This window comes from Dysidea avara, chromosome 2 (genome assembly GCF_963678975.1).
Source record: "Dysidea avara chromosome 2, odDysAvar1.4, whole genome shotgun sequence".
NCBI classification, from domain to species: Eukaryota; Metazoa; Porifera; class Demospongiae; order Dictyoceratida; family Dysideidae; genus Dysidea; species Dysidea avara.
Genome location: NC_089273.1, coordinates 19,703,829 through 19,992,186, shown reverse-complemented (window position 1 = coordinate 19,992,186; position 288,358 = coordinate 19,703,829). Strand labels below are relative to the sequence as shown.

The following is a 288,358-nucleotide window of genomic DNA, read 5'->3' as shown; positions in this document are numbered from 1 at the left end:
TAAACTGCACAATGGCACCTTAACAAGAAGTGATGGTGCATTATTTAAACAAGGACGGATCAAGACAGACGATGGCCTTGACAATGGCACTGGGTTTGACTGTGCATTGATGGCAGCTCAACTCGGTATGTAATCTTTCTAGGGTAGATTAATTTTCATATTCTTCCACCAAACAAACCAGGTGGCAAGCTTTGTTAACAACTTTGCTTGAGGGCGCTTCGCTATCCTTGTTAGAAGTATCATTATCGCTCTCACTAGGCGCTGTTTTCTCTTCTTTCTGACGATTGAAATACGATAATAAAGACTTCATTGTGAATTTGTGATCAGGCAGTTTTACCTCACCTCGTACCTCTCACGTCACTAAACTGCACAATTGCACCTTAACAAGAAGTGATGGTGCATTATTTAAACAAGGACGGATCAAGACAGACGATGGCCTTGACAATGGCACTGGGTTTGACTGCGCATTGATGGCAGCTCAACTCGGTATGTAATCTTTCTAGGGTAGATTAATTTTCATGGATAAGACGTACCACGAAATCCACAAAAATTTATACACCATGAAAATTTCTACGCTTACGGTATGCCTACATGACCACTTGATGGCTGTACTGTACATATTTTGTAGTTAGCTAGGGGATAGCTAGTCTATATCCACACAAAACAGCTTGGTTGTACAAAAAAGGGTGGGTCCATGAAAGTCAAAGTAACTGACGGCTAAAAGAACTGATACAGAACTTGAGTCAATAATAAAGGATTCAATGTGAAGTCTTTATAAACTATAGTTAGCTGCATAAAATTCATTCTTGGCCACACCACATATCTTTAGTTTTGCTGTAATTCCTAATTGGCTAGTAATTTTGCTGCATGCAAGACTACTTGCAGATGTAACTATAGTCTGCTCGTGTTCATATGAGCCCTTGTTTCTTGTTAATACCTCTTGTTACATGGGCTAGTTGCCCAAACATTTAGTAGCATTGTGAAGCCCTTTAAATGCCAGATCTGTTAGTCAAAACAGTGCTTTGATACAGGCAGGAATAGGTGAGTTATGAGGCCTTAAAAATATCCCATACATTTAGTATGGACAATTCAAACACAAACATGTTTATAACACATGAAAACATGCTTGTTCCAGTACAAAACCATTGGGAGTGAACACATGTTCACCTCTTTATATTTGGCGGGGGCTCAGGTGAACACGTACTGACTATAGTAATAGAATATGTGACCGGGCCTGCGATAATAGGGCATGTGGGCACATGATTTTTGTCTACTTTTTCACACTTTCATCACTCATAACGTTTTGTACCATTATGCTATGGTGTTGCAATTTTCAGCACTTAGTAAGCATTTCATTGGCATAATGATGCAAGTCACAGAATGGAAATATACTTTTCCAGTAATGAGATATGACCAGTAGAGTGATGGGGTGTAGTTTGTGCCCACATGCCCTGTTTTCGCAGGCCCGGTCACATATTATGAAGTGTATAAACTTCCAAGAAGAGTTGGATACCCTAGGGTTCCCAGGTTCTTAGCCCCCGGGTCATTACCTACCGGATTAACTAGTTGCAAGGATTCTTGGTCAATTTTAATGGCACTAATACACAGACATTACGGTCTTGAGTTTTCCACTGTTAGACATTGCTTCATCCCAACAGGTGTCTTTTGACATACTGTATGTAGTATGTACATCACGGTTGTTCTCCTTTTTGTCCCATTTCCTTTCAATGATAGTGCAAGGCGTGCTGACTATAATGTTTACAACAGTCGTAGTTACACTTGTCCGGCACTCCAATACTATATATCCTGTACTCTAACCTTCATCAAACTGGTTAAACTCGACAATAAAGCCTTGACCCTTGACTTTTGACCAAATTATTGTATAAATATATTCAGGTTGTATTCTAAAGTAACCCTTGGCAGTATTGCAATGAGGTGTCATGAAGGTATTATGAGGCTGGTTTCTGGTCAATAGTGAGAAATCCCCTATATATATACCATACTACTGTACTGTGTGATAAAGTGCAATAAAATTTTGCCATGTGAGTAATTCATTGTCATGGATTAACCCAGCTCTTAATTGTAGCCACTATATAATTATTGTATTAGGCATAGAATGGCTATGGCTGCAACACACTGAGTCAGCACTTCTGGCCATGGATCCCTAAAAAGTTGTAGAACATTGTGTGTGTTCTATTATAAGTCCTCAAAAAATGTGCACTCTATTAGATATTTAGAGTATCACATAAGTAATCAAATAAATTCTGCAATACAATAGTATTGTAACTTGTAGTACTCCATCAAATCAAAGCTGACATTTTAGTACCAATTGGCAGGGTAGTACACTATAATTAAGACCCACTCGCACCAATCGTCATCATTATGATCATCATAATAAGTGCTATGTTAGCAAAACTTGTAACATCAGGCTTGAAATCGTTGTTAAAAGTTGAGCAGATGCAACTTATAATGGTTTGGATGAAAATCAAGATACTCTATTATTATTTTATTATTATTAGCACTTTACAGTGACCAGCACTGAAGGTCTGACAGCAACATGTGCTGCAGCCTTAGGATTACCTAACCTAATTTCAAGGACTTAGACCTAATGACTTCACTTAGTGACTGAAAAGGTGTAACAGAAAAGGGGCCAAACTAAGGAAAAAAATCCCTCCAGCTCCAGGATTTGAACTGCAGGTCACCCAATGTCTAGTCGGGGCCACACTCAGTCTTCCTCCAGGAGGGATGGATTTTCTTCCTTAAACCTAAAGTATTTATTATTAGCACTTTACAGTGACCAGCACTGAGGGTCTGACAGCAACATGTGCTGCAGCCTTAGGATTACCTAACCTAATTTCAAGGACTTAGACCTAATGACTTCACTTAGTGACTGAAAAGGTGTAACAGAAAAGGGGCCAAACTAAGGAAAAAAATCCCTCCAGCTCCAGGATTTGAACTGCAGGTCACCCAATGTCTAGTCGGGGCCACACTCAGTCTTCCTCCAGGAGGGATGGATTTTCTTCCTTAAACCTAAAGTATTTATTATTAGCACTTTACAGTGACCAGCACTGAAGGTCTGACAGCAACATGTGCTGCAGCCTTAGGATTACCTAACCTAATTTCAAGGACTTAGACCTAATGACTTCACTTAGTGACTGAAAAGGTGTAACAGAAAAGGGGCCAAACTAAGGAAAAAAATCCCTCCAACTCCAGGATTTGAACTAATAGAATAGTCACTTCAAAATAGAAATAACAATCATGCATACCTAACTTGGAAGGAGTTTAGTTTAAAGCACTATTGCAACTAAATACATGTACTATAATGCACCTTTGTATAGCCACAGCCATAGCCAGACTCTAACTCAACTAATACAATCATGCATGTAGCACAATTTAAATGTACAAATAAATTAGCACAATAAGCAAGGGGGCATTTGCCGCCCCATCACACTAAGTTTTCTTTAAACTCCTGTCATAAGCTTACCAGTATTAAACTTGACACGCAAATGACTATAAAATTGTGTGTGCTACTATGCGGTATCACCAGGGGTTGGTAGTGAATGCGCACACAACATTCAACCACAGTTTCTTTTTTTTCCTGGGCATTTACCAGCTGTGCTGACTGCCCAATACAATAAATAAACTTGTTTGTGAATCCACTGAATGAAAATATTAGAGACACACATATATATTTAGCCTAGATTACTCACGTGATAGAGCATTTTTGAACCCAAAAACAGTGACCCGGTTAAAGTGACCTCGCAGGAGTTGCAACTCACAAGTGACAAAGAAGACCAGATGACGCTACAAACCTACTACCTACAAGGTGATAAAGTTTATTTCCTCGAGTCGATCTTTGTACAGCCCAGTGCAGTGTCATGCAGTCTAATTTTTTTACTTAGTCAGTCAGGCGGATCAGTCACAAGCTTACAAGTTCTGCTAGCAAAACAGATGTTGAACTGGGATTTTGTGCAATACATGGTGTTTCGCCAGCTGAATTGAGTAAACATGTCATCCTGTCAGTGTACTAGGACTGCAGCACAGGCTGTGGCTAATGTAAAGTAACTGTGATACATTGTAATTACACTAAATTATTCACAATATAGCTCTACCAGATTGTAGTGGATGAATTTGTTGGAGTACAGTTGTGGCACGTACGATGATGCTTGACAAACATACCTCCATTGATAACTGATAGCAATCAGAATGAAATACTTACGTAGCTATATATTTAAGCTGTAATAATACAACACCGTATGTTGGCTAGCCCACCATTGGGTCATTAGCCTTTTTGCAGTCATGAATTATTTTGAGTGTTTCGTGAGGGCGTGCCTGCCTCTCCCTCACCTTCTGGCTAGCTACGCCCCTGACAATAAGCAACCCAGGGCATGGTGCAGGCTGCTTGATATGACTTAGAACTTGCTATAGTAATAATGATACTAGCTTCCTAAGCAGATGCAGACGCACTTAGCACCTATAGCATCCAGCTATGTCCTGGACTGCTTGATTTAACCCCAAACTATGCATAGCTCTAGTAGCATGCTGTGTTGTGCCAATTAATAATTGCAAGTAGACTACTCATTCTCATCACTTACATGAAAACACAGGCTCAGCTAACCATAGGTCTCTTGAGTATGTTATACTCTCTTTGAAGTTATGCAAACCTTTCGAATAGTTGAACGAGTATTGAATAGACATTAACTATCAGTTGTATTCGGCTCCACACTCATCACTGAAAATGCCCTCCATATTCAGCACCACACATGTTCACCTCACTTAATTTCTACTTTGTAAATAAAATTTCTAGTTAAAATCTAGCCATGGTGTGAAAATTCCCATGTTAATACTCATAAATGTTCATTAATACGCTTATTATTAACTACGGCAGCTGTGGGTGCCTGTGGCTTCCTAGGTCCTTCATTCTGGTAGTTTCTAAACTGATGAACATTTTGACTGAATGGTTTCTTCTCTTTCAATTGTAGCTGATTTCACAGTCATTAAATGGCAGGTTAAGTTATTGTAATACTGTAAAATCAATTGGGGACTAGTTTAAGAATTGGTATAGAATGGTTATTGCAGTAACCAAACCTGTGATCTACAAAAATGATTCCAATTGGAGAAGAGAACATGGAGCTACGTATGCATAAAAATGGTGTTTTCTTTCTTCCTGTAAATATACTCATGGTGTGGAGCACCGGCTTTCTTTGCCACACGACACACTACTGTGTGCCACACGACACACTACCGTGTGTCTTTAAGTATCACTTCCCACACCCACCAAGCAAACTAGTTGATGGAAGGAGCTGAAAATAAGTATATAGGTGGATCTTAGAAAGGTCTTTTTTAAGTGGGTAGGAATCAGATTAAAAGTCACCAAGTATACTACAAAAACCAAATAGGCATAACAAGTGCATGATTGAGGATATTAGAGCATTCAGCTGCAATCAAATAACTCTGTAGAGAGTTCAGCTACAAACAAGTCACCCTAAGGAGAGTTAAGCTATGTTGCAAGTAACCCTGAAGAGAGATCAGCTGCAATCAAATCAGCATGTAGATGGTTCAGCTCTAAACAAGTCATCCTGTGGAGTGATCAACTATACATAACAAGTCACCCCCAAAGAGTTAAGCTAAGAACAAGTAACCCTGTAAAGAGTTCAGCCACAAACAAGTTGTACAGAGTTCAGCTTCAAAAAAAAATCACCGTGTGGAGTTCAGCTATGTTAGAAGTTACCCCGTAGAGAGATCAGCTTCAATCAAGTCACCAAATAGTGAGTTCAGTTACAAACAAGTCACCCTGTAAAAATTTAGCTATAAACAAGTCACCCTGTATAGAGATCAGCTGCAATCAAGTCTAGATACAAGTCACCCTGAGCCACACTCTGTAGATATTTCATTTCACCCTTAGTGAGATTAGCTGTAATCAAAGTCTACAAACAAGTAGCCCTGTGGAGACTTCAGTTACAAATAAGACACCCTGTAGAGAGTTCAGCTACAAAACAAATCACCTTGTGGAGAGTTCAGACCACAAAATGTCACCCTGTAGAAATTTCAGCTACAAACAAGATGTTCTGTGGAGTTCAGCTATGTTACAAGTCACCCTGAAGAGATCTACTACAATAAAATCACCATGTAGAGCGTTCAGTTGCAAACAAGTCACCCTGTAGATAGTTCAGCTATACATAACAGCCTGTGCAAGGTTCAGTTGACTACTCATAATCAAACTTATGATAGACACGTAGTTGTACACATATTGTCTTTTTCTTGTTCAACAATTTCTGTATAGCAAAGAAAAACAATTTAGAAGAAAACCTCTATGGCCAGCTTTGTGTGGGGTTTGCAATTATAAAAATAAGTGATATCTATACCACAACAGCCAAACTAAAAAAAGAGGTGTGGCTTTTCAAAAAGAATAAAAATTGTGAAATCAAAGATGGCAGCCAGGAAATGGTTGCAATGATGACGTTGTTGTGATCATTAAAAGTTATCGTCAATAGCATCATTTGCAGCCATTTCTTGGCCACCACCTTTGATTTCACAACTTTTTCACCCAGGCCTTTTTAAGGTCAGCACACTTTTTCACAGCTTGTCTGTTTTGGTTCAGATAAGCTATGTATATAGCTTCTAAATTGGTAAAGTAAAGCAATGTGTTAATTAGGAGACTCAGCTCTCTTCTACTGTCATACTCATAATGTTAAATGGAAAACATAGAGATTAGTGAAGCATAGGAATATCAGTCATAGGAATTTTGTCCAAGTTACACATTTCTTACATGCAGGTCCACCAACAATTCAACCACTTAATACTACTTATTTTGGTATTACTGATAACATGTTTACCTTGAACTGCATTGCTACTAATGATCCTCAATCACCTAACAATGTATCATTTGAGTGGTTCAAAAATGGGATTAAGCAGAATAATTCTTCTGAAACAGAAAGCAACATCCTAGGTGTGAGTATATCCCAACTAATCATACACAAGCCAAACTCTGATCAGCATAGTGGAAACTACTCTTGTGGAGCGTACAACAATCAGTCATCCAATATAGTGTATACAAACACAACAGTTATAATTGAAAGTTAGTTGACATATGTAATGTAAAGGTATAGTTTTGTAATACATTTTCTCCAATAGTTGCAAATATTGGAAGCTCAAAGATTGGAATGATTGAACCACATAGTATTGACAAGTCACACTTCACTTCAGTCATTCAACTTCCTAAACCTGATATTCCATATGGAGCAATCAGGTGTTTATGAAAAAAGTTTGTGTCACATTCCTTACATTGTCTCCATTGTAGCTACTTGTTTGTTGTTGTAACAACAAATAATGAGACTACACCATCTCATGTACCAGACAGTGACCTTGTCAGTTATACTTACTTTGTCAGTGACAAGTCATCAGTAATGTATGTGGCAGCTGTTTTGTATAACAAGAATGAAGACCTAGGGGAGAAGATGTTAGTATTAGGAAATGAAAGCATCAGTAGAGTTGGTGATAAGGAATATTACAATGCTCCACTTGATAGACAACGTACATACTACACTTTTGTTAGAGCATATGCTCACAATCATAATGCTTTAGTAAGTACGTGATGTTTGATTTAAATTGTGTGATGTAATTTGAGTATGTTACAGAATCCCAGGTACGCATCAAGTGGCCTGTCTGAACCGATTGGTTAGTTCATTGCAAATTAACTGTTAGTATATCATAGTGTATATAATATGCTGTTGTTATGCATGTACCAAGTGGAATTGGTAAACTGTATTGCTGTGTGTTGCATTGTATTCTTGTTTCATCAACTCTTTTCACGATTTATGAAAGATGATTCATACAGGTATTTTCCCTATTGTGATGTTATATGTACACAATTGCACACTGTGTGCTGTTAATATTTTGCAGCACTTCCTGTTGTATCCTCTGGTAGTGGAAGTTGCTCAGCTATAATAGGAGTTGTTGTCCTTATCATCATCATAATAGCCATCATCATTGTTATCACTGTACTACTGTGATTGATCTCCTGTATATGATGTTATCATGTTACCATGGTGATGAGTACCACTAACAGTTGGTATAGGAAGAAATATAACAAGAAACAAGCTCCAATACTTGCAGCAGTAAACCCTACTAAAGAAGATATTGCATTTCAGGAGAAGAGTTCTGAAATGCAATGCTAGGGGACCGGTTAAGACTAAATCATGTAAAAATACAATGGGCATACTGCACTTAATAAATATAATTTTTTATTTGTAACACATCAATTTTTTAAAGAATGGACTGAGTGCATCATCATCTACTATTATATGAAAGTTTGTAAATATTTTAATGGGATATAATGACAAACCTTAATGCAAGGATTAATGCAATGGTTCCCTAAAATATAATGCAGTTCACTTATAAGTGATAGAACACTTGCAGCTAAAGCAAGATAGAACACAAGCATGATGTATAACTGCACTATTACTCCAGTTTTTATTCACCGGGTAGAGTAGCCACAGTTCAGATAACAGTCACAATTGTTTAGAAACTGCATCTTTTCCTTAAATTACATCGTTCTTAGGGTAATTTAAGTTATCATTTGACTTGAGCAGTTTTGAAACAGTTGTCTTAGTTATCTCAGTGGTAACTAGTCACTTACAACACACTCCACTGCACATTGTGTGTACACAAAGGAGGTGTATTCTAAACAAGACAATGATGCCATACGTAATTCATTAAATCACACATGATTTATTTCATCCCAGATCACATAATTAATTTTAACAGTGCATTCTTCCCGAAAGTGTACTTGCATACACATGCACTAGTGGACACAAAAGCATGTATTTAGTTACATAGAATACTACAGGACCATCCATGTGCCTTTGTTTACCCCCAGTACCAGTTGTCAATATTAAAGAATAAGAGTGAAGACATCAGTTGGACAACCAACCATTGAGGCACGTGGTAATCCTCCACCAGAGATCAGTTGGACTAAGAATGGATTACCAGTCAATGACCACTACTACAGAATGGTTCACTATACATACACTGTACCACTCACAGTGACCAGGGAGCCTACACTGTAACTGCCACAAGTGATGAGGGGTCAACCAGTGAAGCCATTAAACTGTTGGTCCTTAATCCACAATATGTGCCTTGTAAGTCACTAGTGTATTGATTGTATGTGTTGTGTAGTGTAATGTGTTGTGTAGTGTAGTGTGATTTGTGTAGTGTGATGTAGTGTAACGTGTTGTCTTGTCTTTAGTGTAGTGTAATATGTTGTGATTGTGTTTTGTGTGTAATGTGATGTTTATGTATAATGTTTTAGGTGTGTGCATGGTATTTACTGTGTTGTCTGCCTGTAGCTAATACAGTAGGTTGCAAAAAAAAAGTTTACGTTTCGTAATTGTAATTATGGTGTGATTACTATGTAATTACGCATGTTTGTACTGTAATTACATTTTGATCGTAATCCATAATTATGCAAAAAAGTGGTTTTTCACCAGCCATATTTACAATATATTCATAATTACCAATAGAGCATAATTCATAATTACGCTACTACAACGTAATTACAATTACAAAACGTAAACTTTTTTTTGCAGCCTACTGTATGTACAAGCCAATTAAAGTGGAGAACTTGCTGAACATACTGCCATGTTACACTCATCCATGAACCAACAATTTACTACTGACTACAGCTCACTTGTGATGGAAAATGACTTCTCTTTTCATACATGCAAGTTTGAAGTTAATGTGATGAAGAACCGCTACAAGAACATTCTGCCATGTATGAGTAAAAGTTGAGTGGTAATGTATACTTGATGTTTTGGTCCTCAGATGATCACTCCAGAGTGATATTGAACTTACAAGACAAGCTTGACTAGATCAATGCTTCTTTCATCGATGTCAGTAGAAGCACACTATAATATACAGCTAAAATACATTGCATTTCCACAGGGTTATAATGAGAGGAAGGCTTACATAGCATATCAAGGTCCCATGGCCTCAACTATGGCTGAGTTTTGGAGGATGATATGAGAACAGAATGTGACTGTCATTGTCATGGTTACTAACTTTGTTGAAGAGGGGAATTAAAGTAAGTACACTTTGTGTAACATCAAGTTGATGTTGTTCTAGCATCTAATTAACTACCTATACATACCTGGGCAACAGCTTCTCTATGTCTTCAGTTCATAAAAACATGATCATTTTAATGGTTTAATAGATATGGCAATAGTTTATAAAGTATGGTTATAGTTTACAAATAAAGTGTTTTTGCACTATTTTCACCCCTTACAGTATACCATCCAACTGTCTAATGAGTACATGAATATTGTATAAAACATGTGCATGTTTTATTGTTATATGGAATGTTTTGTGTTACTGTAATACTACAGCTAAAATGTCAGCAGTACTGGCCAGATGCTGTGAATAGCTCATGTACTTATGGGAACATATCAGTGACTTTGCAGCAGGGGAGGTACTAGCTAAATACACAATCAGGACACTGGCTGTGAAAATGGTATGGAGAACATTGTCATAGAATAACTAATGTAAAAAGAACGTTTTAAGATTGAGGCTAGTTCTGAGGCAAAATCTGTCAACCTTGAAGTTCAACATTTCCACTTTACAGTATGGCCAGATCATGGTGTGCCCAAATATCCCACAGCACTTCTATCATTTTAGAAGAGGGTTGATAAACATCACTAATGTAAATGTGGCTAGTTGTTCACTGCAGGTGCTGTAGTACCTGTGGGCATATTTGTAAGTAATGTTATATTGTGTGTAGTACTGGGGTAGGACAGACTGGGACATTCATTGGAGCTACAACGTATCTAAAATGAGGGAATTGTGGATGTGTATAACACTGTACACAAGCTGAGGTTTAGGAGGAACTTCACAGTTCAGACACTGGTAACAGCCAATACACAAATTAACATGTCATTCTAGTAATATCACATATTACTCTCACAGGCTCAATATGTTTTTATATTTGATGCTCTGATGGAGTCCATCATGTGTGGAGATAACTCTATTGCAGCTCATGCTAAGAGTGCAAAGTTGAGACTGGAGGAGTTGGCTAAGGTGAACCCTGCTACCAAGCTATCAGGATATGAGTCTCAGTTCAAGGTAACTGGTCACTCTAATATAACAATCAGGTATTTGTGTTACATGTATATTAGAAACTACAAGCATCCAGTCCTAATGAGTCAGACTTCCAATACATCAGTGCTAATCTTCCTGAGAATAGACATAAGAATTGATCTGCGAAACGTTTACCACGTAAGTTGTGTCTAAATACTAGTGACAAAATTAACATCTTGATAGCAGACAATTCACGAGTATTTATCAACACTTCTGGATACAGTTCTGATTATATCTGTGTTAGCTACATTGATGTGAGTACACAACTAGTAGCTGCACTAGCGTACCATTAATACATTAGGGATATCGTCATCGTAAGGAATTTTTGGCTGCTGAAGGAACCAATGAATTCAACCATGATTGATTTTTGGACAATGGTGTGGGAGAGGAGATCTCATGCAATTGTCATGCTGAACTTGCTGGAGGAGAATGGAAAAGTATTAATACCATAGCACTATATCACTGCATTTGCACACTGACTATAGGAGGCTTCTGCTAAGTACTGACCTGATAAAGGAGAAACAATGAAAATTGTACATTTTGTTATTGAAACAACCACTGAGTCTAAAGCTGATAAATACTTTGTGCGACGCATTATGTAAGTTAAACATACCAAAGTGAGTACTATGTGTAATTAATTAATGACATCACAGTTGTGTAGCATTACATTATACCTTTGTAATTCTTAGGAGTCAACTCCTCGGACCATTAACTAATTTCAGTACTTGTGCTGGCCAGACCACTCCTGTCCATCAGAGGCTTCCTCCATTATGGATATGGTTGAAATAGTTGAGACTGTGCAACGCAGAAGTAAAAATGGGCCAATCACTGTCCACTGCAGGTACATATGAACACACCACTAACTACAACCTATTGTATATAGCTGTGATATAGAAAACCCTGACGGTGACTATTACTGAGAATGTGTGTATAGGATTAAATCTAGCACCTTCCAATAAAAAAGACATTTTAAATGGATTATACTGTCAGTAACTTTGACTTCTTAATAACAAGAGAGTAATACATATCCTGAAATTTGAATTTTTTGTTGTTAGTGATGGCTTGGGACGTACTGGAAGTTTCTGTGCTCTTATGTTGTGTCATGATTGGTTCAAGACTGAACACATGGCTGATGTGTTCTATGTTATCAAGACCATGCATACCCAACATCCAGGAATGGTGGAGAACACTGTAAGACCTCACCATGTGTATATCATATGCTGCATTTTATTCTTTAATTTTTAGGCTCAGTATGAGTTCATCCACAAAACCCTCATTGAGACCATGGACCGTCTGGACACATATTCCAACTTTGACAATCAAAATTAACTTTAGTAATATTTTTAGAAATTTTAGAACTAGTTTTTTTTTTCATAGGCATATTATAGGGATTGAGTGTGTTTGCAAGAAAGAAGTGTGACAATGCATGTGATAACATGAAAACAATTTATCAAAAACATGCTTTGGTCCTCTATATATTCCCTTATTGCTGAATTTTCTACAAGGAGACTAGTAATATATCTAAAACTTTGATTTGTATTGTATAAACTTTGATTTGTATTGTATATGTCAAGGATTTGGCACAAAATTCACCTGAATTGTCGTTAGTAAAATTTTTGTCACTAACTTACCATCACAGTCATTTCTTACTAACTATAACACTGATTCGTATTTATTTCTTGGGTATAATAATTGAAGTTCTTTCTAAAAAAATCCAGATGTGAGTAGACAGTTCCAAATCTTAATACAGAGGGGGGAAAAGAATTGTGAATTATAATGCAGTAAAAACAAGTAAACAATAAATAAGTGGAGTAGCATCCAAAATTGATTGATGTTAACTATTAGGTTCACAAGTGTACATGTACAATAGCAACAATGGACAATGAATGGACAATACACAAAAGGACATGACAATTAAAGGCTATTCAAAGTTTTGGTCTAAAATAATTATGCAACTTCTATTAACAAGTTTTATTAAAATTATTGCAGCAATTTCTTGGTTGCCGGTTTTGTTTTAATTCACAGCTAGGCTATTTTGGCATGGATCCCATCACTCATTACATATGCTTTATTCAAGATCCAACAATTGTTTACAGGCAGAAATTCAAGCTTGACATCAAAAAAGAACTTGCAGTTGACTTATTGCTACAATCCATTTTATTACTACTACAAAACTTTACCTAATCAATAAGCATAAAAGTAAAAGTGAACCTGTCCATTCAGCTCACTTCTGGATAAAAATTTCCTGACCTTATTAAGGAGGTGACTGCATTAAACAGGTTATTTTGTGCACAAATGATGCTTAACATCACAAATGCAATAAAATACCTGCAAAAGGGTATAACACAGAATGTGAACAATTGAAACTTGGTGTATGATTTTGTCTTATGATACATTCACCGTCTTTGTGGCAATATTGAAAAAATTTGAAAAGAGTGGGTTAACATTTTAATTCTTCTGATAATTTGACATAGAATTACCCAAGTTAATGTCCGATGCTGACAGATCCAGCTGGTGCAGGTGGTTTTGAATACTCCATTAGTATATTTTTGTGAACTATAGACCACATTGTGAGGCTCAGAATGTGCTATTTCGAAGCATATATCAATACCTTGTTTCCTGTCCCCTAAATACCTCTGAACTGGTGAGGATGGGAGATGATTATTACTATCTAATTATTGTACAAATATTTGCATAAAATGTAGATATGATGGTATAGTTGCAAAAGATATTGTTCACAGTAAGAGTTTGCAAATATTATAGTTACACTGTTCACAGCAAAATTATAAAGCTATCTGTCTGGGGAACAGAAATATGGGCTTTGTAATGAGTGTTATTTAGCTAGACGGTACATAGCTAGTTGTACCCTATTATACATCATTATGATTCTGAATGCTCATGACTAGTACTGTTCTATTATGGAGCAGTATGCAGTAGAGTTGAAATGACTGCTATATTAGAATAATGGCTGACTGTTCTATTAGAGCATCTTGATCTTTATTATAATTTTGTGAAATACACTGATTTCCCTGCTGGAGTAATTTTACTTCCTATTATGCTCAAATTTATTCTACTAGCTACAATACAGCCCCTACCAATACAATTTTAGTGCATTTCAAATTATTTACACAGCAAAAATAGTGTTCCAATACTACATATTCTAACCCCGTCTTTATTCAGTATTGGAACAACTATTTTTAAAAACTCCTTATAACGAGACAAAACAAACCTCAAATCTATAAATGACTCTAATGTTATTCACTATTGGGGGCTGTGGTCTGGTTTTGTTTGAGCCAAGGTAGAATATTTGGACTATTAGTTCCAACACCTAAACATAGATGGAACAAATACAGTTGGTATTTATGTAATAACAATAACAACAATAACAATGAATTATGCTGTGTTAGAAATATGATAAATACTTTTGTGGGCAGAAGATTGTGTAGCTAGTTACACTATTTTAATTTGGGACATTAGACTGTCGGAGATGAAATCATTATCTAAGGCATTTTGATATCTCTCTAACATTGTACATAGACAGAGAAAGATCGATGCTAGATGGTTGAATACACACACACACACACACACACACACACACACACACACACACACACACACACACACACACACACACACACACACACACACACACACACACACACACACACACACACACACACACACACACACACACACACACACACACACACACACACACACACACACACACACACACACACACACACACACACACACAGAAAGAAAGAAAGATTGATGCTAGATGGTGGACTATTCGGAACTTCACCTCTCCAAGCCAAAAATTGCCTATTTTTTCCATCAGTGAAGCCAGAATAAAGCCTCTCAAAATGTTTGAAATGTTGTACAGCATGTACAGATGGGGAGGTATGACACCTCTACAAATCATGTACAGTATGCCCTTCAGCTAGTAAATCACAAATCAAACAAACCCTGAGGGATTCACCCACGCGAGTAATGCTACTTGAAAACTAGTCTCGAAAACATGTTTATAAACAATACAAGCTCACAGTAATACAATACTAGTTCTTAATCATGAACAAATGTCCTTCAGAACCCAGTAATAACCTTACAAATCACACGCATGACGTTTCAAATCACAAATCCAATTTCAAATCACAAATCAAGTTTCAAACCACGAAATGATTTCAAATCACGTACAGATTCTTTACACAAAACTGCTTTTCGTGATACACTTGCTTTGCATTATGGTTGGTTACCTTCTTGTACACCGCTTGCAAAGTGGTCCCGGCTGGCAGAATTTTTCTAAGAAGAATGATAGATTTAAGCACCAAAGTTGATTGTCTTTACCACAGGATCAGAATTACTGTAGATGCCCATATGGACATGTGGTGGTGGCTTGATTTTCTACTGCAATGGCCTGGAAAGAGCCTGATATTAGAAGACCATTGGACCCCAGGTCCTATATAAGTTACAACTATACATGGATGCCTCAGGAACTCATGGGTGGGGTGCATACTGGTGCGGCAGAAGGCTCCCACTACATTGGTTGAAAGCATAATGACAATGGACATCATTTAGAAGGAACTATTTACAATAGTTGTAGCAATACACACCGGGAGATCATTTTGGTGCAGGCAAAGGATTTTGTTTCATTGTGATAATCAAGCTGTAGTCAGTATAATTTATGGAAACAGGTACCACCCATGCAAGCAAGAACATACACAGCATATTTTATACACAAATACTGACTGTATTTATTCCGTCTATGTTTAGGTGTCGGAACTAATAATCCAAAAGTTCTACCTTGGCTCAAACAAAAACAGACCACAGCCTCAAGTAGTAAATAACATTAGAGTCATTTATAGATTTGAGGTTCGTTTGGCCTCATTATAGGGACTTTTTTAAAATAGTTGTTCCAATACTGAATAAAGACGGGGGTAGGTAGTATTGGAACACTATTTTTGCTGTGATAGGCTTGGTTCGTTTACTGTATTTCTGTACTGCTAAATACAACATCACTGTCTGCATCACTTACACGCCGGGATATTGCTGACTATCTTTCTCGTTACCAACAGAACAAATTTCAAATCCTAGTCCCAGAAGCAAACTGTGCATTGGACAATATTTCCACTTGGCCAACCAACTCCTTCACTGAGGCCTCATGTAATACCAGTCTCATGGAGTTGTTACATCCACCACTCATTGAAGTAACCAGCAAGAGCTACTATCCCACTCCTCTTCGGTCTGCATGGCAAAACACACCCTATCTAAATTCATCTGGTTCACATCAACGAGGACTCAACAACATAACACTTAGAGCTCCATTACACCCTGTTTTCATGCACAGTTAACCTTTATTATCATTATTAATTGTAATAGTATCCTGTGTTGCCATGTACAAAAAAATACAATAAATATAATAAGTAAGTACATAAATATATAATAGAGTGTGCAAAATCACTAGATTATAATACAAATGATGTAATTGTACTGTACTTTATATAACGTTCTATCACTGTCATCTTGCAGCTGGATAGCTGAAGAATTTGGGTTGGAAATTGGGTGCAGGAAATGCTAGCTCATTGTTCTATGAAACAACGAATTATTACTTACTTACAAAAACTAAGGTGTCACCTAATTGAATAACGTCATTGGATTGAATAACATTTTGTTGCTCATGAGCCATAGCATTGCTTAGGAATTTATTTAACAATAACATGGTTTATGGTTTCAATCATGCATGGTAAGCTGTCATAGTTTACTGCATGTAACTGCAGCCCAATGACATCCTCAGTTGCCCAGTTTTCACCCAAATCAACAAAGTGGCAGAATCTCATTGTCATGTTTGCTTGATCAATGTGTGGTGCCTCACATTATGTTGTTATGGTGAAGTAAGGTGGGAAGAAGGGAGACGATAGGAGACTCCACACGTTGAGAATTCTGAGGGTGCTATTACTCACTCAGTATGTTAATGTAAAGTTTTATAGTGGCAGTTATTCACAGCCATGATACACGTTCCATACAATCTTCTATTTGAGAAATCAGTTACCTCATTATGCAAACCTCATAGTGTACTGGATTGCCCCTTACCCAAATTCGCTAAAGTTGGTCTCATTTTGTGAGTTAGTGTGTGCTGATTAAGAATATACCCAAACCAAGGGGTTTTGGTTGACTGCCACAAGTTAAGTACTACCATAGAGTAGGGTTGGGCGATATACCAGTACGACTATAACAAGGTGATATTACAGCTGGCAATAACCAATACCGCCTTGTTTTTGAAAAACTACCATACCAGTATAAATGGTTATTGCAATATCATAGCGGGAATGCAGCTGCAGATACACACTTACACGTGTTAGCAGCTTGTCAATCAGCATTCCAGCCTCCTTGTACTAGCAAACAAACCTAACCCATGCACTACTACACGAAGCAATGCACTAATTATTAGAATACACACGAGGCACGTGTAGCTACTGGATGCAACACTACTCTGATTGTGGGATAAAAATTCTGGCCTCAACTTAGTAAGCCTTAGTAAATTATCTGTTGGCTATGTACATAGGAACTATGCCTCTTTTCAAAATTTATATGCACTCCATGGCATCTCTATAAGTTAGGCTGGTTTTTCCAAACCCTTTGCAGTTGTGGTAGCTAGTAAACGAAGTTCACCCATGCAAATATAATGTGTAAATCATTTTGAGCGTATACTTGCTATAGTTCATTTCAATACCGTGATATTTGCAATAGTCATGATAATAAGCTCCACAATAACCGTGGGAGGAAATTTTCAATATCGCCCAACCCTACCATATCTTGTTCAAGATATCCAGCTTTTGGAAAGGGTTCAGCGGAGAGCCACAAAGTACATTCTTAATGATTATACTTCATCCTATAAAACTAGACTATTAAAGTTGTCGATGCTTCCCCTCATGTTTACTTACGAACTAAATGACTTATTATTTTTTTATTAAATCCATCAAGAATCCATCTTTACACTTTGACATCTCCAAGTGGGTCCATTTTAACAGCAACAGTTCTACAAGATCATCAACCCATTCCAAGCTAGTTCATAATTATACGAAATATAGCACCTCCCGGCACTTTTATTTTAACCGTTTACCACGTTTATGGAATGTACTGCCACCTTTAAATCTAGATCTATCTATAGCAACACTAAAGAAACAGTTAAACAACATCTTCTGGGCCATTTTCACTTCAAACTTTGATGACAATAATTATTGTACTTATCATGTTGTATGTCCTTGTCATAGGTATAGTTCCACCCCAATTACCCCTTTGTTAATTAATTAGTTTACTTGTAATTTTTAGTTGCTCCCTTGTAATCTTAACTTATAATTGGGTGCTGATAGCTCTTATCAGCACACCAGCTGCTGTATTTTATAGTCTAGTTTAGTTTTATACCAACCCCCAGTTTGTATCCATGTCTTTCAGCAGCAAAATCACAATAATAATAATAATAATAATAATAATAATAAAGTAACATCATTACAAAATGTTACACATTTCCTACTAGAATAACCAGTGTTCCATTTAATGTTCCAATAAATATAATGATAATGTATCAGAAAACAATGAAACATTCACACTTAGTATTGTTGAATTATAACTATCAAATAATCATTATGTAGCACAGACCTTATAAACACATACTTGCACACACACACACCATGTAACCATTAGGTAATAATAATTCTAATAGGACTTCTTGTAGTTGTACTGAGTCAGTTGTTGTACAGTTGTAGAATCAATGGTGGTTACCTTGTCCTCAAGATACAGTATCACAATTAGTAGTCATAGGTATACTGTGGTGACCATAATGGAGATCACTAGTAAGTCCACGTATGTATCAGGACACGTAGTAGTATGTCATGCTGCCATTACAACCATATTGTATAGTGGCCATTATGACCATAGTGCCATGCAGCCACTACGGCTACCTTTTTATACAGCTTGCCTGTTTTTGCATGGATACTGTATAATGTAAAATTTCAATTGTTGTCAGCCTCTACCATAAGTTTCAGTTAGTCAACATACAGCGTTAATGAAGATGATGGACCAGCACAACCTGTACTAGCTCTCTGTAACCAATCATCAACTAATATTACTGTACAAGTGTCAACCATTAATGGATCAGCTACTGGTGAATATGTAAATTGTTTACCGAGAATGTATAATTGATTGTTAATAAGTAGGTACTGATTATAAAGCTGGACAATACAATATTACATTTCATGCTGGAGTGACCAGAGTTCAATTTGATGTTCCAATAAATGTTAATGATATATTGAAAGGAAATGAATTATTCACAATATCTATTACTAACAGTTTACTTCCGAAAGTAGTAACTGTTAAACATGGTCATGATCAGGCTAATGTGAATATAATAGACACCACTAGTAAGTCACTCTAACAGTTCTATAACTAGATTATTTAATGATTTTTGTTGTTCCCAGCTTCTACTGTGAGATTCACATCATCAACATACAGTGTTAATGAATATGATGGAAAAGTTGACATTACACTACACCACAGTAATCCATCATCAATTGACATTGTGTTAAACAGTGAAGAGTAACAGTATTACTACTAGTGGTGACAGTGTTGGGCAAGTTACTTTGTAAAAGTAACTAGTTACATATTACATATTACTTGCAACTGAACTATTTAGTTACAGTTACATATTACCCATAAAATAAAGTAACTGTAATAATATTACATATTATATTACTTTGTGTCCACAGCCTTAAGTTGTCACGTGTGAAACTACCACTTTATCACGTGACATGATTGCGTTGTTGGACAATATGCAAATTTTGGTTATAAGTAAGAAGCTGGTGAATAAGCTTCATTCAGTAGGCCTCGTTACTTCGTTGTGGCTAGGCGTTACTCAGAGGATAACTAACGAGATTAGTAACTTCGTTACTTGTAGTAATAATATTACGTAATATTAGACTCGTTACAGTAACTATATTACTTATGTAACGCGTTACATTTGTAAGTAAAGTAGCTTGCGTTATATTACTTGTTTTTATAGCGTATTTCGTTATTATTTACTTTGTTACCACAAAAGTAATAATATTACGTAACGCGTTACATAAGTAACGCGTTACTCCCAACACTGAGTGGTGAGCAATTGCTATACATATATCTGTTACCATATTATCAATGTATAGGTAGTGACTACAGTTCTGGACCATATCCTGTTACAATTCCTGCTGGAGAGAATGATGTTACATTTAGTGTTACAATAACTGATGATGATATTCTTGAAATGTCAGAAACATTTAATCTTATTATTGATCCATCATCACTACCCAGTGGTGTTACTAGTAGTAATAATACTACGGTAACTATACTGGACCAGGATGGTGAGTACAGGCAATTGTCATATTATGATCTTTGTTTGTTACAGTTATTAATAGCTAGCATGTATAATCTCATTAATGCTATGTTTTAAGGCCACGTAAGATTTTGCTGTATTGGACAGGTACTGTATTAATGTGAAGAAGTAATTTGCTTGAGCCAACTATCCCTTGCACAATTCCCTAAAACTAAGAGTGGCTCCATATTCCTGACTGTTGTATTAGAGTTTAAGTTATATTAGGGGTAATGTGTTACAATGCATTGTATAATACTATTACCCTTTGAGGTAACTAAGTACTATGATGAAATAATACATAAGGGGCTGACAAAATCAACTTACATTCTTTACTACTGCTCTTATTCGATGTAAGTTATTTGCAGCTAATGACACCTACATGGGTCTATACTGCATACCTGTCCCTTTTGCACTTCCTTAGGAGTGATACTCAGGTTTTTTCTACCTACCTCTTCGGTCTTTAATTAATGACATTTGGGATCAATGAAAGTGAGTGATTGTGGTTATCTCCAGTATTGCTTCATCAGTATTGAGTGCTATAAACCATTTTTTTATTGTAGTAGGTGGATACACATATTCTAAACAGCAACTACATGATCAATTGGACATCAAAAGGTTGTCTTTGGTTCTATTTACGTCTTTGCTTTCATGTTGTGTGATTTTCAAATCTTTTGCAGATATCAGATTACTTATGTTTCTAGTTTTGGTAACAGTCAATCCTACAAACCTTCACTTCCTTCTAAACAAAATTCTTGTGATATGTGGCTTAGTTTGTTTGCAATAGTTCTGGTTACATCTCTTCAATTTTCAATGTGTTCGTTTTTCCGAATTGTCATTTTTCTTATCATATCAAGAGTTTTTTGTACCACTAGTGGCTAAGTGCAACCATCTAGTACTTTTAAAATTGGTAACTAACTATATAGAACAATCCAAGAAAATTGCATTCAGAGTCATTTTAAGCTAGCTATTTCACCTTCCAGTCAATAAGAGATATAATAAAAATTCACCCTCTTGCACTACTAATTTGAGTATTGGAGCATTGATAATTGAGTTTATGTGGCATAACCTTAACAGTTTAGGCCATCATTTTTTTATTTCTTGTTTCCAATCACCACCTATGTCAATTTTTAGGTGGCTGTATCAAATTTTATTGATTATAGATCACGTGAATGCTCTGTTTCACGATAAAGCGAGTCACAGAATGACCTAGTGTTAAAGGTTAGCTGCACATATAGCTAAACCTAGCAAAAGTTTAACTAAGGAATAAATTCCCTACATTCTTATTCATGGCTTTTGTACCTTTTTAGGATCAAGCAGTTATATACTCAAATGAAAGAGTCAAGTGTATAGCTAATTAATCACCTCGCACCTGCATCCATTTTTGCTGCACTACAGGTGATGAGAACCAAACAACATAATACCAATGATTTTATCCACAATTCAAGAAAGAGGATCTACTGACATTAGTCACAGTGTATGGTGCATGTATAAACTCCAAACCTGGAAATGACCCTTCAAACATGATCCAACACTCGCAATGAGTCAAATGTTTTAAAAATACAGCATTTCTCATTGCTCTGCAACAATATAGAAGTCAGCAGAAATTTAGTAAACCAGTTTTCATAGACTCTTTTAAAATGTCAACCCTGACCCAGTATAATTCCTAGGAATCAAAAATAGTTGAAAATCTGAGTTTTTAACAACTTTTAGTTATAAATTGTGTCACAATAATTATTGTAGGCTGCTTTTGATTTGTTTTATTGCTTAGCCACAAGTACAAAGAAGTTCCTATGCATCAAAAAAGCAAACTTAACTAGATCATATGACCGAGCTGGATTAGATGTTATATAGTATGATGTTATACAGTGTATTGCAAAAATATTTTATTGACTTTTTTAATGCATAGGACCTTTCGTTATACCTGTAATATTGTAGAAAAAAATACTATCAGGTTATTCATCATTGTGACAGAAATACAACCAAAAGTAGTAGAAATGTAGTTTTCTGCTCAGCATGTATCAGCACTATGGAGCCCTACCCAAAATTTATTGATGCATTTTAATATGTCTACTAGTAATTTTCTTGCATAAAAATTAAGATTTTAAAATTCAAGTATAGAAGGGTCAGTAGCTACCTTTATAACATGGTTCATCATCCAGCTTCAATATGTGTGAATCATCATAGGTGTTTGTCACAACAACAAAATTAATGTTTTAAGACACGTTGGCAAATAGTCTAGATATTGGATGCAAATTTCTGGAGACCATGCAGGTAGGAGTAAAGCACATAGGAACAAGGAGGGTAACAGAAAATAAAGTGACCAATGTAGAAAGCTATCCACTGTTTAAATTCACCAAAACACTTTTATCATTAATTGTTAGATTTTTTTCTGAATATTTAAGAATAAAATCAAGCTATTCTACTAAAATATTCTAACAGAGCATTCATGAATTTAGGTACTGAGGCCACATGGCTAGCTAGTTGATCCATGCGTAAGGATGAATTTTGTAGAGATAATTTTAAAAACCAGCAGAGTAATTATGAGACATTAGATGACAAATTGATAATCATGGTCCTTGTGAACCTCTTTTCATAGATATCATAAGGCAACCCACTTTTATAAGCTTGTTTGGTTGTATTGTATATTTATCATGTTAACAGACGACTATATTATTGCATGCAATGCAAGCAAACTGAACACTACATTTAAAAGTATTAATTTAAAAATAAAGAAGGAATCCAAGTGATAAAGTGTAGCAAAACAAGACGTACTTACAACATAACTGGCATGTTAGCTATAGTAATAATTATTTTGTTAAATTATTGTGTTTAATTATTTTATTTTATAATCATTTAAAACTGATGGTTTAACAAGTTTATCGCAAAATTGAAGTTCATTGGTTTTACAGCAAATACATACCAGTAGCTATATCAAAAGTTTTGTCAACAAATTATATCAGTTTTTTGTTATTCAGCTATAAGAATTACTAGTACACTTAAAATTTGCTGGCAAAGTATTTTGATATCTAGTCTTAGAAGAATTTTCATACATTTGTTCCTCTTTTTTACTGTGATCACAGATTGTATCATACACTGGCTCATCTGTGACATCTTTACCTGCAGGATTCATTTCCATATAGCAATCCTCCATTTCTTTTTGTTCAGGTGGCTTTTGTGGTTTAAAAATTTCATATTCAGCTTGAGCATTTGGATTAATTGTTACATTGTCATAACGTAGAGACTGATCCACTTGTAGGGCACCAGCTCCCATGCCACTCTGAAATGATGAAGTCATCTTGCAAGTTTCCATACAGTTACTCTCTTGTGTATCTTTGTATACTGGGTTGAATTTGCCAGTGACCATACTTGGCATTGAGAAAGTTCCTTGATTATCAATGTAACTAGCTTTTCTTTTGCATGACTTTCTCATGAATAGTAGTACAATGATACATGTTACTGTGATAAGTAATATGACTCCACTCACTCCTCCAGCTATAATTGGAATATATGTACTGTCAGAGCTCTTTCCTGTGGAGGCACTTGCAACTGAAGCACCTGTAACATAATACAGTTATGGACAGGATTGATTTTACACATTATAATAGTCAATTTCTTTAGCACAAATCCACCATACTAGATGCTGGGCAGAATACTCCAGTAAGCGTTTTACCAGGTACTCCAAGAAATTGGATGTGATAATTTAGGGCATTAACTTAAATCTTTGATATTGTAGAATTAGATTTATGTTTTTTGTATTAAAGTCAGTGTCTATTTTTAAGGGGAGGAAAGTTTTGCAGTAACCAAATGTAAGAGCATTTAACTAACAAAATAAATTTTGTGGTGTTATAGCATCAATGAAGTATCATCGTATACCACACAATGCTTAGATTCAGAAAAAAGTAATATTAAGTTTATATACACGTACATTCATGGTTGGACATTAGTACAAAACTACATAATATAGTTTCATTTTGCCATACTGTAGAATTTAAATTAATGTAGCGTCAAAATTAATATCATTGTTGCACTATACTAATTGGAGTTTTGATTGACCTATTGTGATGTCAAAATCCATTACACACCAAACTATGTGCTATACACTCAAGTGTAGTGATATGGAAACTTGTGATTTGCCTGATATACATGCACTTGTACTCAGGCCTGCCATTCTAGTGCTTGTGTGTATGTATCAGACAAACACCTGCACCTATGTTACAACTATTACTCAAAATTATCCTGGAAGAAAGCCAGTACAATAAAGCGAGAATCTTGATATTGATTATTGAATATCTGTTTAATAAATGCAGAAAAATTGGTATAGTATGCCATACATTTGTAGAATGTTTTTATACCTTTTATATTAAACATTGCGTTACATATGGTTGCATAGTAGCTTAAGCATACAATGATTACAACTAGAAGATCAGAGTAGAATAGAATTAGCACATTGATTGTATTCATGTGATTGAAAATTGGTGTATATGCAAATATGTAAATACATGTACTAGGTGTTTAGCACAAAGGTAGTTCTGGACATTAACAAGAAAATTTACCATAAACTAACCATTATCACAAGATAAATGATGTCCTCCTATTGGAACCCAGTCAACTGAATTATGAACATTTGTTGCATTGCAAAAGTAAGTGACGTTTGCTCCAGTAAAACCTTCAGTACAAGATAACACACACCATGACTGGTATTCCAGAGTACATGATGAGTTTATTAAAGTAACATTAGTATTTATGGACGTTGAAATAATATCGGGACAGTTAAGAGGTGTGCAAGATCGTACTCCTCCACTCCAGCTTTCATCACTTAAACAAGTTCCGAAGGAGGATCCCTGTAGCTTATAGCCTGGATTACAGGAGAATATACAACTGTCTCCAAGTGTAGCAGTGATCTTGTATCCACCCAGACAATAAAGCACACCATTTGTTGGAGGAGGGCATTCAACTATAAAATTTGAGAAGTAAAACTTTAAAACATAACTGTATGTAGTAAACTGCTAACACAAAATTATAATAATATTTTGATAAATCTCATTACTCCAAATCTATTATAATAGGCATGTAAAACTTTACACAGTATGTAGTATGATTGGGATGGTTTCCATGTCACTAAGTAACTTCAGTCTGGTTTCATATATTTTTGTATTCTGGAATAAGCTCTTTTGATTAAAGATCCACTTTTCTAGCACAAACATACCTTTCTCACAAACTGAGTGTACACCCCTTATCGGTACCCAGTCAAGGATACCAGGATCACTCGTTACATTACACAGATAAGTGACATCATCTCCAATAAAATCATCTTGACAGGATAACCTGCATTGTGATAAATATGTCAGAGTACATGATGAATTTTCCAGAGACACAAGTATATTATTTGAAGTTGAAATTCTAACAGGACAGTAAAGTGTTATACAAGATGGTAGTCCTCCACTCCAAGTTTGGTCAGCTAAACAAGTTCCACTGTGAGCTCCTTGTAATTCATAACCTGGATTACAGGAGAATGTACAATTATCTCCGTAGCTGCCAATAGCTCCATCTTGACACAGCAGTATTCCATTGATTGGAAGTGGACACTGAACTAAAAATATGCAGATTATTAACACTAATATTATCAAACAGTCAATACAAGAGATGTGTTTATTGTTGTGCATAAAACTAATTAATTTTAGTGGTTCCACTTGTACATGTAGTTGGCACTAAATTTCTGAAATCAGAGAGAGAGAGCTGTACCCTCTAGTTATAATACATATAGCATGGAAATTTGTTTCATCAATTCAAGTTTATTATCACTTAATGAATGCAATGTTGTTGTTGCTGCACTTATAATTGCATGCAAAACCTAGTGAACATGCCTACATGCATGTAATTGTTTCAAATCCACATAAACCAAACAGACAATGATTACAGTTTTATTTGTACTACACATATAACAAACCTCTCTCACAGACAGAATGTACTCCATCTATTGGTACCCAGTCAACTACAGCAGGATTATTTGTTATATTACACAAGTATGTGATGTCATCTCCTATCAAACCATCTGGACAGTATATCCTACATTGTGATAAATATGTCAGTGTACATGATGAGTTTACTGGAGAAACAATTGAGTTGTGAGTGGCTGGTATTCTGTCAGGACAGTCACGAAGCACACACGATGGTCTTCCGCTCCAAGTTTCATCAGCTAAACAAAATCCAACTAGAGCTCCTTGTAATTCATAACCTGGATTACAGGAGAATGTGCAAATATCCCCATGTGCACCAGAAGCAGCTCCATTAGGACAATGAAGTATTCCATTAATTGGAGGTGGACACTGAACTAAAATAAGTGTATTATGTAGATAATTGCCTTTAATATAATGTATATGCAACAATTATAACAAAATATTTCTATAGGCATAATGTATCTGATAATGTGATTCTAAAAGTCAGTTTATAATATTATTTTAATACTAAAAGTTAAAATCCATTCTGGCTATTACATAGGTTTGAAGATTTACTGCATAGGTTAGTTTCCTTATATTTGCTGAACTCTCCAATTGTAATTTCAAGTGACACTATTGTGATAGAAAAAGTAATGATAAGATAGTTTACAGTGCTGCATTAAGAAATAAAAACACACCTTTGTTGCTTCATAATAAAATTAATGAAGTCCAATTTGTGGCTTACAAGTAATTGTTTACATATGCAGTGTATTATTCCTTTACAACTTGGTTGTTTTTATCAGTGATTTGTTCTTCCCAAGGCTGTTATGTAGTTAGCCAACACAACAGGTATACAGGATGAACAGCAAGTAATTGATTTACATACAAACATATGCAGTACATACATATGTATGTACATAATTATATACTTGTGTACATACATACTGTACATAGTTATGCACGTACATACATACATATACAGATATATATATATATATATATATATATATATATATATATATATATATATATATATATAAATACGTACATACGTAAGTACATATAAAATTAATACCCGAATTCTGTTGCCACATATAATAAAAGAACAAACCTCTCTCACAGATTGAGTGTACTCCACCTATTGGTACCCAGTCAACGACAGTAGGATTATTTGTTATATTACACACATATATGACATCTTCTCCAACAAAACCATCTAGACAATAAAGCCTACATCGTGATGAATAGGTTTGACCACATGTTGAATTCACCAGAGACACAAAGGAAGTATTAGAGGTTGTTATTCTGTCAGGGCAGCTATAGGGTACACATGTCCGTAGTTCTCCACTCCAAGTGTAGTCCATCAAACAAGTTCCAATTTGAGCTCCTTGTAATTCATAACCTGGATTACAGGAGAATGTGCAGATATCCCCGATTGCACCAGTATCTCCATTTGGACAATACAGTACTCCATTCATCAGAGCAGGGCAATGAGCTAAAATTGGAGATAAAAGAATTGTGATTGGTCACTATTTCGCTACAGTAGTAATTATGTACTTTTATATACAGGAAGGTTATATGCAATCTGGACTATACTGGGATGGTAGAATGGACTACTTTAATACACTTACATGCTTGCAGCACATATATATATATTATACATATGTAGGCAACCGGTTAATTAAGTGCAAAGAAGACCCAAAAGTACATTAGATTAAAAAACTAAACTGATCGAACAAGTTTTCCTACTATGGGACTTTGAGACTGCTAAAGCCTGTAAATACATGGACTCATGTGATCTTAATACTAAAACACTAAAAATCCCATACCAAACGATCCTCCGGCAACATGCCTAGGCACAGTGGCAAAGGAGCCATAATAGGTGGAATCCATAACCTCTTAAACTTATAATTAATCACACTGACTTCTTGAATCCCAACTGATTATTTATTACTTTATTCCAATTAGTTTAGTCTACCAATAATTATTGCTGCCATCCGAAAACCATTAATTAGCTCACACAAGTGTCACACTTTGTAAAGAAAATGAAAATGTCTTTCCTATGAATGCAGTAATTCCATCTTTAGGTATTTTTTGGTCACCTCTACATTCAGCTGTGTATGAGGTGTACACTTTTTTATACACATGTCTGGTTGGCTAGCACACATTGGTAACTATCTGCAATTAACTGAGATGCATTAAAATTCTATATCTACCACTATACACCAAAGGATAAAAACACAGACTATATAGGAAGTTAAATCCCAGAAGTGCAGTTAGCTAAAACCTTGCTGTGCTTGGAAATCAAACCATAAAACCCTTTTGGATAAAAGGCTTATAAAAAGTATATTAGAAACTAATACATCAGTAATTATTTGCTTATTTCAACCAAAATCATCTATTTCAAAGCTAAAAGCTTGTTAATCCCATGTGAGCTCATAGAATATAAACATTCAATCCTGGCCTTGGGTTGATATATAGCAACAATATTCACATCTTTGTTGTGAACTAACTGAAACTTGAATTATAATCTGTATTCATGTTATGTATGGGTACACTGAGTAACTAATTAATTAAATGAAAAATGCATAACAAACCTCTCACACATACTGAATGTACTCCACCTATTGGTACCCAATCAAGGATAGCAGGATCATTTGTTACATTACACAAATAAACAACATCTTCTCCATTGAAGCCATCACGACAGGATAACCTGCATTGTGATAAATATGACTGTCTGCATGTTGAACCTACTAGTGACACATATGTATCATTTGAAATAAAAATTCTTTGAGGACAATTAAATGCATAGCAAAATGATAGTCCTCCACTCCAAGTACCATCAATTAAACAAGTTCCATTTTGAGCTCCAAATAGTTGATAACCGGTATTACAGGAGAATGTGCAGATGTCCCCAATTGTACCAGTAGGTCCATTTGGACAGTGAAGTATTCCATTAAATGGGGGAGGGCATTGTGCTAAAAATTTGAGTTGTAGTAATTGAGCGTTGCAAGCACAATAGTACTCAGATTGTAATTGTATTTCACTGTATGTAGCACATTGTTATTATCAATAATTACAAAGTATAATCTAAACTACATGTAATACACCATAGCTTCCATTTTATAAGATGTAGCCAAAAAATCTAGGAGATTATCTACTCTAAACTTTATGACTCAAACTGCATGTACTTCAAAAATTGTCTGATGAGCTAATTTGTTAAAGCTACGTATATATTATGCAACATAAAGGTGAAGAATTCTTACAACTTCTATGCTCTCTGATAGTAGAAGATAAACAAATTAAAATGTGTGGACTCCAAAATAATTTTGTCCATATAGCTATTGAAAACTACAGTTGTCTTATAGCAAGCAATGTGTATACCCATGTGAAAATGAAACATAACATCATTGTTACACACAATGACTGTGAATAGTAAGAATTGTCCAAAACATATACCAACATCATCAACGAAGCTCAATAGCATAAACAGTTTTACAATATTGATAATAATACTATCAATGCATGTGTACAGTACAGTTAAACATTGAGGAAACATAAATAAGATTATTTGGGGTTCATTGAAGAACTATTTTAAATACACATGCAACTGTTGATGTACTGTAATAATGCAACTATGTGTCTGGATTTTGCCAAGATTCTAAATTTAAGAATACTATATGGTTACATCCACATTTCTGATCATCGTACTGTTGTGGTAATATTGCAATAAATGTCTTAATGACGAGATTTACAGAAACTATGAACAGACATTTGAAATTAGGATAGCCATATAGTATATGTACTAATAGACTAGACATAGCTACAGGCTCCACTGTCATTTGCATGCATTTTATAGTAATCTCATATGTTCAACTGCTGTGTACTCAAGTATGTATCAAAGTGCAATATCCTGATATAAATCTGCAATTTGATGTACTAGTTTTGTATAGATCATGTACTAAACATTATTGTCTATTCAATTATGATATTTAGTTCATTGTTACACATACTGTACCTTGACTGTAAGACAAAATTGCAAAAATCAGGCAGAAAAATATGCTTGAATCCATACTTAAGTCTTGATATGCCCAACTGTGAATAAATATAACAAATCAGCTCCTTCACATGATTGCTTGTTCCATACAGTAAGTATAGTAATAGTTACATGTATACATAGATGTTTTGTACGATTTTATGTCATACTATTTACAATCATTAGGGGAAAGCCCTACCATTTTAGTTGGCACAGGCTAACTATACACACTAGCTGTATTTACTAGCTAGCTCTTGTTCATAAAGGCTCTAAATTGCAAACACACAATTTACTTGACACGACAACTTATAGCTATACCTTGTATATTAAATTGCAGGTAATACAGTAGTAGCCATTGGAGCTAGATGTGAAAATATACCACAATCATCAAAGTGTCTTGTAAATGTTAATATGTGCAAGTGGTAGCTATTGCAATGCTCACTCAATATGTAATTTCAGTACAACTTTTCACATGTGCAGAAACACAAAAAAATTGTATTTGCTATACACGTTATCCTCATAGTTACATAATTATTAGTATGCTCAAGGAGTCTTTATATTGACACTGGATTAGAATAGGGATGTGAGAATTATTTACTTAAATATTATTTTATTCTGAATTTCTCTCAAATAGTAAACATTATGCTTGTAATATTCCCAAAATGTACTCTTTGCTCTCAATTTTATTCTCATTGTTATAACTTTTTCCTTATTTTTATTTTCAGAATGTTCAGCCAGATAAAACTAGCTACACCAATTGACAGAAAATCAAGCAGGCTGCTTATTTACTACTGTAATAGAGTAATGAGCTATTTTCACTGGTTGTTTTGTTAGAATAAGTGGCTGCTCTATTAGAGTATATTTATCTTGAATGTATTTTTATGCCAATTTTATACATTAAATCAATTCTCTACCTCATCATCATTCCCAAAACTATTTGGGTATAATTCCCACATCCCTAGATTGGATTACAACATGTAAACAAAGTGATATAGCTACATATAATAAGTTTTCGAGTTGCTATGTGTAACAAGATATCACAAACAGATGTATCTCTCCAGCTTCTTATTGTGCAACATAATTATAGGCATGCAAAAACTGAACTTTCAACATTTGGGTATGTAATATTTTAGCTTTAATCACTTGTAACATTGTGCTGTACAACTTTCAGCCCTGATTTGGCTTTGAAATTAACAAAACACAAACATGCAATCTAATATGACTTGACAAGTAGCTAATGCTTATGGGGCATAGTTTGTGATTTGATCACCAGTCCATGCAGTCACAAAATATGATATACTTGAAAATTTGAAACTTAGGTTGGATAAACTCAGGCTATTAGGTTATTTGCTCCAATATGTACACTGCTATAATAGAAGAAGCAGCAGATTGAACGTTTCAAAATCAAGACACACGGTATGTCGTGCGGCCCAAGAAGCCGGCGCGCAACACTGGCCCGACAGGAAGAACGAAAACGCAATTTTCGCACCGCCGTAGCTCTGTGCTGCCTTGATGAAACAAGACGATTTTTTTCTTGCTGTGGACACGCCCGCCAACTTAGTACTCCACATTCCAAATCTGAGCAAAATCGCTTAAAGCGTTCCCGAGATATGCGACTCTTAGTTTCTCCGTTTTTTTCTTCCTCTTTTCGCACACTTACAAAAACTGCCATGCATATAAAACGCGAACGCATTAATTAATTTTTATTACTGTGCAGGCCTCCCGGGGGAGCATATATGCACAAAGTAGTTACATTTAATTACAAAAATTAAGAATTAGGATAACAGTCCTGTTATTCCTTGTTTGAAATGATTGAGGTCTGTAACAATTACAACATCATCTGGTAAAGAGTTCCATAGCTTAATAGCTACTGCTTGGAAGAAAAGAGTTTGAGTAGGCATTAGTTCTTGCTGGTAACTGTAAGAATCTCTTTGAGTGTCCGCGTGTAGTGTGGATTATCCGATTACCCTGAAATTTGGCACACAGAAGGGGGTATAAAGGCGCATCTTGGTACCAAGTTTGGATAAGATACATGCAGTAACCAACACTGAACAGTCAAGGAGTTATTGGTGATTATTCACGAAAAAAACACCAATATGTTGTCATGCCTACAGGGTAAACCGCTTATGGAAAGAAGCTGAAAATTGGTGCGTGGATAGGTTAACTATTGAACCTCAAACTTTTTGTAGTTTGAAAGAAATCGAACTAAAAACCACGAAGATACAGCGAAAATACCAACAGTGTGTAGCAATTACGCAATCGAGATTAGCAAATAAAAAAAAAACGACCACTTGCCACGCCTACCGGTAAAACCGCTTGGAATAATGCTTTGAAAATCGCTGTACAGATGGAGTAATCATCTCAGAAAGGCTCTTCAATTATGTAGAAGAATCAGACTTAAAGCCACAGAGTTATAACACAAAATCCAACTTAGTGTAGGAAGTGCAAGGTCTAGATACGCTAATAGAGCAGTCACCCTGAAGAGAGATCAGATAGAAAGAAGTAACCCGTATAGAGATCAGCTACAAACAAATAACCCAATAGAAATATGTGTTGTAAACAAATCACCAAGTAGAGAGATCAGTTAGGAACAACTCACCTAGTAGAGAGTTCAGCTAGAAACAAGTCACCCTGTAGAGAGATCAGCTCAAACAAATCACCCTGTAGAAGGATCAGCTGGAAACAAGTCACTCTATAGAGATATCAGCTAGAAACAAGTTACCCTATGGAGAGATCAGCTACAAACAAATTATCCTGTAGAGATATGAGCTAGAAACACAGATCACCATGTAGAGAGCTCAGCTAGAAACAAGTCATTTAATCAGACAAAAAGGTATACACATAATTGCTTCTGATTTTTGTTCCACAATTCCTGCAGTGAAGAAAAAGAAACAAGTTAAAAGAAAGCACCAAAGCCAGTTGATGGCTGGCTTTGTGGCTTGCAATACAAAAAGATGTGATATCTAAACCAAAACAGCCAAGCTGTAAAAAAAGAGTGCAGCCCCCAAAATGGCCAGGGTGAAAAAAGATGTGAAATCCAAGGTGGCAGCCAAGAAATGGCTGTGATGGTAGGTTAATGGCAAAAGTTTTAATAACGACAATTCAGGTGAATTTGGTGCCGAATCCTAGTGAAACATGGAGGAGACAACACAAATTCAGCTGAATTGTCATTATTAAAATTTTTGCCATTAACCTACCATCACAGCCATTTCTTGGCCGCCACCTGGGATTTCACATCTTTTTTACCCTGGCCTTTTTGGGGACCGCACTTTTATTTCAGCTTGGCTGTTTTGGTTTAGATATTATTATAGTGTAGTAAGACCACCTGGCAGACTCCCATAAGCGTTTGAGTGTTAATCGGATGGCTGCAGGTTAGAGGCCGCCCAGGTCCAGTCATGAATTATTTCTCCTTTCTCCACCTTTTCAAGCACACTTTCTGTAACAACTTTAAACAGGCTGTAGGATCAGGTGTCGTACAGACTTTCAGTGCTGTAAACCCTTAATAAAAAAATAAGTGAATCAATTTTTATATATCATTTTTCACTTTTCATTAATGCTGGGGACTAATCCTACTATCCACTTTTAGTCTGTCTTTGCATTGCTCCACAATTTTCTGGCACAAAAAAGGCAGTATAATTCTAGCTACAATGACCACATTCACTGGTGGATTTGTTAAGCATCTACTTTCTGGTTGTCATGGACAATTATTTGTGTGCTTATGTAACAACTGCGTTTACCATCACATAAGCACAATAAATAGTAATAAACTCAAACAACCATGCTAAGAATAATAATAAACAATCTTTTAAAGGATACATTCTATAATACTGAAAAATAGCATAGCAATAATTAATATGTAATGATGTGGAATTAAGTTCTTGTACATTTACAATATAATAGTGTAGGTACTTAATATGGTTATGATATAAAAGCTTCAGCAGTGTTGTGATTAGTTTTCAGTCATTCAGTAATATTGAGAATCACCACCATCTCTTGTAGGTAAGGAACCTGGACAAACGCGATTCCAATTTTCATATGCTGGTTTCTCATAGTAGTCACGAATTGTGTCATACTCTGGTGGCTGTTCAGTAGCATGTTCTTTTGCAGCATTCATATCCAAATAATATTCATCCATTTCCTTTTGCTTACTCTGTTCAGCAGTCTCATATTCGGCTGGTATATATACATTGTAAGGTGGTGTTGGAACTAAATTGGAAGCACTCATACCATAAAATCGATTACATTGATAATTGTAACGTGGTAATGCTGTATTACCATTATCCATTAAGCTGCTCTCTTTTATCTCATTGTGTACAGGATAAGGTTGAACAGGGGGCTGTGTTTGTGTGATTGTTGTTGAGCAGGTTCCTTGACAATTATCACGGTCATATTTCCTTTTGCAAGGTGTTTTTACAATCAGTATAATGCATACTACCGTTATAGCAAGCACTGCCACTACTCCACTCACTCCTCCAGCTATTGCACCATATGGTATGCTGCCAGTTTCTTTAGTGTCTATACATTTTAAAGCATATTGATAAAACAGTCATACATAATAGTTATAGAGATGCTTCATGCTTTGACACTTCACTATGTATATATGCATGTATACTTATGTACGTTTCTATTCAAGAATTATGGATTCATTGATGTGACAAGTATTTTGTCCATTCTACTATAACAATAGCCATAGGCGGTGGAGATGGGGACCAAGGGGCCATGCCCCCTCCCCCCCTCCATCCCCACTTTTATGGGACATTGTTTGCAAGAAAAGATCGAGATACACTAATAGAACAGTCAGGATCTGGATACTCTAATAAAACAGTCACAGTATTCAGAGAAGTAGTGTAGCAAGCTACTTAGCTATGTGTGTGTAGTTATAAATAAGCAGATATGGAGAGTAACTATTGTCAGCAGGTAGTGACTTGTTTTTTGGTCTTCAACTTACAGCTAGCTGGCCTGGCCCCCTCACTCTTTGGCCTCCTCCATCATCCCTGACAATAGCTACCAGTAATTCTAAACTAAATGATTCAAGCCACCACAAAACTTCTGTCCTTACCATTGACATTGCTATACAAACAACTAAACAAACCTCTTTCACAAGCTGAGTGATTTAGTGTCCAACCAACTACAGTAGAATCACTTGTTACATTACACAGATAAGTGACACCATCTCCAATAAAGCCATCTGGACAGGATATTTTGCAGCGTGATAAGTATGTTAGAGGACAAGTTTGTAGATGTACAATACCATCTGTAGTTGAAATTCTATCAGGACAGTTAAGAGGTACACAAGATGATGATCCTCTACTCCATGTTCTGTCAGCTAAACAATATCCAGATTGTGGTCCTTGTAATTCATAACCTGGATTGCAGGAAAATGTGCAGGCATCCCCATATGTGCCATTAGCTCCATTTGGACACCAAAGTAAACCATTTTGCAGAACTGGACATTGAACTAAAAAAATTTATATACATGTATTTATTTTTCTATATACATATTACATATTTATACCATGATGGTGTTATTAATTCAAGGACACCACCAGGTGTATGTTTCAGCATCTGTAAAAGCAAATCCTACACTCCAACATGGATGAAATCTATGTTTGAAATACTCCTTGAAAGTACATTTAAAACTAATAGATTTTTTTACAGCCTAGAAGCTTACATATGTTAGATTAAGTGTTGAGGTTATCACAAGTGTGTTGGTTGTCATAGAGACTTGAATTAGCAAATATTTATTTATTAACAATGAGTGTTACTTTTTTTTTATTTTCACAGAATGCATGCATGCAATTGTTCAATTTTTAAGAAATGATGTACTTTATAAGAGTAGTACATAGTATATTCTATCTTGTTTAGTTTTTGTACATATATAGAGTATATAGACACTTGAGAGAGTACAAAATTTCTCAACTCTTGGTACTTTTCTGAATCTGTATATGACCACTAATATGGCTATACACTTGTGTCTTTCTTTTCAGCATCCCCAGCATTAATCAATCCAACTACCTCTAAAAGGGTATGATAACCGAACACCCCTTTAGAGGTAATTGATTTAAATAATGTTTGTTTACTTGGTAGATTAAGGATGGTCAGGGAACGCATATGATTATTTAAAAAATCTTATTGGACTGGTATACAGTGCTTTATGCTGCTATAGGTTAGGAAAGTGCTATAAGTTAATTATGTATAAATATAGTCAGCTTGACGAACCTTTCTTACATAATCCATGATGTACTCCACCTATTGGTACCCAGTCAACCACAGCAGGATCACTTGTTACATTACACAAGTAGACAACATCATCTCCATCATATCCTTCACGACAGGATAATCGGCATCGTTCTCCATGGTATAAACGACATGATGACCCTACCAAAGAAACCTCTCTGTTATCAAGTGAAATTCTGTTAGGACAGTTGAGGGGTACACAAGATGGCAATCCCTCACTCCATGTATGATTAGCTAAACAAGTTCCATTTTGAATTCCTTGTAATTCATAACCTGGATTACAAGAGAATGTACAGTTGCTGCCAGCCATGCCTGTGTCTTCATTTGTGCACTGAAACAATCCATTTGTTGGAGCTGGGCAACGAACTAAAAAATAAGACAGGTATACTTTTTATGCATACATATGTACTGAAAATTTCTACATGATGTCATTGCAGTAAAAGTATGACAGACTATGCACAAGCTCAGTTATAACTTTGTTGAAAATATGTAGCTCATTTGTGAATCTGCAAATATACTGTTAAGGCTTACATTCATGCTTAAGCCATAAATACTGTGATTGTTTAAATGTGAATGCATAGATGGGTGGCTGCCACTTTTATAGTTTCCTAAAGTATACACAGTTGATGGAACACTTCATGTGCATGCCAATTTGCATTTAGCTATATGTATAGAACTGCAGTACTTATACAGTATATAAATCACAAACCTCTCTCACAAAATGCATGTACTCCACCTATTGGTACCCAGTCAAATACACCAGGATCACTTGTTACATTACACAGGTAAATGACATCATCTCCTATGAGGCCCTCACGACAATATAGTCTACATTGTGATAAATATGTCAGATCGCATCTTCGTAATTGCACAAATGTATCATTTGAAATTGCAATTCTGTCTGGACAATTAAGGGGTGCACAAGTAGGTAGTCCTCTACTCCAAGTATCCAATGTAAAGCAGGTTCCAAATTGAGGTCCTTGTAATTCATAGCCTTGATTGCAGGAAAATGTACATCTGTCCTCAGCGAAGGCAGAAAGTGTAGTTACACCATTACAATGAAGTACTCCATTTTCTGGAGCTGGACATAGGGCTAAAATTATATATGTGGAGTTAATAACTGTGTGTGACATTTAGTTATTTACTGTTTGCATGTACACAGTTAAAGTACTAATTTAACAAGTTATAATACAATATGGTGCCATTGATACTGTGAGAAATTGCTTTTTAAATATAATGTAGCTGTGTGAGTACTTAACACTAGAATCTGTAGTATCTCAACATTATGAGTGTATAATAATCCTAGAGATTTGATCATGAAACTTCAGCTCGGGCATGCATCAAGGGGGGTAAACAGCTGATATTTGAAACTCACTTTGCATGTACAACAACATTGAATTATTGCTAGTTAAATCAATGTTACCTATTCAATGTTTTAAATTTAAAATGCAACTAATGTTTGTAAAATATTCTTTTCGGCACACTGTCCGTTATTTGTATACCAATGGCTATTACATTTTTACTTACAACTCAATATCATAGTTAGGAATGAGGTTTGAAGCCATTCACAGTTCAACTGGAGCATAATAAATGTTTTTTCTTATGAGTATGTATATGTACTGTATCATGATATGGTTCCTTACAACCAGGTTTTCAGAAGGATAAGCACCTCAAAATCCACAATGGATTGGAGGCATCGAATACTACCTGATAATGATTCAAAACTAAACACTTTTTTGTTAGCTGACATAAAACACTGGTCAAGCTAATAATTGTGAGAAGATCCCATTTCTATTCAAGTCCAACTTTACAGTTTGAAAAAAAAAACATCAGGAAAGGACAAACACAAGATTGCTACAGTACTGTATTTAGCCACTTGCAATATCTAAAGTACTGGTGTTTATATGTTAGGTTAGAACATTATTATATTTTTTTGATAAAATGGATGGCTACCCATAATTATCAGTGTATGTGTTTAGTTGTTGCATGATTTAGTATTCATGACTCAATAACACACAGAGGCATATGCTTTTATGCTATGTGATCATTTGTCATGCAATTTTATCCCTCATTTAAGTATTATATTATTTCCCTTGAAAATGAGCTATATAATGTTGACGATAAGACCTCTTATGTGATGGGGTGTAGTTTGTGCCACACAGAAGTTTGGTCCCAAATATTTTAAAGCAAATAGTACTTGATTTCCAATGTTGTCCCTGCCCTATATTTTGTATGCCATGCAGACAAATTTGTTTTTACATTATAATAATGATCATTATGAGATAGCAAATTAGTTCATTATAATAATGATCATAATAAGATAGCGAGTTAAATAAATTTTTCCCAACCATGGATCACTCCTAGTATAAAGTATATATAAAATTCTACACAATTTCTGGAATAGAATGTTTAATAAGTAGCTATCTGTGGGTCAGTACCTGTTTATTTAGTGTATAGCTAACAGGGAAACATACATTGCATGTAACTTTATGTCAAACATGTTTACACTATGATTATACAGATGTTTGGTCTTTTCCTACATGTTGTGTTGAATGGATACTGAAACTGGAGTAACCATAGTGATGTGTATCTGAAAATGAAATACATTGTTACACACAATCAAAGTAAATAACCCAATTGTTAAAGCATCATCAAAAGCCAATAACATAATTATAATGTACTACACTCAAGGGTGAGATTAGGGTTATTTCTGAAAACTTTTTCTCTACATTCCTGTCAGGAAAGAAAAGCTATTGTTGTTCCTACACACAAGTATAATGATTCTGCTACACTCAGTATAAGATGCACTACTTTTCAACTATGAGCAGCAAAACCAAAACTCCATCACTTACCTTAGAAATTTATTTTCTGTGTGGCAATACAACTAGAGCATTTAACTTGTTTAGTGAGTCAGATCACAAGCATCAGTATAAGCATACAGAAAGGTGCAACCAAGTCCATGCTCTGAACTTGCTACACATGTGCAGTCTTGTTATTGCAATATATATTAGTATGCAATTAAGGATTTTTATTGTACAAGCCGACACATATAGCAGTAAATAATTTTAACAAATTAAATTGGAAAACTATACTGTAAGTATCAAATATTTTGAAGAATTATAGATCAAACTTTTTGGTTTTAATATTAGAAGATTCATTAAAGACCAGAGAGGTTGATAATTAACCAAATCTACATACATTTCATTCACAGTATCTTGTGCTATGTGTGGCCTGGGAAATGTGAATGTGTAGGCACACAAAATTTTACCTACTTTTCAAACTTTCTATTATGCTATGATCAAACAATCTCATTTAATATTTAATTGGCTTTAATTACAGAATCATTGTGGCAATAGAGTACATGGCCTGATGTGTATTGGGGTACAATTCATGTTCATCATGTCCAGATTTTTCCATATAAAATCATACATTGATTTCTTAAGAGAATATAAGGGCAACTTGCAGTAGGGGCATTGCATTCAGGCAATAAAATTCTTGGGGATTATAGATTGGCATTATTAGTTTTAACATTAGCATCAATGTTATGCAATATTAAAGCATTCAAATGTTAAAAGTCCTATGGATTTTGTAGGTTGAGTGACCTATACCACAACGCTTATGCTGGTGCTCCTCCTGCAAAGAATTTCCAGTGTATCATGTTTTAGCATCGTAGTATTACTATTACAGCGTATATATATATATATATATAATTTTACTGTTTTAAATTTCTGTATGCAATCAACTTTAGGTCATCTATAACTTGCTTTACACTAACACACATCATTCCAATGTTAGTGTATAGTTGGTACAGATATATCTTGCACGGAAAGATTTAATATGTTCATAAATAGTTTCAAAACCAAAATAGTGAATGCAGTTGAGTACAACCTGCATAATAATTATTGTTTACTTTTGTAAAATGATACCTGAATTTATATAATATGTGTTCAAGTACAATATGTATGTCAACTTTTGTATCGTGGAAATCCGTGCAAGGTATGCGGCTGCATTTTTGGATGCATATATAATAAGCAATGAAATGTGAACTTCTGAGATGGCTATTGATGAGATTTACATACATTTGAAATAGGACATTTCATATCTTGTTTACAATTGAAATGTCTGCAACGTACCTTGACTGTATGTCATCACTGCAATTAATAGGTAGCAGAATCTCAGAGATGCTGACATATTCATACTCAGTTATTTTGCAACAAACTAGTGTAGCCAATCAACCCAGAAACCATGCAGTTATCACAGTGTCATGGACATCCAATATTTTATAGTTATAACACGGTTACGAGGGATATGACAAAAATATATGCACGAGCGCCCGCAGGGCGCGAGTGCATATATTTTTGTCATATCCCGAGTATCCGGGTTATAACTGTTATGTACTACTTTCATTGTCATGTCTACTGCTCCCGGTAGTAATACAGTCGTAAGTAAAACATTGATTCAGTGTTAAAGACAACGTTGGATTGTTACCTGAAGATGAACTAGCAAGCCATTATTGTTTACAAGTGCCTGGCTGGTGTCCCTGTGTTAACTGCCGCGACTTTTTACCACCAAGCGTTTCTCTGCTGGCTAAAGACAATGCTAAGGACGATTTGTGCGACATGAATCGTGAGTCATACCGCCTGATGTTGAAGCGAGAGAATGCCTCATTTACTCCCTTAATTTTTACTACTACTGGTGGAATGGGTGATGCTGCTACTCAGTTTTATAAGAGATCGGCCAACCTTTTGAGTGCAAAGCACAGTCTTTCCTATGGAATAGTGATGGGATTGCTGAGATGTAAATTGAGCTTCTCTTTGTTGAGGTCTGCAATTATGTGCATTCGCGGTGCCAGGTCCAGTTTGCGCTGTCCCATTGCTGAGGCACCGATTGCTGTGCAGGTCGCTGAGGCCCATATGTAACTGAGATAATTTGTTTTTGTTTATTATGTACTGTTTTATCTTATGTCATTAATTTGGATTTGTAAAAAAAAAAAAAAAAAAAAAAAATCGAAAAAAAAAAGGCAAGTGCTACAACTAGTGCTGTGAACACTGTTGGAGAATGTACAAAGGCTGCTAAGCAGGAAGTCCAAGCGCGTGATACACCCCGATACGCACTCGCTGCCTTGGATCACCCCAAGGATCAACCAGGCAAGAGGTTTCAATTTGACTGCCACAGCGATGATTTACAGATGACCAGTCATTTAGTGAAAATGGTAGTGGCACAGAATTGGTGGCATATGGTTCTTCTACCACAGCTGTAAGTCATAGAAGTTCATTGATTAGCCAAGATCAGTTTGTTACAAAGCAACACTTGCCACCCCCTGCTCCAACATTTATCTTTAACAGTTGCAACTCTTCAAGCTGTCCAATATCTTTTTCTGGTTCATATCAAGACAGTACAGATGACATTGATGAGCTTTTAAAAGACATATCAGTTGATCAGCTGTTTGACCCATAAAGGACATTATAGAGACAGTGAGAGACTCTCTATATGATTATATCTATGTGATTATATACAAAGTTTAAATGTACAATTATTGCTTAATAATCAATCAAAATATTTCAAAGTCTAATACAACTATAATTGCCATAGAAACAGGCCTCTTATAAGTATCACCTCCTGGGTTGAACAAGTTGCATAATGTTGTTTACTGGACTTTATGGAATGTAAATGTTGAGAGTTTGTTGACTGTTGAGACCTGCACATGGAATGCTGTGGGACACCACAAAGTGTGGTATATCAGTTATATACCACAGTTTGCTGTGGTATATCATTTATATACAACAGTCTGAGCCTTTGATCTGAGGTGTGAAAGTGGTACATTACATATATATCTATATATATACTACACTTAGACATTACACAGGGAAAGTCCCACCACTGCAGCTGTGACAAACTACAGCTGGAGTATTTCCTTTATATGTAGTTGAAATATGTTTTTATAGCGTTGTTTGTGTAACACCTCTACAGCTGACAATATGCTGGTTTTTGAGTTTGCCTGATAGAAAACAACAACAAAAATAAGAAAATCAATTATCGTACTCTTTTGCAACAAACTTAATGTTGTGCTGACAACAAAATGTTGGAGTGAATTATCTACATAACATCAATTTTTGTAACTGCATCAAATGAAAATTGCTAAATGAAAATTGCTATCGATATTAATAATTAACCATGTCAACACACATAAATATGTTTAAACACAATGTTTAAAGGGAGCCTATTGCTATGATGCCATCATTACTGAGTAATTTGATTGTAACAAGGGTTTTCTTCTACTTTAAATTCATCTGGTGATGATCTTTGACATACATCATAGTCAGTATCAAAATTGAAACAAGAATTGTTGGCTACATCATACACCTGTTCATCTTTAATAGTGCCCTTACAATCAGGGATCATTACATATACTGGCTCCTCATTAGGTCCAATCATTTGCAAATAACTGGCCTCCATTTCATCCTGCAGAGCAAGCTTTCCATGTTTTTCCACAGGATCAGTTTTGGAATTAGTCAGGTCATCACAGCTCTGAGCTCCTTCTATTTGTACATTGTGATAATATTGGAGTTATGTTTGAAATAGACAACCACTTACCATTATCTACATAGTCCACATCTAAATCAGCAGCACTAGCATATATTGGGTTGGGTGCACTAGTACGGGTATTCCTCAACTGCGATAAACTGACATTTTCTGTGTTGCCTGTACGGTATGCTATTCTTTTGCAGTAGCTTCTCACAAATAAAATGACACCACATAATATCATTAAAAGTACAGTTCCGCCCACTCCTCCAGCAATGGGGATATATGATATATCATCTTTAGAGTTTTCATCACTGGCTATGGAATTATGGATATAAACAAAAAAATTGTGGCTACAAACATATTGCATGCAGATAATATTTACATGAGTAGATAGAGCATATAACTAGGAAACATTTGTAAAATGATATTATAAGATTAAGAAAGGCCAAATGTATTTAATAAATACTATGTGGATCTAAGCTTCTGCTAGGAATTACTCATGTCTACTGCATAGTGATTTGGATACTACAGCACTAATAAAATCATTTGCTATAGTGTAAGAAATACGAAGTCACAAGGCATTGAGTGTATTATAACACTTTTGGTTTGTTCTGATGGTTTTCTGTTTCCATTATAATATTATATAGCATGAATAAGTAGCTGTGATTTTAAGTATACGCACATAATACACACAGTAACAGTATTATGCATGCTTAACGGACAATACGTACTTAGCCATAACCATGGTTTGGAGTCTACAGTAAAGTAAAAATTTTAGTTTTTATTAAATATTATGTACAGTTCTAGTAAAATAAAAGCTACGTAATATCAAAAATCAGCTAAATGGGAAATGCTGTAATCTTTTAAATATGTACAGTAAGTTAAGAACGATCTGTGTACAAAGCCTATACGTTACAATGAAGAACTTTAACTGGAGACGTATACTGTCAACTTTATGAAAACTAATACACGAGATCATTACATTTACATACCACTATTCTGACAACTCCACACTTCTCCATTAGCAATCCACATTAATGAGGACCCATCATTTGATACATTACACACATATGATGGGTTTCCACTACCATTAAAGCCTTCTTCACACTGCAGATCACATATTTTGTTAAATATGCCACTACAAGATCTAGGTAGTACACTGTTCATTGGTAGTAATGATGAGGGACACTCCATGATGGTACAGGACACTGGTGATCCACTCCAACTACCATCAGACTGACATGTTCTCTGAGAGCTACCCGTTAACCCATAACCAGTGTTACATCTGAAACTACAAGTGTCTTCATGTGAAGGTGATTGATCATTTACTGATGAACAGGATATAGCTCCATTATTTGGTACAAGAAGTTGTGAGCAATTAACTAGTATACAAGGCAAAACAATGTTGTAGTATATAGGTGAACTTAAACACTATTGGTAGTAGCTTAGCTATGGCAACCAAATAAAAATGAGCATGCATTATGTTATGGTGACAGTGGCAGATCTAGAGGGATTTTCAGGTTCAGGAAGTTTTCAATAACTCCCAGCTGGGGTCAATGTTAACTAATTATATAACTTGATAGCTTAGTGGCCTATAGCTAAGGCATAAAGTAGGGTTCCTATGGATAAAAATACATGAAAATAGTAAGAAGAAAATATCCTGACTGCGTGGCAGACTCCTGTAAGAGTTCGAGCTTTAATCAGATGGCAGCAGGTTCGAGGCTGCCCTGGTCTAGTCATGGATTTTTCTTCTTTCTCCTACTTTTCAAACATACTTAGTGAATCCAATATAAACATTTTAAGCCTTTATAAGGTCTTCTGATATACAGGCTCTGCCTTTAACAAGTATTGCAATCATAATCATAATAAACTAGCTAGCAATGAATCAATAAAATCACTCCACGACATTGTTTCACAGTTTAATCTTACCAATCCAGGCATTCGCAGTAAATTTTGAAGCAAAATAGCACTTGTACTCATTAAAACGATAATTATTTTAGAAGCACTTATCATGCATAAAATAATGGCATTTTCAATGATTTCAAAGACAAAAGTATGAAGTTTAGCCAGTAGAAAAAGTCCCAATATAATGCACCGTGTATAACTATTGGTGATCTTATTATCACCCATACAATTCATAAATAAATTTTGGGACATGAGCACTATTTTCAGACAGGGTTTCAGCTGAAACCATTGCAATCCCCCAGTATGCACCACTGTGGTGTCTAACTTACATATATTTGCAACAAAAAGCACTAGAAGACATAAGCTTTCCATACCACTAGTTTAAAATGTCAAACTATTATATTAATGTTTTAACAACATTAATTTAACCTTTTTCACAATGTGTTGACCCATTCCATGTTAAACTACCATAATCTTCTACAATATCACAAATATAAGAGCCTCCCTCTCCTTCATATCCATCAACACAAACAGTAGTACATATTGACTGATATTGTCTGTCACATGATGACTGTAGTTGTGAGTTGTCAAGAGGTGGAGAAGTGGAACAATTGAATACTGCACACACTGGCATTCCTTCACTCCATGTACCATCCATTAAACATGTCCCATTAAGAGTTCCTTGTAATTGGTATCCAACATCACATGAAAATGTGCAGTTTGCTTCATATTCGGCATTAGTTCCATTTGAACATTGAATAATTCCATTATTTAAATTGGGACAGTGCACTGTAAGATTTCAAAAAAGTGACTGGCCAATTACATATTAAAAATTAACATACAAACCTCTTTCACACATGATATCTGCATCAGCCATTGACACCCATTCCAACATATCAGGATCACTTGTTACATTACACAAGTAAGTGACATCATCCCCAGTAAAACCTTCAGGACATGATACATTGCAAGCTGACAAATACATTAATCCACATGATGATGGTATGGTTACAGTACCATAGTTTAATACAGTAGGACAGTTAAGAGGTATACAAGTTGGAAGTCCTTTATTCCATGTTTGATTAGCTAAACAAATTCCATTTTGTGATCCTTGTAATTCATAACCTGGATTACAAGAGAATGTACAGTTATCCTCATATGCACCAGTAGCTTCATTTGGACATTGTAATGTTCCATTGATGGGAGGTGGACACTGAACTAAAAGATAAATGAGCACATAGCTTATTAAGTTCTCAACTGTGATGAATATTAGAATTTTGTTTGGCTTGTTACAAATAATGTAATCAAAATAATCATAATACTGTACTTGGTTAAAATCACAACAATATGTCATGGTTCCAAGAAAGCAAAAGGCAGAAGATTTAATATTATGTACGAGCCACTATGTACTGTCAGTTATTTGCAATGGCAATGGTTACTGATATTTACTCCTTCTCTTGTCAATGTATGAACAAGTTTTCAACTCGATAACAGACACAAGCAATACTTGTGTCCATACTGAGTCACTTAGATGAATCAGTGCCAGGTTGGATGATTCTTTTCTGTCATTGCTAGTTAAATTAAAATTGTTTGCATGCAGTTGCAACACTGTTTAGATATGTATCACTAGACAAATTTAATAACTGCAAGTTGTTTGTTCTTTGTGCAATCTATATGCATATTAATTGTGCCGATTAAAATTATATGATGACCACATATTGTGGTTGACTCACATGGCATCACCATGGTCACATAAGTTGTGTTTTACAGTAACAGAATCTGGATCGTATACCTACTATACAAATAATAAATGCATTTGATTTGTCAAGGTAAGGTGAAACCCTTCATGCAAATAATGTCTTGGCTGTAAAAATCCCAAGAAAGCAAAAAAATAACTAGCTGGAGCAGGCAGAGTAATGAATTTTTTTGAATTGATCCTTTATTATATAGACTTGTGCTCTGTTCTACTTTCAGTTTTGCTGCATTCCTAATTAATGGCTAGCAATTCGGCTACTTTTTGTCTCTACATTAATCATCGAACCAAACTACTAGTCAGAAAAGAAGTAAATGAACGAGAGTCAATGATAAAAGACTAATGCTAAAACTTGTTTATTACTATGTTGTATTAGCATTCATTCTTGGTCACTCCAATTATCAACACTTTTTGTTACTTATATATACTTACGATCTTTTCACAACTAAGCTGCTCTTACAGATACTTGATTACCATTTTGAAATTTAAATAGATACACAAAATTGAATGTTCTATATACATTCTTCATCAACCACAGAGTATTATTTCCCCTCTGAAAATGAAGCAAATATGATCTCCATGGTTGTGGAGGAAAATGAACTGGGTGTAGTATTTGATAAAGACTTGAAGTTTACATCTCATGTTAATCAAATTGTAATGAAAGCTAACAGGGTGTTGGGAATTATTAAATGTACCTTTGCCTCCAGTGATTCCAACAAAACAAGATTATTATAAGTTACTTTTGTTTGCCCAATTTTGGTCAACTGTCTGGAATGCTCATCTTATGAAAAACATCTGTAAATTAGAAGCAGTTCAAAGAAGAGCCACAAAACTTATACCCTCCTTCTATAATTTGACATACTCTGAAAGACTCCAAGAACTTAATATACTCAGCTTACTTTACCGTCGAACCAGAATGGATCTGATTATGACTTACAAAATCCTGAACAATTTAGTATCTGTGGACAAAGACTATTTTTTTACTTCTAATACCAACCCCATCCAATGAAATGGACTCAAACTTTACAAAAATCACTTCAACACTGCTATTAGAGATCATAGTTTTTCACAGAGAATTGTCAATAATTGGAACACCTTACCCCACAAAATTGCATCTGCACCTAATGTACTGATCTTTAAGACTAAATTAGATATATTTTTGTGTGACCGCCGGTTTGATTTTATTTAGATGTATTTGAGATTGGTTTTATAAGACTTTGTCTTTCCTTGCACCAATTAACAAAATGATAATTAAGGAACATGTATAATGAATCAATCACAAGGGCATAGCCAGGATTATTCAAAAGTAGTTTACAACAGCAGTTACAGATGTTGGGTCATTGAGACCTTGAACTATTTAAATTCAACAGATTTCCTGTCGTCATGCATAAATTTGTATAGGTAATCACACACATTTGAGTACAATTATTCCATAATTGCACGAAAATGCGTGTGATTGCCTACTAATCACATAGTGACCACCCTTCATGGTTTGTAGTACACATCTATCCAGTTCTATGTGGCCATTAACTTCTACCAGGTGATTGCATCATCCTTCTTTGTATTACATCATTTGTTGTTGCACTTAAAAGGCTTCATGTGTCAGCAATTCTGATTGGCAACTCAAAATGTCTACATATGTTGCACTTAACAGGCTTCTATTGTCAGCTCATTTGATTGGCTATTCATTATATCACTTCTGTTATTCTGCTATTTTATTGGCTACTTTACAGTGCAATTACAGAAACAAGGCCATGCGATTTGGGATTAATTGCACTCCTACTATTGAGACTAATGTATGGCAAATTAAATCACTATGTGATTAAGATAGTAAAACTGTAGCCACCCCTCTAGTGGGGCTATTGATACAAACATGCACAGACAAAAATGGAATTTACGTAATAGGATTAATTAGTGTATTTGTAAGTCAATTTAACATAATTATATATACCTCTCTCACATAATCCATGATGTACTCCACCTATTGGTATCCAGTCAACCAAAGCAGGATCACTTGTAACATTACACAAGTAAATGACATCTTCTCCAGTGAAACCATCACGACAAAATACCCTGCATTGGGATAAATATGTCAGAGTACACGTTGAATTTACTAGAGACAGAATATGTTGTGAAATTGAAATTCTTGCAGAACAGTTGAAAGGTGCACAAGATGGTAGTCCTCCACTCCAAGTTTGGTCAGCTAAGCAAATTCCAGTATGAGCTCCTTGTAAGTCATAACCTGGATTGCAGGAGAATGTACAGATATCCCCATATGTGCCATTATCTCCATTGGAACATTGAAGTGTTCCATCAGTTGGAGGTGGGCATGGCAGTGAGCTTGAGTCTACAGGATATAAAAATGGTATTCTGTCTAACAGTGATTGACTTACTTACCATCAAGGACTACTACAATGTTGTGGCTATTTTGTCCTTTGGGATTGACCACAGTACACATATATGTTCCAACATGATTGACATTAAATCTAGTAATAGTGTAATCAGTACGGAACACTGCAGCATTCCTAGTATGTGTCACTGTTGTGATACTAGTGGACTGTGTTATTGGAGTACCATCCTTCATCCAGGTAAATGCATCTGGTGGAGAACCTTCTGATGTACAGGACAATGTAAGAGGAGCACCAGCAACACCTTGTACTCTGGATAGCTGTGTGGTAATCATTGGAGCAGCTGTGAATTATTATAGTACTTGTAAGCAATAAATTATATACCATTACAAAGTGACTTACTTCTTGTAGCAAAGTATACTCCTACTCTCATACTCTGGTACAACATGGTGCTGTTTCTCATAGTGCATGTGTAAACACCTTCTAAAGTAGCTGTGAATGCTGTGCTGCATAAAAAGATGTTTATAGCTCCAACAATATTTGCAATAGTTGCTCCACGTGACTGAATCCCTGGACCATCACATGGCCCACTAGGAATCAGTTCTCCATTGAAATACAATTCACCTAGCTCATCATTAGAATTTCCACTAGGTCCTAATCCAGTGATGCAACGAAACAGTACACCATTACTGTCTGGAGACTCAGAAGAATAATTACTGATTCTATTACTGTCACTTATTTCATTGCTTCCAGTGGTTTCCACTCCTCCCGTAAGTGCTATTCCTATTCATAGAATAGTTCAGCTGATTGTTTATACTCATTAGTTTGTTCTCATATTCCAGCTTATATTTCATCCCTTTCCCATTTCCTAGAAAACTATTTACCCCCATTTGTATGTGTTTTTTGTCCTCCTCCCCAGTCATGAACTATTATTGTGCCATCCTGGTGCTTATTTATACAAATTAAATATACAATAATTACCATCTAGATACTTAATATTGGTAAGCTGTTATTTATGGCATCCATACAGTTTTCTACCATACAAATTGAAATACTCCAATAAAACAGTTATACTGTATAACTTTAAAAATAAATAGTCTAAATTTGAGGGACTGTGCAACAAGCTACACAGGCTAATAATGACATAACTACCACATACATACAACTTTGTGAGGTATGTAATTTTTGCAGATTAATGAATCTTGCATATTCACAGTTGGAACATAATTTTCACTCAGGTTACCTATTATGTGGTGCACCGGCTTCTTGGGCCGCACAACACACTAACATGTGTCTTGATATAGCATAGTGGTGCACTGATGCCACTTTTCACTGCCTATCTGATATCGGTACATTTTAGGTGGAAAATGGCTGATACTGATCCAACAACGATACTTTTCTACACAGGAATTATTCACAAGAAACAGCCAGTAATGCCAATAATATGTAATAAAAATAATATGTAATAAAACTCTGATTGTGGCTTCAATGAATCTTATTTTGTGGCTTTTTCATTGTACTATAATGCTAGCAGTTAGCTTCTTCCTTGGCTGATATTTGCACTTGCTTAACTTAACCCTTCAATGCAACTTAACATGCTACATATGCTACCACCTTGAAAAGTAATTACATGATGCCATACAAAGCATTGGTTGTTGTTGGGCATTAGTTTTATCAGTACAAGTCTGATACCATCAAAATATGGCTGATATACCAGTGCTAGTATTGGCATCGGTGCATCACTAATGGTGCATACTTGGCAATCATTAATTTTAAGCTAGGAAACTGCAATTATACAAAAGTTATGTTCCTCAAAAATTTGGATGTATACAGTAGTTCAGAGCAACAGAATTCAACCACTGTACCACACAAGCATATACAAGCCTCTACAGATTTGTAACATAAAAATGTTGCTATTTTTACAACAAACTGGTTGGACATGTGATTGCATTAAAGTAAACAGAAAAAAGTGATACTTCATGGCTGCTCATTAAAATTTGGCATATTTTGATTGTAAAATTTCAAAATTTTTTTTAGATTTGTGCCTAATACAATGCTCAAATATATTAAACATTTTCCACAATGATGTACAAAACCTTTCCAGTTAAGAATGGTGAAATTACATAAGTCATGTGGTGAAATTACATAGCTAAATTAAATATTCCAGTTAGTCAATTGCAAACTACATATCTATGTGCACGTATTTTTAACTGGTCATTTTAGAAGTTTCTTGTTTAGCGAACAAACATATATCCACTATGCACATCATGTCACTAATTTCATTTCATACTCTATGTACTTCACTGACATTGACAATGCATTGCATTCCAGACCATGCCTTCTTCAATACATTATGATGTAACAGCTTACATTAAAGAAATCTGGTATTGGAGAGCTTGATATACATAGGATCAGTAACATATGTGAGGCCTAAGGATCTAACTCAAACAGTATCACTAGGCTACAAGAAAGCTAGCTGGGGTCCATATTCAAGGAATTTGAATATTTATAGCCCTCTAAAGCCACTATTGTTCTGCATAATCATTACTCATTGCAACTTTACAGTTCCCCTGGGAAAATGAATGATCTACATGGTAAGAATCCTCCACTATAGGTTAGCATTCTAACTACCAATTACCAAGGCCACTCATGTAACTATTATACACATACAAAAATTTGAAGTATGTAATTTTCATGAATTAACAAATTCCAGGGTACTTACAGTTTAATTTTCATGAAAGATCTTTTTCACTTAGGCTACTCATTATCTAGCACAGAACTAATCTGGATGAAAATTTTGGGGACATCTAAGCAATTTCAAAATCTGTGAATATTGTATCCTTCAAAATTTTGTATATATATATATATATATGGTACATGTAGCTCAGAACAACAGAATCCAACCACACAATCATACTTTATAATAACATGAACACATTGTTAATTTTTTTCTGCTACAGTAAGTTAACATTCATTTTCAAATGCAAATATCACTGCATATATGGTAGAGTAATAGAGCAGTCTTATTACAAAACACTCAGGCTTTGTAATAGGATGTATTCTTGTGCTGCAACGCATAACGTTCATGGCATGAATTGACGGAAGTAACTCTATAGAGGTATATATTTTAACCATAATTACATAATAATAATCATATATACAATCTAATGAGAAAATATATTACCTGATATACGGAGAGTTAATGGTGAACTGGTATAAGTTGTACGTATGACACTTCCTACAGTTGCTGAACAAGATATTGTACCAGCATCTACTGCAGTCAGATAATCAGCAGTAATTGTCTGTATTGTTTGACTATGAGGAAAACATCTTGGTGTACCACCATGATGAGCATTGTTTCTATAACATTTGGTAGTGTTCCATCGGTAATTGGACACTAGTGACGTTGCTACTGGTGTTCCATTACTGTAAATCACCAAACATGTCAGGGTAACAGAACTCAGTATAGGGTAATCAAAGGTATGTGGTTGATCAGTAACTAGTGTACCTGCTGGACTACTGTGTATAAAAACTATAACGTTACTGTCAACACCTACAGCAACAAGGAACATTTGTATGAATGCAAAGGAACTGCACTGCAGAATTATATAATACCCATTAATTACATTAATTCTACATGATAGGTAGGTAAGGAAATAGTTACATGCATGCATAATATATCTATATACAGGTATGTGACACATGTAATGTAAACAAGGTTAACATATTAAGAGTATAAATTCTGAATACTAGCAGTAGGATGCCTACATGTGAATTCCAGAAGTGATATACTCATGCAGTGTGTACAGTGTATACACATTCATGTATCATGTTCCATAGAGAATTTGCATTATGCTTGAGCCTATTATGCTCAAAATTTTACCTATTATTCCTTCCAGAATTTCCCAAAATTTTCACCTATTATTCTTTTTTTATTCTTGTTTCTAGCCTATTATTCCAAACTTATTCTCATTTAATTTCTGCAGCTAGTCACTTAGTTTTCAAGATGCTGATCTACATAGTTTTGCCAGAATTAATTAATGGCCACAAAAGAAGTGCTCCCTTTTTTACATCATTAATTTTTCTAGCCGTAAGTAGTTACAACAGAATTGGAATAGCTATTTGCAGACTAGAGTATTATTTTAATTCAAGTGCTTTAAATTATTGGTGTATTATGGTTGTAGCTTCATACTAAGATAATGATCAAAGACTTCAGCACTCATATAATAATGTAAGCTATATATCACTCTTAGTAGCTTAACTCTTTTCTTCTAGCTAATAAAGAATAGACAACATGCCCCATAATTCCACAGATTATTCCTGTGGACATCCGATAATTCTAAAATTATGCCTTTAACCATCCAATTATTCCCACCATATTGGTAACCTATTATTCTCAAAATTATGCCGGCATAATAGGCACAAGCCTAACTTGCATTCAGAACATGCCAAGTTTCTGAAGTAATTAGTGTTTTTTATCAATGGCTGTGATTTATTCATTGATAGTTTTGAGTATCCTATATCTTCCTATTAGCTTCTTGGTGAGTATGAGACTCCGTTAATCCATGCAGGCCATTTCTAACTTTCATAACGTACTCTTCTACTTATAGATGCATTATTGTATGCCTAGTACCTACCAAAGTACACAGCTACAGTGCCTATATAATTATGCAGCTAAATGCTTAAGTAAAGTTTAACTACATTTGTTTTCATTTAAAGTTGGCATAAGTTGCTTGGATTTCTTAAATGACTGTTCACAATAAAAATACAGTACTATTTTTTGAAGGATGAGACTCATACTTCTCATATTATAGCAGTGCAAAGATAAGAGTATAATGTTTGATTCCAACTTAATTGTTGATGCAGCTAATGTAATTTTTATATTTTAAAAAATGATGTTACATATGCACTGCTTTCAGAAATATAATGCATATCTATAACTTCATTACGCATACACAGATACTATACACATGATAATGTTATGCGGTATTGTACTACATTATGTAACATGACAAATATTGTATATACTTTTAAGCGAAGTTTTTCATCACATATGCACATGTTAGCTATGCCCTTTCTCACATAGTCATCTTAAAACCAAAACTGTAACTGCAACAGTTATGTATTTTTCATACGTACAATAAAACACACTATAGTAAACAGTGCAGAATTAAAATCAAAAGCAGACAGATTTTGTCAACTACATTACAAACATGAAATAATGTTGTATAACAGATAATCTTTGTAGAAAAATGTTGGTTTTTGCTTACTAACAACTACATATATTTCCAATTGTTTACTATGCATGGGAGTTAAAAACAATATGCTTTTGGCTGCCTGCATGTTCAAGTGCCTCTATATCGTGAATTATATTTTAGGGTGATGAATCTTAATTTTACAAATTTTGCCCATTGCCCAACCTGGGATGGAGATTGGAGGTTATTGCATGGAGGTTATTGAAAGATACAGATACTGTATGAACAGAACTGTATGCATACACCTGTTTGCTTATGGTAGGCATTTTTATTGCTTCAGTTCTGTAACAAATTTATTGTATTCATGCTGTATAGCCAAAAGTTTTGTTTGTACCATAATTTATTTTATTATTGTACCATCGTATTCTTATGCCTATATATGTATGTAGTTAAGCTTGTTGTGTTATTCATTCTAAGAGTCGTTCTGCTATGAGTGGCAAATATTATTACCAATAGATTTGTTTTTAATTTCTTTCAGCGCACACAGCTAACAATACCAGACTATGTACATGTAGTCTGGGGACCCAGTTTGTGCATATAATGGCATACAGTTCATCATTGTATACTCTCCCACAAAGGACATGCATACGACAAAGATCAAGCCTCTAAAATTCAGAGAGAATCTTTACTTTGAAATTATATTAAAGTGTAGAAAAGAATCCCAAAACCAGTCAGTGACTGGGTCCCCAGGCAAAGTGCAGTCTGAACAAAACGACTCACTGCTGGGATCTGGCATTTCTTCTGCAATATTTCAACCTTATGATATAGACATAATCCTGTATCAATTGACAACAAATTCAGAAAGTGAATTAGGACACTGCTATGATGCAAGTGGTTTAGTAGACGCTAGCTATAGCTATACTCCAAATCTAAATTTATTATTATAATGTATGTAGGAGCATAGCTTTCGTTTATAGCTACTGAAATTAATGGTAAGAGAGTCTGTGTGAGCTATACTATATAGTTTGTGTTGCAGTAGCTATCTACATAGTCTACTAGACTCTACCTGCAGCTACCACAATTACCATAGATAGTATATACTACGTACTATTTATGCAATAAGTGAGTAGCTACCACGGTTCAGTACTCAGTGCCGACTAGCTACGCCGGCAAACTAGCTAATTGTTCAGTAGCTAATAATGTATGGTTAATGTGACACAGATAGACTACATACCTTGACGGCTATAGTATATCACTGCAACAATAAGGCAGACAATTTTACTTCCCATATCGGCCATAAAGTTACACGATGAATGTACGATCATTAGGCTAACCAGGTCACGTGATTTAGCTAGTCTGGCGCCGCCCGCCCCTTCGCAAAAAGTAAGGGTCTGGTGAAATACAAATACCTAATCATTTCAAAAGGAATTCAATTAGACAGCGTACGTATTGCTTGTTACGTCAGATGATTGCACTTCAATTCGAACAAAAGCATTGTGTTGCCAAGGCGATTTCTGTGTGAACGTCATTGGCATGCACTAATTGGCTAGCGCCGAATCTGGGCGCTAGAAATGATTTAGTATCTGTATTTCACCAGGCCCTTACTTTATGCGAAGGGGCGGGCGGCGCCAGACTATGATTTAGCGTCGTAGCTGCAACCGCCCACGCCGCAAATGAAACAAATAGTTCGACATAGTAATACAATGGGAATAAACACAAAATACAGCTATAACACAAACTACTCTACACCTAAACTACAATAACAGGGGTTTGGGGAAAGGAAAATCAGGGTTGAAATTATTATGATTATGATTACTGAAAACACAGTTACAAACTGATATGTTCAGGTAAGGAAAAACATTACAAATCATATAGATAAGAGTCAGTTATAATTTATCTAAAAATACTTGTAGAGATTGGGATTCTAATGTGTCAGTTGGTAAATTGTTCCAATCGCGGATAGATTTGGGGTAATAGCTGAATTTATAATGATCTGTTCTAGCAAACGGAATCTCAAAATGGAAGGGGTGGTGGTGGCAGGTGGGATATGTGGTGTTAGTGAAGTAATTTGGGACTGTTAAGACTGATGGGAAGTAAACAATGTTGTAGAAGACTTTTAATCTAGTCACATATCGTCGGTGTTGAAGTGATGGCCATTGTAGATCTGCTAACATAGATGTAACACTACTGTTATATCGGTAGTCTGACTTGACCCAACGAGCAGCACGTCGTTGTACCATTTCTATACTTTGTATCTCCTTCTGCAAGTAGGGGTCCCATACTGCCGATCCATACTCCAACAGTGGTCTCACTATAGAGTAACTCACCTAAAATCGGACGGCTCCAAAATCGGACGTAATTACTCGAGCTACAACAGGGATTTTTGAACAACTCATATGTCTTTAGATAGTTCAAGGCTGTGGGACTTTGGGCACCAAGTATCAGCTTTCTCGACTTCTTTGTCTGGTGGCAGCAGCCCTGCAAAGTCATTTCCGATTAATACGTATAATCGGAAAAAACAGTCGATTCACGGACACTCACCGTCTACATATCAGACTTGGATTCAATCAACAGTTTTCTACCTTAAAGTAGTAGAGTAACTCATCTACTTTCTAAATATCCCTGGTTTATTAAATCAAATCCTTTTAATCACGAATTACAAATCAAATAAAATGAGACGTCACTGGAGTAATAATCGCACTATGAATTTAAGTATACGGAAGTAAACGGTGTTTGTAAAAGTATACGGTGAACATTTCCCGTATACGTATCTCAGACAACGTATACTTAATCAAGTTTCCGTATACTTAAATTTATGGTGCGATTATTACTCCAGTGACGTCTCATTTTATTTGATTTGTAATTCGTGATTAAAAGGATTTGATTTAATAAACCGGGGATATTTAGAAAGAAGATGAGTTACTCTACTACTTTAAGGTAGAAAACTGTTGATTGAATGCAAGTCTGATATGTAGACGGTGAGTGTCCGTGAATCGACTGTTTTTTCCGATTATACGTATTAATCGAAAATGACTTTGCAGGGCTGCTGCCACCAGACAAAGAAGTCGAGAAAGCTGATACTTGGTGCCCAAAGTCCCACAGCCTTGAACTATCTAAAGACATATGAGTTGTTCAAAAATTCCTGTTGTAGCTCGAGTAATTGCGTCCGATTTTGGAGCCCTTCCGATATTAGGTGAGTTCCTCTACTGGTGTAGGCTAAACATTTAGTTTCTGCAGAACATCTATAAAGGTTACGTTTAACAAAGTTTAGCATCCTCACACTGCAAAACCCAGACGGCATCGAAACACCATAGGGAATATTGATATAATCTATGGAAACACATGCACATTGTTCTACGGAATTTATTAACTCCAAAAGGCCCTGTGTTGTGGTGTCCTAGCGGAGTGAAGGAGCTAGTTGACTGAGGGTTACTAAAATTCCGCGGAACGGCATGGAACAGCTTTCAGCTGCAGTGAACAGATAGAATATGTCTAACTCGAGCGTTGATGGACCTTCACAGCTGCTTGTGACGAGAAATCTAGCATTCTTTAGTAGAAACAACTGAAACAAGCCTGATACAACTCCCCGTAGGCTTGCTAACAGGCACGTTGTTGTTGTTGTTGTTTGTTGTTGTTGTTGTTGTTGTTGTTGTTGCTGCTGCTGCTGCTGCTGCTTTTGTGTGTGTGTTTTTTTGTTTGTTTTTTGTGGCTATCGCCCCAGAGAATGAGATAAGGTATTTATTGAGACATAGCTAAACAAGGGATCTACAGGATTTGGATACTTGTAAGTAGCCAATGAAATTCCAGTATTTTATCTTAAAACTAGTAATACTAGCTATTGAAAAAAATTAAAAATTTTGAAAGCAAGTAGGGATTGATATAATATAAAAGCAAGGAAACAAACTCAAAATGTAAAATGGTTACAGCTGCGTACAACTGAAACGGGAAACGATCCAGCAATAAAAAGTAAGGAAACAAGATTAGACGACTAGCTACTTGCTAAAATGAGACACACTTTAATGACTACTTTTGGGTAGCATCTTGAAACGAGACCATCAATACTAGCATCTTTAGCAGGTAGCCACTAGACTAATCTTGTTTCCTTACTTTTTATTGCTGGATTGTTTCTCATTTCAGCTGTAACATTTTTGAGCTTGTTTCCTTACTTTATGTAGCATGCCTTATTATATCAATCCCTACTTCCCTTTACAGTTTTTAAAGTTTTTCAATAGCTATTTTGTTTATTTTTATGTCTAGCTAGCTAGCTATATTATACTCTTTGTTTTCCGCATAGCATAAGTATTACTTGATACAGCAACTGTTAAAGGCTTCAGCTACATTTCTAATGGCCTAAATGTTGATGATTTAACAGTAAAACATTGCTGCAGAGTCCACCAATAAGAGTGGAACCCTCGCTTTTAGAAGTTTGGATCCCGAGGGTTCAGTTAGCCTATCCATCATTATCATTCTTGGTTGCCAAGTAGACATAGCTATATGCTATGTGGCCAGAATGTTGCAGACTATCAAGCTATCCAGAAATTGTTTCAGAACATAACTGCACACCGGTGGTAGCTAGGTATGACTTGTCAAATGACATTAGCTACTAACTAGTGAGTCTATTTCCGAGTTTTGTGGTCAGCTTTATATAACTTATGTAATGTAGCTAGCTAGCTATTTGGGCCAGACAAAGTAGTTTGCTAGTTTCTCCTTACACAGTGCTACAAACAAAGTACAGTAGGAGAAGCGCCTCTGCAATCAATCCACTCACCACAGAAAATATGGACAATTCATGTGCTCCAACTATCAGCCACTTTCTCTATTTTGATGTAAGCAGATGGTCATTTTTCATTATTAATTATTGAAGGAAGCACCCAAAATCAAAGCAACAGCAGGGTATCTGTCACTACAAGGAATATCGAAGGCCTTCTTAAAGCTGATCTTTACACTTTATCACCTTTCTGAAGCAAGAAGAAATGTTCCGTAGCTGAAAATGATGGTTAGTTTGTCTAAACATCAAAAGGCATGATCAATTATAGCAGTAACGAATTTTGAGGCAGCAAGGTGGAGCAGGTGATGAGAAACTATAAATCAACTTAGCCTGGCCTTAATGACTATTTTTGATTTAATTATTATATTGTAAATTGTGTCAGTGGCATGGGTTTCCTGGGGTTCCAGAAATCCTCTTTGTAATTTGAGTTTGTTGAGCTTGCAGCAAAAACCCCAAACCGTTTGACTGTACAAATGTACAAATTGGAATAGAACAGAGGAGTATAGCTGCAATGTAATAAGAAACTTATTCAAAAAAGGACTAAGGGAGAACAAGAATATGAATTTAACTACAAAGAAAAATGTTAGCGAAGATCAAGATACTCTAATAGAGCAGTCAATTGTATTCTAATAGAGCAGTCAATAGTACTTTAATAGAACATTCAAAATAGAAATCTAAAATTAGTCACATTTCATACCTAAGGCCACATAAATTCAATTATTAGTTTCTTATCCCTGCCCGCATTGCTGTTTTTCATACCTCATCAAAGCTTTTTTGTACCACTGGTGGCTGAGTGCAGCCATCCAGCACCTGGTATATACCTTGCTAGAGCAGTCTAAGAAAACTGTATTCTGGGTCATTTTAGCTAGCTAATTCAGCTATCTAGTTTGTAAAAATCCACCCTCTTGCAGTGGTATTTTGAGTAAAGGAAGACGAGAAGTAATATCTAAGTCTATGTGGTCTAATTGAGTTTTCAACTGACAATTGGGATATATATATGTATAATAGTTAGACATCGAAACACAGGAATTTAGAAACTCGAAAGACCCTGTGTTGTGGTGCATGAGTGAAGTGAGGCGCTATTACAGGGCCTGAGGGTTTCTAAATTCCGTAGAACCCTGTGATTCAATGTCTAACTAATTTAGATTTTGTTGTGCCTTCACTGCTGCTTGTGACATGAGAAATATAGCATTAACAAGCCCAATACACCTCCCTGTAATTTGGAATGCATGTTACGGCACCTTGCCATCCAGTTAACTCCCATGCATTGCCAACATTACTGGTGTGCAATTGCCATGTTTTGTATCGCCCCAGAGACAGGGATCTATTGAGACATGAACAAAGGATCTACAGGATTTAGATATCTGTAAGTAGCTAATAAAATTAGAGTATTTCACCTTGCTGTGGTCTAAATATAAAAATATATCTTACAGTATGATAGTACTGTATAGTAGAGACAATGAAGGTTTGTGCGTGGCCTGCAATAAAATATCACTTGCCTTGATTTTTCCTCACTATGACATGACAATATTGGTTGAGTAAAGTCAAGCCCAAAAGTGCCTTCAGATCAACTAGAAACATTTTTGTTAAGTTGCTACAGAATTTAATTTTTTTTGACAGCTGTCTGCCTGATGCATTCAGTCAAGCATAGCAGAAAACTGGGTAAAGCTACAGCTCTACTTCTTTCATGAAAATGTTTCAAATTTACTTAAGAAGAAACCTTTGGCACATTGGTAAGCATATAATGCGTGCATTATTAAATTGCCCTTTATCCTTCTTGACCAGTGAAGATTCTTCATCGATAGTAGGTCTTCCATCAATGGCATGGCAACATTATGCAATATAGTATTGCATAACTTGTACACACGTGGACATGTGTCGTACAGGTTGCAGTGCTGAGTGAGCTGTCCAATATCATCAGAGACAAGTGTTTTGTTTTTAGCAAAGTTAACTTGAATAACTACTTGCGTTTCTGAATGTGTGCTGTGACTGTACCAAGGCACTGTTAGTGCACTACATGCAGGTGCACTGGGATCCAGACTCCTAAAACGGGAAGCTCCACTCTTAATGTTAGACTCCTTAGCATTGTTTCACTGTTAAATCTTACCATTTAGAAATGCAACTGAAGCCTTTAGCAGTTGTTTTAGAAGATAATGATGTTAATTATTTTTAGAGGCATTTATCACAGAACGATAGCAGTTTCAAGTGATATATTTGAAGTATAATTGCTGTAAGCAAAGGTAGAAGTGTTTTGTCATATGAAATTTTGTAATAAGTGTTTCTTTGAGTGATAAACTGATTTTAGTTTTATTGAGAAGAAAATTTGTCAGCAGTTAGACTCAGGCAGATGTCTGCTAAATAGGGGTTCCAACCATTTGAGTTGCCTAGATCTGTCCCTGCACTAGCTGCTTCTCTTGTTCACTTCATCGTTTTCCAGACTGGTAGCATGCTTTCCTTCATGACTTTTTTGTGTTTCTTCCCATGATGTGTCAAGCAAACCATATTATGGCTATAGTTAAGTGCTACTATTACCATGTAAACAAACTTAGTAAGATAACTTGATGAACTACTAAGTGAATGCAGTTTAGCAATAATAATTATGTGGTGTGTTATACATTTAGCTAATTGGCAAAGATTTCTACTTGCATATACCCGTATATTGTGCTGTCATTAACTATAATTGTGCATTGTGAACAGTTTTGTAAAAAAGGATCTTCCCATGTACACATCCAATTTACCAACTTCAATGATTCATAACTTCAGACAGATTGAAGGAAACTAATGACATCAAAATCTGGTCAATAGTTAGCACCAACATTGCTAAATAGAGTTTTATATACAGCTCCTACATATGGATGAGTGTTAAAGACCTGTTTTCAAAAATCCAGTTAGATTAATTTGTACTACTATACAGTGTGTTTAGTGGTCATGAACTTGCAGAAAAAGTTCACAATCAAGTATAAGAAAAAATTAGGAATTTTAAACCAGAGTTTGAAATACACAGTAGGGCTATTTCCTTCTTATTGTTTTACAGCAATTGGACACTCCAGTCCAGCTTGTTTCAGTACTTTTTATCATGGTACTATATACGTTGTCCCTACTCTAGTTTAAACTCCTAATTTTTTTCTATACTTGTATATAAATATATATATATATATATATCTGCACAAAATAACCAAGCTGTGAAAAATGGTGCGGCCTTAAAAAGCCTTGGTGAAAAAAATTGTGAAATCAATGATGGTGACCAAGAAATGGCTGCAATGGTGTTAATGGTAATAAATGCACACAGCCAATATTAAATTTTTTAGCATCAACATCATTGTAGCCATTTCTTGTTTGCCACCTTTGATTTCACAACCTTTTCACCTGGGCTTTTTAAGGCTGCACCATATTTTCACAGCTTGGCTGTTTTGTGTGGGTTTCACTTCTTTTTGTACTTTAAAAGGCTCCATAACCAGCCTATGGCTGACTTTGAGGTTTCTTTTTACTTATATTTCTTCTTTTCTATGCAGATACAATGATGACTATTGAAGACAGACTTACAAATGTATTGCATTACATGATTTAATTCAATATTTGATAATATTATTGTAATACTCTAATAGAGTGCACATTTTTTGAGGACTTCTAATAGAACATACATACAATAATCTAGTAATTCTATTGGTAGATCTATGAAATTACAAATGTTTGATTATTTTAAGCAGATTTCAACTAGAAATTTCATTTATAAAGCAGAAATTAAATGAGGTGATCAGCCAAGGTAGCAGTGGTTCAGTGGCTAAGGATGCAGGTGTTACGTATGAAGGTCCTGGTTCTAATTCTGGTAAGGTTTTTTGACATTTTTGTACACCTTTCTACCCCGTGGTGACTGCTCTATTAGAGTGTCTCAGTCCCACGATATTACATTTGTTTGGTTTTTGCTTTATAACTTTGTTAATGTAACTCTATTGTTAATCAAACTATCAAAAGGCACTGCTATGTTGATCAACCTATCTACACACCAATTTTCAAGTTATTCCTATACTCAGTTTACCTTGTAGCCGTGACAGAAGTTTGATTTATTTTACATGAATAAATGCTCATAACTCCTTGAATATTCTTCAGATTAACATTAAACTTGATACATGAATCCACCATTACATGCTCTTCACTTGTGCTAAAGATTTAGGCAATCAAGTTACATGTTTACATTTTAAAGCAATTTTTGCAAATTATGCAAAAAGAAATTGAAGCCCCCATAGCCCCCATACAGCATAAGAAGAAAATTAAAACAAAACTTTAAAATTAATGCTCTAATCTCACTGTTGCAAATTTAATCAAATTTGCTTTGTGGTGTACCCTACCTGGAAGACAGCTATAATGCAAAAATGGTGTGCTTTGAAGAAGGGGACATGAAGCTATGCATGCATGAAAAAGCTGTTTTCTCTCTTTCTGTCAGTATATCACAGTGTGGTGCGCCAGCTTACTTGGCTGCACAACGCACTACCGTGTGTCTTGATATAATTATTTGGATCACTCTACAGTACTCCTGACCATATAGCCATAGTTAAACTAAAGGGAACTAGGCAACTAAGCATATACTGTATAAATATCCATAGATCATAAACTAGTACATTTTGAAGCATTTTAATGTTCAAATTTGTCATTGGCTGGGGGCTGTGTTGTCCCCAGCCACTGCATCAATAACTACACTACCAAATCTGGAAACCACCTTGGAAAAATCCTGGATACATCCCTGTGTGTGGGTATTAGCTTTGTACAGTAGCTTATATAGGCTACACTTTTTAAATGTCAAAAAGCACAGTGATGAAAAGCAAAGGCCTTTTAAAGCAAAGAACAAGAAAACTGTGCACATTAGCTTATCATGACTTTTAAATTCTGCATCCAAGGGCACGGACACTGTATTTCCCATTTTACTTCATTAACAGGCCTTTGCTGTTCATCACCACTAATCAACGATCTTAAATCTGACTGCACAAAAATGCTATTGGAGACTCACCAGATCCTTTTTACTCTGTCCCCAAGAAATAATGATCCAAGTGCAATACTAGTTTGTGTGTGTGTGTTTGTGTATTTGTGTGTGTGTGTGTGTGTGTGTGTGTGTGTGTGTGTGTGTGTGTGTGTGTGTGTGTGTGTGTGTGTGTGTGTGTGTGTGTGTGTGTGTGTGTGTGTGTGTGTGTGTGTGTGTGTGTGTGTGTGTGTGTGTGTGTGTGTGTGTGTGTGTGTGTGTGTGTGTGTGTGTGTGTGTGTGTGTGTGTGTGTGTGAGAGAGAGAGAGTGTAGTGTGCATGTATACATGTGTGTGTGTGTTTGTGTAGTTGTAAATGGAAGGAATATTTCCATTGGTATTGAATTATGTGATGGGTGTATCTGCTGTAAAAAGATCACACATGCATACTTACAGTGTGCTTTGAAAAGCTATCTATAGTGTAAATTAGAATGGTTTACTGCACCTTGTGGTGTATCAACTGTTATCCTAGTCAGGGAAATGCAGAGTGGCTTGCAGAATCTTCTGCAGATCTCCTTTCATGAATTATTTATCTACTAATTGAAAATTCTGATCATCAACAAACAGCCATAATTAATAAACATTTTCAGCCTACATCAATGTGAACACACCTAAGCATCTAGCTATTTAGGTGACTGCAGTATAGATTTTAGACATTATTTGAAGCTTGAATATAGTTTGTCTATGTGCAATACTTATGGTTACAGTATAACCCATTGAAAATGCAATGTGTTTAAATATTTTAACTGCCAGGTAATAGTAACAATTTCCTACTCTTCTGATGCTAGAGTGTGCACTGATGTTCAACTAGAGATTGGTGGCCTGCAGCTCAAACCTGAGGTTGGAGGGATGTTTTCCTCTCTTTCTTTAGCCCATTTTCTGTTTCATAATATGTCTGTATTAGGTTACATAATCCGAAGGCTATGGCACAAGTTGCTGTCAGACCTTCAGTGCTGGTCACTGTAAAGAAATAATAAATCATACAACAATTGATAGCTGATAACTTTTGACATTATTTAATAGCAACATTCTCTTCACTGCTGCACTATGTTGCCTTAAATTACATTTTTATAACATTCTTTTCTTATTTTACATCATGGCCTTATGGCAATACAAACTTTGTGATACACAACCTCCAGGACCTTCATGTAAGTTGCTGACCCCTCATGTGGCCAGGTATCACACTGTATATGAATCTTACTAGAAATTTTTCCACCCCACTTTAAACTAATTGGATCTTGTGGTTCGACTGCCTGATTCATCTGCCATGGAGATAAAGGGCTACATACAGTGTAATTATACTTATTAAACACTATTACTGTTCAGTGATGATGGTGGGGAATGCTGGAGCCCTACTGTTGCTTTATCTCATTTACAAAAAAGGAACAAAAGGGAACCCATGCACTTTTTTATGGCTAAGCTCATTCTCGCCTGCTTATCAACAGTAGATAGAATATTGCAATGTGCCTCAGTTATTGGTTGTTGTAAGCAACTAATATGAAACTTATAGATTGACCAGACTACATGAGTGTGTGAGTAGCTAACCAGCAATTGTCTACAGCTGCGTATGTGAGGTAATAGAATTGTATGTATTGTTAGCTTTATTCTATGTACTTTTGTGTTTGGGACACAGTAAGAAGGTGATTCAAGATGTATGCTATAACAAAAATTAATGAAGTTGTTGACTTTTTGTGGTTATATAGGTACGTGACACTTGTACTTAAATCACTTTTCTATGTAATCCCATTCACATTTTCCTATATAGAAGTCTACTTGTAACTATGCAAGTGAATCTGATAATTATGTCATTATAATGATTATGTGTTGCAGCATAGCTTGATCCTTCTGCTAACACTATAATAAAGCACTGAGTCACTCCACACTTAAAACTTAAATACTCTAATAGAATAGTCATTAACCATCCTCACTAGAAATCTGCTTGAAAGCCTGATGAACTGTATGTAAACTGGCAAAGAGTAGTAATAATATAGACTAGCTAACTAGACAACAGACTCAACACTAAATGATACATTCCTTTAAACCATCTATTACAGAAGTTTACAAATATTCTAGTAAAATACCTGTGCTTGTTTTAGTTGTTTGTATGTTTGAAAAGTACACCTACAGCTTCAAGATACCAAGTCACATGATGGCTGAAACTGCAGTAAGCTTGTCAAGCTCCATTATAAACAGACATGAAGCCTTCTCAAGGAGCCACTTCAGCATGGCAAGCAAACAAATGCATGACTAATTATCCTTGGGCTGCTGTTATATTTCTGCCTGCTAATGAAACATGCATGTTTGATCAATTCACCTGAAATTTGTTTACATCTGTTACACTTTCTATGTGAGGATTGAACTATCCAAAATCAAGTCATAAATGTTTTTTTAAAATCAAGCATGTGCCCACAGCTGGCTGAAGATCTTCTTTGGTCATACACCTGGTTTTTGAAGTTGTTACAAATTAATTGCATTTATATAACTCTGTCTTTGAAATTACTAGTACTATCTAAACTGAAACAAAAAGGGACCATGAATAAAGCATGTATTGTAAAGCCTGTAGTCTAGCTGTATTAATGTTCCACACAAGTAAGTTTGGGATTGAAGGTAATTTTCATTTCTCAGTGGTTTTCAAGTATTGAGTGACCGAAAAACTGTAGGATATTTGGAGAAAAATGTATCTCTTTAACTTGTAAGGAGGAATTTTCCCTACATAAGCAAACAAAAATGAATAGCAGCCTTGAGGATTTGTTGAGCAATTTACAGCAAAAACGTGATTGGCAAACTATGTATAAAACAGCAAGTTGCTTCTGTAGCTATATACGTATGGTTTGTTTGAATAGCACTTCTTTAGCATTGCATAACCAACATTTAGCCAACTATGAGTGGTGACCACTTACTGTAATGAGATACGTAGTCACCTTATTATTAAGTAGATGTTCTTATGTACAAATGTCTAGATATATCAGCAATAAATTGTGCTTTGCTTACTGAGTGTTTTTCATTATTAGTAGTAAAACATAAGTTGTATTAGTAATGATTTTCAGAGGTAAATTCTTTAAATGTGTCAGTAGAGAATGCACTATCAGGTTGCATATGTGTGGTCACTGTTCTAGTAGTATGTTTGATAAAATATTTTGAACTATGATGTAAATATTTTCACATGACCCTTTGCCTCATTATGAGTAAAGTGAAATCAAAAGTATATCTTATATGTCAAAAGAGTCTGAAACTAATTTCACAATAAATTTTGTACACTGGCTTGGTGCATTGCACTAGACTTGGTACAGGAGACTTATTACTTTTTGTACCACTGAAGAGCAAAATGCATAGAGTGTTGGTATGACTCATTACTTGTTAACTAGCCACAAACGAACGCCTGCATTCAGTGGACTGGGATGGCAAATTAGATAATTTCATCCAGTGGTCACCTCTTTAGTATAGATAGTATTGGAACACTATTTTTTGCTGTGATTAGTAACAGAAACAGACATGGACGTGGCTTAGTATGTACACCTTGAATGCTTTTCTTGTAATTGTTCATGCACAAAATAAGAAAGCAATTCAAATTAAGAAATTAGTTTGTGTTGTACCACTTTTTAAGAACCAGATGACTAACTGGTACTAATTTTCAATTAATTAGTGCTGTAATTGCTATGTGGATACACTCTAAAAGGACTCAACTTTTGCTGAAAATATGATACAGGGATTTTATTAATACTTCTTACAACACAGAAGGCAAAATTTAAATAGTGTAAAGTTCCATATGGAATCTTTATTTGACCCAAGAATGTTCATATAAAGAATGATAACTGCAGCAATTTAGACATTAAATTAAACCAGTATAAAAGGTGTCTTTGTTAGGAGGTGGTCTTATAAAGAGGTGGCCACTAGGCGTACAGTAATTATTTGACTCATGATGCCATTTCAGCACACCATTTCACTGTACTGAATCCAGACACCCACTACAAACATGTATATGTATATATAGTTCACTCCCATTATGGTCCTTGGACCCCTTGCAGATTAGCTGCCACATCTGGTACTGCTACCATTTATTTCTACACCTCTGATCCATAAGATGTGGTAACTGGAGATTTGGTATATAGCACTGTATAGGGGGTCCATAAATTAATAATACACTGCCAGTTCTTCGTGTGTGTGTGTGTGTATGTGTGTATGTGTGTGTGTGTGTGTGTGTGTGTGTGTGTGTGTGTGTGTGTGTGTGTGTGTGTGTGTGTGTGTGTGTGTGTGTGTGTGTGTGTGTGTGTGTGTGTGTGTGTGTGTGTGTGTGTGTGTGTGTGTGTGTGTGTGTGTGTGTGTGTGTGTGTGTGTGTGTGTGTGCGTGTATGAATGTGCATGTATGCGTGAGAGATGCGAGGCAGCACAACCAAGTGGCTAGAGCATTGGCCTAGTAATCTGAAAGATTACTGGTTCAATTCTCGATTATGCCAAATTGGTGTTGTTGTTGTTGTTTCCTTGATCAAGAAACATTACCAGTCTACCCAGCTGTTTAGACCTGGTGGCCTGGTGCCATACGGGAAAGCAGCTGTAACATCAATGGGTACCTCCATGGTATTAACTGGGGAAGCAAATACCAACTGTCCATGTCTCACACAGTGAGTGAAGTTCCAGGTGTAACTTTGGGTACCCACACCTTCACCTGTGGGACATGGTACAGCCTGCTGCGGGTTGGTAGTCCTGCTCCAGGAAAATTTGCTTGTGCTGACTCCTAGCACCTGAGTAGTACACAGGCGTCCCAGGGCTGGTTCAGCTGAAGACTTTGCTTTGCTTGCTTGCTGGCTTGCTTGCGTGTATGTGTGTGTGCATGTAGCATGACTGGATTTTAAATAAAATATGGCCTATACTTTCTCAGGAAATTTTAAATGATAGTGTAAAAATGACTAAAACATGCGACATAATATTTTTTTAATGATTATGTTATTATCAGCATAGTATTCCTCTTTGTCTAGCCACTTTGGCATCTGCTACACAGTGCTCATCCTGCATGGTCAGCGACAAGCACTAGAATTCATACCTGTGTAGTATGTCATCAAGCCCTTATTTGGTTAAGCTGTATATGTAGGACATACATACTTGTAAGAGCTCTTTCAAATGAATACAACATTTGTTCAGTTAGCATTTGTAGTAGTGAGTTTGACAGTTCAAAATGATCAGAGTGCTATTATCATTATTGTTTGTAGTCTCAGTCAGTAGTGTTCCTATTGATGACTTCTTCCCTTTCAATGGATCTAATGTGTGTTTATATGATACAGTTACAGGACTGGTCCATACTAGTAATGTGTTGGATTCTAATGGAGTATCTGTTGATGAACTTGATAGATCAAAATGTGATGAGTTTAGACTCAGTCCTAATGATGATGGCAGCTCACAGGAATTAATTATTGCTGGTCAATTTCCATTCTTGGGATCAAAGTTTACTAGATTGTTTGTAAGTTAAGTTTTACTAGTCTATTCTTTAGCTATGTAGCTATTGTTGTACATTACAATACATTATAGCCAGTAGTATGATTAATGATGATAGTGAAACACCATCATACTGTACAGGAATAAAGCTCTTAAGGGAAGTATAGATGTGTGTTGCCTATGATAAAATTTTGTGGTTGAGGTTTACATGCTTGGTAGCTTGTTCATCAAAACTGCTATTTGGTTGCCAAGTGATAGTACATATTTCAACTCAGGGGAGTACCACTAAATGTTTATAATGATGCCCACTCAGTCTCCATTGGTATCTAAATGTCTATTTATATAGAAAATTCATTGTGTCCTGAACCATGTGTGGTATGGAACAAGAATTTCATAGTACAGCAGCATTACTAGCACAAGCTGTGTTGTGTTTTGTATGGTGTGCTGAAATAACATGAAACTGGATTTAGCTGCACAACCTTAATTTATCCCTGGTCCTGCTGCTCAAACTTTTTCTGTTTATTTGTATGTGTCTGAAGTGAATTCCATATTTTGTCAGTACCACTGTTGATCTTCCAGCCTTTTCATAGCTGAGCATCATGCTCAGCATTATGTGTACTTATCAGCCCTGATTATGTACAAGAAGCTAGTGGTTAATAAGTAATGTATGCTAGCTACGTAGACACTATGATAAAATTTATACTATAGGTTCATTTAGTCTTACCAACCAGCCTGTAATTTTTTTCTTTTGCCATTTGGTCAGAAAAAATTTGGTCATTTGGTTGGTCGTGTTATTTTCTCAACCAAATGACACCAAAAAGTACCAGCTGGCTAGCAAGACTAAGATTCATCAATTTATTATCTGTCAGAGCATCCCTAGTGTGGAGCTGCTTGTTCAGTTTCCCATTATACAAGGTACATAATCTGACAAATTAAATAAGTGTGATAGTATTACCAATGCTCATAAAGGGGTGGAGGGTGGGGTGGGTACTAATCGGTATATGTTATGCTGTAACATAATGTGTGTACTTACATGACTCAATATCTGGGCAATTTTACAGTGTTGCTGTTAATTTGGTACATTTAGCTCTCTGGTTAGTTGTAAGCCCCCATATTACTTATATTATTACTTGAATGTTTATGGGAATGGTTTAATTTCCTGTTTATTATTAGGTTAATACAAATGGTGTTATATCATTCAATGAAGAGGTTTCTCATTTCACCCCAAGACTATTTCCAGTAAAAGATAAATATTTGATTTGCCCCTACTGGGCTGATGTTGATACAAGACCTATTGGAGAGATCTACTACAAGGAAACAACTGATGATGAACTTTTAGCACAAGCTAATATTCTCATACAAACTGCTATACACCAGTCAATGGATTTACATAGATTTTATCCAAGTTGGATGTTAATTGCCACATGGTACAATGTTGGATATTACAGCAAAAATTCTGATAAGGTACTATGTACATATACTTAACTGAATCAGTGAAAACCAGTCTTATAGCTTTTCCAAATTTCCATTGATATTTCAGTGGTCACATTGTACCCCTAGCATATGTACCACTATAGCCTTTATGCAGGTCCCTAGTGAGATAGTGAATAATAAAACAACCCTTAGTGATTTGAGCCAAAATAATAATTGTGTTTTACAATTTTTTACTTTCAAAGGTGTCTACTACTGTATATTGGTAGCCAACAACCAAGTTTCCCTCTTTATTAGGTAGTTGTTGTGCACTAGGTGAGTTCCAGCAGGGTGTTGAGTAGAGGGGAGAACAGGCAAAGGATCGGAAGGAGACATTCCATTAATGTACTAAGTTGCTGTTAGTTCTGGACTACTGAAGGGCTCATGATAAAATAATAGAAATTTATAGTATGAGTCTTAATCTAACTTTACATAATCAGCCAGATTGAGCCCATTTCCATATTGGTTAAACTTTTCATAAGGCTTACCACAGCATGTTGAAAAGCAATCAACTTACATAACTTTAGTTGATTATGACATTAGACAGTTGTTTGACTGTATAATTATTATGGTAAAAATCAAACATCCTTCTTTTAAGTTTGATTGGCCTTTCACCCCTAATTATAGATCATCCAAGGTTTTTTTCACAACATTGGTTCATTCCTCCCCGACATGGACACATAGATTCAAATTACTCATAACTAGATTACTTGATATTAGGATTTTTGACTTGAAATCTAGGTACTGATACTTGGTATTTCCAGACCTGATCACTTATGTATAGCTGCAACTCATGCCAACTAGTACATAGTTTCTTTATTAAAAGTATAAACAATACTAAACATTAATTTTACATATGCATTCAGACTAAGAAATCTGTGTACTAATAGTATGTCATGGTATGTACTTGAACATTTCAGTATAATGATTTAGTTTATCTTTATATACAGAATAATACATTCCAAGCTCTCCTTATAACAAATAGTGATCAGTCATTTATTGTATTTAATTATCTTGATAATGGAATCAACTGGAATCAAGGAGATGCTAGTAATTTTGTACCAGCACAAGCTGGATTTAGTTACGGAGTGACACCTCAAGTGAGCTTTGCGTTGCCTGGATCAAGAACTGAAGAAGTTTCTGATATTGAGCTACATTCTAATGTGCACAAAGATGGTCGATTTGTGTACAGGGTTGATCGTATTGTAGATGATGAAGAATGCAACAATGAATTAGGTAACTGCATGGGTTTTTAAAGCAATCTAATATAGCTACCATACGTATTTTAATCATTATTATTTTGATAGCAGTGTCTATTAGGCAATTTAACTAATGTCTTTATGTCAGCTTTAGTGATGGAGTAAAATGTATGTATGTGTATGTATTATACAGTTGAAGTATATAAATCTGGGGATGGAGTGGAGGAGGATTTTTGATTGATGTTTATGCTACTCATGTATATTTGCTAGTTAGTTTTATGGTATAGGCTGTTGGTACCAGTGATTTGTAAATTTTTAAAATCTGAATTTTTGTGAGAGGACATACTCGAAGACGACTGACTATAATGGTTTTTATACTCTTTACTACTATATGTTTATAGGTATTTTAAGGACAATTCCTACGACTCCAACAATCATCAATGGTGGATACATGCAATTACTTGGGCCATGTTTCAACAATACTTATGAGTCAATCATTTGTGTGTTCACTGATAAAGATGGTGATGTTACCTCATTTGTTGATGGGAATGGACTAAAGAGCTCCAAACAAATCGATGGCATTACTGTGAACCAGAAAGCAATTTGTCCGATACCTCTATTTAGAAGGCTGGGTACTCACAATGTAACTATAACTCTTAGAAACAACAAGACCTTCAGTGCAGTTTTTGAAGTTGGTAAGGATATGCTTTATGTAGAAAAAATCTAATCCAAAACAGCCAAGTTGTAAAAAAAGAGTGCTGGCCCAGAAAGGCTATGGTGAAAAAGATGTGAAATCAAAGGTGGCAGCCAAGAAATGGCTGTGGTGATAGGTTAATGGTAAAAATTTTAATAACGACAATGCAGGTGAATTTGGTGCCGCTTGGTCTTGGCACCAGATTCACTTGAATTGTTGTTATTAAAATTTTTACCATTAACCTTCCATCACAGCCATTTCTTGGCCACCACCTTGGATTTCACATCTTTTTTCACCATAACCTTTTTGGGGCCACACTCTTTTTTACAGCTTGGCTGTTTTGGATTAGATATCACTTCTTTTTGTATTTGTATACCCCAAAGCCAGCCTATGACTGGCTTTGGGGCTTTTTAACCTATCTTTTTTTTCTTTACCACAAGAAGAAGAAAAGATTTGGAGTAGATTTTTAATACTTTAACTATTTTTGATTTTAGTAGTAAGTATACAAATTATATATATACATATCAAGACACACGGTAGTGTGTCGTGCGGCCCAAGATATAAGCTTTATGGCAATACATAATATTATATTCAGTATTGCATGTGTTGTAAAGTAATGGTTTGATAGAACAATGTATGTATAGTTACAGTTTCTGGTAAAGAGAGTGATGTAAAGGTTTATGATATCAATGATGCAACTGGTTTTGTTACACTCAAGTATAAGGAGCAGTACATTGCAAAGTGGTCTCCTCAAGAAATGAACAAGGATGAATTTGTTGAAGACGGCAATGTTACTATTGAATATAAAGGTTTGATGTTTTCTCGCAGCAATGGATGGAGTAATGAACTTCCCCCTGAGCAATTTGCTGTTGGTGAAGTTGACATTGTTAATGGAATTGTTAACTTTACACAAAAAATTGACACAGTCTCACATTTCAAGTTCAACATTTATGTTCTTGTTGTTAGCAAAACTACTTCTAATCTTGAAATATCATACACATCTGCAATGCTGTCATTCATACCTAAACTTGTTGGTGAAGCAAGTACACTAAAATATTGTAATTATTGGAGCAGTAATACAAGTGAAATCATGTACTCTGACAAATTACTAGATTGTCCTTGTACTATTGATGATATTGTGTCAGATTCAGACTTCATGCTAGATCCTACCTGCACATCACTAGATGGTGACTGTATGGATGGTCACCATTGTTATATTATGAGGTGAGGAATATGCACTGAACTCTTGTTATCCATTGTTTAGCTTTTCAAACGTTTACCACTGTTTATAAGAATGATGTGTGGCACTATAATTGCTATCCATTTGTGGCCGGTGATGTTGCTTCCTCCTTAGCTTATGAATCTATATGTGCTGAATGCTGTAACAGGCTGTGTATTGTTCAATGTTCAGTGGAAATGTCACACAAGTAGCTACCTGTTAAGGTTGGTAATTAATTACGCAAAAAAAATTAAGAACTTATAAGTTGGCAGTGATCATTACAGTAAAAGTGCTTAAACAAGGGATTGGTAGCCTAAACTGCACCCTGTTCATCACATGTGTAATTAGCCACCATTATTAATAATAAAATTCACGTGTCAGGTGTTGGTCTCCCCACTTCTATTGTATGGTTAATTCTATCTAATCAAAAACAGCCAAGCTGTAAAAAAAAGGTGCGGCCCCCATAAAGGCCATGGTGAAAAAAGATGTGAAATCCAAGGTGGCGGCCAAGAAATGGCTGTGATGGTAGGTTAATGGTTAAATTTTAATAACAATAATTCAGGTGAATTTTGTGCCGCTTGGTCTTGGCACCAAATTCACCTGAATTGTCGTTATTAAAATTTAACCATTAACCTACCATCACAGCCATTTCTTGGCCGCCACCTTGGATTTCACATCTTTTTTCACCATGGCCTTTATGGGGGCCGCACCTTTTTTTACAGCTTGGCTGTTTTTGATTAGATATCACTTCTTTTTGTATTTGTATACTGCAAAGCCGGCCTATGGCTGGCTTTGGGGCTTTTGTAACCCATGTGTTTTTTTCTTTACCACAGGAAGAAGAAAAGAACTTAAAGAAGATTTTTCATACTTCAATTATTTTTGATTTTATTAGTAATTATACAAATTATATACAAATATTTATTACATGCCCATTATTCCCCACAGGATATTTTTTTGCAGCTGATCTCTCTACTGGGTGACTTGAAATGTAGCTGAACTATCTACAGGATGGTTTCTTTGTAGCTGAACTCTCTACAAGGTGACCTCTTCTAGCTGGTCTCTCTACAGGATGATTTGTTTCTAGCTGAACTCTCTACAGGTGATTTGTTTGCTGCTAAACTCTCTAAATGGTGGTTTCTTTGTAGCTGAACTCTCTATAAGATGACTTCATCTAGCTGAACTCTCTACAGGGTGATTTTTTGTAGCTGAACTCTCTACAGGGTGATTTGTTTGCAGCTGAACTCTCTCCATGATGGTTTTATTGTAGCTGAACTCTATACAAGGTTACTTCTTCCAGCTGATCTCTCTATGGGGTGATTTGTTTCTAGCTGAACTCTCTACAGGTGGTTTGTTTGCAGCTAAACTCTCTACATGGTGGTTTCTTTGTAGCTGAACTCTCTACATGATGGTTTCTTTGTAGCTGAACTCTCTACAAGGTAACTTCTTCTCTACATGGCGATTTGTTGTAGTTGAATTCTCTACAGGGTGGTTTGTTTGAGGCTGAACTCCCTACATGGCAGTTTCTTTGTAGCTGAGCTATCTACAAGGTAACTTCTTCTAGCTGATCTCTCTACTCGGTGATTTGTTTGTAGCTGAACTCTCTACATGATGGTTTCTTTGTAGCTGAACTCTCTACAAGATGACTTCTTCTAGCTGATCCCTCTACAGGGGGATTTGTTTGTAGCTGAACTCTCTACAAGTGATTTATTTGCAGCTGAACTCTTTATGTGGTGGTTTCTTTGTAGCTGAACTCTCTACAAGGTGACCTCTTCTAGCTGATCTCTCTACAGGGTGATTTGTTTCGAACTGAACTCTCTACAGGTGATTTTTTGCAGCTAAACTCTCTACATGATGGTTTCTTTGTAGCTGAACTCTTTACAAGGTGACTTTTTCTAGCTGAACTCTCTACGGGGTAATTTCTTTGTAGCTGAACTCTCTACAAGGTAACTTCTTCTAGCTGATCTTTCTACTGGGTGATTTGTTTGTAACTGAAGTTTCTACAGGGAGATTTGTTTGCAGCCGAACTCTCTACAGGTGATTTTTTGTAGCTAAACTCTCTACATGATGGTTTCTTTGTAGCTGAACTCTTTACAAGGTGACTTCTTCTAGCTGACCTCTCTACGGGGTAATTTCTTTGTAGCTGAACTCTCTACATGATGGTTTCTTTGTAGCTGAACTCTCTACAAGGTAACTTCTTCTAGCTGATCTTTCTACTGGGTGATTTGTTTGTAACTGAAGTTTCTACAGGGTGATTTGTTTGCAGCTGAACTCTCTACATGGTAGTTTCTTTGTTGCTGAACTCTCTACAAGGTGAATTCTTCTAGCTGATCTCTCTAAAGGGTAATTTGTTTGTAACTGAACTCTGTACAAGGTGCGTTTTTGTAGGTGATCTCTCTGCAGGTTGATTTGTTTGTAGCTGAACTCACTAAAGGGTGATTTGCTTGTAGCTGAACTCCTTGCATTGTGTCTAGTTTCTAGCTGATCTCTCTACAGGGTGATTTGTTTGTAGCTGATCTCTCTACAGGTTGATTTGTGTGTAGCTGATCTCTCTGCAGGTTGATTTATTTGTAGCCGATCTCTCTACAGGGTAATTTGTTTGTAGCTGAACTCTCTATAAGGTGATTTGTTTGTAGCCGTTCTCTCTGCAAGTTGATTTGTTTTAGCTGAACTCTCTACAGGGTGATTTGCTTGTAGCTGAACTCCTTATATTGTGTCTAGTTTCTAGCTGATGTCTCTACAGGGTGATATTTTTTAGCTGAACTCTCTACAGGGTGGTTTGTTTATAGCTTATCTCTCAACAGGTTGATTGTGTGTAACTGATCTCTCTACAAGCTGATTTGTTTGTAGCTGATCTCTCTGCAGGTTGATTTGTTTCTAAATAATCTCTCTACAAGCTGATTTGTTTGTTGCTAATCGCTCTAAAGGTTGATTTGTTGTAGCTGAACTCTCTGCAAAGTGTTTTGTTTGTAGTTGATCTCTCTACAAGGTGATTTTTTGTAGCTGCCCTCTCTTCAGGGTGATTTGTTTCTAGCTGATCTCTCTACAGGGTGATATTTTGTAGCTGACCTCTCTTCAGGGTGATTTGTTTCTAACTGAAATCTCTACAGGTTAATTTGTTTGTAGCTGAACTCTCTACAGGGTGATTTGCTTGTAGCTGAACTCCTTACATTGTGTCTAGTTTCTAGCTGATCTCTCTACAGGATGATTTGTTTGTAGCTGATCTCTCTACAAGTTGATTTGTGCGTAGCTGATCTCTCTGCAGGTTGATTTGTTTGTAGCCAATCTCTCTACAGGGTAATTTGTTTGTAGCTGAACTCTCTATAATGTGATTTGTTTGTAGCTGATCTCTCTGCAGGTTGATTTGTTTTAGCTGAAAAGTGATTGCTTGTAGCTGAACTCCTTGCATTGTGTCTAGTTTCTAGTTGATGTCTCTACAGGGTGATTTTTTGTAGCTGAACTCTCTACAGGGTGATTTGTTTCTAGCTTATCTCTCTGCAGGTTGATTTGTGTGTAACTGATCTTTCTACAAGCTGATTTGTTTGTAGCTGATCTCTCTGCAGGTTGAATTGTTTCTAGCTGATCTCTCTACAAGTTGATTTGTTTATTGCTGATCGCTCTAAAGGTTGATTTGTTTGTAGCTGAACTCTCTGCAAAGTGTTTTGTCTGTAGTTGGTCTCTCTACAATGTGGTTTTTTGTAGCTGACCTCTCTTCAGGGTGATTTGTTTTTAGCTGATCTCTCTACAGGGTGATTTTTTGTAGCTGACCTCTCTTCAGGGCGATTTGTTTCTAGCTGATCGCTCTACAGGTTGATTTGTTTGTAGCTGAACTCTGTACAGGATGATTTGCTTGTAGCTGAACTCTTTACATTGTGTCTAGTTTCTAGCTGATCTCTCTACAGAGTAATTTGTTTGTAGCTGATCTTCTACAAGTTGATTTGTGTGTAGCTGATCTCTCTACAGGGTAATTTGTTTGTAGCTGAACTCTCTATAATGTGATTTGTTTGTAGCTGATCTCTCTGCAGGTTGATTTGTTTTAGCTGAACTCCTTACATTGACAATGTGTCTAGTTTCTAGCTGATCTCTCTACAGAGTAATTTGTTTGTAGCTGATCTTCTACAAGTTGATTTGTGTGTAGCTGATCTCTCTACAGGGTAATTTGTTTGTAGCTGAACTCTCTATAATGTGATTTGTTTGTAGCTGATCTCTCTGCAGGTTGATTTGTTTTAGCTGAACTCCTTACATTGACAATGTGTCTAGTTTCTAGCTGATCTCTCTACAGGGTGATTTGTTTGTAGCTGATCTCTCTACAAGGTGATTTGTTTGCAGCTGAACTCTCTACATGGTAGTTTCTTTGTAGCTGAACTCTCTACAATGTAATTCTTCTAGCTGAACTCTCTACAGGGTGACTTGTTTCTAGCTGAACTCTATACAGGTGGTTTCTTTGTAGCTGAACTCTCTACAAGGTGACTTCTTCTAGCTGATCTCTCTACAGGATGACTTGTTTCTAACTGAACTCTCTACAGGGTGATCTGTTCATAGTGGAACTTCTAGTGGGAGATTTGTTTGCAGCTGAACTCTCTACACGATGGTTTCTTTGCAACTGAACTCTCTACAAGGTAACTTCTTCTAGCTGATCTCTCTGCAGGGCAATTTGTTTGTAGCTGAATTCTCTACAGGGTGATTTGTTTGCAGCTGAACTCCCTACATGATGGTTTCTTTGTAGCTAAACTCTCTATTAGGTACCTTCTTCTAGCTGATCTGACTACAGGGTGACTTGTTTGTAGCTGAAGTCCCTACAGAATAACTTGTAATGTAATATAATTCTATAATGGAGTATATTATAAACGTAGCTGAATGCTCTATTAGGGTGACTGTTCTATTAGAGTATCTTGATCTCGCATATGCTACACGTAGTTGGCTTTGGAGTCATAACTCAGTGGTTTGTAATCCGATTCTTCTGTACTACTGCAAGGACTTTCTATGATAATTATTCCAGCTACACACCGATTTTCAGCTCACTGCTCTAAGCGGTTTGCCTGGTAGGCGTGAAAACTAATTGTTTTTATATTCATAAAAATCGATCGCGTAATTTTGACACAGGTTGGGTTTTGTGTCATATTTCGATGGCCTTTAACTGGATTCCTTTCAAACCACAAAAAGGCACTCCTACGATAGTTACTCCATCTACATAGCAATTTTCAGCTCATTCCTTCAAGCGGTTTACCCTGTGGGCGTGACAGACCTTCGACCTAATTTTACGCAAATAATCGGTCATAACTCCGTGAATCTTCATCGGATTCCTTCCAAACTTGGTACTGAGATTCGCCTTAATGAGTCCTTCAAGTGTGCCAAATTACAGCCCGATTGAAGCACGAATTCGTGTTTTATGGCGGATTTTGCAAAGTGTGCGAAAAGAAGAAGTAGAAGAAGAAAAAAAACGAAGAAAAAAAACCCAAACTTTGGCCGCTCGTATCTCGAAAATGGCTAGAGCGATTTTCTTCAAATGTGGAATTTGGACTCCCCTACCTAGCCGGCACTTCCGTAGCAACTTTGGTTACAATGGGATAAGGAATCACGGAGCTACAAAGGTGTGAAAATCGCATTTACTTTCTTCCTGTAAATATACTCACTGTGGCGCGCCGGCTTCTTGGGCCCCACGACACACTACCATGTGTCTTGATATTTCTGGTCCTAACAATTCCCCAAAATTGACTAGGTGAACTGACAAATTGACCTTGTTTTTTTGTATACATATATTTTATTTTATTTAAAACTTTTTCTGTTTTTTTCAGCTTTTTATGTGGTACACTACATTTGACATAATAATTATAGGGAAATGATAAGTTAGTACATCTTTATAAGAAAAAAGTGTGTAAAAGCTTTCAACAGATAGAAAATATTGTATGGTGATTGTGCATGTTGCTGCAGACCTTCAGTGCTGGTCACTGTAAAGCATTAATACAATACAATACAATTCATTCAGAAAAAAATGTCCATGCAGGGAGGGAACTAGCAGGGCCGCCCACAGGGGGGGGCAACTGGGGCATTTTGCCCCTGGCCCCAGCCTGAAAGGGGCCCCAGGAGGCCCCATGAAGGGCCCCCTGAATACCTGTTTAAAAGATCGATATACTCTAATAGAGCAGTCAGATCTAAATACTCTAATAGAGTAGTCACAGTATTCTTCAGAGGAGCAGTGTAGCAAGCTTATAGATAAGGAGATATGGTTGGTGATGGGTAGTTATTGTCATTGCCAGCAGGTTGTGACCTTTTTTTTTTTTTTTTTTTTTTTGGTCTTCACATTACAACTTGGGTCAAGGGCCCCACTTTTACTCTTTGCCCTGGGCCCCTTAATTTCTCTGGGCAGCCCTGGGAACTAGAAACACATAATTAATTTTTCATGTCTTAATGGTCCCCTTATAAAATTCTTGTAAATTTTCTTTTAAATAACTCATTGTTTGTGAGCTCCTATAACATAGCATCAAAGGAAAAAGTAACACTAGATGTATTGGCTGATGAACATGTCCTAGCCAATTACAAGTAGTCATATATTTTACAGCATTATTCTGCCCATTACACAGTGGAGTGTATGCAAGTATACCAGCATTGGCATGTCTACTATTGCTAGTGAAGCTTCAGGTTGATACTTGTATGTACCAGCACTTACTTCTGTACTAATGAAGTAGACTAAGCTTTATAGCATGGTTAGATTAAAAATAAGTGACAATCAAATTTTGTTTTTGTCTAGAATTTACAAATCTGTGGCAGTTAATAATTTTCAAAACTCAGTTTCTGTCTGTGTCATCTATTGTTTTTTTAGAATAGGAAAGGAACAGTGTTGTTATTATTTAAATGGATGGTGTGGTGATGAATCATCAAGGTCAGAAGGTTGTTTAATACCACACATTACATAATGTATATTCTTCTCCTGAATTCTTTATATGTAGCAACAGTAAGAATTCGGCACAAAGATGTTGCTATGACTCTGATGGAAACTATTCACCTCAACAAGCTAGATCATATTACAATCACCCTTATGATGATGACTTGTATTTACAATATCTCTCATCAGATTATTTCCCACAAAAAGTGTGTTGTGCTGATTCTGATGAAACAACATCTTGTGATAAGTATCATCTAGCAAGACCTGGAGATGATGGTTCTCATTGCTCAAATACTTTTCCTAGTATGTTCATATAGAGCAGCGTTGAAACCGGGTCACTACTGCTGACCCGGATGACCCACTGACCCGGATTTGACCCGGATGTGACCCGGATTGACCCGGATTAAATTAAGCCGAGGCGCGCGATAAGAGCTATGTTTCGGGTATTCTCGAGCGAGCGAGACTATGTTTTGAGCGTTCGATTCGTGTTGAGTAAACGAGTAGTTATGTGATAACTAAGCCGGTAAGTTTATAATTTAAAATCAGTTAGTGGGTTTGGTTCCACGTAGCTACTGTGAGTTTACAGACAGCAATTGGGTGTGGCTTCATACATACTTAGTATTGCAATTTCCCAATATATTAAAATGGGTGTGGCTCACAAAAGTACTTAATATCCTGCTGCAAGACTATAGACCTAGACTATATACAACTCATACATTAATCGATTAGTGGGCTCCACGTAAGCTTGCAGACTGAAACGGACACAGTTTCATGCTACAGACTGCACTTACTAATAAATGGGCGTGGCTGAGCGTATGTTTGTAACGCGATAAGTGGGCGTGGCTCATGAAAGAGCTACGCGACTGGCGTTTATAGGTTCCACGTCGCCAAACGATCAATTTCGTTTCTCACGTGATCCAATCCGGGTCAGACCCGGATAATTTGTAAACCTGGTCAGACCCGGATGACCCGGATGACCCGACCCGGTTTCAACGCTGATATAGAGCATACAAACGAAACATCATACGTAGATAAAATTCACAACTTCTTCATTGAATTTTGAAGTATGTAGGTTAACTCAAGTAGACTAGAACTCTAGGAGTCACCATCTGTTTGTTTGGGTGGCCACAGAAATCATTAATTAACAAATTTCATAAGTACGTGGCAGAGCTATTGGTTCTAGCCTCCAGCAGAATTGCAGCTGAATAGGCAATTTTTCTGCTTATGATTTTCAATTAACCTTGTCGTCATATTAAACTATCTAACAATTTTTACTCCTATGTGATAATCATATATGCAATTTTAATTTTTGCTTGTGTTCTAGCTGTGCCATTCACATATCTTTTGCATTCTATTCAGTGTGGGAAGTTTTAATCCCTAGTGTATTATTTATTATTTATTGTAACATAGTCATTTGTTTATCAACGTAGTGTGAGCATTAGACAACCATTGTAAGTTTGCAACACTATGGCAGGCATTATCTTGTACAAAAAGTTACACACATATACAAGTTATGTAGGTGTGTTCATGTTACTGGAGTTGTTCTATTTACACAGACTTGTTTACTGAAGGTGCAGTTTGCACAGTCAACACAACAACGGGACTGATCTACACTAACACATCTACTAGAGGAGGAAAGTTTGAACTACTGGATGGTGAAAATTGTACTGTATATAAACTAACTCCCAACAATAATGCTAGTACTGGTGAAATAACACTATCTGTTCCGTTTTGTGTTGGAGATCAAGAATACACAAAATTATATGTAAGTTTATCGTTTGATATCATAGATAGTGGAAGCCTCTACTATCTATGGTGATATCGCCATAATCAAGACACATGGTAGTGTGTCGTGCGGCCCAAGAAGCCGGCGCGCCACACCATGAGTATATTTAGGGGAAGAAAGTAAACGTGATTTTCACACCTTTGTAGCTCCGTGATTCCTTATTCGATTGGAACTAAAGTTGCTACAGACGTTCCGGCTAGATAGGGAAGTCCACATTCCAAATTTGAAGAAAATCTCTCAAGCCATTTCCGAGATACGAGCGGCCAAAGTTTGGGGTTTTTTCTTCTACTTCTTTTCGCACACTTTGCAAAATCCGCCATAAAACACGAATGCGTGCTTCAATCGGGCTGTAATTTGGCACACTTGAAGGACTCATTAAGGTGAATCTCAGTACCAAGTTTGGTAGGAATCCGATGAACGTTCTCGGAGTTATGACCGATTATTTGCATAAAATAAGGTCGAAGGTCTGTCACGCCCACAGGGTAAACCGCTTGAAGGAATGAGCTGAAAATTGCTATGTAGATGGAATAACTATCGTAGGAGTGCCTTTTTGTGGTTTGAAAGGAATCCAGTCAAAAGGCCATCGAGGTATGACACAAAACCCAACCTGTGTCACAATTACGCGATCGATTTTTATGGAATAAAAAAACTATTAGTTTTCACGCCTACCAGGCAAACCGCTTAAAGCAGTGAGCTGAAAATCGGTGTATAGCTGGAATAAAAAAATTATCATAGAAAGTCCTTGTAGTAGTACAGAAGAATCGGATTACAAACCACTGAGTTATGACTCCAAAGCCAACTACGTGTAGCATATGCGAGATCAAGATACTCTAATAGAACAGTCACCCTAATAGAGCATTCAGCTATGCTTTTAACTTACTCCATTATAGAATTATGTGACATTGCAAGTTATTCTGTAGGGAGATCAGCTATAAACAGTTAATCTTATAGACAATTCAGCTACAAGCAAGCCACCCTGTAGAGAGTTCAGCTACAAATATGTTGCTGTAGAGATTCAGAACATTATATAAGTCACACTGAACAGAATTCAGCTATAAACAAGTCACCTTGTAGAGACAAATCACTCTGTAGAGAATTCAGCTACAAACAAGTCACTGCATAAAGGGCTCAGCTACAAAAAAAAAACTACCCAGTAAAGAGTTTGTCTAGATCGGCTACAAACAAGTTACTTTATGCAATGTTCAGTTACAAGTAAGTCACTCTGTAGAGAGTTCAGCTACAAACAAGTCACTCTGTAGTACAAACAAGTCACTGTATAGCTGGAGAGTTTAGCAACCAATCAAAAAAACCACTTTGTAAAGAACTCAGCTATACAAACATGTTACAACTCTATAGAGAAAGTTATAACTCTATAGAGAGATCACCTAGAAACAATTGGTCATCCAGTAGAGAGATCAGCTACAAGACATCACCTTATAGATAGCTTAGTTCCAAAGAAACCGCCATGTAGAGAGTTCAGCTGCAAACATATCACCCTGTAGAGAGTGCAGCTATTAGTAGATCACCCTGTAGAGAGTTCAGCTAGAAAAAGTCATCATGTAGAGAGATCAGCTAGAAGAATCACCTTGCAGAGAGTTCAACTACAAACAAATCACCATGCAGATAGTTCAGTTACAAATAAGTCACCCTATAGAGAGATCAGCTAGAAGAAGTTACCTTGCACAGAGCTCAGCTACAAAGAAACCATCATATAAAGAGTTCAGCTGCAAACAAATCACCCTGTAGAAAGTTCAGCTACGAACAGATCACCCTGTAGAGAGATCAGCTAGAAGAAATCACTTTGTAGAGAGTTCAGCTACAAAGAAACCACCATGTAGAGAGTTTAGCTGCAAACAAATCATCTGTAGAGAGTTCAGCCAGAAACAAGTTTACCCTGTAGAGAGATCAGCTAGAAACAAATTACCCCATAGAGGGAGCAGCTACAAAGAAACCATCCTGCAGAGAGTTCAATTACAAACAGATAACCCGATAGATAGTTCAGCTAGAAACAAGTCACCGTGTAGAGAGATCAGCTAGAAACAAGTCATCCAGAGATCAGCTAGAAACAAGTCACCCTGTAGAGAGATCAGCTAGAAACAAGTCACCTTGTAGAGAGATCAGCTACAAAGAAACCATCCTGTAGAGAGTTCAATTGCAACAGAAAATCCTATAGAGAGTTCAGCTAGAAACAAGTCACCGTGTAGAGAGATCAGCTAGAAACAAGTCATCCAGAGATTAGCTAGAAACAAGTCATCCTGTAGAGAGATCAGCTAGAAACAAGTCACCCGGTAGAGAGATCAGCTACAAAGAAGCCATCCTGTAGAGAGTTCAATCGCAAACAGAAATCCCTATAGAGAGTTCAGCTAGAAACAAGTCACTGTGTAGAGAGATCAGCTAGAACTAGAAACAAGTCATCCAGTGGTTAGCTAGAAACAAGTCACCCTGTAGAGAGATCAGCTACAAAGAAACCACCTTGTAGAGAGTTCAATTACAAACAGTTAACCTTCTAGATAGTTCAACTAGAAACAAGTCATCGTGTAGAGAGATCAGCTAGAAACAAGTCATCCAGAGATCAGCTAGAAACCAAGTCACCTTGTAGAGAGATCAGCTAGAAACAAGTCACTCTGTAGAGAAATCAGCTACAAAGAAACCATCCTGTAGAGTTCAGCTACAATCAAGTTACACTATAGAGAGATCAGCTAGAAACAGATCATCTTGTAGAGAGTCAGTTGCAAACAAATCACGCTGTAGAGGATTCAGCCACCCCGTAGAGAGTTCAGTTTGAACAAGTAACCTTGTAGAGAGTTCAGCTACAAAGAAATCACCATGTAGAGAGTTCAGCTGCAAACAAATCATCCTGTAGAGAGTTCAGCTAGAAACAAATCACCCTGAAAAGAATTCAGCTATAAACAATGAGAGTTTCAGCTACAATTCAGTTATGTAAGAAGTCACCTTATTAACTACAGTATGTGATAATCATCACTCAATGTTAAATATACAAATATTTCATCAGACAAATGCTATACACACAATTACTGCCTTTCTTCCACAATTCCTTACAAGTTAAAAGGAAGCAGCATCAAAGCCATATAGCCAGTTTTGTGACTTGCAATACAAAAAGAAGTGATATCTAAACCAAAACATCCAAGCTGTAAAAAAAGAGTGCGGCCCCCAAGGTGAAAAATGATGTGAAATCCAAGGTAGCGGCCAAGAAATGGCTGTGATGGTAGGTTAATGGCAAAAATTTTAAAAACAACAATTCAGGTGAATTTGGTGCCGAATCCTAGTGAAGGAGGCAACGCAAATTCACCTGAATTGTCGTAATTAAAATTTTTGTCATCAACCTACCATCACAGCCATTTCTTGGCCGCCACCTTGGATTTCACATCTTTTTTCACCTTGGCGGCCACACTCTTTTTTTACAGCTTGGCTGTTTTGGTTTAGATTCCCTATATACTTAATAACAGTGTGGCTGAAGTTCCTGCACACTTCTGTCATTAAATTATTGAGTTTATTTTACAATTAAAATTCTAGCAGAATTTTAGACCATGAGTAATGGACCAGTTGGTCAGTGGATTCAGTGCTTAACTAGTATTTTTTTTAAATGTTTAATTTAAAATTAAAGTAGGGCTCTATGCAATTAAAAGTAGTGAAACAAGAGGTGAATGATGGTGTTACAGCATAGCTCAGTGGGAAGTCCCTACTTTGGCATTGAACTAAATAAATAATATTATGGGGAAGGCAATTACCATCGCTAATGAACATCTTGCCCATTTGCTCAGTGAGAAGTGGAGTTTCCCATATTCTGTGGTTATGGTCTGGCTTCACTATAGTTTGGGGTTCTCCTTGTTACACTCTTCAATAATGTGTAACAGGGGATTGCGTTCTAGATCCAAGTGTCCCTGTGTGCCTCCAGCTGTCGACCTTGCTGTTGCTGAGGGGCACCTGTCTCCTTTGTAATATATACTGATTTTATATTGTACTTGCTTGTTTTTCTTATAGCTATATCTACCAGAACAATGTATCTTGTAACTGTTCTATCATACATGACTGTTGTATTAGAGTGACTGTTGTATCAGAGTATATCTTGAGTCAGCCAGGTGTGTGCAGCTAGCTACGTATACCAATAAGGAGTAAGGTTATCTTGTTTTACTGTTAAGTAAATAGCTAGATTCAAGATCAATCGTCGACTGGAATAGCTTGCCAACCTCATTGGAACAGCTTGCCAACTTCAGTGATTGAGTCGGAAAACATTAACATATAACACCCCCTTGCCCTGTCAGCAAGATGAATGGGACGCAAAGGAGGACACTGGTTAGTCCATGAAGAATGCATTGTACGTACTGTGGTATGCCAAAAGGCACCTGTCGGCCCGAAGCAACATCGAACAGTGAAAAAATCAAGCCCGTAGCCTTAGCCGTTATCGAGTTATGCTTGTCTGAAGGCATCAGTCAGTCAGTCAGTTACTTACTCAGTCAGTAGAAAATTCTGTTGAATAAAAAAAATTTAAATTCCGTAGCAACTTGTTGAAAGAATTTTGGATCAATCTGAAAGCTTGTTTGGGCTTAGTTTTACCTCACCAATACTGCCTCATTGTCGTAAGGGAAAATTGAGGCTGGTTTTTGGGTGATATTATTTTGTGGGCCACGCCTACTCCTTTGTGGTCCCTACTATACAGTTACTATTGTACTGTATGATTCCTAGACATATAACTAATATAGTTAGCTGTACTGTAATCATGTGTTTATGTGTAATTTTCATTGGGGTATTATTCGCTCCCTGGGTGCATCGGCATATTGTCTGCCTACTAGAATAAATCATAAATTTATAAGATTGTTAAGAGGTGGGATCTCCGAACTCTCACTATTAGTCTACCTTACTCTTTATTTGATGGACGTGGTTGCAAACCAATTGCGAACTGGATCCTAATCGTGAAGTAGCAGATATCTAGCAAGTGTACCTCTTATAGTAGTCCTGGAACTGAAGTGCTTTTGAAGTCCAGCTTTGAAATATTTCTGTGGCATCTAAATATGCTGCTGAAAGAAAGTGTCTTGATGGATGATGAAGAAGAAGACAAGTAGACTGATTGAAGATAAAAGAAAAGACAAGGCACAGAGGGCCTATACTCGTTGGAACCCTAAAAGGCACATCTTACTGGTGAGTTTGTTATTGTGGTATAAAATGGCGACTGTGCGCTGCTTTTATTTGGCCTCTAGCCTTGCGACTGTGGTCAATGAGGCAGTGAGACTAAAATTCGAGTTTTGGAAATTTTTTGAAGTTCCATATCCAGTCACCTGTAGGTGTTTTGTTATATTTAATACTGTATTTTGTATTATATGCACTAGTACTCTTCCGTAAAGATTTTTGTTATGTAAAATGTCTTTAGGATAATTTTTGAAGTCAGAATTTTGGGTGGCGCAAAATTTTCACCGTGATCCCTACTTAAACGGTACTACCATACTGTTTGATAATGCTTTTTCACCTAAATCAACCTTGATTTTTATACAACACTATTATCATGCTATGCCCTTCTCTTACACTTGCTGACCACATAGATCAGAGGGTATGTAGTTTGATCACAAATTTGTATATTTTATAGGCTGTAGCATTTTGTGCACAATAACATGAACAGAATGAATCAGTTGTCATGTTTTTGTTTTAATTCATTGCATAGGTTAGTACAAATGGATGGATATCTTTCAATAAATCCTTTACTCAAGCAAGGTCTGATACTCCTTTAGATAATGAGGTGATTATTGCTCCTTATTGGACTGACCTTGATGTAACAGATGGAGGAAATGTGTACTTCAAGGAAAGTACACATACTGAACTGTTAGAGTACATAAGCACAGAAATTAGAAATGTTGAATCAAGTATGACACAGTTTGAAGCACATTGGGCATTTGTTGTAACCTGGACGAATGTTAAAAGTAAAAATTTTGTGGAGGTACGTAAGTGAATAATTTGTAGTATATCAGATTTTTTGCCAAAACATTATATACAATAAAAAAAATTATTATTGAAGAAATGTTGTAAGACTTTTGAAGAGATCTTAAGGAAGGTGTTTGTACTGTATAGTGGGAAATTTTTGAGTAGTTAAATTTTCAAAAAGAGCGCTTAATTGCAAGTTCGAAAAAGTATTTTTGAAACAGGTCATCTTTACCACTTAGATAATTAACTGGAAAGGATCTTGAACTCTGCTCACTAGTTAAGTGAAGAAAGCTAGCAATGGTTGCATTGTTCACATACATTAGAAAATGCTGCTGTGATTGTTCGAGTAAGCATACATATTGATAAATGCTCATTTAACATTGGTAGAATCGCGTATAGTTAGCTACTCCTTCCCAGCTTGAATCACGTGGTTTGGCCTTAATGTTAACCACAATCCAAATAGATTCAGCCATGTCCAGCTGGCTTTTAGTTATTTCACTAAGGCTAGAATAATGTTTTCTCATAGGCTTTAAGACTCGTGGTGTCACTTGTAAAGTTCAATCCCATTGAGTGACCAGTCATAGTCTGTAATCAATAAGCGCCATGCAGAGAGTAGGGTCTGGCCATGAGAGAGTAATGGACTGATCGAGGTCTAGCTGTAGCTAGCTAACTGCATAATATTATGGAAGAAAACAAACACTCGAACTTTGTATGTTGCTTAAATCATCACTTCTAAGATGTTATTTAGCTATTTCTGATAAATTATGAAACATTATTTTTGAATTTTTTATAAAATTCAACACAGCATAATTCATATGCAAATACTGACTGTATTTATTCCGTCTATGTTTTGGTGTTGGAACTAATAGTCCAAAAATTCCACCTTGGCTCAAACAAAAACAGACCACAGCCCCTAATAGTGAATAACATTAGAGTCATTTATAGATTTGAAGTTCATTTTGTCTCGTTATAGGGAGTTGTTTAAAATAGTTGTTCCAATACTGAATAAAGACGGGGTTAGAATAGGTAGTATTGGAACACAATTTTTGCTGTGTAACCTTTCAAATATTTCCCACTTTACAATGTAAGTATGTTTTCCTGTATTAGGGTATGTAGGCTAAATCAATGCATGCCTGTGCATATGTAATATAGTAAGTATTGTATATTAGGTTACATCAAGAATCCATAATAGAGGAGAGAGTGTCTCGTAACTCAGTATTGGTCTGTCAAAAATGATCCCAGCAGGTGCCTTTTGGCATACTGCAGTACCTACAATATGTGCATCATGGAATTACCTTGGCTGTCTGATTTCTTTTCGTTGTCAGCGCAAGGTGTTGATTTGTGGATTGATGGCTTCCCTACATTTGTAACAGAAATTGTGCATATTTTCATAGTGACTGGGAGTGATTGCAGATGCATTTCTTGTAATTGTAATGCTGTGTAACAGGCTGAACATAGCTACTAGCATAATGGCCACTTTACTTTTCAATAGTTGATAGTTGGGTTCCCTGATGTAAACATTAAGTATGGGGTGTGTTTTTGTGCATGTTAAGTACTAGTCATGGTATATATTATATGAATCATGACTACTTCAGTGTATTGCGCTTATTTACACAACCATTCTTTCTTTTGTTGCGGTATATATATACTGGTTTACTAATCTTAAAAAAGTAAATAAATAACCCATGACTGAATTATGGATAAGATGTCTACTTGTAGGTAACTTTACTAATAACTAACTATTGTGTGTGTACCTATGTATAATTGTGTGACATCATTATATAGCTGTCTTTGTTTCCTGGCATAACTTGCACATTATTTTCCTCCTTAGCCTATCACATTCACTGTTATTCTCACTACAAATGGTAGACACAGTTTTGCTATGTTTTTGTACCAAAATGTGAATGTTTTGAATTCATTATCAACTGAAAAAGGTTCTCAGCCATATATTGGATTTAGTGGCACAGAGAAGTCTGCTCAGTATCCTACAAGCTCAGCTGATGATCAAAATGATGGAATACCAAATTGTGAAAAGAACAAATTGATGTTACGCCTCGATCAGAGAAGCATTAATAAGTCTGGCTGTAACTATGAAGGTATTGCATGTATGAAATGACACATAAAATATTAAGTGATGCATAGTTCATAGACTGACAGTACATATACCAGTTGCTGACATATAAATGTATATTTCAACACACAGCTATATAATTCAACATAATTGAGTGAGATGAAAAAGATTGAAACTGCCAGTGTGTCCTGATAATACAAGATGTTTTGTTTACATTTTGCCTAGGTAAAGTCAGTGTAATCCACTGTGTAGAATATCCAGAGATCAGATTATATGTGATAATAAATTACTTAATTGTGCTGACAGGAATAAAGCTGTGCATATTCCACAAACTTACATGGAATCATGCTCTCTTGCCTAAAAAGTGTGGCAGTGTGTGCTCCCATAGACTACATGGAGTAATGCCCAATTGTTACATAGCAGTTTGTTTACTTTTCCTTTAAGATGATTATTGCTATAGTGAGTAACCTACGTATATATTCTGCACTATAAATGCTGCGGTAATTTCCACCAGAGTCTGGATAAGATGTACAATCTGGTGTCCAAAGCTACCCCAAAATCTGGCTCTTGATGCGTTAAGTAAAGAAGGTCAAATATAAGTTGTATGTGGATCTCGTATAGATTACTGTCTGAGATAATTTGTCAGCCAAGTCATGCAGCAATACCAACAAATTTAAACACTAGTATTCCTAATGTAATTTATAATCAGGGCCGGAGGAGGGAAATTTGAGTTGGTCAGGCCATTGTATATGTTGAAGTTACTACTATATGCATGGTGCTGCCAATGAGAGGAGTTGCTACATAGTGTGTGAAGCACACTCTGCGAAGTGCGAAGCACAAGCATTCTAAGGGGGTCTAGGGGCATGCCCCCACAGAAAATTTTTGAAAATTAGACACTCAGATATGCAATATTAGTGATATTTCACTGCTAGTTAGCAATATAAATCTCAAGCCTATATCTGTTGTTCTTCAGACTTTGTACACTATATATGTATAATAGGTAGGTAAATGCAGACCTGACATACAGGTGACACAGCATAAACTTGCTATGTGACTCATGCAGTGTACAGTTAGTTATAGCAATTAGAAGTTCAAGAAGGTCTGGGGGTGGAACCCCCAGGAACTGCAGAATTTTTCAAGTTATTTAAAGGCTTGAAATTGCCTTAAAATTGATACTAAAAAAACTAGCTTGCAACTTGCAACTTTCTCCCCAGGAATCCATGCAACATGACCACCATGCACCTTATAATTATATAGAATATCCTATAATTAATGTATTTACAAGTAGGCAGCTAGCTGTATACAGTGAATAGCTACACAGCTACGAAAAGGCAGTTTGCTATACTGGTTTGTATGCTTACTGGTTTGTATACTTACTGGTTTGTATGCTTACTGGTTTGTATGCAATGAAGTGAATGGATCATCACATAAATATATTGGTGGACATGCAATCACGAGATCAATCACTATTCAAAAATGGTGTGATGTGGGGTGAGACTGAGAGTTTGCTCTATATCTAGACAAGATGAGTGGGTAGTTGAAGAGGAGTGATTTCTACTCAAGATCTCATCATAGATAATGATTTCATCCAGATGGCCGCCATGTAATGTATGGGTGTACAGCTTCATGCCGCGGAATGAGGCGCCTAGTTGTCACTGCCACTCCTTCGCCCAGTAGCTAAAAGAAGTTAAGCCAAGAAATGCTAATGATTATTTTATGAAGATTGAATTGTAACATCGCTTTTTGCGATTCGGTTGTCAGTCGTACAAAAATTCTGAATAGGACTCACGTGAAAAACAACCAATGATAGGTGGCCAGACAGTTTCAAATTCTTTCAAAGTATCTGATTTGCTGTTTTTCACGTGATATTGCCAGCGAAATACATTGTAACTGACAACCGTCTTGCAAAAAGCGATATAAGTGTGCTGGTTTAGAATCAAAGAAGGCACCTGCCGTACACGTGATAAATTGTCTGTACACGTGATACGTAGAACCCACAATCGTTATCTGTACAAAACGATACGAATGAGCTTTATCTGAAATTACGTCACAAACATAAAAATGGCCGCTGTAGTGTGGGGACGTTCGTAAAATTTGTATGGGCGACTATGGGGAGAAGTTTTTTGAACGGAAATATCTCAGCCAAGATGTAAGATATCGAGCTCTAACCAGCAGGTATGGTTATAAATTAGCTGAAAGAATAGGAATCTAGCGTTGTTTTGAAAATCAACTGAAAATTGCTTTTACGCATGTATTGTAATGTCTTATAGCCGTACCTGCTGGTTAGAGTTTGATATCTTCCTTCTTCGCTGAGATATTTCCGTTCAAAATTTTTCTTTCCATAGTCGCCCATACAAATTTTACAAACGTCCCCACACTACAGCCGCCATTTTATGTCTGTGACATAATTTTGGATAAAGCCCATACTATGCTGTACTGTAAGGTAATCGGAAGTGCTGTACGTGTAGTTTTGTGCTTTAGTTAGGCTGAGAAACTATAGGTAACTACTTGTGCTATACATTTTCAATAACATCTGAAATGTACGTGTAGGTGTGATCGTCCAGAGTGCATGGAAGTAATATAGTTCGAGCTGGTCAGCTAGTTGGTCCAGCTCCAGATTATTTGTCTGGCTCAGGCCTGATCAACGGAACCGTCTCCTCCGGTTTTGATAATTGAGTGTTTGCCCTACTTAAATACTTCAAAATCATAAAATATAAAAATACATTAAAATTAATATGTATTTTGATTATGTAAAGGTTCCTAACTTACTTTATTAAGTTGAAATTTATTTGACAAGTTATGACTGAACCAAATATTTTGTGTATTTTAATCTAATCAAAAACAGCCAAGCTGTAAAAAAGGGTGCGGCCTCCAAAAAAGCCAGGGAGAAAAAAGATGTGAAATCCGAGGTGGCAGCCAAGAAATGGCTGTAATGGTAGGCTAATTGCAAAAAATTTAATAACGACAATTTAGGTGAATTTTGTGCTGAATCCTAGTGAAACTTGGAGGAGGCAACACAAATTCACCTGTATTGTTGTTATAATTTTTTGCCATTAATCTACCATCACAACCATTCCTTGGCCGTCACCTTGGTCTTTTCACCCTGGCTTATTTTGGGAGGCCACACCTTTTTTACAGCTAGGCTGTTTTGATTAAATATCACTTTTTTTGCAATTTCATACCTAAAGCCAGCTATGGCCAGCTTTGGGTATTACTTTCAGCTTGTCTTTTCTTTTCTATAGGAATCACGATTAGCTATGGATATTACGGAGACATTTTAATTGTTTATTTAGCTATACATGTATATTTTTAACAATGTTATTCAGTAATTATTACTATTTTGTGTATTAATCATTAATTAACTCAATACAGGCTGAATTATTTGCAGCTGAATATTCTTCAGGGAAATGTGTATGAAATTTCTAGTTTCTACAGGGAAACTCGCAATGTAGCTGTACTCTTAGACTACATGGTGAACAGTTTGTAGCTGAACTCACCCCAGAATGAATCATAACCTAGCAGAAAAATTGCAAGATAATTGAACTTTCAACAAGATAGTTCTCTTTTAGGTGAACTCTCTACAGGGTGACATGTTTCTAGCTGAACTCTCTACAGAGTGACTTGATTCTATCTGATCTCTACAGGGTGATTTGTTTCTAACTGATCCTTCTATGGGGTGAGCTGTTCTTTCTACAGGGTGATTTTACTTATCTGACTTGTTTCAAGCTGATCTCTCCAGAGACAGGGTGACTTATTTCTAACTGTTCTCTCTACGGGGTGATTTGTTTCAAGCTCATCTTTGTATAGGGTACATGAAAATTTTTTGAACTCTTTGCAGGGTAATAGCTGATCTCTGTACAGGGTGATTTGTTTCTAACTGAATACTATACAGGGAAATTTGTTTCTAACTGCTGAGAGATTTGTTTGTAGCTGAACTCTCAACAGGGTGACTTGAAGCAAGGTTGGAACAAATCATCCCATAGAAGGATCAGTTAGAGAAACAAGTCACCCTGTAGAAAGATCAGCTAGAAACAAATCACGCTGTAGAGCGATCAAATAGAAAAATCATCCTGTAGAGAAATCTGGAAACCAGGCACCATGAGAGATCAGCTTAATTACCCTGCAGAGAGTCCAAGCTACTGTAATATTTCTACAGGGTGATTTGAAATATAGCTGATCTTGCTACATGGTGACTTGTTTCTAGCTAGCTAATCTCTCTACAGCATGACTTCTTTCTGGCTGTACTCTCTATACAGGGTGACTTGTTCTTAACAGATCTCTCTGCAGAATAATTTGTTTCAAGACAGGTGATTTGAAATGTAGCTGATATCTTTACAAGGTTACTTGTTTCTGGCTGACCTCTCTACAGAAATGTAATTGAATTCTTTGTAGGATAACTTGCTTCTACATTAGCTGATTTCTCTACTGAGAGAATTGTTTGTAGTTGAACTATCCACAGGTGGCTTATATCTAGCTCAAACCAGGTATGTTCAACAGCCATTTTTGACAGGTTTTGATAAACCTGCTTTTTGCCAGTTTTGGCAACATTTGGTATCATATTTTTGCCAATTGTGGCAAAATTAGGCTTATCCCAGATGTTGGTAAATTTAGCATTGTCCATATTTTGCCAAATGTAAATCCAACATGTTGCCATTTTTGTCAATCTATTGGGTTCCATATTTTGCAGCTTTTAGGTTATTGCCAAAGTTGGAATACCCTTAAAAGCAAAGTATGGCAATGTAAAGAATTCTATTTTGCCATTGTTGGCAATTTACGAAATGCAACTTCAAAGTTGTGACAACAACAGAATTAATGTAAAAGTTACCAAGCTTCCAAAACTGGCTCTTTTAAGCCCAAATTTGGCAGGACCTTTTTTGTCAAATTTGGCAAAAATTCGTAACCCCCATTATTGCCAACATTGGCATTATGTGGGATCTGAATTATTGCAAAAAATAGAGCAACGTATTTTCCTTGGCAAGCTAAGGAGAGTATACACAGCTTTGTCATGGAACCAGTAAGTGCTTCAATTTCTCTCACTTAACAGTTATTCCAAAATTGGAAGGTATCGGGTTTTACTTATATAGTGATGTGTGTAACCATTGATTGTGGGTTTGAGTTTCCATTTATGGCAAGAAATAAGATGTTCATAATTATCGTTTTTATTGCCAAGTTTGGCATGCCTACTTCATGCCAATAATGGAATCTTGGATATTCAAACTTGCCAATTTTGGAAATTCAAACTCGCCAATTTTGGAAATTCAAACTGGAAAGTATAAACTTACCAACATTGGATATTACGAAACTTGCCAATTTTGGTAATTACAGAACTTTCCCATTTTGAAAATTTTATAAACTTACCAAGTTTGGACTTATAATCTTGCCAATTTCGGTAGCTATAAAAGCTTCCAGTTTTGAAACCCCAAATTGAAATTCAATCCCACAATTAAAAGATACTTTTGCAACTATAAAAGGACATGGAATTTATGCCACTTTTGGAAATAACATAAAGCTGCTAGTGATATGTTTTTGAAGCAGCTCTAGAAGTTGCCAGCTTTTGAAGTTGCCAGTTTTGGCAGCTTTTGAAGTTGCCAGTTTAGGCAGCTTTTGAAGTTGCCAGTTTTGGCAGCTTTGAAAGTTGCCAAAAATGGCAAAAAATAGGTTTATCAAAACCTGCCAAAAATGGTTCAGGAACATACCTCCTCAAACACTCCACAAAATGTAGCTGAACTTTCTATAGGGTGACTTGTTTCTAGTGGAACTCTCTACAGGGTGATTTGAAATGTAGTTGAACTCTCTACTGGGTGACTTTGATCTCTCTACAGGGTGATTTAGTTCTGGCTGATCTCTTTACAGGGTGATTGGTTTCTGCTGATCTCTTTATAGTGACTTGCTTATAGCTGCACGAACTCTCTATACACAATGACTTGTTTCTAGCTGATCTCTCTACATGGTGACTTGAAATGTAGCTGAAATCCTTGCAGGGTGACTTGTTTCTAGCTGATCTCTCTACAGGGCGATTTGTTTCTAGCAGATCTTGATTTGTTTCTGGCTGATATATATCTCTACAGCATAACTTTTTCTAGCTGATCTCTCTACTAATAGATTTGTTTCTAGTTGATATCTCTACTGTGTGACTTGTTTATAGCTGATCTCTCTACAGGCCAACTTGTTTTTATCGAACACTCTGCAGGGTGACTTGTTTCTAGTTGATCTTTCTACAGACTGATTTGTTTTAGCTAATTTCTCTTTGTTTCCAGCTGATCTTTCCACGGGGTGACTTGTTTCTAATTCTACAATGTGATTTGTTTCCAGTTGGTCTCTCTACAGGATGACTTGTTTCTAGCTGATCTCTCTACAGGGTAATTAGTTTCTAGCTGATCTCTCTACAGGGTGATTTGTTTCTAGCTAACCTCTCTACTAAGAGATTGATCTTTCTACAGAGTGATTTGTTTCTAGCTAATTTCTCTTTGCTTCCAGCTGATCATTCCACAGTGTGACTTGTTTCTAGCTGATCTTTCTACATAGTGATTTGTTTCTAGCTAATCTTTTTTTTCTAGCTGATCTTCCACAGGGTGACTCGTTTCTAGATCTACAAGGTGATTTATTTCCAGCTGATCTCTCTACAGGATGACTTGCTTCTAACTGATCTCTCTACAAGGTCAAGGTGATTTGTGTTCAGCTGATCTCTCTACAGGATCATTATGTAGCTCATATCTCTACTGAGTGACTTGTTTTTAGCTGAACTCTTCACTGGGTTAATTGAAATACAGTTGAACTCACTACTGGGTGACTTGATCAAGCTGATCTCTTTCTACAGGGCTATTTTTTTCTAGCAGACCTCTCTTCATGGCAACTTGCTTATAGCTGCATTAACTCTCTGTACACAGTGACTGATCTCTCTGCAGGGCAGCTTGTTTCTACTTAGCTCTCTACAGGGTGACTTGAAACATTGTTGAACTCTCTGCAGGGTGACTTGTTTCTAGCTGATCTCTCTACAGGGTGATTTGTTTCTAGCTAATCTCTCTGTAGGGTGATTTGTTTATGGCTGATCTCTGTAAGAGTGACTTGAAAAGTAGCTGAACTCTTGCAGGGTGACTTGTTTCTAGCTGATCTCTGTTCAGCGCAGAGTCAATTATTACTGCCTGACACAGGCCATTTGTCAGGCAAATGTCATGCATGGCTGACCATAATGGAACCTGCCTAACAAAATATCAGATCAAAATAGAAGGAAGTTAGAGAGTTTCATTGTCAATCAATTAGACAACAATGGTTGTTTTATAGGTTGAGTCACTCTATTTTATCAATGTATCATAAGGGTTTCCAATGAAGTGTATAAAACAGTAGCATGTCAATGTCAGGTAATGCTTTAGGTTGCCTGACATTTTCACTGGGATTTGAAAAAATTATAATTGTCTCTGGTTCAGCGTGATTTGTTTCTAGCTGGAGATCTTCTAGCTGATATCTCTACTGTGTGACTTGTTTATAGCTGATCTCTCTACAGGACAGCTTGGTTCTACTGAACTCTCTGCAGGGTGACTTGTTTCTAGCTGATCTTTATAGAGTGACTTGTTTCTAGCTAATCTCTCTTTGTGTTTAGCTGATTTCTCCACAGGGTAACATGTAGGTACCTCTACAAGGTGATTTGTATCCAGCTGATCTCTCTATACAGAATGATTATGTAGCTGATATCTCTACTGGGAGACCTGTTTCTAGCTGAACTCTCTACAGGATGATTATGTAGCTGATCTCTCGACTGGGAGACTTGTTTCTATCTGAACTCTCTACAGAGTGACTTGAAATATAGTTGAATTCTCTTTAGGGTGGCTCGTTTCTAGCTGATCTCTTCGCAGGGTGACTTGTTTCTAGCCGATTTCTTTACAGGGTGACTCTAGCTGAACGCTCTTCAGGGTGACTGAATGTATCAGTAGTTTAACACTTTGCAGAGTGACTAGTTTCTAGCTGATCTCTCTAGAAGATGACTTTTTGTAGTTCAGTTGTATACAGGGTGGTGAGTTAAATTCTCTACAGGACATAGTTGAACACTTAAATATAGTAAATTATTTCTTTATTTCTTAGCTGACTGCTTTATTAGGGTGACTGCTTGATTAGAGTGTCTATACAAAAACAGCCAAGCTGTGAAAAAAGGGTGCGGCCTCCAAAAAGTCATGGTGGAAAAATATGTGAAATCAAAGGTGGCGGCCAAGAAATGGCTGTGATGGTAGGTTAATGGCAAAAATTTTAATAACGACAATTTATTAGGTGAATTTGTGGTGCCTTCTCCTAGACCAAATTCACCTGAATTGTCATTATTAAATTTTTGCTATTAACCTACCATCACAGCCATTTCTTGGCCGCCACCTTTGATTTCACATCTTTTTTCACCCTGGCTTTTTTGGAGGCTGTATTTGTATACTCCAAAGCCAGCCTGTGGCCAGCTTTGTAGTTCTTGTACTTGTCTTTTTCTGCAGAAAAGAGAAGACATCAAGGCCCGAATTCTATGGATACTTTTTTATGATACATTTTTTTACAAAAATTAATACTGTACGAAAATTATAACATGTACTCTCTCCCACAGGTAGACAACTTTGTAGCAGAAATCTCCACAAGGGGTAACTTGTTTGTAGCTGAAGTCTACAGGGTGACTTGTTTGTTGCTGAACTCTCTACAGAGTGGTTTGTTTGTAGCTGAACTTTCTATAGGGTGACTTGTTTGTAGTTGAACTCTCTACAGGGTGACTTATTTGTAACTGAACTCTCTACAGGGTTATTTATTTGTAGCTGAAGTCTACAGGGTGACTTGTTTATTGCTGAACTCTCTTCAGGGTAACTTGTTTGTAGTTAAACTCTCTACAGGTGACTTGTTTGTAACTGAACTCTCTACAAGGTAATTTTTTTGTTGTTGAACTCTCTACAGGGTGACTTGATTGTAGTTGAACTCTCTTTTGGGTAACTTTTTGTTAGCTGAATAATCTACATGGTGACTATACTGTAGCTGAATGTTCTAACAGAAAAAAATATTATGAAGCTGAATGTTCTATTAGGGTGACTGCACTATTAGAGTATATATCTATCACTCACTTGGTACACCTAGTTGACTTTCATAGTGTAATTCAGTGGTTTTTTAATCTGATTCCTTATAAACCACTGAAAGCTTGTTCTAAAACAATTAATCTACTTATGTACCTGTTTCCAGCTGATTCCATACAATAGTTTGCCTGGTAGGTGTGACTAATAATACTATTATATTAGCAAAACTCAATCGTGCGCTTTTTACACATAGTTGGCATTTTTGTTATAACTCCATGACTGTTGCTGCGATTTCTTTCAAACCACAAAAGATTTGCACTATGATAGCTACTCCATATACAGACCGATTTTTGAATAATTCTGTCAAGCGGTTCACCCTGGAGGCGTAAAAACAAATCTCCGTTGGAGTTTTGAAACATCACGCATAGTTCCCTTGTTCTTAGTCTGATCTGTACCACAATTGGACTGTAAATGTGCAGTATTACGTTCCTATGTCCCTCCTAATTTTAAGTAAATTGACCAAAGCACATGCAAGTTATTACAATTTTTCTACAGTGTGCGAGACGAAGAAGAAAAAGATTAAGAAAAATATGAAGAAAATCAGACGAATTTTGAAGGCGTGTATCTCAGTGATGGATGGGCAGATTCATCTCAAATTTGGAATGGGAGGTTCCCTAATCCAAGGGAGTTTCCACAGCAAAAATGGATAATTTCCATCCTGCCATTATCAAGCTACGGTTGCGTGAAAATGGCATTTTGTTGGTTCCTGTAAAATACAAACTTGTCTGTGGTGCACCCGCACTAGCAGTACTTGGCCACACGACACTATCGTGTGCCTTGATCTTGATTTTGCACTTGCTACACCAAGTTGGATTTTGTGTTATAACTCTGTTGCTTCAAGTCTGATTCTTCTATACGGTTGAAGGTCTTTTCTAAGATGATTATTCCATCTGTATACCAATTTTCATATGGTTCCCCCTGAATGGGTTTTCTAGTAGGCGTGGCAAGTGATTGATTTTCATTAGCTAGTCTCGATTACACACTTGGGTTTTTTTGTTGTATCTTCATATTCTTTAACTGGATTACTTTCAAACTACAAAAGGTTTGAGGTTTAACCTATTCACGTATCAATTTTCAGTTTCTTCCTATAAGCGGCTTATCTTGTAGGTATGACAAAATATTGGTGTTATCTTTCGTGAATAATCCGCTAATAATTCCTTGACTGTTTGTCGTATTCCAGCCAAACCTTGTACCAAGATGTGCCTTTATACCACTCTTCTGTGTGCCAAATTGCAAGGCAATCGGGTATGGCGTTCACGTTTTATGGCAGTTTTTGTAGGTGTGCAAAAAGGAAAAAATATGAAAGAATATAAAAAACGAAGAAATGAAGCCTATTTTTGAAGTCGCATATCTTGGGAACGCTTGAAGCAATTTTGCTCAAATTTGATATGTGGAGTACTGACATTGGCAGGCATGGCCACAACTAAAATCATCAAGGTAGCACAGACCAATGGAGGTGCGAAAATCACATTTTCCTTTAGCTTCCTGCCGATATACTCACAGGTGCTTCTTGGCCGCACAAAATACCATGTGTCTTGATTGTAAGTTTTTTGGTATGTATGTATACAGTATCTGTAGATATTTAATGTAATTCAAAGTCTTGTCAAGCTAATGTCATTGTGTATTGTGAAAGTAGAGTCCAATAGTTATGCAACATTATGTTGTTACTTCATAATTTATAAAATTATGTCTATGTAGGTGCTGGTGTGGTAGATAGGAAGTTTATTCCACTCACTGGAGGTGGACTGGTAACTATTAAAGGACCTTGTTTTCCTAACCCAGACACTACTATAACATGCAAGTTTGAACATGGGCAAATTGCAAGAGCCATATATGGACATGTATCACAGACAATAGGAAAGACTACTGGTCCCAACAGTGCATTATGTCCTCTACCATTGTTTGCTAGACTGGGACCAAGTGTTCTGAATATTTCTGATGATGATGGTGCAACTTTTAAATTTCACGTTGTCCTCAATATTGGTAAGAACACATGCAATGACATAGAGTACTGTAGTGAGGTATGTCAAGTATTTAATATGATTTGGATGCAGTGATCAAATTAAGTGTATAAGTGACTACCTGATCAAAACCCACTGAGTTCACAAATTCTACTTGGCTATAAAACTACACTAGATGAAAAGTAGATACAAAATGATGCTGTGCTACAGTACCTCTAAAAATCAGTCACCAGTTTATTGTACAGTATGATAGTACTGTTAAGTAGGACAGCAAAGGTGTGTGCATGGTCTGTATTATAGTATAACCTAAATACCTGCTTTGATGTTTCCTCACAACATCATGACAGTATTGGTTGGGTAAAATTAAGCCTAAAGGTATCTTCAGATCGCCTGAAATGTTTCTGTTAAGTTGCTACATAATTTTAAAAACGATTTATTCAATGGAATTTTCTAATGCCTGCCTGTCTGCCTGATGACTTCAATCAAGCGTAGTAGAAAACTGGCTACAGCTACTGCCCTAATTCTTTCACAGAAATGTTTCTAGTTCAATTAAGGAAAACCTTTGGTATATTTATAAACATACAATAAGTGCACTTTTATGTTACCTTTTATCGTTCTTTACCATAGCCATCAGTCAAACTGATAGTGTTCATAGACTACAGACTACAGTATAGCTTCCATTGCAGCCCTACTAGGTTGTTTTTCAATTGTTGTGATAAATGCCTTTTACAGCATACATGGGCAAGCCCCTGTTAAGTGGTTTCACTAATTTTCCACACACCCTTTGGAGTAAACATGATAAAATGGTTTATATGAAAGGTAACATTTGGTACAGTTTCTAAACAGCTATCGAGGGAAACATTGGCGGGATTAAACTTCGGTGAAATGCCACAAGAAATCCATTTGGCAAAATAAACTTTGATGAATTCAAAACTCACTCACACTGAATTTTGCATCTGTTCACATGTTCTGTATTTGCGATCCACATAGGCAAATCTAGGAGACACTGCTGTGGGGCTGAGGGGGCAAGAAGTTATAGAATAAAACAGAGTTTATTCCACTAAGAGGAGTAGAATGGAACTCTAGTACACAATTTATACTAATTTTCATAACTTTGCTGGATGAATGAGTGGCATATACTTTCCAAGACTCTAGTTTATCTTCTGAGAAAATTTTAAGGTTAGACCCCTAGGGTTTAATTTGGGTTGATAGCCATTTAGCTAGCAAAATGCATGCTTCGCAAGACATATAATTCAGTTACATTAACCTGGTAAAGTGTACTAAACAAAGTAAGGAAGTATCATTATAATTTGCAAAATTATCAGTCAGTGACATTAGAATTGTGACTGTTCTATTAGAGTAGTGACTGCTCTATTAGAGTATTTCGATCTTTTGTTACAAAAACTCTAACTTATCTGTTTAATTTCTTCACAGTATACAGTTTATACTGTAAAGTGTGCTGTTTGCCTGTTGGATTTCTGTACTGGATACAGTGTGAATTAGTGCTTGGCGATGTTGAAAAAATGAGAACAATATATCTTATGCACTAAATATCATGATATTACAATAATAATATTGTCATTATTCATAGTAAAAAGTAAAAGACAAGAAAAGCAGAAAGGGTTGTAAGGTGTCATCCCACAAAGAAAAGCTGCTAATGGTCAACAATTTATAAATACATAGTCTGCAAGTAGGTTGGTACTGTGTCTTAGCTAGAGCTGAGCGATACTGCCATTTTAGTATCACTATCGATACTAAAGCCACTATTCATGATACTGAATAGTTCATGATACTTACAAATATGTCAATCATAGCTGGTGCTACATAGTGTATTCCTCAGTATTCCTGTAGGAAGTCTTTAAAAGCATCAAACTAGCCACTGTCATCGTTGTTTACAGTAACAGTTATTGTAATACATGCTTTGAAGTTATGTTATGGTGTTCGCACCTCTCTGCAGGGGTAACCAGGTTATGACTTACTAGGATTCTTGAGCCTAGTACAGCATAACAAATGGATTTTTAATGACAATACTGTACAGGCATGGAAAATATCGCGATATCGATACTTTAAAAACATCGCAATATATCGCTAAAATGGTAGTATCGCTCAGCCCTAGTCTTAACCACAGAATTTGTTTACTGTATGCTGTGGGTGACCACAAAACAGGTGACCACAAAGTGTATTCAAGGAAGAGCATATGGTCACCACTTTGCAAACAGCAAAAACTCAATTAAAATGCTACTAATCCCTTAGGGATGTCTGCTTACAGCATTACAGTACCACTAAATGATATGACGGTATGTTGATTGACATTCCGGTATACAGGTATTTATCGTAAACGATAAATGTACCAGTATACCCCCAGCACTAGTATGAATGCATGATCCTTGTTTCTGGTGCCAATATAGTCTTGTAAGTCCAAGGGAGGCAAGAGAAGGGCCAAGGGGGGGCTTTTCTTCCCCCCCTCAGATCCGATCTGTATTGTGCATGTGTGCAATGTCTGTCACACAATCAGCCTGTTTAGTAATGTGCACCAATAATTGGTTCGGTTATTGGAAAAACCATATATCAACTGTGTTTTTTGTATATTGGTATCGGATCGACACCACAATGAAAAAGCAGCAGATACAGATATATGTATGTATTTAGAAATACATGCTGATGATGTTTACAAATGCATAGAGTTACATTCTCCTACATTAAAATGTCATTATTACTGCTTCAGTGTACTGTCAGCTGTTTTTATTGCAATATTTCTGTTAAAATAAACTAAATTTATCCTTCGCAATCAAATTTCTAGTAAAAATTGCTACATGATAGACATGCTGAGCTATATTGGATCGGCTGCATTTATCAGCTTGAAAATATTATCCAATATCGGTTATCAGGATATCGGCAAAATCTCATATCACACATGGCCTACAGGCTTTTAAAGTGAAGGATCATCATGCAAATTCCAAATTCGCCTTACATATGAGTTTCCGTACAACATTGTAACTGAGTTTCCAAGAGTTTATAGTAACTTCAAAACAAATGTCACAAAAATTGAGTAACTACCAACACCACAATCTGATTGTTATTACCTGTTTTCTGTAACATGCTGCAAATTTTGAATGCTAGAGTGACCAGACTCTTCCTCTATGCAAAAGAGCAGGTGCTGCAAGACTACATAAGTACATAGTGGGTAGAAATACGTATCCATGGCTAAACCTATTATTTTACTGATCACTCATCTAGTAACTATCAAGTAATCAGAACTTAGCAACTATACTGAGTTCTTTAGCCCAAACTCACGATTAAATGCTCCATGTCCAAGGGCAAAGCCAAGATTATCTGGAAGGGGGTTTGGATTCAAAGTAAACTGATGTGTTGGGGGAAAGCCTGGGTGCTTCCCCTAGCAGTACTGCCCCCTAGACCATATTTGAACAAAAATTATATATACACAAAATGCACCCTTATATATAATTAGGCAGTAATATTAAAGGTGCTGTTTGTGCAGCTAACTAGCTAAAACCCATACACACTGCTGTTTATGCAGCTTATAGGTACTATAAAACTACTGTATTGCTAATTGTGACTGGGCCTCTGAAAATAGGACATGTGGGCACATGATTTTTGCCTACTTTTTAAAACTTCCATCACTCATATCTTTCTATAGCATTATGCTATTGTAATGCAATTTTTAGCTCTAGGTACACATTTAATTGGCGTGATGGTGCAAGTTACAGAATGTATATTTTCTGTTCCAATACTGAGATATGACCTGTTGTGTGACAGAATGTAGTTTGTGCCCACATGCCTTGTTTTCGCAGGCCTAGTCACACCACTTCTAGATAGCATACTGGCGGCCAACTTTCACTTCCTGACACACCGGACATTTCACACTTGAATCGTTTGCATACCAAAACTTAAATGGCCAAAAATAAACAATATTCTTGGTACTCCTGTTGATAGTCAGTAACTTCAGACTTGACATAAAATATATTCAAGACATTGTGTGAAATTAACATACTGATGGCCAACTTTCATTTTCAGGCACACTGAAGCCCTCCACACTCGAATCCCCTTGCAAATTTTTCTTTCAAATATAAACATTATTCATGGTCCTGCTGTTGATGGTCAGGTCTTGAGACTTGACTTGTACTCCAATATATTCAAGACATCATATGTCTGCAACTTGTGACAAACAAACAAGCATTTATCTTGTAATTATACATCAGCTATTCATAGTTAGTACTAACCTGATAACACATCTTATCAAATTTTATTACAACTGCTGTCTTGCAACATGTGTCAGTTCTTTACCATTTCCACCATATGTTTCCATAAGGTGTGCTGTTGATCACATGGTACATTACTCCATTCATCGATGATACAGGATTTTCCCATTAAGACTAGCACAGAGCTGCCCTTAAAAGCTATGGTGAAAAAAATGTGAAATCCAAGTTGGTGGCCAAGAAATGGCTGTAATGGTACATATGTAAATGACACAAATTTTACCAAAAATTCTGTTGAATTTGTATTGTCTCCTCCTAGTCCACTCCAGTGTGCAAGTAGCTACCAGAGAGCTCCAAGGCTGTAAATTGGTGTGATACTGTATTTCATTTTAAAATTTTCTGCTTCTGAAATGAGGGTTTATCTGAACTGAATCATCTGAACCCCCTGTGTATGCCCTTGATATTGCTCATTATAATGAGTTAAATATTTAACAGTTTGGGTGATGGGCGAACTGTGTTCCCATGATTTTTTCCAAGCAATATGCAAGTTAAATCCCAAGTGGCTATTTGAACAGCCACACTAAAGTAGTACGTATGTATGCATGACAATTACATTATTGCCCTTCCTGATAAAACCACCACCTTTTGGGCAGCTCAGCGTTTTACCATACATGACCAGCCAAGCAAATATTCTCAATATTTCACACATTCCTTGAATTATTTTTATTGCTTCTCTGCTAACTGTAGCAACAGAGGCCAAAGTTTCAGCCAATTGTGTTGGATTGAATGGAACAGTAAGAAAATCTCTACAGCAACTATAATAATATGGCAAATAAATATCTACCATAACAGGGTGTGATAATGGTGGCAACCAGAGATCTATACAAGAGATCCCTCTTTTGCTACATCTACAAGACAAACCACTTATGGGAACATGTTGAATATCACCATCTGAAAATGAAGTGTCCAATGTGGTATAGCAGTCCTTCTGGTCTTCCTGCATAATCAGCTTCTGTGTAGGACGGTTGTTTAATATCGCAGGAAAAGTATTCAGGCCTGAGAAATGTAGGTTAAAGGATGAAACATTTCACTGATTAATGATTGTTCATTGTAATAATAAATAAATACCTAAGACAGTAAATTCACAGTTGTGACAATGCAAACTGTAACAAGTAATTGAGTAATGGTATCAAGCACTTTTATAGTGCTTCATTTTGTAATTGAAGCATTTAAGCATTTGTGCTTGTGCTTGTACTTAATTAAGCACTTGCTAAAGTGCTTGAGATGTGCTTCAAGAAGTGCTTGACCCATGTCTGATATTGTTATTACATTGACTTACTGTTCTATTAGAATAGAATTACACTGGTCTTTTAGAAAATTTTGACCTTTGGTAATATAAGTGCTAGATCTGTAACCTCATCTGGCTCCTCATTATTCAATGGCATCACATGATCATGCTGTTATATTAACAAGCATAGGAAAATTTAGACATTTAACAGGATCACAGATGTAATGAAACAAAATATGTGACTTACACCCTCAGCTACACTATTAGTAGAATTTGGATGCAAACACCCCTTCCCATTGTGGAGGAGCCATATTCTTTTGATTGAAATACTAAACCTTGTTAAGCCAAAATCAATTGAAAAATATGCATATTACTGCAAACTGACTCACTTGAAACCAAAGTCAAGCAATCTTTCACTCAGTACTTTTCAAGCGTACTAAGCACCTCTAATAATAATTATTATTGTTTCGGGTGTTTAAGACATTCATAACCTTGTAAACAGTTATTAGACTTCACAACTATCTTTAAAGCCCAAAATGACAAAAAAATCAATAGTGAGTCGAGGCACTTACTGAGAGGAGATTATTTCCTGATTAAAATATAGCAAATAACGAGAGAACATGTTGTCCCACCCACACTAGCCTGTTTGTGCCCCTCAGCTCCTGTACCTGCCCCTGTTGCAGTGTATAATTGTTTTCTGTGATCCAAAGTAAAATTTCACAGTTTTATCTCACACTTGTTTGTTTACTTTATTTGCAGTAACGTAATTCAAAGGAAAGAATAACATCAGACACATTAATCATGTAACCAAACACATGCTTAATGTTATTGACTGAAATGTAAAGTCACTATCCCACTTCTTTTCAGCTATGTTTTACCGATTATGATTATGCATCATCACAATTAATTAAGAAGAGCCTTTGCAATAAATCTAGGAAATTACGCACATCCTGATCATCGATTGCAATGTGACCATTTTGCTTCTGTGTTATACAGCGTCATAGTATGAGAAGTGCCTCTGCAATCTTTCATACCATACTACGGAGGCAAAATACTGAAGAATTCACACATTACCTCCTATCAATACCTACATGATAGTAGAACACAAAGAAAGTGAAAGGTAGGTACATAATGCATGTATTGTAGTTACTGCGGTTGATGAATAGACTATACAAGGCTTCATTAGCATAGCACTATCATAATAATACAGATTTACCGAACCATCATCACATACAGAAATACTCAATACCTATACTCATTAGTACCATGTGTAATTATTCAGTTCTGTGATTCATAATAATTATTATGGGCTGCTTCTATCCCACTGAAGCCATACATCAAAGTAAAAAAAAACTGGGAGTGTATGATAGTTAAATCCCAGTGCATGGTAGTTAAACCCCAGTACATATATGGAATTTACACATTTGATTAAAAGAAGTGTAATCAAGGCAAATTGAAGCCATGTGCACCATAAAATCTACAACTTCAGCAAAATTTGAAACCATACACACTATAAAACTACCTGTTCAGCAAAAATTGAAGCCATACCATTACAAAAATTACTTATTTAGCAAACAATTAAGCCATACACAACTGACATGCTTATTAACACATTGTTTATGAACTAGACTACTTCAAAGTTTGGGATAGAAGCTAGTTAAATCCCACCTGCACTTGTAGGATATCTAGTTATCAACACCTCGGTTTTGCCTCGGTTGATAACAATGATATCCTAGATATCCTACTCATGGTGGGGTTAACTATATCTTAAATTTAATGGTGTTGAACATTTTAATGAGAACATTTGTGAGTAGAAGAATTATGTGATACACCTTGCATCTAAAGTTTGAGGTATAAAAGTTATGTATCTTGAAGGGGTTGTCTATTTCTTTAACTGATATATATGTGTTGTTTTAGTGCCTGCCATTTATGGGATACCAGATGTAATAATAACAGATAGCAATGGACAGGAAAGAAACATTGATATTCTTGGTGCTAAAAAGACTTATGCTGTCAATGTGAGAAATGAACGATGGGATGAAAAATTTAAAGTTTTCCACATGGTTTATAAAACTACTCAAAACAGATGGGTTTTGCCACAACGAACAAGACTGAGTCATGTTTTTCACAATATGTTTACTGACGATGTAAAAGTAGATGCAACACAAGTTTCAGTAATCCTAGTGATAAAAGATGTTGATGGTTTACAAGTTAGTTATGTTAGTCCAGTATTTAGTCTCCTCAATCGAGATCCTTCCCAAATGTGTACAGACTGGATATCACAAGAAAATGCTAGGTTTACTAGTACTATTCCTTCACAATCATGTCCTTGTACTTTACAAAAAGCAAAGCAAGACCCAGACTATGTTGATGATGTCTACTGCAGTTCACTAGATGGTCATTATTTCTGGAAAACTGAGAATTGTAGAAGAAACAAAGGAGCTGACCACTGCATGGTTATCAAGCAGTTAATGTAAGATAATATTTTTATATTGTAATTAATATTTCTATTTGCTCTATTAGTTGTTAGCTTGCTACATTAAGGTTCTCTTTATAGGAATTTCATAGGATGTGTTCGCTAATAATATAGAGCAGAACAGCCTTACTTTAACAAATTTTATCGCTTTTAAAAAATAATGGTAGAAAATGAAAGAGGGAAATTACCAACACCTGCAGCCATAGTAGTGGACATTCAATCCCTACTTCAGTCATGGCTGTACTATTGAGGAATTAAATGTACATCAGTATAGCTGTAGGTGTAGGCATTAAATATTTATTTTTATTAATGCGGTATCAATTCCAGTTCTAGTATACACAGTAAAATTTTCATAATTCCATTCTGTAACTAAAGTTTTGAGGAAAACAAGACCATTGTTTCAATTCCAATTCTAGAGCTAGGATTAAATTGCTGATACTAGAATTAATTGTAGTGCAGTACTGAGAACTGGAACAACACTACACTCTGCTGGGTCACAAGAACTCTTGTCAGCTCTAGTAGCAAACATGCTTAAGTTATAAATGTGCAGCTATACATGCTACGGTATGATTTTTGGAGTAATACTGAGGACACTGGTCAATAAATTGCAATGATAGAAGAGGAAATACTATGTACATGAGTATGTGATGTATTGGACATTGTATATCAAATCAGTAATTTCTTTAGCTAACTTATCCAGTGACATATAAACAGAAAGCTATTCCAATACTGTACTGTATGTCGTGCTACTGATTTGAAAGTTGTAAAGGTGATATTATATGATAACTTAGTTTAGTATGTTTTCAACAAGGTTGAGGTACAGTGTACTGTGTTCATTTATCACAACTGATTGCTATGTTGTTACAGGGAAACAAAGAATGGTCAACAGTGTTGTTATGATAAAGAAGGATTATTAATAACTGATCGTGATTCACCTAGTGTAGGTACTGTTCTTAGGACCAACATTCTTATTGATGCTCACTATGGATACTTTGAAAATGATTACTTTTCTTACTTGGTGTGTTGTCAGGAGGACCAAAATTCTTGCAAGGGCTACTATGGACAAAGACCAATTCCAACTACTGACTGTTCTTAGACTATATAATGTATAGTAAATGTGTGTTTGTGTGATCACTGTAGTGTGGATTATTTTGCAATAATTATATCATTTGTGTGTGCTCCTTTCCTTTATATATAGAGGATGTACATAGCCATGTATCATACAGTATGGTATTACTGTATAGTAGGGACCACAAAGGAGTAGGCATGGCTCATCACCAAAAACCAGCCTCAATTTTCCCTTACTATGATGAGGCAATATTGGTTAGATAAAACTAAGCCCAAACAAGTTTTCAGATCGACCTGAAATGCTTTCAACAAGTTGCTACGGAATTTAAAAAAAAAATTATTTAATGGAATTTTCTACTGACTGACTAACTGACTGACTGACTGATGCCTTCAGACAAGCATAACTCAATATCGGCTAAGGTTATGGGCTTGATTTTTTCACTGTTCGACATTGCTTCTGTCCGACAGGTGCCTTTTGGTATACCGCAGTATGTACAGTGCATTCTTCATGGACTTACCAGTGTCTTCCTTTGCATCCCATTCATCTTTACTGACAGCGAAAAGTGTTGATTTGGTGGTAGCATGTGATGGCTTCCTTCGTAAGGGAAATCGTCCGTATGTTTCATAGTGGCTATTTTGATAGCAGAGGTGCTTTTCAAACAGTTCTTGATTCGTACTGCTGTGTAACGGGCGACAAAGAAGCGTAATGGATACTTCACTTTACAGACGACAATTATTGATATAACTGGGGTGCACGGCACCATTTCTTTCTTTCGGTATGCATGGATTGCAGAGGTGCTTTTCAAACAGTTCTTGATTCGAAATGCTGCATAACGCACTGAACATAGCTGACAACAAATACTTCACTTTTCAGATGATAATTGGGGTGAGCGGCACCATTTCAGATGCGGTATGCATGGGTTCACCAGTTATAATAATTATTTACAAAAGTACACAGGAAAAGTTGGAATTTTCAACTAGAGTAGGGACCATAGCACATCGATAAAAAGTGCTGAAACAAGCTGGAGTAGTGCATGATATTAAATCACTGTAAATCAATAAGAAGTGTTATATCCCTACTGTGCTCAAGATACCATAATGGAAATGCGCAGTAGGGATATAACACTTCTTATTGTTTTACTGTGATTTAATATCATGCGCTACTCGAGCTTGTTTCAGTACTTTTTATCAATGTGCTATGGTCCCTACTATAGTTGAAAATACTTGTAGTATTAATGAACACATTGTTGATAACATGTATACTACAAAGTAGATTATTATTACATGGAACAAACTTCATGCAGGTTTCATTGCAATGTTAGGTGTGAGGGAGTATGGAATACATACTTGCTATTCCTTTTAAAGTACAATTATTAATTTTGTGGGTTGGGAACAATCATGCCAGTAGGTATCAGGATTTATGTTGGTGTTTGAAGTGATTATAAGGCTTTATAGTAAGAGTAAGACAATCTGTTATTAAGTATAATATTTAGTGAAGGTGAATCTTGAAGCTGCTCAATGCTCAACTTTAAGAGTATGATAGCTCTGAAGCTATTCACAATGATTATACCTAAAGCCTTTTTTGAAAACAAACTGTTGTCATCTATTTGTAAGTTACAAAGTAAAGTTACTCTCTAAGGTTCCTATGGATAGAAATACTTGAAATTAATGAGGAGAAAACATCCTGACCACCTGGCAGACTTCTGTAAGCATTCAAGCATTAATCAGATGGTTGCAGGTTTGAGGCTGCCCAGGTCAAGTCATGGATTTTTTCTCCTTCTCCACCTTTTCAAACATACTTTCTGTAACAACTTTAAACAAGCTGTAGGACCAGGAGTCCTACAGACCTTCAGCACTTGTGCTGTAAAGTCTTAATAAATAAAAATAAATTAAAATACAAGCTCTGTCTTCTGGGGGTATCTCTTCCATCACTACCAAAGAATTGGACAACCGTGGCCACTTGTGTATCTTCATTCCACCATTAACCCATAATTCGGACAGTATTTTGTGTAGCTTCATACCTTCAGCTTTGCTCATGACAGAATTCATGCTGTCATCTATGTAAATGGGTTTTAAAATTGTTTCTGAAGCTCTTGGATGACTGTGCTTAAATGAACTGGCATGGAATTAAGATACTGTACATGTTGTGCCAAGAATGGGGAAGCATTTACTCCAAACACCAAACTGTTAAACTCATAAACATCAGGTGGCCTATTGGTTCTAAATCTCTCCAATTTCTATGAAATGGCCTATCACTTTGGTACAACTAAATCCTTAGGTACATCTCTGAAATATCACATGCTATTGCAATAGGATAACACCTAACATGCAACGGTACATCACGCAACTGTTTATGAAGTTCGTGTCCTGAATAAATAGCGTTGTTAATTATTTTAGAGAAATTCCGTTACATTTGGCAGAAGCATACCCAGGGATTGGCAGGGAAAAATATCTTGCAAGGTTTCCAAGGTTCTTGCAAAAAAAGGGACATTTTCAGTGCAAGATTCTTGATTTGCAAAATACTTGCAAAATTTGTGCACATTTCTTGCAAGATTGCTTTGCAAAATTCTTGCAAGAAAAGGGACATTTTCAGTGCAAGATTTGTGCACGTTTCTTGCAAGAATAGTGCAAGGATCTTGCACTGCAAATATTGCAAGTCTTGCAAGATATTTTTCCCTGGGTAAAAAGTTACTTTTTGGTAGTTACTTGATCCGTTTTGACAACAGGAAAATGGGGTAAAAACCATGTAATGCTTATTTTCTCAGATGGGTCAACTTTTCTAACATACCTTTTCTCAAACGGTTGACAATTACCTCTCACCATAAGTAGCAGTAGTTTGTAGGCATTTCTTCAAACGTTCCAAATTCTCAATGCCATTCTGGTAGCTGTAACATTCTTGTTTCCATGGTAGAGCTATTTGAAAGTGACTAGAGTTGTACTGATAATCGAACCGGTAAACGGTAGAAATCGATAATTAGCTGTTTTTTTTTACAAGTAACAATAACATTGTATTATCTGATTAGCTAGCTAATATTAATTTTACAACTTGCACACCTCGCACATGGCCGCAATATGATATCATTAATTTTTGTCGCAGTTAACTCTGCTTTACTTGGACGCGCACTTTTTTCTAGTTACAGCTATAAGCTGTTTTTGAATGGGATTATATACTACGCACGTGCGTATAGTATGCTACTATGAACTCACTATCGTGGTTCATGATACCTTACTTTTTGCGAAGTGGCGGGCGGCGCCAGACTAAATAGAGCAGTAAAGCGCTACACAAAACGCGTTCCCAGATTTTTTTGGAAGCGAACCACAAGTCTCCTTAAAAGATGTGGTTTGATTCACACTATAGGCACCCTGAGGCACGTGAGCAATCGCAGCATGTTTTGAAGCTTAAAATACAGTTCAAGACAAGTGTTATACAAAAATACAAAACTGCTACGATTGCGTAACCTATAGGTTGCTCACGTGCTGAGGGAGTATATAAAAGCCACCAGTCAGACTAGACTCTCCACTTACGGGAAGTCAGCTGCCTTCGATTAAGAAGACAGTCGTTACCGTCACTAGGCTTGGAGCTTAAGGGCGAACCTCGCGTCGTGTCTCAGTAAAGAGAGAAGAGTTTCAAGCTTGTCGAGCTAAGGTGAGTGTCTCAGTTTTAATATGTCAACGTATACCGGCCCAGGTATCATGTGTCACTATAAAAGGTACCGGACCTTGAAACCGGCCACGCGGCAACACTGATAGTAGCGGGTTGATTTGCATGCAATGTTTAAGAATTAAGCGTTCATATAGACCCGAATACGTGAAATAGAGCATGCTTCATTTACTCCATTAATTTTCTCGGCTACCAGAGGAATGGCTGACGAAGCTACTGTGTTTTATAAGCGTCTTGTCTCCCTCCTTTCCAACAAATGGGACACACCTTATGGGATGGTGAGATGCTGTTTAATTGCGTTCGTCCATTAGATGTATACGAGGCCAAGATCTAAGGGGTGTTTTGGACCTTCCATCTTTAACATCAATGCCAACTGACTTAATCCAGGCTAAAGCCAAACTGTCTTCTGTTATATAAATTAAGCTTTGCTGTATTTGTTTTTTAATAGGTGTGATGGTTATCACATCAAAAAAAAAGTTGCATGTGAGGATATTGGAAAGTGCCACGGTAGCTAGCTATATGAAAGTCGAGATGAAACTATCACTCATCAGTGATAGTCAAAGGTTGAACAATGCATGTCAGGATTTCTGACCTGTCACCGGCACACCAGGCCTGCTAGCTGGCTGAGTCAGTCACTTGCAGAGCTCCCACTGCTCAGTATCATCAAGACTGTGATTATCAGGGCTGCAGCCCTGGTTATTTCCTGGATTTGGCAATACCACTGACTAATGATAAACATACCTAGTTTAGTATGTATATGTGCTAGTTGAGCTGAATATGGCTATTGACTGAAAGATATCTTCATGGCTTATATGTTTATGAACACATTACTATGCTGCAAAGCACAGCCATTATTAAATTTTTTTAGCATTAACATCATTGCAGTGGCCGCACTCTTTTTTACAGCTTGGCTGTTTTGAGTGAATCACTATCACAACAAAAAAACAATGTAGCTAACTACAAATTTTTCATCATGCTTGTATGCATGGTGACCTTTGCAGCATAGTAATATGTTCATAAACATATAAACCATGGAGATATCTTTCAGTCAATAGCCATATTCAACTCAACTAGCACATATACATACTAAACTAGGTATGTTTATCATTAGTGTGCATTATTAAATTTTTTTTTGCATTAACATTATTGCAGCCATTTCTTGGCCGCCACCTTTGATTTCACAACTTTTTTCACCCAGGCTTTTGAGGGCTGCATTCTTTTTTTACAGCTTGGCTGTTTTTGAGTGGATTTCACTTCTTTTTGTACTTTCAAAAACCAAATCCTGCACCTTTTTACAAAAACGGTGTAGGATTTGCCACCGAAAAGTTTTTGAAACCAAAATTTTCTCAGTTAGACAAAGACTTGACCATGGTTGCAGATATACTTACAATGCGCCTATGTATGTGTGACACCCCCTTGCTCCGAATTGGTTTTAAAATACTAGCTAATGCAAAAATTCTTCAGTTTTACTGAACATGCACGTATATGTTGGCTATATAAATTTGCAAACAATATGTTCTAGATAACCTAGAATTTGTGATTCAAAATATAGGTGTGATAGTTTATAATTTGTCACATAACACTAGTACTGCATCTACATGCTGTGATTTTTTGTTGTTGAAATAAAGGTAAAAAAATGTGTGAAATAAACATGCTGTGGTTATGCATTCAATTTTGCATTTGATGTTAAAGGCCACTGCAACAATGATAGCCTTGAAATTTTGGTACGTTATAATCTAGCTATGTGATAAGCAATGAGTTTGGTTTTGTTTGTTACAAACACAAAATCTTTTCATACCCATTATATCACTATGGATCTCATGCAAAACATGATGTAACCAATTACTGGCTTGATATGCTGAAAGACGGAGTAATGTAAAGTGTGTGTCTGGCGTTCAGCAGTAACAATAGATGAACTTGGTTCTGTTCTGGAATTTAAATGATTAAAGTGTGTAATATTTGTTATTACAGACGTATGTCTAGTCTAGACCTCCAGCTGCTATTTTGTTGTCATATTCTTACCTATCGATGTCCGCATCACACTTGATAGCCGCTGCCCTTGCAGCATTGCCCTCCTCCTCCACTGGTAAGATAGCAGTATATAATGTGTTGTGATGTCAGTGTACACAAGGATTACATGGCTGTAGCCTAGAAAGCAGATGCAGTTCCAGGGTGGTTTCTGAGGTTTCCAGAAATTATGTGCTTTTGCAAGTTTGCCATGAAATTAAAGTTGTTGGGTCAATGAAGCTTATTATTAATTGAAGTTAAGTTACTTATTAACTATTCTTTATTGCTTAATATTGGCTGCTCAGTACAAACTTGCATATGAAAACTGTCCATGTGCTTGATTGATATCCAAACTCATTTTTACAGTAGTTGACAATCACTTTATTGGATATGTATAGCATACCAATTGATTATGTGTTTATTGTTTAGCTTTCCATAAAAGTGGCTCTCTCTAGTGTCATGGTGCGAATTTGTTGTTTTTGAAACACATATAATTGTAGTTAGTGCAGTGTCACTGTATATCTATATATATATATATATATATATATATAGTTGCTCATATTCATGTGTCCTTTCATTACATAAAATTGTTTTTACAAATTGGGATGATACCACTGTGTGTATGTGACCTAGTCTGTAGAAACAACCAATTTTGGAAATACGTACAAGTGTATTGGATCTCTTCCTATATACTGTGGCAACTCCAAGTTTCTGGTATGGTATAGATGTGACCCAAAGCTAGGAGAGAACGACTTGAATTGGGATGGTGTGATTGATACAGATGAATAATAATGCACACCACACACTATCTTACATCACACGTGACTACTATAATACATCATAATAATTATCAGACAGTACGATAGTACTGTATAGTAGGGACAATAAAGGTGAGGTAGAGGTTATGACAATATAGCGGACTGTACCTGGTCACAGCACCAAAATGCTGCAGAACTTTCCTATCCTGGCCAAGTCCGACTTGGAAAATGAAGGTGTAGGGATGAATTAGGCCAAGCTATGGGCTCATGACTGGCTAAAATGAAAGGAAATTCACAGCAGAGGTACTTATACAACACCACAGAGCTGTACAGCCACATACAGCTATCCCAGGCTGATCACAGTTCCATAAAGGCCCCCACACTGCACGTATGGATTGCTACTGGGCTTGGGATAAGTAGCCAGCAAAACCAGACCACTCAAGTCTAACTGATTTATGTAGCTTTGTGTTCTGGGTGAAACATCGAAGCTGCTGACATGGGCGATTAAGGCCGATTTTCCCAGACTGGTTAGTCTTTTTTCCTTGTTTGATAATTCAAGTTAAGAGGAAGCTGCAAGATAGCTTTGGGCTCAAAAACAGTTGACCACTTGAAATGCACAATTTAGTTGGCTTTAATGAGTTCAAATGTCACTAGCTTTATGTCTTGGCTACCAGAATAATATTAGTGCACATGGTGAAGCGTGTTTGACAATCGTGACCATCTCAGTGAAAACCTGTCTAGTTTGCATAGGCATGTGTTTAGAGAAAACAAAATTTAAAAAATTAGTGAAATTACACGTGTTACAAAGAAAGTTTTACGCAATGATTAATTGAGCCATTACTCAGAAAAGGAAGCCTTAAATTGATTAAACCTATACACCATCTTATTCACCTACTTATGGAGAGTGCAAAAATTGTTGTTTCATTTTTGTAACCTCAATTTTTGCGTGTCATGTGTGTTTGTTTAAAATGCGGTAGACGTAAACAAAATTGTTGTCATTTCTTCAACAAAACTGCCTTCATATGGCTATGTGCAAGTAACTGCAGGGCTAAAATTATACCTTGGTTGATCTGCCAATCCATAGTGAACATTGTAAGCCAAATGTGAACTTTGTAGACTAATCCAAACAGAAGTTATGGTTTGGAATGTAAGTGTCTGTAGTTTTATAGTATAGTCACTGTGCAAATCACTTCCTTGTTTTCCCTACTGTTTAGCACTGTAATTCCAAAACTACTCACCATAATCAACTGAAACTTTGGTGAACAGTCTTGGACAATGCAGATAATGCTTAGAAAAATTGGAGGTTGTGCAATCTAGATGGGTTTTCGCTGAGATGGTCACAATTTGTACCAGCATTATTTTAGGAGTGTTCGAGTATAATTCCATCACCATGTTTTTTTTTGCATAAATATTTTGATGAATTTCATCAATATATCTACTATAGTAACTATGAAGGTTGTTGATACATTGTTTGTACCACCTTTTGATAGGTACGATTACTACAACTGCTACTGGTACAGTGCCTACAGTGGCACCAGTAGTACCACCAACAGATACAACACCACCGGCACGTACAGCACCACCGTCACCAGCTACTGCTGAGCGTCTTAGTATGTTTGTATTTATGTATTATATGTATGTACCAAATATTAGTAAATTTACTGTTTAAAATATTTAGTAGTAGTATTATGGGTATAAATGATTTGCCTAATAAACACTGGTGCTGAGCAATACTGAAAAGATCTAGACACACGGTAGTGTGTCATGCAGCCCAAGAAGCCAACACGTAAAACCTTGAGAATATTGACAGGAAGAAAGAAAATGCGATTTTCACGCATTCGTAACTCTGTGCTGTCTTCACGAAATGAAACCATTTTTTGCTGTGGACACAGCCGCCAACATCAATACTCAAATTTCAACAAAATTGCTTCAAGCATTCCCAAGATATGTGACTTAAAAATTGGCTTAGTTTCTTCAGGTTTTTTTCTTCCTCTTTTTACACACTTTCAAAAACTGACATGAAACACGAACGCTATATCCGATTGCCTTGAAATTTGGAGCACAGAAGGGAGTATAAAGGCACATCTTGTTACCAGGTTTGGCTTAAATACGATTAACAGTGAAGGAGTTATTAGCGATTATTCATGAAAAATAACACCAATAAATATTATGTTGTCTCACCTACAGGGTAAATTGCTTATGGGAAGAAGCTGAAAATCTGTGTGTGAATAGGTTAACTATTGAAACTCGAACCTTTAGTAGTTTGAAAGAAATTGAGCTAAAACCACGAAGTATGAATAGGTTAACTATTGAAACTCGAACCTTTAGTACTTTGAAAGAAATTGAGCTAAAACCACGAAGTGTGAATAGGTTAACTATTGAAACTCAAACCTTTAGTAGTTTGAAAGAAATTGAGCTAAAACCACAAAGATGCAACAAAAAATTAATAGTATCAACATTGTGTAACAAATATTGAGCAATCAAGATTAGCTAATAAAAACGACTACTTGCCACGTCTACCAGAAAAACCGCTTAGAGTAATTCTTTGATAATTGCTGTACAAATGGCTTAATCATCTTAGAAAGGCTCTTCAATGGTGTAGAAGAATCAGACTTAAGCCACAGAGTTATAACAGTGGTTGGCATAGCAAATGCAAGATTGAGATATTCTAATAGAGCAGTCACCTTGAAGAGAGATCAGCTAGAAACAAGTGACTTGTACAAAGATCATCTACAAAAAAAATCACCCTGTAGAGAGATCAGCTGGAATCAAGTCACCCTGTAGAGATGTCAGCTAGAAACAAGTTACCCTATAGAGAGATCAGCTACAAATAAATTACCCTGTAGAAATATGTGCTGGAAACATATAAATATGTGCTACAAACAATTGAAACAAATCACCATGTAGAGAGCTCAGCTAGAAACAAGTCACCCTGAAAAGAGTTCAACTACAAACAATGAGAGTTTTATATAACTACAGTTCAGTTATGTAAAAAGTCACCTTATTACTTATGGGATATTCATTCAGTACAATATACAAATATTTAATCAGACAAAAAGCTATACACACAATTGCTTCTTTTGTTCCACAAATCCTGCAGTAAAGAAAAAAGTTAAAAGGAAGCACCAAAGCCAGTTTATAGCTAACTTTGTGACTTGCAATACAAGAAGAAGTGATATCTAAACCAAAGCAGCCAAGTTGTAAAAAGAAATAGTGCAGGCCTCCAAAAAAAGCCAGGATCAAAAAGGAGGTGAAATCAAAGCCAGGAGGAGGCAACACAAATTCACCTGAATTGTCGTTATTAAAAGTTTTGCTATTAATTTACCATCACAACCATATTTTGGCTGCCACTTTTGATTTCACATCTTTTTCACCCTGGCCTATTTGGGGGCCACGCTCTCTTTTTAGTTATGCCCTAGACATAAATTAGTCTTTGCCTTGTTTGATAATTTCTGTGGTAAAGTTAAGCTAGTGACCAAGTATTGGCTGTGATGTTAGAGTAACATCTGTAACGTTAATAATGATGATCAGGTGAATTTATTACAATGCAAATTCACCTGAACTGTCGTTATCAAAATTTAGCTATTAATCTACTACTATCACAGCCATATCTTGGCCCTATTTTCTGATTTCACATATTTTCACCTAGGATCCGCACTCTTTACTGTTTTACATAGATTATACTTTGTATGTACTGCTTAAATGCAACGTCATCTTGTGAGTCGAAGTGGTTTGAAAACCCCTTAATTAAAGGATGTGGCACCCATTTCACTTGAGAGTGTTCATTTCAAGAAAAATGAGATGAAACAGGTGCCACACCCTTTAATTAGTGAACTATATGTGTCAGCTTTTTATATTTTATTTGCTTCTAACTACATTTGATTTATTATGTATCCTTGTGTATTATAAGCCATATGTTTTATTAATTAGTGGTTTTTTTTTCCAACTTTCGAAATCCCAAGAACGCCAGTCACCGGTAGCAGTAGTAAATCAGCAGGTACAAATTTTGTATATATGTATTGAAAAGTATATTGTGTAAATTATTGATGATTGTGTGGCCCAGCACTTATTTTATTTCTAACAGTTTAAATCAGTTGTGTAGTGGTCATTGGTCAGTGTTGGACATGCAACAGTTCTGTAATAATACCGTGGAGTCTGGTTGTTAGGTGCATAAGCCTAATAAAGTTTGTGAAAAGTATTGTGATTAGCATATGTGACTGTCTCAGCAAAAACCCGACTTGTTCGCACAATAATTTTTTTTATTCACTCAGCAATATCTGCAGTATTCAAGGAATGGACCATCAAAGTTTTAGCCTTCTGTGGTGTGTAGTTTTGGAATTATAGCGCTAGACAGTAGGAAGAGCAAGATAATCGATTTGTACAGTGACTACACTGAAAATAAACTACAGGTGTTTACATTCGCAGCCATAACTACCGTTTGGATTAGTCTGCAATGTTGCAACTTGGCTTAAAACGTTCACCATGGATCAGCACATTAGCCAAGGTATAGCATTAGCCCTGTAGATACTTGCGCATATGGATATGAAGGCAGTTTGGTAGAAGAAATGATGACGATTTTGTTTACGTTTACCGCATCGTAAACAAACGGACGTGTCATGCATACCGTTGGCGCTAGAGAAACGGAACAAAGATTTTCAAACTCGCCATGAACAGGCGAATAAGATAGTATATAGTTTTAATCGATTTGAGTCTTCCTTCTTCAAGTACTGGTCCGATAAAAACTTGCGTAGTTTTTTGTAGCATGCGTAATTTTACGAATTATTTTATTATTTCGATTTTCTCAATACGCATGCTTGTGCGAACAAGTCGGGTTTTTGCTGAGACGGTCACATATACATAGTTGTTAAGCGCATACGCCAAATAAATAAACCTAGTTGTGATTATTGTGGATTCGCTCTCTTGGGTTGATGTGAACTGCAGTCATCACATGTCCAGGTTTATACGCAGGTTAAACAGGTTTAACTAGATATCCGATATCCGTGAGCGGGGGGATTGAGGCAAAACAGGTTTGTTACCGCAAGACCACTCCTTAACCTGTTCATCAGGTTTGTGGTGCCAAAAATCTATCTAAAATTCTTGGTGCGCAGTAGTTAGTGCAAAAGTTTATAGTCATTGCTGGTCCTTGTTTTGGCCGATTCACAGTGTGTTATTTGCAGCCAGAGTAATGTCCTCAACGGATATCCCAACGTTCGAGTCGGAGGAGAGTCAGAACCCACCGCCCCCGCCTCCAGTTTCACAGGCAGTCAGCGGATTATCAGCGGAGGATGCCACGAGACTGATGTCACTACTGCAATCAGTAGCAGGAGTTGTGCAACCCCTGGTTTCATCCGGACAACAGGAAGGGCGAAACCCCTTGTCCCAGGCCGCAGGAGTTATTCCTTCAATGGAGAGTTCAACGGCGACATCCTCAAGCACCACCACCTCCACGGCTGGCAAGCTTTTTTGGCTAAGTGTTACTTAACTGTAAAAAGTGTAGTGGGGGCTAGTCCTCAAGGTGAATACTGCGATGTGAGGGGGTTATGAGACCGCCGTGGGGCTGGGTAACCCCTCCGTCCTCCCCTTGCTACGTCTCCAAAAAAAAAAGCACAGACGATAACTAATGTACCTATCAGTCGTAACTCCCAGGGCGGGATAGTTGGGGGCATTATACGGAACCAATGGAGGGATTCACCAACTAAGTATTCCCAGGCGTGAGGCAATAGTTACGAAAAAAAAAAATTGTACCTGAATCAGTGGTTTTATGTCCGTTTTCAGAGGGGGGTAGTATTCCAATAGAGGGTTGATAGTGGGGCATTTGCCTTGGAAAAGTTTCAAATCCCTTCCTGCTTCCCACATATCTTGTACTGAGGTTAGGGACTTAACATGGATAGGTGCATAAGGTCTCCAATCTGCATATCAGGGCCTTAAGATAAACATTGAAGCTAGAGTGTAAGCCTTAAGGGTACCACAAGTAAGAGTTATGGAGTCCTGCATAAGGATGCAGGATCAGGAGGTGGCGTAGCTGATAAAGTGGAAAAGGTTTCCCCCCACCTCTTCGGTCCACCACAACACAGTAGTTCGCTTATCAATGTTACTACTTGGGACCTCATGGCAAGAAGAGTAAACAATTTGAATTACACCACCCTCTCAAAGAGCTGAGCATGTAAGGAATTAGGGCACAAACCCCCAGTTGCATAATTGTGGCTTTAAGGGTACTCAATGGTCAGTGTCCTTCCCTTTGATGTGGGTTGGCTATTTAATCCAGCCAGGCATGGGATGGGCCCAGCAAAATCAGCTGGTCACTTTAGGTCTAATTAGCCCCACCCTGTGGATGCAGTCAGTATGAAAAACCAGGCAGAAGGCTTTAATCTTAGGGAAGTAATCAATTTGGGAATCTACAGCTATAGCCAGGTTGCTGCAATGAGCACTACCCCCATTCTATAGGTTTCGGGCGAGCCCCTCTTTTAGTTAGTTCATAGCAGGGCTTCACCTGTGGGTCCAAATCGCAAATTGGAGGCCACAGGTCTCCAGCAGCATGCGTCTAACTGCTGTGCTCTTCCTTGTTGGAGGCAGTGTGTCCAACCGCAGTGCACTTTCTGTTGGAGGCAGCGTGGCCAACTGCAGTACACTTCTCTGGGGGGGCAGTGGGCCCAACCGCAGTGCACCTTCCTGTTGGAGGCAGTGTGTCCAACCGCAGTGCACTTTCTGTTGGAGGCAATGTGCCCAATGCACTGCGCCTTCCTGTGTGTCCAACCGCAGTGCACTTTCTGTTGGAGGCAGCGTGCCCAATGCACTGCGCCTTCCTGTGTGTCCAACCGCAGTGCACTTTCTGTTGGAGGCAGCGTGCCCAATGCACTGCACCATCCTGTGTGTCCAACCGCAGTGCACTTTCTGTTGGAGGCAGCATGTCCAACCGCCGTGCACGATCCAGTTGGAAGCAATGTGCCCAGTGCAGGGTGCCACCCCGTAGTAATTAGACCGTAATTATCAAGGCCAACCATATAAGCTGGCTTTGGAACTTGCAATTACGAAAACAAGTGATATCTGCACAAAAACAGCCAAGCTGTGAAAAAAGCTGTGGCCTTAAATAACCTGGGTAAAAAAGTTGTGAAATTAAAGGTGGCAGCCAAAAAATGGCTGCGATGATGCTAATGCTAATAAATTTTAATAATGGCTGTGTGCATTGTTTATATTAGCATTAACATCACTGCAGCCATTTGTTGGCCGCCACCTTTACTTTCACAACTTTTTTCACCCTGGCTTTTTAAGGCTGCGGACACCTTTTTTCATAGCTTGGCTGTTTTTGTGCAGATTATATAAATATATATATATATATACGACTGGATTTTGGAAAGTCAGTCTTAATCAATGTCATGCATAAATAAGTAGAATTTTAAAACTAATATTTTTACTAAATGCTATATATCCCACTAGGGACCTGTGAGAAGGCTAAATAAAGCCTTTGGATATTGTGTCACTATTAGGAAGATTATGTACCCGTTTCTATATTACTGAAATTCAGGGTATATCAAGACACACGGTAGTGTGTCATGCGGCCCAAGAAGCCGGCGCGTAACACCCATGAGTATATTGACAGGAAGAAAGAAAACGCAATTGTCGCACCTCCATAGCTCTGTGCTTCCTTGATGAAACAAGACAATTTTTGCTGTGGACATGCCCTCCAACTGCAGCACTCCACATTCCGAATTTGAGCGAAATCGCTTCACGTGTTCCCAAGATATGCGACTTCAAAAATTGGCTCAGTTTCTTCGTTTTTTTTTCTTATTATTCTTTTTCTTGTCGCACACTTACAAAAACTTCTATAAAATGCGAACGCCACATCCGATTGCCTTGAAATTTGGCACACAGAAGGGGGATATAAAGGTGCATCTAGGTACCACCTTTGGCTGGAATACCATAAACAGGCAAAGAGTTATGAGCGATTATGCACGAAAAATAACACCAATATGTTGTCACGCCTACAGGGTTAACCGCGTATGGAAAGAAGCTGAAAATCGGTGGGTGAATAGGTTAACTATTGAACCTCAAACCTTTTGTGGTTTGAAAGAAATCGAGCTAAAAAACAGGAAGATACAACAAAAAAACCAACAGAGTGTAACAATTATGCAATCGAGACTAGCTAATAAAAAAAACGACTGCTTGCCATGCCTACCAGATAAACCGCTTGGGGTAATGCTTTGAAAATCACTGTACAGATGGAGTTATCATCTTAGAAAGGCTCATCAATGGTGTAGAAGAATCAGACTTAAAGCTACGGAGTTATAACACGAAATCCAATTTGGTGCAGCAAGTGCGAGATCAAGATACACTAATAGAGCAATCATCCTAATAGAGCAGTCACCCTGAAGAGAATTCAAGAGATCAGCTAGAAACAAGAAACCTGTATAGAGATCAGCTACACACAAGTCACCCTGTAGAGATATCACCTAGAAGAAGTTACCTTGTAGGGAGTTCATGCAACTATGGAAAGAGATAGTTCAGTTAGAAGAAATCACCTTGTAGAGTTCAGCTACAAAGAAACCACCATGTAGAGAGTTCAGCTACAAACAAATCGCCCTGTGGAGAGATTGATAGAAGAAGTTACCTTGCAGAGAGTTCAGCTACAAAGAAACCATCATGTAGAGAGTTCAGCTACAAACAAATCTCCCTGTAGAGAGATTAGCTAGAAGAAGTTACCTTGTAGAGAGTTCAGCTACAAAGAAACCATCATGTAGAGAGTTCAGCTACAAACAAATCTCCCTGTAGAGAGATCAGCTAGAAGAAGTTACCTTGTAGAGAGTTCAGCTTCAAACAAATCACCCTGTAGAAAGATCAGCTAGAAGAGGTCACCTTGTAGAGTTCAGCTACAAAGAAACCACCATGTAGAGAGCTCAGCTACAAACTAGTGACCTTGTAGAGACCTCAGCTAGAAGAAGTTACCTTGTAGAGAGTTCAGCTACAAAGAAACCATTCTTTAAAGAGCTCAGCTGCAAACAAATCACCTGTACAGAATTCAGCTACAAACAAATCACCCTGTAGAAAGATCAGCTAGAAAGAGTTACCTTGTAGAGAGTTCAGTTACAAAGAAACCACCATGTAGAGAATTCAGCTACAAACTAGTGACCCTGTAAAGACATCAGCTAGAAGAAGTTACCTTTTAGAGAGTTCAGCTACAAAGAAACCACCATGTAGAGAGTTCAGCTGCAAAGAAATCACCCTGTAGAAAATTCAGCCACAAACAAATTGCCCTGTAGAAAGATCAGTTAGAAGAAGTTACCTTTTAGAGAGTTCAGCTACAAAGAAACCATTCTGTAAAGAGCTCAGCTACAAACAAATCACCTGTACAGAATTCAGTTACAAATAAATCACCCTGTAGAGAGATCAGCTAGAAGAAGTTACCTTGTAGAGAGTTCAGCTACAAAGAAACCACCATGTAGAGAGTTCAGCTACAAAGAAACCATTCTGTAAAAAACTCAGCTGCAAACAAATCGCCTGTAGAGAATTCAGCTGCAAACAAATCACCCTGCAGAGAGATCAGCTAGAAGAAGTTACCTTGTAGATTGTTCAGCTACAAACAATTCACCCTGTAGAGAGAACATCTAGAAGAAGTCACCTTGTAGAGTGTTCAGTTACAAAGAAACCACCATGGAGATTTCTGTAATCAATATATGTGACTGAATTTGACAAAACAAGGCTTCGATGCACAAAGCTTTGTTAGGAGATATGGCGATTTTAAGGAATCATTGTGTAATAACTTCCCAGTGCCTACAGCTGTGCAAACAAAATTTGCACCAATTGTTCATCTGTTCACTAGCTATCACTGAGTGGGTGTATACATTTCTGATACCCAAAATTTGCCCTGTTTTGAGCAGCTTTTTTCGAGCGGGTAATAATATCACAGATGGTAGTAATAGGGTGGGAGGGTGGGGGTGGACGGTGGTCTTAATATACGGGTATAAAATGGAGTAAGAAGACGATTGGAATCCAGAGGCCAAGTTTGGGCTCTCCATGGCCCTCCATGGCCCTCAAATTACTCCAAATTGACTGAGAACACTATTGGCGAGCTCTCTGTGAAATCCCAGCTCACTACACACCATTATCACAAAGCCATGGCCATTTAATGGTGCCAATCTCACACTCGTGGCTTTGACAGGGTCGGAAGAAAGCTGCTACAGAAACCAGACTTGTCAGTGCTGAAGGAAGTACAGTGTGAAATATGATAGTGTATTAGACCAGCAATCCATTTCTGGTAAAATCGTAAGTTTGATTTTGTGTGTGGAAGCCTTGTTATGTGAAATCCGGTCACATATGTATTATATATATAATTTGTACATTTACTGATAAAATATTTAAAGTACATCTACTTCATGTTTTCTTCTTCCTGTGGTAAAAAAAAAGTTAAGTTAAAAAAGTCCCAAAGCCGGCCATAAGCCGGCTTTGGGGTATACAAATACAAAAAGAAATGAAATGTAATCCAAAACAGCCAAGCTGTAAATAAAGTGTGCGGCCCTGGTCTTGGCACAAAATTCACCTGAATTGTCATTATTAAAATTTTTACCATTAACCTACCATCACAGCCATTTCTTGGCCGCCACCTTGGATTTCACATCTTTTTTCACCATAGCCTTTTTGAGGGCCGCATACTTTTTTTACAGCTTGGCTGTTTTGGATTAGATATTAATAGCTGGTTGTAATGGACAAATTTCATAATGAAAAAATCTACTGTTGCCCCTAGCAACGTAAGTTTTACATTATTTGTAGGTGTGAATGTCTTAAGTCACCTCTCCAAGTTTTAAAAGGATAGCATATATAAGTCATGAGATATGGCATTTTGAATTTGCAATTTTCCTATACACTGTCAATGAGAGGGGCAACAGTTGCCCCTTCTTGGTAATCACACAGATCATGGGATTCAAGGAATGTCATATCTTTTGATCTATATACACTATCCATTTATAACTTGGAAAGATTATTGTTGACATTCACACCTACAAATTATGTAAAATTGAGATACATGTACTTTTGAATTTTTGGTTTTTGCATACGTTCAAATACCTCATTTTTGTGATTGCCCAGAAGGGGCAACTGTATAGCCCTCTCACATAGATATGTATGGGAATACCACAAATTTCAAAATGTCATATCTTATGACATATATATGCTATCTTTTCAAAATTTGGAGAAGTTACTTCAGATGTTATCACCTAAAACTAACGGGAAATTCAGGTTGCTAGGGGCAACGGTTATTTCTATATACTATAAAGTATTATTATGGGATTTGTCTATTACTGTAAAACAGATCGGAAGGTTAAGGTGCCTTAACTTTCATATGTGGCATTAAGACTGATCATAACTTTCTAAATTCTGGTCACATATAGTGTTGATATAATGCAACGCCCTCTGTATAACTAGAACAAGGGTAACTTGGAAATTTTAAATTTGAGTAAGGGTCATGGTAATCAAAAGTAAAGGAACAAAGGAGGTTGCCTACACCTGCAGATATACTATATAATGGACTACTTCAGTCATATACAGATTGGTATTAGTATATAGCTATGTTTGAAGTAGGTACACTAGTATTACTGCATGCATAGGCTAATTGTTTCATTTTTTCCACATGTACAACATCAATGCACCAGACATACAGTATCATTAATTTTGTGTCCAAACACCTACCCACTCTATAACATTATAAAGAAGTGGCTTATCTTCAGCAATGTTTCACCTGTTACACAGCAATGCAAATGTGACTGGATTTGCGAAAAGGGGTCTTCCACACATATCTATTTTAAGAACTTGGCAATTCATAACTTCAGATTGGAAAAAGGTATTGCCTTGAACGTTGGACAGTAGTGAGTACCAGCATAGGTTAATGGATAGAGAAAATGTCAGGTTTGTATCTTTCTTGAACACAAAGTTATGGTCTTCCAAGTTCATTGAAGTGGAAGACCCCTTTTTGCAAATCCGGTCACAAATAAAGAATGGTATAAGAAGCATCTCTGTGGTCACTATGGATGATTCTCATTTATATAGCCAGCACTGAAATCTATTCTTGTGTGGCCATATCCCAGTGCATATTGATTAAATTTTGCAAATGCTTATAATCTCTAATGTGCAGCCAAGCAAAGAGTGGGGTCTGGCCACACGTTATAATGTTATGCATACACTGAAGCCATGATGCATTTTCAGTGAATCAACACCTACACACTACACAGTAGTCGAAAAGGAATGGACATAAAGGAAGACAAATGTCACTGCTGTGGTTGGCAAAAGTTATGTCTGAGGTTGAAGCACCATCACAAAGTAAAGAAATCATGCCCTTTATCTTAAGTTAGATATTTATTTATTTATTAAGACTTTACAGCAAAGGTCTGTAGGACACCTGGTCCTACAGCCTGTTTAAAGTTGTCACATAAAGTGTGTTTGAAAAGGTGGAGAAAGGAGAAAAAATCCATGACTGGACCTGGGCAGCCTCGAATTTGCAGCCATCTAATTAACGCTTGAACTCTTACAGGAGTCTGCCAGGTGGTCAGGATGTTTTCTCCTTGTCAATTTCAAGTATATATATACATAGGAACTTTAGAGAGTGACTTATTATCTCAAAGTACAACCAAATGGACATTAGTTTATTTATTAAGACTTTACAGCACCGATATGCTTGGCTGGAGGCATCGGTCAGTTAGTTGGTCAGTTAGTCAGTCTTTCAGTCAGTCAGTCAGCCAGCCAGCCAGTCATTTATTCAGTCTGTCAGTCAGTCAGTCGTCAGCCAGCTAGTAGAAACAGTTTAAATTAAAATTTCATATGGAAGGGTTTAGATTGTTTTGAAGTATTTTTGGCTTGATTATGCCTAAACAATGATAGCATGAAAAAGGTAAGGTTGGTTTTTTGGTGATGCTTTTGGGTAGGAAAGCCATGATCTCTACTGTGCAGTACTACTGTATGCATGATAAACTCCAGAGTGTTAGACAGAATGCTTTGTTGGTTTAGGTGAGCTACTGTATGTTTAATCAGCATTCACGTTATTAGGATATGTAGTAGGAATTACTGAAATACTTTTAAAATTTGACAAATACGTGCAAGAAAGTAAATTAATTAGGAATTTATAAAGTTGATTATGTATCATAGAAATAGAAGTAATAATACAAGGGAGGCACCCACAGATATACGTACTAGTGAGCATTTAATCCCAATTTTGTAGGTATTAAATGTCCTGTAGGCCTAGGAAACCCTCCCTTGTTTCATTACCTAAGTATGATCCTTTAATTGAACTTAAATTTCAATTTCCTTATACTTGTTTGTTTCCTTTTTGATAAGTAGCGAACTTTTGCATACCACAAAAAGAAACTGACATAGTGCCAAGTACGTATGTATATTTTGCATTTGAGCATGTGCCACAACTAAAAAAAACTAGTGGCCATTACATTTAGTTGTCAGCCATGTTCAACCTGTTACACAGCATTACATCTGAATGAAGCTTAAGAATGGTACAAAAAGTGCCTCTGCAGCAAGCAATCCAGTCTGTACAGAAAATATGGATGATTTCCATTACAAACATGATATTCAACAGAGGGAAGCCTCTACGAGATATCTTAAATTTACACCTTGATGCTGTCACTAAATAACTAGAGGGAAAAGGTAATTACTGCGGTATGCCAGAAATGCCTATCCGGCTAAAGTCACATCTATCAGTGAAAGTATCAATCCTATAGCCTTATATTAGCCATTATTCAATTATGTTGGTCTAAAGGCATGGGGTAGTTGATCTGTCAGTCATTAGAAAATCCCACTGATCATTAAATTTTAAAAATTTTGTAGCAACTCATTGGTAGCCTTTGGGTCATGCTAAAGACAATTTGGGCTTAATTATACTCAAAAGGCATCATGAAGGTATTGTGAGGCTGGTTCTGGTCTATGATTTTATGTGTGAGAAATTGAAAAACCTCCATGATACCTTATTAATATACAGTATGTGATAACAATTATCTGTTAATATATGGTAGTATTGTCATTACTCTTATTGTCTTTGTTAGTTCCAATGATATACCACATACCAGATGTGGTGATAACAGATAGTAATGGACAAGAAAGAAAAAATGATGTTCTTGAAACTAATGAGAATTATACTGTAAACATGAGACGTGAACCATGGGATGATCAACAATTTAAAATCTACCATGTGATTCACAAAATTGTAGGGAAATCCTCTAGATGGATTAAATCACAGACAGAGTTGAAGCCCAATTTCATCAACAAGGGTATTGATAATGTGAAAATAGAGCCAACACAAGCTTCAGCAATCTTAGTTATAAAGAGTGTTGGCGACATACAAGTTAGCTATGTTAGCACAACATTTAGCCTCTTACATCGAGATTATAATAAAGTGTGTATTAACTGGATTGATAAGGAAAAAACCAGATATAAAGAATCCCTTCCATCTCAGTCATGTCCTTGTACCTTACAGCAAGCAAAACAAGATCCAAATTATGTAGATGATGTATTTTGCACTTCATTAGATGTTCATTATTTTTGGGAAGCTGAGAATTTTAAAATTAACAAAGGAGCTCACCACTGTATGATCAACAAGATATCAGTGTATGTCGTCCATGTGCCATAAACTTTGGCAGTATAAACCTTTAGCCGCAAATGTGATTGGTGAAAAAACTGTGGCAGTCTGCTGTGCTTCATCATCCACACATTGCATACAGTTAACCAATGACTGGAATATATTTTGGTGGAAAAACGTTTGTCAAATGAAAGGAAGATTCACCAAATTTCCCAATGTTTTATACTGCCAAAGTTTTCTATGTATGTTGTATGCACAAAATGGTATGTGCATTCAATTAGATTTTGTTTTTCTTCAATAAAAATTGAATTTAAAATTTTGATAAAGGTTTGGCTTGCAATCTTATTGGGAATCATTATAACAGCATACATGAGCATGACTAGCATTAATTTTAGTAGCAATGAATATCACCCTATAACAGTTATGTAGTATTCTTGCCAAGAGTTCATAACTGTATTAATTTACAGCACTTGTGTATACAAAAAATGGCACAAAAAATGAAATTTCTCACTTGAATGTCCATAGCTAGTACGCATCATATACATATTTATAAATGGACTGTAAAGTCATAAAACTTTAAGTGTCAATAGTTTGTCCTGGTTCCTTTTAAAAGCATTGCAACACTAAATGTTAAGCAATTTTCTTTGTTTTATAGCTACAGAACTTATCTTTAAAAGTGTTTTGGATATCAGTAGCTATATAAAGGGTCAAACATACTATCGACAAGCTATATTATGAGTTTGTACTCATTCATCATTATGCCACAATAACAAGTTCTGACAGATATCTGTGCCTTATCCAAATGAATATTAGTCTCATTTTATCATTACATAGGCGGCACAGGGCATGGTCAGCAGTGTTGCTATGATAAAACTGGAGCATTAATAACTAACTCATCTGGTGGAGGTACTGTCCTTAGGACCATCATGCTCAGTGATTTTTACTATGCTTACTTGGAGGATGATTATTTCTCCTACTTGGTGTGCTGTCCAGATAAATGTGATGACCGCTACTATATCAATAGACCGATTCCAACAAGCATCTGTTCCAACTAAACATGTTTGTTGTGCTTACTATGTTTGAATGAAATTACTTTTGAGTGTGTGAAATTAAGCCAATCAATTTATTATTTTTAATTGGTTTGATTATTGCAGCATTTAATGTTAAGCAGTTTCTTTTTTTGTAGCTACAAAACTTAGTTACACCTGCAAAAAAAAATGTTTTGGAGATCAGCAGCCATACTGGTGAAGAGTCAAACAGTTAGATTAGCGATTATTATGATTTATGCTCAATCATCATTTTATGCCACAAATACAAGTTCTGATGAATATCTGTGCCTTACATTATACTCTTCTCTCATTGTCAGTTGCTGGCTTCTGCTGGTGCTGCTACAGCATTAATTTTTCATGTCCTTACAGGCACATTAAATGCCACAAAATACTTGAAGTGATTATAATTATTATGCACTATAATTGAGTTTACTACAAAAGAGTACCATAACCACACCTCTCACAATAGCTTTCCCAATGTGAGTTGTAAGCAGCAATGTTAAGATACCCTAATAGGCAGTCACCCTAATACAACAGTCAGAGTTACCATAATAGTTACAAGGGTCATAACACCGTATTTAATCATTATACTAAATAGTAGCTAATGAACAAAACAAAAGGCATGATGGTACAACATGGGCTAGACCATGGTTTGATTGCGTCAAACGTGGTAACTGCAACTATGTATAGCTAGCTATACAGCTGGGTTAGCTACTTCCATTGAAAGTGCAACGTATTATTGATCGAGCATGTCAGTCCAAATATATCCATGATTACAACATGGTGGTCAGCACTACTCAACTGGCCGTAGTTCACTGTGAAAGATATGTATACACTCACCTCGTGAATTTCTAATGTGAAAGGATACCGGCATAGTATGGCGGCGCCCGTCTCCTGCATAGTCAGCATAGAGTAGGAGGCAGGCGCTACGCAGACGTACAGTACAATTTTGTGGTCCACCGCAACTTATGATCACGTGATTACGGCGACTGTTAGATTTGATTGTGGGTGATTTCGAGCTTGTTTAGCGTTTACACTCAGACTGCAGTACAGGACGAAGTATTAAGTGACTCTGGTAAGTACATAGATAGTTTGAATAAGAATTTAATACATAAGTCAACTCGCTACAATCATGCACCTACCCTGGGCTTGGTATATCTATGTCCTATTCGAGAGTTCACTTAGTATGATGTACATACTTTAGAAGTATGATTGTGTACTCGGAAGTATGTATATAAAAAACTTAAGTTACAGCAGGGAATGTACCATCAGTGTATAGCTCTGTCAGTGTTAAGACTCTACCCCCCAGTATGGGTTAGGTGGGGATTTGACAATTTATGGGAGCAGAAGCCCCACTATTGGGGTGTAGCCAGTTTTCTAACCTACTACTGATCCCCCACTGCAATTCACCAAGCATGTGTGGATTGTGGCCTGCACACGAGCCAGTGCTTTTTCATCAATTTAGATATTGTCAAAAGCTCCTCTAATGGGGCAACTTTGTTCGTAAATCCCCTATATAATCCTACTTAACCCGTACTGACGGTTACAAATGATGCTTAAGCCTGGGTTAATAGCCCGGCAGGTGTGGCTATGCTTTTGGTACATCCCAGGTATATAACAGCAAACAATTTGTTCCAGACTTGATTTCTACTGGTTACATGACACCCTTTAACATGTGTGTACGCTGGACACATGCTGTGCATAATACATGTATAGCACCTACGTCTATAGTACTGAGTTAACATGTCATACAACACTATTCATCCACATAATGATGTAGCAACAAAGGGACTGATAACAAAGATTTGTTATTCAGTAGTAGTTATCTGGGGAATACTTGTGGAGCCAGGAGTATGTACTATAAATATTAAGTTATACTTATTTGGTATTAGTTTATGTAGGACAAAGTGTGGGGATCTTAACAAGTGCTCTTATGAATTCTATTTACTGAATATAACATTTAAATTTATATGCTAAAATTTTTATTTGCTGTAGTCTATCTAGTCATCAAGATGATTTATCAGGTAGTGGTATTATTGTTGCTGCTATGTTCAATCAATGGTGTTCCTATTGAGGAGTTTCTCCCCTTTAATGGATCCAAGCTTTGTTTGATTGATGCTGTCTCTGGAATGATCCATACTAGTAATGTGTTGGATTCTAATGGAGTAACTATTGATGAACTTGATAGATCAAAATGTGATGAGTTTAGACTCAGTCCTAATGATGATGCTGGATCATATAATATTAGTATTAGTGTAACTTTTCCATTCTTTGCCAGGCAATTTAAGAATGTTTATGTAAGTACAAACAAAATAATGTGGCTCTTTGTTGCATGCCTAGACTACTGTACATGTTGCAGGAGGATCAAGTCACTAGTGGTCTGGGAATTCCTGTGTTTATATATTCTGACTCCCTTTAACTACAATAAGTTTCTCACAGGTCTATAGTGAGGTAATACTTATGAACCACCTAACTGTACTTATACATGTAAATGTGTACCATATAGGCTGGAGTTTTGAGAGACAGTTTTATGTGAAAATGTGTAAAAAGATATTTTCACAATATAGCTATTGTACATGTAACCAGTGCTCCCGATAATGGTCTCAGACAATGGACAATTCAGATAAATGTATGACCATCATTGTATTTGGCAGGACATGATGTCCTATCAAAAGAACCCAAAATGTGCATATTTGCTTTACTGTTTACTACCAAGAGTTGCTACTAATAGCTGTCTCTTGGTTGCTAGGAGATTTAACATTCAAGCCACCCAAGAGAGTCACCACTAATGTACCAATGCCAACCCCTCAGCTGTACAGAAACCTCACAAAATCACTTGTAATAGTGATCAAAATGTCTATCCTCAGTACAACAAAGGGAATGCCTACAGCCAGAGTGCCTAACATCAGAGAATGCTTACTATAGGCAGGTCACTTGTGTCCTTACAAATCATAAATTTGTCCGGACAAGTTTGGATTTGTCAGGACATTTTGTCCTGGCATTTTGTCCTGGCGCTTAAGAATTCTTATCAGGAGCACTGTGTAACTCAACTTTAAGCTGTCATCACATACATTTATGCATATTATTACTTGAAAATTTGTATCTCACAAAAGTTTTAAGGTTATCACCAGTTGCTGTGCACATATACATGTGTATTTATTAACTATGTCTCTTGTATGCTACTTAGAAAAAACTTTCCAACAGGTCAACACAAATGGAGTGATCTCATTTAATGCTCCATATCCTACCTTTAATCCAGCTCCATTTCCTATGCCTAACAGATCTTTAATTGCACCATTCATGTCAGATGTTGATACTAGAGGCATTGGGGAAATATACTTGAAGGAGACATCTGATCCAACATTGTTACAAAGAGCAAGTAGCATAATACATAGTGCTACATACCAAGTAATGGAACTACCTCAATTCGACCCTCTGTGGATGTTGGTTGCCACATGGTATAATGTGGGACATTATAACAGTGGGACCAATAAGGTAAATAGAAGTTTTAGTTTTTGTGGTTGCTTGGCCATCAATGAAAATTTGAAACTTTGTCATTGTCAAGCTTCACTCTTACTATGTAATGGGCAAATTGTGTGGAAAGTCAGTGCTTCTCAAAAGTAAAACTGTCTTCACTTTTGTCCATCTGTGAGATCACTTAGTAAAAAAATTGTGTGTATTTCATAGTTTTGTTTGGTAAATACTATAAATAGTGTGACTTAAGTTTGGTGAACCAGCATGTAAGGCAAGTTGGTAGATATAAGTTTAGCTAAGTTACGTACCATTTTGGCAAATTTGCTTTCATTCACCAAATTCTCCAAATGTTAGCCACTCCAAAATTTCATCATTTACGGTAGTAATTTGGCAATTGTGCTATTTGGAAGGAAATTGTGGCATGGTACCAAAAGTCAGCAATTTTCTATTCCAAATTTTTGCATCTACATTGTCTCACAAGCAGTTTTTGTACTTAGCCTGTGAGGATGTGACCTTTTATTTACATTTAATTTGGCAAAGACAGTTTGTGTCAGTTAAACTTGACAACTTAGGAATTACATATACCTTTACAACTGATATACACATAATGTGAAAGTTGTCATGTGATAATGCAGTTGTTTCTTGAAATGTCACGTCAACCACTAGAGAAGTGTAGCCAGTTAGTTTAACTACTTTGCAGTTGTACAGCCACAGTGAATTATAGTAATACAGTACTCCATTTAGTGTATTGAGTTTCTCTATAGGTAGCCAGTAGAAATGAATGTGTTTGCATTTTAACCAGCTAATAAACTTTACTAGATACATGAACTTATTTGTTTTATATTATTACAGACCAACACTTTTCAAGCTCTTCTTGTTACTGATGGTAACCACTCATTTATAGTATTCAACTATCTTGATAATGGTATCAACTGGAATAAAGGAGATTATGGTACCATGCCAGCTCAAGTTGGAGTAAATTTTGGTGGAGAGCCTTCGATAGACTTTTCACTACCTGGCTCAAGAACCGAACAAGTTTCTGACATAGAACTACATTCTAATATAAATAAAAAGGGCCAATTTGTATATAGAGTTGATCGGATTATAGAAGACAAATGCAATGATGTATCAGGTATGTAGTATGATCAAGGATGACATATATCACATATTGTATGGATGAATTTTTGTACGTCACATTAATAATGCACTATATTGGGATGTGAATTGTATTGAAAATGTAATAATAATATTACACACTGATAGTGATACACACAATACAAAATATTGATTGTAGTTCTCAATTATGCACAAGACATGTGGTGTACCTTATTTAGAACTATGTATGCTAAAATGTTTACTAAATTAATTAGAATTATAAGTTGATGTATCATAAATCTTATACTCCATACATTATCATGGATACAGTACATGTATTATAGAACTTATGTAAATGATTCACTTTTTTACTTTTATTTTTGCAATAATTATGTTATGTTTAGGTATCAGAATAATCAATCCTAAGACTCCAACTATCATTAATGGTGGGACAATGCAGTTAATTGGACCATGTTTTAATGGAAGTGTTGAGCCAATCACATGTGTGTTCACTGATAAAGATGGTGATGTAACATCATTTGTTGATGAGAATGGACTGGAGAAGTTTAAACAAATTAAAGGCATTACTGTAAATCAAAAGGCGATATGTCCAATACCTTTGTTTAGGAGGCTTGGTTCTCATAATGTGACCATTACCATTACCAGCAACAACGGAGTCTTCAGTACTGCATTTGAAGTTGGTAAGCAAAACTGTTGTGAACACAGCTAACATATAGTAACTTTGATAGCTGAAATCAAAGCGAATTTGCTAATGTTTATTGATATATCACATGTGCATTACATGTAAATGAAGACCTATGCATACTGTATAATTATTGTGTGTGTATATTCTGGATTTGACTGGAATATACATACATCTATGTATGTATGTTCATCAATAATTTTTTTTGTCTATTTTCATCAACATTTTCTTCTGTCAAATTTTCTATTGCATGTCGTATTTGAATTTGTGATAACTATAAATGTATAAATATGAGTATACTGTATTAGTGATTGCATGATAGAAAGGCTATCTTAGTAAAGTACTTTAAACCATGCATCATACTACTGTATATTGAGCATCATGAAAACTGGGTTTTTCCAGCCAAAAGTATCACTGTAAAACCAGCCTTACATCCTGTTCACACTAGCCCAGTAGCACGGTTCGGAACAGTACGGCTCGATAAAAAGTGCAATGTGAGCACCGTCTGTACCGGGCCCAACCGAACTGAGCCAGCCCACCCGATTGAACCAGGCCAGCATGGTACGGTACGATAATTACTCATCAGGCGCACAAAATAGTAATTTTATAAACTCAACATGCAATGAAGAAGGGCTCAGAAACACTGTTCGATGCGAGGTTTGGCACGAAAGAAAGCCTAGGGACAGTTATGAACTACTTGTCATCATGCCAGTTACTATTTCGCGGGCACGGGCACGATTTCTGCAGCTCTACATGGCCGCCTATCTATTGCTGTCTTGTTGAAATTAAAGAATTCCAACACAAGAGACTTGAAGGGCAAGAGCTGCATCCAATTTTAGTTAGCAAATTAATTAATATTTAATTTGTGCGCCTATGGAAACCAGGTGACTTAGCAAGCGAGACTGCGTAGTGTGAACACAAGCAATACTGGGCCGTACCGAACCGAGTCGAACTGAACCGTGCTACTGTGCTAATGTGAACGTACTGTTAATTTCCCTTCATGACAACATGGCAGTATTGGTTAGTTACAGCCAAGCCCATAAATGTCTTCAGATGAACCCCAAATCCTTCCAAAAAGTTTCTGTGGAAGTTTAAAGTTTAAAATTTAACAGTATTTTATTCTGATTAACTAACTGATGCCTTCAGCCAAGCATAACTTGACAATGGATATAGCTACAGGCTTGATTTTTTCACTGTTTGACATTGCTTTTCATCCCGAGATGTGCTTTTTTGCCAGCCACATTATGTACAATACACGCATCATGGACTTACGTTTATCCTCTTTTATGTTCCAGTTCTTTCCGCTGACAGTACAATTTAAGATGTTGATTTGCAATAGCGTGATGCGGCTTCTCTATGGCTGTGTTGGTATCTTTCCCATATTTTCAGTAGCAACTGGATTGATTTGCAGAGGCACTTCTTGTACTGTTCTTCTTTTTGTCACGCTGTGTAACAGGCTGAAATAGATGCGTAATGGCCACCGTTCAATCCGGGGCTCGTGAATCATCCATATTTTCCATGGTGATTGGATTGATTGCAGAGGTACTTATCCTACTGTTCTTTGTTATAGCACTAGCTGATAGCAAAGTGTAATTAATGGCTACTCTACTATTGAGTCAGTAATTGTTACCTGGGGTGCATGTTCAGACCAAAACATTAACTTTGGCACCATCATTTGTTTTGATGCAGTATGCATGGGTTCACCAGTCATAATAATTTTACAAAAAAGTAAACAAACAAACAAGTAAGGAAAAATTGAAATTTTAAAGAAATTTAGGAATTTTAAAATTGATTAGGGATCGTAGAAATGAAAAGTATGGAAACAAGGGAGGTTGCTTACATGTACTAGTGGACATATAACCCTAATTCCGTAATGGGCATAGGCTGAAGTAGGGAGTAACAATGTCCACTATAGTGTATATGCAGGTATATATAGTAAGCAACCTCCCTTGTTTCCCTACTTTTTATTTCTATGATTCCTAATCAAACTTAAAATTCCAAACACTTGTTGCATGGAACATCAACTTTTTCAATGCTGAAATTTACTGTTCTTTTTAATTTATTTAATAGTTTCAGACAAAGATATGGAAGCTGATGTGCAAGTTTATAATTCTGATGGTCAAACTGGGTTTACAATACTTGACCATGATACACGTTATACTGCCAGGTGGAATACTCAGCAAATAAATAAAGATGAATTCAATGAAGGTGGTGAAGTTAGTTATAGACTTGAGAGCTATACGTTTAGTACTAACAGTGTATGGATTAAACGACCAATCCCTCGACGGTTTAACATTGTTAGAGAAAACTACAGGAATGGAAATGTAATTTTCAGACAAACAGTTAGTCCACCATCTCAAAATTTTTTCAATATTTATGTTGTTGCTCTTGTCAAACAAACTGCTAACCTTGAGGTAATGTACACATCGTCAGTACTATCTTATATGCCTAGAGTGAGGGGTGTAAAATCAGCAATGAGATACTGTAATTTGTGGCTCACTAGAACTAACCAAATTTTAAGTTCTGATGATCTTAAAAACTGTCCTTGTAATCTAGATTTTGTTGACTCAAACTCTGATTTTGTACTGGAGCCTACATGTGGACTACCAGGTGATAACTGTATTGGTGGTAACCAGTGTTATATAATGGGGTAAGATATTATGTAATATTTGAAATCCCATATAACTCCTTTAATTTAGAATAGAAAAGGAGCAGTGTTGTCATTATTCTAATGGTTGGTGTACTAAGAATGATAGAGCAGCAAGGTCAGAATTCTACACATATAACATACCACATATGAGGTTACTTTTGAATGGGAAATTTTTGAAGAGTAGCTGGTAAATCTATAATTTTGTAGGTTTTGTTTTTGAATGCTCAAACGTTGAATGTAGTCCAACAAAAATAATTTTGATAGTGCACGTTTAACCAAGCGGAGATGTTGACTGCATGTAAAAATACAAATGACACAGGGATGTTATGTCTACAACAAACTGTATATATATATTACATTAGGGGGATTTTATTTTGTAGACGAGATTGAAACAATGAGAGCATGATTCATTCCACGTGTCCATGTGCGGAGGAAAATCTTGAGGAACTTTTGCTACAGCTGCTTACTAGAATTAGCTTGAAACAATGCCAAGCCATGGAAGTCCGTTGCAATTGTATTTTAACAGCTACACAGTTCTGAGATCTAACTTCACATGTAGTGGTTAACACTGAATGAATTCTAGGCCAGCTTAGCTAGCTTTGTAAAAGTTTAAATATTGCACATAATTAGTATTCTTTGAAGAGTTAAATTTTCATAGAACCACAGCTCTTTGGATAATTTTAAACTTAAATTCCTTCAAAAATAACTTAATATACAGTACTATCAATGGTACAGCTCTATACACCTGCACTATAATTTGTCCTAGTTTGTGTGTGTGTGTGTGTGTGCGTGCGTGCGTGCGTGCGTGCGTGCGTGTGCGTGTGTGTGTGTGATAACACTTAGTTTAACTCCTAGAAAATAATACGCAAAGCTAGAAGCCAAGTACTAAACAACTATTTCATGTCTAATACAAAACAGACTGATGGACATATCGTATATTTAATTGACATACCTTTGCCTGCCTTGCTTTTGATAGGCCATGTTATCAAACAGTTCGGTAGAACTGTTTAAATAGGGATTACCCTAAAATGATGGGTGCTGCCTAAATGCCACCTTTAAAAATCATCCTATAGACATCTCACACAACAAAAATCACTTTTACAGAAGTAAGTCCAAATACAGCATGAAAAAAAACAAGCAAGCAAGAAAACATACAGGTGGCTTGACAAAAAAATGTCAAAACTTGAGTTTTCTTCTGACTGCATGCCTGCCTGGCTGTCTGCCCCTATTTGCAAGGCTGGAGGCCGAACAAAGCAGCATATGGCCACCATTTTATTCCACAATAGTAAACTAAAATGTGGGGTGTGCCTTTTGGGGTTCCAACAAGTATGTGCCCTCTGCACATTGCCTCCTTTTTTCTTCAACCAGGCTAGTCGTCATCTTCATGCAACAAAACTTTATCCAGATTAGTGCTCTGCGATATATCGGTAATACCGTTTATCGTGATATATTATCATCATCGTGACAGCGTTTGATAACCGATATATCGAATTACCGGTATATCAATGAATACCGGTATAGGATTGCTTTTAACCCAGCCTTTGGTGTTTAATTATCCAATTTGTTGATGGTTTAGCAGACACACCTTAAACAAAAGCTTGAGCTTGTCACATTACAACACATGCTTATTAATTATAATAATTGCCTGAACTATATATATTTTTTGGTTTTTGGGATGATACTGCTTCATACTAGGCCCAAGAAATGATGCAATAGTTACAATAACAAACTAACTATATACCGATATACCGCGATATTTTCCTGTTACTAATACCATGTATTCAAATTTCAATACCGCCGGGTTCTAATTTAGGTATTAATTTTCTATGTCAATACTTTTCCTTGAGCAGCTTATTGAGATGATCACAAAATTATTTTAAGCACTCAGGTAGCGGACACCTGTTAGATAATTGTAACTTCATAATAAGTTTGAGACCACACCCATTAATGATCTTGGTTAATTGATAATAATTGAACATGGAGGCCACAGCTCTTAGCAATCTATTTAGTCGAACACAATGACGGCATCCCATACTGGTTTAGAACCTTCTTGATGAGGCAAGAGGCCAGCTCAAGATACTCTTATACAGCAGTCACCCTAATATAACAGTCATGTGTGTATAACTGTAATTATGAAATGGTACGGTAGTACTATTTAAGTAGGGATTGCCTAAAAGTTTGCACACCACCCAAAATCCCACCTTTGAAAATCATTCTAGAGATATCTTACATGACGAAAATCACCCTTACAGAATAGTATTAGTCCTTATCAAGACACCCGGTAGTGTGTCGTGCGGCCCAAGAAGCCGGCTCGCAATACCCATGAGTATATTGACAGGAAGAAAAAAAATGCAATTTTTGCACCTCTGTAGCTCTGTGCTGCCTTGATGAAACAAAATGATTTTTGCTGTGGACACTCCCTCCACCTTCAGGACTCCACATTCCAAATTTGAGCGAAATCACTTCAAGCGTTCCCGAGATATGCGACTTCAAAAATTGGCTTAGTTTCTTCGTATTTTTTTCTTCCTCTTTTCGCACACTTACAAAAACTGCTATAAAACGTGAACGCCATATCCGATTGCCTTGCAATTTAGCACACAGAAGGGGGGTACAAAGGCGCATCTCGGTACCAACTTTGGCAGGAATACGATAAACCGGCAAAGAGTTATGAGTGAATATTCACGAAAAATAACACCAATATGTTGTCACGCCTACAGGGTAAACCGCGTATGGGAAGAAGCTGAAACTCGGTAGGTGAATAGGTTAACTATGGAACCTCAAACCTTTTGTGGTTTGAAAGAAATCGAGCTAAAAACCAGGAAGATACAATGAAAAAACCAACAGTGTGTAACAACTACGCAATCGAGATTAGCTAACAAAAAACTGCTGCTTGCCACACCTACCAGATAAACCGCTTGGGGTAATGCTTTGAAAATTGTTGTATAGATGGAGTAATCATCTTAGAAAGGCTCTTCAATGGTGTAGAAGAATCAGACATAAAGCCACGGAGTTATACCACAAAATCCAACTTGGTGTAGCAAGTGCGAGATCGAGATACTCTAATAGAGCAGTCATCCTAATAGAGCAGTCATCCTAATAGAGCAGTCACCCTGAAGAGAATTCAAGAAATCGGCTAGAAACAAGTAACCTGTATAGAGATCAGCTACAAAGAAACCAACCATATAGAGAGTTCAGCTACAAACAAATCGCCCTGTAGGGAGATCAGCTAGAAGAAGTTACCTTGTAGAGAGTTCAGCTACAAAGAAACCATCATGTAGAGAGTTCAGCTACAAACAAATCTCCCTGTAGAGAGATCAGCTAGAAGCAGTATCCTCTTAGAGAGTTCAGCTACAAAAAAATCACCGTGTAGAAAGATAAGCTAGAAGAAGTCACCTTGTAGAGAGTTCAGTTACAAAGAAACCACCATGTAGAGAGTTCAGCTACAAACTAGTGACCTTGTAGAGACATCAGCTAGAAGAAGTTACCTTGTAGAGAGTTCAGCTACAAAGAAACCAGTCTGTAAAGAGCTCAGCTGCAAACAATCACCAATATACAGAATTCAGCTACAAACAAAATCACCATGTAGAGAAATCAGCTAGAAAAATTACCTTGTAGAGAGTTCAGTTACAAAGAAACTACTATGTAGAGTATTCAGCTACAAACAAATCACCCTGTAGAGAAATCAGCTAGAAGAAATTACCTTGTAGAGGGTTCAGCTACAAAGAAACCACCATGTAGAGAGTTCAGCTGCAAAGAAATCACCCTGTAGAAAATTTAGCCACAAACAAATTGCCCTGTAGAAAGATCAGTTAGAAGAAGTTACCTTGTAGAGAGTTCAGCTACAAAGAAACTATTCTGTAAAGAGCTCAGCTGCAAACAAATCACTTGTACAGGATTCAGCTACAAACAAATCACCCTGTAGAGAGATCAGCTAGAAGAAGTTACCTTGTAGAGAGTTCAGCTACAAACATATCACCCTGTAGAGAGTTCAACTAGAAACAAGTTACCCTGTAGAGAGTTCAGCTAGAAGAAGTTACATTGTAGAGAGTTCAGCTACAAAGAAACTACCATGTAGAGAGTTCAGCTGCAAACAAATTGCCCTGTAGAGAATTCAGCTACAAACAAATCACCCTGTAGAAAGATCATCTAGAAGAAGTTACCTTGTAGAGAGTTCAGCTACAAACAAATCACCCTGTAGAGAGTTCAGCAGTTACCCTGTAGAGAGTTCAGCTAGAAAAAGTTACATTGTAGAGAGTTCAGCTACAAAGAAACTACCATATAGAGAGTTCAGCTACAAACAAATTGCCCTGTAGAGACAAACATATCACCCTGTAGAAAGATCAGCTAGAAGAAGTTACCTTGTAGAGAGTTCAGCTACAAATAAATCATCCTGTAGAGGGTTCAACTACAAACAAGTCACCCTGTAGAGAGTTCAGCTAGAAGAAGGTACATTGTAGAGAGTTCAGCTACAAACAAATCAACCTGTAGAGAGTTCAGCTAGAAACAAGTTACACTGTAGAGAGATCAGCTAGAAACAAGTCACCCTGTAGAGAGTTCAGCTAGAAGAAGTCACATTGTAGAGAGTTCAGCTACAAAGAAACTACTATGTAGAGAGTTTAGCTGCAAACAAATTGCCCTGTAGAGAATTCAGCTACAAACAAATCACCCTGTAGAAAGATCAGCTAGAAGAAGTTACCTTGTAGAGAGTTCAGCTACAAACAAATCACCCTGTAGAGAGTTCAGCAGTTACCCTGTAGAGAGTTCAGCTAGAAGAAGTTGCATTGTAGAGAGTTCAGCTACAAAGAAACTACCATGTAGAGAGTTCAGCAGCAAACAAATTGCCCTGTATAGAATTCAGCTACAAACAAATCACCCTGTAGAAAGATCATCTAGAAGAAGTTACCTTGTAGAGAGTTCAGCTACAAACAAATCACCCTGTAGAGAGTTCAGCAGTTACCCTGTAGAGAGTTCAGCTAGAAGAAGTTACATTGTAGAGAGTTCAGCTACAAAGAAACTACCATATAGAGAGTTCAGCTACAAACAAATTGCCCTGTAGAGACAAACAAATCACCTGTAGGAAGATCAGCTAGAAGAAGTTACCTTGTAGAGAGTTCAGCTACAAATAAATCATCCTGTAGAGGGTTCAACTACAAACAAGTCACCCTGTAGAGAGTTCAGCTAGAAGAAGGTACATTGTAGAGAGTTCAGCTACAAACAAATCAACCTGTAGAGAGTTCAGCTAGAAACAAGTTACACTGTAGAGAGATCAGCTAGAAACAAGTCACCCTGTAGAGAGTTCAGCTAGAAGAAGTCACATTGTAGAGAGTTCAGCTACAAAGAAACTACCATGTAGAGAGTTTAGCTGCAAACAAATTTCCCTGTAGAGAATTCAGCTGCAAACAAATCACCCTGTAGAAAGATCAGCTAGAAGAAGTTACCTTGTAGAGAGTTCAGCTACAAACATATCACCCTGTAGAGAGTTCAACTAGAAACAAGTTACCCTGTAGAGAGTTCAGCTAGAAGAAGTTACATTGTAGAGAGTTCAGCTACAAAGAAACTACCATGTAGAGAGTTCAGCTGCAAACAAATTGCCCTGTAGAGACAAACAAATCACCCTGTAGAAAGATTAGCTAGAAGAAGTTACCTTGTAGAGAGTTCAGCTACAAACAAATCACCCTGTAGATAGTTCAGCTACAAGCAAGTCATCCGGTAGAGAGATCAGCTAGAAGGATCACCTTGCAGAGAGGTCAGCTACAAAGAAATCATCCTGCTTCATCTTTTCTTCTTCCTGTAGTAAAGAATAAATGACAGGCTAAAAAGCCCTAAAGCCAGCCTATGGCCGGCTTTGGGTATACAAATACAAAAAGAAGTGAAATCTAATCCAAAACAGCCAAGCTGCAAAAAAGAGTGCGGCCCTGAGAAAGGCTATGGTGAAAAAAGATGTGAAATCCAAGGTGGCGGCCAAGAAATGGCTGTGATGGTAGGTTAATGGTAAAAATTTTAATAACGACAATTCAGGTGAATTTTGTGCCAAGACCAAGCGGCACCAAATTCACCTGAATTGTTATTAAAATTTTTACCATTAACCTACCATCACAGCCATTTCTTGGCCGCCACCTTGGATTTCACATCTTTTTTCACCATAGCCTTTCTCAGGGCCGCACTCTTTTTTTACAGCTTGGCTGTTTTGGATTAGATAATATATAACTGATATACCACAGCAAACTGTGGTATATAACTTATATGCCACACTTTGTGGTGTCCCACAGCATTCCATGTGCAGGCCTCAACAGTCAACAAACTCTCAACATTTACATTCCATAAAGTCCAGTAAACAACATTATGCAACTTGTTCAACCCAGGAGGTGATACTTATAAGAGGCCTGTTTCTATGGCAATTATAGTTGTATTAGACTTTGAAATATTTTGATTGATTATTAAGCAATAATTGTACATTTAAACTTTGTATATAATCACATAGATATAATCATAAAGACTGTCTCTTTAATGTCCTTTATGGGTCAAACAGCTGATCAACTGATATGTCTTTTAAAAGCTCATCAATGTCATCTACTGTCTTGATATGAACCAGAAAAAGATATTGGACAGCTTGAAAAGTTGCAACTGTTAAAGATAAATGTTGGAGCAGGGGGTGGCAAGTGTTGCTTTGTAACAAACTGATCTTGACTAATCAATGAACGTCTATGACTTACAGCTGTGGTAGAAGAACCATATGCCACCAATTCTGTGCCACTACCATTTTCACTAAATGACTGGTCATTTGTGGGCACTTGAGGCTTCATCACTCCAGCAGGAGCATTTGGTATTTTCTCTCTTGGTGAAAACAGCTGATCACAAGAAGTTGAGGATCCTTCATTGTTAGATAAAATATTTGAAACATCCAACAGTTGTGTATCACAATTTCGCTCATACTGATGTAAAGCTTTCAGTGATCTATGGCCAGTTCACTCTTTGATTAACTTATCAGGTACATTTTCCTGAAACATCGTCGTTGTACCATAAACTCTCAAGCTGTGATTAGTATTGTTTAATGTAAGCCCATACTCGTTTCTTTCAACATAGCGTTTAAACGGTTCTTACCAACAGGAACAACCTTAAACCAAGGCTTTGCTTGATCTGTAGGCATCTTTTGAAGTGGAGTTAAATAAAAGACATCTTTGTTTATTGCCTCAGCTGGTATCTTCTGTAGATATTTGTCAAGTATAGCAACATGGCACGCACCCTTTCCTGTAGTATTTTCGTGCTGACAGACAACTTTGTTCTGACGATTTAATGAGCCCAGCCCACCCTGTCGATTTTTTTAGCCAAACTCAGTATACACATATGAGCTTAGTTCTTTACCATTAACAATAGTAGTTTCCCTGCGTATCTGTGACAATTTCAGTACTCTTTGTTCCTGGCCTCCTCTAAGACAAAAGTTTTTTCTGTTATAGAAAAAAAACCGCTCTTAATAACCCTGTGGGATTCTCCAAACTCAAAATTCCAGTTGCCCAAAGCTTGTCTTCATCATCAGGAGTCAGCACAGGCATAGATTTAATACCAGCACCCACACCACTGTTATGTAAGCGCTTGAATAATGAATTGCAGACGTTTTTGAGTGGTGTAAACACCGGATCTTTCCAAATATTAAACTTCTCCGTCTTTCGAATGTATTGTTGCAGTCCATTTAGCAGTAAGTAAAGACTTCTTGGGGTGTATTCTTCCCCGTCGCCTTTTCTTGTTTCGCACACAAATTTACATAGCCAGTCACAAGCAGTTTTCTTGTTTGCAAAAACATCTTCAGAGCATGGGTCATCTGGGAACTTTTCATTTCTAGCGTTTCGCCAGGTTTCAAAGTTTCTAAGTGCCCACTCGTTGCTTTTAGCAGTGTTAGCTGGACACTCCCCTTCTTTAAACTTCTGTAAATCATCGCTGTGGCAGTCAAATTGAAACCTCTTGCCTGGTTGATCCTTGGGGGTGATCCAAGGCAGCTAGTGCATCTCGGTGTGTATCACGTGCTTGGACTTCCTGGGCTTTCTGCTTAGCAGCCTCTGTACCTTCTCCAGCAGTGTTCACAGCACTAGTTGTAGCACTTGCCTTTCGCTTCAACATCAGGCAGTATGACTCACGATTCATGTCGCACAAAATCGTCTTTAGCATTGTCTTTAGCCAGCAGAGAAACACTTGGTGGTGAAAAGTCGCGGCAGTTAACACAGGGACACCAGCCAGGCACTTGTAAACAATAATGACTTGCTAGTTCGTCTTCAGGTAACAATCCAACGTTGTCTTTAACAATCAATGTTTTACTTACAACTGTATTACTACCGGGAGCAGTAGACATGCCAATGAAAGTAGCACATAACAGTTATAACCCGGATACTCGGGATATGACAAAAATATATATATAATTTGTACATTTACTGATAAAATCAGAAATATTTAAAGTACATCTGCTTCATCTTTTCTTCTTCCTGTGGTAAAGAAAAAAAGATATGTTAAAAAGTCCCAAAGCCGGCTTTGGGGTATACAAATACAAAAAGAAGTGAAATCTAATCCAAAACAGCCAAGCTGTAAAAAAAGAGTGTGGCCCTCAAAAAGGCTATGGTGAAAATAAGATGTGAAATCCAAGGTGATGGCCAAGAAATGGCTGTGATGGTAGGTTAATGGTAAAAATTTTAATAACGACAATTCAGGTGAATTTTGTGCCAATTGACCAAGCGGCACCAAAAAATTCACCTGAATTGTCGTTATTAAAATTTTTACCATTAACCTACCATCACAGCCATTTCTTGGCCGCCACCTTGGATTTCACATCTTTTTTAACCATAGCCTTTTTGAGGGCCGCACTCTTTTTTTACAGCTTGGCTGTTTTGGATTAGATAATATATAACAAAACACTTACAGGTGGCTGGATATAGAATTTTAACAAATTTCCAAAAACTCAAATTTTAGTCTCACTGCCTGACTGACCACAATCATAAGGCTAGATGCCAAACAAAGCAGTGCACAGGTGCCATTTTATGCCACAATAGCAAACTCACCAGCCTTTTTGGGTTCCGATGAATGGAGGCCCTCTCTGTACATTGTCTTTTCTTTTATTTTTCAATCTGCTTGTGACTTCTTCATCGAATGAAACCATTATTTTCCATATCTTTCGGCAGCATATTTTTAGATACCACAGAATTAATTCAGAGCTGGATTTCAAAAGCGCTTCAGTCCCAAGACTACTACAAGAGGTACATTAGCTAGATATCTGCAACTTTGCTATTGAGATCCTGTCCGCGATAGTCCGCAACAACACCCATCAATTTTTTGACTGGTTTCCACACCCATTGAATAAAGATCTAGGTGAACTAATAGCGATAGAGTACAAAGACCACATCTCTTAACAATCTAGCTATTTACTTAACAGTAAACAAGATGACCTCACCCCTTATTGGTCTAGCTACGTAGCTGCACACTGACTTGAGATACTCTAATATAACAGTCATGTGTGATATTCCAATAGAACAATCACAAGTTACATTGTAGCCATAGTGAATCTGCCAAGATGATGATAAGGATTTCACTTTGCTTCATCCCTTTGCTTCTTCATGGCACAGTATCTCTGAAACACAGCATTATACCATCTTGTAATCACCACCATCTTGTTAGAAATTTAATTATTTTTAAATGGCATACAGTCATAGATATACAGAAAAGTACCTAGGATTGGAATCATCTCATGTGAGTCCATTGACTGTAACACAAATGCATCCACTGGATCATTGTTACTCCCTTACGGAATAGTAAAATATGTTACTCACAATACATTTCTGTGGAGTGTCAATGTGTGAGAGTGTTTAACCCTTTATTGAATGGCTAATATATTGCCATAACGAGTGCCCTTTATAAACGGAGCCATAACTCCTTTTTCCTAGGGGCTACGAAGCTGAAATTGCTACCAAACTGCTCAGAAGGACCGGGCGTGTTTAATGACGTTTACCGTTCGGCGATAGGAAGAAGCATGGGCAAGTTATGGCACTTGGCAATATAAAATAGCGTATACAAAACAATAATACCTGTTTAAAACTCCATGTTCGCCTTCTCCCTGCTACTAGGAGGCTTTAGTTGGAATTACTCCATTCCCCACGTGATAAGGATTCTAAAAATAAATAGTGTGATGTCATCGCGTTGATTAGTAAGATGGCGGCGCCCATCTTTCAATGCCATGGCGATACGGAGAAGATACGCTTTCTTCGCTTCATAGCGCGTGAGTTGTGTGTGTGATCTGTAAGTATTCTAGCTGTGTTGGTAGAAGAGAGAGATGGCTATCAAACGGTATATAGCTTGATGGGTTAATTAATGGGTGGGGTCCACTCGTATCGCCCACAGTTCACACAAGCCATAAAAGTTTTCACACTTGCGGTTTTGTAAAAAAAACTTCGGTAATAAAGGGTTAACATAGTTGTTAGTAAACCTTCCTCACGAAAGGGGGTGGAAGGGCCTGGTTTGTGGGTGTGTGTCTCATTGTGACTGGCTGAAACGTAAGCACCATTATTGCAAAAACCAAACTAATAATACATGGCAACTCAATTATTATTGTTTTATGAAGTAGTCACAAGAGTAGAATTAGCCTTCTGTGGGATAAATTCACAAGATATTACTACAATACTTCTGGTAATGATGCTTGGCTCTATGATACGGTATTCGGTTTATGCGTTGTGTGCAATATTTGAACTCAGTATGTTAAGGGTCAATAAGAGCCACCCTTGTTTAATAGAAAAACATTCATTTGTGAGGCAAACTACTTATAGGAATTAGCTGAAAGTTGGTTGTATAAGGTGGAGTAATCATCGTAGAATACTTGAACCTTTCAGTGGTTTAGAAGAAAGAAACACTGAATTATAAGATGACCATGTGTAAAAACTGCTTGATCAAGATAACTCTGACACTATTAGAAAAAACAGTATCTAGCAGTCGTCCTATAGAAAGTTCAACTACATTGCAAGTAGAGTGTTCAGCTACAAAAAGTCACAATGGAGAGAGTTCAACTTCAAACAAGTCACCCTGTCACCCTGTAGAGAGTTCAGCTCTAAAATCCACCCTGTAGAGTGACATCAAGTCATGTTGCATTGAGATCAGTTATATCAAGCCACCACATAGAAAGTTAGCCATGACCAAATCACCCTATAGGGATTTCAGCTACAAACCAGCCACCCTGTAGAGAGTTCAGCCACAAAATGTCACCCCATAAAAATTTCAGCTATGGACATGTCAACCTTAAGAGTCAGGAATCCCTACATGTCATCCTGTAGGTGCTAAAGTTCAAGGCAATCTAGTTACATGATTGCATTTTTCAGCAATTTCTGCAAAGTGTGCAAAAAGATATCTATAATCCTGTAGACCCCCTTAAGGCCTAAGAAAAGAAAATTTTAAATTTGAATACCTCTATGTATCTCACAAATGGCTGGCGTGAATTTAACCACATTTGTTGGGTGGCCTGCCCTACATGGTGAACAGCTATAATACAAAAATAGTGTGTTATGGAGAAGGGATAATGGAGCTATGCTACCTATGCATGCGTCTTCCTGTCAAAGTACACACAGTGTGGTGCGCCGGCTTCCTTGGCCACATGGCTCTATGTAACCATGTGTCTTGATGCTTTTGTGTTTTTTCTCTGTTGAGCAACTTGTGTAAAGATACCATAGCCTATAAATCAATAGGTTCTAGTTATTACTATATAACTATACAAAAAAGGTTAGCTATGTACACTGCATGAAAAAATGTAGTCTAATTTTGGAAAACCTACCTTTAGGCTATTTAATATAGCACCAGTACAGGATGGCTACATTATCTAACTAACAATTTTCACACTAATAATCTTGCTAGGTCTGCTATCTGGACACAGACTTCTGTAAGCATGTCAAGCCATTACATCACTCTAGAAGCTAGTAAACTGGAGTGACAATTGTATTGTCATGGTGAGAAATTGCAGAGGCTGTTTCTAGTATTCTAGATACTCTGAAAAACTATAAATGTCTCTATCTTCACAGAAAATTTCACCCATGTATGTAGCAGCCCAAGTTGGTGATTTCATGCCATAAGTTATCAGACAGTTCAGTAGTACCATTTAAGTAGGGAGATTTCCCTGAAAATTTCGTGTGTTGCTCAAAATCCTACGTCATCCTAGAAACATTTTATGTGATGTAATCACCTTTACGGAGTAGTACTAGTCCATATAATTTATATTACAGCATTAAATATAAAAAAACATTTACAGGTGGTCGGATATAGAATTTTAACAAAGTTGCCAAAACTCAAATTTTAGCCTTGCTGCCTCACTGCCTGACTAACTGCCTGATCACAATCACAATGCTAGAGACCAAACGTAGCAGTACATGACCACCATTTTATGCCACAATAACAAACTCACCAGTGGGATGTGCCTTTTGGGGTTCCAACGATGTAGGCCCTCTGCACCTTGTCTTTTATTTTATCTTTAATTAATCAAACAGGCTGTGTGTCTTCTTTTTCATCCAACGAAACCATATTGAGGCATTAATTTTCTGTGTCAACACTTTCTTTTGGTGACGTAAATTATTTAGATGCCACAGAATTATTTCAGAGCTGGATTTCAAAAGCGCTTTAGTCCCATTGTTACTATAAGAGATATACTAGCTATGTACATATCTGCAATTTTGTGATTGGAATCCTGTTTGCGATAGGTTTGTGACCACGCCCAGCAATAAATTAAAGATATGTAGGTGGACTAATAGCAATAGATTACTAGGGGGCAAAAAATTGTAAATTTAAACAAGTAGAATAGGGATTGTAGTTGTGATTCTGAATAAAACTGCATAAACAAGAAGTAATAGGGATGGTGATTCACTATACTGCTTAATTAATAACCCTTTAAGGACCAAGAATTGTGTGCATAGTCTACCTTGAAAGCCCACACGTTTTATGATTATTACGCATTTTGTCTTTTAAAAAAGTATATAGTGTTGACAAAGCCCCTACAAGTGCTCAATGGTATAACAACTTATACTAAAAGACTTGCCTGACGATAATATACAACATTATCTAACTTACCAAGGTGTAGAAAACCAATGTCTTACAAGCACTAAGGTGAGTTTCAAACACCTGCACGCGATCAATTTCTTCGTGACACAAGCAATAAAAATGTTCCGCCATTTTTGTTTTTAAAAACCGCATCACGTGATCTTGTATATCAAATTCTTTGCCTCTAATTAGTGAGCACTCTGAGCTTTATTTGAAGTTAATACGATGAACACAGCCAAAATTATGGAGTGATTTCTACAATGTTAGTTTTATTGTTGTGTAAATATTAAATGTTTGTACTTTGTTAGGAATTATACACAGGCTTAGTTTTGCGTGATAAACTGGCCTTATATATCAAAAGAATTGCCTATGAATGGCGATTAAAATGGCCCCTGTTTTGGTCTCATAGCTTCATTTGTTGCGGCGTTATAGTTCTTTGTTTACTGCCAATAATCTTGGACGTAATATTACGGCGCTGGGCTTTCGAGCAATGCTTAGTTTGGATGTAATATTACAGCAGCGGTCCTTAAAGGGTTAATACATCAATACAAGCCGAGCAGCTTGATTTGTGTACATTGAATTTAAGATTCCTATTTCGACTGTTCAAATAAAAAGCCGAAATAGGGATCTTAAATTCAACGTACACAGATCAAGCTACTTGGCTTGTATTGATGTATTAAGCAGTATTGTGAATCACCATCCCTATTACTTCTTGTTTATACAGTTATTCAAAATCACAACTACAATCCCTATTCTACTTGTTTAAATTTACAATTTTTTGCCCCCATAGCTTCTGAAATTTTTTCATGTCCATGCACATGGACAACACAATTTTATGGCTGGTGTGCACTTCATGTAGTACTGAGTATATGAAGGTTTGCTTCATGATGCTCAAGCATCTGTCTACTAGCTAAAGATAGAGTGTGTACTCATGATCTGAATCTTATGGAATAGTTATAGACTCTGAAAAGGCATGATCATGCACAGGCTGTATTCACCCAACATGTTAAATGCTTTGATCCACAACAATAAGGCATTGAAATTATGTAGCTGGAAAACCCTACCAATCTGTAAAAAGTAGCTATCTGTAGCTATTATTTAGTCTTCTCTCTTGCAGATCCTTAAGGCAACTGCTCTCAATCTTTTGATCATGTACGAAGGAGACACACCCTCTTTTTACTTCTGTTCTTTTTATGTTGGAAATTTTTTGTTTAATATTTCTGGTAGCTTATAAAGCCTGATACATATACTGGAAGGCGATACTGTTTTCTTTCGAAAATTCTTTCCCCCAAAGCTTCGGAGCTGCCCTTAATTTTTGATCACGTACGAAGGGGACACACCCCTTTTTGATTCGAAGGGTTATGCTACTTCTGATAGGTTACAAGGCTTGTTATGTCGATTTTTGACTGATAAATGGCTGTAGCAGCCCTTAGGAAAGTGCCCAGAATGTAGTTTCAGTGACGGGCTATGGGCCACACCCCCTTCACTGATGTGAGTTGAAGAGTCTAAAACGTTCAGAAACAAATTTCAGTAAGTAGCATTTATGTTTAATGTTTAGTTTAATACATCTTGATGAGTTTTAGTCCCGTATGTTGCTTCAAATGGCATTTTTTTAAAACTGCTGTACTTTTGCTTTTATGGCTTCATGAGTGAATGGTGTTTCAAAGCCATGACTCTAGCTCTATATCTCGCAATCACCTTAGAAAACAAAGATTTTAAGTAATAGTTAGACCCCTGTGGTCTGAAGTCTAAGTTATTTAGACCCTTTATGTAGTTGTTGTACCTTAACATTGTTGACAGCTGCTTGTAACAGAGAAATGTAGCGTTCATTAGTAGAAACAAGCCATAACTCCAGCCGTAACAACAGTTGCGGGTTTAAAATTAATTTTCAGGTGGCGATGCGTTGCCAACGCTACCAGTCTGGGTGCACGTAGTAAACATGAAAAGGGTCTAAGTAAACATGAAAGGGTCTACTTAAACATGAAAGGGTCTAAGTAAACATGAAAGGGTCTAAGTAAACATGAAAAGGGTCTAAGTAACTTAGACACCTCCAAAATCCACCAAATTCACCACCAAAAGGGTCTAATACCACAGAGACCTGGGTAGGAATGATTTTAAAATATGCCATACGTTTTTAGTGCTGATATCTACTTCCTGTGGGCTGTAGATGCGCGAAATAAGAAGACGATGGAGAATTTGGGTGATTTTGGAAATTTTTAAAAACTCCCAAAACCACTTCCCTGGTGTTTTATACTTCCAGATCAGTCTTTACAAGGTCTGGAAGGTTTTTGAAACACATCCAAAGCCCGGAAGGCTGCTTTTGGTGTGCGTTCTATTAGAGTTTTGAAAATTTTTACCCCGATCTCTATTATGAACCACTATTGTGGTTCATGATGGAGACCACACCTCTTAAAAATCTAGCTATTTACTTAACAGTACAGTCATGTATGATATTCTAATAGAACAGTCACAAGTTAATTGTAGCTAGCTCTGCCATAGCATATTTTTGAAAAATGTTTTAAAAAAGAAGTAGGGACCTATGCAATAAAAGTAGTGAGACAAGGGATGAATGATCATATTACTGCATAACTCCGGTGGGGCTGAAAGTGCACATTAATCATTTGTTCAATGCCAAAGTAGGGACTTCCCACCGAGCTATGCTGTAATACCATCATTCATCTCTTGTTTCACCACTTTTTATTGCATAGATCCCTTTTAAAATTTTAAAATACTATATAGTAAAATACCATTTTAAATTACCATTTGTCTATGAATGTACATGTAAGTACATGGTGCTAAAAATAGGTGTCCAAAATCTGGTCACAAATAAGCATGCTTCTAACAGGCAATTATTTTGATGATATATTTCATGTACACATATAGTAAGAAACTGGGATTGCGATGTTGCTATGATTCTGATGGAAACTATTCACCTCAACAAGCTAGATCATATTACAATCACCCTTATGATGATGACTTGTATTTACAATATCTCTCATCAGATTATTTCCCACAGAAAGTGTGTTGTTCTGATTCTGATGAAAAGTCTTGTAAAAATTATCAGGAACAAAGACCTGGAGATATTGGACTTCATTGTTCAATGAACTTTTCCGGTACATAACTATTTGTGTAATATATCAGTGGTTGTTATTTAATGTTTAATTTTTACACAGAGTTGTTTTCTGAAGGTGCAGTTTGCACTGTCAACACAACAACAGGACTGATATACACTAACACATCTACTAGAGGAGGAAAGTTTGAACTACTGGATGGTGAAAATTGTACTGTATATAAACTAACTCCCAACAATAATGCTAGTACTGGTGAAATAACTCTATCTGTTCCCTTTTGTGTTGGAGATCAAGAATACACAAAATTATATGTAAGTTTATCATGTGATATGCCCTATATACTTACGTATAACAGTGTGGCTGAAAGTTCCTGTGCACACTTCTGTCATTAAATTATTGAGTTTATTTTACAATTAAAATTCTAGCGGAATTTAGATCATGAGTAATGGACCAGTTGGTCAGTGGATTCAATGCTTAACTAGAATTTTTTTAAATGTTTAATTTAAAAATGAAGTAGGGATCTATGCAATAAAAAGTAGTGAAACAAGAGATGAATGATGGTGTTACAGCATAACTCAGTGGGAAGTCCCTACTTGGTATTGAATTAAATAAATAATTATGGGAAGGCAATTATCATCACTAATAAACATCTTGCCCATTTACTCAGTGAGAAATGGAGTTCCCCATATTCTGTGGTTATGGGCTGGCTTCGCTGTAGTTTGGGGTTCTCCTTGCTGCACTCTTCAATAATGTGTAACAGGGGATCGCGTTCTAGATCCAAGCATCCTTGTGTGCATGCCTCCAGCCATCGACCTTGCTGTTGCTGAGGGGCACCTGTCTCCATTAGAACAATATGGTAATATATACTGATTTTATATTGTGCTTGCTTCTTTTTCTTATAGCTATGTCTACCAGAACAATGTAATTTTCCTTGGTGTGTTATTCATTCCCTGGGTGCATCGGCATACTGTCTGCCCAGAAGAATAAATCAATAAATAAATAAGGTAGTTAGGAGGTGGGGTATCTGAGCTCTCAACTTTAATATTTAATTGATGGATGCGGTCGCAAACCTATTGCGAACAGGATCCCAGTCGTGAAGTAGCAGATATCTAGCAAGTATACCTCTTATAGTAGTGCCGGGACTGAAGTGCTTCTGAAATCCATCTTTGAAATAATTCTGTAGCATCTAAATATGCTGCGGAAAGAAAGTGCTGATACGGAAAATTAACACCTTGGTATGATTTCATTGGATGAAGAAAACAAGTAGACTGATTGAAGATAAAAGAAAAGACAAGGCACAGAGGGCCTATTCTCGTCGGAACGCTAAAAGGCACATTCCACTGGTGAGTTTGTTATTGTGGCGTAAAATGGTGACTGTGTTCTGCTTTTTTTGGCCTATAGCCTTGCGACTGGTCAGTGAGGCAGTGAGACTAAAATTTGAGTTTTGTCAATTTTTAAAGTTTAATACTGTATTTTGTATTATATGCACTAGTGCTCTTCTGTAAAGATTTTTGTTGCGTTAGACGTCTCTAGGATGATTTTTCAAGTCAGAATTTTAGGTGGAGCAAAATTTTCACCACGATCCCTACTTAAACGGTAGTGGTGTACGATATATCAAAAAAATATCGATATCGTGATAATTTGTCAATATCGTTATCGGATCGATTTCTATACCACTTTAGCAGATTTCGATGTTATCGAAAAAGTTTCTATAATTATTGAAATATCGAAGAATATTTTGATAAATCAACAGCATTTAGTGTGTGATTGCACAATCACGCTAGAAATGAAGGTTGGTTCAGTACAATCTAGCCACTTTAAAAGTTTGTCTACCAGTTTTCTAGGCTTATTATTAGTTCTATGCAATAGTTTTGGAGTGTAAATTGTATTTGAAGCATATTTATAAATATTGGCTGCCCATGCAATTACTCCATCCACACAATTAAAAATTATCAAAAATTGAATCAAAATTTCGATATTTACCCTATTATCGTATTGATATCATATTGAAATGAAAATCCTGATATTGCATACCACTATTAAATGGTACTGCTGTACTGTTTGATAGTGCTTTCTCACCCAAGTAAACTTTGATTTTTATACAACACTATTAACATGCTAATGCCCTTCTCTTACACTTGCTGACCACATAGATGAGAGGGTATGTAGTTTGATCACAAATTTGTATATTTTATAGGCTGTAGCATTTTGTGCACAAGAATATGAATCGAATTGCCATTAAAGTTTTTTGTACCGCATGCATCACATTTGTACCGCATGAATCAGTTGTCATGTTTTTTGTTTTAATCCATTGCATAGGTTAGCACAAATGGACGGATATCCTTCAATAAACCGTTTACTCAAGCAAGGTCTGATGCTCCTTTAGATAATGAGGTGATTATTGCTCCTTATTGGACTGACCTTGACGTAACAGATGGAGGAAATGTGCACTTTAAGGAAAGTACACACACTGAACTGTTAGAGTACATTAGCACAGAAATTAGAAATGTTGAATCAAGTATGACACAGTTTGAAGCACATTGGGCATTTGTTGTAACCTGGACGAATGTTAAAAGTAAAAATTTTGTGGAGGTACGTAAGTGAATAATTTGTAGTATATCAGATTTTTTTGCCAAAACATTATATACAATATAAAAATTATTTATGAAGAAATGTTATAAGACTTTTGAAGAGATGGTAAGGAAGGTGTTTGTACTGTGTAGCAGGAAATTTTTGAATAGTTAAATTTTCAAAAAGAGTGCTTAATTGCAAGTTCAAAAAAGTATTTTTGCAACAGGTCATCTTTACCACTTAGATAATTAACTGGAAAGGATCTTGAACTCTGCTTACTAGTTAAGTGGAGAAAGCTAGTTAAGTGGTTGCATTGTTCACATACGTTAGAAAGTGCTGCTGTGATTGTTCAGGTAAGCATACATATTGATAAATGCTCATTTGACTTTGGTAGAATTGCATATAGTTAGCTACCCCTTCCCAGCTTGAATCACGTGGTTTGGTCTTAATGCTACAATCCAATTAGATTCAGCCATGTCTAGCTGGCTTTCAGTTATTTCACTCAGGCTAGAATAATGATTTTCTCATAGGCTTTTAAGACTTGTGGTGTCACTTGTAAAGTTTTATCCCATTGAGTAACCAGTCGTAGTCTGTAATTGATAAGCGCCATGCAGAGAGTAGGGTCTGGCCATGAGAGAGTAATGGACTGATCGAGGTCTAGCTGTAGCTAGCTAACTGCATAACATTACAGTAGAATACAAACACTCTAACTTTGTATGTTGCTTAATCATCACTTCTAAGATGCTAGCTAGCTATTTCTGATAAATTATGAAACATTATTTTTGAAAATGCATCGTTTTTGAATTTTTTTTTAAATTTAACCTTTCAAAAATTTCCCACTGTACAGTATAAGTATGCTTTCCTCTATTAGGGTATGTATACTAAATCAATGCATGCCTGTGCATATGTAATATGGTAATATTGTATATTGGGTTACATCAAGAATCTGTAATAGAGGAGAGAGTGTCTCCTAACTCAGTATTGGTTTGTCAAAAATGAGCCCAGCAGGTGCCTTTTGGCATACTGCAGTACCTACAATATGTGCATCATGGAATTACCTTTGCTTTCTGATTTCTTTTTGTTGACAGTGCAAGGTGTCGATTTGTGGGTTGTTGACTTCCCTACATTTGTAACAGAAATTGCACATGTTTCCATAGTGATTGGATTGATTGCAGAGGCATTTCTTGTAATTGTAATGTTGTATAACAGGCTGAATGTAGCTAAAAACATATCGTAATGTCCACTTTACTTTTCAATAATTGATAGTTGGATTGAGTGTTCCCAGATGTAAAAATTAAGTATGGGGTATATGTTTTTCTGCATGTTAAGTACTAGTCATGGTATATATGTGATCGGATTTGCGAAAACCCGACATAATGGCGCATTTTTCAAATTCTTTATTATTGAATATTTATAATCTGCTTAGCCAAGTATATGCTCTGGCCAAGTTTCAGCTTCATATGGCAACAAATTTTGGAGTTACAGCCCTACAAAGTAGCAACAACAGAAAGATCGATTTGTACAGCAAGTATTGAGAAAATAAATTACATGAGCTTACAAAAATGGCTGTAACTTACACATACAATGCAATACAGAGTTTCAACTTGCACCACTGTGTTCGCCATGAATAGGGGAGTCCATTACCAGGTAAGTTTTTTCTTCTATTACCATTCATCACTGCATACAGAGACGAAATCAGTGAAGAAAATCGATCGCGTACAATCGTTTCGACGTGACGTAAACAAATGCCCATAACTTATGTATCCTTTAGTCTACTGCAACAAAACAAAATTTGTGGACTCCTCTTGAGTAGGCGAATAAGGTGATATCCAGGTTTTTATCATAGGGCCCTTCCTTCACAAAGAACAAAGCATTTAAAAATTTTAAGAATTTTTTTTCTCGATTATGCGAATATTTTACCCATTGCAAATGAATGGCTTATACTGAAAATTTAGGCTTGCGCCATTATGTTGGGTTTTCGCAGATCCGGTCACATATTATATGAACCATTACTACTTCAGTGTATTGCACTTATTTACACAACCATTCTTTCTATTGTTGTGGTATATACTGGTTTACCAGTCTTAAATAGTTAACATACAACACATGACTGAATTAGGGATAAGATGTCTACCTGTAGGTAACTTCCCTTGTTTCACTAATAACTAGCTATTGTGTGTGTACCTGTGTGTATTCGTGTGACATCATCATATAGCTGTCTTTGCTTCTTGGAATATCTACATATACTTGCACATTATTTTCCTCCTTAGCCTATCACTTTCACCACTATTCTCACTACAAATGGTAGACACAGTTTTGCTATGTTTTTGTACCAAAATTCGAATATTTTGAATTCATTGTCAAGTGAAAAAGGTTCTCAGCCATATATTGGATTTAGTGGCACAGAGAAGTCTGCTCAGTATCGTACAAGCTCAGCTGATAATCAAAATGATGGCATACCAAATTGTGAAAAGAGCAAATTGATGTTACGCCTCGATCAGAAAAGCATTAATAAGTCTGGCTGTAACTATGAAGGTATGAAATGACACATAAAACATTAAGTGATGCATAGTTCATAGACTGACAGTACATATACCAGACGCTGACATATTATATAGTTATACAACGGGCATGAGTGCTCCACCTGATATAAATGCACAAACCTGAGGGCTGTTAGGCCCGAAGGTGAGTGCGTTATAGAGGCAGAGCACAAGTGCATGTTGTATAACTGTTATATACCGCTCACCTAATCCAACAACTGAATGTGTTACAGTATAATACTCTCAATAGCACCTTGATGTATTATTTTGAAATACGTCAAGCGATTAGCCAATAGAATTAGTATTGCACTTGTTTGTCAAGGTCCCTTGCCAAAAACATATAATACTAATTTGATCGGCTAAAATAGTGTGGTGTGTTTCTATTAAGTAAATGTCTGACTTCACAACTAGTGTTACCATAGTGATAGATGCTCCATGGCATTGCAACAATATGGTTGGTTACTAAGCAATGGGTTGCTAAGCAACGGGTTGCTAAAGTGAACGTCATCTTGAGACCATAACGACGGTTGCTGCTAGGCAACGGTTGCTAAGTGTGTTTGGCCTTTTAAGTGGTTATTTTTTGAATTTCTGTTGCCTAGTAACAGTTGCTATGGTTGTCGGATTAATTTGCAATGGGACGGATGGTTGTGGTATTCGGGATTAATAGTTCTGGCATTGTAAACAGGAAGGAAATAGTGCGAGGCAAAGCCTCGCACTATTTTACTCCTTCCTGTTTACAATGCTCCCACTATTAATCCCGAATACCACAGCCATCCATCCTATTACATATACTAATACCATACCTGTTTCAGTGCCCATACAAAAGTCTCAATAGTAGCAGTGAAATTTATCCCGTATTTCACTGGTAGCAGTGAAAAAGTTGTAATTGCAATTTCATTGGCTAGAATTTATGTTAACAATTAGTGTTGACACGTGTTTAGTACATAGTGACAAATTGCGTACATGGCAACGCTAATGCACAGCATGCGTATATGCAGCGAGTATGGTATTAACTGGGAATAGCATGGGTAGCAGTGAAATTTGGGATAAATACCACTCTTGTTGTATTGGAAATGGTAAATTTCACTCGGCTTCGCCTCGTGAAATTTATCCCCATTTCCAATACAACACTCGTGATATTTATCCCAAATTTCACTGCTACCCATGCTATTACTAGTACTAATAGGTGGAAAAGATCCAACGCTGCAGCTACATACATTTCTTTTATAAGGTAGAATGCCAATATCGATTGTGGTGCTCTAAAACTAACAATATTACGTATCAAGCATGGCCTTGACCAAACAATCACATGGCAATGCCACAATCGATTATTATGGTGAGTATAAATTAGAATACAATATTATTTTAGAAGTGATTTGTTAAGGTGGAAGCTTTGATCAAACTAGTAAGATAATGTAGTAGTGACGTTCCCTGTATGGCCCCACAATCAAATTTCGCATGTTAGGCTATATGTGACCGGATCTGCGAAAACCCGACATAATGGCGCATTTTTCAAATTCTTTATTGTTAAATATTTATAATCTACTTAGCCAAGTGTATGCTCTGGCCAAGTTTCAGCCTCATATGGCAACAACTTTTGGAGTTACAGCCCTACAAAGTAGCAACAACAGAAAGATCGATTTGTACAGCAAGTATTGGGAAAATAAATTACATGTGCTTACAAAAACGGCTGTAACGTACAAATACAATGCAGTACAGAGTTGCAACTTGCACCATTTTGTTCGCCATGAATAGGGGAGTCCATTACTGGGTAAGTTGTTTCTTCTATTACCATTCTTCACTGCATACAGAGACAAAATAAGTGAAGAAAAATCGATCGTGTACGATCGTTTTGATGTGACGTAAACAGACGCCCATAACTTACGTATCCTTTAGTCTACTGCAACGAAACAATGATTTTTTGTATTCCTCTTGAGTAGGCGAATAAGATGATATCCAGGTGTTTATCATAGGACCCTTCCTTCACAAAGAACAGAGCATTTAAAAATTTTACGAATTTTTTTTTCGATTACGCAAATATTTTACCCATTGCAAATCAATGGCTTATACTGAAAATTTGGGCTTGCATCATTATGTTGGGTTTTCGCAGATCTGGTCACATATAACAATTTGAGGCTTCTTGCCACCTATTAGGTAAGGTGTCATAGCAGCCTTAGCTACTGGCACTTGTGCAATGTAGCACAAAACCGCAGTCAGCAATATAAATATATTGCACTGCGGTCAGTGCATTATACATTATAATGCACTCGCTGCAGTTAGTGCAGCAGTGCTATATACAAATTATAGCACTCATGGCACCTTTGAACTGCCCACGCATAGTGGTACATAAATGTATATTTCAACACGCAACTATATAATTCAACATAATTGAGTGAGATAAAGAAGATTGTAACTGTCAGTGTGTCCAGATGATACAGGATGTTTGGTTTACATTTGCCTAGGTCAAGTAGGTGTAATCCACTGTGTAGAATATCCAGAGATCAGATTATATGTGATAATGAATTACTTGATTGTGTTAACAGAAATAAAGCTGTGTATATTCCAGAAACTTACATGGAATATGTGTGGCACTGTGTGTTGCCATAGACTACATGGAGTAATGCCCAATTGTTACATAGCAATTTGTTCACTTTTCCTTTAAGATGATTATTCCTATAGTGAGTAACCTACGTATATATTCTGCACTATAAATTCTGCGGTAATTTCCACCAGAGTCTGGATAAGATGTACAATCTGGTGTCCAATGCTACCCCCAAAATCTGGCTCTTGATGCATTAAGTAAAGAGGGTCAGATATAAGTTGTATGTGGATCCCATATAGATTACTGTCTGGGATAATTTGTCAGCCAAGTCATGCAACAATACTGACAAAATTTCAACAATAATATTCCTAATGTAATTTATAATTGAGTGGTTGCCCAACTTAAATACTTCAAAATCATAAAATATAAAAAAAATAATACAGTGAAATCTGTCTATTCCGGTCATATAGGGACAAAATTTTCTGACCTCATTAAGGAGGTGGCTGCACTAAACAGATAACTTTGTACACAGTTGGCACATATGGGGATTTTTCACAATGGCCAGTTTAGATAGGTGACCTCTTTATGCAGTGACCTGTTTAGACAGGTTTCACTGTATGTCTTTTAATTAAGGTTCCTAGCTTACATATTAAGTTGAAATTTATTTAGCATTCATAACTGAATCAAATATTTTGTGTATTATAATACTAAATACTATACAGGGCAATTTGTTTCTAGCTGCTGAGAGATTTGTTTGTAGCTGAACTGGCTTATATCTAGCTCAAACACTCCACAAAATGTAGCTGAACTTTCTGTAGGATGACCTGATCTGTGACTTTTTTTCTAGCTGATCTCTCTACAGGGTGATTTATTTCTGGCTGATCTCTTTACAGGGAGATTGGTTTCTACTGATCTCTCTTCATAGTGACTTGCTTATAGCTGCACAAACTCTTTATACAGTCTAGCTGATCTCTCTACAGGGTAGCTTGTTTCTACTGGACTCTCTACAAGGTGACTTGAAATGTAGCTGAAATCCTTGCAGGATGACTTGTTTCTAGCTGATCTCTCTACAGGGTGATTTGTTTATAGCAGATCTTAATTTGTTTCTGGCTGATATCTCTACATCGTAACTTTTTCTAGCTGATCTCTCTACTAATAGATTTATTTCTAGCTGATATCTCTACTGTGTGACTTGTTTATAGCTGATCTCTCTATAGGCCAACTTGTTTCTATTGAACTCTCTGCAGAGTGTCTTGTTTCTAGCTGATTTTTATAGAGTGACTTGTTTCTAGCTAATCTCTCTTTATGTTTAGCTGATCTCTCCACAGGGTAACATGTTGTAGCTACCTCTACAAGGTGATTTGTGTCCAGCTGATCTCTCTACAGGATGATTATGTAGCTGATCTCTCTACAGGATGATTATGTAGCTGATCTCTCTACAGGATGATTATGTAGCTGATCTCTCTACTGGGAGACTTGTTTCTAGCTGACCTCTCTACAGGGTGACATGAAATATAGTTGAATTCTCATTAGGGTGACTCGTTTCTAGCTGATCTCTTCACAGAGTGACTTGTTTCTAGCCGATTTCTCACTCTAGCTGAACACTCTACAGGGTGACTCAATTTATCAGTAGTTTAACACTTTGCAGAATGACTTGTTTCTAGCTGATCTCTCTAGAAGATGGCTTATTGTAGTTCAGTTGTATACAGGGTGGTGAATTAAATTCTCTACAGGACATAGCTGAATGCTTAAATACACTAAATTATTTATTTCTTAGCTGACTGCTTTATTAGGGTGACTGCTCTATTATCTCGATCTTGCACTTGCTACACTGAGTTGGATCTTGTGTTATAACTCTGTTGCTTCAAGCCTGATTCTTCTACATAGTTGAAGGTCCTTTCTAAGATGATTATTCCATCTCTACACCAATTTTCATATGGTTCCCCCGAATGGGTTTTCTAGTAGGCATGGCAAGTGATCGTTTTTCATTAGCTAATCTTGATTGCACACTGTTGTTTTTTTTGTTGTATCTTTGTGTTCTTTAACTTGATTACTTTCAAACCACAAAAGGTTTGAGGTTTGATAGTTATCCTAATCATGTATTGATTTTCAGCTTCTTCCTATAAGCGGTTTATCTTGTAGGCATGACAAGATATTGGTATTATTTTTCGTGAATAATCGCTAATAACACCTTGACTGTTTATCGTATTCCAGCCAAACTTGGTACCAAGATGCGCCGTTATATCCCCTTTTGTGTACCAAATTTCAAGGCAATCGGATTATGGCATTCAAGTTTTATGGCAGTTTTTGTAGGTGTGTGAAAAGAAGAAAAATAAGAAAAAAAAACAAAAAAACCATACGAAACTAAACCAATTTTTGAAGTTGCATATCTTGGGAACGGTTGAAGTAATTTTGCTCAAATTTGTTATGTGGAGTACTGACGTTGGCAGGCATGGCCACAATTAAAATCATCAAGGTAGCACAGACCAATGGAGGTGCGAAAATCACATCTTCCTGTCGATATACTCACAGGTACTTCTTGGCCGCACAACATACCATGTGTCTTGATTGTAAGTTTTTTGGTATGTATGTATACAGTATCTGTAGATATTTAATGTAATTCAAAGTCTTGTCAAGCTAATGTCATTGTGTATTGTGAAAGTAGAGTTCAATAGTTATGCAACATTATGTTGTTACTTCATAATTTATAAAATTATGTCTATGTAGGTGCTGGTGTGGTAGATAGGAAGTTTATTCCACTCACTGGAGGTGGACTGGTAACTATTAAAGGACCTTGTTTTCCTAACCCAGACACTACTATAACATGCAAGTTTGAACATGGGCAAATTGCAAGAGCCATATATGGACATGTATCACAGACAATAGGAAAGACTACTGGTCCCAACAGTGCATTATGTCCTCTACCATTGTTTGCTAGACTGGGACCAAGTGTTCTGAATATTTCTGATGATGATGGTGCAACTTTTAAATTTCACGTTGTCCTCACTATTGGTAAGAACACATGCAATGACATAGAATACTGTAGTGAGGTATGTCAAGTATTTAATATGATTTAGGTGCAGTGATCAAATTAAGTGTATAGGTGACTACCTGATTAAAATCCACCGAGTTCACAAATTTTACTTGGCTATAAAACTACACTAGATAAAAAGGAGATACAAAATGATGCTGTGTTACCTCTAAAAATCAGGCACCAGTTTATCGTACAGTACGATAGTACTGTATAGTAGGGGCAGTGAAGGTGTGTGCATGGCCTGTGTTATAGTATAACCTAAATACCCGTTTTGATTTTTCCTCATAACATCATGACAGTGTTGATTGGGTAAAATTAAGCCTAAAGGTGTCTTCAGATTGCCTGAAATGTTTCTGTTAAGTTGCTACAGAATTTTAAAAACGATTTATTCAATAGAATTTTCTATAATGCCTATGACTTCAATCAAGCATAGTAGAAAACTGACTACAGCTACAGCCCTGATTCTTTCACAAAAACGTTTCTATTTCAATTAAGGAAAACCCTTTGGTTATATTTATAAACATACGATAAGTGCACTTTTATGTAGTGATCCACCGATAATCGGATCGGTATTGTATCGGAGCCGATATTGGGCTTTTGGTATCGATTGGTATCGATTGGTATCGGTATTTAGATACTCCGATACCGATTAATAACCACTTGCGCCAATCGTCATAATCATAACTATCATCATAAATGCTATGATAGCAAAACGTGAGGTATAACAAGTTGGAAATAGTGCTGAGCATTATTCTAGCATAAAAGGTGCAGGAATTGCTTTGTTAAATATTGAGCAACTGCTACTTATTATGTTTGCATGAAAAAGATCGAAATACTCTAATAGAACAGTCACTGCACAATAAAATATTCTAATAGAGCAGTCAAACATAACTAACTTAAAAGGTGTGTAAAGTGTATGGCAATTATCAGTATCGGTATCTGTATCGGTGAAAATTTATTGCTAGGTATCGGTATCGGATTGGTAGGTATTTTTCTGTATCGGTGGAACCCTACTTTTATGTTACCTTTTATCATTCTTTACCATAGCCATCAGTCAAACTGATAGTGTTCATAGACTACAGACTACAGTATAGCTTCCATCTGCAGGTGTATTCGAATACACGCGGCATTGCACCAAACTACATGTGGCTAAGTAGTCTCATCCCCAACTGCCCACGTGCTTTTGTTCACGCAAAGATCCTTTGCGTGATCGAGTGCATGGGTGGCTGGGGATGAGCCGACTAGTGGCTCAGTAGTTTTCGAAGTTGGTAGTTGATATCATTCAGTGAGAGTAACTTGTTCAATACTGTGGCAAACTAGACATGTGTAGCTAGGTGAATATAGTTCAGTGATTTATAGCTAATAAGTGTTGTTTTCCGGTAAAGTTAACTGGCGAGGTTGCTTGTGTTTCTAAACACATTTCTTTGCTTTGACCACCACTATTGTTGTTTAGTTACGTGAATCCAGCTTACTACAGCTTAGCAACTTATATAGTGGTGTTATGCTGGTTGATTGTTTGCATAATATATAGTGTTATGATTAACTCTGTAATACTATTGTGACTGATTTTGTAAAAAGCAGGATATTTAGTGGTCATGAAGTTGCAAAAAAAGTTCACAAACAAGTACAAGAAAAAAATATGGAATGTTAAATTAAAGTAGGGACAGTGTATAGTGCTGCAATAAAAAGTACTGAAACAAGCTGGATCGGAGTAGTACATAATGTCCAAATGCTGCCAAACAATAAGAAGTGAATATCCCTACTGCATTTTGAGTATAGCACAGAAGGAATATTCACTTCTTATTGTTTTACAGTATGTGTACATTATGTACCACTCCGATCCAGCTTGTTTCTTTTTATTGCGGCACTATACACTGTCCCTGTCTTGTAAACAGTTATTAGACTTCACAACTATCTTTAAAGCCCAAAATTACAAAAAATCAACAGTGAGGCTCTTACCAAAAGGTGATTATTTCCTGCTTAAAAATATAGCAATAACAAGAAAACATGTTATCCCACCCACACTAGCCTGTTTGTGCCTGTCAGCTCCTGTACCTACCCCTGCTGCAGTGTATAATTGTTTTCTGTGATCCAAAGTAAAATTTCACAGTTTGATCTCACACTTGTTTGTTTACTTTATTTGCAGTAACATAGAATGACATCAGACACATTAATCATGTAACCAAACACATGCTCAATGTTAATGACTGAAATGTTAAGTCACTATCCTACTTCTTTCAGCTATGTTTATGATTATGCATCATTACAATTGAATTAAGAAGAGCCTTTGCAATAAATCTTGGAAATTACGCACATCCTGATCATCAATTGCAATGTGACCATTTTGCTTCTATGTTATATAGCATTATAGTACAAGAAGTGCCTCTGCAATCAATCAATCATATCACACTACAAAGACTAAAGTACTGAAGAATGCCTCAAGTTGCCTCCTATCAATACCTACATGATAGTAGAACACAAAGGAAGTGAAAGGTAGGTACATAATACATGTATTGTAGCTGCTGCGGTGGTTGATGAAAAGACGTTTTAGGTCAAGTTATGTTTAGCTGGAGGCATCACACAAGCTGACAGCCAGGCGGGCAAGTAGGCAGGCGGATGGGCAGGCAAGCAGGCAGGCAGGCAGGCAGTCAGTCAGAAAATTCAGTTAACCCTTTATTATCGAATGGCTAATATATTGCCATAACGAGTGCCCTTTATAAACGGAGCCATAACTCCTTTTTCCTAGGGGCTACGAAGCTGAAATTGCTACCAAACTGCTCAGAAGGACCGGGCGTTTTTAATGAAGTTTACCGTTCGGCGATAGGAAGAAGCATGGGCAAGTTATGGCACTTGGCAATATAAAATAGCATATACAAAACAATAATACCTGTTTAAAACTCCATGTTCGCCTTCTCCCTGCTACTAGTAGGCTTTAGTTGGAATTACTCCATTCCCCACGTGATAAGGATTCTAAAAATAAATAGTGTGATGTCATCGCGTTGATTAGTAAGATGGCGGCGCCCATCTTTCAAAGCCATGGCGATACGGAGAAGATACGCTTTCTTCGCTTCATAGCGCGTGAGTTGTGTGTGTGATCTGTAAGTATTCTAGCTGTGTTGGTAGAAGAGAGAGATGGCTATCAAACGGTATATAGCTTGATGGGTTAATTAATGGGTGGGGTCCACTCGTATCGCCCACAGTTCACACAAGCCATAAAAGTTTTCACACTTGCGGTTTTGTAAAGAAAACTTCGGTAATAAAGGGTTAAAAGATCACAGAATTTGTTGGAAGGGTTTGAGGTCACTCTGAGGACATTTATGGGCTTGGTTATGCCTAACCAATACTGCATAGCTATTATGAAGGAAATATGAGACTGGTTATTAGGTGATCTCTTGGGCAAGAAAACCCGTACTTTATGATACTACACTTGAACAATATATCACTAATATTCTAGAGTAGCAAAAGCAGCCAATATTACATTAAACAGCATGGCAATGTCTATGCTGTGATATTTTTTAACTTAAATTTGGACTACACAAGGTTTCATTAGATGGTAGTGTATAGTAGCGACCACAAAGGATTAGGTGTGGTCCACAAAATAGCACCACCCCAATGGCGGATCCAGGATGGGGCATTTGGGGCAAATGCTCCCTCCCCCCTTCAAGAAATTGCATACAAGATCGAGATACTCTAATAGAGCAGTCAATTACTCTAATAAAGTAATCACAATGTTCATGAGGCAGTGCAGCTTACTTATGAAGCTATAAATAGGATTTTATTTTACATAACACTACGTGATATAATATATTTGGTAAAGGATAACTAGCTATTATTGTTGTGACTTTTTTTTTATTTTATTTTTTTTTATTTTTTTTGCTCTTCAACTTTTTTCAGTAAGGTGCCCCCCCTCTTTCCAAACTCTGGATCTGCCCCTGCACCCAAAACCCAGCTTCAATTTTCTCTGAAGATGATGAGGCAGCGTTGGTTAGGTAAAACTAAGCCCAAACAAACTTCAGATCGACTCGAAACACTTTCAAGAAGTTGCTACGGAATTTAAAAAATACTTTATTTAACAGAATTTTCTACTGAATGACTGACTGATGCCTCCATACAAGCGTAACTCAATAATGGCAAAGACTACTGGCTTGATTTTTTCACTGTTTGATGTCACTTCGGCCCAAGAGGTGCCTTTTGGCATACCGCAGTGCATACAATGCATTCTTCATGGACTTACCAGTGTCCTCCTTTGTATCCCATTCATCTTTACTGACAGAGAAAAGTGTTGATTTGGCGATAGCACATGATGGCTTCCCTTAGTAACAGAAATCGTCCGTATTTGTCAGTAGTTAATTTGATAGCAGAGGTGCTTTTCAAACAGTTCTTGATTCGTACTGCTGTGTAACGGGTTGAAAATAGCTGATAACGAAGCGTAATGGATACTTCACTTTTCAGATGACAATTATTGATGTAACTGGGGCATGCGGCACCATTTCTTTCTTTCGGTATGCGTGGATTGCAGAGGTGCTTTTCAAACAGTTATTGATTTGAAATGCTGCGTAACACGTTGAACATAGCTGGCAACGAATACTTCACTTTTCAGACAATAATTGGGATGCGCTGCACCATTTCAGATGCGGTATGCGTGGGTTCACCAGTTATAATAAGTATTTACAAAAGTAAACAGAACAATTTGGAATTTTCAACTTGGTACTAATTATAGATATTGAGTATTTCTGTATGTGATGATAGTTCGATAATTCTGTATTATTATTATAAGTACACAGAAATATTTGGAATTTTCAGCTAGAGTAGGGACCATAACACATCGATAAAAAGCACTGAAACAAGCTGGAGTAGTGGTTAGATCACAGTAAAACAATAAGAAGTGTTATATCCCTACTGTGCATTTCCATTATGGTATCAGCATAGTAGGGATATAGCACTTCTTATTGTTTTACTGTGATTTAATATCGTGCACTACTCCAGCTTGTTTCAGTGCTTTTTATTGATGTGTTATGGTCCCTACTCTTGTGTATTTATTCAGTTCTTTGATTCATAACTATTATGGACTACTTCTATCCCACTGAAGCCATACATCAAAGTAAAAAGCTGGGAGTATATGATAGTTAAATCGTAGTTAAACCCCACCCCAGTACATATATGGAAATTACACATTTGATTAAAAGAAGTGTAATCAAAGCAATTCAAGTCATACGCAGCATACAATCTACAACTTCAGCAAACTTTGAAGCCACACACACTATAAAACTACCATAGGGCTACTTATTTTCGAGGATATAAAATTTTGCGGATTCTCAAAATTTAGCTTTACAGAAAAAATTTCGAGGTTACAGGCAATCAGCGAAAATTTAACACACGTAGCACGTGGCGACGACATTCTCGAAATGTGTGATTCATTGAGTACTCGTCGGTGATCAGAGGGCATCACATTTACAAAGATATTTTTACGCCTACAATTGGAAAGATACTTCAGAGCTGAAGGGAAACTGACAACGATTATGATAGCTATGCCGTGGCTATAATCGAAAATGATACTATCGTTGGGCACGTGCCTCGAACCATTTCAGTACCTTGCAATTTGTTTTTAAAGAAAGGAGGTATAATATCATGTATTGTAATCGGTCCTCGTCAGTATTCAAGAGATCTGGATCAAGGTGGGCTAGATGTCCCTTGCAAGCTGGTATTCAGTGGCCCTGTGAAAGAAGATTTCGAACGGAAAGTGCAAAGCTTTAATATTGCAGAAGGCACCCAAACTCAAACGATTTGCTAGCCTTGCAATTGCAGTTACCACACCAAGTGAGCAGAAATCAGAGCAGAATGACATCCAAAGTACAAGTGGTAGTAGTGCAACACAAGTGAATGTACCAATTTATAAGGTATCGAGTACCCATGTGTTTAGCACTCCCACCATCGAAATTGATGATACTGGATCATCAAGTAGTGACGAATCTGGCGATGAAGAGGAAGAAGGTACTAGTAATCCTAAAATGAAAGCTCATGTAGATGGTGAACAAGTTCTAGATCTTTTGGAAGGGCAGTGGCTACAGATAGAGAAGTGCATTCTTACCCCATTAGACCGGAGTTTACTTGTAGAAGGAAAATGGCTTAACAACCACCATATAAATTTTGCACAGTGTTTGCTGAGAAAACAATTTGTAACCATTTCTGGATTGCTGCTAACACTGCTACAAGGCAAGAAACAGCAAATCAAAATTAAAAATGGCATACAGATCATCTACTTAAACAATCGGCTCCATTGGTGTGTTGCATCTACCATCTCTTGTGCCAAGATTGAGGTGAAAGTGTACGATTCTGTGTTTTCTTCCCCAAACTCTGAGATGAGAACAGTTTGTTTGAATCTCTTTGACATTTCTAAAAAGCCAAAGTTGACTTATGAACCAGTCCAAAAGCAGGAAGGTGGAGATGACTGTGGCGTTTTCAGTATTGCTTTTGCCACGGCGTTAGTGCATAATCATAACCCTATCAACGTACAGTTTGTACAAAGCATCATGCGTTTACATTTACTGCGATGCTTTGAGCAACAGTTACTTACACCATTTACAGCTAGAGAATTAGCCAGATCGTGTACTGGGAACTGAGTACACACACACGATGTCACTTGATTCTGCATAATAGTAATAATAATACTTGACCATGACAATAATTAATGTACAATTATGTTCAGTTCATCATTCACTTTTATGCCACATTTGCGAAAACCACTTTTAATAATGTCTGGCCTACTGGTCATATATTTGTATACGTTCAGTATCCACTGGACACCAAGTGGCTTCACAATGGACATTTTAAGGTCTACTGGTGCTAATGGTTGTTTTTCATCAGAACGTAGCCTCATTTGTTGGCACATGTAGCATACCAATCTTGAAATTGGTTTCTTAAGAATGCCTTCACTGCCTTATTCACACTAACATCGAGAGGTTGCAGTCGGTCGGTACAGTTGGCTGGTACTATAACGATGTAAATGTGTCTTTTCTTTAGCATAGAAGTAATCCTGGAAGTACATTGACCTCGAAACCTATCAAAGATAACCAAACAATGATAATCAATGCTTAACTGCAACTCAGCTCTCTTTGCTTCAAAGTATGGGAAAAGGATTTTTTCTAGGTACCTCATTACAGTCATTTCATTAGCCCAGTGATTTTCAGTAAAGGTTATATCCCAGTCAGAAGGGACATCATCAAGGGGAGGTAAACACTTTGGTGTCTTGCCTTGATATATAAGTTGAGGTGGTAAGAATTTTCCATTCATGCTTCCAGCAAATACAGCAGCAATCTGACGCTTATCATTTGCTCCAGCTATTGCAACTCTCTTGGCACCAGTCTTTTCCATCATCCAGTCTGAGACGGGAACATAGTGTATGCCAGTTTGATCCCAGTTTACAACAAGATCATCAGGAATTTCTTCTAATTCTATGATTGCTTGAGCATCGAACACAAACTGAGCTTTACACTCTTCAAAGTCTACTGACGTTAGACTAGCTTTTGTTGTTTTCTTTCTCTTTGAATATCCAAGCTTTCTCAACTTTGCCTTAGCCCAGTGGGTTGAAAATTCTAAATGCCCACCATTCTCTCTTAACCAGTTGCTGTCGTGGTGTAAAACTAATCCAGTTGCAGCAGCTATGAGGACACTAGTGTTTAAAACTAGTCCCATGTGATGGATCTCTCCAATATATGCCCGCAACTGCCCATCTAAATAGTCCCCTAGAAGTAATGGGCGACCTCTTTTCTTGTATGGGGGCCTCTTTACAACCATTTCTCTTCCCTCTTCTTCCTTATTCGTAGGTCTTGCCGATACTTATCCCTCCACGTGTGCACACTGCTATCTTTAACCTTTCGTTTTGGAAACAATTTGGTAGTGCCTTACTGCAGCAGCTACTCCATGATCAGCAGCATATCTGCCAATTTGTGCCCTCTCAACATTATCAAAGTATTCGTATGGGCCCCTCTTAGCTGTGTCCAGCGGCGGAAGTAGTTGATATGAGGGGGGGGCTGGGCTAACCCAGACTTATTTCTATAGTTTGGTAAGGTGAGACCAAAAAAAAAAAAAAAAAAAAAGGTCACAACCAACTGACAAGAGCTTTCCACCTCACCAGCTACCATTTCTAGCTGATAAACTACATAAAAATCCTTACATAGCTCGCTACACACTGACTACTTTATTAGAGTGACTGCTTTATTAGAGTATCTCGATCTTTATCACGGTTTTCAGCCCCACTCCAAGAAAGATAATTTTGTTGTGATATCATTCTGAGGGAGGCTTTAGCCCCCTAGCCCCCCCCCTTTCCGCCGCCTATGGCTGTGTCCTATCATTAATGGAGTCCATCACGCGCTGAACTTCCTTGTTAGCAGCAACTATTCCACCTGTAGATATAGCCTTAGATAAACTGCCAGTAGGCGATGGTAGAGGAGTCTTGACCTCTCATTTAAAGTATTTCCAAAGAGCCATTTTACCATGTGTACAACAAAAATCCTTAGTTTCCGCGAAACATAGTATACTGAAAATTACGAGGATATTTATTTTCGAGGTTTAATAATTGTCCACGAAATCCTCTAAATTTTTTATCTTTGAAAATAAGTAGCCCTACGGTACCTGTTTAGGAAAAATTGAATCCATACTATTACAAAAACTACTTATTTAGCAAACAATTAAGCCATACACAACTGACATGCTTATTTACACATTGTTTATGAACTAGACTACTTCAAAGTGTGGGATAGAAGCTAATTAAACCTTGTAGGATATCTGGTTTTGCCTCTGGTTAATAACAACAATATCCTACTCATGGTGAGGTTTAACTATAACTTAAATGTAATGGTGTTAAACATTTTAATAAGAACATTTGTGAGTATACACACCTGCAGAAGAATTATGTGATACACCTTGCATCTAAAGTTTGAGGTATAAAAGTTATGTATCTTGAAGGGGTTGTCTATTTTTAAACTGATATATGTGTGTTGTTTTAGTGCCTGCCATTTATGGCATACCAGATGTAATAATAACAGATAGCAGTGGACGGGAAAGAAACATTGATATTCTTGGTGCTAAAAAGAATTATGCTGTCAACGTGAGAAATGAACGATGGGATGAAAAATTTAAAGTTTTCCACATGGTTTATAAAACTACTCAAAACAGATGGGTTTTGCTGCAACGAACAGGGCTGAGTCATGTTTTTCACAATATGGTTACTGACGATGTAAAAGTAGATGTGACGCAAGTTTCAGTAATCCTAGTGATAAAAGATGTTGATGGTTTACAAGTTAGCTATGTTAGCCCAGTATTTAGTCTCCTTAATCGAGATCCTTCCCAAATGTGTACAGACTGGATATCACAAGAAAATGCTAGGTTTAATAGCACTATTCCTTCACAATCATGTCCTTGTACTTTACAAAAAGCAAAGCAAGACCCAGACTATGTGGATGATGTCTACTGCAGTTCACTAGATGGTCATTATTTCTGGAAAACTGATAATTGTAGAAGAAACAAAGGAGCTGACCACTGCATGGTTATCAAGCAGTTAATGTAAGATAATATTTTTATATTGCAATTAATATTTCTATTTGCTCTATTAGTTGTTAGCTTGCTACATTAAGGTTCTCTTATTTAACCCTTTAAGGACCAGCGTCGTACATGTACGTCCAAATATAGCCTCAGTGTGGAGGCTATATTTGGACCAGCGTCCAAATATGGCCCCAGTGTCCAAATATGGCCCCAGTGTCATACATGTACGTTTAAGATATTAAGCAGTAAACAAAGAGCTATATCTTTGCATTATTAGAAGCTATGGGCTTTAAACAAAGACTATTTTGTTTGCCATTAGTAGGCGATTCTTTTGATATACAATGCCAATATATTATGTGAAACTACACTAGAAAGAACTAGCCTTCTAATTTTAAGTATATTATATTTACACAACAACAACAACTAACCTTGTACAAATCCGTCAATAACTTTCACCTTGTAGCTCTTATTGAGCTACAATAAACTTCACAGCGCTCTTCATTTAGAGATGCATCTAATGATATACAAGATCACGTGATGGCACTCTTTAAAAGGAGTAAAGCAATGGCTTGTAACAGATCGCATCGTGAAGAAGACAGATCGTCACCAGTGTTAACAAATCACTTTGCTAGTTGAAAATAGTAAGTTCTACACTCTAATAACTTAGATATTTCTGCTTATTATTGATAGGCGAATCTGTACTACAGTTTGTATTAGCCTTTACTACTTCCTGTGGTTTTTGGTGATGCAACAAACTTGCTAAGTAATAGAATACGCAAATTTCATAAAACTTACGGGTTTTCAGGGTAGGCAATGCGTAAATTACTGTAGTCCTTAATTAATAGTTATACCATGGCTGCGGATGTATATGTCAGCAAAATCCCAAGCAGCCGCGGTATAAGTGATATATGCCACTTGGGGCGCACTCACCTAATAGGTGAAAGAACTAACAAGAACTCATCCCATTTGTTTTATACAGTAGCATCTGAAAATCGATTGTGGTTTTAAAAGCGTGGGCTAATAGCCATCAAAACGTTGTCTATACGTTAAAACATCATTAATATGTTACTATTTTTCAACACGCTATGTTAGAATACTTGCGATTGTGGGATTGAGTTTATATTGTTATCATTTTTGTACTAAGTTAAGCCAACTAACTTCACTATTGGGACAGTAAGTAAGTTAGTTAAGTACTTAGGACTGTAAGTTACTAACCTATCAAATGGTACGGTTGTACCGTTTAAGTAGGAATCCAGGTGAAAATTTCACGCCGCCAAAAATTCCACCTTTTAAAATCATCCTAGAGATACCTTACGAGATGAAAATCACCTTTACGGAATAGTACTAGTCCATATAGTACATAAAACAGCATTAAATACAACAAAAAGCTTACAGGTGGCCGGATATTAATATTTTAAAAATTGCCAAAACTCGAATTTTCTCCTCACTGCCTCACTCACTGACCACAGTCACAAGCCTAGAGGCCAAACGAAGCAGCGCACGGCCACCATTTTACGCCACAATAACAAACTCACCAGTGGGATGTGCCTTTTGGGGTTCCGATGAGTGTGTGCCCTCTGCGCCTTGTCTTTTCTTTTATCTTCATCAGGCTGCTTGTCTTCTTCATCCAACGAAACCATATTGAGGTGTTAATTTTCCATATCAACACTTTCTTTAAACAGCATAATAGACGCCACAAGATTATTTAAGACGTTTAGACTACGCTACTGTATGGAGTAATAGATCATATTCCTTACTGATATAATCTATGACGGAGGGTACTGTACGGAGGTACTGGTACTAGATAGCTTCACAATAGGTCACAAGATCATGCCCATTCTTCATTCTACGCATTATCGATCTATCGATTGAAACCACAATGACACACCCCTTTTGCACTAGCTGTATTTCAGTGACCACACACCTTCAATTTGGAAAGCTGACTCGACATACTATATAATCAATCGAAACCACGCCCTTTTTTGGCAAGCGGACATCTTGCAGGCTGCCTCGAGATACTCTAACACAGCAGTCACCCTAATAGAACAGTCACATGTTTATATAGCTAGCTGTATGCCTTAACAAAAAACTAAACAAACTAGTATATTAAAAATTATAAATTTAAAAATAAAGTAGGAATCCAAATGATACAAAGTAGTGAAACAAGAGAAGAACAATGGTAGCTATTACAGCATAGCTCGGTGGGAAATTCCTACTTTGGCATTGAACACGAAATAATGGCTATATCATGCCAAAGTAGGGATTTCCCACCAAGCTATGCTGTAATAGCTACCATTGTTCTTCTCTTGTTTCACTACTTTTTATCGTTAGGATTCCTACTTTATTTTAAAATTTATAATTTTTAATATACTATTTTCAATGTAGCAGTAGTAGCTTTGCTGTTCCGTGGTCTGTTCAAAGGCTGATACGCGGTGGGTAGAAATACGCATCCACAATCGTCCAAACGATTATTTTATACCTTCATTATCCTTTAGTAACAACCAACTAGTCTATCTTAGCTTATGTACTAGGCTTAGCAACTACTACAAAAACGAATCCCACAATGCAAAGCTCTATGTCGCTCAATATAATGAGTCAAAGCATATCGTTTCTTTGAACTGGCTGGGCATCAAAGTCATTGGCAAACCGCTTTCCCATGATGTTTCCTGGGAAATATGCAAGTTAAACACCGAGCGGTGCCTTTAAACGCCCACGCTAAAGTAGTATATAGGAAGTTCATAGGATGTGTTCTCTTATAATATTATAGAGGAGAACAGCCTCACCTTGAAAAGATTGTGGCTTTCAAATGGTAATAAAGGAGGGAGGTTACCACCATCTGCAGCCATAGTAGTGGATATTTAATCCCTATGGTTGTACTATTGAGGAATTAAGTGTACATCAGTATAGCTGCAGGTGTAGGCATTAAATTTATTAATACTGTATGATTAAGACCAATTCCAGTTCTAGTATTAGTTCCAGTACACAGTAAAATTCTTCATAGTTCCATTCTATAACTACAGTTTTGAGGAAGCAAATTAAATTGCTGATACTAGAATTAGTTATGGTTCAGTATACTGAGAACTGGAACAACACTACACTCTGCTAGGTTACAAGAACTCTTGTCAGCTCTAGCAGCAATTATGCTTAAGTTATAAATGTACAGCTATACATGCTATGGTATGATTTTTGGAGTAATACTGAGGACACTGGTCAATAAATTGCAATGATAGAAGAGGAAATACTATGTACATGAGTATGTGATGTATTGGACATTGTATATCAAATCAGTAATTTCTTTAGCTAACTTATCCAGTGACATATAAACAGAAAGCTATTCTAATACTGTACTGTATGTCGTGCTACTGATTTGAAAGTTGTAAAGGTGATATTATATGATAACTTAGTATGTTTTCAACAAGGTTGAAGTAGCTACAGTGTACTGTGTTCATTTATCACAACTGATTGCTATGTTGTTACAGGGAAACAAAGAATGGTCAACAGTGTTGTTATGATAAAGAAGGATTATTAATAACTGATCGTGATTCACCTGGTGTAGGTACTGTTCTTAGGACCAACATTCTTATTGATGCTCACTATGGATACTTTGAAAATGATTACTTTTCTTACTTGGTGTGTTGTCAGGAGAATCAAAATTCTACTAAATGCAAGGGCTACTATGGACAAAGACCAATTCCAACTGCTGACTGTTCTTAGACTATATAATGTATAGTAAATGTGTGTTTGTGTGATCACTGTAGTGTGGATTATTTTGCAATAATTATATCATTTGTGTGTGCTCCTTTCCTTTATATATAGAGGATGTACATAGCCATGTATCATACAGTGCGATAGTACTGTATAGTAGGGACCACAAAGGAGTAGGCATGGGCCACAGGATAACATCACCAAAAAACCAGCCTCAATTTTCCCTGACAATGAAGAGGCAGTATTGGTTAGATAAAACTAAGCCCAAACAAGGTTTCAGATCAACCCGAAATGCTATCAACAAGTTGCTACGAAATTTAAAAAATATATATATATTTAATGGAATTTTCTATTGACTGACTGACTGATGCCTTCAGACAAGCATAACTCAAAATCAGCTAAGATTATGGGCTTGATTTTTTCACTGTTCGACATCACTTCGGCCCAACAGGTGCCTATTGGCATACCGCAGTATGTACAGTGCATTCTTCATGGACTTACCAGTGTCCTCCTTTGTGTCCCATTCATCTTTGCTGACAGCGAAAAGTGTTGATTTGGCGGTAGCATGTGATGGCTTCCTTCGTAAAGGAAATCATTCGTATTTTTCATAGTGGCTATTTTGATAGCAGAGGTGCTTTTCAAACAGTTCTTGATCCGTACTGCTGTGTAACGGGTTGAACATAGCTGACAAAGAAGCGTAATAGATACTTCACTTTTCAGATGACAATTATTGATATAACTGGGGTGCGCAGCACCATTTCTTTCTTTTGGTATTCGTGGATTGCAGAGGTGCTTTTCAAATAGTTCTTGATCTAAAATGCTGCATAACGCACTGAACATAGCTGACAACAAATGCTTCACTTTTCAGATGATAATTGGGGTGTGCGGCACCATTTCAGATGCGGTATGCATGGGTTCACCAGTTATAATAATTATTTACAAAGGTACACAGAAAAAGTTGGAATTTTCATCTAGAGTAGGGACCATAGTACATCGATAAAAAGTACTGAAACAAGCTGGAGTAGTGCATGATATTAAATCACAGTAAACAATAAGTAGTGTTATATATCCCTACTGTGCTCAAGATACCATAATGGAAATGCATAGTAGGGATATAACACTTCTTATTGTTTTACTGTGATTTAATATCATACACTACTCCAGCTTGTTTCAGTACTTTTTATCGATGTGCTGTGGTCCCTACTATAGTTGAAAATTTCAAATTTTTCTGTGTATTTGTAGTATTAATGAACACATTGTTGATAACATGTATACTACAAAGTAGATTAGTATTACATGGAACAAACTTCATGCAGGTTTCATTGCAATGTTAGGTGTGGGGGAGTATGGAATACATACTAGCTATTCTTTTTTAAAAGTACAATTATTAATTTTTTGGGTTGTGAGCAATTGTGCCAGTAGGTATCAGGATTTATGTTGGTGTTTGAAGTGATTATAAGGCTTTATAGTAAGAGTAAGACAATCTGTTATTAAGTATAATATTTAGTGAAAACAAGCTGTTGTCTAATTGTAAGTTACAAAGTAAAGTTACTCCTTAAGGTTCCTATGGATAGAAATACTTTAAATTAAACATCCTGACCACCTGGCAGACTCCTGTATGCATTCGAACATTAATCAGATGGTGCAGGTTTGAGGCTGCCCAGATCAAGTCATGGATTTTTCTCCTTTTTCCACCTTTTCAAACATACTTTCTGTAACAACTTTAAGCAGGCTGTAGGACCAGGTGTCCTACAGACCTTCAGCATTTGTGCTGTAAAGTCTTAATAAATAAAAAAATACACAAGCTCTGTTTTCCGGGGGTATCTCTTCCATCATTACCAAAGAATTGGACAACCATGGCCACTTATGAGTCTTCATTCCACCCTTAACCCATAATTCAGACAATAATTTGTATAGCTCCATACCTTCAGCTTCGCTCATGACAGAATTCATGCTGTCACCTATGTAAATGGGTTTTAAAATTGTTTCTGAAGCTCTTGGGTGACTGTGATTAAATGAACTGGCATGGAATTAAGATACTGTACATGTTGTGCCAAGAATGGGGAAGCATTTACTCCAAACACCAAACTGTTAAACTCATAAACATCAGGTGGCCTATTGGTTCTAAATCTCTCCAATTTCTATGAAATGGCTTATCACTTTAGTACAACTAAATCCTTAGGTACATCTCTGAAATATCACATGCTATTGCAACAGGATAACACCTAACATGCAACAGCATATCACACAACTGTTTATGAAGTTTGTGTCCTAAATAAATAGTGTTGTTATAATTATTTTAGAGAAGTTCTGTTACATTTGGCAGAAACATACCCAGGGAAAAATATCTTGCAAGGTTTCCAAGATTCTTACAAGAAAAGGGACACTTTCAGTACAAGATTCTTGATTTGCAAAGTACTTGCAAAATTTGTGCACGTTTCTTGCATGCAAGATTGATTTGCAAAATTCTTGCAAGAAAAGGGACATTTTCAGTGCAAGATTTGTGCATGTTTCTTGCAAGAACAGTGCAAGGATCTTACACTGCAAATATTGCAAGTCTTGCAAGATATTTTTCCCTGGGTAAAAAGCTACTTTTTGGTAGTTATTTGCTCCATTTTGACAACAGGAAAATGGGGTAAAAACCATGTAATGCTTATTTTCTCAGATGGATCAACTTTTCTAACATACCTTTTCTCGAACGGTTGACAATTACCTCTCATCATAAGTAGCAGCAGTTTGTAGGCATTTCTTCAAACATTTCAAATTCTCAATGCCATTCTGGTAGCTGTGACATTCTTGTTTCCATGGTAGAGCTATTCGAAAGTGACCTTCTCTAACTCTTATACTGACTTATCTGCTCTTTCCAGAAGTAACTGTCCATCTTTTGATGCAAAAGGTAAGTTGGTAATTCCACTGCTATGGCACAGTACTATTTACTTCCTCCGTAGTCATCTGTTCTGAAATAAAATATGTTCTAATAAAATTAGTAGTAACATTACCTTGATGTAGTTGACTCGGTGTGCCAACACATGCACATCCATCCCAAAGGTGCAAGTCATGTTATTGGTTCACCTGGCTCACCTCATGACCTCGAATATCCTTAAACAAGTAATGTAAATAGTCTAAGCCAAAAAGTAGGTCCCCAATACTGTAGGTCGTGACCCCAACTAGTGAAAAGCTGTTCCCTGAAGGTGTGGCCATTGTTCAACACATATATTCCAATCAGTAACACTGATGTTCCTGTACTCAATTACATGTAGTAGTAACTAGTAAAAGTTATAACTTTAAGGGTGTTGCCATCTAAACTCTCAATAAATTCCACTGGTGTAGTCTCAAATTTCTCTCTCTGTCCTTTTAAAACATTAGCATTCACCGGACCCTTTGGGGATGGCCATGTAAAACCAGTTCTGCAACAACATCAGCATTAACATAGGTTTGAGTGCTATTATAGCATCTTCTAATAAGGCGTTGATTTCAAACTTATGTTGCACACTTTTATTGCACCAAGACTGTTCTCATTTGCTGCATTCCCAACATGTGTAGAAGTGTTCAACACTGTGGTGATCTTATTATCTGTTTTGACTGTAGTTTCACATGTTATATATTCTACATTTTAACTGCAGTTTCCCCTTCAGTAGTGGAAACACTGTCTTGTTCAATAATGGTGCACCTAGATTAGAATTGACACTATGTTGAAACTAAGGGGTATTCCCTTTAGGATCGTATCTATTACTGACTCTATTTTACGATTCTCATAAATCCACCAGTGATATCCAGTCAACATTAAAGTAGGAAGTTGCTTCTGTAGCTTCATGTACAGTAGACCATCTTGTAACTCATCATAATGATTAGATTAACAGTAGCAATATCTAATAGGTCAACATATCGCTTCAAATCTTTGTAATTTCCTGTAAATACTGGTCTGAATTGATGGATTTCTTCTAAGTAAAGAGCTACCTGTTGGCACTAACCACCAAACTTGCTGCTTGCTAAGCTGCAAATAAATGGCCTAAACTTTCCAATGCTTCTTCAAGACATTGTCTTAACTGTAACAGTTTGCACACCACAGTTGCTGGGGCCTCATCAATACATGCAGTGAATGCTGCCTTCCAATTTTGGTACATCTTTTTGTCTCCAGAAAATATGGGAACACTCACTCATTTTAACTGATTCCAGAGATCATCCATATAAGTGTAGAATCACTCTGGTTTGGAGCATTACCATTCACTAAAAATGTTGGTTGTGAATAGATCATCATGGGTTCAACAACCAGTGGAGGGTGATCTCTCACAGAACATGATACTATTGCCATTCTAGTATACTCACTCCTATATTGACCTGTTGGATATCACCACACTTGGCTAAGACCTCCAGATCTGTATACTGGATCAGGCAACTGCACACCAAATTCATCTCTGTCATATTACAAGTTGCTCTCTGTGTATGAGTCACTGTTGGTCAGAGGTGTAGCCAGGATTTTTTGAAGTGGGGTTCCAATAGGAGTATTGAGTTACCAGAAGCAGGGGTCTGGGGGCGCAGCCCTCAGCCACTGAGAGACTCACTACTGGACAAAAAATCCATACTGTTACCATGGAATTCCCATAATCCTCATGAAATACCCATGAAAGTTGCACTTGGTAGTTTTCATGGGTAATGAAATACCCATGAAATGCTCGGAACAAAATAATATACCCATAAACAACCCATGAATGAGTGAGGTTTCGTAGGTTTGTATGTATGCACATCCCATGAAAAGCCTGTGAAATCAAACCTATGAAAAATCTGTGGAAAGCCAATGAATATTATTCATAGTTTTTTGACAGGTTTTTCATGGCTGTGATTTCACAGATTTTTATGGCATACAAACTCGTGGAAACTCACTCATTCGTGGGTTCATTTCATGGGCATTTCATTACCCATGAAAAGAAAACAATTGCAATGTTCATGGGTTCATAGGATCATTGGAATTTCATGGTAATAGCATGGATTATTGTCCAGTAGTGACTTTTAATATTTTATTGAATCACTTGGAAGCTCAGCAAATTGCTATATTTTATACAAAAAATACATTACTTATACTGCATATAGATGCCCCTGGGATGAAGCTACCGTAATTAGCTTTTTTTTTCGTTGTAAAATAATTTTTGTATGCAAAACTTGTAAGAACATTTCTTACACAAAATTTTTTTAGTGGAAACAGACAGCATAACACATAGAAACATTTAGTAATCTGTAAGTGATAGTTATCTCAGAGGAAGAAATAAATGTCTTAATGATTAGACAAAATATGCATTACAAGCATACAGGGGCCTAGACACAGGGATACCATGTGCGGATCAGTACAGCAGCCCTGGCAAGACTTACATTAACTAAAATTAAATTACAATACACATAAAAAAATCTATATATATCTTAAAATTTACCTAAGGTGGTCTAAAAGATCCCAGTTCCGGGAGGCTCTAGAATTAGAAATTCTGTAAGAACAGGACACAGCAATGCGAGTTGCCTGCTCAAACAAGGATCTTACAGTTTTCTTTGGCACTTCACAAGCAGTAGCCACTTGAGCAATTGTTTCTGACAAAAAGTGGCCTAAACAACCAAACAAGGTTTACAGTTAACCCAGAAAGCTGGAGGTCATATTGCAAGGAGCTATATCGATCCTCCTTTCTAACTCTAGCAGCAAGAAGATATCAATGTAGCTGGGTATTAGTTGGTACTGTCAATTCAAATGAACAAATGGAATCATTAGAAACCAATACCAATTAAGTCAGGCCTGCTGAGGGTGGAGGAAAGATTGGTTGGGATGGTACTAGGGGGGCTGGAACTAGCAAGATAACCTGGAAGATCAGCGTAAAGTTTGAATGTTTCAGGTAAATGCTGTTGGAGCCCATGAACAAGGACCTGTAAAACTGAATCATGTCTCCAGGTATACCTGCCTTGATCTAGAGTAGTAGGACAGCCAGTCAAAATATGGTTTGTTGTGGGTTGAGGAGATTGACAAAGAGCACATCTAGGATCAGTAATGATGTTCCATCTGGCCAGGTTCATAGGGGTTGGTAGAGTGTCACAACCAGCAACCATCAGTATATCCACTGATACAAATATTATGACTTACGATCAAAACATTATAACTACACAAATATGCATAGCATGAATTTATTTTGTGTAACACAAGTATGCAGCTCATCAAGAACTTTCTGTGCATGATTTTGTGCATTGATGGGGGCAACTGGGGCATTTTGTCCCGGGCCCCAGCCTGAAAGGGGTGCCATGGGCTCCCATCAAGGGTCCCTTGAATACCTGCTTAAAAGATCGATATACTCTAATAGAGAAGTCAGATCTTGATACTCTGATAGAGCAGTCAGAGTATTTTTCAGAGGAGCACTTTAACAAGCTTATAAATAAGGTTATAGCTGGTTAGGGCAGCTATTGTCATTGTCAACATGTAATGACTTTTCTTTTGTGCATTCAGAGTGGAACCCTCCTTGCCCCTGTGGCCCCACTTGAACTCTTTGCCCTGGGCTCCTTAATTTCTCTGGGCAGCCCTGGTAAGCTCTACCTCAATCTGTTTGATTTCTGAACCAAGTTTTTTCTACTTGGTGGGATAATCTATCCATAGTTTCATCCATAGTGTTCACGTGCTTCATCTGTCCATTTTATTGTGACATCTGACTGCTGTATCAACACTAATAATCTTTTTCTAGTTTTGGTAAATGCTTGCCTTACCCTGCTTCAAATCCACTAGTTTCTTCAAATAGTCCATTGTCCTCCACTGTGTTATATCTTCATCATTATCTTTCTGTTCTGATTCCATTGCTCTGCTACATACCAAAAAGTGGTTTCAAGTAGTCAACAATAAACAGTTCAGTCTCCAGCTAATTCTTAGCAAAACTTCTTTTAGAAATCCATTCTTAAAACTTCTTGTAGCATTTCTACAGCAATCTTTGCAGAGTCTTTTTAGCAGGGCGATCTAGTGTTATTGTACTGCCTTATTTATACCATGACAAAAGGTAACCTTCAAAGGGCAACACTGAAAATAACCTGAATAATGAACTGTGACTTAAGAAACAGTGAAGAGTAACTTGTCAATTGTCATAGTAGAAATATGGATCATAAAAGATGTCAATAAAATAGTTTATAGCTGAGCTATAAAAATTGGTGCAACTGTTAAAACAACTGCTGGTGTGAAGATTATAATCTATGGTGGTAGCCACAGTAATGTGATAGTAAAATGGCTAAGCAATAATTATTGCTAAAAGTATTTACTTCATGATAGAAAAGCACCAAATTTTCTGTGGAAGTTGAGTAAAGTATACTTACTATAGCTAAACTACAAGTAATAAAAATTTGGTACATTGGGTGATTTGTACTAGTAATAGCATGGGTAGTAGTGAAATTTGGGATAAATACCACGAGTGTTGTATTGGAAATGGGGATAAATTTCACAAGGTGAAGCCGAGTGAAATTTACCATTTCCCAATACAACAAGAGTGGTATTTATCCCAAATTTCACTGCTACCTATGCTATTCCCAGTTAATACAATACTTGCTGCATATACGCATGCTGTGCATTAGCGTTGCTATGTATGCAATTTGTCACTATGTACTAAACACGTGTCAACACTAATTGGCGCTACATTGTTAACATAAATTCTAGCCAATGAAATTGCAATTACAACTTTTTCACTGCTGTCAGTGAAATACGGGATAAATTTCATTGCTACTATTGAGACTTTTGTATGGGCAGAGAAACAGGTATGGTATTAGTTACATGGGCATAGGAAAGAGTACGTACATGGTATGGTACATGGATTATTAGATATAAAATTTTGCTCAAAGTGGTTATAAAAGTAATTATGAAGTTTATATTTGATTGTATGTAGCAGTGCATAACAGTAATTGGTAATGTATTCTGGATCCAGAGGTGTGGTGATCTATTAAAATATAAAAATGCAGCTGTATATGTGACTGGGCCTGCAAAAATAAAACTGTCATGACTCATAACTTTCTATACCATTGTGCTATAGCCACATAATTTTCAGCACTTATTAAACACTTCATTGGCTTTATAATAATAGTTACAGAGTGCAGATACTCTAGATCTATTCCAGCACTGAGATATGTGACCGGATCTGCGAAAGGGGTCTTATAATTATAGCCTTTGCATGTACTTGGTAATGCATAACTTGACTTGTGAGTACATGCAGCCTGAAATTTGGTCACTTTACACTCCAAACACTGCACTATTCCTGGATGTAATTTTAAGACAACAGGTTAAACACATGATAAGGAGTATTACTTGTCAAACTTGGAAAGGCTATAAGACCCCTTTTCGCAGATCCGGTCACATAATTATGTTCTGTTATGTGATGTAGTCTGTGCCCACAAGCCCCACATGCCCTGTTTTCACAGTCCCAGTCACATATGCTGTAATTTGTTTAGTTGCCTTACAGGTGGATCTGATTGTGAAATGTACATGGTCTTTAATATTGAAAGAGCTGGTAGAAAATTTCAAACTGGTAATAAAAAATGATATCATTAATGTCAAGGATGTACATGAAGGGAAGTAACTTTAATTTCATTAGATGGGTGCTGTAGTCACTAGTATAATCATTAATTTGTTGCTTGTCGTTGTTGCTTTTCACAGTTGATGTTAATACTATTAGAAAAGGTATGACATAGTAAACCTAGTAATTTATATGCTTCACCACGAAGATGATGATAATGTGGTTCCCATGATAAGTGTGATGATATTACAACTACTAGATCTCAATGAATTTCTGTTTTATAATAGGTGTGATGGTAGTTCCGATGGAGATATGCTACATCAAAACCATTGCCCAAGGGCATTTTGGAAATTTTCATATAAGGTTATGAAGCCATATCTAGCTGGTCAGGTAGCCTTACAAGTGCATTAAATTACCCTTTTAGATTACACATAAAGATCAAACCAGGAACTCTTTCAAAACATGGTGAAATAAACTGTTTTAATTACTCTAGAAAGATGCCAAAAGTATAGGCACAATTCATGATCAATAGAAATAACATTTGTACAGCATATAACCCTCCACACTTCTTACAGTTGCAACCTAATGACCTGAATGGATGCCTCCCATGATCAGCTTTTGGATCTGACTATCCTTTGCCTTTCAATAAGTTTTATGGCTGCATGTGCCTTAATTATACATTTTGTATTAGTTTTATTTGTCAGGTTCTTTGTGTAATATGATCTTGAATTTTAATGGCACCCTATCTAATATGAAATGGTATGATAAAGCAAATATTTTACAAAGTTTGGTGCTTTATATAGGTTTATCAAAAAGTAAATGATTTTATCGGCTTATTGCTTAGCCGCTCTACTACCAAGAAATAGATTTGTTGTCCCAAAGTTAGGCTATGGTCTGCAATAAAGTCTGCTGATTTATTTTCTTCTCTACATGTAAATAACAGAACTAGTCAAGACTTTATACGTAAGTCAAGAAAATTTCCCCAAACTTGATTTGCTGAATGTTGTATTAGAAGTCATGACCGCTCTATTAGAGTAATTTGATTACACTTGTATACCATGTTTCTTAGTTAATGCTGCAACTTCAATAGTAGCCATACTTGAGCTGTGCCACAACTGATTTTGAAAATAACCAGTAGTGGTCAACTTTGAATAGAAGCCATATCAATGTTTTTAACTATGGTACTAAGGTAATAATTACATAAATGCTGCAATGTGATGTTTAACCAAGTGAAGTATTATGGTATCTTTGCTATTGGTCTTCATGTTACAGGTATTTGTGACTTGGTATGCGAAAAGGGGTCTTATAGCATTGTCAAGTTTGACTAATCATAACTCCTCATGTTTCATCCTATCACCTTCCAAGCCATATATGTTACGGCGATAAGGGGACCAAAAGTTTAGGATGATACCACATTCACAAGTCATGTTATAGGTTGCCAAGTACATGAAATTGAAAAGGGTATAAGACCCGTTTTTACAGATCGGGTCACATTTATCTTTTTAGTTATGTTGTTCAGTACATGATGTAACAACAAAAGTAACATTGCTTTATTGTTCTGTAAATGTAACTCATCAGTACAGCGGATATTCATTCAGTCTTATAATATGTGACCCAGTCAGTCTTATAGCCTGTCGAATTTTGATAGATAATATTTTAAAACTTTCTGTCTGAATATAATGACCACATACTGTAACATTTCTACCACATATGTAAAATTCCCTGGAAGTTTACCTGAATTTTACTGAGTTGTTGTAGCTTATTCAGAAAAGCAGATACACAATGTTAAGCTGGTATATGTATTTTCGGGCTATAAAACTGATTTTGTCAGACCGGGTCACTTATGGCATAATGCTCAATATTAGTAAAGCCCAAAACTAATTTATTGGGAACTCTGTTATACAACGTATGTACAAATACACCAATGGCACATATCCTATAGTGACAAAAACATTTTAATTGAGGATATGTATGTTTAAAGTAATTTTTATATCAGTTAATGGAGGTGTAGGTAATTAATGAACTTTATCCACTATACATGCAAATTGGAAAGCAAATACAATCAATATTAATATGTATGCTATTACTATCCTAGAGAAAGCATGTGCAATTATTTTAATGTTGTAAAAATAGAAAAAATGATTCTGAAAGTACAAAAACTTGTCTTGGAAATGACTGCAATTGTATTATTCTGCAGCTGGTCTTTGTATAAAACAAACTTGTCTATCACACTCCTTTGCTGGCTTTATTTGGCTGCAAGACACACTGCTGGGTATCTTATTATGATATTATTGTATTGTAGTATGTATGACAGCTTCACCAGTCCTTTATACATTTTAGTATACAAAGTATCATAAAGTTTATAAAACCATACACATAGCAACACCACACTGGTACAATAATACACAATGTGTAACAGTCATAGCCATACTACTATATACAGTAGTAGGGATCGTGGATCTTTGGGCTTTCTTGCTCTTCAATATCACCCAAAAACATCTTCACTTTTGTTTCATAACAGCCTGTGGTAATGGTTAAGTATAACAAAGCCAAATAATGTCTTCAAAGAGAACACAAACCTTCCAACAAGTTTAAATGGAATTTAAGCAATTTCTATTGGACTGAATTTTCTACAAATGATGCCTTCAGCAAAGTACAACTCAACCATGTTGATGTCTTCACTGTTCAATGTTAATGTGTTGCATTGGCCTGAAACATGCCTTTCACCAACCACAACAGCTATAGTGCAAGCATCATGATCTTGCCTTTGTCCTCCTTTGTGTCCAATTTATTTTTACATTGTCTCAAAGGTGTTGATTCATGGTAACACATAGTGGCTTTTTTGCAAGTTGATTGATACAAGATTTGTATGTAATTTCCATAGTGAGTGCATTGTAGAGGTCTTTCGTGTACTGCTCTTTGTTTGTAGCCATGTATAACAGGTAGAACATACCTGAAACTGATGCAGAATAGCACATTTAATTGCTATTTCCGTGCTGACAAGATCAATTACAGAAGCACATCTTGCATTGTTCTTTATTTATAACAGGTGGAACAAAACTGAAAACAAAAAGCAAAATAGCAACGTTTCCCAGTAATTGATAGTCAGGGCTTGTATTATGTCATTCTTTCTGTTGGTGTGGTGTACAAAGTAAGAAACAAGTATAAGGAACAATTGGAAATTTTATATTTGAGTAGTGCTAATAGAAATCAAAGCAAGTAAACAAGGACACCTGCACCTATACTAGTGGACATTTAATCCCTACTTTTATATAATATTACTGAATTAGGGATTAAATGTCCACTAGTATATATAGCTGTAGGTGTAAATGACCTCCTTTGTTTTGGTGCTTTCATATTTCTATGATCCCTACTCAAACATAAACTTTCCAATTTTCCTAACTGTACAAAAGTAAGAAATAACTAATCAGTAAATAATTCCTATCTAGTTAATAACATGTTCTAGCTCCAATCTTTACTATAATCTACTGAAGGAATTTGTTCTCAATTTTTGTGGCAAGGACATTATAATCAGCATCTTTTAGCGCCTCCACAACTTTTTCCCAAGAGATGTCACCTTTCTTCAGGTACAGCCTAATCAATGCTTGTTGACATTCTGTCACATCTTTACCATAAGTATTAGAGATTTTCTCTAAGTCTGCAGCAGAACCATCACTTGGTAGGAGATATGTTCCAAATGTTTTCCAGTCAACTACTTCACTTAAATACTTCACAAGGTTAGGATAGTCAGGTTTATCAGATGTACATGTACCTATATACACAATAAAATTGCAGTGTTGTTATAGCATACATAATTGAGAGAATGAAATGAAGTTTGAATTTTAATTAACATATGTGACCAACTCAGTAAAAACCGGACTAGTTCGCACAATTAAATATATATATATATTCACTCACCATTATCTGCAATGTCCAAGGAATGGATCACCAAAGTTTCAGCCTTCTGTGGTGTGTAGTTTTGAAATTACAGTGCTAGAAAGGAAATTGATTTGTACAGTGACTATACTAAAAATAAACTACAGGCGCTTGCATTCGCGGCCATAACTTCCATTTGGATTAGTCTACAAAGCTGGAATTTGGCTTACAATGTTCACCATGGATCACGGATTGGTAGATCAACCAAGGTATAGTTTTAACCTTGCAGTCATTTGCGCATAGGTGTAAGAAAGCAGTTTGGCAGAAGAAATGATGATGATCTTGTTTATACTTACTACATCGTAAACAAATGCATGTGAAACCCATACCGCTGAAGCTACAAAAACCAAACAAAGATTTTCAAACTCTCCATGAGCAGGCAAATAAGATGGTATATAGTTTTAATCGATTTGAGTTTTCCTTCTTCAAGTACTGGCCCGATAAAAACTTGCATATTTTCTTGTAACATGCATAATTTTACAAATTATTTTTAAGGTGGCGCTAAAGCAATAACGCGCATTCTTGACAACAATCTGCTGTGTCTCAACATGGTCTCAATTTAAGACATATTGAAAGCTAGTACTTAATTTTGCATACAAATAAACTACACATACAGGAAATCTATCATTCGTAGAGAGTATAAAGCGTAGAGCTGCTCTCAAACCAATAAATCGGTGGTACTCAGTGGACCACAAAAGACGTGTTATCTCTCAATAACCTCAAGTTTTAGCTCCAATACTTCACATGATGAAAGCATACTATTACAAGAATCATTCTACGAATCAATAAGTGGAAGCGATTTACAAGTCGAAATATATGGCGTTTACAAGCAGATGAGAGCCTTGTTCCACCGTTCGCACCAAGTGAAGAAGCCATAGAATGGATATATGATATACCAATATGTAGAATTATTCAGACACTATTGCTTACCATTCATACGAGGTTTCGTCGCTGTTCAACCCGTGTCTACAGAGAAAAGATAATGTTTGTAACAGGCTGTAAGGTGAGTCGAAACAAATAATAATTATTAGTGGCATTTGTTTTCACGTTGTCAAGGTTGTCAGTTTGTTGTAAAGGTGAGTTACATTCTGCCTGAACTGTGTAACAGCAGCTGCTTGTTGTTTTTGCTAACAACTCACCTGTTATTCATGGCTGTTTTTATGCTTGGTAAGTTTATTATGGTTTTGCGCCAAATTAGCCTGATTGACCACAAATTGTGCAGTATATGGTATGTTACATCATATGTATTTGCTATGGCTTCTTGTGCACGTCATTGCTTTATCGTCACCTTAAATTACGATTTTCTCAATACACATGCTTGTGCAAACTAGACGGGTTTTCGCTGAGATGGTCACATATCGATATGAATTTTTTGTCAATTACAGTAAATGTCAATTACAGTAAAGCCTATGTATTAAAGACACCTTGGGATCAGGACACTCTGGGATCAGGACACCTTGGGACTAATAGTGTCCTGATTATCAAGGTGCCCAGGTCAGTTTACATGTGCTGTGGGAGATCATTACCAAAGTGTCCTCATTTTCAAGTGTCCTGATTATATACATAACAGGTTTCCTTGTAAAACAACTCTTTGCCAATTAATAACATAACTAAATAACGACAATATCATGCACTTTATTCTCAAACACATAATACATGGGCACCTATAATATAATGGAGTGTGTTGCTGTAACATACTACTACACCATTAAAAAAAGCTGATAGAACAGCCATGATACACAACGAATATTAGGCTATTATACAAGTGCAAGAAAAAATGAATTTTCCATATCAATAAAAAGCAATGAAACAAGCCGCTGAGACAAAACACAACTGAATGATTGCATTTTAATCCCTACTTTAGCCATACATCATAGCAGGCTAAAGTAGGGATTAAAATGCAATCATTCAGTTGTGTTTTGTCTCAGCGGCTTGTTTCAGTGCTTTTGATTGCTGCAGTCCCTACTCATATGGAAAATTCCTAATTTTTTCTTGCACTTGTTTGTGTACTTTTTATTGTAAACTTTATTGAATAACTGTATTTAGTAAACACAATTCTCGAATACACAGCTAAACGTTCCTAAGAATGCGGATTTTTAACAAACCGCTTTAAACAACACACTCCTTACCCACAGAAGTATCTTTTCAACTGTTTTATAGTGTGTCTACAGTATTATTTTCCACTAATTCTCTCAACAAAGCCTCAGGGCTGCTCTTACTTTTAGTCACGTAAGTACGGGTCACACCCACTTTCTATATGACGAGATACGTGAGCCTATGAGGCCTACTACGGTGTTTTTGTAGTATGCCTGAAAAGTGCCCTGGGAAAGCTACCCATACAGTCTGTAGAGAGGCGCCATATACAACCAGTTTTTAACTTGGAAAAGAAACCACCTTCGAGCCAAAGCAAACACTCTAATCCTTACGCGTGTAGTGGCGATGTTGAACAGGCAGCAGCATATTCCGAGGTGTATCCCAACATTAAAATCATGTGCTTGTTACTACACGTTTACTCCAATATGTTGGGGCGCTGTGGTGTGCGTGCTTTGATGGAAGCCGTACCCATGAGAGATGGCCACGATAAAGAAGGATCAAAGATAAAACAGTAAGACAGTAACGCACACATCGTAGGTATTTAATATTGTGAAAGGTTTGTTCTCCACAAAATGCGAAGTGTTTCCGCCAAAGAAACAAGGCTGTAGCCGTAGCCAGTTTTCCGCTATGCTTGACTGAACACATCAGGCAGTGTGGCAGTGAGGCAGTAGAATATTCGCTAAAATAATATATTTTTTTTGTTTATACCTGACCAATACTGTGAAATGCCCGTGAAGGATTTCTGAAGATGTTTTTGGGTAGATTTTACTTCGTGGACCACGTACACACCTTCATCGTCCCTACTATACAGTACTACTGTACTGTATGATGTGACCGGGCCTGCAAAAACAGGGAATGTGGGCACAAACTACACCCCGCATCACTCTAAAGGTCATATCTCAATACTGGAACAGAATATCTGCATTCTGTAACTTGAATCATAATGCCAATTAAATGTTTGCCAAGAGCTGAAAATTGCACTGCAATAGCATAATGGTATAAAAAGTTATGAGCGATGGAAGTTTGAAAAAGTAGGCAAAATCATGTGCCCACATGCCACATTTTGCAGGCCCGGTCACATATATAGTACTTAATTTACAGTAATTTAAGAACCTAAACAGCTAAGTGGTGATAAAAATGGTGTGATCCCCAAAAACCAGGATTTTAAAAAGGTGGCAGCCAGTAAAAGGCCACAATGAAGCTAATGCCAATAAATTTTGACATGCATTCCCCTCATTGCTTGGCCATTACCTTTAATTTCACAACACTTAAAACCCTGGGGCATAGTGTTTTTCAGGGCTTGGCTGTTTTGGTATAGATATTCATATTCACTTCTATTTGTGCATGGAAAGAGCCAAAAGTGGCTGCTGCCTCCTTTGGGGCTTATACGTACTTGTCACTACTGCATTAACACTTTTACAAACTTTTATTGGTTGCTTACCAGTTTTATCATACAACTGAGCATCACATACCCAGCTGTTACTCAGAGAAGAAAGTCCCCAATTGATTACCTATTCACCATCTCATTCATGTGGTTATGGAGAGTTTGAATATCTTTGTTTCAGTAGACCTGACGGTGTGCATATCACGTACATTTGTTTACAATGTGGTAGACGCCAATGAAGTTATTTTTCATATAAATGCCAACATAATAATATTATGTGCATGCGCAAGTAACTACAGGAATAAAACTATACCTTGATTGATTTATCAATTCATGGTGAACACTTTATGCCAAATACCAACTCTGTAAACCAATGCAAATGGAAGGTATGGCTGTGAATTTACGTCACTGTAGTTTATTTCCAGTATAATTGCTGTACAAATCATTTTTTTTGTTCTTCTTACTGTCTGGTGCTATGCTACTCGCCATTGCAGACTGAAACTGTGGTAACCCATTGCTTGGACACTATTATGATGAAACTAAAAAGAAATTTGGAAGCTGTGCAAGCTACGTGAATTTTTGCTGAGACAGTCACAAATATAACGGAGAGTAAATGGACATTTGCCATACCAATAGCCTATAAATATAAGAAGGGTAATAAGGAATGGATATAGCTTAGATTTGTGGCTTATAATTCTAATAATAGCTGCCATTTAGTTTCTAGGAGATACTACTGAATGTACTAAATCAACTTCCCTCCAATTAATTAGCAATAGTTGTCAGCTTACAACACTGTACAATGTGTAGAGTTGTTGAATTAATGTAGCATGTGATTGTACATTTATTAACTAATAGCATTGGTACCTGCCCTACGTGCAGGACTAAACATTTTAATGCCACAAACAGACACCAAGCATTAAACACCATGTAGCTAAGTAGCATGCATTTTTTAAACTTTTAAAATATGAAGTTTATTTTGTCTGTGGTTTCGACAGGAATGTAGCTCAATTATTTAATGAGATGTCCCTGCAGTGCCTTTAACATGTTGTAAAGGACAAACAAAAGCATTGGTACCTGCTTTACATGCAGGACAATTACATTGGGAATTGGGCCTAGCATAAATGTTATAGTGTGTGTATAGCATGCCTGTTAGTGCATGATCCTTATGCCTTCTTTTAACTATGTATAGTGAAATAATGAACATGCAATGTTAGTTAAACTACATGAAAGCTAAGGCAATACCTACATGACAGGAGGTGTACACATAGCACATTTTCAGTATGCTATGCAGTAATGTTGTAGTAACACATGTTGCCAAACAAACCCCACACAGGTGTTTAAACATTATCATAATTGTCCTATCATTAAGGTAATGTATGATCCTTTAAGCAGATCTAGATCTAAAGTGAAAGGATGTAAACAGGATTAGTGAAGTAGTTGTGCGAGGTAAAGCAATTGCACACAGAGTTCCTCAGTGTAAACTATGGTATCTGCATGACGCCAGTAGTAATATCACTTTTCAGATGCACAGTAGTACCTGCCCATGCAATCATGCAATTACGTTGTTTCTTTTCTACACCAGTATAATGTCATACAGCTGCAGATTAAGTACATGTATGAAAAAAACTTTTACCTAGAGACAGGAAAAACACATGCACTATGTTGGCAATTCACCTGCACTACTACAAAAGTGCTATAAGAGTCCCTATGATGAGTATGTGTGCCAGTGCTGAAAAACTGTGAGCATAAGAATATATGGATAAAAAAATTGTATGGAACAGACTGGTAGAACAAAAAGCTGCATCAAAAATTCCCAAAAGTGAAAAAGGACTATAAAAGCGTGTATTGATTTGCTACAACAAAACACACTTTGCCAGATGACCTGTGGATCACACCATAATAACAACCAAGCATTAAACATCAGTGCCATTTATGCCCTGCAACATGATATGAATGGTGATATTGGCATTTTTAATACCACTATCTTGCAAAGTATACCAAAATTACTCCAGAACTGCAGTAGCTAAACTACTGTAGTAATGCAACACACAGGTGTGAACAATGTGGATGGTTCTAGTAGTACCTGTCATATTATGTAGGCTATACGTGGAGCATCATTTGATATAATGTCTTGACCACAAAAAAAAACATTACTTTATTGGTACCTGCCTTACAATGCAGAAGTTGCCATATTGTAACAATACTACACTCCCTAATGTTCCCTTTACTACACTACAACCTGTACCTATTGTTATCACCTCTATAACCTCCTTAAATTTACACCACTACTATACTGTATGATATATTGAGCAAGCTAGCTACTACTGACTGTTATTACCTATTGTCATCACCTGTACAGCTACTACTAACTGTTATCAACCAATGCAGCAGTGGAGGACACCTGCATAATCTGGACACTTGGTAATGGTCCTAAAGTATCCCTTAATATGTAAACTGACCTGGAAAATCAGGAAACCTTGATAATCAGGACACATTTGGTCAGTCCCAACTACACAGGCTTCACTGTAGAGTGAGATAAAAATAGCATGAAAAGAACATAACAGAAAATCTGTTACCAAAAAGGCTGCCAAAACGAAAAAAAAAAGTAGTAGCAAAAAATGTTGAAGAAAAAAAAAGCTGCAACCAAATGGTTTGGAAAAGGAAAAAAATGAACAACTGGGACTTGCACTCACGACCTCCCGGTTTCAAGTTTTACGCTCTACCACTTGCACAAAATCTCGCTTGTGATTACAGTGTTGTTAAATGTTGTTTATAAAGGCATGCTTAAGTTGAATGGCAATAGGTGTTTACTTGCAGTTTGCATGCGGTTTACAGAAAAAATTCAGGCGAATTTTTGCTCTACACTCTTGCACTAAATGCGCTGTAAACCACGAACGACGGCAGCTAGAGCCTTCATTTAAACGTTAGGTTATTCCTGGATGATGAGCGCTTTGTTTGGTGCCAAATCGCTTTGACACGTGCAGCAATTGGCGAGAAGAATGTGTGAACTCAAATGGAATGCAGACAGACAGACAGACGGCTTTTCAGCCTTATATATATAGATTTATTTAATATCTATTTGAAGTGTCCTATATATACCTTGTCTTACCTTGTATGATTAAATCTGCACATAACAGGATATCAAGGTGGGTGCACACAAAGACTACACATGTTTTTGGGACCCAGATGCACTTTAAAAGAAGCTGTCAGGGATATTGTTAAGAGTGGTGTACTACACACATATACCCATCTCTCACATGTACAAAATAGCAAACAAGCAATCCCTTTAGATACTGTCATTAACCAGTCACACTTACTCAGTAAATATTTGACTACCTGTTCACTACTAGGTGCTGACAGTCAGTGCAGGCAAATCCAAGACTATAATTAGTCTTCATGTTTACATCAGCTTCTATGTAAGCCAATAATAATGAACACATTTATATTCAATGTACTGTGTATCGAAACTACCTGTTTTTCATTTGTCCCAATACAAAGGATTGCAGTCCTGGATCACAATGATGGTTTTTGTAATACAGTGGAACCTCTCTTAACAAACTTCCAGAATTAAGGACACAATAGAAAAAACCTCCATAAAAGGACAAAAAAATTTGGTCCCACAGGTCTGGTTAATACATCTTTTACTTCTGAAAGAGGAAAACCTCTATATTACAGTAAAAAGCAGCCATAAATTCTGGGTCCCAAAATGTCCGTAATAGAGAAGTTCCACTGTAATTACAATATTATTCAAATAGCGTGTCAGCTCCATATTAACGGGCAATTTGTATACATCCATGTTTTGTGGGATAATGTGTTAACGTTGGCACTCAAAGCTCCATCTTGATTTCATTCTCTATGTGAGACATCAATACAGTGGTCCCTCCATTATTGGGCCCTAGGTGTGTTCGGAAAATGGAAAAGTTCGAAGCCCATACTTTTATATACAGAGCTCAGTTAAAATATTCTAATAGAACATACACTTTAGGCAAAATATTCTAATAGAAAAGTCACTTCCACAGTTTGGATAACAGGATAATCGATGGCTGGATATAGGAGGGACCACTATAGCTAGCTAGTACTTGACACTAGGTCACAACTGAGTGGATTGGAACAATAGAACTAAATAGAAAACATCAAGCTTGGGACATTGCCTTACAGGCCAGTTTAATGACCATGATGTGTATATAATATTAACCTTCAGTAGTAGTAATACAGTGTACCTTAATGATACAATGCAGTATTGCAGCAAAGACTTGAAATATTACAAATATTTACATAATTTTAAGGCAACATCAAACACATACTTACCGGTTAACAATATTGCATTATTGTAATGTTATGTAGATCTAACTAACATTACCTTTTGTTTTCTTTCTGCTTTTAGATTTAGCCTTTGATCCATCATCAGAGTATTCTTCATCTATACAATATCACAGTTTTACAATTCTAGCTAGAACTACAATTCAGTTATACTAACAAACATCACCAAGAATTACCAACCAAAAATTAGAAACATAGCAAGTGAGGATGTATGACTGAGTGTACGTACAACAATAGACTTGCCATTACTCGTATCAGGATTATTCTGTCTTTTGCTCCCAGTAGTCTTTCCTATATTAAGCACAACAATAGTCACTGGCATTACAAGTTACTACCAGCTCCAGTTTCCAGTATTACACAAATTTAACTCATTATTATGGTTTATGTATACAGACGGCAATGCCTCTTAATTTGAAATGAGTGTAGCTCATTAAAGATGTTGAGCTGCTGGAGGACTAGACTATGACACATATGTACATTCCACATCATCATGTCACAAGTGATTCAATACTGGTCATTTTATAAAGCAGGTCAAAATTGCATAATGATAAAGTTGATTTGAAGCGTAAAGTTGAGGGAGAAGATGAGGAAAAATGTGACATATGTGTCAAGGAGGGAAAAGCAGTAGCTTTGTGTCTTGATTGTGTTGCCTTCCTGTGTGAATATTGTCATGAAGTTTATAAGAATTTGAAGGAATGTCAAAACCACAACATTACTGAGCTGGTTGAATTGCAGTAGATGTACACAAAGCCCCAAGACCTGACATAGTTCCTTCATACTTAGTTTCACAAGATATTGCACCTATTCTAACTTTTATTAACAATGCTTCATTTCATCATCTGACTGAAAACAAGCATATGTTATTCCAGTTCACAAAACAGGGAACAAAGCTCTTAGCATCTAACTACCAAGAAATATCTCTAACTAGTATCAGCTGTAAGATCATACAGCAACTAACCCACTCCAATCTTTATTCCCATTTAGAATCTCTCAGCAACATGGCTTCTGTCGAAGAAGATCTTGTAAACCCCAACTCTGGAGTAGTCTAGTATGAACTGACATTATCTTCTTGGACTTATCTAAGGCCTTTGACAAAGTGCCACACCATCATCTGATTGGATCTGATTGCATCAAACTGATTTACTACGGAATCTGAGGGAAAACGTTTACTTACCAACATGTTGTCCTTAGTTAAATTACTAGTGATTCACGCCTAGTTACTCTGTCATTCCTCAGGGTGCTATCCTTGCTCCCCTGCTATAATGACTTGCCATTATTTTAATGCTAAAGTTGGTCTATATGCTGATGACATCATTCTGTGTTCTGCTATCTATTCTTTCACTTCACTTTAACATGATGTTAGGTGCACTGGACCACTCAATCAATCTGAAATGAATTTTAACCCAGAGAAAAATGTATAAATATTATTATATGTATGAGAGTTACTCGTAAATGAAACCCTATAATTTGCAGCTATACTTTGAATAGCATCTCCATCCTAGAAGTATCATCAAAAAAACATCTCAGGATAACAATTACAAGTGACTTATCATAGGGTACCCATATTAACAACATCACCTGTATCAGTGAAAGTATTCTTACAAAGAAATCTGAAATCCTATCCATCTCTTCTCAAGCAAAATGTTATAAAACCATGGTACGACCAATAGTAGAGTATGCCATCCCAGTCTGGTCACCTCACATGCATAAAAATATTGAAAGACAGAGAACAAGATTAATAACAGGTGAATATTTTCACTTCGGTAGTATAACTAACATTCTTTCGGATCTTAACATCTTTTATAATCTTGAATGTACCAGAAGAGTCATTCGAACAACCCAACACAGCAATTTTCCCCCAAGATCAATCAGGCTATGAAACTTGCTATCTAATGAACTTATCCAACAACCATCATCATTTATCTTCTCAGAAAGTTAACATCGTAGTAGCAAAGTTGGCTCTTTTAATCATGTATTGTATAGCTTAGTTACTGTAAGTGTAATGTATGTAACGTAATGTGTATGTGCATTTATCCTCAAACTGAGACAACACATTATTTAATAAAAAAATTTAAATAATACAGCCAGGCTTATTTTCATACCTCAACTCTCCACATTACTGACAGTTACTGGATCATGGAGCTAACTTGCATATAATATGGTGTAAAGCAATTGCGCATGGTTCAGTTCAGATGTTGTCATGTATAATTGTCCTTTGTGACAGTTTTTTATTTGTAAAATTATGCAAATGCTAATGTCAGTCACAAATCATTCAAAAAATTCTTAGCTAAACTGCATGAGGTAGCTATACGAGTGCAACAATCTTGGAAAATACTCATTATTTTGTTAATCAGACAAATTATAATGGTTAAACCTTTAATAAAAGAGAAATACATGCGGCAATGAAAATCCATGTGGGCATTGATGAAAAACAAATAATCAGTGTCCTTACTGTGACAGTACATCATTCTATTGTTACAAATTTGTAAAGCTAGTATGACCAGACTCTTTCTCTTATTGAAAAGGGTTGGGCACAGTGAGGCTAGCTACTTATACTGGTAAACAATATGCTACTGGTCAGGAACTATATAAACCAATGAAAAACTTATGAAACACTCCATGAAAAATGAAGTTTAAATTGGTAACTTTCGTTGGTGGATTTCATTGATATAACGTTTATTTGCTTTTCATAAATTAATTTTCAGGCCCGTACGCAGGAATTTCAAAAGGGGGGTTCTAAACTGAAGCAGTAGGTGATACCAGACACAGACAAAGGTTTAATATTCAATGTCCTGAGAATAGCTTCAAATTGCTTAAATGCAGAAATGCATGCACTGATTAAATAAACTTTTCAAACATCATTGTGTTAACACAAATTCCTCTCAACATGGGCTCATCGCACACTAATGCAAACAAAAGATTAAAATATGGTTGGAGTGCATGTACACTCCAGCATTTCTAAGACTGCTCAGGGTCATTCATTTCTGCTATAAGCTAAACCTTACATTTCACCATTGTCCAAACATGGATGATAACCACAATAAGGTTAATATGAAAACAACTGACAGACTCACTTGCAATAAGCCAGGCTTACTTGTGTTATAGTTGTTGTTATAGTTAGCAGTCTATCAGTCACAGTGTCCAGGGTGTAACTAATCACTGGACTGGACTACTGGACTGGAACACTGGACTGGACTACTGGACTGACATATTTTTTGGTTTTTACACATTCAGAGGTTGGTTTTATTGAGTTTTGCTAGTCAAGAGCCTTCAGAAAACTTGCAGTCTGCTACTAAAACGATGAGTGTGAGGAGTGGAGTAAGCAAAAACTGACTTCCAGTGATTTTTCTTCTATTTATTATGTTTGTCTAAAGTACATATACCTTATCAGTATGCTGCAGTGAATGTGCTAGTTATGGTTAACCAACAATAACATCTTGGAGATAGTAGCAAGCTTGTAAATTTGGTCACATATTGTAGCAGACCAGCACATGTAAGAACTAATCCACCCCAAAAACACCTTCGCTGTAAAAAAAGGTGCGTCCAAGAAACTACAAGTACCTGTAATCCAATATAATTAAAAACAGCTCAGTTGTAGGGAAAGACTTCATGAAAGTAAAAATAACTGGTAACTTAAAGAGCTGATATCTGGAGCGGCCAAGAATCAAACTACTTATACAAATTTTTTTTAATCCGTGATAAAACACCTAGCATTGGCTGTAAAAAAGTGCACCCATGAAAGTAACTGGCAATTGAAATAGCTGATATCTGAAGCGGCCAAGAATGAATGCTGATATACAACTAATTGGAATTAACAAAAAGTTTAACATTGAACCTTTATCTTTCAGCTGTGTTCTACATTCACTCTTGCTGCATCATAAATTGATTTCTTTTAACTCTAATTGGCTGGTAATTTGGCCGCCTTTTTTTAATATTCAGTGTATAGAGCAAAAAAAAGGCGGCCAAATTACCAGCCAATTAGAGTTAAAAGAAATCAATTTATGATGCAGCAAGAGTGAATGTAGAACACAGCTGAAAGATAAAGGTTCAATGTTAAACTTTTTGTTAATTCCAATTAGTTGTATATCAGCATTCATTCTTGGCCGCTTCAGATATCAGCTATTTCAATTGCCAGTTACTTTCATGGGTGCACTTTTTTTTACAGCCAATGCAAGGTGTTTTTGCATGGATTAAAAAAATTGCATAAGTAGTTTGATTCTTGGCCGCTCCAGATATCAGCTCTTTAAGTTACCAGTTATTTTTACTTTCATGAAGTCTTTCCCTACAACTGAGCTGTTTTTAATTGTATTGGATTACAGGTACTTGTAGTTTCTTGGACACACATTTTTTTACAGTGAAGGTGTTTTTGGGGTGGATATCACTCATTTTTGTTATAGTGATAGTCTCACTGGTGGAACAACAAAATTGTTAAAATGGTAACATTTAGATGACTGATATTTGGAATAATATTATTATCTTGAAGAGTCAAACATGTGCACCTGTCATTGTGTTTGACAAAGGCATGCACATTACAGACACTGTTTACACTGTAAATTTGGAAGTATGAGTTTACAGTGCAGAATAGACAGACTGTTCTATTAGAGTATAGATCTATGTTTACTGTGGCATTCATTTACTATTAACAAAATTTTACAATATCTCATCTGTGGTAAATGCTTTAGATTATGCTCATACTTAGCAAGTGCCTAATTAGTTCACAATTACTACACAGCTGGCCATTGACTGTTCTATTAGAGTATATTTATCTTTTTTTATAATATTATTTACAAAATATATCTGTGGTAAATACTTCAGGCATCTTATGCTCAAACTTAAACATTAACTGGGTGCCTAATAAATTACCAGACAGCTAGCTATGCATAATTTTGACTGAATTCATAATACAGACAATTTATTGCACAAGCACTGATGGATGGTAGTAAGACGCAATGCTTACCAGCAGCTATAGTGATTTTACTTAGTTCACTGTAGCTATTACACATAAGTCTCAGATTACATTTCAAGTGTTTGTGTGTTGTGGCACTGTAGGGAAATACTATGCATCTCTTCATCTCAATGACTGCAACATCATCATATTTAGATCAACTGTTGTAACTGGATTGACAGGTGTACAGATTTTCTAGTCATATAGAATCAATAAAGAGGGATCAGTAAAGAGGATGGAGGGAAACCAACAAGACATCTGATAACTGAACAATAACTATAGGAGGAACAGTCAAAATGCACTTAAATAAAACATCTCAATTAATATTTAAAACTCTTTGCTGATACTATAACCATAAACTCTGCTCTGGCAATTATCTTATCATTGTGTAGAACATTATATAATTTGATTCTTAGTGTGTAGCTAGAGCCTTAGGCCTCATAGTGCATGGAATAGCAATTTATACTGGCAGATAAAAGAATACCTTGTATACGTAACCTGAAAGCTAAATACATAAGTATAGCCATTATTATCAAGAGTCCATGCAAGCATATAACAAGAGTTCATTTTAATATGGGACTTTAACCATCTTTTGGACAATGTAAATATAGGGCATCAGAGCCGGTACAGTAGATACAACCAGTGCATTGAGATCCTAGCCTTTTTGGCTGGAATTAAACTTTCAAACTTGAAGCGAATTTGTTCACTGAAGGACTAAAAGTTGCAGTATACTTAATTAAAATTTTCAGAGGGAGTATGCCCCAGAGGCCCAGACTATATAGACCAGTTGACTTAGTCTTAGCTACCACTTTCACCTTACTCTGGTGCCCCTGATGTATCAGTAACATATAATAGAGTAGCTATTTAAAAAAGCTGGGCAAGCATTTGCCCTACCATCATGCGTTCTATGCGACCATGCATATGCATGATCACAAAAAATTAGCAGAACACAAACAATCCTATATAGCTAGGCTATAGTACACATGTACCGCATTGCTGTGCTATGACTAAGGACAAGTACCACACAAAACTGACAATTATCACGTGATCTATTTAGGTGAAGTCCCTTGGAATGCCCCAAGCGGACACACGTGATATGCGGTTTTAATTAAAATTTTCGTTAAAATTGAACTAATGTTGTTTAAAATGGCCTCGAAAATGGCAGTCCAAGAAGGAGAGTGAGAGAGAAGTAACGAAACTACATTAAGTCTTATTGTAACTGGATTTCATTTCATGGTGAGGTGTACTTTAATGCAGAGGCCGTACACCGTTGCTGAAGTATGAAAGAATAAGAGTCTGGAGTGGAGGTTAACGAAACTGATTAGATCGAGGATTAGATCATCGACACGCACTGATTAACCGAATTTACGGTATTTTAGAGTCTCGCCAGACGAAAACTCCTGGTAGCTCCACTAGCTCGTATTATCTCATGGCGAGATTGTTGACAAGGTGTACGGACCAATTACCAAAAAACCGTGGCTATCTTGTCATTTTCCACTTACACCATCATTAGAAGTCTTGGAACTTTGGCTGCAGGTGAAAGTCAGTAAGCGAATCTGTGTCAGATATCAATGTTTATATGAAAAGTATACCCATCATGAGTCACATGTTCTGGTCTAAACTACTGAATTTATGTACAGTGAAACATATGAAGAAGTTTGCTGCATGACACAGACATTATTTTGCTTAATCACGGAACACTGTAATTTTCACAAACTAACCTGCAGAACTAATTCACAGTGCTTTGTTCCATTGTAACACTAATGTAGTGAAGGTTAACATTGGCTGTCAAGACATTGAAATAGATCAGAGCGTTCCTTTCCAAATATCCGGCATTCAATTTGCCATAGAAAAAGTAAGTGATTTTCAACCTTAAAATGACAAGCTTAAATTTCCTCTGATTTCCTTCTGCTATAGCTCATCTTAATCGCTATTCACTGCTCTTTCCAAATCTGGTTCGAATCTGAGATATCTATCACGTGTCATGGGTTATTATGCCTTTTATTGCATGACTCCAAAACACGGTCAGTTTAGGCCATTTTGACAAGCCAAAATTTCCGTGAATTGGACTTCGTTTGGCATCATTGTACTTGCAGAGAGTTGCTCTACATGTATCAAATTCAGAAAGTTACTAAACAGACTCGAGATAGGCAGTACACGATAATTAATTAAATTTTTAATAATTTTTCAATTGAAATGTATTGGACATGCCTGTTCTAGATGGAATTTTTGCCATGAACAAAAGTATAGCAAATGTCCGCAAACTTCTTGATATGCCTGTCTATTCAGGTCTCTGTGTAACAATGTCAACTGTTTAAACAAATAAAATCCCCAAATGTTTATTTTGTGTAAAAAGTGACAAATTTTTTGCATTTAATGCTCACCTATCTGTTTTTACAGGCAATCTAGTCATTGTGATTTACCCACCAACAGTGGATGTGGTTGTGATACTTAACTCTGAACCAGGTAGGACCCTTATTAGTATTGTGAATTTCGGATCAGTTTACATACAGAACTCGAGGAATTATATGGTGTTTTCTTTTGTAGTGCTCAATGTTGTGATGTCAAAAGGTGTCATGAATTTCTACATGATTAGTTGATATTGTACTATCTCATATGATGGTAACAAACTAATACCCAGGTCAGTTTACGTGTTGTGCATATAGTATTAATGTTTTCCTAGTACACAGATTCTTGGTATATTGTATGTATTAATGACACCGTCGGTTTTGCAGGCGCCATCTGGTCATAGCAGTTCACGTACTAGCAGTCGGATGTAGTCATGGTAAGTCACGTTTGACCAGGGGAAAATGCTTGCTTGGACTGGTATCTTGTGTTGTCAGAATACCAAGCAAGATGTGTTTTGTGGTGACCACAAGCCCAGCACTAGTGATAATTGGCCAGTTGTCTGATTAGCAGCTTTGACTTAAGGTATGTGCACAAGCTCACAGCAATTGCTTCGTAAGTTGTACTTTTATGCAATAGTGTAATTTAATGTTACTTAAGATCAGGTATTGGTTGTAAAATGAGTTAAACAATATATCAGGCATTTGCTTAGCTTAAAAGTGGGAATTGCGACAATTGCAATCCTGAATTTCCTGTTGTATAGCTAAGAAATATATTTAAAATGTACATGTAGTACATTCTGTTTGGTGGCCACTTGTTGTTTGACAGGTCTCCTCGTGTTCATGTTTACATACTTAGGCACCAAACACATTTACGTTACCTCTGGTACACCATATTCACTTATAGCCTTGAATATAATTTTTAATGTTTAATACAGTGCCTGCATGCTTTTTCTTTTACAGGGCTCACTTAATCTTGTGTCATCATGAAGACATCTAAGAAATGATCACTTGGTGTTAAACTGATGTTTATTAAATTTTTGTTATGTGTTATAGCACTGTTACATGTTTACTCTACTGCAAAAAATTTTCATGAATTCTGCAGCCATCTTATCTACAATTAGAATTGCCTTATTAGTAGCTGTCACGGCAGTTCACACTTCCACGGCAGTTTCACACTTCCACAAAGCACCATCAGCATAAGGCGGAGCTTGTGTTGTGGCTTTCATTATGTATGTAATGTAGGGAAACAAATTTTTGTCTGGAATGTGGTTTGTGACCGTGTACATGAGTTTTGGTTATTCCACACAACTTGCAAAATATTTCTTGTATCATAAGTGGTGCATGGCACTAAATGGAGTATTGACTAACGACCTTCCCTAGTGTTTGTACGTTCTTTTATCACGCTTTCACACCTTATTTATAAGACATCTGCCGATTATAAACGCTCGCATGGGGCGTGGCACTAAATGGACTCTAAAAGATTTCTGCTTAAAATTCCTTCCCTAGGGAACTTATGGGTCTGCACGCTTTCACAACTTGTTTGTCAGACATTAGGGCTTGTGTCCACATTGTGTCTTCAAAAGTTATTGTAGGGATTAGAGGTTTGAATGGAGAAAATACGTGTAGGGCCAACCAGAATTAGATAATGTCAGGCAAAGATGGCTGGTACAAACACGGGTAAGATGACTGGTATAACGTGACGATACGTGTAATACAAGGTAGAGAAATAAAGTGAAATATGTCTAAATACGGCTATATTTTTTATTTTAGCAAGGTCGCAAGAAAACGACGACTAAAGATTTTTTTATTACGTAACCCAATACAAATCCATTGAGAGATGTTGCATAATCCAGGGCTAATATTGCAAAACCGACCCTACACGTAAATAACTCACAGTAGTGGCCGCGTCTTTTAATTGGGCGTGCGCTTCGTAGTTTCTTGGCCACGCGCCTCACTACCATGAGTCTTGATTAATCATGATAGCAGAAAATACCTACAGTTGTACAATGAGTTTGTACATTGCATTTATGAACGAACTTAGCTACAGTAGTCTTAGGAAGGATAGGTTGTGTCCCAGGGGCCTGAGCTACTTAGTTCAAGGATACAGTGTATCATAGGTAGTACAAATATAGTAAAATGATTTTTGGTTAGCTATGCTAGACATTACAATCTCCAAAACACAATACTAAGAAGTGTATAAATGCTGTAGAGCATAACAAGTAGTGAGAAGTCAGTTTTTGCTTACTCCACTCCTCACACTCATCATTTTAGTGGCAGACTGCAAGTTTTCTGAAGGTCCTTAGATAGCAAGACTCGACAAAACCAACCTCAGAATGTGTAAAAACCAAAAATATGTCAGTCCAGTGTTCCAGTCCAGTCATTAGTTACACCCCAGTGTCCATCAAGTCTGGTGCTCATCATTGCTATTCTGGGCTCTTATTAGAAAATATTTAACAAAGTATGATTGAAATTAATCGAAGTAGCTCTCAGTGCAGTATGGTCATGAATGGCTCGATGGATAGCTTTATTAAGATACTGCATGTAAGTAGAATAATAGAAGCCTTAGCGATAGAGAGAAAACCACTGTCTGTATTAATTCATGCATCATTAAAGTGGTTTCTATGTACACAGATAACTTTGAAGCACTCAGTATGGTTAATACCAGGAAGCCACACGCGGTCCAGCTGGTAGAAACCATGGAAGGCGTGTAATGAGTACTAGAACACAGATTATAGTTGAAAAGATTGTTTTACAGTAAAAATAAAATTTACAGTTTAAAATAGGGGGTTTGACCGAACCCTTTGGGTACGGGCCTGATTTTCATTGAGTTTTCAGGATGAACATTCTGTGAAAATGCAATTTCATATTTTTTATGATCACCGATGAAAGCTACCAATGAAAACTTCAGGGTATTTCATATTGGTTTAGCTCCAGCAGTGGTACATACACATTCTTAGCTAGCTAGATACTACATTTACAAAATTAACACGTACTTAATCCCTGGCCCATTTTGCTCTTTATTTCTATAGCCAATTTAGCCACAGCACCTTCTGGTCCATCATATGACTGCATTGTGGTGAGGAGTTTATCAAAGTACAAGTCAATGTTACGCTTGATAATATTGTCCAGAAAATAAGCTGACTTCTCAGCCTCTGTTTTCTCTGCTAGCATAGAAGCTTTCGAGTTTCCATGAAAGAAATCTTCCCTATCCAGCATGTTTACAAATGTCACATCATTCATTGGTAAGCGTAAAAGGTCAACTTGATAATGGCGAAATGTTTCAGCTGCAGTCATCGCAGCCATGGCCCTCCTTGGAATCCTTGCACGCGATCAGGCGGATTCTAGTCGCGCTTTCTCAACTCTCAGACGAGCCCTCAAATCACTTTCTGACAGGGGAGAACGGTCACATCAAACCAGCTCCCAACTCCTTAGCCACTCCCAGGTAGCAGAGCTCTTCTCGTGTATATACGATGCTGACCACACCTTTTAATATATATATTTCAACTAATTCGAACTATAATGAACTGGTTGAGATTGGCCTGGGGGCGTGGTGTATAATTGTAATTGTAATTATTTTTTTAACAGGGGATCGGATCCACTCAGTAACTGAATACTGATTTTCAGTGGAGCCCTGTAAAGATTAAAAGTAAAATACAATATAACTAAATACAATGATCATGAAGTGCATGCTGCTTAAAAACAAATAAATCACATCTAGTACACTAGTAACACCTGTACACATACTACACATTCCTTTGTTGTATATGGTATGTGTAGGAGATGATAGTTTAGGTTTTCTCCATTATTAACTAAATAAAAGCTCATTATAAAACATGATCACATTCCCTGTATATCACCTTACAGCAGCGGCGGAGGAAGTAGTTGATATGAGGGGGGGCTCCGCTGGGCTGACCCAGACTTATTTCTGTAGTTTGGTAAGGTGAGACCAAAAAAAAAAAAAAAAAAAAAAAAAAGGTCACAACTAACTGACAAGAGTTTTCCACCTCACCAGCTACCATTTCTAGCTGATAAACTACATAAAAATCCTTACATAGCTCGCTACACACTGACTACTTTATTAGAGTGACTGCTCTATTAGAGTATCTCGATCTTTATCACGGTCTTCAAGAAAGATAATTTCGGTGTGATATCATTCTGAGGGGGGGCTAAGCCCCCCCTCAGCAGACCGAAGGGGGGCTTTAGCCCCCTAGCCCCCCCCTTTCCGCCGCCTATGCCTTACAGGATATAGCTAGCTACAGGTTATTCAGAAATAAAGCAAGTTTAGTGGTTGACCCAGATTTCAAGATGAGAATCCTGAATGTCTTAATATTTACATCAGGGAAAGAGCTGAAAATGTTATCATCTACGTATGCACACAGTAGCTTGTACAGTGAAGCATACAGTAGTATGATACATAAGCCTTGTGCACATATCATGTATCAGAATCCCAGTACAGGCTGATCATGAGATAACACCAGTGATTAAAACAAATAAATCACATGTAGCTACACCTGTGCACATTCCTCTGTTGTATGTGATATGTGTAGGAGATGACACTTTAGGTTTGCTGAAAGTTTACATTTGCTTTAGTGTGCAATAGGCATATTCACTATATGTATCGGAGAATTATTGCATCTTCATTGTTGCATGTGGTGACTATTCCATATAGAGACTTTTAGCTGCTCCTATTGTAGTAGCTGTGAGGACTGACACATATCCCAGCTTGTGCTTCTCCTGTAGTATGTTCACGTTGAGCTGAATCCTGAAAAACAGCTGTGGATTTTTTCTCTCAATAGAGTTAACATTTCAGCCAACCAGATTATTATTGGTAACAGCAAAGTTGTCAACAACAGACACGTACAGTTTGGCTCCATTACAAGTTTGGGAAAAGGCTGTAATGGACATTGTACTTATATGGCTTCCCATTATATGGCTTCCTCATAGGATATGTATTGTGAAAATTTGATTGGCCGTAAATATTATGTCAAACATCTGAACAACAAGATTTTGAAATATTTTTAGTGGGTCACGCAGTACTACAAATCAGCCAAATTTCAAGATTGTGTGTAATTGCATCCATGAGTTATTAAATGTTTTTGAGGATTCAGCTCAACGTGAACACACTATATTCATTCTCTTAGGCTATGTTGTATTATTATTATTACATGCACGTACATGTTCAATTATTTTGAATGTAAAAATGGATTCTTCTATAGGGTAAGGTAAAGATGGTACACATAGCTAATTATTATACTCTGTATGCACACACGCCTGGATATTTTTCCAGGGCTAATATATGCTTCCTGTGATCACAAGTTACCTTAGTACTAATAACATCTAGTGCTCCTGTAAGATGAAGCTATCAGTACTAATATTAATGATGATGATGTGAAGAAGATAATTTTAATTTTACCATGATACCAATACCATACTAATAAGGATGAATCAGGATGAGTGAATTGATTACATGTACAGGTTTAGGTGGCGCTGCATGGGTTGCTGAAACATCCCCTCAATAAAATGAACTATGGGAAAGCTAGTTATAGCTACACTACAGGTGCAATTGCATTCTATGCACACATGGTAAATAAGAAAATGGAGAGAGCAAGAAGGGATCTCTTCTAGGAGTTAAAAAAATTGGGTCAAAATTATATTGCAATCTAGTGGTAAAGATGCTAAAACAAAATAATTACTTTATTAACTACTCCAATAGAATATCTATCACTAAAACTCTTCTAAGCTATAAGGTACAAAGAATAGTGTGTGAGCTGAGATAGAACTATCTCTTCTTCACCAGAGCATGTATACTGCTATCTCACCATTATACCAACATACACATTGCTTAATTGACTCTTACAAGTATTGTGCAATCATTTTACGCTAGTCCATATACTGCTTTATCTAAGTACCAGTCTATTATACTTTTCATTTTACCTATAATGCTATGATGCAGTGCTCAAAAAGTTTACCTATTATACTCACAATTACAGTGTATGCTCAATCTTTTGCCTCAACTTTCATGTTAACTAACATTTTTGCAGTTTCTGTATAATGGATAACAAAAACTTTTGGCTTGCAAGAAATTGTTCAAGGTTTATCATTTAAAAATAATTCATTTTGCAGCTTATGTCAAATGTTTAATATTGGTTCATTAGAATTACTAATAAGGCTACACACCGCTACTTCAATTCTTTTTGTGTGTGAAAATAATGTATAGGAAAGTATGCAAGGTGACAAATAGAGTAGCTAAGTAATGTCCACTGATAAAAATTACACATTATGCTAGCATTATGCTTGATGCTTCAAAGCACCTATTGTGCTCCAAATTGTACCAACATAATAAGCTGGTGCCTAGCTTTATCTCCTACAAATATACATTAAGCAATCATGATGAAATTTTCAGGACTAGTTCTCTACTGTCCAGTGACCAAATAAGAACACTGTTGTGATCAAAGAATAATCCACTTAGGATTATGATACTTCTTAATGTAAAAAATATTTTCCAATTTTTTACCCGCACATATGGTAGGCAATTTTTGGTGTTTCATTGGACAGCCACAATATTCAGCTATACAAGCAGAAAAATATTGGAGCAGAAAAGGATAGTCTATAGCAGGAATAAGATTATCAACTGGCATGTGAAAAATAGGAATTGAATAAAACAAGATTCTTACAAATATGGAAATGTTTCTTTCTAGCCTTTGCTAAACAGTGATAGAATATGGGTGGTTTAAACAAAGCAGTGTCCATCCAGCTACAAAAAATTCAATTGAATGCAAAAAATGTGTGGGAAACTAAATGCTGGGAGTTATAGGTTAAAGTTATAAATCTATGTTTTATGTACTGTGATTCTTAAGACATCAAATTTTTGAAAGGCAGATAACAGTTCTTTTGTTTTATGCATATAGTAGGTAATTTCAGTTGTAGATACAAACTTGATACTTGGGATGAAATGCTTCCATTAACATTAATTCTTGTGTAATTTTAGCATCTATGAAGTTAACATAGTTATGGTGTCTAGGGACAGTTCCCTTACTTCATGAGTCAAGCTCTCTAATTTTAAATAGCTTCAAGGACAAACAGAGTGTGACACAGTACACATCCCTTCTTTACTGGCATGTTGCATTTGAAAGTGCATATAGGTGTAAAAATGTATACGAGGTGGATTTAGGCGGTCAAGAATTCCCTCCAAAAATTTTAGTATGCTTGTGAATTGTGCTGTACATGTCATGAAAATCTCATCCAGTGATGTTTTACCCTTCTATATACTACATGTGACTTTTAGCTACATAAATGTTACCACTTTTTTTATTAAATATGATAATCCTAATGGCAAGCCTACATGCTGATTGAAACTCACAATCAAATACATTTGAGTGTTGTATACAGTACACAGCTAGTGTATAGTACATGGCTAGCAGTGCATCAAACAGATGCAGTAACTATGATTGTTGTCAAAATATCTGGCTAAACACCAAAATTATTTGAGTTTGTCAACATCTTCTGCATTCTAAGATCCTGTCTAGCTACTACGTGAACACAGGTGATATGATTTCAGCTAAAGTTAGAACAATACTTTGATGAATTGAATTGAACTTTTGACAATTGGGTTCATGTTACAATTTGTTAATTACCTACAAACACAATATTTAAGTAAAGGACAAATATTCCTAATTAACACAATGATGGCATATGTAATAATTATTATCATGGATGGAAGATAGCACAATTAGAATGTCTAAAAATGCAAAAACTGAAAAGTACAAAGTTGATATTGTTATTATAAATGCTACCAGAATATTTACACATACACTGTATGAAAGTATCTTCCCCTACCAGCTTTTGAATCTGCTCCACTAACTCTGTATGTACCTCCTGGATCCTGTGTAATTTTTTGTAGTTCTTTCCAAGGCTATGGCTCCCTGAGTTCTTTACTCTAGTATTTATTAATAGCATGTAACACTTGTGTAAGATAACTTCTTCTGCCAGCACTAGTATTAATGAAGATGAGTTTTAATGAAGTTAACTGCAAGTCATGATATCATACTTACAACATGCAGCAAGATTTTAACACATTGAGTGAATCGATTACATGTAACGTTGTTAATATAATTTATTGGATAGCACCTTATACTTTAATGGTCTCAAAGTATGACATTGTAATACCATTAACAACTGTTAAGGACCATGCATCAGTTAACTTTGTCAAGCCACAACAACCTATTTAATATGTTTGTTCAATATGCAACAACAACATCTGCGGAATCACCACAGTGGCACTTGTATGGCACACTGATGGTCTAGTGCCCAAAAAGACTAATGTTGAAGTAAGGGAAGATTTAGGGGCTGAATGTGAGCTGAAGCACTGCCAGCCCTTCAAACTTTTACTAGAAAGATAGTATAGAATCTACGGAACAGGACAACAGATGCAGTTGCATCCACAGCATACATGAGCAATGAAAACATCAAAAGAGTGGGAAGTGAAGAGCTAGCTAATTTCTTCTACAAATCAACAAGAGGGGAACAAATATAATTATTATTATTGTAGCAGTAATACTGGTAAAAAAGTTGCTAACATTGAAATACTCTAATAGAACAGTCAACTACTCCATTAGAACATAACTAAATGAACAAAGACCAACTCCTAGACAAGTTGAACTTCAAATTTGAACTCAAACCACATACAGCATCTCTGTTTTGCCATGCTACTACTATAAAAATGATTTTACTTAGCTTGGTTATTAATCCAATAAGGTTCAGTCAAAATTATTGCCAAATTCGATCTGTATCAAGCTAAATTTGCAAAACTTTCCATTGAGCACATGTTGCCCAGACTGTTTAGATAAAACATGCTCCTCAGCTGGTGTGCTTATCACACTGCACTGCTAATTTTATCAACCACTTGCCATATTGTTAGCCTCCACTATAAGATAGCTGGGAGTAAGATTCCTGTTGATGGATTACCTGACAGACGGACTGTCCCAAGTGACACATCTGCAGTAATAGTGCAATATTGTGCAAATGAATTCATACAAAACTACCTTTACCACTTCCCCCAAAAATAAGTGCTAAACTTTAGTGATGATAAACTGTTTATAGTAGGGTCAAAAACTGTGGTTTCGTGATCAACCTCTGGCTAGCAAAGTTTGAGGGTTTAATATTGTACTTTAGGCCATTTTAAACAAAATGAGCTCCCACGCCACTTTTTAAAGTCCGGGGAAAGCTCAGTAGAGCCAAAAGTCAAAAATGGCTACTAGCTGACATGTGCAAAAATAAGATAATGAAATAAATGTTCTTTTTAGACTAATTTGGGGTCAAGGAATCCATTTCTGATGTTATTTTTGTGATTGGATGTTCCTATAACAAAGAAATTTAAGTTTGGTAGCTACCAGAACAAATAACTAGCTAGCTGTTTACAGTGATTAAGCCTTGTTCTTTCAGCTACACAGTCAGTAGTACTTTTTTTGACAGTGCATAACCTCCTTGACAGAGTTAACTGACTAAAACTAGCTGACTGTCAATTCTTTGCAATGAGAAGCAATTAATAGCTGATACCAAAAATTGTCAACAACATTGATCGAATTCAAGCTGCTGAGGTGAATAGAAAGCAACTCTCTCAAAAGATACTCCAGCACGTATGCACAGAGATGGGCAAGCTGTACAAGATCTAACATCATGCTTCAACATTGCTTTCCATTTGATCCAGCACCACCTGCTCTAAGAAACTTACAGTTAGCTATTCTAGCTACATCTGAGCTCATTTGAGACTTCAAGAAGGCCAAGCAAGATGGGGAGACCCAGCCAATAAAAATATTCATGGATGAGCACATCTATTCTAAAGAAAAATCCATCCGTGAACGCATAAAATGTAATTCGCATCTCACCTTTGCAGGGATTCCATCAAGAAAAGTGTCTAAAAATACACTCAAAATAAAACGAGGAGAAATGGATAGCAGGACACCAGCATCCATGTTGATGTCAGTGGTCTACTGTCTCTACATGAGCTCATGAAACATCGTATATCTGAAGAATACCTAACACTGTTTAATCCCAATGGTACTTTCAGAAAGACTCAAAAGAGCAAACTTCTTCAGAAGTTAGCATTACAGCCCCTTGATGTCAACTTCTACACAGCTATAGTGGACGTGATGTAGCACTCAAGGGTGATGGGTCTCCATACACTTGGGGTAACAACACCAACAAAATAGGTCTGTGATCCTGGCACAGCATGCCAGTGTTACCACCATCATCTGCATCAATGATCCCCATGGCTACGCTGTGTCCACCAAAGATGATGAGTGTGAATTGCACATTCAGGGTCAAGGTCCCATACCCAAAGTATATATGAAGCCAGCTAATCTGTTTCCCATGGCCTGCAAATTCAAGACAATTCTCTGCACTGCTGGCAATAAGAAACGCCTCCAGGCTCTAATCAAAACTCATCAGCTATCAGAACTGTCTAAGTTTATCAATCAGGAACTAGTCTACTCAGTGTGTGAGGACTGTGTGAGTCTGTCAACTGGTGACACCAAAGAAAGCCTGAGCTTTAGCCAGGGCGAGGCTGACACAATTATGCTATCTGCTAATGCAGCTCTAAGATCAATATCACCTGGCAATCGCAATCTCATAGTAATTGATGCAGAAGACACAGATGTGTACATTCGGGCTGCAGCCATTTCAATGACATTCCAGGTATTATAATACCTCTAGGAAGAAGTTTTTTTTCTGCAGAGCCATGTGTACTAAAGATTTTGCCAAATCTCTCATGTCTTGACTGGCTGTGATGCCAACAGCTGTTTTTCTGGACACAGCAAGATATCCCTCTATGAGAAATTGTCAAAAAGTACTGAAGCCTGTAGCCTCATCTCAAAGTGTAGAGAAGGCATTCTGCTGAGTGATGATGTCTTGAATGACCTGAAGTCCTTTGTTATCTGCTACATCTATGGAGACACACAAAATTCCTCTCTGGATCTAGCCGGTGCAACCAAGTGGAAAAGACTAAAAAACAAAATCTTCGGTGTGTTTGCTTCCTGATGATGACAATCTTGAGCAGCATATCAAATGTACCAACTTTAATTTTTAGCCTACGTTCAGTGCCACCCTGACTTGAGGAGACATCCCTCTCCTATAGGTCATGGTTGGAAACTGGTGAATGGCTGTTGCAGACCAGTGCTCCACACAACCTGCCCTTCCAATTTCACTTCCAGTCCCATCAGTGCAACAGGATGGCTTTGACTCTGCCAATTCAGAACTGAATCTGAAGCTGTATATGAATCTGATTTTGATACTGAACCTGAATCATCAAATGAGTTGGAGTTATTGGATGGACCTTGAATTAGACTTAACACACTATTTATATGCATTATCTTATTGAACAAAATTCTTAACATTTTACATTAACGGAACATCCAATCACAAAAATAACATCAGAAATGGATTCCTTGACCCCAAGTTAGTAAAGATCCTTTATTTGAATTTTTATCATTATTTTATTTTTGCGCATGTCAGCTAGTATCCATTTTGGACTTTTGGCTCTACCAAACTTTCCCCGGACTTTAAAAAGCGGCGTGGGAGCTCATTTTGTTTAACATATCCTAAAGTACAATATTAAACCATCAAACTTTGTTAGCCAGAGGTTGGTCATAAAACCACAACTTTTGACTCTACTATTAATGAGCAACGAAATTTAGTGATGATGGTATAAGTTTCCAATGGAGAAAAGGTTATCAGAGTCATTAGATAACCATAGACATTATCTTGAAGATCTAGGTACTCTGTGTGGGTCTATAATACTATTATACTCATGACATATAGCTACAGAGGCGCCGTCTAAGTTAAGAGTCCAGGTTTGGGATGGACTGACCACATACATTTGGGTTGATGCTACATGTAGATAATCAGTCTTTATTTATATATGTATTGTAGACACTGCTACACTGATCAGTCTATGCCTCTTGTTGTGCTGTGCACATGATATGAGTATTTTTGTGAGTTTTGGGTATGGGTGAATGTCAGATGAAGAATTTTGAAAGGTTATATCTCAGCCAAGAGCAAATATATCAAACTATAACTAGCAGGTATGCTTATACATTAGCCAAAAGAACAGGGATTTAACATAAATTAATGCTGAATGTACTTATTTAACACTTTATAACCATACCTGCTAGTTACAGCTTGATATCATAATTCTTGGCTGAGATATGACCATTCAAAAATGTTCATCTGATATTAGCCCATCAAAGTCACATACTAAGTGGCCGTTTTATGTCTGGTTAGACTCACTGATAACAATTGTAAGTACACCAAGTAATCCAGAATATGAATTATGTTTGCCTCCATTTAGGGTTGTGAGACCTGGTCTTATCAGACTTGTCTTAGTCCTACATGGATTGTCAGTCTCAGTTTTACAAGATTGTTACAAACTGTACGTACAATCAGTAGCTGATCTAGAAATTTTCAGACGGAGTTTTCAGATTCCACTTAACTTCAGCCTAGCTGTAAGTCGAAGACAAAAAAAAAGTCACAACTAGTTATAGAAAGCCATAATTGTGATCTCAAAGGCTAAAGTTGAAGTCTTTTGTCAGTAGAGAGTCCTTCTATACCACACTATATATAACTCGTGGCAATTTTATCACCCACACAACGACTCATCAATAAATTTAGGGTGCATGCTATTTTCAGAGGGGTTTCAGCTGAAGCCATTGCAACACCCCTGTATCTGCCACTGATAATTATTGTTCTGAATCAGTATACGCATTATATTTACCATTTTTAATAGAGTTGAGAGACCTAGCCGCTGTTCTACATGGTTTCCAGACAAGGTCTCAGTTTTATGAGATTCTTATTGTTACAAACTGTACATCCAACGATTGTCCAGAATACACATTATAAATATATTTACCATCTTTGTATTAGAGCTGTGGGACAGTTCTACCAGATGACTAACAGATTGTCACAGAGTTCTACATGGTGATGATAATACAGGTAATTAGTAATGGAACTTGTGAATTGTATTTACTGTCTTACCTGCTGCAGTTTGATAAATGTTAATAAATGACAAAATATATTTGATACTGTCATGGCCAAGGAGACATTGATTTTACTAGTTGTACCTATTGTGGTTTTAACATAATTATTTGTGACCAGATTTGCGAAAAGGGGTCTTCCACACACAACCAGATTACCAACTTTGACAATTCATAACTTCGATTCAGATTGGAAGCAGCTATTGGTTTCAAATTTGATCTAGTGAGCACCAACATAGCTTAATAAATGGAGAAAATGTCAGACTTATGTTTCTTGAATGCAAAGTTATAGTCTTTCAAATGTATAGAATTGTATGTGTGTGAAAGATCTCTTTTCGCAAATCCGGTCACATTTACGGAATTAAATTCTTTACAAATATAATAAATTATTTAATTAAGGTAGTCACAGATTATAGGGAAGTATGGTACAGTATAGTAGCCAATAATTATATGGTTGAAATAGGTTTAGTATAGTTTGATAATACACCACACTATACTAGTGATTTAATCTCTGATATATGACTGTCTTAAATGTATTCAATAAGCTTGTTATTATAATGTAAAGCCCTAATCTATATGCTGTACTATTTCATTCTAATACTAACATAATAAAACTGTTATAGACTTTATTATTCTGAGCTATTTTCACAGTGAATGTTATCCAATTAGATGTGATTGGAAACAGAATACAGATTGGAGTAACACAGCTATACACCAGCCAAACTTAGTATAACATTGGCACAATGAAGACACTCATAATTAAATGTGGAAAGCACTCATAAAGACTGCAGTGAAAAGATGAGAAGTCAAGGAAGACAACCATCAATGACATTGATCTTAGAAAGGTAGAAGCAGTCACATTAGTTCCAAGCAGCTGCAGCCTCCAGTTGAATAATTATATTGTTGTATTCTTTATGCACATAATGATGTTATTATAATGAAATGAAACGGAAAGGCCTTGAAATAAATTAGATGTGATCAAGTCACATTTATAGGTCATGTATATTTTATTATAAACTTTAAACAAAATAGGTGAGGGTACGGTCTTCTCCTACATCAACAGTCCCTAATGGGTCTGGAGAAAAGTTTCATAAAGCTTATCAAGATAAGCTACAATGCCTACAAAAGTTCTTATGTGAACATTACAAGAAAATTACTATTGGCTGATCCACTGCTTAATGTTTCTTAGTTTACTAGAGTAGTATACCTCAGTATATGGGACAGTTGTTAGTTTACTCTTAGTAGCTTTTCAGTAAAGCTGCATTCACTGATGTTTTTAAAACTTAGCAAAACACATGTTCCATATAATAAAATTTACTGATATTTTACTATCAGTATGACTAGGTACAACTACAGTAAAGCATTTAACAAATTAGCAAACTAAGGACCTTTAAGCAGTGATCACATAAGCTAAAGACTACAGAATGGACAGACAATTATATACAAATAACTTGTTACTTATCTTAACACCTTATAATGTGTCTGCATGATAGTAATCTGAATGCTGTATTTGTCATGGAAAAGCAAAATTAATTTTATGGCCTACTTTAACACAATTAATGTGGTTACATCACAACTTACATTCCATAGCCAATTGCGGCTAGAGTTTGTCCCTTTCCAGGGACAAGTCTGAACTTAAGGGTGGCTATATAATATAAACTAAATTGTGATTGCAAGACATACATCTGCAGAACTCAAGGAATCAATTACAGATACTCTTGTGCATACATTTGGTTTGTTTCACAAGAAACACCATGACTACGAAACAATGTTAACAGAGTAAAAGACAAGTTTTAAGACACTATTAGGTATAATCTTTATAATATGTAATAACTGAGTATTTACAGTAAATGCAGTGATCAAGTGAGAGATTTTCTAAGAAGTCACAACATGGTACTATAAATAACTATGTACTGTAAGAAGTTGTGAATACTGTACCACACAACCACCATTGTTTTTTGTTTCTGTTGAACTTTATATAAACTTCCAGGATGAATACTGCTTATATCTGCATCAAAGCTCGGCAATTTAATAGGAGATTTGCAAAAATAGAAATGAAGAGTACACCAGGTTGAAACTACCCATGTTATGAACTATACATCTGTACCTACACCATTTCATTACTTTCAAATAACTAAATAGATATCTTTTGTAATGCTATATAATTATAGCAATGTACATAATATCAATAGTTATGTACAGTATAAAAATATTCTTCAACATAAAAACTTTAAATCTAAGTGTATGCATTGTAATTTTATTCCGTCTGAAGTTTCAAAAAAATAAAGAAGGCAATCCTATATCATGGTGCTTTTATACCTTGTCTTGGCACACATAGACCGTGATCCACCTGTACAGAAATAAACACACGTCATGCTTATAACATGCTTTTAAACTTTTCCTATTGTTCTAAATTATTAGTGAAAATTTTGGCATGACAAAAGTTTAGTAATTTAACCCAACAAAAAAATTTGACAGATAATATTTGAATATTTATGTCATAATGTGTTCACTCTATTCGATTGGCTATTGGACAAGAATTTATTGAAATTGATTTGCCACAGTCTCCTGGAAAAATTTTGTCTTGCACAGCAGTAATTTACTCTTTCAATTGTTATAGCACATGAACAACTACTAGATAACGTGGCCATAAAATGAGCAAAGACTATTAGAAAAAACATGTTACTACATAGTCTTACCCAAAAACCAACATTTCCATCATGACAGCTTGGCAGTATTGATTGGGCATAGCCAAGCCCATAACTGTTTGCAGAGCAACCCCAAACCCTTCCAAAAAGTTTATAAAATGTAATTTTCATTAATTTTAGCACAACGCTGACTAACAGATGCAGAAATTAAGATTTTCTTGACAAAGCAATTAATCAAGAAGCTCACTTTAGCATAATAGATGGCCAATATTTGTGCAGTTTTGGTGTAGTCAGCAAATTTCTAGTTTTTAATAATCTAACTGCACACAGTTGTCATAATTCGTAATGATAGGCATTTGTGAAGTTGAAGATTCTGTGGGACTTTTTCCAAGCAAAGTAGCATTGCACAGTGTATTTTCCACTCCTCCCCCACTGCTTAGTGTCACTGGGTGCTGAAATTACATTGCAGCCTTTCAAAGTACACAAACTTATATGTGTTCTGTTTGACCAGTTCATAACCAGCTTTTTTGTGTAAATCTGTTCATCAGTGACATGCCAGAATGTACTGTATATAAATTATAATAACAGATTTGTGTGATAAGTACATACCAAGTCTCTTAGCCATTTCCTTCCAGGTCTGGTCATCACTTTCCTCCATAGACTGAAGGAAACCTTTATACTTCTCAGTCGTGTTCAACTTCAGACTAGGCAGTATCACATCATCCAGCAAAACTTTCATTCCCTCTTGTTCAAATTGCTCTTTGTTTTCAATCTTTTGCTTTTGTTGTAATGTGACAACTCCTTTAGAAAAGAGTGAAGGGAGCAAATCCTTAACTTTTAGCATACAGATTTTGTCATATTGCGATATATGAACTTTCATAGCAGCATCACTATCATATGCACCTGAAAAATGCAGACAGGTAAATAAATACACTGAAGATTAGAAAATAATTTATGTGTACCTGTGGCATATTTGAATAATTCAACCTAGTTGTATTACTGTAAATAATGTGACTATCACTACAAACACTGATGCTTTTGTATTCTAAGTATTCAACATTTTGTGTGTGGCTGGCAAGTATAGCAAGATTATGTGTACATAACATTTTTTACAAGTACACAGCAAACAGCCACATTCCCATAATTGTTGGTTGAACACATTGGGTAGCCTTAAATGTGAATGGATCTGCAAAAAAGGGTCTTATAGCCTTTCCAATTTGGCAATCCATAGCTTGACTTGTGTGTTTGGTAGCAACCTGAAATTTGGTCACTTTACACCCCAAACATAGCACTATTCCTGGATCATGGCTGGATGTAACTTTAAAACAATAGGTAAACACATGATGAGTTATGACTCTTCAAACTTGGAAAAACTATCAGACTCTTTTTCACAGATCTGGTCACATATAGCTATACTACATCAGAGTTAGGCTTGAGCCAATTATGCTTTGAAAATTGCCTATTATGCTTTTGAGCAGTGCTCAAAAATTCAGCCTATTATGCTCAAGATAATGCTTGATAGCTGACTGTTTCATTAGAGTATATATGCATTTCCTGACTGCTGTGACTGCTCTATTAGAGGATCTCGATCTTATTTCCATAAAGTGTGAATAATCAGTCAAGAAATAGTAAAAATAATAACACTACAAGGCTTTGATATGAAATTCAGTAATAATGTGTAGTGTGTTCATGTTGTGCAGTATTTTTGGCACGCGCATTGTGCGTTTTATTTTAAATTCTTGAAAATCGTCCTATCATGCTGGCATAATCCTTGATGCTTTTGCTAGCCTATTATGCTTGAAATTATGCTGGCATAATTGGCGCAAGCCTAATCAGGGTGGTAGGTATACAGTTACAAGAAGAGCAGAGGATTACTATCAAAATAAAGAAGGCATATACATGTAAAATTGTGGGCTATGGAACCATCGTAAAGATGTTCAATCAGTTTCAACCATTGCAAAGTTACAACAACAGCAACATGTCAAACCACATGTCTGGTCATGCAGAGAGCCAGAAAAACAACCCAAGAAAACCAGATAACTTGAGTTCATAACCACAGCAACCCAGATTAATTTAACACTTTAAACTAAAGTTGCTGGTCAATTTACCAACACACTAAATGCAACTTTTCACATTGATTTATCTACATCCGATGCAAACAAATTAAATACTAAAGCATAGTCACATAGATACAGTACATGTGCACACTAGCTATACATATTGTGCAAGTATAAGAAGTATAGTGATTGTTAGCTTATATATAACAAAGGAAGTGTTTAGCTTGGAGAATTTTTCAAGCGTAGTTATGTACCACATTCCTAGTAGAATTACTACAAGGCTAGGATTATAAAAGCAATGCTTTAGCCCATAGAATAATACATGTCAGCTGTCAGTATTACATAGAACTTGGCTACTAACCGTAATTTTATGCAGCTAGTGTCTTTTATGTTATTTTTTCATCTAAAACAACAACGCTACTCCTACAGGAAATTCCACCTATCTCATTTTGAACACTAACTACAAAGTAGCTAGCTATAAGACAAATTTGGCACAATTATTCAAGATTAACTGAAAATACATAAGTTAAATACAGATTTTAAAACAGTGTAAAAAAACAATAAAGATCCAGGTTTCTATTGCAAGAAATGTGGTATGAATCATTGTCAATTTCTACAGCAACAGAATAACTTACAGCTGGGTAGAGACTTAGAAGGTTGGAGCTCAGCTGTCTGAACAATGTCAGTCACACCTGTAAAAACATGTTAATTAATTGTTTTGTTTTCTTCAATTGCAGGCAATACCTTTAATTTGAAATAAATCATGGTAGTAACATTCATCAAAAGACTGATCCTTACAGGCCAGAGTGTATCCTTTCTTCATCTCTTCTAGTTTAATGTGAGATTTTTGGCAAATCTGACAAGGCACATACGCTATTGGTGGAGTGCAAGCTGGCAAAAACTCATTGTGAATAGCATCAATGTTGGTTTGTAAAAAGTGTATCAAATTTGCCCGATTTTCAGCTGAAGATGGCTGTATCTTTTGAAGAGCAATAATTAAACAGATGCTGGATTTCTTTGGTAAAAATTTCAGGTAGTAGAACTGTCCATTATCAAGGCTCATAAAGCATTCAACATTTGTCAACCTACAACATGAAATTACATAATAAATGCAATTATAAATAGTTTTTCTTACCAAATTATATTTTCATTACTCTGGCCAGTCCAATTGATGCATCTGGAAACAATTTGATGATACACAAATGAAGGAAGAAACCCATCCGTGAAGGTGAAAAGAATTTCCCAGCTAGATATTCCCTTCACTATGTTGGATGGTGCATTCTTTTCTGGCAATTGGGAGGGAACTAAAAACAGCCTTTTTTCTTCTTGTGGTACTGGATGTGTCTCTTGAACAAACCTGTTGTTAACGCTTACTTCCGCAATGAAGCCAAACTTTATAAGGAAATCCACTGCTTGTTCATATAAAATTTGGTACCCCTCAGCTTTGAAACATTTGTTAAATTCATTCAGCATGTGGACAAGAAAACTATTCAGCAGAACACCTTCATTCTGCAAGCGCTCATAAGAGTGGTCATGTTTGTCTCCTGTTGGGTACTTGTATGGGTGAGCTATAATCAAATAAGAAAATAATTTTGCAAGAAGCTGCGGTGACAAGAATATCAGTTTGCTTAGAGTTGGGATGGATGGAAAGTGTAAAATGACGCCTTTATTGTGGAAGTGTTTTAGTGCACCTTGAATTTCTTTGCTATCTTCTGCAGCAACAAAACCATTTTCTTTTGCAATTTTTATGAAATACTTGGTAGTAATGACATCTTTTCTTAGTGAAAGTAAGGCTTTTTCTATCTTGATGTAAATTAGTGGATGCTTTTCCCTTAAGATTGGTTTAGATATCTCTGTCACAACCTCTTTGAGTTGAGTGATGGCTGCCTTGTTTCTGTATTTGTTGCTAATAAAGAAACAGTACTTCTTCAGAGCATCTTTAAACCCAAGTCGGTGTCCTGCCAAATGCTTAGCATAGGGTTTACCTGCTAACTCTTTCACTAGTTGATTAATAATAGCATCTTTCATCCACATAACATCTCCAGTAATCTCATCCAGGTGAGTAGCCACCAACACTACGGTAGGTAAAAACTCTGAAATGTGCTCATCTCCTCCTTTATCGCGACATACCGAATGGACAGTTTGAAGCCAGTAGTGTATAATTTCGCAACAGGTAGCCACAGGATTACGTGATTGTTTGTCTTCTTCCCTTGCCGTTACAGCTTCAGTGAGATCACAGGATGCCTTAAACACAATGAACACCATGTTATTTCTTCTGATAAAAATGGAGTGCGTAGTAAGGTAACGGGTCTGCCCTGCAAAGTCCCAAATGACACCACAAAATTCATCTTCAACAAAAAATTTGGTGGATTTCGATTGACTAATTTTGTATTCTTTTGCTAGCTGTATTTCTTTGTCCACTTCAGGAATTTTTAGGTTAGTGGCGACAGCTGCACCACTTAGAGGTGGTGATGCACTTGAGAAACTCTGAGCTTGAAGAGATGCAGTATCAACATGCTCATCTGCTTGCACATTTAGCTGGTACAAATATTGTTGATGGAGTTTATGCACAATTTCTTGTGGTGCACATTTACGCCAGTTGTCAGTATAGATAGTACACACCTGGACATCTGCTCCTTTGGTAGCAGAGCTGGCTTCAAACTTATCCTCCACCAGGGTAGCAACCAATGAGGTTTTACCTGAGTTCTCAGGACCAAAAACCAGCATCCTTAGACTAAAGGAATCTGCTAGTCCCTCCTTGAGGGCCAAAGCATAGGCCAATTTTTCTTGTTCCTCTGCAAAAAAACAACATTCACGACATTAAAAATTAATTTATACATTATCATATTGTAATAGAATGTATCACGTCACCCAAATAATATCATTAATAGCACTTCTTCACTTGACACACATAAAATTGATGATCTTTTGCAAAGTTATAAAGAATATTAGTATACAACTTGTTTGATACTGGAATTTGATTGGCTGAAAATGCAGTCTCTAAATCCCATAGTGCTATGCTCAGGTCCAATAGAACCTGTAATGTTACAACCGGTCCCCCCAAAATTAATCTCCCAAACCAGTTGCTGCCTGTTCTGAATGGAGGTGAAATTGGCTTGTTTGTACTAATCAATACTACATTTCTTGTTTACAAGCAGCTGTCAAGATACAACAATGAGTTGTAGTCCAATTAGTTGTACTTTGAACATAGCACATGCCTGTATAAAACATTTGCAACATTTAAATGGGTATCAACTAGAGCCTTACCGATATGGCTTTTTGGCATGTACCGATATCCAATATGGATACCACAAATAGAACCCAATAACCAATAATCGATCCGATATTTGCATTACAAACAAAAGTCATAGATAATCTATGCAAAAGTGTACATTTACCTACTCTACAACAACATATGGAATATATTCATTGCTCACTCTATGACTGTGGAGATAGCAGCTTGGGTTCCTATTGTGCAATCCAGACAATTAGGTACCCACAAGCATTTTATGCATACTCCCATGAAGCCTTAAACGGATATTTCTGCATTATTCCGTATTTTATTGGCCTGTGTGAAGGCTGGTACAGAAGGTTTCCTTGGTTATCCTGTGACTGTTCTTTTATATTACAAAGGTACTATATAACTGCTTCATTAAGACTAATAAGCTTTAATTTCCAGCAACAAACACTAGAACCACATGTATTTGTACAGGCCTCTCGTAGCGTAGCGTGCTGCACAGTGAACATAAGCCACTGGCACCACATGGATAACATAGAAAACCAATATATAATCTGTATATGTACAAACTATTGCTGTATAAATATCGGTAGCGATATCGGTCCTCCTACTGTTCTGTACCGATACCGACTTGGTAAAAAATGTCATATCGATGGCCGATATTTTGGCTGATCCAATCATCAGTAGAGCTCTAGTATCAACAGCCACATTGTATTAGAGGGAGGTGTAAGGAGCTTGTTTCTAGAAATTAATGATACATTTCTTGTTTACAAGCAGCTGTCAACTCAAACAAGTTGTATATAGTCTAAATAAGTTAGATGTCAAGAATCAATCAGTGGGTTCTAGCTATGTGACAAAATTTAGAAAACACTCATGCCCTTAATAGCACCCAAGCGCAGCGAGGGTGCTACAGCCCATCGTCTTCGAGTTTTCTAAACTCCGTAGAACTATAATTCTTGATGTCTAACCATTATCTAAACCAAAACAGCCAAGCTGTAAAAAAAGAGTGCGGCCCCCAAATTGGCCAGGATGAAAAAAGATGTGAAATCCAAGGTGGCGGCCAAGAAATGGCTGTGATGGCAGGTTAATGGCAAAGATTTTAATTATGACAATTCAGGTGAATTTGCGTTACCTCCTCTACTAGGATTTGGCACCAAATTCACCTGAATTGTCGTAATTAAATTTTTTTGGCATTAACCTACCATCACAGCTATTTCTTCGCCGCCACCTTGGATTTCACATCTTTTTTCATCCTGGCCATTTTGGGGGCCGCACTCTTTTTTTACAGCTTGGCTAGATATCATTTCTTTTTGTATTGCCAGCCACAAAGCCAGCCATTAACTGGCTTTGGTGCTTCCTTCTAACTTGTTTTTATTTTCTTTTCTGCAAGAATTGTGGAACAAAAGGAAGAAATGTTGTGTACAGTTTTTTGTCTGACTAAAAATATTTGTATATTTAACAATGAAAGATAATCATACTGTAGGTAATAAGGTAACTTCTTATACATAACTGAACTGTAGCTGAAACTCCCATTGTTTGTAGCTGAACTCTTTTCGGAGTGACTTGTTTCTAGCTGAACTCTCTACATGGTGATTTGTTTCCAACACATATTTCTACAGGGTGATTTGTTTGTAGCTGATCCCATAGGGTGACTTGTATCTAGCTGATATCTCTACAGGGTGACTTGTTTGTAGCTGATCTCTCTACAGGGTGATGTGTTTGTAGCTGAACTCTCTACATGATGGTTTCTTTGTAGCTGAATTCTCTACAAGGTAACTTCTTGTAGCTGATCTCTCTACAATGTAACTTCTTGTAGCTGATTTCTCTACAGGGTGACTTGTGTCTAGTTGTACACTCTACAAGGTGATTTGTTTGTAGCTGAATACTCTACAGGGTGATTTTTTTGTAGCCAAACTCTCTGCAAGGTGATTTGTTTGTAGCTGAACTCTCTACAGGATGGTTTCTTTGTAGCTGATGTCGCTACAGGTGATTTGCTTCTAGCTGATCTCTCTACAGGATGGTTTCTTTGTAGCTGAACTCTCTACAAGGTGATTATTTTCTAGCTGAACTCTCTCTAGGGTGATCACTTCACAGCTGAACCCTCTACAAGGTGGCGTCTTCTATCAGATCTCTCTACAGTGTGATTTGTTTGTAGCTGAACTCTCTACAAGGTTACGTTTTCTAGCTGAGCTCTCTCTTGTTTCTAGCTGAGCTCTCTCTTGTTTCTAGCTGATCTCTCTACAGAGTAACTTGCTAGTAAAGCTGATTTCTTTACATGGTGGATTTTGGTTGTTAAACTCTCTGCACGAAGACTTGTTTGTAGCAGAACTTCTACAGATTGAATTGTTTGTAGCTGAACTCTCTACAGGGTGCATGATTTGTTTATAGCAGAGCTCTCTTCAGTGTGACTTGTAATGTTCTGAATCACTACAGCAATATATTTGTAGCTGAACTCTCTATAGGGTGACTTGCTCCTTGCTGAACTGTCTATAAGATTAACTTTTTGCAGCTGAACTCCCTACAGAATAACTTGTAATGTAATAGAATTCTATAATGGAGTAAATAAATTAGCTGAATGCTCTATTAGAGTGACTGTTCTATTAGGGTATCTTGATCTCGCATTTGCTACACGGAGTTGGCTTTCAAATCATAACTCAGTGGTTTGTAATCCGATTCTTCTGTACTACTGCAAGGGAGTTTCTATGAAGATTATTCCAGCTATACACCAATTTTCAACTCATTGCTCTAAGTGGTTTGCCTAGTAGGCACTTGCTAGTAGGCGTGAAAACTAATACTTTTTTTTATTCATAAAAATTGATCACGTAATTGTGACACAGGTTGGGTTTTGTGTCATATCTCCATGGTCTTTATCTCGATTCTTTTCAAACCACCAAAAAGCACTCCTATGATGGTTACTCCATCTACATAGCAATTTCAACTAATTCCTATAAGCGGTTTACCCTGTAGGCGTGACAACAAATCAATCTTGTTTTACGTGAATAATCAGTCATAACTCCCGAACCATTCATTGGGTTTGCACCAAATTTGATGCTAGGATTCGCCTTTGAACTCCCTTACTGTGTGCCAAATTTCAAGGTGATCAGAGCATGTGTTTGCATTTTATAGCAATTTTTGCAAGTGTACGAAAACACGAAGAAAAAAATTGAACCTTTGGCAGTTCGTATCTCGGAAATGGCTGGAGCAATTTCCTTCAAATTTGGTATGTAGACTCCCCTGGCTGGCAGGCAACTCTGTAGCAAATTTGGTTCCAATCGCATAAGGGATCACCGAGATACAAAGGTGTGAAAAAGACGTTTTCTTTCTTCCTGTCAATATAATCTAATCCAAACAGCCAAGCTGTAAAAAAAGAGTGCGGCCCTGAGAAAGGCTATGGTGCAAAAAGATGTGAAATCCAAGGTGGCGGCCAAGAAATGGCTGTGATGGTAGGTTAATGGTAAAAATTTTAATAACGACAGTTCAAGTGAATTTTGTGCCAAGACCAAGCGGCACCAAATTCACTGAATTGTTGTTATTAAAATTTTTACCATTAATCTACCATCACAGCCATTTCTTGGCCGCCACCTTGGATTTCACATCTTTTTGCACCATAGCCTTTCTCAGGGCCGCACTCTTTTTTTACAGCTTGGCTGTTTTGGATTAGATTTCACTTCTTTTTGCATTTGTATATCCCAAAGCCGGCCTATGGCTGGCTTTAGGGCTTTTTAACCTGTCATTTTTTTCTTTACTACAGGAAGAAGAAAACATGAAGCAGGGTGATTTCTTTGTAGCTGACCTCTCTGCAAGGTGATCCTTCTAGCTGATCCCTCTACCGGATAACTTGTTTGTAGCTGAACTCTCTACAGGGTGATTTGTTTGTAACTGAACTCTCTACAAGGTAACTTCTTCTAGCTGATCTTTCTACAGGGTGATTTGTTTGTAGCTGAATTCTCTACAGGGTGATTTGTTTGCAGCTAAACTGCTGAACTCTCTACAATGTAACTTCTTCTAGCTAAACTCTCTACGGGTGGCTTGTTTCTAGCTGATCTCTCTACAGGGTGACTTGTTTGTAGCTGAACTCTCTACAAGGTGATTTGTTTGTAGCTGAACTCTCTACAAGGTAACTTCTTCTAGCTAATCTTTCTACAGGGTGATTTGTTTGTAGCTGAATTCTCTACAGGGCGATTTGTTTGCAGCTAAACTCTCTACATGGTAGTTTCTTTGTAGCTGAACTCTCTACAATGTAACTTCTTCTAGCTGAACTCTCTACAGGATGACTTGTTTCTAGCTGATCTCTCTACAGGGTGACTTGTTTGTAGCTGAACTCTCTACAGGGTGATTTGTTCGTAGCTGAACTCTCTACAAGGTAACTTCTTCTAGCTGATCTTTCTACAGGGTGATTTGTTTGTAGCTGAATTCTCTACAGGGCAATTTGTTTGCAGCTGAACTCTCTACATGGTAGTTTCTTTGTAGCCGAACTCTCTACAGTGTAACTTATTCTAGCTGAACTCTCTACGGGTGGCTTGTTTCTAGTTGATCTCTCTACAGGGTGACTTGTTTGTAGCTGAACTCTCTACAGGGTGATTTGTTTGTAGCTGAACTCTCTACAAGGTAACTTCTTCTAGCTGATCTTTTTACAGGGTAATTTGTTTGTAGCTGAATTCTCTACAGGGCGATTTGTTTGCAGTAGAACTCTCTACATGGTAGTTTCTTTGTAGCTGAACTCTCTACAATGTAACTTCTTCTAGCTGAACTCTCTACAGGATGACTTGTTTCTAGCTGATCTCTCTACAGGGTGACTTGTTTGTAGCTGAACTCTCTACAGGGTGATTTGTTTGTAGCTGAACTCTCTACAAGGTAACTTCTTCTAGCTAAACTCTCTACAGGATGACTTGTTTCTAGCTGATCTCTCTACAGGGTGACTTGTTTGTAGCTGAACTCTCTACAGGGTGATTTGTTTGTAGCTGAACTCTCTACAAGGTAACTTCTTCTAGCTGAACTCTCTACAGGATGACTTGTTTCTAGCTGATCTCTCTACAGGGTGACTTGTTTGTAGCTGAACTCTCTACAGGGTGATTTGTTTGTAGCTGAACTCTCTACAATGTAACTTCTTCTAGCTGAACTCTCTACAGGATGACTTGTTTCTAGCTGATCTCTCTACAGGGTGACTTGTTTGTAGCTGAACTCTCTACAGGGTGATTTGTTTGTAGCTGAACTCTCTACAAGGTAACTTCTTCTAGCTGACCTTTCTACAGGGTGATTTGTTTGTAGCTGAACTCTCTACAAGGTAACTTCTTCTAGCTGATCTTTCTACAGGGTGATTTGTTAGTAGCTGAACTCTCTACAGGGTGATTTGTTCGTAGCTGAACTCTCTACAAGGTAACTTCTTCTAGCTGATCTTTCTACAGGGTGATTTGTTTGTAGCTGAATTCTCTACAGGGCAATTTGTTTGCAGCTGAACTCTCTACATGGTAGTTTCTTTGTAGCCGAACTCTCTACAGTGTAACTTATTCTAGCTGAACTCTCTACGGGTGGCTTGTTTCTAGTTGATCTCTCTACAGGGTGACTTGTTTGTAGCTGAACTCTCTACAGGGTGATTTGTTTGTAGCTGAACTCTCTACAAGGTAACTTCTTCTAGCTGATCTTTTTACAGGGTAATTTGTTTGTAGCTGAATTCTCTACAGGGCGATTTGTTTGCAGTAGAACTCTCTACATGGTAGTTTCTTTGTAGCTGAACTCTCTACAATGTAACTTCTTCTAGCTGAACTCTCTACAGGATGACTTGTTTCTAGCTGATCTCTCTACAGGGTGACTTGTTTGTAGCTGAACTCTCTACAGGGTGATTTGTTTGTAGCTGAACTCTCTACAAGGTAACTTCTTCTAGCTAAACTCTCTACAGGATGACTTGTTTCTAGCTGATCTCTCTACAGGGTGACTTGTTTGTAGCTGAACTCTCTACAGGGTGATTTGTTTGTAGCTGAACTCTCTACAAGGTAACTTCTTCTAGCTGAACTCTCTACAGGATGACTTGTTTCTAGCTGATCTCTCTACAGGGTGACTTGTTTGTAGCTGAACTCTCTACAGGGTGATTTGTTTGTAGCTGAACTCTCTACAATGTAACTTCTTCTAGCTGAACTCTCTACAGGATGACTTGTTTCTAGCTGATCTCTCTACAGGGTGACTTGTTTGTAGCTGAACTCTCTACAGGGTGATTTGTTTGTAGCTGAACTCTCTACAAGGTAACTTCTTCTAGCTGACCTTTCTACAGGGTGATTTGTTTGTAGCTGAACTCTCTACAAGGTAACTTCTTCTAGCTGATCTTTCTACAGGGTGATTTGTTAGTAGCTGAACTCTCTACAGGGCGATTTATTTGCAGCTGAACTCTCTACATGGTAGTTTCTTTGTAGCTGAACTCTGTACAACGTAACTTCTTCTAGCTGAACTCTATACAGGATGACTTGTTTCTAGCTGATCTCTCTACAGGGTGACTTGTTTGTAACTGAACTTTCTACAGGGTGGTTTTTTTGTAGCTGAACTCTCTACAAGGTAACTTCTTCTAGCTGATCTTTCTACAGGGTGATTTGTTTGTAGTTGAATTCTCTACAGGTGATTTGTTTGCAGCTGAACTCTTTTACATGGTGGTTTCTTTGTAGCTGAACTCTCTACAAAGTGACTTCTTCTAGCTGATCTATCTACAGGATGACTTGTTTCTAATTGAACTCTCTACAGTGTGATCTGTTAATAGCGGAACTTTCTACTGGGTGATTTGTTTGCAGCTAAACTCTTTGCATGATTGTTTCTTTGTAACTGAACTCTCTACAAGGTGACTTCTTCTAGCTGATCTCTCTACAGGATGACTCGTTTCTAACTGAACTCTCTACAGTGTGATCTGTTCATAGCAGAACTTTTTACTGGGTGATTTTTTTGTAGCTAAACTCTTTGCATCATTGTTTCTTTGTAACTGAACTCTCTACAAGGTAACTTCTTCTAGCTGATCTCTCTACAGGGCAATTTGTTTGTAGCTGAATTCTCTACAGGGTGATTTATTTGAGCTGAACTCTCTACATGATGGCTTCTTTGTAGCTGAACTCTCTATTAGGTACCTTCTTCTAGCTGATCTGACTACAGGGTGACTTGTTTGTAGCTGAATTCCCTACAGAATAACTTACAATGTAATATAACTGAGTAAATTATAAATGCAGCTGAATGCTTTATTAGGGTGACTGTTCTATTAGAGTATCTCGATCTCGCATTTGCTGCACCTAGTTGCCTTTCGAATCATAACTCAGTGATTTGTAATCCGATTCTTCTGTACTACTGCAAGGACTTTCTATGATGATTATTCCAGCTACATACTGATTTTCAGCTCGTTGCTCTAAGCGGTTTGCCTGGTAGATACGAAAACTAATAGTTTTTTATTCATAAAAATCGATCGCGTAATTTTGACACAGGTTGGGTTTCGTGTCATATCTCCATGGTCTTTATCCCGATTCCTTTCAAACCACAAAAAGGCACTCCTACGATGGTTGCTCCATCTACATATCAATTTTCAACTGATTCCTCCAAGGCGTTTACCCTGTAGGCGTGACAGACCTTCGACCTTATTTTACGCAAATAATCGGTCATAACTCCGTGAATGTTCATCGGATTCCTACCAAAGTTGGTACGGAGATCCGCCTTAATGAGCCCTTTAAGTGTGCCAAATTTCAGCCAAATCCGAGCACGCATGGTTTATGGCGAATTTTGCGAAGTGTGCGAAATGAAGAAGATGAAGAAGAAAAAAACGAAGAAATTAAAACGAAATGTTGTTCGCTCGTATCTCGGAAATGGCTGGAGCGATTTTCTTCAAATTTGGTATGTAGACTACCCTAACTGGGCGGCACGTCTCCAGCAAATTTGGTTCCAATCGGATAAGGGATCACAGAGCTACATAGGTGTGAAAATTGCGTTTTCTTTCTTCCTGTTAATATACTCACGGTGTGGCGCGCCGGCTTCTTGGGCCGCACGACATATCGTGTGTCTTGATTATACCCATGGTGTAGCGCGCTGGCTTATTGTGTGTCTTGATTTGGCAATATTATGTCCTTTAATAAAACAACTATATACAAAATAGGGAATTTTGATTATAGAAAAGAGTAGGGAGGTCGCCTACTCCAACAGATATACTAGAGGACATTCAATCTCTAATTCAGTCTATATCCATTACTGAATCAGTAGGGATTAAATATTCACTAGGACACATATATCTACAGGTGTAGGTGACCCCTTTGTTTCCCTGCTTTTTTCTATGATCTGTAATTTAACTTAATATTCGTATACTTGTTAGTTTACTTTTTGTAACATTATTATGACTGCAAGGAGAACTGGTGCATATCACATCACAAAAAGGCATCATGAGTAGGAAAGATTTTCAGAGTGGGAGGAGGGGGCAAAGATAGACATAACCAGTTAACCATAAACTGATCAACACCCATGTAGACACACAAGTTCCATCATAGATAATATACCCACTGTGGGTATATTATCTATGGTCCCATTGATATGGCTTCTGTACCCAGTTCATGCATGCATTTATATAATTATACATATTGTGGAGTGTGTTATCACTAGCTAATAGCCCTGCACCTATACTGCATAACTATATCTACATAGCTATCCTGCTATTGGCTACTATGCTCCTCTACACCTACTGCATGTACTAGATCCATGTATATATCATGTGAGAAATCATGCTCATGTGAAGGTCTTCTCTTTATGCTATTTCACACTACAAGGATTACAACATTAATCGTTGTTATCTGCAAAGTGAAACATTGTTACCTTTAAGAAACTACAAACTGGGATGTCTGTTCTAGCAGGCGTTCCCAAACTTAGTGTAGATCACATGAATACTACACTGCATTCACGGTTGGCCACTTTCATTTTCAGCATCCTTGTACGTCTCTCTTTAGAAACTGACTTCACCGAAGTCTTCATTATTTCTGGTTATTAATCATTGGTAGTCAGTAACTCCCATACACTCATGCACTATACAGTGAGACTGCTCCTTAGATTTGTTACCACCCTCAATTTGAGTTAAATCTTTTCCACATCATATAATGTCATGGATGTAGCACTCTTTCTACTGTTTAAATTTCTCACTGATGGGATCCAGGAAATATTTGAACAACAAATATCATGTGCAAGCATAACAGAAGTAAAGCCACAGGCACTTTTTGTGTTTAATTATGTACTGTATAGCCTAAATATTTCAAGAGGGAAACTTTTTGCACAATTTGCAGTTATCAGCGAAAATTTTAGTTTAGATCTCCATAATTTATATAGTCTAATATGTATACATTTTGGGAGTAATTAGAAAATTTGCAAAAAAAAAAAAAAATTTTTAGCAACATTGCTCAACCTAGAAATATTTTCCCCTCAAAATATTTAGGTTATACAGTACAATAAATGGCTTGACATTTGTGGTGGATTGGTGATGCCACACCCCAGAGAGTGATTTTATGTGGTGGTTGTATGGCTTCTTGTATGGAGGCATGTACATGTATTTCTCCCTGAGTATATAGCTTTGACTACTTGGCTACTTGGTTTCGAAAATACTGTGGGAGCCAGGTCCCCCCTCCCCGGTTCCAATACAGTACTCTACCATGAATAATCACATTGAGCTGTCAGCTTTAAACCACCTTCAAACATCAGTCAGCTGTAAACACCTACCTTTTGCTGGTTATGACTTGTCCTATGAAAATGGGGCATGGCACATATAATGTATTCACTTTTCCAACATTTGATGGTACATAAATTTTTACGACATTAAGCTATGGCTATACAGTTTTGAGACAATATTGAATAATTGAGTTTTATACATTACAAATAACATAATACAGACATTCTGTTCCAGCAATGATATTTAATTTACCCAGTGTTTACAGGCTAGTCACATTTTAATTGTAATAATCACAATATAACTATTTTTCCTTCCAATTTACCTTTAATTATCAATTTAAAGTGAAATTTTAGTACATCTAATTTTATTGATCTAGTTTGATGACTTGGTTCAGCCAATTAATATATGTATACTGTAATCACCTCTTTGTTGTACAATAATTTTATATGCCAAAATGTATGAGAACTTTAGACAGCTAAATAACGAAAAGTCTAAGACTTAAAATTTCCACACGTGAAATACTGCCTTTATTACTGTGGCTATTAATTGTCAACCAAAACACATAAAGCACAAAAATGAGGAGAAACATGTTACTACCACTGTATGAGTGTTGCAGAAGATTGAGATACTCTAATAGAGCAGTCAAATATTACTCCCCTATAGGGTCATTCCATACCAAATCAACAAAAAAAAATCTGGACCCCTTTTGATTTTCGTGAAATTTGGCACAAACATGGACCCTTTCAAGAAATTTTCTCACACCAAAATGTGGCTCATTTCATTGGTCTCCCTTTAAGTTATGACCGCTCAAAGTTTCTGCTGAAAATTTTATTTTGCTTACACATCTTCAATAAAATGGCCATAACTTTGCGTGTGATTGACATAGAAACTTCTGGTTTAGATAAATGAAATCCTTATTAAATTCTCGTTCAGGTGATATATAATGTTTTATAATTGCTCAAAGGAAAAGGTCAAACCACAAAAATGTAGCTTTTTCCTTTGATCTTAATTTTCAAAAATATATATTCTTTAATTAAATATATTTTTGGTTTATATGTTGCTCTAATATCCATCATTCATCACTGTGAGTTTAAAGTTGGGACCAATAGTAGATCATGAGTTATAGGTGTTAATGTGTAGTCTTGTAATCACTCTTGTTTGTGTGGTTCAAGTATGCAAAGATGCAATACCAATTGCAAGTAACTTTATATAATACTATGTCACAATCTTGTTGGTTTGTAAGTAAAGTTAATTTGTTTACGTTTTGTAAGAAAATCCAGTAAAAGCTTATACTTAAATACATATACTCAAGTAATTTACCTCTTATCAAGCTTGTATTGTGTCTGATTATGACGCCAAGTCTATTATATAGTAGTGAAGTGTTGAACTTGATTACATTTTGACTAGCTACAGTAACTGCTACTGTTAGCATTTAATGCTAATTTTTGATATGCAAGTACGTATTTTGATACACAAAATTAATGTACGTAGCTATAGTGGAAACTGTCTAAGCCAGTCAAGGCCAGTTTTTTTGGCCTTAATATGCAGACGGCTATTTATATAGTTTTATGTGTATAAATGTCTTACTAGAACAATTTAAAGTTGGCCTTAAATAGAAAGGTGGCCTTTCATTAGAGGTGGCCGCTAAGACAAGTTCCACTGTAATTTGAAACACTTACATAATGTTATGTCTTTGTTCTTAACACAGGCATGAATGTTTCAAATGTAATCTACTAGAGCTTTTCTAACGAGTAGTAATGAATGAATGATGCAATTCTAACAGCCTTTTCAACTTACACCTTCAAAAATTCAGTTGTGTACTGATATCAATGCATCAGATTTCATTGCATGTCAAAGTTACATGTGAATGATTGTAGAGACTGTCATGCAATATGCACCACTTTCAGTCTCAACTTTTACTATAACACTCTGATTTAACTTTGAAGTTAATTGCCTTGACCCTTTCTTTAATCGATTATTGATGTATTTCACTTAAAGCTATAGATATGGATCAGTGGGCAATTGCTGCAGTGAACCTTTGTACAATGTAATTTCTATGGAACATTTCTAGAATCAAATTATGAGCTACATTGCTATATTTAAGTAGTTTCATCATGATACAGTTGATATATGGAGCCAGTTACCTTAAGGCCAAATTTTTTGGGCTAGGTAGCTGCTTAATACATTTGCATAAGTGTATAGCATCAATTTGAAATTGGTCCTTATGGAGTGGTGGCCTTTCTATACAGGAGGTCACTTTCCACTCTATTCCATCAAATGTTTGATGAGCAAGACAATGCATAGTGCATGGTTTTAGAAGTGTACAATTTTCCAGCAAAGGCATTGTTTATAGGTACAGACATACAAAGGTGGCCTTTAAGTGGTCAGTAGTAGGCTTGCCCTTTCAAAGTATAATTCAAAAGTGATATACAGTGTAACATATCTTAGCGGCTACCTTAAAGGCCATCTTTTTATAAGGGAAACTTAAAATAGGATATTTCTACTCTAATGCAACTATATGAAGCAGTTATCTACGTATTATGACCAAGAAGCTTTGGATATCACTAAGACATGGCATTTCAATTCAACTGTTCCACATTACATGTACATATGTATGAGTAACTGTGTCGTTTGCATCCATTATACACATGTATAAGATTGGAAACTATCATCATAATCTGTGGCTGAATATTATTACTATTATACAGTAAAATTGAAAGAATAGATTGGAATGTCATTAGTTGTACAGTAAATCCCCTATAAATATAGCTACTGTACCTCTATAATAGGACCACCTTGTTATAGTAGCCACCTCTATTATATAGGACACTGAACTTACTGGTGTGACTTACTTAAAGCTTGGTACCCAGAGACCAAAGGCCGCTGTATCGAATAGCCCAAGCCGGAAGTCTGCATGTTGTTATGGTGAGGAAATATAAGCGCTTGTTGAAATCTGTTCGATAAATGGCAACTTACGCCAGTAGGGTGCTGCTATTGATTTGATGCCCATGGGTTGTTTGTAATTACCATATCTGTGCAGCAAAAATTTAATCAGTGATTCCTTTATTAGGCCGCCTTATTATTACTCCAACTTTCTTAGCTTTAAAAGTGGTCTGTTAGTATGGTTTCAGTGTAGTGAGCCCTTGTCAATACAAACCCTAACCATTTTAATGCATAAAATGATTTGCGACATACTAATATAAGGTTATTCGCAATTGGTATTGGAAATTACACTATAAAAATACCATACAAACAGCAGTGATTACAAGGTTACACATTAACACTTATAACTCATGATCCACTATTGGTCCCAACTTTAAACTCACAGTGGTGAATGATGGGTATTAGAGCAACATGTAAACCAAAAATATATTTAATTAAAGAATATATATTTTTGAAAATTAAGATCAAAGGAAAAAGCTACATTTTTGTGGTTCGACCTTTTCCTTTGAGCAATTATAAAACATTATACATCACCTGAAAGAGACTTTAATAAGGATTTGAAAAATCTAAACCAGAAGTTTTTATGTGAATCATAAGCAACGTTATGGCCATTTTATTGAAAATGTGTAAGCAAAATAAAATTTTCAGCAGAAACTTTGAGTGGTCACAACTTAAAGGGAGACCAATGAAATGAACCAAAGTTTGGTGTGAGAAAGTTTCTTGATAGGGTCTATGTTTGTGCCAAATTTCATGAAAATTGAAAGGGGTCCGGATTTTTTTTTGTTGATTTGGTATGGAATGACCCTATAGACATTTATTGTGAACTAGTCATTTAACTAGTGAACATGTTCTAACACTTGAAACGCTGATGTAAAAATCAACAGCAGTTTCTCATATTAATTAGATCAATAAAACTTTCTAAGTATTAGTTAGACAAAGGTTTCTATGCTACTCAGAGACCTGACCTGAGGCTATGTAGAGACTTAACGAAGGTGTGGAATAAGCTACCTACAAACTTATTACCGAGGCTGCAATCTATTTTGGGTAGCTTAACTCACATCATCTAAATAGCGTAAAAATTGATTTCAACTTGTTTTAAGTACTTTAGAAAATTACCCCTAGGTGAAGCAAGTGAAGAGAGAAATAAAATGACAAACTACAGCTACTGTACTAGTACCAAGAATTACCTGTGGTCTGTTGAAATCTTATGGCTTCCACAGAATACTAGAACCTCCAAGAATTCCTACCTCCAAGCAATCTTAATAAAACATGCAGTATTTAGTAGGGTTTTGAAAAAAGCGTTCTGAACATGGACTCATTATAAGGCTTATAGGAGAATTCATGAAACCCTGCACACATTACCAAAACAACCACCATCTGTTGATGGTGGCAACTGACTCACAACAGATCAGACTGGCGGCTTATGGTTCTAACAGTAAGGAGCTACATTAAATGAAGTTTAACCAGTTAAACTATGTTAATTTAGCGACTGTATAAATGGGGTTTTCTTTGATGGCAGGATACCTAGATGTGAGGCACTTCCAGTTTAGTGGGCACAGCTGATATCACCAACATTCGTAATCAAGGACAGAAAGGAGTGGCAATAATTAGGAATAGAGTGATCATTAACTGGAGAATGATTGTTGTACATGCACTGGACAAAAGGCACGTAGAAAAGTGTAAAAAGGCATGGCAATGCTGTTTGTTGGTACTGGCAATTAAAAACACTTACCTTAACACAATAACAAAGGGCTCTGGGTGCAAAACTAGCTTAGAACCCAACATAATAGATTATTTAAAGTGTAGCCGGAATTTCTCAATTCAAACTTCTAGTAGGGTTGTGGGGGAATAAGTGCACTACAGGAAGTCTCAGTTGGGAGATTTAGGCAATTCCACTTCCCTCATTATCCATCCTGGGATTAGCTCAGGGTATGAAAGTGCAGGTGTTTCACCTAAGGGCCTGTTGAAATTCTTGTGGTTTCCACAGAATAGAAGAACCCCCAAGAATTCCTACCTCCAAGCCATTTTAGTAAAACATACAGTATTTAGTAGGGTTAGAAAAAAGATGGACAATCTGTGAGACACTGCACACATTACCAAAACAACAACCATCTGTTGACGGCAACAACTGACTCACAACAGGATCAGATTGGTGGTTTATGGTTCTAACAGCAAGGAGCTACATTATGAACTGTTGTATCCCTACTGTGCTCAAGATACCATAACAAAAATGCACAGTAGGGATATAACACTTCTTATTGTTAATTTTCAAATATATACATTAGTTGGATTGGTCACATCAGGTCATAGCTGGGAACACAGAATTCAGTCAGGATATGATTTATGTCAGGTTACTAATAAACATTTCCAGGGAAGTACACACTACAAAAGACAAAACAATAATGCAATAGGTACAGTAACACTGTACTGCATGTGATAATATTTCTTTTGACACAACTGATCATTTTTGGTGAAACCACTGGGTGCAAAACTCCATTACATTAATTTTGTAGCACTATCTGAAAGCAACAGTCAAATAAGTTATTACAAAAGCCCATAGTTGAACAGATATTTTGTAATTCTAAAGCAATCAACTTGCTTGCATTGTATTGACATGCAACCAGAAATTGGGTGGACAGTGGTTTGAATCATTAGGTATAGACTTTGTTCCCTTTTGTACATATGTGTAGATGTGGCTTGGTTTCAACCATGTATAAGTAATTTCTCGTGACCATGCAAAAGTGTGCATAGCACCATGAACACATGATAGGGTGTTTACCATGATTCATCGTTTATGCTATGTTGTTGCTATAGTAACATTTTGCAGTGGAGCTATAGCATATTTCTAAGTTTACTTTATTGCGTGCTTAATTTCCAAGCTAGATGTTTAAAATGTACATGTTACTGTAGCTCTCACTCAACTCTATTCATCTCACTATGTATGTTGCCATCTTGGAAAAACAAGTGATGTCAAACAAAGTATCAGGATTTTATAGCTTTACTGATACTATCCCCTAGTATTGGCATTGGTGCATCACTACAAGATGCCATAGACAAATGATGAGTTTGTCGCATACTGTATTTCAAAACTGTTTGACATCCGTACTACTACGTGCCAACTTCTTCTGAGCTATGCAGGATTAGACCACTGTGTCAGAAGAAGAAAGGTCAAAAGGTTGGCACCAAGGCATTACAAACACTTCATAAGGATTGGAGTAGTGCACCATATAAAATAACAAAAGAAGTGTTATACCACTACTGTACTGAACATACCATAATGGAAATGCATAGTAGGGACATAACACCTCTTACTGCTTTACTGTGATTTAATATCATGCACTACTCTAGCTTGTTTCAGTACTTTTTATCGATGTGCTATGGTCCCTACTTATATACTTGTTAGTTAACTTTTTTTGTAAATAATTATTATGACTGGTGAACCCACACAACTGTATCTTAAATGGCGTCGAGTGCCCCAGTTATCATCTGAAAAGTGGAGTCTTCATTGTCAGCTATGTTCAACCCGTTCACAACATTTCAAATCAAGAACTGCTCAAAAAGCATCATACTGAAAGAAAGAAATGGTGCTGTGTGCCTTAGTTAAACTGTCTGAAAAGCGAAGTATCCATTACACTTTGTTGTCAGCTATGTTCAACCCGTTACACAGCAGTAGGAATCAAGAACTGTTCGAAAAGCACCTCTGCAATCAAAATAGCTACTAAGAAAATACCATAGATCCTTTACAAAATACAGACAATTTCCATTACAAAGGGAAGCCATCATGTGCTACCACCAAATTGACACTTTTTGCTGTCAGCAAAGATGAATGGGGACAATGGTAAATCCATGAAGTATGCATTGTACATACTACAGTATGCCAAAAGGCACCTCTTGGGCCGAAGCAACGTCAAACAGTGAAAAAAGCCAAGCCTGTAGCCTTAGCCGTTATTGAATTACGCTTGTCTGAAGGTATCAGTCAGTTACTCAGTCAGTTATTCAGTTAGTCAGTCACTAGAAAATTCTGTTAAATATATTTTAAAAAATTTTGTAGCAACTTGTTGAAAGCGCTTCGAGTTGATCTGAATGCTTGCTTGGGCTTAGTTTTACCTAATCAATACTGCCTCATTGTCGTCAAGGCTACTTTTTAAGTGATGTTATTTCATGGGCAACACCCACTCCTTTGTGGTCCCTACTATACAGTACTATCGTACTGTTTGATGAAAAGACCATTCTCTTATTTCAGTCACAGTAAATTTATGATATGCTTTTCCATCCACTAATCTTAATTTCTGTTTAAGCAATGCTATAATAGTAACTAGGATTTTTAGACTATCACTCTTGTTGGTCATCAAAACATTTTTATTGTAGCTTCATTGCAACCCAAACAGATGTTGCTACATGGTCATCAGAGGCATAGGATTACACTAGTACATAATAGCTGATGGAATACCACTGTTGCAGTTTTGTATGAATGTAAGACCATATAATTATCTTGCCTTTCAGGTGGAATTGGAAAAACTGATGGATCGTCTGATGCTAGTGGTACAACATGAAGAATAGTTTACTGACCCAAATGATAGAAGGAAAAACTCAGAGTCAAGAATGGAATTGGGGGCTAATGATATGTCAGCTGTTTCGCATCAATGAATTGTTTTATGATTGCTATTCCTATACACTTTGCTCTAGACTAGCTATAAATATAAACTGTTTTAACACCAAAATAATGATAATAATTAAGTGAGATGCCAAAAAACCACTAATTTGCTAAAAGCACATACAATAAATTTTACAGCAGTTGAATGCTAAATGTATAAAACTTATCGCTTCACGCTGAGCACCATTAGAAGCACCCAATCATGCTGAGCAGTTTGGTAGAATTTCAGCTTTGTAGCCCCTAGGACAATGGAGTTATGGGTATATTTATAAAGGGCACCTGTTTTGGCAATTGAATAATAAAGGCCAACCATGAAAACATTTCTATCATAAAAATTTCCCAGACTACTTGTTGGAGTGTGTACCGAGTGCTGAAAATTCCAACTGTGTGACTCATTAGGCACTTTCTGGAGTTAATCCTGTCTGGAATACAAGTCACCACTAGGTATTTTGTGAGTTACATAGAGTTTAAATTAGTATTAATATTCTGACTGTCTTGCATTTACAATTTTTATCCTTCTTGTGGAAAGTAATTGTGACCAGGTCTAAAAAGTAACATAGTTTAAAACAAACTCCAACAACAAACTATCTGACCTTTGGGTAACAAACACTACAGAACACCATTTCTATATCTTTCTTAATCTTGCCTGTTCTATGGCAATGAAAGTTAAACAATGGAGTTAGAAGTATACAGCAGACAGACATATGACTGTTCTATTAGGGTGGTTGACTACTCTATTGGTAAGAGATTAAACAAAAAAGAATTTTCAACTAGAGTAAGGACCATAGTACACTGACTTGAGCACAGTAGGGATACAATACTTCACTGTGAAATAATATTGTACATTACTCTAGCTTGTTTCAGTACTTTTTATCAACGTACTATGGTCCACACACTAGTTGAAAATTGCATGTTTTTGTGTACTTGTTTTTGTTAATTTTTCGTTTGGACAATAAAAGTTCTATAATTGGTTAACCTACACATACTGCACCAAAAAAAAGAAATGGTGCTGCGCATCCCAGCTATCCCCAACTATCATCTAAAAAGTTAATATCCATTATGCTTTACATTCAATCACAACAGTAATTATTATGGTGAAGTTTTTAGTATCTATAAAGTTATCAGTGCTGCAGCATCACGACACAAGGCTGCGCATAAGTAATGATACACTGTGTAGCATTTGTTTAAATTCCAAAGAACACAATATACATAGCCATGGCATAAACGATTGCAACATAAATTCAGTGGGCCTGTGGTTATGGGTAGATTATTGTAGCACAATTAAAGCTAGTGGTGGAGGAAGTAGTTGATGTGAGGGGAGCTGACCTGAGTATAGAATCTCTGGCAGCAAGGAGATCTGGTGGATGCAGCCCCCCAGAAGCTGTAGCCATTCTAGGTTTTATAATGTCTACAATGTCTCAAAGTTCATTTATAGGTAAAATTTGAAGCATATCAACTAAATAAACAATAAACATACAGTATTTATAAGCAGTACAAAATAGCTTTCAGACACCTGGAAACACTAGGTACAGTAGTAGCATGCCAAGTCTCTCAAGTAAGTGGTCAGTGGTTTGATTCCCACTGTGGACACTATTATTAGCAATACAATGTATGTTCTGTGTTTCAATTGGAATCACTTCCATCTGAGCCCAATCTTTTATTTAGAATTTCTTCCAGCTCTCAACCATTCATCTTTCAGTTTAATAATTATTTGGTTAAAAATAGCGTCCAATTCAATCTTGTGATCACTGTTTTTCAAGGGGAGTATACCCCCAGACCACTCTAACATGCTAAATGTATATGTACTCCACATGCTAGTGAGTTTACCTTAGTGAATGAAATAGAGAAAAAACTGAGTTGTACAGAAACAATAAATATTGAACGTGAATGTGTAAAACTCTAAAACTGCCCTTAGAATTGTGTATAAATAGACTCTGCAAAATGGTGTGCTGTTTTTATTATTATCAAAGTAGCTTTAAGACAACTAGTTTACAGTTGCTCTAGGAATAGATTTTGGGTTCAGTATCATGGTCTTCACACCAGTAAGTCTATACTTGCCCCCACCACTGACACTTACCACACAAGCCCTATCTTCACTATAACTGTTTGGTTTAAACTATAAAATAGCAAAGTACACTACACTTCAAAAACCACCTGGTGATTTGTTTAGTATTGTATGATCATGCATGTGTAGTAGATGCTCTCTCCCTCCTGTTATAAAATAATTTTTACCACTGGCTATGCCTTTATGATAGCCAGCCAGCACTACAACTGCTAGAGAATTATGACACATATTATTTTGTTACTTTATCTAGCTCAAAGGTACATATTGATGTTCATGAGCCACTTATACAAAGTGACATCATTTTTATCATCAAATTCAATCTCAACAAGCTAAATTTACAAACAATTCATGCCCCAGACTATCCTAGATAGAGCATGCTCTGCATGCTGGGTGCATGCACTTTGTACACTGCTGTACATAATTGGACCTATCAACCATTGCCACTTTTCTTACCCCTTTTAGATCTGCCCCTAACCTTTCCATCATTCTTCTATACATTAAAATGATGTTCTTGGTAGGCATATACAGACTTACAGCAGGAGTGGAGGAAGCAGTTGATATGACGGAGGGCTGAGTGGAATATAGAGTCTGTGGAAGCAGGGAGTCTAGGGGGTGCAGCCCCCCAGAGGCTGTAGCCATTTTAGCTTTCACAATGTTTCAAAGGTCACTAAAATAATTTTTTAGCAATTTTATAGGTACAATTTAAAGCATTTTAACTAAAACACCAACTTTTAGTCAAAACTATTTAAAACAGGCCATTTGCCAGTTAAAAACTTTTTTGGCAAAGCTTTTAGCTGTTGATTACAGGGTTATTGAACATATAGCATTTATAAGCAGTACAAAGCAGCCTATAGCCACCTGGAAACACTTCATACAGTGGTAAGACAACAACTCTAACAGTAAAAGGTACCTGGTTCATAGGCAACTTTTTCATTTTTTTTAAAAGCTACTTTTAGGAACACATTTTTATGAAGGCATTAACAGCGCTACTAGTGTATTTAAGTGTTCTATTAGGGTATATCGATCTTTATCATGGTTTTCAGCCCCATTGCAAGAGGGATAATTTCGGTGTGATATCATTCTGATGGGGGGGGGGGGGGGGGGGGTGGCTTCAGCCCCCTAGCCTCCTCTATTTTTGCCACCTATGACTTACAGCAATACTTGTACTATATTTAGTCATCATTATATACAGTTATTGCATAACTATTCAAAGATACATAATACACCACAAACTTTTATAAGAGAAGAAACTTCACTTCAAGGACATGTATGTAGATTTATATTATGCTACTCATTTTAGCCAGTGAGGTATGGACAAGCAAATGTGACCAGATCTGCAAAAAACATATATCAGTGCATTTTTGAATAACATTTTCTCTGTCTAGATAACCAAAGGAATGGTACTGTAAATGCAAGTTTTAGCTTTAGAAACCAAGAACTTTTGAAGTTATAGTGCTACAAATGATGTGACACCAACAGAAAAATCAGTTTGTACAATGACAATACAGAAAAAACTACAGGCACTTAATTAAATGATCATACAGTAGCTTATGAAAGCCATTCTCTATAAAGATGTAATTTACACTATTGGATTCTCCATGAGCAGGTGAATCCAATGCTGGGTAAGTTTTGTCTTCCAGACCTTTCCTATGACCATAGCAAACGTATATAAAAGTGCGAGAAAAAGTGATAACAAACTGCTTGTCCAATGCAGGGCAAAGTAACATTCATATCCAGATCTTAAGGGAGTGCTGACACGAAATGAACTACTTGTACATTGGGGTCATATTGCTACCAAGTTATCACCTTCCTTCATTATAAGAACCAAAGAACCACACAATTTACGAATTTTTTTCATATTTCACCCATCTAATTTATTCTACTGTAAAATTGGATTTGAGCCTAACATGTGGGATTCTTGCAAATCTGGTCACAAATATTGAGTACTGATGGTGTTATCAACATTACAGAACTACAGTATTATTATGGAGGAGGTTGAAACTTGAAGTTCACCAACATCCTACCTTTTAATGATTCCATCCTTACTTCTTCATGAGTTCTCTCATATTCAGCTACCATGTCATTGATTTTGGCTTGGTCAACCTGTATTAAATATACACCAACAATAAATATAGCACACAGGCACTGACTTTTAACATTACTAATGTCATACATTTATTTGAATCACAACTAAATAAGAAACATCTCATTTCTGACTACTGTAAGAACAACCAATAAAAGCTATACATGAAAGCTTGGGTTTATTATGATGCTATTATTTATAGCACTAAGTCTAAGAATTATAATAGTAGCAAATAGCTGCTATAAACAACATCAGGCCTAGAAGTAATCTTACAAATGCGTTAGACAAATAAAGCTCTAAGCAAAATCACCTATTCAATTATTGAGTATCTGTATCATTTACTTTATGATTGTGGTAAATAACTGATGGACCACCATTGTTGCGAAGATTACTAAAATTTCAATTCATGTATTGATTTTATACAGTATGGTACTTTGTGTGGGAGGATCAGAGTGCCAAAGTGTGCCTTTATTAGTCATACAGTATAGTGATGTTCTTTATGACCAATAGCAAATGTTCTTTATGACTAATAGCAAATGTTCTTTATGGCTAACAAAAGGACGGTTGAGTGGCAGATACAGTGCAGCTATGAAAGTATTCATCTAGCTTGATCACATGTGTTACGTTTCAATTTACCAAATCTAATCTAACTTGTACTATTATTGTTAGTTCTATGGCTTATTTTCTACAGTACTTCTATCACTACAAACAGATCATTTTGATGGTCAGATGGTTGAACACTACAGTAGTTCAGAACAATCGGATTACAAACTACTGAGTTATGATTCCAAAGCCAACTCCGTGTAGCAAATGCCTGATCGAGCTACTCTAATAGAACAGTCACCCTAACAGCATTCAGCTAGTTCATGACTTACTCCATTATAGATTTCTGCAGGTTATGCTGTAAGGAGTTCAGCAGCAACCAATTAATATTATAGACAGTTCAGCTACAAGCAAGTCACCTTGCAGAGAGTTCAGCTACAAAGAAACCATCCTGTAGAGAGTTTAGCTACAAACAAATCAACCCGTAGAGAATTCAGCTATAACCAAACCATCATGTAGAGAGTTCGGCTACAAAGAAACCATCATGTAGAGAGTTAAGCTGCAAACATATCACCCTGTAGAGAGTTCAGCTAGAAGAAGTCACCTTGTAGAGAGTTCAACTACAAAGAAACCACTGTGTAGAGAGTTCAGCTGCAAACAAATTACCCTGTAGAGAATTCAGCTACGAACAAATTGTCCTGTAGAGGGATCTGCTAGAAGAAGTTACCTTGTAAAGAGTTTAGGTACAAAGAAACCATCATGTAGAGAGTTCAGCTACAAGAAACCACCATGTAGAGAGTTCAGCTGCAAACAAATCACCTGTAGAGTTCATGCAGCTAGAAACAAATCACCCTGTAGAGAGATCAGCTAGAAGAGGTCACCCTGTACAGAGTTCAGCTACAAAGAAACCATCATGTAGAGAGTTCAGCTGCAAACAAATCACACTGTAGAGAGTTCAGCAAGAAGAAGTCACCTTGTAGAGAGTTCAGCTACAAAGAAACCGCCATGTAGAGAGATCAGCCTCAAACAAATCACCCTGTAGAGAATTCAGCTACAAACAAATCGCCCTGTAGATGGATCAGCTAGAAGAAGTTACCTTGTAGAGAGTTCAGCTACAAAGAAACCATCATGCAGAGAGTTCAGCTACAAAGACCCCACCATGTAGAGAGTTCAGCTGCAAACAAATCACCTGTAGAGAATTCAGCTAAAAACAAATCACCCTGTAGAGAGATCAGCTAGAAACAAGTCACCCTGTAGAGAGATCAGCTAGAAGAAGTTATCTTGTAGAGAGTTGAACCATGGCTTCGAAGAAGGGATCAAGATAGATAGTGTATCACGTGATCCAGTATGTGGAAAATCCCTTCGGAACTCCCTATAATTACACTTCATGTAGACGCATGTGCCACATTCCTTGGTGTGGTTTAAATTCGAAATTTAATATGGAGTCGAAGAGTGGTATCAAGACACATGGTAGTGTGTCGTGCGGCCCAAGAAGCCAGCGCGCAACACCTGTGAGTATGTTGACAGGAAGAAAGAAAATGCAATTGTTGCACTTCCATAGCTCTGTGCTGCCTTGATGAAACAAGACGATTTTTGCTGTGGACATTCCCTCCAACTTCAGTACTCCACATTCCAAATATTAGTGACATCGCTTCAAGCATTCCCGCGATATGCGACTTCAAAAATTGGCTTGGTTTCTTCGTTTTTTTTTCTTTCTTATTTTTCTTTTGCTTTTCGCACACTTACAAAACCTGCTATAAAGCACATACGTAATATTCGATTGCTTTGAAATTTGGCACACAGAAGGGGGGTGTACAGGCGCATCTCTGTACCAATTTTGGCTGGAATACGATAAACAGGCAAAGAGTTATGAGCAATTTTTCATGAAAAATAACACCAATATGTTGTCACGCCTACAGGGTAAACCGCTTACGGCAAGAAGCTGAAAATCAGTGGGTGAATAGGTTAACTATTGAACCTCAAACCTATTGTGGTTTGAAAGAAATCGAGCTAAAAACCAGGAAGATACAACGAAAAAGCCAACAGTGTGTAACAATTATGCAGTCGAGATTAACTAATAAATAAACGACTACTTTCCACGCCCACCAGAAAAACCGCTTGGGGTAATACTTTGAAATTCGCTGTACAGATGAAGTAATCATCTTAGAAGGGATCTTCAATGGTGTAGAAGAATCAGACTTAAAGCCACGGAGTTATAACACGAAGGTGTAGCAAGTGCGAGATCGAGATACTCTAATAGAGCAGTCACCCTAATAGAGCAGTCACCCTGAAAAGAATTCAGAAGATCAGCTAGAAACTAGTAACCTGTATAGAGATAAGCTACAAACAATTCACCCTGTAGAGATATCAGCTAGTAGAAGTTACCTCGTAGGGAGTTAAACTACGTAGTCCAGCTAGAAGAAGTCACCTTGTAGAGAGTTCAGCTACAAAGAAACCACCATGTAGAGAGTTCAGCTACAAACAAATCGCCCTGTAGAGGGATCAGCTAGAAGAAATTACCCTGTACAGAGTTCAGCTACAAAGGAACCATCATGTAGAGAGTTCAGCTGCAAACAAATCACCTGTAGATAGTTTAGCTACAAACAAATTGCCCTGTAGAAAGATTAGCTGGAAGAAGTCACCTTGTAGAGAGTTCAGCTACTAACTAATGACCCTGTAGAGACATCAGCTAGAAGAAGTTACCTTGTAGATAGTTCAGTTACAAACAGTTCACCCTGTAGAGAGATCAGCTAGAAGGACTCACCTTGTAGAATGTTCAGTTGCAAAGAAACCATGCACCATGTAGAGTTCTGATCTGTAATAAATATCTAATCCAAAACAGCCAAGCTGTAAAAAAAGTGTGCGGCCCTCAGAAAGGCTATAGTGAAAAAAGATGTGAAATCCAAGGTGGCGGCCAAGAAATGGCTGTGATGGTAGGTTAATGGTAAAAATTTTAATAATGACAATTTAGGTAAATTTTGTGAAGCGGCACAAAAATTCACCTGAATTGTCGTTATTAAAATTTTTACCATTAACCTACCATCACAGCCATTTCTTGGCCGCCACCTTGGATTTCACATCTTTTTTCATTATAGCCTTTCTTCCGTGATCCGCACACTTTTTTTACAGCTTGGTTGTTTTGGATTAGATTTCATGTCTTTTTGTATTTGTATACCCCAAAGCCAGCCTATGGCCAGCTTTGGGACTTTTTAAACCTATGTTTTTTTTTCTTTACTACAGGAAGAAGAAAAGATGAAGTAGATCTACGTACTTTAAATATTTTATCAGTAGATGTACAATTATATATATAATACATATGTGACCGGATTTGCGAAAAGGGGCCTTCCCACATCCAATTTGCCAACTTTGACAATTGATAACTTCAGATTGGAAAGAGCTATTGCCTTGAAATTTGGGCAGTGGTGATTTCTTTGCAGCTGAACTCTCTACATGATGGTTTCTTTGTAGCTGAACTCTCTAAAAGGTAACTTCTTATAACTGATCTTTCTACAGGGCAATTTGTTTCTGGCAGAATTTTCTACAGGGTGATTTCTTTGCAGCTGAACTTTCTACATGGTGGTTTCTTTGTAGCTGAACTCTCTACAAGGTAATTTCTTCTAGCTGATCTCTCTACAGGGAGATTAGTTTGTAGCTGAAATATCTACAAGGTAACTTCTTCTAGCTGATCTCTCTACAGGGTGATTTGTTCGTAGCTGAATTCTGTACAGGTGATTTGTTTGCAGCTGAGCTCTTTACAAAATGGTTTCTTTGTAGCTGAACTATCTACAAGGTAACTTCTTCTAACTGATCTTTCTACAGGGCAATTTGTTTGTGGCTGCATTTTCTACAGGTGATTTCTTTGCAGCTGAACTCTCTACATGGTGGTTTCTTTGTAGCTGAACTCTCTACAAGGTAATTTCTTCCAGCTGATCTCTCTACAGGGAGATCTGTTTGTAGCTGAACTATCTACAAGGTAACTTCTTTTAACTGATCTTTCTACAGGGCAATTTGCTTGTGGCAGAATTTTATACAGGGTGATTTCTTTGCAGCTGAACTCTCTACATGGTGGTTTCTTTGTAGCTGAACTCTCTACAAAGTAATTTTCTTCTAGCTGATCTCTCTACAGGGTGATTTGTTTGTAGCTGAATTCTGTACAGGTCATTTGTTTGCAGCTGAGTTCTTTACAGAATGGTTTCTTTGTAGCTGAACTCTCTACAAGGTAACTTCTTCTAACTGATCTTTCTACAGGGCAATTTGTTCGTGGCAGAATTTTATACATGGTGATTTCTTTGCAGCTGAACTCTCTACATGGTGGTTTCTTTATAACTGAACTCTCTACAAGGTAACTTCTTCTAGCTGATCTCTCTACAGGGTGATTTGTTTGTAGCTGAACGATCTACAAGGTAACTTCTTCTAGCTGATCTCTCTACAGGGTGATTTGTTTGTAGCTGAATTCTGCACAGGTGATTTGTTTGCAGCTGAGCTCTTTACAGAATGGTTTCATTGTAGCTGAACTCTCTAAAAGGTAACTTCTTCTAACTGATCTTTCTACAGGGCAATTTGTTTGTGGGCAGAATTTTATACATGGTGATTTCTTTGCAGCTGAACTCTCTACTTGGTGGTTTCTTTGTAGCTGATCGATGTACAAGGTAATTTCTTCTAGCTGACCTCTCTACAGGGTGATTTGTTTGTAGCTGAATTCTGTACAGGTGATTTGTTTGCAGCTGAGCTCTTTACAAAATGGTTTCTTTGTAGCTGAACTCTCTACAAGGTAACTTCTTCTAGCTGATGTCTCTACAAGGTGACTAGTTTGTAACTGAACTCTCTACATGGTGGTTTCTTTGTAACTGAACTTTCTACAAGGTGACTTCTTCTAGCTGATCTTTCTACAGGGTGATTTGTTTGTAGCTGAACTCTCTACAGGTGATTTGTTTGAAGCTGAACTCTCTAAATGATGGTTTCTTTGTAGCTGAACTCTCTACAAGTAAACTTCTTCTAGCTGATCTCTCTACAGGGTGATTTGCTTGTAGCTGAACTATCTACAAGATAACTTCTTCTAGCTGATCTCTCTACATGGTGATTTGTTTGTAGCTGAATTCTGTATAGGTGATTTGTTTGCAGCTGAGCTCTTTAAATAATGGTTTCTTTGTAGCTGAACTCTCTCAAGGTAACTTCTTCTAGCTGATGTCTTTACAGGGTCACTAGTTTGTAGCTGAATTCTCTACATGGTGGTTTCTTTGTAACTGAACTCTCTACAAGGTAACTTTTTCTAGCTCATCTTTCTACAGGGTGATTTATTTGTAGCTGAATTCTGTACAGGTGATTTGTTTGCAGCTGAGCTCTTTAAGAATGGTTTCTTTGTAGCTGAACTCTCTACAAGGTAACTTCTTCTAGCTGATGTCTCTACAAAGTCACTAATTTGTAGCTGAGCTCTCTACATGGTGGTTTCTTTGTAACTGAACTCTCTACAAGGTGACCTCTTCTAGCTGATCTTTCTACAGGGTGATTTGTTTGAAGCTGAACTCTCTACAAGGTAACTTCTTCTAGCTGATTTCTCTACAGGGAGATTTGTTTGTAGCTGAACTCTCTACATCATGGTTTCTTTGTAGCTGAACTCTCTACAAGGTAACTTCTTCTAGCTAATCTCTCTACAGGGAGATTTGTTTGTAGCTGAACTCTCTACATGATGGTTTCTTTGTAGCTGAACTTTCTGCAAGGTAACTTCTTCTATTGATCTCTCCACAGGGCGATTTGTTTGTAGCTGAACTCTCTACATGGTGGTTTCTTTGTAGCTGAATTCTACAAGGTGATTTTTCTCTAGCTGAACTATCCCTTTTCATAGTTGCATGAACTCCCTACAAGGTAACTTCTTCTAGCTGATCTCTCTACAGGGTGACTTGTGTGTAGCTGATCTCTATACAGGTTTCTTGTTTCTAGCTGATCTCTTGAATTCTCTTCAGGGTGACTGCTCTATTAGGATGACTGCTCTATTAGAGTATCTCGATCTCGCACTTGCTGCACAAAGTTGGATTTCGTGTTATAACTCCGTGGCTTTAAGTCTGATTCTTCTACACCATTGATGAGCCTTTCTAAGATGATTACTCCATCTGTACAACGATTTTCAAAGCATTACCCCAAGCGGTTTATCTGGTAGGCGTGGCAAGTAGTCGTTTTTTTATTAGCTAATCTCGATTGCATAATTGTTACACACTGTTGGTTTTTTCGTTGTATCTTCCTGTTTTTTAGCTCGATTTCTTTCAAACCACAAAAGGTTTGAGGTTCAATAGTTAACCTATTCACCCACTGATTTTCAGCTTCTTCCCATACGCTGGTTACCCTGTAGGCGTGACAACATATTCGTGTTATTTTTCGTGAATAATCGCTCATAACTCTTTGCCTGTTTATTGTATTCCAGCCAAAGGTGGTACCGAGATGCGCCTTTATACCCCCCTTCTGTGTGCCAAATTTCAAGGCAATCGGATATTGCGTTCGCGTTTTATAGCAGTTTTTGTAAGTGTGTGACAAGAAAAAGAAAAATAAGAAGAAAAAAAAACGAAGAAACTGAGCCAATTTTTGAAGTCGCATATCTCGGGAACGCGCGAAGCGATTTCGCTTAAATTTGGAATGTGGAGTGCTGCAGTTGGAGGGAATGTCCACAGCAAAATCGTCTTGTTTCATCTAGGAAGCACAGAGCTACGGAGGTGCGAAAATTGCGTTTTCTTTCTTCCTGTCAATATACTCACGGGTGTTATGCACCGGCTTCTTGGGCCGCATATGTATTATATATATATATATATATATATATATATATATATAATTTGTACATTTATTGATAAAATCAGAAATATTTAAAGTATTCATATGCTTCATCTTTTCTTCTTTCCTGTGGAAAAGAAAATAAAAGATATGTTAAAAAGCCCCAAAGTTGGGGTATACAAATACAAAAAGAAGTGAAATCTAATCCAAAACAGCCAAGCTGTAAAAATAGAGTGCGGCCCTCAAAAAGGCTATGGTGAAAAAAGATGTGAAATCCAAGGTGGCGGCCAAGAATTGGCTGTGATGGTAGGTTAATGGTAAAAATTTTAATAACGACAATTCAGGTGAATTTTGTGCCAAGACCAAGCAGCACCAATATTCACCTGAATTGTTGTTATTAAAATTTTTACCATTAACCTACCATCTCAGCCATTTCTTGGCCGCCACCTTGGATTTCACATCTTTTTTCACCATAGCCTTTTTGAGGGCCGCACTCTTTTTTTACAGCTTGGCTGTTTTGGATTAGATACTATAGTCTCTAATTCACAGTGAGTGATAATCGTTAGTAGGATTCAGTGCGGATGGTGCTGGCAGGAAAATATTTCGTTTCAGTGGACTTGTCAATCGTATTTTTTGATAAGGAAAATACCGTATAGCCTAACTTACTGCTGATGAAAGAAAACAGGAAAACGTACTCTTCTAGATAACAGTAATGGCATTTGCAAATGGAGCAGAAAATGGAGAAAAGGTCAAGTCATTATAAAGTGTCACATGCACAATTTGTACTGATTAACCGAATTCTGGTTTACACCAGATACATGCAAAATTTACAGCTATAAGTCTGTATGGAACAAAGCTTTCTTGGCATGCTGATATTTGTGATTATCTATGGACTCATTATAGTTCATAAATTAGCACTCCCCGGCCTTCATTTGGGCCATGTGGCATTTACTTGAAAAGCATTGCATATCACTGTGGTGGTTGGTCTGTAAGCTATACTGCCAGTTGATTGTAGTAAATATGTGATGAACTATTTACATTGTTGGGTCTTGTAGGTTCAGCAGTTTAATATCACGTGATGCTCAGCTATGACGATCGTTGGCGGATGCATGCCCTACAAGCTAGTTTAATAGAATAGCATAGCTATAGCTAGTAAAATGTTTGTTTACACTATAGTATAGGTAGCTGTAGGACTTGTGTGCATACACTTTTCATATTTTTCTTTGATAATGTCTCACATGAAAGTGGGCGTGTTTCTTGTGTGTGTGTAGTTAAGTTGATGTTATGTCTAACCATCAAATATTAGCTGGCTACGCCATTGATAGTTACTGTATAGTAGGGACCACAAAGGAGTAGACGTGGCCCACAAAATAACATTACCCAGAAACTAGCCTCAATTTTCCCTGACGACAGCGAGGCAGTATTGGTTAGGTAAAACTAAGCCCAAACAAGCTTTCAGATTGACTCGAAATGATTTCAAAAGATTGCTATGTAATTTTGCAAAAAATATTTATTTAACGGAAGTTTCTAGTGACTGACTGACTGACTGACTTCTTCAGACAACCGTAACTTGATAACGGCTAAGGCTATGGGCTTGATATTTTTACTGTTTGACGTTGCTTTGGCCAGGGAGGTGCCTTTTGGCATACCATAGTACGTACAATGCATTCAGTGTCCTCCTTTGTGTCCCATTCATCTTTGCTGACAGTGAAAAGTGTTGATTTGGTGGTAGCATGCGACGGCTTCCCTTTGTATTAATGGAAATCGCCCGTATTTTTCATAGTGGCTATTTTGATTGTAGAGGTGCTTTTCGAACAGATCTTGATTCGTACTACTGTGAAATGGGTTGAACATAGCCAACAATAAAACGTAATGGATACTTTGCTTTTCAGATGATATTGGTAGCTGGAGCGCATGGCACTATTTCTTTCTTTTGATATGCATGGATTGCAGAGGTGCTTTTCAAACAGTTCTTGATCCAAAATGCTGTGTAATGGGTTAAACATAGCTGACAACAAAGAGTAATGGATACTTCACTTTTCAGATGATAATTGATATAGCTGAGGTGCGTGGGACCATTTCAGATGTGCTTTTTGCGTGGGTTCACCAGTCATAATTTATTTCCAAATAGGTCAACAAACAAGTACACAGAAAAATTTGGAATTTTCAACTACGTAGAATAGTGACCATAGCACATCAGTAAAAAGTACTGAACAAGCTGGAGTAGTGCACGGTATTAAATCACAATAAAACAATAAGAAGTGTTATATCACTACTGTGCTCAAGATACCATAACGTAAATGCACAGTAGGGATATAACACTTCTTATTGTTTTATTGTGATTTAATATCGTGCACTACTCCAGCTTGTTTCAGTACTTTTTATCGATGTGCTGCTATGGTCCCTACTCTAGTTGAAATTTCTGTGTACTTGTGATTAACATAAAAGCATAAAAGGTTAAAATATTGCCAAATATCCTCCTGGCTTCAAACTATTATCTGGATACTGAATTAATATCAGGATATCAGATAATATGAATATTGTTTCAGCTTTAGTAAGAACCAGATTCATCAACACTACAAATACTACATATTGAACTTTATTGTGCAATGTTGTAATAGTAGTCACCCTTAAATGCATGCACACAAATCTGTTACCTCACAGAGATGTCACAATTGTAACATATTGCTGTAGACATTCCTTACCTGTGACAACTGTGAAATGTTTTGATGACATGTCTTCAGGTAATAGACTATATCAATGTAGTTCCAATCTACAGCCATTTTCAAGGGAGTCTCCTTATACTACATATGACAAAAGTGGATTATTGCACTTGCAAACAGTACAAGATACAAACTAATATTAAATCAATGTTGACCAAAGTATAATTGTATTGTATAGAGTACAATGTGGTACCTATTAACCCCCACACCGCCAAATTTGTAGAAGCTCCAATCTACTGTTTCTAAACTGCTGTGACTTACACACCATACCATATACTCCTATAAAGCTAGATAACAAATTACTCGCTATAGAACAAGGAATTTGATTATGAAGTTGTTGTTTACACAAGAGCAACATTATATAACTTTAAAGTATGAAAATTGATCTGAGTGAAACTAAACGTGAAATTTCACTACTTTACTGGCTAGCACTGTTTATAATAATACAATAAACATCACTAACCTGTTTACAGTTGAAGCGATTATCTCTAAGTCAGGTTTTCCACCATTTGAGCAAGTGCACATGCACAAACAAGCATGCATGAGGTCACTGTTTCGAGGTGCACTAAAGTAGCAATACATCACTCCAACCATAGGCGGTGGAGACAGGGGGGCCATGGCCCTCCACTTTTATGGGACATTTGCAAGAAAAGATCGATACACTCTAATAGAACAGTCAGGATCTGGATACTCTAATAGAGTAGTCACAGTATTCTGAGAAGCAGTGTAGCAAGTTACTTAGCTACGTATGTGTAATTATAAATAAGGACATGTAATTGGTGGAGAGCAGCTATTGTCAGGCTGTAACCCTTTTTTTTTTTTTTTTGGTCTTCAACTTACAGCTGGCCTGGCCTGGCCCCCTCACTCTTTAGCTTGCTCCACCACCCCTGACTCCAACCTATATAATCCCTCTCCTTAATGTTTCTCATTATTAGTAGTGCCACTATCATGTTGAAGAACCGTCTACAATGCTTGTTATTGACGTTCTGAAAGTACGCGATTGCATCATCTAACGACACAATAGTGAGTGAGAGACTGGTTATCCCTGTTCCCGTTCACTTAAGTGCGTGCCCACTACAGAATAAGTGCAAGGGCTACTAAAATGCTCGACTGAAGTTACAGAGCGTTTAGAATGTGATGCTATGGGTGTTTGTAATCGAAACTGCCATATGGCAGTTGTGGCAGTGAGAGGGTTAAAAGGATAGCACAAGTCCTAGAATTTGTATCATACCACCATAGCATAGAGTTTGCATACCTACACCATTATAAATACATAGGTGTGTTAATGTTGTGGTTTGAAATCAAGATACATAGTGTGTTGGTAGTGTGTTGTGTGGCCAAGAAAGCTGTGGTATGAAATAATAAAAGAAGAATTGGTGTTTTACAATTAAAATGAACAAGCACAAAATAGCTAAACTGTTATATACCATATTACAACAGGTGATACTATTCAGTGGACTGGACTACAGGACTGGACTAACACAGTTTTGGTATTTACACATTCTATGCTTAGATTTATTGAGTCTTGCTAGTAAGCTAACAGCATTAGCTGAAGATGAGCAGTGGAATTTGCAAAACTGTATTTCACCATTCATCATGTCACTATTACTTATTCCTTACCCTGTAATGCTGCAGGCAGTGCAGGGAATGTGACAGCAATAGTTAACCAGTGATCAATTTGCCAGTAGACAATATCCTTTGAGATATCCTTAGAGCAAACTTGAGGAGCAAGCTAGTCTTGTTTGGCTAGACCTCTAGTTCAGTGCAGGGACTTACTAATTAGATCTTTTTCAGCACGGGTGCTTATAGTCTTTGGTTGATAAGCCCCTGCACTGAAACAGAAGTCTGGCAACAAGACTATCTTGTTCCTTAAGCTTGCTTTAAGGATATCTCAAAGGATATTGTCTACTGGGAAGTTGATCACTAGTTGACTATTGCTGTCACATTCTCTTACAGGGTAAGCTGTATAGTGGCATAATGCACGGTGAAATACAGTTTTCGTATATTTCACTGCTTGTCTTCAACGTTTGAGTGGGCTGCAGGTACCAAAAAGGTGTTAGCTTACTAGACTCCATAAATCCAATCATAGAATGTGCAAAAGCCAAAAATATGTTTGTCCAGTCCAGTGTTCCAGTCCAGCAGTCCAGTTCACTGAATAGTATAGCCTGTATTACAAAACAACACAATAGTTAGGCAGGTATTTCAATGACCCTCTACTGGAAAAAGCACATTAAAGCTTGCAGTTTTTGTAAACAGTCACATACAGTACAATCTATAACACATATGTGACTGGTTGAACAAAAAGCTTTTTTTTTAATAACTGACCGTGATAATAATGGGACAACATAATATCAACATTCATGCACTACATATACTTATTTGTACTGTATTGCTTCTGTATCTTTAATGAGGCTGCTTGGCCTAGTTTGTATGAACCTCTGGGGCAAAAGGAAGTGACCATCTTACTACTGTATGTAGTCTGTACACGGATGTGTGTAGTTAGAATAAGGTCCAGTACAAATTGTTAATACTATATACAATATATGTAGCTACCTACATAAATACATCCAGCTTTATTCAGACATTATGTGGAAGTATAATCACAGTAAAGAGTTGGTGCTCTACAAATTTACAGAGTTGTGGTCATTAAAAGGACTAGTCACCAACTACAAAACACATTCATCCATGCAAGTTATTGTAGTTACAGATATTTTCTGTCCAAGCATGTATCAAGTAACAAAGAGATCAAATTACTCTACCTCAGTTACAGAGAACAGTAGACAAAGTGTGTCCACTTAATTTGGCAGTTGCATGCGCTGTACAGAGTTACAGAAAATTACGAAGTATTCTGGTTTAATCACAGAGTAGTCATTAGACACCAAGTGCAAGGAAACTAAGTGATTTATATAGAAACCTTGAGGGTCAACCAAGCTGGTAGTAGTGTCCAGGCACAGCAACGGTTAACGGCATCTGAACCAGGGAGTTGGGTACTCACTTTTGGGATCATGTTGAAACAATCGGCCAAAGCCACACATACAAAATACAAATCTTCACATGAGAAGCCATGAAACCATCATGCAACAGCACTGTCTCTTGTGAGCCGCACTCTATCAAACAATTCACTGTATTAAACCCAGAAGCACCTATAATTAATTGTATTACTGTCAGTCCTATGCTCCAACTTTGCCTAATATGCTTTTTGGCATTTCCCAATTTTCTTCTTATTATGCTTGTTTTTGTGATTTTTAGAAATGCATTATACAGGTACTTCTATTATGTGCATTTTTTGTGTACAGAAATTCTTCATAATTATGATAAAATATGAGTGAAGAAGTGTCACTTTAACTGCAACACACAAAATAATAGCAAAAGCCTGAAAGGGAATGTATCTCAGAATTAGTAGGCATATTAAAGCAGGAGATTTGTGGGTGCAGTCCCTCAGAAGCTCTAGGCATTATATCTTGGGAATTTTGTGTGTAGATACGGATTCTTATTTATTCTGATCGATTTTCTGAGTTGTAGCAATTGGTATTCAAAAGATAAAAAAATTGCTCAGTATAATCTTTATCTGGCATTTGCAGCATCGTGCCAAGAACATATCAGTATCCTGGATTAAATGGTTCTCATTCTCTCTGTCACAATAACTATTGTATTAGAGTGTTTGACTGTTCTATTACAGAACCTTGATCTTTATTTGTGACCTAATTTTAGAAAACTATCAATATACGCACATTTTTCAAAATTTATTATATTTGTTCTTTGTTATTTATAGGGACAGAGGAATGGACTGGCTATATAGGTTTCAGCTTCACAAGTTGAGCAGTGTGGGAATTACAGCAGTAAACAGCTGGACGAGCAAATATATCAATATGTACAGAAGCCATCGAGAAAATAATATACAGGCGCTTACATAAACCATCATAACTTACTGACACTATGGCGTATGGAGTTGAATCTTTGTTCATTGTGTTTGTCATGAATTTGTGAATCCACCTAGGTATAGTGTTTACCCAAAGGATACTTCTGTGTTTGAGAAGGATTGCAAATTTACTGAAGAACAATCATTGGTACAGTAAGTTCTTTCGTCGCTGCAATGTAAACAAACATCTGTAACTCAGAAACCCTTCCATGTATGGAGATGAAACAAAGATTTTTGAACTCCCTATGAACAGAAAAATACAATGATGCTCCAATGAGTGTCAATTCATCGACTAGTGAGGCAATAAAAACCTGCATAATTTTTTTACTGGAACTTGTATTTTTAACCCATTGTGTTTAAATGCATTTTATTACAAAAGTAGTAGTTTTCCAAAAATTCGGTCATATTTGTTAACCTCAGTCTTACTGCAGACTTGCAAAAACTCAATGTCAAGACATTCACTAACTAAGAGCTTCCATCATAACTATTATCTTCCAATATTCATAATTATCACATCACATTTATTAAAAATTCAGATGGTGTTACACGTTAGATATTACCAAATTCAATGAATAAAGCATGAAGCTCAACTAAATTGCAATGTCATGCCTTTGTGCTATGTAGTTGGCACATGACTGACTACATGTGTCCTATAAAACTAAAACCCACAATGAAAAGTATTCATTCCATTGAGTGCAAACTTGTAGCAAATTTGTAGTACATCGTTTCTACTAGTTGTCAGGAATGATTTCACTGTTCAAAACAAAATTATCCCTTGTAGAATTTCCGACTTATAGCAGAAGTTATACTTAGTGTGGCAAAAATTTACCCCATTATGCTCCATTATGCTTTACATTTCTCATTCCCTATTACGCTTAAAATTATGCCAGCATAATCGACACAACCCTGGTTCTTTCACATTATATTTTCTCGGACCCCATGCAGTGAGAAGTTTAAACAGTGAAATAGTGCCACATGTGTGGCATTATGATGCGGTGTTAAATCAACAAAAGATTTAGGGTTACCTCTTGGAATTTGATTACACTTGGTGTGTTGGTAGTACCTGTGGTGCTATTCACCCTTACAAATTTTTAGTCTTAAACACCAAATGCGGCCAGGAAGTACAATAAAACAGTATCTATGCTTGTGTATTTGAAAAATACAGTACTTGGAGGTATGTCAGGACAAATACAGCACTTGGCTTTACCTTGTACTATATTAACATACTGACACACACCCTCACACTGTATTTTCCATACATACACACAGCGGTGCTTTAACTACGTATAACATATTGTAAGGTCTATAAGTTATAGCAGTTTAGAACCAGTAGATTGGAGACTCTACAAATTTGGTGGTGAGATGGTTTTAATTAACATATCTATACTATAGTCTGTTCATGTTCACTTGAGCCCTTGTTTCTTGTTAGCAACTCTTGTTACAAAGGCCAGCTGCCCGAACATATAGTAGCACTGTGAAGCACTTTAAATGCTGGAACTAAAAAAGCACTTTGATACAGGCAAGAAAAAGTGAGTTGTGAGGCTTTAAGGGTGCTCTGTACAGTTGCATGTATGATTCCCCGTAAATTATGTTTTCTGCTATAACTTACGAACGGATTAAACTATTCTACTAAACTCTTTTTATTTGCAATAAGCCATCACTACTACACAGTTTAGTCCAAATCTCATGTCTTAACTCTTTGTTGAAGGTGAGTTATAAATTTTCGCTTCAAACTAGAACTAGTCCCACAGTTTATGCCCTAGAGACTTGATTCTTTAAAGATGCATTATTGAAAACTGTACAAACAAATGTACATTTCTATTTTGTTCTCTGGTTTCTCAGTCATCAGATACTCTTCTTCTGCTTTTGTGCTGGCACTAATCAGTTTTTTTTACCTCCACGCCATTCCTCGCCAGAAGGAGCTATCAAAAAATGACAAATGCTCCTTTAATGCATAAATATCATGGTTGCGCATCTGAAATTTTCATGCCTATCAGGTATAAAATGATGAACTAGGTCTAATTTTAGTATCAAGGTGTAGAAACTGAGACACCCGCACTGTTCTAAGGCCACAGTTATTGTTTCTTAATTGCATAACCGGAAGATAATTGGTAAATTACTGATCGCTATATTCATTAGACCACGATGATGAAGGTACAATACTTACTTCGATTCCATCATGTATATCGCTCTTTCTTCATTTGTGACAGGTTGTTTCAGCATAAAAGACATTTTCTCGTTGGGCACGCCATGCGTTAAACAAGCCACAGACTAGTTAGATAATTACTGGTGACCATGGGAATCCATTAGTAAACCCCAGCTGTGCTAACCTCAGAAGCCATATGTGGAATTGTACAGAGCACCCTTAAAATATCCCATACATTTAGTATGGACAATTCAGGTGCACAAACATGTTTAAAACATAAAAACATGCTTGTTCCAATACAAAACCTTTAGGAGTGAACACATGTTCACCTCTTTGATACTACTATATTTGGCAGTGGCTCAGGTGAACGTGTACCAATGGCAGTCATGATTGTGTGCCTGACATACATGTTAGACTTCATTAAAACTGTTAAGACTATTATCAAAAATTACAGTACCAAAGAGACTTTTATGAAGGTTATTCCATTTACAATCTGATTATCAACTCAATAATCTAATTAGTTTACCCTGAAGGCATTACAAAAGATGTCTTTTGTATGCAAATAATTGATGAAAGCTCAGAGAAAATTTATCACAAACACACTAATATGTGTACTGATACTTTGCTTTATGTGCAAAACGTCATCTTAACCAGACAACACATTTGCAAGTTTACATGTTTTACCAGGAATCCAGTAAATATGTAGAGTCCTTGAATGAAATAGCTACATGTAGCACACAACATGCTATTATTGTAGCTTTGTTTCTTGCTTTGTTTCATAACAATACATGCAGTACATTAAAAATGAATATATTCAACAATAATAATTATTATGTCATAATTTATCCATTACTGTATGTTGCTATACTTCACTTTAAGGAAGCTCAACTTAAGCTAACCACTTTAAACCACAGATTTCTATTAGAAATATCTTCTAGACTGTTTCTATAATGTTTTCATTCTCTAGTCAAAGCCTCCCTTTCACCAAAACTGGAAAATCTTACAAGACCTGTTATGTTCTTTACAGTGGAATCTCTCTTATCTGGGTGGTCTGGTACATACTATCGTCCATATCTCAGAAATGCCCAAAACCAAGAATTGCATGCTAATAATGTGCTAAAGTGACTAACTCAAATATAAGCGATGTTTTGTTATTTCTATTAGTTTGTGCTATGCAGTTTAGTGAGCAGAAGAGGAAGTCACTACAGAGCATTCATGGTCACTCCCCTGAGTTGTAAAAATTCATTGTCACCTAGCAACCAAGTAATAGTTACTATTACTAGAATAAACAAGCCACCCAGCTGTGGGATGTGAATTGCCATATCTGGAAAGTAACTACTCTGGAAAGATTAGTTTTCTAAGTCATATACAGACCACAGAGCTATGTATGAGTGAAATTATGTTGTGCTTAATAATAACACAATGGTTTAGTGCCCCAGCATAGCTATTAGGTCACATGGCATATTAGCATACGTCTTGATTGCCAACCTACAAGAACAAATACATTGTTATGTTCAAAACATAAATAATAGAAATAACATAAAAATCACTTTGAGATTGTTTCTAATTTGCCATGTATTTACTTACATAGCAAATGTTCTTCAAGTCTGTCTTGAGTGTATGAATATATACAGTTTAAAATAAAAGCACCACGTTCCTATTAGGCTGATATAAATGCACTGCTATTGTACTGTACATGTTATGATTATGATTATTATGATTAAGGTACTTGGTAAAGGCAGAGCCTGTATACCAGAAGGTCTTATAAAGGCCTATGGGACACATGGTCCCATAAAGATGCTTATATTGACTTCACTAAGTATGTTTGAAATGTCTGATAGATGTTCTTGGCAACATAAAAATAATACTGTCATAAGGCTATTGACTGAAGATTTGTACTAAGGTAGTCAGACTTTGTATCAAATAGTGATCCTAAGGCTTGTTGGTAATAGTAACATTACTATGCTAATAGGATTAATTAAACAAAGTGCGCCACTATTCCATACTTTTTTTTAAAGATTTCAGTCACATGGAGCATTACTAACTAAGAGGTACATAACCATAGGATTACTCAGTCAATAAATATCTCTAGAGAATGATGTATTAATGGATGCGGTTGAACCAAAGAGATTATTTCATATCATTTCTTTAGAGTAATTTATCAACTGAACATTGTATAATAAAATCTTGATGTTGTTACTTGTACTGTTATGTGCGCATGCGTATACATTAATTAGATGTGCTATAAAAAGAATAAATAGTGAGTACCTCGTGATCTTCTCTTCCAAGTCGTCGCGCAGCTGAGGAACCCGCGCATCTTTCTGTCGCTCGTAACAAAAATTGGGGGCTTGTCCGGGAGAGAGAGAGCACAGAACTGGAGAGAGGATGACTCGAGAAATTTTCTAAGAAGACTAACCTGATTCCCTGGTGCTGGTTAGAGGCACCTGTAGAGGTGATATATCTTGTAAATATACGCCTGTGTTGTTCTCCGTCTTGTTTCATCGTAGCCCCATCGCTTCATTGGAGCTGCTTGTTAACTCCAAAAGATCACCAGTGAGCGTTAATTAGAATGATGTCGTTCAATGTTGAGGAGTTCGCTAAAAATCCTACAAAAAGTAGTTTAAATTCCCTTCTTAAGGCTCAATTAAAGCAGTTAGTTGAACACTTACATTTAACTGTTGAGTCTAAGCTACCAAAACTGAACTGAGAAAGGTGTTGATAGAATATTTTATAGAAGAAGAGTTGATGTCAGAATAGGAGGTTGGTGGTACTTATGACACAGAACTTGAGCTTAAATGACTTGAATTGGAACATAAGGCAAGAGAACTGGAGAGGGAACGGGAATGCCAGCTAAAGATGAGGGAACTGGAAATTAGGGAGAAAGAAATGAATGCAAAGATGGAAGTAGAATTGAAGGAGAAAGAACTAGCATTAAGAAAAGAAGAATTTACAGAGAAAGAACTGCAAATGCAGCTTAAACTGAAGGAAATTGAAGCTAAGAGTGTGGAAAGACCACCAGGAGTTGAGAAGAGAGATGTGCCATTTGATGTTAGCCGCCAGGTTTGTCTAGTACCTCCGTTTCAGGAACAGAAGGTTGACAAATTTTTCCTGCACTTCGAGAAGGTTGCTGCCAATTTACATTCGTCAGTGGAGGCTCGACCTATGCTACTACAAAGTGTACTGCTGGGAAAGGCCCGCGAAGTGTACTACTACTTATCTGTAGAACAGAGCACGGGTTATGAACCTGTTAAGCGAGATATCCTCAAAGCATATGAGCTTGTGCCAGAGGCATACCGTCAAAAATTTTGAGACACCAAATGTGTAGACAGGCAGACATTCAAGGAATTTGCCAGACAGAAAGAGATGCTGTTCAACAGATGGTGTACATCACAAGAGGTGGGCTCAAATTTTGAGAAATTTAAACAACTAGTTCTTATGGAAGAATTTAAGCGATGTGTTCCGGTTGACATTAAAACGTACCTGTATCTAGAGGAACAGAAAGTTGGTGATGTCCACAGGGCTGCCACTCTTGCTGATGATTATAAACTTACCCACAGTACTTCTGGTTTTCACAAGGACTTAATGGTAAAAGTACCCACTAAAGGATCGTTGAGTCAGGGAGGTGATACTTCTGGCACGCATTTTTATTGGCCTGGTTTACGTAAAGATGTGGCGGATTGTTGCAAGGTATGCCATACCTGCCAGATGGTTGGTAAACCCAATCAGCATCCTGCTAATGCTCCATTGAGGCCCATCCCAGTAGTGGAAGAACCTTTCAGCAGAGTGTTAATTGATTGTGTGGGGCCGTTGCCAAAAACTAAGTCCGGCAATCAATATTTGCTGACAATAATGTGTGTTGCCACTCGTTTTCTGAAGGCAATTCCACTAAGGAATATTAAAGTTCACACCATTATTAAGGCACTTATTAAATTCTTCACCTTTGTGGGGTTTCCCAAATCCATACAATCTGATCAAGGCTCCAACTTCATGTCTGGGGTTTTTCAGCAAATGATGCATCAGTTGAACATTACCCAGTACAAATCCTCAGCATACCATCCTCAATCCCAGGGAACTATTGAGCGTTTTCACCAGACGCTAAAAAACATGATGAGGTGTTATTGTTTAGGGTTTGAGAAGGACTGGGATGAGGGTGTCCACTTGTTGATGTTTGCTGCCCGTGAGTCAGTTCAAGAAGCCTTAGGGTTCAGTCCTTTTGAGTTAGTGTTTGGGCACTGAGTGCGTGGTCCTTTGAAGATGCTGAAGGAGATGTGGCTTTCTGACAATGATGATCCTCCAATATGCCTTTTAGAGTATGTGTCTACATTTAGATGTAGACTAACCAGTGCATGTGAAATGGCTCGAAAGAACCTGAAACATTCTCAGAAGAAAATGAAAGTGTGGTATGATCGCAAAGCAAAACAACAAAGTTTTAAGCCTGGAGACCAAGTGCTATTGTTACTACCAATATCTGGGCATCCATTACAAGCAAGGTACCATGGGCCATATGTAGTAGAACGTAAGGTCAACGATGTAGACTATGTGGTTTGTACTCCTGACAGACACAAACAACGGCAGCTTCTGTCATGTTAACATGCTGAAGGCGTACTATGGCAAAGATCCTAGAAATGATGTGCGGCCAAATGCAATGGTGGCAGTTGCTTCCATGCCATTGGGAGGAGAGAATGGTCATGTAGAGGGACTATGTACAGAGAATTTCGATGATGACATGAAGGTGAATAACTCGTCAGTCCTAGCAAATGTAAGTAAGAAGTTGCAACATTTATCTGAGAGTGAGTCTGCAGAGTTAGAGAGGCTCATTTTAGAACACTCTGATATCTTTCCTGATGTACCATCTAGGACGACCAGTATGTATCATGATGTAGATGTGGGCAATGCTGAGCCGGTAAAACAACATCCTTACCAAGTAAACCCGCAGAAGAGAGCTTATCTATGACAAGAAGTAAAGTACATGCTGGATAATGACTTGATAGAGGCTAGCCAAAGTCCTTGGAGTTCTCCATGCATTCTAGTACCCAAACCTGATAAGAGTTACTGATTTTGTACGGACTTTCATAAAGTCAACGCTGTGATTCATATCCGCTCCATCGTATTGAAGATTGTATTGACAGGGTCGGCCATTCTCGCTATGTAAGCAAATTTGATTTGCTGAAGGGATATTGGCAGGTGCCTCTAACAGATCGAGCCAAAGAGATATTTGCCTTCTTAACACCTGATGGTTTATATCAATACAAGGTGATGCCGTTTGGAATGTGGAATGCACCAGCCACGTTTCAACGATTAATCAACCATATCATATGTGACATACCAGATTGTGAGGCTTACATCGATGATGTGATTATTAATAGTGATTGCTGGAAAAACCATGTTAAGCAAAATCGTGCATTCTTTGAATGTCTTAGAACTGCTAACTTGACGATTAATCTCTCTAAGAGTGAATTTGGCCATGCCCCCCAAGTTGTATTCCTTGGACATATTGTTGGTCAAGGTTTAGTGGAGCCTACTGCCACCAATGTGGAAGCTATCACCAATTTTCCTGAACCACGCAACAAAAAGCAATTAATGAGGTTCTTTGGTATGACGGGGTACTACAGAAGATTTTGTAAGAAGTTTTCTGTTATTGTGGAGCCCATGACTAACCTGCTAGGGAAGAGCCAGTCATTTGTTTGGTCGGATGCTTGCCAAGTGGCTTTTCAGAATATAAAGGGGACATTACCTGTTTTGATGGCTCCTGATTTTGCTAGACCATTCAAGTTGGTAGTTGACGCTAGTGACATTGACACTGGAGCTGTGTTAATGCAGGAGGATGATAGGATGATAACCAGATTGATCATCCTATTTATTATTATTCCATGAAATTCAATGCCATCCAACGCAATTATTGTACAAGCGAAAAGGAATTACTTGGTTTGGTGTTAGCTCTGCAATACTTTGACATTTATGTGACTGCTGCTGAAGTCTCTATTGTAGTATTTACTGATCGCAACCCATTGATCTATTTGAAGAATTTAAAGAACGGTTGCTCCAGCGGAGCTTATTGTTGCAGCAATATTGTTTAGAAATAAAGCACATCAAAGGAAGGGACAATGTGATTGCAGATACTTTATTGCATGCTGGCTGATGGAACTAGTGGGACATTAAACATTTTATTAGAGTTTTTTTTGCTGTTGTTGTTAACGTTTTTTTTTGTTGTTGCTATTAGGAACTTACCTCTCTGTTTATTACAAAAGTTCTACCGAACTTTTTTGTAGAGGGTGTGTGTTATATGTGTGCATGCGTATACATTAATTAGATGTGCTATAATAAGAATAAATAGTGAGTACCTTGTGGTCTTCTCTTCTAAGTCGTCACGCAGCTGAGGAACTCGCACGTCTTTCTGTCGCTCATAACAGCACATTAATAATAATGTTGATATATCAACAATTAACACAATCAAGACACACGGTAGTGTGTCGTGCGGCCCAAGAAGTCGGCGCGCCACACCGTGAGTATATTAACAGGAAGAAAGAAAACGCAATTTTCACACCTATATAGCTCTGTGATCCCTCATCCGATTGGAACCAAATTTGCTAGAGACGTGCCGCCCAGTTAGGGGAGTCTACATACCAAATTTGAAGAAAATCGCTCCAGCCATTTCCGAGATACGAGCGAACAAAATTTTGTTTTAATTTCTTCGTTTTTTCTTCTTCATCTTCCTCATTTCGCACACTTGGCAAAATTCGCCATAAAACACGAATGCGTGCTCGGATTGGACTGAAATTTGGCACACTTAAAGGGCTCATTAAGGCGGATCTCCGTACCAAATTTGGTAGGAATCCGATGAACATTCACGGAGTTATGACCGATTATTTGCGTAAAATAAGGTCGAAGGTCTGTCACGCCTACAGGGTAAACCCCTTGGAGGAATGGGTTGAAAATTCATACAGTATGTAGATGGAGCAACCATCGTAGGAGTGCCTTTTTGTGGTTTGAAAGGAATCGGGATAAAGACCATGGAGATATGACACAAAACCCAACCTGTGTCAAAATTACGCGATCGATTTTATGAATAAAAAAACTATTAGTTTTCGTGTCTACCAGGCAAACTGCTTAGAGCAACGAGCTGAAAATCAGTATGTAGCTGGAATAATCATCATAGAAAGTTCTTGCAGTAGTACAGAAGAATCTGACTATAAATCACTGAGTTATGATTCGAAAGGCAACTACGTGCAGCAAATGCGAGATCGAGATACTCTAATAGAACAGTCACCCTAATAAAGCATTCAGCTGCATGTATAATTTACTCAGTTATATTACATTAGTTCTTGCAGTAGTACAGAAGAATCTGATTACAAATCACTGAGTTATGATTCGAAAGGCAACTACGTGCAGCAAATGCGAGATCGAGATACTCTAATAGAACAGTCACCCTAATAAAGCATTCAGCTGCATGTATAATTTACTCAGTTATATTACATTGCAAGTTATTCTGTAGGGAATTCAGCTACAAACAAGTCACCCTGTAGTCAGATCAGCTAGAAGAAGGTACCTAATAGAGAGTTCAGCTACAAAGAAGCCATCGTGTAGAGAGTTCAGCTCAAATAAATCACCCTGTAGAGAATTCAGCTACAAACAAATTGCCCTGTAGAGAGATCAGCTAGAAGAAGTTACCTTGTAGAGAGTTCAGCTACAAAGAAACTACCATGTAGAGAGTTCAGCTGCAAACAAATCGCCCTGCAGAGAATTCAATTACAAACTAATTACCCTATAGAAAGATCAGCTAGAACAAGTTACCTTGTAGAGATTTCAGCTACAAATAAATCAGCCTGTAGAGAGTTCAGCTAGAAACAAGTCACCCTGTAGAGAGATCAGCTAGAAGAAGTTACATTGTAGAGAGTTCAGCTTCAAACAAATTGCCCTGAGGGAATTCAGCTACAAACAAATCACCCTGTAGAAAGATCAGCTAGAAGAAGTTACCTTGTAGAGAGTTCAGCTACAAACAAATCACCCTCTAGAGAGTTCAGCTAGAAACAAGTCACTCTGTACAGAGATCAGCTAGAAACAAGCCACCTGTAGAGAGTTCAGCTAGAAGAAGTTGCATTGTAGAGAGTTCAGCTACAAAGAAACTACCATGTAGAGAGTTCAGCTGCAAACAAATTGCCCTGTAGAGAATTCAGCTACAAACAAATTACCCTATAGAAAGATCAGCTAGAAGAAGTTACCTTGTAGAGAGTTCAGCTACAAATAAATCAGCCTGTAGAGAGTTCAGCTAGAAACAAGTCACCCTGTAGAGAGATCAGCTAGAAACAAGTCACCATGTAGAGAGTTCAGCTAGAAGAAGTTACATTGTAGAGAGTTCAGCTTCAAACAAATTACCCTGAGGGAATTCAGCTACAAACAAATCACCCTGTAGAAAGATCAGCTAGAAGAAGTTACCTTGTAGAGAGTTCAGCTACAAACAAATCACCCTGTAGAGAGTTCAGCTAGAAACAAGTCACCCTGTAGAGCGATCAGCTAGAAACAAGCCACCCGTAGAGAGTTCAGCTAGAAGAAGTTACATTGTAGAGAATTCAGCAGTTTAGCTGCAAACAAATCGCCCTGTAGAAAGATCAGCTAGAAGAAGTTACCTTGTACAGAGGTCAGCTACAAACAAATCACCCTGTAGAGAGTTCAGCTACAAACAAGTCATCCGGTAGAGAGATCAGCTAGAAGGATCACCTTGCAGAGAGGTAAATCACCCTGCTTCATCTTTCTTCTTCCTGTAGTAAAGAAAAAAATGATAGGTTAAAAGCCCTAAAGCCGGCCATAGGCCGGCTTTGGGGTATACAAATACAAAAAGAAGTGAAATCTAATCCAAAACAGCCAAGCTGTAAAAAAAGAGTGCGGCCCTGAGAAAGGCTATTGTGAAAAACGACGTGAAATCCAAGGTGGCGGCCAAGAAATGGCTGTGATGGTAGGTTAATGGTAAAAATTTTAATAATAACAATTCAGGTGAATTTGGTGCCGCACAAAATTCACCTGAATTGTCGTTATTAAAATTTTTACCATTAACCTACCATCACAGCCATTTCTTGGCCGCCACCTTGGATTTCACATCGTTTTTCACAATAGCCTTTCTCAGGGCCGCACTCTTTTTTTACAGCTTGGCTGTTTTGGATTAGATATTATAATACGATGAAAGAAGTGTAACTGAACCAGGCTTGTACATTTTGTACTAGCAGTTATACAACAATGTACACAATTGAGAGTATAGGTTTTGTGATTGTGTTTACACATTGACTATATAGCACATTTAATATTTAGTACTAAACACAGTAGTGACTTACATGATCAGTGACTGTTACGTCTGCACCAAGTTCTACAAGGAGCTGGACAATATTCAGTTTATTATTCAAAACAGCATAATGTAGTGCTGTCCTTTTCTGTAAATAATAATGATTAACATGTTATGAAGTAACTTTTACAATGTACCAAATTGTACATCCAACAAAATTATGGATAGCTACACTGTATGTACACTACCACACTATGCCTTAGCATTGCTCAAATTACTTGAGTCTGATATAAAAGTTGTCTTTTTTGGGTGATGTGGCAAATTAAAATGATGTCTAGCCTTGGTAAGGATCTGAGAATAAGTGGTGCACTGTGGGATGGCTTGATACAGTTTGCTAAATACTTTTGGTGTTGCATATCAGCCACTAAGGAGCCAGCATTGTTCCTTATACGTAATCTTGTGCTGAAGTTTAACCATGGTGCTTCTCCATTTTGAAGTCTTCTCTTGCTACCCCACTCTACCTCCTCCCCTTTTGAGTAATTGTGATAGTGCATTGCCCATAAAGTTCATTAATTATCACATTAATTAATTAATCTATAATTTATTAATCTATCACACTACTTAATATTATTTATTTATTAATTCATCTATTTCAAAGACAGACCCCACTATTATAGGCCTAGTTGTATTCATAACGCTAGCACAATCATACAATACAATAGTGCTGTATAGTAGGGACCACAAAGGTGAAGGCATGGCCAATGAAAAAGCATCACCCAAAAACCAGCCTCACCTTTCCCTCTGATAATGAAGCAGTATTGCTTAGGTAAAACTAAGCCTAAACAAGCCTTCACATCGACCTGAAAAGTTTTCAACAAGTTGCTATGAAATTTACGTTAAACAGAATGTTCTATAGTGACTGGCTGATGCTTCAGACAAGCATAACTCAATAGCAGCTGAGGCTAATGGGCTTGATTTTTTTTTAATTTTTTTTACATCACTTCAGCTGGACATGTGCCTTTTGGCATACTGCAGTATGTACAATGCATTCTTCATGGACTTACCAGTGTCCTTCTTTGTGTCCCTTCCATATTTGGTGACAAGTGAAAGGTGTCATTTTGGCAGTAGTGCGTGTGATAGCTCCCTAACTCATCCATATTTTTCATAGTGGCTACTTTCGTTGCAGAGGTGCTTTTTGAACAGTTCTTGATTCATAATGCTGTTTTATGGAGTGAATATAGCTGACACAACGAAGCCTAATGTATACTTTATGTTTCAGATGATAATTGATAGCTGGGGCGCATGGCACCATTTCAACTATGGTATGTGTGGGTTCTGTCACGCTACAGATGGTCCCCCGCCCCAAGTGGTCCGGCCGGACCAACTAGCGCACTTCAGGCTGTCCGGCCGGACCATGTGAAGTTGCGTCAAGTGGTCTGCCCTGCTTCAATTGGTCCCCCCAATGAAACAGCTGTATAGAGGCCGGTTAGATATGGGTTACTTGTTCGTTACCGGAAAACTCAGTTATGTGGATGTTATCAGTAGCTTTCCGGCACACCGCTGCCTTTGATGATCGTGTTGAAAGGAGTTCAAAGGTGACTGGCAGCTGTCGACTCAGTCATATTTTATATTGATACGGTTGATCTACAGTCTAAACACGTGTCAGTTGCTGAACAGCGACTGTTGGCCTCGACTGTTGGCGTGACTTTACTTGATTCAAGTTTATAGCTGTACTGATTCGGCTGAGGGCTCGTCACTTTAACTTGCACTTTAAGGACGCTTAGAGCAGTATTTGTAACAGTTCAGTTTAAGGATGATGGCGGATGGCTCCGCTAACCCTGCTGGTCACAGTAGCAGCAGCCAATGTACGGAGTCGGAAGATAGTCGTGGAGAGATTGAGAGACAACTGCACGAGGATGTTTTACTGTATCTTCAAGAGCAGAGGTACAGACAAAAGTGTACAAAGAACGAGAAGAGGTGTATTAGAAGAAAGGCAATGAGGTACACTTTAGAAGATGGAGCGCTTCTGTACACCAAACAGGACAAGACCAAGGTATTAAAGATTTACTATTATAATGCATCATGTATGCATAGGACGGAGGTGGAGAAGCCAGCATTAGGAGGCCGTGGCATAGACTCCCCGAGTCGGGCTTACTTTCTATAATTGTAGAAAGAAAGTGGCTCAGCCACTTACTCTAATAGAACAGTCAGTTGCTCTAATAGAGCAGTCACACTTAGAAACTGCGAATGCAGCTACCAACGTATAAGCCATTGTATTTACAGTCTACCACGTGTCCCATGGTTCCTTTCTGTTATTTATTACATCTGGCTAGCTTCCAGATAATTGTACTATGAAAACTTAAACATATAGTTATGTTTCTGTCTCCCTGCCATATTTATTATTTGTTTAATCACAGTAACCCTGAGTACAGAAAGCAAACCTATGAGCCAGGAATAAACTTTTGCAGCAGTGACTGTATGGCTTCCAAACTTTTCACTTAAACAGGGTGGGTCAACTGAAATAAAGTTTTGGACCATTTTAGTGAATTGCTATGCACAGCTGAATAAACAAAATTGTCACTGTTCTGTTGGAGTGGCTGGCTGCTATAGAGTATTTCTGAACTTTTGCAAAATCAATGCAAAACATACATATAGTGCAACCTCTGGTAAATGAAACAGAACTGATTCAGTTTCCACTGAAATAAGAAGTTCTTTTCGTTCAGGATGTTATGGTTCCGGTACTTGGTAGCCACCTAGTTTGCATGGCCTGCTGTTGTCTACATGGACAAATTGTTTGGTGTGATAATTTCTCTTTTAGTTCAAGACCCTATTGACTCTCTAATTCTAAGTTGTATAGAGCTGTAGGGCCATATATAGCTGCTGACTCAGCATACTATAATGCAGTGTATGTGACTGGTAATACAAGTGTATGGTTTGTATAGGTCAGATACATACTAGACCCGAAAGAGAAAGAGCGGATATTGCGAGGTTGTCATGTACACCCTACATCAGGTCACATGGGGACAAAGAAGACACAGGCAAGGATTACAGAACGCTACATGTGGCAAGGAGTAGGAAAGGATGTAAAAGCATTTGTAAGTACATACCTATACAGCTATACCTTGGGGGTATACATATATGCGGAAGTATATCATGCAGTTGATGCCTTGCAATTTAGAATAGCAGACTAATACTCAGCTTTCACAATACGTATACCAAACAGTTATGTAATTTGGTTGCTTATTACAGTATGATGCCCCCGTTACATCTTTTTGGTCTTGTCAGTTTTACTTTATGATAATGTTGTAGACATATATAATAATTATGATTATGTTGAAAATTTACCCTGCTTGCATGCTTCTATACCACTTGCAACTGCAGTATTCTGTTTTCTAAATAGCTACATAAATGAAAAATGACCCAATTATATCAATCAACATGTTGGAGTTGCTATAGAACTGTACTGCAAAACTCTATTAATTTTATATGCTTTCAGGTTGTAAAGAACAATGGTTTACCATGCACGTATACATAATGCCTTTGCACAAGATGCAAAATATTTCATCAGTAATAAACTTGAATCATCACATTTTTCTATACATCTAAGGTGAAGGAATGTGATGTGTGCCAACGGATGACAAAGAAAATGGACACAGGGGTACCAGAACTTAACCCTATTCCAGTTGTAGCAACTTGGTACCACATTGGAATAGACTTTGTCGGACCACTAAAGCACAAGTCCACTCAAGGAAATTGCTATATTCTGACAGTAGCAGACTACTTTAGCAAGTTTGTGCAGGCATTTGCTTGCAGCAATAAGGAATCCTCAACCATGTTTAGTGCTTTGTTTAAGGTGTATATATATATATATATATGTTGTGTGTATAATGCACATATTTACTTAAAGTTTGCAAACACTTGGACGTATAGACTAATACAGAACTACAGTATATGTTTGTTAAAGCAGCTATATAATATGGGTCGGAAAAGAGTTGTATAGCCAGTTATGTGGACCGTTTAACCCGTATCCTCCCAGCATACCAATTCCAGTATTCATTTTCTACGTCTAATTGAAACATTTTGTATAGCTGTATGAAAACCTTTGGCTAAATCACTTATCTTAGCAAGATGTGAATCTTGCTTACTTGGATGTCAATAGATTAGCTTTAGTATTCCTATCCTTTCACGCGGCTGCTGAAACTTATTAATTTTGTCATAGCTTCATCATAAAGGATCCTTTATAATTAAGCCTATCACAATCCTATGCTATGATCACCAAAATATTTTGACTTGGTTACTGGATGGTAGAAAAGTAGCTAGATAGAGATGGTAGAGAAGCAGCTAGGTGCTGAAAATTTCAACTTGATTGCTTATTGTATGTAGGAGTATGTAAAACAACTGCACAATATTTGGGAGATTACGGAATACAGAATAACCGTGCAGAAGTAATACATGTACTTTGAATGTTTGTCATTAATGTGAAACTGTGCATGCAGTTAATAACATCCACAGGTGTCCAAATTGACTTAAAGAATACTTTTGTATGTTGCATCTAATTCGGTTTCCATGCAGTAACAATAAAACAATGCAAAATAAAATCTACTAATACATTCGGAAAAGTTCACACATATACATGAACACACACACGCACACACACACACACACACACCCAAGACAAAGCAATGTATTATAGTGTGCTGCAAAAATGTAATTAAATACTAACAGAATGAAGTAGTCATTATAACCCAAGCAGCCACCAGAACCATGCAATTCAAAGTGTACCATGTTATTTACTTGCATATTACATACTTTACAGTTATTCATGCAGTTTGGATTACCAAGAGTAATTACTTCTGATCAAGGAAGTGAATTTAACAATCCCCTTGACAAGAAATTGATGAAGATGATGAAAATTGACCACCGTTTGACTACCCCTTACCATCCTCAGGTAACTACTACTCTACTATCCTATATTATATGCTATGTTGTAACTAATCAACATTAATAGTTGCATGGTAAAGAAATGCATAGTGCTATAATATGCATATTTACCTTATGCACTTTAAGTAGATACAACTGTTTTATGTGTCTGTTGTAGGCAAACGGCTTGGTTGAGCGTTTTAACCAGACCATCCAGAATATGCTGGTAAAGTTTGTTAATGAGAAAAAGGAACTCTGGGAAGATTATTTAGACACCTGTGTTTTTGCTTACAATACTTCTAAACACGAGTCATCAAAATATTGCCCTTTTGCTGTGATGTTTGGACGACAAGCTCTGTTACCTGTTGAAATTCAATATCCCAAAGAAGAAGATATCGTACAGCACTTGGATCATAATGATGAAGTTATAGAACAACATTTCATTCATCAAACAAAAGTAGCACAAATTGTGAAGGAGAACATACTCACCGCTCAAAAGCGTCAAAAACAAGTGTATGACAGGAAACACCATAACCCAGCTACATTCAAAGTTGGAGCATTGGTTCTTAGAAAAGATATGAAGAGGAAAAAGCGGGCTGGTGGAAAAATTGATTATAAGTGGCAGGGTCCTTATAAAGTTGTGAAGTCTGTTGGTAAAGGAATTTTTCAGTTCCTAAACACCAATGACATTAAACAGACTTTAAAAGTCCATGGTACACATTTGAAATTGTTCTATCCACCCAAGAAGGTACATGCATGTATGTGCGGCACACAGGTGTGTGTTTATGTAAGTTATAATTGTATAGGCAACTGGTTGTATCTCAACATCTCATGACGAAAGTGATAATAGTGGCAACACATCTGTCAGAAGTGGAAAAGGATCCATTTCACATGATCCTAGTGCCAGTGTGAGCGACAAAGTAAGAACTTATAACTGCATGTTAATTGATGTAATATTATCTTGCAATACATAGGAACCATGCAACTCGATATCCCAGTATGATGACAATATCAAGACTGACCAAATAGAGGAGGACAACACATCAGTTGTTACTCACAATACTTGTACACATACTTCAAAATCTCACAACCCAACAGTGTCCATTATCTCACATGAACCTAGTGCCACCAAAAGTGATAAAGTAAGATTATTTGATACTATACTGTAATATTTATATCATGTACATGTTATAGGATCCCATCTTGACATCTCAGTGTGATGAAGATACTAAGACCAAAATTTTGGACCAAATGGATGATGGCAACATATCAGTGCTCCTACATGCTCGTACATCTCATGATCAGAGTGACTCTTCTTCAAGAACGTCCATTTCTTATGATCCTAGCAGCATCATGAGTGACAAAGTAAGTAATGTATAGGCTTATTGCCAAGCATGGTAACTATGGTTGTAGTGCAGCCAGCATACATACTTTGAGTAGTTTTAATAAGCTCAATGATTTGCTGGTTACATAGCTACTGTAGCATACTATATACACCCACGTGGAATTCTATATATGAGTACATGTAATAGGAACCCAGCTATCCCAGTTTGATATCACGATGGGATGAGGAAGATATCACTCACTGTAAAGATCTAGTACGAATGAATAAGGAGCAAGGGTACAATGTATCAGTTGCTATTAATGTGGTTAGAGGTTCCTCCAATTCGTTCTTCACATATCTTACTAATGTCTATTTTCAGAATTGCCCATTGGTTTACAGTTCCCCCAAACAAGCAGGAGGCTACTTCCCAGAGTTTGGCAGTTTTAGTGCACCTGCGCTATCACCTATTTACAGCCAAAAACTGGAACACAATGAATTTAAAATAAAGCCTACATCTGATAAAGGTAAATTGTGATAGCTGGAAAAACATCACAACAGTTCCAATAGGAAAGAGGGTTGTTGATATGATATTCTCACCACCAAAGCACATTGTTACCAAGAGAATGCTGAATTTCTCTGATAGTCCTGATACGAATTCAGTTAAGCCATTGAGACGACGTCGCAAGCTTATAAAGGTTGTATTTTGTTGTGATAATTCCTTGACAGCTATTGTAATTATTGTGTGCTTACCATTACACAGAGATGTGAGGAGTTTCAGAAAAACACCGTAACAAAGCCTCCTACAATAGCGGAACCATCAGTGGTAGCACCTATGATTGCGACAACAACAGAGACAGTGGAATCCAAGATAACAGCCACACCTAACGTAACAGCTACAATGTCTACAGCAGTAACAGGAATGATTAATACAGCCGGAGCCAACAATGGAAGCATCATACCACTTACAGCCTATGCATGTTTTTGTGCTGTGGTACATATGACTCATATATATACATACAGGATCAGCTAAAAGCTATCTGGAAAAGAAAGCCGTGCTATGTAATTAAAGCTAGGTTTGGACATTTGGCTATACATCAAGGTAGCTTTCACAACTTGAAAGGAAATAACTGGTTAAATGATGAGGTCAGTGCATTGTATTATATACCTCTAAATTTGATGCACTAAAATTAATGTTATAGATAGTGAATGGATATTTACGCATGCTAGTTGAATTGAGGAATGACAGTTTTGCTGTCTTGTCACAAACCATCACTGCCTGGGTTAATCGCTCAAAATCTGGGAAATCATCGCACCTTTTAAGCAAGGTAAGATCACAAATGCTACGTGGAGGAGTTAGTTTATTCATACTATAGGAGACGCTAAGCACCTAAGTGTTTATTGTTGGAATGTACAATCGTGGAGAAAACCACTGGATATTGATTGTAAGCAATTTGCATAGGGTGATACCAATACACTTGTTGTGCTGCTCTGTAGGCAATCAACATGGAAGAAAAAAAGTTTTACTACATCGATCCTCTTGGACCATCGCGAGCCATACGTGGAGCATACACAGGTTTGAAGTATGTTCAATACTGTAACATTGACTGTTAACATAATTATACAGTGCATCACTGTGAACTAAATTGATGCAATGCACTTTTACACCTAGTTTTATATGCTCCATAGAAGGTTCTTTGCTATGAGATATAACTGCGTTGGTCAAGACAACGTCTCATTGGACAAGTTTGAGCTCATTCAGCTCAAGAAAGGTGTGCAAAAGCCAGGAGACAGCTTCAACTGTGGTGTTTTGAGTTTAAAGGTATAACATCTCGCTTTTGTAGCTAAGGCTATAAAGTTTGTGTATTATACACAGATTGCTGAACAATTGTTAAATTTTAACCGTATCGACGAAGACACCATTTTGCAAATGAATATGAAGAAAGCCAGAATAGATATAGGCACAGCACTCCTCACCAATTCAAGTAATTTGCTCTGCGTTAAAGTGTGCATATATACGTGTGTTTCAAATTCAGTTGACATGACTGAGCGCTGCATCATGTGTGGACGATCTGAAGAAAGTTTTCAGCATGAAGATTATACTGATCGCTGGGTATGCTATACACATATATTATTCGTGTGAGAACTTTATGTATATTTATTGTGTATGTAGATCCAGTGTGGTAACTGCAATGCGTGGGTGCATGTAATCTGCTCAGGAGTAACTGTGGATGACCCTTCAGCACCCTCTTATGAATTTAACTGTATTGATTGTGTCAAACAATGTAAAGACTTTACACATTAGCTAATGACTGTAACAATTGTTGATGTATATTGGCAAACTTTGCTAACTAGTTAGCTATTTCATGGCATACATTAATTATGCTAGCTGCATCGCTTTTATGGCTAGCTATTATAGCCTGGCATGACGCATGTCAGGGAATACATTAGTAGTGAATTGACAACATAGACTGATCACCGGCATCATGGCTGAGAATCCACGAAACACAGGCCTAGCCGAGCATACAAGGCACAGCCTGTAGCCTCATACCCGATCACTGGCACTGTAGCTTTATAGTTTAAAAACAAGCTGTACGAAGAAACTGATCCGGTCGTGTTGCTTGCCGCGCCTGGATCATATTCAGCGTGGGGGACCACTTGTAGCAGAGGGGGACCAACCGTGGCGCTCTAGGTTGTCCGGGGGGGACAAGTTGAAGTGTCTCAAGTGGTCCGGGGGGACCATATAGCGCGGCTTTAACTAGTCCGGGGGGACTGATTTTGGGGGGACCAATTGTCGCATGACAGTTCACCAGTAATAATATTTTATTTTACAAAAAAAGTTAACAAACAAGCACACAATTTTACCAGAGTATGGACCATAGCATATCAATAAAAGTACTAAAACAAGCTGGAGTAGTGCACAATATTAAATCAAAGTAAAACAATACATTTCCCTTCCTTTTGTTTTATATACTGGACTAATGGACTGGACCACTGGACTACTGTAACATATTTTTGGTTTTATCAAGTAAATGCCTTCAGGTATGTAGTAGCTGAGTAAGAGCAGTGGAATAAGCAAAAATAGTTTTCTACACATTTCACTACTGCTCTACAACACTTATACACTCCTTACCCCTTGTGTATAGTAATGCTACAAGGCTGTGATAGCAATGGTTAAACTAGTGATATAGGCTGGCAACTCTACACTGCATCTCTAATAAATTTAGTCTGAAATAAAGTGGGCCATCTAGCACATGCAAGTAGCAATGGCAGGCAGAAACAACTTTATTGTTGTATCACAACATTGTAGTTACTGAACATAGATTGTTCTAGAATGGCTTACATAAGTCAGGTTGTATGGCATCCCCAAAGGTTGCTCTATATCACTCAAGAACATTATTAGCCGCTTGATAACAGGTTAACCATCACTATCACAGCCCTGTAACATTATTATACACAAAGGTAAGGAGTGTATAACTTGTAGAGTAGTAGAACTATAGAAGACGGTTCTTGCTTATTCCATGGCTAACATTCATTATTTGTAACTGTCTCAGTGACAATTTGTCTAGTTCACACAAGTATGCGTTTTGAGAAAAGCAAAAGTTTTTTAAAAAGTGAAATTATGGTATTACAAAGAAAATTTTACACAAGTTTTAATCAAGTAATTACTCAGGAAAGAAAGTCGTAAATCAATTAAACCTATACACTATCTTATTCGTCTACTCATGGGGAGCTCAAAAAATCTTTGTTTTGTTTCCGTAACCCCAATGGTTTGCGTGTCATGTAACTTTGTTTATGATGCTGTAGATGTAAACAAAATTGTCGCTGTTTTTTCAGTAAAATAGCCTTCATACACCTATGCGTAAGTGATTGCAGGGCTAAAACAATACCTTAATCAATTTGCCAATCCATTGTAAACCAAATCCCAACTCTGTAGACTAATCCAAATGGAAGTTATGGCTGCAAATATAAGCACTTGTAGTTTATTTTTTAGTATAGTTACTGTAAAAATTGATTTCCTTGCTCTAGCACTGTAATTCCTAAACTACTCAACATAATCGACTGACACTTTGGCAAACTATTCCTTGGGCAATGCAGATAAGGCTGAGAAAATAAAAAGAACTTCAGAAGTTGTACAAACTACATAGATTTTGCTGAGAAGGTCACGTTTAGTAATGGCTAAAGTTACCTAAAGGCCCTTAGATAGCAAGACTGAGCCAAGAAATGTGTAAAAATCCAAAAAAACTTAATATGTCAGTCCAGTAATCCAATCCAGTGTTCCTGTCCAACAGTCCAGTCTAGTGAACAGTAACAACTGAAGAAAACTGGCTTTTATACAGGTGACCACTAACACATGCAGCCTCCACTTAGAGGCATAGCCAGAGCCCAGGCCACTCAAGCCCAGGATAATAACTATATTGTACAATCACAAAGATTGAGATATCCTAATTGAGCAGCCAATCAATTAAAGCAGTCACAGTATTCCAGAGAAGCAGTGTAGCAAGTTATGTATGTAGGTATAAATAAGGAGATGTGGTTGGTGGCAGGCAACTATGTCAGCAAGTAGTTACCTTTTTATTCTATGGTCTTGCTAGGCCCTGGCATCATAAAAAGTCTGGCTACATCCCTGTTTTCACTGTAATCACACCTTACAAGTTGAGTAACGTAATTACTCACTGGGTTACCCATTATGCTGTGTAGTACAATTGTAGTCACTATACAACATGTAAACAATGTGCTTGATTAATATTGAATGTCATTATACAATAAACGGTGATAATATGTACGTATTATAATAACTTACGTAGACCTGTATATCCATCAGATGTGATGGTAGTGTACATGAAAAGTGAAACACTTCAAATAATAACAACATTTAATATCTGTACTACACATATTATACACATGTCCATGTACAGTAAGTGAGAAGTGGTAGAGTCACATATCCACTATGTACACATTCATGCATACAGTACTGCTCAAATGGTAATGTCGTCTTGTGAGAGTCTGAGTACTAAAAAACTTGCTAATTAAAGGGCGTGGCACCCATTTTGCTCATGAGTATTCATCCTGTTTCATTTGGGATGAATACTTGCAAGCAAAATGAGTACCACACCTTCGAATTAGCAAGTTTTTACAATCATTCGAACTCTCGCGAGACAACGTTACTTTTGAGCGGCACGGTACAACATATCACTAGTGACTAGTCCATAGAATAGTTACTTGTCATAGGAACATTACAATGTCACATTAACAACTACAACAATAACATCCAGGAAACAATCATTTACTAATCAAATTAAAACTGTACTGTCCATATTCTAGTTGGTCTGACATATTTCACATCTGTTCACCTCCTATGCTGTTGTACAATAGTTGCTAAATTTACTAATTATGGTACAGTAGAAAATAAAACAAGCTGGGAGTGACTACTATATACCATAGTGTAAACAATACTTTCGGAAACTGAGCTGGTGGTGGTGTCTTGATTCAGTGGAATATAAATTTAATATAGTGAATTAGATAACTTCACCTAGTGGTCACGTCTTCACAATAAAAGGATCACCTATATAAAGAACGTTTGATTTAACATTTACTTTTTTGTCATTTTGTTGTTTAGGGTGTATCCCCATAGGATGGTCTTATTGATCAACTAGCTGCCTGGTGCACCACATGACTAGAAATGTCCTAGTAATCACTGATATATGATACAGTGAATAGTACCCTCATACAACAACATCTTGGCTGTACAAAAAGGTATGTCCATGAAAGTTATTGGTGACTAAAGGAGCTGACATTTGGTGCAGCCAAGAAATGAATGTTTATCT

The 288,358-nt window shown here is 36.8% G+C and overlaps 10 protein-coding genes and 4 long non-coding RNA genes across 25 annotated transcripts in view; 8 read left to right on the top strand and 6 right to left on the bottom strand.

Moving 5' to 3' along the window:
* Window positions 1–12,722, top strand: part of LOC136246305 (roundabout homolog 1-like) — a 21,695-nt gene extending 8,973 nt beyond the window's left edge. The window contains exons 5-21 of the mRNA XM_066037703.1: window positions 6,776–7,078; window positions 7,135–7,249; window positions 7,301–7,583; window positions 7,638–7,677; window positions 7,903–9,140; window positions 9,588–9,772; window positions 9,823–9,890; window positions 9,943–10,081; window positions 10,383–10,899; window positions 10,960–11,115; window positions 11,169–11,268; window positions 11,314–11,384; window positions 11,432–11,567; window positions 11,616–11,728; window positions 11,820–11,971; window positions 12,186–12,321; window positions 12,376–12,722. Of these exons, the coding sequence (XP_065893775.1) occupies window positions 6,776–7,078; window positions 7,135–7,249; window positions 7,301–7,583; window positions 7,638–7,677; window positions 7,903–8,012 (851 nt within the window). The 3' untranslated portion in view covers window positions 8,013–9,140; window positions 9,588–9,772; window positions 9,823–9,890; ... (8 more) ...; window positions 12,186–12,321; window positions 12,376–12,722. The remainder of the gene's footprint in view (window positions 1–6,775; window positions 7,079–7,134; window positions 7,250–7,300; window positions 7,584–7,637; window positions 7,678–7,902; window positions 9,141–9,587; window positions 9,773–9,822; window positions 9,891–9,942; window positions 10,082–10,382; window positions 10,900–10,959; window positions 11,116–11,168; window positions 11,269–11,313; window positions 11,385–11,431; window positions 11,568–11,615; window positions 11,729–11,819; window positions 11,972–12,185; window positions 12,322–12,375) is intronic.
* Window positions 1–20,139, top strand: part of LOC136246801 (uncharacterized) — a 185,404-nt gene extending 165,265 nt beyond the window's left edge. Inside the window, exons 2-4 of one of the 3 annotated variants that reach the window (XR_010696841.1) lie at window positions 19,154–19,291; window positions 19,344–19,547; window positions 19,605–20,139. This is a non-coding gene — a long non-coding RNA (uncharacterized lncRNA). Of the gene's footprint in view, window positions 1–18,625; window positions 19,292–19,340; window positions 19,548–19,604 lie in introns of those variants that run through there. The other 2 variants (XR_010696840.1, XR_010696839.1) reach the window with 2 other exon arrangements.
* A 3,211-nt stretch (window positions 20,140–23,350) lies between these two features.
* On the bottom strand, window positions 23,351–30,627 carry LOC136246791 (P-selectin-like). The gene is made up of 7 exons (XM_066038350.1): window positions 30,488–30,627; window positions 29,064–29,447; window positions 27,578–27,961; window positions 26,478–26,861; window positions 25,737–26,120; window positions 25,095–25,484; window positions 23,351–24,085 (listed from the first exon to the last, which is right to left on the bottom strand). The coding sequence occupies exons 1-7, from the start codon at window positions 30,540–30,542 to the stop codon at window positions 23,502–23,504; spliced, it is 2,565 nt and encodes an 854-aa protein (XP_065894422.1). The 5' UTR covers window positions 30,543–30,627; the 3' UTR covers window positions 23,351–23,501.
* Window positions 30,628–34,283: 3,656 nt separating this feature from the next.
* LOC136246789 (P-selectin-like) lies at window positions 34,284–41,009 on the bottom strand. 2 transcript variants are annotated; one of them, XM_066038348.1, is made up of 6 exons: window positions 40,876–41,009; window positions 37,452–37,835; window positions 36,725–37,108; window positions 35,598–35,963; window positions 34,781–35,020; window positions 34,284–34,711 (listed from the first exon to the last, which is right to left on the bottom strand). In XM_066038348.1, exons 1-6 carry the CDS (start codon window positions 40,937–40,939, stop codon window positions 34,470–34,472), a joined length of 1,680 nt encoding a protein of 559 aa, XP_065894420.1. In that variant the 5' UTR covers window positions 40,940–41,009; the 3' UTR covers window positions 34,284–34,469. The 2 variants fall into 2 exon arrangements, with proteins under 2 accessions (XP_065894420.1, XP_065894419.1); XM_066038347.1 differs by having other exon boundaries at window positions 34,284–35,020.
* Window positions 41,010–42,816: 1,807 nt separating this feature from the next.
* LOC136246796 (uncharacterized) lies at window positions 42,817–55,797 on the bottom strand. Its single transcript, XM_066038354.1, has 10 exons — window positions 55,703–55,797; window positions 52,458–52,826; window positions 49,676–50,056; window positions 49,323–49,616; window positions 48,877–49,272; window positions 46,019–46,390; window positions 45,602–45,961; window positions 44,260–44,649; window positions 43,337–43,582; window positions 42,817–43,281 (listed from the first exon to the last, which is right to left on the bottom strand). Exons 1-10 carry the CDS (start codon window positions 55,791–55,793, stop codon window positions 42,983–42,985), a joined length of 3,198 nt encoding a protein of 1,065 aa, XP_065894426.1. The 5' UTR covers window positions 55,794–55,797; the 3' UTR covers window positions 42,817–42,982.
* Window positions 55,798–69,389: 13,592 nt separating this feature from the next.
* Window positions 69,390–111,142, top strand: LOC136246787 (uncharacterized). Its single transcript, XM_066038346.1, has 13 exons — window positions 69,390–69,698; window positions 70,847–71,137; window positions 72,094–72,379; window positions 72,744–73,037; window positions 73,681–74,260; window positions 81,073–81,132; window positions 81,200–81,438; window positions 82,692–82,900; window positions 88,596–88,868; window positions 90,684–90,948; window positions 101,708–101,992; window positions 109,393–109,948; window positions 110,819–111,142. The coding sequence occupies exons 1-13, from the start codon at window positions 69,417–69,419 to the stop codon at window positions 111,045–111,047; spliced, it is 3,849 nt and encodes a 1,282-aa protein (XP_065894418.1). The 5' UTR covers window positions 69,390–69,416; the 3' UTR covers window positions 111,048–111,142.
* LOC136246788 (uncharacterized) lies at window positions 105,562–107,238 on the bottom strand. Its single transcript, XR_010696837.1, has 3 exons — window positions 106,471–107,238; window positions 106,212–106,388; window positions 105,562–106,146 (listed from the first exon to the last, which is right to left on the bottom strand). It is a non-coding gene; the product is annotated as an uncharacterized lncRNA (long non-coding RNA).
* Window positions 111,143–114,526: 3,384 nt separating the features above from the next.
* Window positions 114,527–133,203, top strand: LOC136243586 (uncharacterized). 3 transcript variants are annotated; one of them, XM_066035122.1, is made up of 5 exons: window positions 114,527–114,665; window positions 116,669–116,766; window positions 118,936–119,055; window positions 131,476–132,037; window positions 132,841–133,203. In XM_066035122.1, the coding sequence occupies exons 2-5, from the start codon at window positions 116,709–116,711 to the stop codon at window positions 133,061–133,063; spliced, it is 963 nt and encodes a 320-aa protein (XP_065891194.1). In that variant the 5' UTR covers window positions 114,527–114,665; window positions 116,669–116,708; the 3' UTR covers window positions 133,064–133,203. The 3 variants fall into 3 exon arrangements, 2 of the variants coding, with proteins under 2 accessions (XP_065891194.1, XP_065891201.1); XM_066035129.1 differs by having other exon boundaries at window positions 114,537–114,665; window positions 116,664–116,766; XR_010694908.1 differs by lacking the exons at window positions 116,669–116,766; window positions 132,841–133,203 and adding an exon at window positions 121,376–121,442 and having other exon boundaries at window positions 114,537–114,665; window positions 131,476–131,614.
* An 813-nt stretch (window positions 133,204–134,016) lies between these two features.
* LOC136246785 (uncharacterized) lies at window positions 134,017–181,130 on the top strand. Its single transcript, XM_066038345.1, has 14 exons — window positions 134,017–134,132; window positions 135,053–135,354; window positions 136,262–136,552; window positions 137,384–137,663; window positions 138,031–138,327; window positions 140,400–140,979; window positions 141,029–141,094; window positions 156,907–157,136; window positions 157,197–157,405; window positions 159,414–159,686; window positions 161,936–162,200; window positions 167,475–167,759; window positions 176,787–177,342; window positions 180,801–181,130. Exons 2-14 carry the CDS (start codon window positions 135,070–135,072, stop codon window positions 181,033–181,035), a joined length of 3,852 nt encoding a protein of 1,283 aa, XP_065894417.1. The 5' UTR covers window positions 134,017–134,132; window positions 135,053–135,069; the 3' UTR covers window positions 181,036–181,130.
* Window positions 181,131–192,914: 11,784 nt separating this feature from the next.
* LOC136246783 (uncharacterized) lies at window positions 192,915–212,046 on the bottom strand. Of its 3 annotated transcripts, none has more exons than XM_066038343.1 (4): window positions 211,554–212,046; window positions 201,511–201,558; window positions 201,308–201,367; window positions 192,915–193,305 (listed from the first exon to the last, which is right to left on the bottom strand). In XM_066038343.1, exons 1-4 carry the CDS (start codon window positions 211,861–211,863, stop codon window positions 193,019–193,021), a joined length of 705 nt encoding a protein of 234 aa, XP_065894415.1. In that variant the 5' UTR covers window positions 211,864–212,046; the 3' UTR covers window positions 192,915–193,018. The 3 variants fall into 3 exon arrangements, 2 of the variants coding, with proteins under 2 accessions (XP_065894415.1, XP_065894416.1); XM_066038344.1 differs by having other exon boundaries at window positions 201,517–201,558; XR_010696835.1 differs by lacking the exons at window positions 201,308–201,367; window positions 201,511–201,558; window positions 211,554–212,046 and adding an exon at window positions 195,896–196,145 and having other exon boundaries at window positions 193,220–193,305.
* Window positions 195,910–203,324, top strand: LOC136246784 (uncharacterized). The gene is made up of 2 exons (XR_010696836.1): window positions 195,910–196,074; window positions 201,332–203,324. It is a non-coding gene; the product is annotated as an uncharacterized lncRNA (long non-coding RNA).
* Window positions 207,307–209,666, top strand: LOC136243572 (uncharacterized). 5 transcript variants are annotated; one of them, XR_010694903.1, is made up of 6 exons: window positions 207,307–207,758; window positions 208,613–208,678; window positions 208,760–208,853; window positions 208,948–208,997; window positions 209,056–209,143; window positions 209,521–209,666. It is a non-coding gene; the product is annotated as an uncharacterized lncRNA (long non-coding RNA). The 5 variants fall into 5 exon arrangements; XR_010694905.1 differs by having other exon boundaries at window positions 207,307–207,748; window positions 208,948–209,143; XR_010694904.1 differs by having other exon boundaries at window positions 207,307–207,754; window positions 208,948–209,143.
* An 11,686-nt stretch (window positions 212,047–223,732) lies between the features above and the next one.
* On the bottom strand, window positions 223,733–276,431 carry LOC136246782 (uncharacterized). The gene is made up of 8 exons (XM_066038342.1): window positions 276,342–276,431; window positions 260,936–261,034; window positions 250,873–250,951; window positions 227,426–229,085; window positions 227,035–227,375; window positions 226,926–226,982; window positions 224,843–225,136; window positions 223,733–223,935 (listed from the first exon to the last, which is right to left on the bottom strand). The coding sequence occupies exons 2-8, from the start codon at window positions 261,011–261,013 to the stop codon at window positions 223,883–223,885; spliced, it is 2,562 nt and encodes an 853-aa protein (XP_065894414.1). The 5' UTR covers window positions 261,014–261,034; window positions 276,342–276,431; the 3' UTR covers window positions 223,733–223,882.
* A 5,355-nt stretch (window positions 276,432–281,786) lies between these two features.
* LOC136247911 (uncharacterized) lies at window positions 281,787–284,835 on the top strand. Its single transcript, XM_066039731.1, has 15 exons — window positions 281,787–281,957; window positions 282,016–282,129; window positions 282,184–282,351; window positions 282,404–282,574; window positions 282,742–282,858; window positions 282,913–283,057; window positions 283,101–283,228; window positions 283,294–283,506; window positions 283,554–283,676; window positions 283,733–283,858; window positions 284,028–284,113; window positions 284,220–284,352; window positions 284,407–284,515; window positions 284,567–284,643; window positions 284,704–284,835. The coding sequence occupies exons 1-15, from the start codon at window positions 281,787–281,789 to the stop codon at window positions 284,833–284,835; spliced, it is 2,013 nt and encodes a 670-aa protein (XP_065895803.1).
* Window positions 284,836–288,358: the final 3,523 nt, after the last annotated feature.

Excerpts from the sequence above, each read along its gene's own strand:
- LOC136246787 (XM_066038346.1), top strand. The coding sequence starts at position 69,417 with ATGATCAGAGTGCTATTATCATTATTGTTTGTAGTCTCAGTCAGTAGT. Across the intron at positions 69,699-70,846 it reads CAAAGTTTACTAGATTGTTT|GTTAATACAAATGGTGTTAT; the intron begins GTAAGTTAAGTT and ends GTTTATTATTAG. Across the intron at positions 82,901-88,595 it reads AAGAATACACAAAATTATAT|GTTAGTACAAATGGATGGAT; the intron begins GTAAGTTTATCG and ends TTCATTGCATAG.
- LOC136246791 (XM_066038350.1), bottom strand. The coding sequence starts at position 30,542 with ATGGATTCAAGCATATTTTTCTGCCTGATTTTTGCAATTTTGTCTTAC. Across the intron at positions 26,121-26,477 it reads ACATTCTGTCTGTGAGAGAG|TTCAGTGTCCACTTCCAATC; the intron begins GTTTGTTATATG and ends GCATATTTTTAG. Across the intron at positions 24,086-25,094 it reads TCATTTATCTTGTGATAATG|GTGCTTCAGTTGCAAGTGCC; the intron begins GTTAGTTTATGG and ends ATTATGTTACAG.
- LOC136246789 (XM_066038347.1), bottom strand. The coding sequence starts at position 40,939 with ATGAATATGTCAGCATCTCTGAGATTCTGCTACCTATTAATTGCAGTG. Across the intron at positions 37,109-37,451 it reads ACATGCATTTTGTGAGAGAG|TTCGTTGCCCAGCTCCAACA; the intron begins GTTTGTGATTTA and ends CTTATTTTTTAG. Across the intron at positions 35,021-35,597 it reads TCACTCAGCTTGTGAAAGAG|ACACTAAAGAAACTGGCAGC; the intron begins GTTTGTTTAGTT and ends TAAAATGTATAG.
- LOC136246785 (XM_066038345.1), top strand. The coding sequence starts at position 135,070 with ATGATTTATCAGGTAGTGGTATTATTGTTGCTGCTATGTTCAATCAAT. Across the intron at positions 135,355-136,261 it reads GGCAATTTAAGAATGTTTAT|GTCAACACAAATGGAGTGAT; the intron begins GTAAGTACAAAC and ends ACTTTCCAACAG. Across the intron at positions 157,137-157,196 it reads TTGTTCAATGAACTTTTCCG|AGTTGTTTTCTGAAGGTGCA; the intron begins GTACATAACTAT and ends ATTTTTACACAG.
- LOC136246782 (XM_066038342.1), bottom strand. The coding sequence starts at position 261,013 with ATGGCTGTAGATTGGAACTACATTGATATAGTCTATTACCTGAAGACA. Across the intron at positions 227,376-227,425 it reads AGTAATGAAAATATAATTTG|GTTGACAAATGTTGAATGCT; the intron begins GTAAGAAAAACT and ends TTCATGTTGTAG. Across the intron at positions 223,936-224,842 it reads GGAAATGGCTAAGAGACTTG|GTGGATCACGGTCTATGTGT; the intron begins GTATGTACTTAT and ends ATTTCTGTACAG.
- LOC136246783 (XM_066038343.1), bottom strand. The coding sequence starts at position 211,863 with ATGGCTGCGATGACTGCAGCTGAAACATTTCGCCATTATCAAGTTGAC. Across the intron at positions 201,559-211,553 it reads CAAAATGGGCCAGGGATTAA|GAAAGACTACTGGGAGCAAA; the intron begins GTACGTGTTAAT and ends TGCTTAATATAG. Across the intron at positions 193,306-201,307 it reads AAGCAGAAAGAAAACAAAAG|GTACATGTACATCTGATAAA; the intron begins GTAATGTTAGTT and ends TTGTGTATATAG.
- LOC136247911 (XM_066039731.1), top strand. The coding sequence starts at position 281,787 with ATGAAGAGGAAAAAGCGGGCTGGTGGAAAAATTGATTATAAGTGGCAG. Across the intron at positions 282,859-282,912 it reads TATCAGTTGCTATTAATGTG|AATTGCCCATTGGTTTACAG; the intron begins GTTAGAGGTTCC and ends GTCTATTTTCAG. Across the intron at positions 284,644-284,703 it reads AAGATTATACTGATCGCTGG|ATCCAGTGTGGTAACTGCAA; the intron begins GTATGCTATACA and ends TTGTGTATGTAG.
- LOC136246796 (XM_066038354.1), bottom strand. The coding sequence starts at position 55,793 with ATGATCGTACATTCATCGTGTAACTTTATGGCCGATATGGGAAGTAAA. Across the intron at positions 46,391-48,876 it reads TCATGGATTATGTGAGAGAG|TTCAGTGTCCACCTCCCATC; the intron begins GTATATATAATT and ends TTTATCTTTTAG. Across the intron at positions 43,583-44,259 it reads GTGGAGTTGTCAGAATAGTG|CCAGTGATGAAAACTCTAAA; the intron begins GTATGTAAATGT and ends ATAATTCCATAG.
- LOC136243586 (XM_066035122.1), top strand. The coding sequence starts at position 116,709 with ATGTCCGCATCACACTTGATAGCCGCTGCCCTTGCAGCATTGCCCTCC. Across the intron at positions 116,767-118,935 it reads ATTGCCCTCCTCCTCCACTG|GTACGATTACTACAACTGCT; the intron begins GTAAGATAGCAG and ends ACCTTTTGATAG. Across the intron at positions 132,038-132,840 it reads ATGATCAACAAGATATCAGT|AGGCGGCACAGGGCATGGTC; the intron begins GTATGTCGTCCA and ends TTATCATTACAT.